At 44.6% G+C, this 243,793-nt stretch overlaps 6 protein-coding genes across 13 annotated transcripts; 4 read left to right on the forward strand and 2 right to left on the reverse strand.

Annotated features, from left to right (window-relative positions):
- The first annotated feature begins 112,596 nt into the window (after positions 1 to 112,596).
- On the forward strand, positions 112,597 to 131,396 carry GHITM (growth hormone inducible transmembrane protein). Of its 2 annotated transcripts, none has more exons than XM_045437873.1 (9): positions 112,597 to 112,731; positions 114,152 to 114,316; positions 115,822 to 115,921; positions 117,176 to 117,287; positions 117,930 to 118,071; positions 121,259 to 121,367; positions 127,675 to 127,863; positions 128,507 to 128,678; positions 129,957 to 131,396. In XM_045437873.1, exons 2-9 carry the CDS (start codon positions 114,188 to 114,190, stop codon positions 130,039 to 130,041), a joined length of 1,038 nt encoding a protein of 345 aa, XP_045293829.1. In that variant the 5' UTR covers positions 112,597 to 112,731; positions 114,152 to 114,187; the 3' UTR covers positions 130,042 to 131,396. The 2 variants fall into 2 exon arrangements, with proteins under 2 accessions (XP_045293829.1, XP_045293830.1); XM_045437874.1 differs by lacking the exon at positions 112,597 to 112,731 and adding an exon at positions 112,905 to 113,471.
- Positions 131,397 to 140,246: 8,850 nt separating this feature from the next.
- CD2H10orf99 (chromosome D2 C10orf99 homolog) lies at positions 140,247 to 148,963 on the forward strand. Its single transcript, XM_045437876.1, has 3 exons — positions 140,247 to 140,585; positions 142,437 to 142,526; positions 148,023 to 148,963. The coding sequence occupies exons 1-3, from the start codon at positions 140,516 to 140,518 to the stop codon at positions 148,106 to 148,108; spliced, it is 246 nt and encodes an 81-aa protein (XP_045293832.1). The 5' UTR covers positions 140,247 to 140,515; the 3' UTR covers positions 148,109 to 148,963.
- Positions 148,964 to 156,870: 7,907 nt separating this feature from the next.
- Positions 156,871 to 179,198, forward strand: CDHR1 (cadherin related family member 1). Its single transcript, XM_045437877.1, has 17 exons — positions 156,871 to 157,027; positions 157,628 to 157,723; positions 158,681 to 158,826; positions 159,814 to 159,864; positions 161,015 to 161,104; positions 162,332 to 162,418; positions 163,648 to 163,764; positions 164,849 to 164,992; positions 166,814 to 166,892; positions 168,222 to 168,322; positions 170,908 to 171,111; positions 171,609 to 171,761; positions 173,276 to 173,440; positions 173,934 to 174,001; positions 174,480 to 174,708; positions 175,840 to 176,097; positions 176,783 to 179,198. The coding sequence occupies exons 1-17, from the start codon at positions 156,973 to 156,975 to the stop codon at positions 177,317 to 177,319; spliced, it is 2,580 nt and encodes an 859-aa protein (XP_045293833.1). The 5' UTR covers positions 156,871 to 156,972; the 3' UTR covers positions 177,320 to 179,198.
- A 2,465-nt stretch (positions 179,199 to 181,663) lies between these two features.
- On the reverse strand, positions 181,664 to 191,577 carry LRIT2 (leucine rich repeat, Ig-like and transmembrane domains 2). 4 transcript variants are annotated; one of them, XM_045437882.1, is made up of 3 exons: positions 191,473 to 191,577; positions 186,320 to 187,101; positions 181,664 to 184,590 (listed from the first exon to the last, which is right to left on the reverse strand). In XM_045437882.1, exons 1-3 carry the CDS (start codon positions 191,487 to 191,489, stop codon positions 183,830 to 183,832), a joined length of 1,560 nt encoding a protein of 519 aa, XP_045293838.1. In that variant the 5' UTR covers positions 191,490 to 191,577; the 3' UTR covers positions 181,664 to 183,829. The 4 variants fall into 4 exon arrangements, with proteins under 4 accessions (XP_045293838.1, XP_045293839.1, XP_045293837.1 ...); XM_045437883.1 differs by lacking the exon at positions 191,473 to 191,577 and adding an exon at positions 191,316 to 191,427; XM_045437881.1 differs by lacking the exon at positions 191,473 to 191,577 and adding an exon at positions 187,378 to 187,536.
- LRIT1 (leucine rich repeat, Ig-like and transmembrane domains 1) lies at positions 190,646 to 240,685 on the reverse strand. 3 transcript variants are annotated; one of them, XM_045437879.1, is made up of 5 exons: positions 240,592 to 240,685; positions 211,711 to 211,851; positions 200,172 to 200,638; positions 195,551 to 195,856; positions 190,646 to 194,329 (listed from the first exon to the last, which is right to left on the reverse strand). In XM_045437879.1, the coding sequence occupies exons 3-5, from the start codon at positions 200,611 to 200,613 to the stop codon at positions 193,365 to 193,367; spliced, it is 1,713 nt and encodes a 570-aa protein (XP_045293835.1). In that variant the 5' UTR covers positions 200,614 to 200,638; positions 211,711 to 211,851; positions 240,592 to 240,685; the 3' UTR covers positions 190,646 to 193,364. The 3 variants fall into 3 exon arrangements, with proteins under 3 accessions (XP_045293835.1, XP_045293834.1, XP_045293836.1); XM_045437878.1 differs by lacking the exons at positions 211,711 to 211,851; positions 240,592 to 240,685 and adding an exon at positions 204,125 to 204,321; XM_045437880.1 differs by lacking the exons at positions 195,551 to 195,856; positions 211,711 to 211,851; positions 240,592 to 240,685 and adding an exon at positions 204,125 to 204,321.
- On the forward strand, positions 206,958 to 217,700 carry RGR (retinal G protein coupled receptor). 2 transcript variants are annotated; one of them, XM_045437886.1, is made up of 7 exons: positions 206,958 to 207,088; positions 208,678 to 208,834; positions 209,961 to 210,094; positions 212,804 to 212,957; positions 214,369 to 214,486; positions 216,490 to 216,603; positions 217,053 to 217,700. In XM_045437886.1, exons 1-7 carry the CDS (start codon positions 207,010 to 207,012, stop codon positions 217,182 to 217,184), a joined length of 888 nt encoding a protein of 295 aa, XP_045293842.1. In that variant the 5' UTR covers positions 206,958 to 207,009; the 3' UTR covers positions 217,185 to 217,700. The 2 variants fall into 2 exon arrangements, with proteins under 2 accessions (XP_045293842.1, XP_045293843.1); XM_045437887.1 differs by having other exon boundaries at positions 209,973 to 210,094.
- Positions 240,686 to 243,793: the final 3,108 nt, after the last annotated feature.

A 243,793-nucleotide genomic window follows, 5' to 3' on the forward strand; every position in this document is an offset into this window, starting at 1 on the left:
AGTGCAATATTCACTTTATTGCAGTAGTCTGGAACCAAACCTTGCAAGAACTCCAAGGTAAGCCTGTACTATTTCTGTATACAAAGCAGCCCAGACAGCATGATGGATGGGGCTAAATATATTCCAGCCCTGCATAATTCCTTTCTTACTGGAGAATTCAAGCCAACCCAGAGCTGGCCTCTCCATGTGATGAATATAGACTGGAAACCGCCTTTCCCTTCCCAAAACAAGGTATCTGGTCAGCCATGGGCAGCTGGAAGCATTGGGCCTGAAGGCTTCTTTGAAAGCTTAAAGAAAAGAAGAAGCTGATTGGACCAGAGTTTGAGTTTAGACTAGAGACTGTACATTAGAATCACCTGGGGTAGCATTTAAACATTTCAAATCCTGGGTCACATTCCAGGTCAAGTAAACCACAACCTGCTGAGTGGGACATAGGCACCATGAATTTTGAAGCTCTTCAGCCAATTCCAATGTGCAGACAAGTTTGGGAATCACTGGTTTAGACCCACGGTACTTACCCTGGGACCCATTTTGCCCCCTGGGTGGCATTTGGCATCCTCAGGAGGTATTTCTGTTATCACCCTGGGGGTGGTGCTACTGGCCTGTAGTGGGAAGAGGCCAGGATGCTGCTGAACATCCTACAATAATCAAGACAGCCCCCACAAGGAGAATTTAATTTTCTGGCCAAAGTATCACTACTGTCCAGTTGAGAAATCTGGTTTAGACTCTTGCTACTCAAAGTGTAGCTCATGGACCAATAGCATAGCATCATCCCCTGAAGCTTGTCAGGAAGGCAGAAGCTCAGGTCCCACCGCAGACTTACAGGATCCCCTGGTGACCCACATGCACATGTTAGAAGCACTCAATTATTTTAAGGCCTCTTTTGTATAGTAGGAGGTCCCCTCAGTGTAAAGTGCACTCTGCTGGGTTTTTTGTTTGGTTTGGTTTTTACACACAGCAATGATTTCTTTCAGGAAATGCAAGATTCTACTAACTCCTCAAGCTTATAGACAGGAACAGCCTCAGGCTTTAGAATCAGACAGATGCAGGTTTGGATCCCAGCTCAGTGCAGGATCATCTTAAATTACACCTAACCAGGTCTTCATTGCCTAACCCATACAAGGACAAGATGGACAGAGACACACAAAGCTGGATTCTGAGCTTCACCAACCCTACTTAAGTGTTTGACCCTGAGCCATTCACTTTCCTTTTTTCAACCTCAATTTCCTCCTCGATGTGAAAAAAAAGAGCAAAATTGCACTGGATCATGGAGATTATCCAGATGACGGATTTTAAGAAGCTAACGTGGCAAAAAAGAAAAAGAAACTAACATATTAAAGAGAAAAAGCTAATGTGGAGTGGGTGTTCACATGCAGTCATCACTTGCTTGCTTCCTGAAATACAGTAGGAGCTCCATAAATGGGATAGCCTTTAATTCAAATTGCACACTAAAGAACCATAAATCTCTTCCCTATATCAATCTGGTGGGGCATATGTTCGCAGTCATAGACTCCCCCTTCATCCATTCTGGGGCCAACACATAAGGAGGATGTTGTCATCTGCTGTTTTGTCTCATTGCTTCTGTTGAGACTGCAGCTCAAGGGTGGGCGTCACACCTCGCCTTTCTCCCTCAATCCCACAGCACTTTGCAGTTTGGCAATGTGCACAAAAAGTCCTCATCAAATGTTTTCTGCTTGTGACTCGAAATTCAAAAAGCCCTAACCAATAAGAAAGGGGACTGAGATGTAAACCTGGTTCCTCCAGTCCCCAATCCCAGGCTGCCTTTAGGTCATAATACCTCTCCACAGCAGGTGTTCCTGTAACACACACACACACACACACACACACACACACACACACACACACACACAGCAATCAGTGAACAACTGCCTCATAGGAATTTCTGTAGGAACATGGTTATTCATCCTTTACTCAACTGGAATGTAATTGCCTACAAACAGGAGCTATATCTTTTCCTTGTCCTGTGTTCCTTGGGCACTTAATACATGGCTGAGCTCACATCAGAAGCTCAGTAAATTTTTGTCATCCAACTGATGATTGAGTCAGTTGATTAGATCACAACTGACTGGAATAAAGACAACATAAACATAAAAGACATTGCAATTATATAACGTCTCTTTAGAAAACTCCTGGAACTTTTTAAAGATTTTACTACATTTGGGATAGACCAACTCATCCAGCCCTCAACACCAACTCCAAGAAAACAAATTAGATGTTCTACAAAGGGAGGATAATGGGAGGGGTAGAGAAGGTATGGAAAACTCATACCACAAAGCTTCTTAGCTTCTCTTACCGTGTCGGGAAAGCCCAACAGGGCATTTCAAAAAACAATCACATGAGCCTGAAGCTAGAGAAAGGACAGGAGCAGTTCCACGAAGGAGAGGTGAAAAATAGGGCCTTGGTCAAAAAAATAGCCATCAAGCGAAACTGTGAAGAATTTTCTGGATGGGTTTGCAACAGGACTTCCAGTGCATTCAAAGGGGTAGGACAGGTAACTCTGACTTCAAGGGGCCATAGGGAACATAACCAACAGTGACAAGAGTGTAAGTGCTACACTAGATGAGCCAGAACCAGCTTCAGTGATTCTGGGCAGCCAACAATGCCACTGAATCCAAGCACCATGGTTTTAGCCCAGAAGCCATGGAGAAGTTTGGGGAGGCTCCAGTTCCAATGACAAAGCATATTGGAGCCACTGGACTTGAGCAGAGATTTTCAATTCTACTTGTTGCCACACAGACTAAGCACCTGCTATGTGCTAACTCTGGCAAAGCAGCCATGAAAGGCAACAAATGCACATTGACTTTCTCCACACTAAAGGTACACATGCTAAGTGGCTAATTTCTCATAACAGAAAATGAGCCAATTACTGCTGCTTGTCACCCTCTGCCTCCTATAGGTTTTTTAGAGAGCCAGGGAGTTAAAGATCATCAATCAGTGGGTAGAATAAGGATATTCTGGGTCTTTGGTGGAGCTCAATCTACCCAAATTCCTCACCTCTCCTGGGGGTTTGGAGGATAGCTGTGGGATCATTCACAGGGGCAGAATCAAACATTCCTAGACCTCAAGCTGCAGGGAAGCATCAGCCAGAGAGCCACAAGAAACTAAAGACATAAAAGAGGACCAAGTGGAAACTCACATCCAACAGCACAAAGCTGCTAAGGGCTCTGAGAGGCTGGTGAGGAAAGCACTGAGAGTAAGATAAGCTATCTATTCTAGAGGCCTTTCTCTTAAGGGATGAAGTTTTTCCTGGGCAGATGTTTATGTGCCACCCACAGGTCATTCATGGGATCCAAACAAGGCAAGCTCTGCCTGAAGCCTCATGATCTCATTTCTTCCTTCTTAAATTAAAAACAAAACAAAACACACTTCACTCTTCTAGTTGAAGAGCAAAGTCTTAGAGTCTTGGATCCATCTGGGGCATTTTGTAGGTTACTCTGAACGTGACATGGGGAGAGTAGACCCAGCTCTGGAATTATGGCGAAATGGCCTGGATCTCAGATTATCACTCTAAGGAAGGGAAAGAGGCTGCATTTAAAGGGATAAATAGGGGCACCTGGCAGGCTCAGTCAGTGGAGCATTTGACTCTTGATCTTGGAGTTAGGAGTTCAAGCCCCACATTGGGTATAGAGATTAAAAATAAAGTCTTTTTAAAAAGGGATAATATGGAAGCAGCATTCTTTATTATTCGTGAAAAACAGAAAATACACTTGAATTTACACACATCCACACTTAACACCTGTTCCTCAAAACCAAGTTTGTTTATGGTGATACTAAATACTGAAGCAACCTTTCTTTCATATAATTAAAGGATGCTCCTCTGTCCCTGTTAGGACTTTGCAAAGAGACATTTTCACAAATGTTTGTAGGAATGAAGTATGGTCCTTTGATAACAAGAATGGAACAAATTTCTGACCACCTGACTGTGTTCCAAGGCCAGCAACTATCCCAGGTAGGTTCTATATAATTTATCTCTTTTATCCTTCAGGACAACCCAATGAGATAATGCTCTTATCTTTCACTTACAGAGGACAAAACCAAGATTCAGAGCAGTGTAATGTTCAAGATCTCTTTGGTATTAAGTCCAAGATTTAGTCAAACATTTGCAAGCTGAATCCAATACTGACTTCTGCCCCCCTTCTCCCCACCACCACCATCACCATCCCAACACCAAACCGAACCATCCTTGGGAGGGATACTGCATCTCCCCTGCACATCACTCTAAAGGTAATTTGGTTTTAAGTCAATCTACCAAATAACCAATGAAAATTCTCCCTTCCATAACAATCCCTGATTCCTGACAGGGGTAAGAAAATATTGTATCTTTTCAGAATGCATTGACATTCATCTCGATTACCCTCCTCCTTCCCTCTCCATTCCAGCAGCACATAAATTACCAGCTCTGTTGTCAAATGCAGCATGTAATTGTGTTTAGCATAACATCCCAAGGGAAAAGAGGAGCCATCAGCTCTGCTATGGGCCGAGACATGCCAGGGTGCCCTGGAATGAAGGCTGAAGTGTGGTGTCCACCCTCTCTCCCCACCTCCCCCAGAGCCTGGCAAGCCCAGGCCTGTCAGTCACCACAAACTGGAGTATAGAGATCAAAGTGTGAAGCGGGTAAACAAACCAGTAAAGAAACTACGAGCCTCTTCCTTGTCAAACTATGCAAACCTAGGTAAGAAAAAACATTTCTACCTCCTTTTCGATGGCCAAGGGACAGGTCCTCTCTATGCCTATTTCAGTAAATTAGTGCAAAGAAACATTTGGATAATTACTCTAAGCCATATTACAATAATAATTATCTCACTTAAGAGACGCAGCAGGAATTAGGTAAAAGCCTGACACATTAGGATTGTCATCAGACTTGCCCAAGGTACCACAGCAGGTAAATACAGAGTTGGTGGTATTTTTTTCCTGGACTACCCCTTTTGGAGCCACATTTTTGCTCTATCCCAGCACTGACCCATTCCCTCAGGACTTTGCTCCAGCTGACTGGCCCAGCTAGAAATCAGCCGACTAAGAGTGCAATCTTTGGGAAATCCCCCAAATCAATGCAGGTCGTTTGGAAAGACAAGGAATGATCTTCACCATCACTGTCAATTGGAATTAGGCTTGACTGCAGATAAAACTCAAAAGTGTAAAAACTAGGACTTAGACACACAATGGTCTCACCTTGAAGTTCTGATGAAGAGCTCTGGATGGATCAGGAACCCAGGCTGTTTTTCTATCACCCCCAGATCATGGTTTCCATTCTCAACATCACTTTAGGGTCTTGATGGCTGCGGGCACACTTGCCATCATCTCTGAATGCCATGCACCAGGGAGGAAGCAAGGGAGGCCACTGGGCTGCCCCTCCCTTGAGGAACCTTAGTAAATTTTCTACCCACCAACTGCACCTCACATTGCAGCCAGAAATACTAACGTGCTCTCACCAAGCTGCAAGGGAGCCTAGCTTATGTAGCCTATGCAGGGCACATTGCCACCCTGGTCTACACCAGGACTCTCTAAGATGACAAAATAAAGATAACAGGGTACAAACAATTCTGACATAATCACCGGCCATCCCACCATCACTATCAAATCTAATGAGGATTTCCCAGGGCACACATGTTAGCTCAGTGTATCAGGTAGGGAAATGGGCTCACAAAGACTAAGTAACTTACACAAAGTAAGAATTAAGCTGTAAACCTAAAAAACAGATTACGGAGTTTGACATCAGAACAAATTTTAATAAAGTATCCACCTGACACAAATGTCTAACATGATCAAAGTTGATAAGAACTTCACTTTTTGACTTGCAAGCAACTGTTTATCCAGAGATCATATGGCCAATCTCTCTGTCGTGCTCCAGCCCAGGATTCTAACCACTACACCTCACATCTACCATCCCATGGTAATTTCATCTATTCAACACTTACTAGAAGAGGAAGCACCATATGCATTTTACTGAAGGGGATGCCAGAAAGGCTAACTCCATGATCGATTGCTCTCACACAGCCTTAAACTTTCCATATGCCAATCAAGTGGCAAATACCATTCTACTCAACAAATAGCCAGTTTCAACCTTCTTTGTCCTCTAATTATAACTGAAGATTCATTTCTCTCAATTTATTCTTATTTTTTCCTGAAACTTCCTTCATACTTACTTCACTTAGGAGTTCCTTTCTTAACTATTTTGAAAGAAAGGCTGACCTGGTTACAACCCCACTCCTTGGTCTGCACATCCTCAGGCCTAATTGGATGCCAAGTTCCCCAATGGGTAAGAAGGTCAGCAATCAAGAAAAACGCAGCCTCCCAATTGCTAGAGAAAAGTAAACATTCTTATGAACCCGTAAGCAAATGTCAAACTATGAAAAGCCTTAGCCAATAGCATTCTTGCATTAGATGGCTCAGTCAGGAAAACCTGAAAGCTGCTTAGAACTGCTCCCTTTAATGCTATACATTAGGATTACGTGAGTACCAGCAGCCAACATAGCTGAAGACACCAGGTATAGAACTGGATATGGCAACTCATTTCTACCACTTCCTGGACACCTAATTCTAGGCCTACTAAGCACTACTCAATACTGGGGATACCAGAGTGAGAAAGCCCAGCACCCTGCCTTCAAGTAATTCAATCCAGTGAGTAAGCCAGACACATGACTCAACAATCCCAGGTCATAGATTTAGAGTTCTGCCTGATGAATAAAACACTTTCAACATTCAGAAGAGGACATCAGATCTATCTAGGGCTGTCATGGGGGACTTCCTGGAGGACCTGGACTCCTTAAGTCATTCAGAGGTAGTCAGTTACCAGAAGTCCTCAGTTATCACTCTTGAGCCTAGAAGGGCTTCGCCCCAGGCTCAGGAGCAGATCCACCTCCACCTACGTTAGTGACTAAAATTGATCTTTACTAAAGATTTACTAGAGAGATAAGTAAAATGATAAATCATGCAGTAAAGACCAGTTTTAAATCCCTAGGAAATGCTTTTTTCCCTTGATCAAGGGATTCCCCAGCTTCCAGATGCCCCATTTCACCCCCACTGCCACACATACCCTCCAATCTCATCAGCTTCCGAAGTCACCAGTTCCCAATCTCAGCCTCCATGTCCAACTCAGCAAAAACCGGGAGTTCAAAGGTTTGCAAAGAGCTTCCGGAGGAAACACTTCAGGGAGTCCTATCTTGTTATGCAAGAAAGCCCTTGGAGAATGCCCTCCCACCCCAGGCTGCTAATAAAAATGCTTACTCAACAAAAACCAGGGCTGAGGAAAGAGGGATCATTCTTCTTTTAAGAAAATGAAGTGTTCTCTGTATCAATGCACTAAGGATTTCCCCCAGGTGGGGGAGGGAGAAAAGGGATTTCAGGAAACGAAATCGCACAAGAGCAAGGACAAGAAGCTATGAAAGTGCATGTCCCATCCAGAGTTCCATCCAAGTGGACATCTCACCCAAGTGGCAAAGGGTCTGGCGTGGTTAGAACAAAAGGGACCAAAGACAGGAGTCTGGAATGACAGAGAAAGATAGAAATGTTAGATCACCTCCTTCTGGTTGGACTCAGTCTCAACAGGGCTGTTGGCTTTCTTCTGAAGCTTAGTGCCACATTACTGCAGTATGTTCCCCACCTCCATTTTAGCTTCTCAAGGTGGCACGGACATTCCTAAAAGGAGTAATTGCCCTGTCCTTTTATTGGGTTTCACTGCAAACTGAAGAGCACTGGTAAAGCTTGATTACAGCTTTAAATTTAATGTTGTAGTGATTTGGGGATTATATACATGTACGTATGCACACAGTTGACTCTCACACTAAAAAAAAATAGCATGTTTATTTTTGAGAGAGACAGAGCATGAGCAGAGGAGGGGTAGAGAGAGAGGGCAACACAGAATCTGAAGCAGGCTCCAGGCTCTGTCAGCACAGAGCCCGATGCAGGGCTTGAACTCACCAACTGTGAGATCATGACCAGAGCTGAATTCAGACACTTAACTGACTGAGCCACCCAGGCGCCCTCATTTCTAACTTTTGATTTCATTGTGTTCATTTAGACTGCCTATTGCCAAATAGAGGAGAATTTGAAATAGCTTACCTTAAAAGAAAGACTTCATTCAAGTTAGAAGGCAGTAGCCAAATACTTTTAAGTTTCCTATTTTTCCTAATTGCTTTCTAAAGTTCTGGTAAAGGAAAGCTACCACTAAGTAAAAATGGAAGGCTTAGCAGCAAGCAGGTTAAAGACTTGTATGTGATGGATTTTAAAGAATAAGGGAAAGGATTTATTCCATGGATATTCTTAAAAGTGAACAGTCTCGGGGTGCCTGGTGTTTCAGTCAGCTAAGCATCCCACTCTTGATTTCAGCTCAGGTCATGATCTCACAGTTCAGGAGATTGAGCCCCATGTCGCCTCAGTGCTGAGCATAGATTTTAGGATTCTCATTCTCCCTCTCCCTCTGCCCCTCCTCACATATGCACACGCATGCTCTTGCTCTCAAAAAACAAGTGAATAGTCTTTATGGTTAAGAAAAATACTGGATGCTTGGACCCGTATCTTAGTAAATTATGAAATAGACCAAGAAGAATAGAGGAAATCTCTTTCAACACTGTGTTGAATCTCAAATTCCAATGTAATTTTTTCTGGTTTCTTGCCCTATATCCTCCTTAAATCATATCTGAGAAACAAAAAGCACACCCCTAACACCAGCTGGTTCTTCTCTCCCAGTTGCACTTGACAGCAATGACAAGCTTCAATTTGCCCACAGGTTCATATTCAACTCAGACTGAAGTGTCATCATGTGATCTTCTAACCAAAGAAAGCTAGGTAGGGGTTAGTGGATGCCCCCCCCACACACACACACACACACACACACGGAAAATTAAAGATTACTACCTCTCAAGCCTTCTTAGCATAAAAACATAATTACACATTTTACATTTTTCAGAGGCAAGGGTCATGCCTGTCAGACCACCTATCATCTTGCAGTCTTGTCACCAGTTAAAAGGAAAGTACCAATTTATTTGAACAGCCTTGGTCAATGTTGGTCAGAGAGTGCTCCATGAAACAATGATTAGTATTAGATTAGTAATAGTTACTGATCATGGAGTGTCTCCTAAGTGCAAGTACTTTGCAAACAGTATGTTATTTAATTCGTACAGCAATCCTGTGTATTATCTTGGTTACATTAATGAGAAGCCATAGTTGATACAGGGTAAGTAACTTGCCTAATTCAAGCTACTTCCAAGACAAAATTCAAACCCATGTGTATCTGACTCTGGCTTGTGGAACACAGTGAATGATATCCTCAATAGAAATTTTACCCCTATAAAGAAGAGCCACACAATATAGGGCACTGAAGATCACCAATGGCATGACAATAAAGCTTGGTTCTGTAAAAGCAGTTTTATAGAAAGAACACTGCAGTGGAGGGGTCAACCCAACCCTTCCTATAACAACTGTCCATCACCCTCTCAATTCACATAGACACAGCTGAGAATCCTGGCTTCATTTTCTCTAAGGTGATCCAGTATTCCTTGGTTCTAGACTGTCCAATTGGCCCATGAGTGACCCAAATAAATAAAACTTTTTCCATGACATTTCCATTTGGGATTAAGAGATTTCAGTCTGCCCAATCTACTGAAAACAGATGAAAATTCAGGTGCTTTTCTGTGGGTTAATCATGGTTTCTACCACGTGGCCAGGAGACATATATGGACTCTATAAAGAGAAAGGGGGTGACCTTCAGAAAGGAAGATGGCTAAGGTCTGGAAAAGCTATGGGTAGCCAGCTCCTGGTTCCATTCATTCCAAAGGGTCAGCTGCCTTCCTCCCTGAGACCAATCTATGCACTTTTAACAACCCCCAATCCCCCCCCCTTTTTTTTTTTTGTTGAAAGTAAATCTTGTAGATTCCTTCTCCACAGAACTGAAAGAGCCCCAACTACTCAGGGTAATCTGATCAAAGAAGGTCTGGAGTTCGCTGGTGGTCTAGTTTAAGGATTACAGTCTGAATCCTGGGGAGGTTTGAGGGTTGAATAATAAACACGTCCCTCAGATTTCCCCTTCCCAAGTGGCAGTAATCTCATTCAGTTTGAAACAGACTAAGAAACTATTCTCAAGTAAGGGTCAGGCAATCTTCAGAATCTGAAGAGCCAACATTCGGTGTTCAGAATATCCGTATCCTAGAGCTGACAGGCATGAGGTCAAAGATAGTGTGTTTGATATGATAAAGATCGACTGATAAGTTGACAGCCTTCACCTGAGTGCCCCCACAGAAGGTAGTTTAGGCATCTCAAGAAGATTCAACATTAAGTACTGCCTTGATATATAATAAAACTGGCAGGCCCTCAATGGCCCAACCACAATTCCTCCTCTCTGCTCCCATAGAGAAGGTTCCCTAGTCAAACAACTGTCTTGATCTCTTTCAGTCAAAAGTGAAGTTCCCGTTTGTCCCTATAGGTTTTCTTTCCCTTATAGCCCGTGGAATTATTCAAACCAACCAACCCATCCTACCACTGCCTCCACCACCCCTCTCACCATGAACCTGGGGCCACCATATCCTCTTGATACCAAACCTGCCTTCCACAACCCATGGCTGTTCATTCTGCTCCCAAGTTATGTGGCCCTGTGTGGTGCAGGGCCTTCCTACCCTGAGACCTGAAGTATGGGTGATGAACACACTGCTCTCAATCCCCTCTGTTCAGTGTCCACGTGTTGTGTTTGGCCATCTCTGTAACCCCAGGATGATTCACCAGTGGGGTGAACAGAAGGTGATTAAACACATCAGCACAGAGATCGGTTAGAGGAGGGCCTGTATGGGTAGCACGTGCCTATGGAGGCAGGAATATGGACCAGTAGGTCCTCCAAGAGGGAATGCCCCTCCAAGCTCCCTTGGGAACATGCAAAGATTCACTGCAAGAACAATGGAGTATACCTGAACCTTCTGGCCAGTTTTATGATCTGCTGGGATCTTGTACTAATAATGACAGGGTCCAACCATCATTAACTTCAGGATAAGCCATGTAGAAAAGATAGTACCAGAACCTCAGGGTAGGATGGTTAACTTCCAACCCTTATGTACTTAAAATTTAAATTAAGAAACTTAGCTAAGTGGAAACAGGCAAATCGCTTCTGTTCTGCTTAGAACCACACTGATCTTCTCCATTTTTCATGGTCCCAGCTCTTATGATCCTTCTTCCATCATCCTCTTCACTCACCCTCAGTGTGTTCATCTGTAAAATGGGGAGAATATGGTACCTACTGCACTGCACAGGGTACAGAAATATCTGCACAGCACTTAGAGCAGCTTCAACGCATGTAAGTTCTTAGTAAGCATTAGAGCAACTTCAAAGGGAAAAACCACTTAATGAAACCTCCAGAGCTACGATCAATCCAGAAAGATGTGAATAACTCAAATGAACCTGAGAACAAAGACGCACAGTATGTGATCTAAAGCATTAAAATCTGTAGAATTGACCACCTTTCTCAACAGCCATGGGAAGGGAAGGATTAATGTGGGCTAGATCTGCTACGTTTTTGAGGAGGAGAAGCAGATCTTGGCTTCAAAGATGCACAGAACTGCTAGAGGAGAATGTTACTGCATAGCAATTTCTCCCTAAACACGGGATTATGGTCCTAGAAAACATTGTAATTAGCTAAATTGCATTCGGCAAGGTTTTTTTTTTTAAAAACCGAAGTATCCCTAAATCTGTACTTATCAATCCCCACCCTCATGCCATATCTCCCTCCAGAAAGGTGACATCTCAGAATTCATCACTGTTTCCTCTGGGTTACTGCTATACCAGGGTAGGGCCCTCAAGCTGTATTGTGCAACTTACCTGTATACTAGGCTTGAATCTCAATCCACAAACTGAGGTCAAGTGAATGCAACTCTCTCTAGCTTTCTCTATGCTACTCCACTTCAGCTCAAAATGGCAGAATTACCAGGGGGCTTACATAGTGCCCAAGCAGCCATAGGAGTGGAATATCATGTCCTCAGAATTATCTATACATGTGGGGTTGACCTGTCCATCACCCTGCCTGGTCCTACATTTTTGGTCCATGTGAGTTGACCCAGTCTCAGAGCCTCTTTCCACGACTTCCCTCTCATTTTACACATAAAATCATCCCGCTGCTAGAGCCCCTGATGGATGTGCTGCCATTTCTTCTCCAGGGTCCCAGAAGATTCCCAGATCTACTAGAACACTCTGTAGGATCCAGCAACATCAGTGTTACTTCTCCAACTCAGTCTCCTCTAAGCCAAAGTGCTCCTTTTCTAAAAGCTGGAGGAGTTGGAGGGGCAGGAGGTAAGAGGAGGAGGTTTGGCTTCTCCAGTATTTTTTCTTGAGGAGTCCTTTCTGTTCCCCATGAAGAGTGAAATTTCTCAAGCGAGAAGCCAAAAAAGAACTCCTCTTTTCTATTATCACATCACTTCTTTAAGTGGATAAGCACAGACTGGTCAAGTTGCTGATATGGGAGAGAGGTCCATGGAAGAAAAGAAATGACCAAGGACAGAAATGTTTAGTGTAAAATTATCATCTCACCTCATCTGCCTCCCCTACCAGTGTGTGAGCTCCATAGTCATATGGGCTGGTATTCATCTTTGCCTCCCCAGCGCACATCACGGGCCCAGGAACTCAGCACCCAGAGGAGAAAGTTGGTGCTGAGTGAAGGAGTCAGTCAGGACTTGGACTTGCCCTTCCAGCCCATATATCTTATTTCACCATCCTGAGCCGGACTCCCCTCACTCTCTACATCCTCACACCTAAAGAAAGAGGATACATTTTCTTTTTACAGGATTTGGAAGGTGTTCCTTTCCTTTCCTAAGCTGCAAAGTAAATGCATAGGCTTTTAAGCTATTTTCAGTGGCTACAAAATATATATGCACGCATGTATGCCTTTATAGATTTATTCACAAATTAATTTATGTACATATGCTAACAATGAAATGGGCTTTGTTCCAGGAGTGAAAAGACCTTGCCCTCTGTCAGTATTTTTAGAACTCCTCAAACTAAATATAGCCATCATTGTGCCTCAGAGCCCACCTCTGGGTGAACCCAAAGTATGACAATTAGGATGGCTTCCTAGTAGAAAACACGACTCTGGAAATTATTAAGCAAGGAGCAAGCAGGTGAGAGAGAAGGCATCTGTGAGCAGTGGATGCTTTCCAGGTGCTTTCTGACTTCTATACCTCCACACCCGTAGCCAACACACACGGACACTAAACTGCTTTGTGAACATGGAAATAAGTCTTCAAAATGAGCCATTAAATGGTTTTACACCCTGGAAAGGAGACTTCCTGCATACCAGCAGTTCTCCAAGTGTAGTCGTTGGACCAGTATCCGTATTACCTGGGAACTTGCTAGAAACGCAAAATCCTCAAGCCCATCCCAAACCTCAAAGTCTGGAGACAGCTACCAGCAATCAGCCTTTAATAAGTCTTCCAGACAGTTCTGATGCATGCTTGAGAACCACTGTTTTGTGCAATAGAAAGGTGACAGAATAGTAAGCTGTGAGTGTGACAAGAAGGCCAGATCACAGGCAATGGGGCTTTCTGCCACTTACTCTTGGGCATGGCATTTATCCAGAGGCTTCCTCCTTTTGGCCTATAAAACAGTTGTTAACAATAATACATACTTCTCATGGGTTTCCAAGAGCATGAAATGTAGTAATGCATATAAAAGGTCTCCATAATTGTTAAAATGCCATACAAATATAAGGCAGGCAGGCAGGTTATAAAAAGCCAGCAGCAGTAGCAGGAGAACAGCTTGATTGGAGGTTCTAGCACATTCTGAACAGCCCTCTGAGGGCCTGAACAGCTGCTGGGATCAGCCCCACATCTCAACAAATTCAACAGCCATTTGTCTGCCCTTGGCAACACATGCAAAAGCCTCTTTCCTCCTTCACCAAAAACCTCCTGGGACCAGTCTCTCAGAGCAAGCCGCGACTTCTGTCTGATGTCCTCCCCTGCATTGTGACTACAGATGGTGATGATTCACAAAAAGCATGTTTTAAAGATGCCTGGCTCTGGCATTTTCTCACTGCACTGTCTTTTCAAATGTACCACTGAAAGAGCAAAGAGCCAGGAGGGAGAGGAAGGAGTGGAGGGCCTGATCAACTCTCTATGTCCCACAGGCTCCCTTCTGCTGATCTCCTTTTGCTTCCTAGGAGCCTTACATCAGAAATGAAGGGGTAATTAGGTCACAGAGCAGGGTGTAGGATCTACAGAGGAGGCTGGATTCAGATCCGGGCAAGCAGTTTGCTCACACCCCTTCCCTGTTTACAGAATAAAAGCGTGAAGCATCCAAACATCCTGAGCCCTTCTGAGAATGGCTGTCAGCAAGCTCTGTCAGGAGGAAGGGCCGCAGCACATGAATATCAAAGTGTTCTCCCTTCTCTGTAAGTGGACAGTCATGGTTCAGCTTCATTTCCTGGAGTCCCTATTGGCCTCTGAGGCTGAGAGCTGCAGAAAAACTGAGGAGCATAAAAAAGACAATACAATGGGGCTGTGATAGATCCAGCACATTTCCCTGGCATTTTATGCATCCTGGAGAGTAGGCAGAGTCCCTCACTACCTGTTGTTATCTATCATGGTACTGTGATTTTCTGGCAAAGGAAGAACAAACTAGCAAGAATGGTCTTAACGGAGATTTTTGTGTTTTCAAGTATAAAAGCTAACAAATGATACCAGTTTGCAAAAGGGAGAAATTTTTCTACAATTGGGGTTTTTTCCCTACAAACTCAGAGGAGATGACCTCCAAGTCACTACCAATTCTGAGATTCAAGCATCCTAGCAATTCTATTTGCTAGAAAATCTAGAAAACCATAGACCTAACCACAGTTAGAACTCAAAGCATAAAATTCTGGTAACTATAGTTGCCTAATGTCTAAGATTATTCTCAGGTGTTTAAGCTTTTCACCTAAACAGTACAGCCTGTCCAAGTTCCTAAAGCAGAATTTAAAATGGTATTACACTTTTAGCTCCCAGGTTCTGACAGCAGGCCAAGGGGAAGAGTGTGTGGATACAATCGTCACCCAAAGGAGAAAGGATGAATGATTTCCTTTCTTATGGCTCTAGACAAATTTTGTAGAGTGATTTAGAACTTGTAACACTACCAAGAAAGGAAGGTGGGAGAGGATGTTCTCCTGGCCCCCTGGTTCTGTACAGATGGCTCGCAAATATCACTGGCCTCATCACTCCAGCCAAGGGAGACATAGAAGTGAGAGAAAGATCATACAAGGGAAGGGCGGCTCAACCCCGTGGCTTTATAAACACAATCTCCCTCTTACTAGTGTTCCCCTAAGCCTGCAGCTACAGTTTTTCACATTTTTTGTTTGTACAGATGCCAATTTAGCTCAGGGAACAAAATAAACCACAGCTCTCAAATATACTCTGAAAACTGGAAGTTCATGTTTAGCCAGGGTTTTACCCACATTAAGCTGAGGTCTACAGCCAGGGAATCCCATTTAACTTTTGTGTTTTACTTCCAGTGTAAGAGGATCAGGACTGACACATTAGCTTCAATTTGAAGGATTTTTGGAATCCATGTGTACAACACCACAACGTGAAGCTGCAGAAATTCGGTAAGGACCATCTCACAATAGGACCGCACATAGAAACAATTCCGTGCTTAAGACCTCAAAGCAGATCACTGATGGGTATTAAAATACCAGTGATGTATGATGCTCTTTAACCTCTCTAGATATTCACCAGAGGCCTGTCCTTGGACAGCCCTGTGTTAGATCCTCATGATAGAGGCAGGGATTGCTCAAAGTACCAAGTTTAGGTTTGACAAGGCTACCCCACCTCCACATCCAAAATTCAGGGTTGGCTGGCAAGACAGCAGGTAGACATGCCCAAGAGCACAGAGCATCCTGAGAGAGAAAAGGTCTAGATCTAGCTCCATTCCCTTTCAAGATTCAGGGTTTTTATTACAAACCTATTATCATGCCCTTGACATCGATCAAGAGTGGGATGGTAGAGCCTACATCCAGGAAATGTTAATGACTCATCGCTCAGTGAAATGCCTGGAGGCTCAAGAATGAACAGGGTAGTTCTGGCAGAGCAGCCTTCACAGCCCATTCACAGCACATGGACATCTCCCAGGCCAAGCTCTCCTTGCTGACTCTTGCTTTCTCCTACCCATGTGGTTGCCCTATTTCCAAGGACCACCTGCTCCTCTGCTTATAGATTCCCCCTGTAATGGAGCCTTTCTCATCTTAAATTTCCTTGTCTCCCAGAACGCTGAGCTCCCCAAACAACACACATACACACGCTGCCTTTTGTTTCCCCTCATCTTTCAGCTGAATAAGGTCATTACTCCATCATACCCACCATCATTTTCCCAGAAGGAGCTAGGGGTGTTGGGATCCAGACCAAAAAGGGGATGTTGTGAAAGATTTACAGCACCAAGATTCTCCAGGAGACAAGTACAGCAGCCTGTGCATAAATGATGGGGAGCTTGGACAGTGTTGAGGTAGTGGAGATGGCTAGAAGGAATCCGACTGAGAAACAAAGGTTGACAATGGACTGAATGTCAGGTGGGAGGAATATGGAAGAGTCCACAGTGATCCCTACATTCTTGTTTTGAGCAAGTAGGTGGATAGTGGTGCCATTCTGAGAGAGCGAGAGCCAGAGCGCCAGAGCCAGAGCGCCAGAGCCAGAGCGCCAGAGCCAGAGCGCCAGAGCCAGAGCGCCAGAGCCAGAGCGCCAGAGCCAGAGCGCCAGAGCGAAGCCTGGGAGAAGGTTTAGCAAATGGAATCCATGAGGAGGTCACGTTCAAACATAAGTCTTGCATTGTCTATTGCACATCTAACCAGAAATGCTTGAATAGGTAGTTCAATATATAAATGTGGATCAAGAGACAGAAATCTGGGAATAATCATGCATCATACCAATTTTGTACTCTTAAGCTGGTGAAGTGGGACATTTCAGTTAAATATACTTATGGGCATGGGCAAGTCAAGACCCTGAAAGAATAAGAAATTTTCTCAAAGTCCTAAAGCTAAGAAACTGTCCAACTCCAACATGTCACCTATTCTTGGATCTAGTCATCCATTGAACATTAATTACCAACCATGAGCCAGATACTATGGGATCTGAAAAATACTATAATCAGAGATAATTGGGACAGAATACATGTTATTTGTATTTGAGGAACTAATGGTCTAGTGAGGACTACAAAGGCATAAACAATTATAGAAATCTTTGGAAGGGTACCATCAGAAACTGCATAGAACATGGTGGCAATACCAAAGAAAGCTGCCTAACCCCAGCCAGGAGCTCAACGGGTCTCTTACCAGCCCACACTCTTTCTGTCCACTGTACTCTTAATTAGGCCAAGGACACCCAGCCCGGCTATGGCAGAGCTAAAGCTGTAATTCAGTTACAAGATTCCCAGTTGGGACTTTATACGCCGGTGATATTGCTTATAGTGGTATCAAGCCTTCATTTCTTGATGAAAAGTGAAGATCCAGGCAACCCCAGAGCTATTTTTATGACCCAGGTTCCCCATTTAGGAATGCAGCATGTTCTCCACTGGTATGTTGGTGTCTGCATGGCTGTGACTCGGTGACAGACAAATCCAGGACTTAATTCTGTCCCATGAGAGGAAGCAGAGTGAGACCTTAGTATAAGGGTACCTGTACATCTGTATCATACAGGATATAAAACACACAAGATGTAGATAACCACAACAGTAACTGAGATGCATGCTATGTATCAGAAACTGCTCTAAGTACTGTTCATACATAATCTTACCTTCACAACAACCATGCGAGGTAAACCAAGTCAGCAGCCCTATTTTACAAAAGACAGGGTTGCAAGTGTAGGTACTAGATGGGAACCAGGCAGTGCAGCCACAGAGCCTGCACTCTTGATTACAATGTTGACCACCAGGTGATGATAAACAGACACTTCAGAAGTGGCATCAGGTTGACACTCATGGCCTTATGTCCCTCTGCACACCAGCACTTACATCCAGGGCGGTGTCTACCCTACGGGAAAAAATCCTCCTGCCATGCTTACACCACCACCACCCCTCTCTCTCACACTCTGCAAACACTCCCCATCAAGCTGTCCCAATTTACATAATTGCTTTGTTTCACTGCACAGACCTGATTTACACTGTCCAGAAACCTGCATAAAATGGGTTCCTCATAGATACTAGCAACTCTTTCCATTTTGCTGCCAGTTTTATGCTGTTAAACTGCCCACCCATCTGCTGATAAAATACAATAATGTGATTTATCTCCAAGCACACGGAAACAAGTTGGATTTACCTTCTAAAAAAATATGTTGTTTTGGGTTTTCCAAGTTTTCCTTTTCATAGCATCACCCTCGTGATAAGTTGAGAGGACTTTGAGAAAAAAGGGAAGAACTTCATTTATACTCACTTTTCCATCTGATTCTGAGAAAGATTGGTCTGCCCTTACTTTCCCTAGAAACTTTGCTAAGCTCCCAGAGAGCAACCCTTTGTTTTTCTCTGCTGTCACATCTATCTTCACCATTGGTCCTACTTCCTCAGAGAGGGACCCAGAGGCCAAGTGACAAAGTAGGCCTTTTTTTTTTTTTTTTTTTTTTTAAATGTTTGAGAGAGAGAGAGTGAAGGGGAGGAGCAGAGAGGGATGGAGAGAGAATCCCAAGCAGGCTCCACACCGTTAGCACAGAACCCAACATGGAACTCAAACCCACAAACCATGGAGACCATGACCTGAGCTGAAATCAGGAGTCAGACACTGAACTGACTGAGCCACCCAGGCTTCCCAGGCCCTCCTCACCCTTTTATCTTGTATGCATCACCTTTAGAACAATATGGACAACAAAGATCCGGGACCTCGTGTCATTTATTTCCAGTCTCTCACTCCACCCTCATCCCCCTGGCAGCTTAGACCCTCACTCACTTGCCCAGATCCTAATCTTTTCTGGAGAGCCCATTAGAATTTTTTTTTTTAAGCCAACCATTCCTTCACGGTCCTTCTAGGTCCTGAAAGGTTCCTAAACTGTCTTTACTCGGCTATTCCTAACCAATACTGCTTTCTCCAGAGTCCATCCCTCAAGGGCAAGATGCTCTTCTGACAGCCCTACTCCTTATTTCAGGGTATATTTTACACTTTGTTTACAGGGCTGCAGGATTATAGATGTAGGTGAAGAGAATTATTGTTCTCTTTGTACTTCTTTGCCTATTCTCAGATCCTGACCCTTCTAATTCAATCAAAATGCCCTCCCCTCAGCCCCCCATTCCAATCAAACCTGCCCATTATCCATCTCCTTGCTAGTGTAGCCTGGTTGTTCTAACGTTGCACTGAAGAAAGCTTAGTTTGGCTCCCTGTATCCTCCCGGATCCCAAATCTGCTATCATCTGGATAACTTCATCATCCACATAGATGCTTCAATCTCCTCAACACACACCATCCACATGGACAACTCAACCCAACTGAAAACTCTGACCATCCTGTAAGATTTCATTTTCTTCCTACTTTGGGGATCTCCTCCCATAGCCACATCTTGGATTTTCTTGATCTAGAATTGTGCTACCTTGGACTCCTAAATTCAAAGATCATATCCTTCTTGCTTAGTCCTTCTCCCCCTAAACAAGAACTATTCCAGGCTTTTCCTCACAGCCACTCCTTTCTCTGTTGACCATCACCTTACTTCACTCTTACCCTGGACCATGGGGCCAAATTTTTAGTGGAATTCTTCCCTTTATCTTCATTCTTACTCTTCCCCACCCCTTCCAATGTACCTTCCAGGTCAACAAAGTCCTACAGCTGATGGACATTGGATATGGTGGGGATGGACAAACTGAACTTCTATGTAATAAGGAGAACTAAATTCTTGGCCCTTCTAAAAGAAACTGCCCTACTCACAGCATCTACATATAAAGCCACAGTCCCTCTCCCCCAACCCTCAGTCATGGTCTTTTGTACGAAGTTGGGCTCCTGAACCAATAACAAATTAATAGTCCATGAATTCTAAGTCCAATACCCAGTAGATTATCAATGAGGTGACCTAGTACAAACCAAATTGCCAAAACCAAGAAAAGCTAAGCTAATCAGATTTGTACTCAGGAATTTGAGTTGCAAACTAGAGAAATCAAACAGCTCATAATGGGAAATTTAAAAAGGGGTCATAAAGAGAATAAAATAGATAAGTCCCAAGGTAGATGAAGAGCCATGAGGAGCCACAAGATGCCAAGAGCAAGCCAAAAATTGTAGGAAATAGAAGTAATGACCAAACAGACTCCAAATATACTATGCATTGTTTATACTGTAATATTCAAACTCATGTTTAACCCCTCTCCCATATATACCTCATATCCAATTGGCCACCAAATCCCACTAATTCCAACTCCTCCTGTGAATCCAACCCCTCCTTCTCTGTCATATGCCATTGCTCTACCAAGTTTTTCAGACTAACTTCCTTAGTAGTCTTTTAATTGGTCTCCCAATCATAATCTCTCTTCCATCTCCTCCACACTGCTTCTAGAATTGGTTTTTGAAAACAAATTGGAATCTTCTTCCATCCTTAAACATCTCAGTTGGTTCTCCCTCTTTCCTGACAATGTCCAACTGCCTTAATATAGAATTAATGTTGAAAGTCTGAGAAATGAGAAATGCACAATGTATAGGAAACTCTATTCATATTATCACCCTTACCATACTATCATTTATCAATACCATGATCATTACCTCCCTCATCTTTTTTCATGCTCCCTCCACTCTAATATATTGACTATCTTATTTTCCAAACTTGGCAGACTCACAGCACCATGACTTAATGCTTCTTAAATGTCTGAGAACCCTTTACCGCCTTCTGGAATTGACTATTACTCTGGGTTGATACCTACCTTCTCTAGGTTTCCACAGCACATTGTCCATAGTTATACCTACGTACATTTTGCACTTTCTATAATCAATTTCTGTGGCAAATTAGAAATAATCACAAAGGCTTTAACATTCCACCTATTGAGGAGGAGAGGAAGGGGTTAATTCCCCCTTCAATCAAGATGAGCTTGTGACTACTTTGGTCAATGAAACAAAACAGAAGTAACTCCAGGCCATAAGCCAGTAGCTTCAGGAAACCAACAAAGCTAAAAGACAACTTACTAAATTGGAGAAGGCATTTACAAAGTATGTACCTGATAAGGGGTTAATATCCAAAACATATAAAGAACTCCTACAATTGAATAGAGGAAAAAAAAAAAAAAACAGCAGAGGATCAGGACATTTTTCCAAAGACAACATCCATATAGCCAACAGATACACAAAAAGATGCTAACATCACTTATCAGGGAAATGCAAATAAAAACCACAAGAGTTCACCTCACCTGTTAGAATGGCTAGTATCAAAAAGGAACTAGTGTTGGCAAGAATGTGATGAAAACCTTTATGCACTGTTGGAGTACAGGCACTATGGAAAACAGTATGAAGTTTTCTCAGAAACTTAAAAATAGATTGGTCTGGGAAGATAGTGGAGTATGAAAACCCTAAGCTCGCCTCTTTCCACGGTACACCTAGAGAACAGTCCCATCAGTACAACTAACCCAGAAAACCCGAAGACTGACTAGCAGAACAGACTCTCGACAGTTAAATTGTTGAGAGAAGGCCACATGGAAAATGGTAGAAGGGACGGAGACCTGGTCAGGAACCAAACTCCTGACAAGACCACAACCATGAGGAATATCACAAGCACAGAGAACAGAGAGGAACAGACCCCAGCCATGGAGGATCTGCAGGGGGAAAACAAGTCCTCATAACATGAAAATCAGAGGATCTTAACTTCACAAGTTTTCCAACAGCAGGGCTTAACACAGGAAAATTTTAAGATCAGTGGGCGTGGCTCTGGGCAAGCCAGAGGGTAAAAGAAAACTGATTCCCCACCCTTAAAGGGCCAGCATAACCCTGAGATACAGTACAGAAACAGTAGTTTGAAAGCACCTGGATATGAAAGATTTATTCACTAATCTCAGAATATGTGCTGGGGGAGCAAGTATCTTTAAGAGACTTCTCTAAGAAGAAAAGAGCTGTTGGGCAGCATTTTTCTCCCCAGTACCCACAGGCTAAACAGCCAGACACCTGTGGAATCAATGCTAACACTCAATATAGCTTGCTAACAGTACTCCCTGCCCCATCCTACCAGCCCCACTCAGCAGGAATCCCTCCAAAGCAGTGCCTAACACATCTCATCCTTCAAGCAGCCTTGACAGTGACCAGCACCACTCCAAAGGGACACTCGCCCTAGAGAGAGGAAAATAACCACACAGCAGTGTGACCACAGCCCCAGCCATAGGCTGGGGACAGACATCTGATCTGCCAGTGCCATGCACCAACAAAAGCCTCTCAAGGGGCAACACAGGGAGAATGCCCGACAGTTCCATTTGACCAAGGTTCCAGCAACCAGGCCAAGGACAGGCATCTGGTCTGACCCAACTACAAGGCCAAGGCAGCCTTATACTGGCCCTTTAACATCACAGGGACCAAACCTTGCCCACAATGGGCAAAGTGGGCCATTGCAGCTGACTGGACTGAAAGCGAAAGCAGCACAACTACAATAGTAGGGAGCATGTAACACACAGACACCCCTGAAGCACCTGATTCTGATGAACAGGGGAACATGGCATTACAGGGCACTATAGGACCTCTTCTTCACAAGGCCACTACACCACCACTAAACTAGCCTTACAGGAAACATTAAAGGGAATTCTTTGAGTGGAAAGAAAAAGTCATTATCAGAGGAAAATTTGGAAAGGAAAAAATTTCACAGATAAAACAAAAAGTAGATTAAGCACTTACAAAAACAGTATGGAAGTTAACAAACCAGAGTATTAAAATCAACTAGACATTGGGGAAAAAAAAAAAATCAGTCAAGGGGGGCCTGGGTAGCTCAGTTGGTTAAGCATCTGACTCTTGATATTGGCTCAGGTCAAGATCTCATGGTTTGGGAGTTCAAGCCCCACATTCGGCTCTGCACTAACAGTGTAGAGCCTGCTTGGGATTCTCTCCCCCTCGCTCTCTGTCCCTTCTCCCCTCAAAATAAGTAAAATTTTAAAAATTAAGTCAAGGAATTCACAAAACAATATGACATTATACACATAAAACAAGCTGGAGACTGGGGGTGGGGGAGAGGATAAAAAATGTAGTGCTTTTAGAACGGGTTCATACTTAACCATCAACTTAATATAGACTGTTACATACATAGGATGTTATATATAAACCTAATGGTAACCACCAATCAGAAATTGGTGATATACAAAAAACTGAAGTATGGGGCGCCTGGGTGGCGCAGTCGGTTAAGCGTCCGACTTCAGCCAGGTCACGATCTCGCGGTCCGTGAGTTCGAGCCCCGCGTCGGGCTCTGGGCTGATGGCTCAGAGCCTGGAGCCTGTTTCCGATTCTGTGTCTCCCTCTCTCTCTGCCCCTCCCCCGTTCATGCTCTGTCTCTCTCTGTCCCAAAAATAAATAAACGTTGAAAAAAAAAAAAAAATTTAAAAAAAAAAAAAAAAAAAAAAAAAAAAAACTGAAGTACAAAATCCAAGCATATCCCTAAAGAAAGCCATCAAATCACAATGGAAGAAAGGACAGAAAAACTACAAAACCACCACAAAACAAGCAACAAAACAGAAGTACATACTTATCAATAACTAGTTTGAATGTAAATGTACCCTACAAGCAACATACTGGCAATAAATTCATATCTTTCAGTACTCACTCTAAACATCAACGGACTCAGTGCTCCAATCAAAAGACATAGGGTAACAGAATGGATAAGAAAACAAGATCTATATGCTGTTTACAAGAGACCCACTCTAGACCTAAATACACCTTCAAATTGAAAGTAAGGGGATGGATAACCATCTGTCATGCTAATGGTCAAGAAAAGAAAACCAGAGTAGCCATACTTACATCAAACAATCTAGACTTTAAAATAAAGACTGTATCAAGAGATTCAGAAGGGCATTGTATCATAACTAAGGGGTCTACCCACCAAGAAGACCTAACTGTAAACATTTATGCACCAAATGTGGAAGCACCCAAATATATAAATCACAAAGAAACTCATTGATAGTCAACAACAGCCAAAGTATGGAAAGAGCCCAAATGTCCATTGATGGATGAATGCACGAAGAAAACGTGGTATATATACACAATGGAGTATTACTCTGCAATCAAAAAGAATGAAATCTTTCCATTTGCAACTATGTGGATGGAACTCAAGGGTATTATGCTAACTGAAATTAGAGAAAGAAAAATCATGACTTCACTCATGAGGACTTTAAGAGACAAAACAGATGAACATAAGGGAAGGGAAACAAAAATATAGAAACAGGGAGGGAGATAAAACAGAAGAGAACTGAGGGTTGCTGGAGGGGTTGTGGGAGGGGGGATGGGCTAAATGGGTAAGAGGCATTCAGGAATCTACTCCTGAAATCATTGCTTCACTAGATACTAATTTGGATGCAAATTTTAAAAAATAAAAAATAAAGTTAAATTTAAAAAAAAAACTCATTGATAGTAATACCATAATAGTAGGAGACTTCAACACCCCACTCACAGCAATGGACAGATCATCTAATCAAGAAAAAAAAAAAAAATCAACAAGGAAACAATGGCTTTGAGTGACACACTGGACCAGATGGACTTAACAAGTATATTCGGAACATTTCATCCCAAAGCAGAATATACGCTCTTCTCTAGTGCACATGGAACGTTCTCCAGAATAGACCACGTACTGGGACACAAATCAACCCTCAGCAAATACAAAAAGATTGAGATCATACCGTGTACATTTTCAGACCACAATGCTATGAAACTCAAAATCAACCACAAGAAAAAATGTGGAAAGGTAAATACTTGGAGACTGAAGACCATCCTACTAAAGAATGAATGGACTAACCAAGCAGTTAAAGAGGAAATTTAGAAGTATATGGAAGTCGATGAAAATGATAACACCACAACCCAAAACCTCTGGGACGCAGCAAAGGCAGTCATAAGAGGAAAGTATATAGCAATCCAGGCCTTCCTAAAGAAGGAAGAAAGAACTCAGATACACAACCTAACCTTACACCTTAAGGAGCTGTAAAAAGAACAGCAAATAAAACCCCAAAGCAGCAGAAGACCGGAAATAAGATTAGAGCAGAAATTAATGCTATCAAAACAAAACAAAACAAAAAAAAAAAAAAAAAAAACAGATGAAACCAGAAGCCAGTTCTTTGAAAGAATTAAAACTGATAACCCCCTAGCCAGTTTGATCAGAAAGGAGATAGGGGCGCCTGGGTGGCGCAGTCGGTTAAGCGTCTGACTTCAGCCAGGTCACGATCTCGCGGTCCGTGAGTTCGAGCCCCCCCGTCGGGCTCTGGGCTGATGGCTCAGAGCCTGGAGCCTGTTTCCGATTCTGTGTCTCCCTCTCTCTCTGCCCCTCCCCCGTTCATGCTCTGTCTCTCTCTGTCCCAAAAATAAATAAACATTGAAAAAAAAAATTAAAAAAAAAAAAAAGAAAGGAGAAGGAAAGGACCCAAATAAATAAAATTAAGAATGGAAGAGGAGAGATCACAACCAAGATACCAGAAATAAAAATGAGAAAATTATGAGCAATTTTATGCCAATAAAATGGGCAATGTGGGAGAAATGGACAAATTCCTAGAAACATATACACTACCAAAACTGAAACAGAAAGTAATAGAAAATTTGAACAGATCCATAACCAGTAAGGAAATCAAATTAGTAATCAAAAATCTCCCAAAAAACAAGAGTCCAGGGCCAGATGGCTTTCCAGGGGAATTCTACCAAACATTTAAAGAAAAGTTAACACTTATTCTCTTGAAGTTGTTCCAAAAAATATAAAGGGAAGGAAAACTTCCAAACTCTTTCTATGAAGCCAGCATTACCTTGATTCCAAAACCAGACAGAAACGGCACTAAAAAGGAGAACTATAGATCAATTTCCCTGATGAACATGGATGCAAAAATCCTCAACAAGATATTAGCCAACTGGTTCCAACAATACATTAAAAAAATTATTCACCACGACCAAGTGGGATTTATACCTGGGATGCAGGGCTGGTTCAATATCTGCAAAAACAACGTGATTCATCACATCAATAAAAGGACAAGAACCATAGGATCCTCTCGATGCAGAGAAAGCATTTGACAAAACATCGCATCCTTTCTTGATTAAAAACCCTCAAGAAAGTAGGGATAGAAGGATTATACCCTGAGGTCATAAAAGCCATACTATCAATGACCCAAGGCTAATATCATCCCTCAATGGGGAAAAACTGAGAGCTTTCCCCCTAAGGTCAGGAACAAGACAGGGATGTCCACTCTCACCACTGTTACTCAACATAGTATTGGAAGTCTTAGCGTCAGCAATCCGATAACACAAAGAAATAAAAGGCATCCAAATTGGCCAGGAGGAGGTCAAAACTTTCACTCTTTGCAGATGATACTCTATATGGAAAACCCTAAAGATTCCACCAAAAAACTGCTAGAACTGATTCATGAATTCAGCAAAGTGGCAGGATTTAAATCAATACACAGAAATGGGTCGTATTCCTATATACCAACAATGAAGCAACAGAAAAAGAAATCCATTCCATTTACGGTTGCACAAAAAACCTTAATACCTACGAATAAATCTAACCAAAGAGGTGAAAAATCTATACACTGAAAACTATAGAAAGCTTATGAAAGAAATTGAAGATGACAAAAAAAATGGAAAAAGATTCCATGCTCCTGGATAGGAAGAATATTGTTAAAATGTTAATACTATCCAAAGCAATCTACATATTCAATGCAATCTCTATCAAAATAACACCAACATTCTTCACAGAGCTAGAACAAACAATCCTAAAATGTGTATGAAACCAGAAAAGACCCCAAGTAGCCAAAGCAATCTTGAAAAAGAAAACCAAAGCAGGAGGCATCACAATCCCAGACTTCAAGCTATATTACAAAGCTGTAATCAAGACAGTATGGTATTGGCACAAGAGCAGACACTCAGATCAATGGCACAGAATAGAGAACCCAGAAATGGACCCACAAATGTATGGCCAACTAATCTTTGACAAAGCAGGAAAGAATATCCAATGGAATAAGGACAGTGTCTTCAGCAAGTGGGGCTGGGAAAACTGGACAGCGACATGCAGAAGAATCAACCTGGACCACTTTCTTACACCATACACAAAAATAAATTCAAAATGGATGAAAGACCTCAATGTAAGACAGGAAGCCATCAAAATCCTTGAGGAGAAAGCAGGCAAAAACCTCTTTGATCTTGACCGTAGCAACTTCTTACTCAACATGTCTCTGGAGGCAAGGGAAACAAAAGCAAAAATGAACTACTGGGACCTCATCAAAATAAAAACCTTCTGAACAGTGAAGGAAACAATCAGGAAAACTAAAAGGCAACCAACAGAATGGGAGAAAATATCTGCAAATGACATAGCAGATAAAAGGGGTTGTATCCAAAAATCTATAGAGAACCTACCAAACTCAACATCCAAAAAACAATCCAGTGAAGAAATGGGCAAAATACATGAATAGTCTTCTCCAAAGAAGACATCCGGATGGCCAACCAACACATGAAAAAATGCTCAACATCACTCATCACCCAGGAACTACAAATCAAAACCAAAATGAGATACCACCTCACACCTGTCAGATTGGCTGACATTAACAACTCAGGCAACAACAAATGTTGACGAGGATGCAGAGAAAGGATCTCTTTTGCACTGCTGGTGGGAATGCAAACTGGTGCAGGCACTCTGGGAGACAGTATGGAGGTTCCTCAAAAAATTAAAAACAGAACTACCCTACAACCCAGCAATTGCACTACTAGGCATTTATCCAAAGGATACAGGTGTGCTGTTTCAAAGGGACACATGCACCCACAGGTTTATAACAGTACTATCAATAACAGCCAAAGTATGGAAAGAGCCCAAATGTCCATCGATGGATGGATAAAGATGTGGTATATATATACAATGGAATATTACTCAGCAATCAAAAAGAATGAAATCTTGCCATTTTCAACTATGTGGATGGAACTGGAGTATTATGCTAAGTAAAATTAGTCAGAGAAAGAAATACTATATGACTTCACTCATATGAGGACTTTAAGAGACAAAACCGATGAACATAAGAGAAGGGAAACAAAAATATAAAAACAGGGAGGGGGACAAAGCATAAGAGACTCAAATATGGAGAACAAACTGAGGGTTACTGGAGGGGTTGTGGGAGGGGATGGGCTACATGGGTAAGGGGCACTAAAGAATCTACTCCTGAAATCATTGTTGCACTTATATGCTAACTATTTTGGATGTAAACTTAAAAAAAAAAAAAAAAAAAATTTAAAAAAGTAAAAAATAAAATAAAAAATAATGTAAATGCACGCAATGCCCCAAAAGACTGGATTAAAAAAAAAAAATAAGACCCATCTACATGCTGCCTACAAGACACTTCTGACCTAAGGACACATACAGATTAAAATGAAGGGGTGGAAAAACATTCATCATGTGAATGGAAGTAAAAAAAAGTTGGGGTATCAATCCTTGTATCAGACAAAACAGACTAAAATAAAGACTAACAAATGACAAAGAAGGATGCTATAATCCTAAAGGGAACAATCCAACAATATATTAGCAATTATAAGTATTTATGCACCCAACATTGAGGCACCCAAATACATAAAACAGTTAATCCTTAAAAAAAAAAAAAAAAAAAGTAATCAATACAATAGGGGGCTTGAATACCCCCACTTACATTGATGGGCAGATCATCCAAACAGAAAATCAACAAGGGAACAGTGGCTTTGAATGACACACTGGACCAGATAAATTTAATAGATATATTCAGAACATTCCATCCAAAAACAGTGGAATACACATTCTTTTCAAGAACACATGAAGCAGTCTCCAAAACAGATCACCTATTAGCCCACAAAACAATTCTCAACAAATTCAACAAGACTAAAATCAGATCCTACATCTTTTCAACTACAACGCTATGAAACTAGAAAACAAGTCTGTAGAGAACACAAATACATGGAGGTTAAATAACATGCTACTAAATGATAAACGGGTCAACAAAGGAATGAAAGAGGAAATCAAAAGTTACACAAACCAATGAAAATGAAAACTATCTAAGATCTTTGGGATGCAGCAAAAGCTGTTCCAAGAGGGAAGTTTTAATACAGGCCTACCACAGGGAAGAAAAATCTCAAACCACCTAACCTTACACCTAAAGGAGCTGGGGGGGGTGGGGTAAAAAATGCCAGTAGAAAGAAGGAAATGATAAATATTAGAGCAAAAATGAAATAGAGACTAAAAACAATAAAACAGACCAATGAAACCAGGAGCTGATTCTTTATAGAAAAGAAATTTGGTAGACCTTTAGCCAGGAGAAAAAAAAAAAAAAAAAACCTCCACCAACACCCCCCCCTACCCCCCGCAACCACCACCACCACACAACACACAGAAGGCTCAAAATCAGAAATCAAAGAGGAGAGGGGTAAGCTCAGTTGGTTGAGCATCCAGCTCTTGATATCAGCTCAGGTCATGATCCCAGGGTCAATGGAATAAACCCCATCCCCTTCCATGCTGAACATGGAGCCTGCTTCAGATTCTCTCTACACCTCCACCCCCATTCCCTTGCGCTGGAAGAAGTGGGGAGGAGGGAAAGAAATAACCAAGATCACATAAATACAAAGAATTATTAGATAACATTATGAAAAGTTACATGCCAACAAATTAGACAACCTGGAAGAAATGGATAAATTCCCAGAAACTTAACTTTCCCAAACTTAATCAGGAAAAAAACAAAAATTTGAGCAGACCAATTACCAGCAATGAAATTGGATCAGTAATCAAATTCCCAACAAACAATTCCAAGACCAGACATCTTCATATATGAATTCTACTAGACATTTAAAGAGGAGCCTGTACCTATTCTCAAGCCATCCCAGAAAAAACAGAGGAGGAAGGAAAGATTCCATATGCGTTCTGAGTTCAGCATTACCCTGATACCAAAACCTGGTCAAGACCCTATGGAAAAAAGAACTACAAGAAAACATCTGATGAACATACACATAAAAATCCTCAAAGTATTAGCAGACCAAATCCAACAATACATTTTTTTTTTAATTTTTTTTTTCAACGTTTATTTATTTTTGGGACAGACAGAGACAGAGCATGAACGGGGGAGGGGCAGAGAGAGAGGGAGACACAGAATCAGAAACAGCATCCAGGCTCTGAGCCATCAGCCCAGAGCCCGACACGGGGCTCGAACTCACGGACCGCGAGATCGTGACCTGGCTGAAGTCGGACGCTTAACCGACTGCGCCACCCAGGCGCCCCCCAACAATACATTTTTAAAAAAATCATTCACCACAATCAAATAGGATTTATTCAGAGATGCAAGTGTGGTTCAATATTTACAAACCGACATGATATATTAACAGAAGAATCATATGATCATTCCAATAGGTGTAGGAAAAGCATTTGACCAAGTAGGACAGCAATTCACGATAAAAAACCTCAACCTAAGTAGGTTTAAAGGGAACATACCTCAATATAATAAAGGCCATATATGAAGAACCCACAGCTGACATACTCAATGGGGAAAAACTGAGAACTTTTCCACGAAGGTCAGGAACAAGACAAAGATGTTCACTCTCACCACTTTTATTCAACATAATACTGAAAGTCCTAGCCACAACAATCAGATAAGAAAAGGCATCCAATGTGGTAAGAAAGAACTTCCACTATTTGTAGATGACAGAATACTGTATATGGAAAACTCTAAGAATTTCACCAAAAGATTATTTGAACTGATAAGTGAGTTCAGTAAGGTCATAGGATAGGGGGAAAAAAAAAAAAAAAAGACAAATCCATTGCATTTTTCTACACTTAATGATTAACTAGAAGGAGAAATTAATCCATGTACTATTGCACCAAAAGTAATAAAATACCTAGGGATAAACTTGATCAAAGAGGTGAAAGACAGGTACTCCGAAAACTATAAAACACCACATGGCACAAGTGGAAAGATATCCCATGCTCATCGATTGGGAGAACCAATGTTGTTAAAATGTCCGTATTACCCAAAGATTTAATGCAATCCCTATCAAAATACCAACAGCATTTTTCACAGAACTAGAATAATCTTAAAATTTGTTTGGAACCACAGAAGACCCTGAATAGGCAAAGCCCTCTTGAAAAACTGAGGTATCACAATCCCAGATTCCAAGCTATACTACACAGCTGTAAGTAATCATAACAGTATGATACCGGCACAAAAACAGACCTGTAGATCAACAGAAGAGTCCAGAAATAAACCCATGTTATGCCACATTGTGGCCAATTCACCTAAAATAAAAGTGGCAAGGATATATATAATGGGAAAAAGTCTCAACAAACGATGCTGGAAAGATTGGATGGCTACACACAAAAGAATAGAAGTAGACCCCTTTCTTACACCACATACAAAAATAAACTCAACATGGATTAACGACCTAAACGTGACACCTGAAAACAGAAGATTCCTAGGAGAAAACATGTATAGCAATCTCTTTAATATCAGCCACAGAAACATTTTTCTAGATAGGCCTCCTTTGGCAAGATAAACAAAAGCAGAATTGAACTACTGAGAGTATCCAAAAATAAAAAACTTCTGAACAAAGGAAAACATCAACAACAACAAAAAGACAACCTGAATGGGAGATATGTGCAAATGATGTACCTGATAAGGGGCTAATATCTAAAATATAGATGTTTACACAGCTGAACACACACCCAAAATAATCCAGTTTATAAATGGACAAAAAAACATGAGCAGTCGTTTCTCCAAAGAAAGTATACAGATGGCCAACAGGCACATGAAAAGATGCTCAACACCACTAATCAGGGAAATGCAAATCAAAACCACAACGAGGTATCACTTCACACCTGTCAAAATGACCAAAATCAAAAACACAAGCAACAAGTGTTGGTGAGGATGTGGAGTAAAAAGAACCCTTGTGCACTTCGGTGGGAATGTAAACTGGTATATCCACTGTAGAAAACAGTATGGAGTTTCCTTGAGAAGTTAATAGAATTACCATACCACTAAATAATTGTACTACCAGGTATTTACCCAAAGAATATGAAAACACTAATTTTAAAGGACCTCTATGTTTACTGCAGCATTATTTACAATAGTCAAGGAATGGAAGCAACTTAAGTGTCCATCAATAAATTCATCAATAGATGAATGGATAAAAAAGATGCAGTGTATATACACCATGGAATACTCAGCCATAAAAAAATGAAATCTTGCCATTTGCAACATGGAAGGATCTAGAGGGTATAGTATGTGATTAAGGCAGAGAAAGACAAATACCTTAGGATTTCACTCATACATAGAACTTAAAACAAGCAAACAAAAACAAAAAGAAAAAAACAGACTCAAATACAGAGAACCAACCGGTGGTTGCCAGAGAGATTGGTAGAGGTGTGGATGAAATTGGTGAAGGGGATTAAGAATATACTTATGACGAACACTGAGTAACGCATAGAATTGTTGAATCACTATATTGTATATGTGAAACTGCCGTAACAATTACAGTTGAATTTTGAAAGATGAATAGAACTACAATGATCCTCCAATGTCACTTGTAGACCTCTATCGAGAAAATGAAGACACTAACTCAGAGATGTCTGCACCCCTTCGTTCGTTGCAGCTTTACAATGCCCAAAACATGGAAACAACCTAGCTCTCCAACAGATGAAGAAATTACGATGTGTACACAACGCAATATTATGCAACCATTTAAAAAACAAAAAAGCTTACCTTTTAAGACAACATTGATGAATCTTGAGGGCATTATCTTAAGTGAAAGTCAGAAAGACACATACCTTATGATCTCACTTACACATAGAATCTTAAAACTAGCTCATAGATACAGAGAACAGGTTGATGAATACCAGAGGCAAAGAGTGGAGAGAAAAATGGATGAAGGAAATTGAAAGGCACAAACTTCGTTATACTTAAGTCACAGGAATGTAGTGTACAGCATGGAGACTAATGGTCTACACTTGAAAGTTGCTAAAAGTAAATCTTACAAGTGCTCATCATAAAAAAATAATGTCTGCCAACATAGTTAACTAGTTATTATGGTGATCATTTTGCAATATATACAACTATCAAACCATTACATTGCACTCCAGAAGCTAACTTAATGTTGCCTATCAATTATACATCAGTAAAAGAGATTTAAGATTTTTTTTAAAGTGTTTTTTGAGAGAAAGAGTGAGGGAGGGAGAGCGCATGCACACACATGCACGCACAAGTTGGGGAAGGGCAAAAAGAGGGAGAAAGAAAATCCCAAGCAGGCTCCACGTTATCAGCACAGAGCCTGATGGCGGGCTCGATCTCACAAACCGGGAGATCATAACCTGAGCCAAAATCAAGAGTCGGATGCTTACCTGACTGAACCACCCAGGTGCCCCAATAAAAAAAGTCTTAAAAATTGGTAGCTGCTGTTTTCTCTTGAACACCCTCTGTGGTCTATGGAAGTTTTAAGAAGCCATATAAGGAGTCTGGACTATTGAGGCTATCATTCTGGAGAAACTGTAGATACTCTAAGCAGACACAGCTCTAGGTAAGCCCAGCCTTCCACCAATCCCCAGCAAGTTTCCAGCTATGTGTATCCAGCCAATCCACCAACCCATGGTCACTGGAACCAGTGACTTCTGTAGATACCACATGGAAAAGAACATGTTCTAAAAGCCCTGCCTAAATTCCTGTACCACAAAAAAAATCAAGATGTACAATTACATGACTATTAGTTTAAGCTCCTAAATTTGTAGATTACATAGCTATTCAGATATTTGCATCTGAATTTTGTGAACCACCTGTGAATAACCAGTGTGTGTTAAATGCCCAAATTACCAAAACCCACTTTAATGCTGTGATCTGCTCTTCACAGCCAACAAGGCTTTAAGACATGTACTAACACACTAAGAAATTTTAGTTTTTTGAGGGAGAGAGAGAGAGAGAGAGCACGCGCGAGAGGAAGAGGAAGAGAGAGCACTAGCAGAGGAGTGGCAGACAGAGACACAGGGACAGATGATCCAAAGCAGACTCCGCACTGACAGAGAGCCTAATGAGGGGCTTGAACTCATAAATTGGGAAGTAACCTGAGCCGAAGACAGATGCTTAACCAACTGAGCCACCCAGGTACCACCATAAACTCCACTTCTAATGCACGTGGGCAGTAGCATAGATCAACTCAGTCAAAAGGAACACCGTAGTTCTGGAAATCTACTTTCAAATAGCTCCGCCCATTTTTAGATGGCTCCTAATAAAAATATCTAAAACTACAATCAGAAGACTTGTTTTTAGGGGTGCCTGAGTGGCTCAGTTGGGTAAGCCTCAGACACTGGATTTTGGCTCAGGTCATAATCTTATAGTTCCAGGAATTCGAGCCCCAGTACAGCTCCAGGCTGTCACAGCATGCACCTGCTTGGGATTTGCTCTTCTCCACCCCTCCCCTGTTCACACACTCTCAAAATTAAAAAAAAAAAAAGTAAGTTTTTAAGGTTACTTAAGTCCCGACTTGTACAGATCATTTCACCAAATCCCTATGCTCTAGAGGATCAGATCAACAAACTTTTCTCTGAAGAACCAGCTAAGAAGTTTCTTAGGATTTTTTTTTAAGGTCCTAGCAAACACACAACTCTTCCATCGTAGTCCAAAAGCACCTATAGGCAACATATACATGAGTGGGTCTGTACTATGAACTGAACGTCTTTGTTTCTCCAGAATTTACATGTTGAAGCTCTAACCCCAAATGTGATAGTATTTAGGAAGTAAGATCTTTGGGAGTTAACACACGGGGGTTAGATAGGAGGACAATAATCCCATTATGCCTTAAGAGGAAAAGACTATAGCACACTGTCCTTAAGAGGAAAAGATTACAGCACACTCTCTGGAAGAGAGCCCTCACCAAATACTGAATCAGCCGGTGCTTCCATCGTGGACTTCCCAGCCTCCAGAAGGGTGAGAAATCAACGTTTGCAATTTAGCTACCTAGTCCACGGTATTCTGTTATAGCAGCCTGAGCTAAGACTGTGTGGCTGCACTCCCAATAAAACTTTATTGATAAAAACAAACTGACGCCAGTTTTGGCCCTGAGGCTGTAGTTTATCAGTCTCTGGCCTAGACTATTACACGAAGATAATAAAACCACACGGGATGTCTGTGAGCATTAAATGGATATGAAAGTCCTTTGCAGATAATAAATCAGGATACAGATGAGAAGTGAGGACAGCTGAGAGGGAAGGCAAACAGCAGTAAAGATAACTTCTGTCATTTGCTGAAGGGCTTACTGTGGTCATGATGTAGGAGGTGGCACTGGAGAGGAGCCCTCTGGAACAATCTGCAGTCCTTTTTGTACAGGCCAAATTTGAAAGAGTATTGAAAGTCCTATTTCCTACAGCTTGAGTTATTTTTTTAAGATTTGGTTGTTTTTCAGGGCTTAAAGACCAGGATGCAGTTTTTAAGACTAGATTAAAACATCTCCTACCATTAACCATGCAAAAAGTTTTAAGCAAGGAATTCCCAATAGCTCTGTTCTTTTAGTAATCAACAAAGAATTACTGCTATGTCGGGAACCATGCCAGAGGGTTGTGGATACAGAAATGAGGAAAGACATCACCTTAACCCAAGTCTATGATCTAGCAAGGGAAGCACACATGTTATCATTAAAGGTAATGGTAGTAAAACCTAAGAATGGCTTTTTAAAAAGAGACTCCATGGTAGGGGTGCCTGGGTGGCTCAGTCAAACGTCCAACTTCAACTCAGGTCATGACCTCACAGTTCATGAGTTCAAGTCCCACGTCATCAGGCTCTGTGCCAACAGCTCAGACCCCAGAGCCTGCTTCAGATTCTGTGTCTCCCTCTTCCTCTGCCCCTCCCCTGCTCACAGTCTCCCTTGCTCCCAAAAATAAACATTACAGGAAATTAAAAAAAAAAAAAAAAAAAAAAAAAAAGACCTCGTGGAACTTGGTCATTCGTGCCACCCCTTATCTTCTATTTTTTACATTTTTATAAGTTATCCACATTTGTAATTCTGCCTTCTCATTGTAGAATCAAAAAGGAAAATGTCCTGAGCCTCCATTGCTGCTACCACGTAGCTATGTGGCTTCAGTTCTCCCCAAACACATCTACACAAGATCTGGATTTGAGAGGCAGACACACCTACTTAACCAGAACCAGACCATGAGGTCATCCTAGGAGCTATGCCTAGAAAAGGAGTCTAGAACCTATTTTCCCAGCCCCTGCAACAACCCAGGAAGCACCAGTAACTTCCTCAATTCATCCATTCCTGCATATGCTACCTACAGTGGATTCTGTTATCTGACACCTGAGAATGTTCAGGGTTACCTAGGGTATAATGGTGCAAGGCTTCGCAGACGGAATGACACTGAAGAGGAGTCATTCTAGAAGTATGTTCTAGACTGAACAAACTCCATCTGCGAAGGTCTTGCAACAGAGCCTGCTTTGTTCAGGAATGACGGCAAGCGTGGCTAGATTATCCGGAGCATAAAAAGGGACCAGCAATAGTACTGTAACTGTAGGCAGGGATCGTGAAGGTTTCTCTAATGTGTTGAAAGGGCATTTCTATACTGAATAAATGGAGCACCATTAGATGAATTTAAGCAAGGGATCGTCAATACCATATCTGCATTTTAGGAAGCTCCCTTGGCAGCACAACATGGAGAAGTGAACGCAGGGAGGAAGAAAGACCAGAATAGAGAGAGCTATTAGGAGGTGGCTGCGTTCATCCAGGTGAGCGGTAAGAAGATCGAAGTTGAATCAGTGGTGGCTTAAATGGGGGGGGGGGGGGGGGGGGGGAGGGGGAAGCAGATTGATTTATTCTGAGATTTTGATTTAATCAGGAAAGAGGCAATACAGGAGATTCACCAATGTTGTCTCTCTACTAGAGATAATATTCCTTTAAAAACAACTGAATTGCAACCTTGGATCTCTATTTCCCCAGGGCACCACTGCACAGAGCCAGTGTGTGCAAATCCCTGTGGATACTCTCGTGAATGTGTATCTCTAGAAGTAGACTGGAAGCAGGGAGATAAAAAGCTTTATTTTATGACTATTGCCCAGAGCATTTTTTTTTTTTTTCCCAGGAGGAAAGGTGCCTCTGGGACAAGCTGCGAGATAAATCTTAGGTGACATGGTTATTCTTTTCCACAAAGTCTCATTTTTCACTGGGTTTCTATATCCAACTTCCATCCCCTCGTCTAGGGCAACACCTCAAGAAATTAGCTTACCTAAGGAAATTGGAGTTACTAAGCATATATGCCTTCTAGCACAAGGGCTCCAGATTTCTGAACACTTTTCTTATTCAAAGTAGAGGAAGTAGGAATGGGAGCACGACTGAAAGGAAGAAAGCAGAAGAGCCAACCAAAACCTCCTCAGATGGCCCTCCATGCTGCTGCACCTTCATGTGAAGCCTACCCTACCCCTCACTGCCCTGCGTTCCTTCCTGTACCTTACTTGTAAAACTAGAACATTTTTCCACTTCCCAGCTTTTAAACCTTGGGCAAGGAACATCACTTAGCCTTCTGGACTTAAGGAAAATGCTAACATCTGATACACAGGTTTGGAGAGGATCGAATACTTTGTGGAGAGGTATACAGCACACAGGAAGCACTAAGCAAATCAAAGTTAGCCTGCTTATTGGCGTTCAGTTAATCTTAACTCTGTTGACACCTTATATTCCGCCATCAGAAAGCCCGAATATTCTATTCAGGGGACAGTTGCATTATTTTATCTAACAATCTCCTACCTGACATAAAGGTTGTTGCCAATCAATCACTATTAGAGACAATGCAGAATGAACACCTCCCCCCATGTAGTTTGTTTTAGAGAGTGGTTTCCTTAATTTCCTTAAAGAAACCAAGAAACTGTACTCCTGCGTCACTTGATTTGGACATCCTCACGGCTGCTATACAGTCCTACCTAATCTCCCAACTTCCTCTCTGAAACAATTATGAACCCCTTCTCTCAAGGAAAAGGGCTATCAACCAGATCTGGCAGAACTTCAGTTGCTTTCTTACCTTCCCTCAGGCAATATTACACCATCTTTGTACTCCAGTATAAGTTTATGAAACAGCAAACAAGCTGAAGTTTTGTTTGATCTGGATTCAGACATGTTACATACACAGGTTCAGAAGTTCAAACAATTCACAATTTTGATTTCCTAATTGTATTTGTTTCATAGTTCCCCATCACACTACAACTTACGGTTCTAGTTGCCCTGTCTTAAGATACACAGAAGTTTAAATATTAAGTGGGGAAAGAAATTGTTTTAAGCACATTACCAGAGAAAACCTGAAATATAACCAAGATTAATTGTATTAATGGGTATTAATTCTGGTTAATAGGATAATAGGTGGCATCATCATCTTCATACATTTTAGTGCAAGTTTTCTGCAATACACATTCTTTAAAGTACATGTTCACATCCATTTTGTAGAGAGAATAAGACAGTAGAAAAACTCGTGGCAGGTGTCAGACACATCAGTACAAGACCTGTTCAGCAACCTACTGGCTGGAAACTCCTCAACCTTACTTGCAAACTCACAGGGCTTCTGTGAAGACTAAAAGAGGTGACAGCAAATGTTAACTATCCCTAGTGAGTAGTAGGCACTCAGTGAATAGCCCCTTCAGCCTCTAAACAGACGTGAGGAAGGTGCCACCCAGTGGCCTCTGCAGGTATTAGCCCCCTCTTCCCACTCGCCATCCATTGTGGCCACCTCTCAGGCTGCACCTCAGACTAAGATCAAAGAGCAGTTATGAACTACTGGGACCTCATCAAAATAAAAAGCTTCTGCACAGCAAAGGAAACAATAAGCAAAACTAAAAGGCACCTGACAGAATGGGAGAAGATATTTGCAAATGACATATCAGATAAAGGGGTAGTAACCAAAATTTATCAAGAACTTATCAAACTCAACACCCAAACAAATAATCCAGTGAAGAAATGAGCAAAAGACATGAATAGACACTTCTCCAAAGACGACATCCAGATGACCAACTGACACATGAAAAAAACGCTCAACATCACCCATCAGGGAAATACAAATCAAAACCACAATGAGATACCACTTAACACCTGTCAGAACAGCTAACATTAACAACTCAGTCAACAACAGATCTTGGCGAGGATGTGGAGAAAGAGGATCTCTTTTGCATTGCTGGTGGGAATGCAAGCTGGTGCAGCCACTCTGGAAAACAGTATGGAGGTTCCTCAAAAAACTAAAAATAGAACTACCCTACGACCCAGCAATTGCACTACTAGGCATTCATCCAAGGGATACAGGTGTGCTGTGTCAAAGGGACACATGCACCCCCATGTTTATAGCAGCACTATCAACAATAGCCAAAGTATGGAAAGAGCCCAAATGTCCCTTGGATGAATGGATAAAGAAGATGCGGTACACACACAAACACACACACACACACACACACACACACACACACACACACACTGGAGTATTACTCAGCAATGAAAATGAAATCTTGCCCTTTGCAACCATGTGGATGGAACTGGAGGGTATTATGCTAAGTGAAATTAGAGAAAGACAAATACCATAGGACTTCACTCATATGAGGACTTTAAGAGACAAAACAGATGAACATAAGGGAAGGCAAACAAAAATGTAAAAACAGGGAGGGGGATAAGACAGAAGAGACTCAAATATGGAGAACAAACTGAGGGTTACTGGAGGGGTTGTGGGAGGGGGATGGGCTACACGGGTAAGGGGCACTAAAGAATCTACTCCTGAAATCATTGTTGCACTATATGCTATCTTACATGCAAATTTTAAAAAAAATATTTAAATAAAATTTAAAAAAATTTCGTTCCATTCTCTTCCCTATTAGAATTTCATATAGTTTTTGTGAACTTCCCTGATTCTCCCCATTGAACCCAATGAATACAATTTTATTCCCCACTCCTGAAGGTTTTTAAAGTCCGTGCCCACTTCCCTGCTCTCCTACCCCCAACACACACAATTCCACACAGCCAGGCAATGATTACCCAATAGCAGTAGACAAACTCTCAAGGAAGTCTAGTGCCAAGGGAGGTAGTCAAGACCACGTGTTCAGCAAACCCTATTGGAATCTCGCCCCAAAGCAATCCCAGCAAAAACTGCAGTGCTTTAAGCTTGTTTCTCCTTTTAAGGGAAGCTGTTTCCTCACATGATGGGCAGGGTTATGTCACTATTTCCAACAAAAATATAATGGATCAAAAATTTGAAGACAGTAGCTAGTGTCCAAGTTACTATCTGGTGCTATTTTAAGTTCACCAGGCCTTTGCAAAGATATTCACATGAAAACTGAGTGAAGCCTCTCTACCGCCATGGGACCACCTCATTACTGGTACCTATAACATAGTGGCCTGATGCAGTTTCTGAGAACTTGAACTGGGAACCAAGGCAATATCTTGGTTAATGGAAAACCTGATTGAAATGGAAATTCTATGTACCTCCCTATCTAATCACTGAACAATGCTGGGAGAGTTTTGCAGGCATTTCTGCTTTCATCTCCCACTTTCTACTTCCTTTGTGTGTAGGAAAAACCTACTTACACAAAAATACATTGAGGTTAAATAAGCATTGGGGTAGGCTTAGCAAAAGGCAAGCAGGAAATGTACAATCTAAACAAAGGACTGCAAGACCTTAACCTGGCAACAATCTAGTCATCTCCACTTTCAAATACACAGGAAACCGAAAACACATTGGATTACACTGTATGCTCATAATTTTGAGTTTGATAAACTTTCAGCACAGCCCATTCCTTCCCCTCACAGGGGTAAGAAAAATGGCAGCAACATGAACCCAAGGAGTTGGTCAGCACAAAGGAAAGATCATTTATAATGAAAATCACTCTTTCTAATTCCCTAGGCAACACTACATTGGAGACCTACCAGCCATTTCTCAGTAATTCTAACCTGGACAGCTTATCCTCCAGCTTTGGAAAAGACGGGCAGGTCTTCCACTGAATTTGAAGGTGAAACACATGGCTTGCATGTAAGGGCTATGTTGTACAGAAACTGTATTTAAATGCTAGGATCATGATTCAGTGAGAGCCTTCTCCCACGACACACAAAATCCTACCGAAGGAACAGCTATTTCCCATTTTTTATTTCTTATTCTGGGTCTGGATCACATGTTCATTGAAAGGAGTGATGGGCTGAACTGCCTGCTCTATTCATAGTTCTCCTCCTCCCTCTCTCCCCCAGGCTCAAGTTGGTGAATTCCTACAATATAAATACACAGATGGTACAACTCCACTATATTTGACCTCTTTCTCTCTGGATGCCTCACAGCTTTGTCCAAGTTTTAAGAGGCAGTATGCTAACTGGTTAAGAGCAAGGGTCTGACTGCCTAGGTTCAAACCTGACCCCTCCACTTATTCATCTGCAGTCTTCACAAGACATTTAATACCTGTGCTTAGTACTCTCATTTGAAAAATAAGTATCGACTACAGGGGAGGGAAGATGGCGGCGTAGGAGGACGCTGGGCTCACCGCGCGTCCTGCTGATCACTTAGATTCCACCTACACCTGCCTAAATAACCCAGAAAACCGCCAGAGGATTAGCAGAACAGAGTCGCCGGAGCCAAGCGCAGACGAGAGGCCCACGGAAGAGGGTAGGAAGGGCGGCGAGGCGGTGCGCACTTCACGGACTGGCGAGAGGGAGCCGGGGCGGAGGGGCGGCTCACCGGCCAAGCAGAGCCCCGGAGGCTGGCTTGCAAAAGCAGAGGGGCCTGACGGACTGTGTTCCGACAGCAAGCGTGACTTAGCGTCTGGGAGGTCATAAGTTAACGGCTCTGCTTGGAAAGCGGGAAGGCTGGAGGACAAAGGGAGAGAGAGCTGCTGAGCCCCCGGACGACAGAGCTCAGCTTGGTGGGGAACAAAGGCGCTCGCCAGCGCCATCTCCCCCGCCCATCCCCCAGCCAAAATCCCAGAGAGAACCAGTTCCTGCCAGGGAACTTCCTCGCTCCACGCAAACACCCAGCTCTGTGCTTCTGCGGAGCCAAACCGCCGGCAGTGGATCTGACTCCCTCCCGCTGCCACAGGGCCCCTCCTGAAGTGGATCACCTAAGGAGAAGCGAGCTAAGCCTGCCCCTCCTGCCCCTGTGCACCTTGCCTACCCACCCCAGCTAATACGCCAGATCCCCAGCATCACAAGCCTGGCAGTGTGCAAGTAGCCCAGACGGGCCACGCCACCCCACAGTGAATCCCGCCCCTAGGAGAGGGGAAGAGAAGGCACACACCAGTTTGACTGTGGCCCCAGTGGTGGGCTGGGGGCAGACATCAGGTCGGAGTGCAGCCCCGCCCACCAACTCCAGTTATACACCACAGCACAGGGGAAGTGCCCTGCAGGTCCTCACCACGCCAGGGACTATCCAAAATGACCAAGCGGAAGAATTCCCCTCAGAAGAATCTCCAGGAAATAACAACAGCTAATGAGCTGATCAAAAAGGATTTAAATAATATAACAGAAAGTGAATTTAGAATAATAGTCATAAAATTAATCGCCGGGCTTGAAAACAGTATACAGGACAGCAGAGAATCTCTTGCTACAGAGATCAAGGGACTAAGGAACAGTCACGAGGAGCTGAAAAACGCTTTAAATGAAATGCAAAACAAAATGGAAACCACCACGGCTCGGATTGAAGAGGCAGAGGACAGAATAGGTGAACTAGAAGATAAAGTTATGGAAAAAGAGGAAGCTGAGAAAAAGAGAGATAAAAAAATCCAGGAGTATGAGGGGAAAATTAGAGAACTAAGTGATACACTAAAAAGAAATAATATACGCATAATTGGTATCCCAGAGGAGGAAGAGAGAGGGAAAGGTGCTGAAGGGGTACTTGAAGAAATAATAGCTGAGAACTTCCCTGAACTGGGGAAAGAAAAAGGCATTGAAATCCAAGAGGCACAGAGAACTCCCTTCAGACGGAACTTGAATCGACCTTCTGCACGACATATCATAGTGAAACTGGCAAAATACAAGGATAAAGAGAAAATTCTGAAAGCAGCAAGGGGTAAACGTGCCCTCACATATAAAGGGAGACCTATAAGACTCGTGACGGATCTCTCTTTTGAAACTTGGCAGGCCAGAAAGAGTTGGCACAAGATTTTCAGTGTGCTAGACAGAAAAAATATGCAGCCGAGAATCCTTTATCCAGCAAGTCTGTCATTTAGAATAGAAGGAGAGATAAAGGTCTTCCCAAACAAACAAAAACTGAAGGAATTTGTCACCACTAAACCAGCCCTACAAGAGATCCTAAGGGGGACCCTGTGAGACAAAGTACCAGAGACATCACTACAAGCATAAAACATACAGACATCACAATGACTCTAAACCCGTATCTTTCTATAATAACACTGAATGTAAATGGATTAAATGCGCCAACCAAAAGACATAGGGTATCAGAATGGATAAAAAAACAAGACCCATCTATTTGCTGTCTACAAGAGACTCATTTTAGACCTGAGGACACCTTTAGATTGAGAGTGAGGGGATGGAGAACTATTTATCATGCTACTGGAAGCCAAAAGAAAGCTGGAGTAGCCATACTTATATCAGACAAACTAGACTTTAAATTAAAGGCTGTAACAAGCGATGAAAAACGGCACTATATAATCATTACAGGGTCTATCCATCAGGAAGAGCTAACAATTATAAATGTCTATGCGCCAAATACCGGAGCCCCCAAATATATAAAACAACTACTCATAAACATAAGCAACCTTATTGATAAGAATGTGGTAATTGCGGGGGACTTTAACACCCCACTTACAGAAATGGACAGATCATCTAGACACACGGTCAATAAAGAAACAAGGGCCCTGAATGAGACATTGGATCAGATGGACTTGACAGATATATTTAGAACTCTGCATCCCAAAGCAACAGAATATACTTTCTTCTCGAGTGCACATGGAACATTCTCCAAGATAGATCATATATTGGGTCACAAAACAGCCCTTCATAAGTTTACCAGAATTGAAATTCTACCATGCATACTTTCAGACCACAATGCTATGAAGCTTGAAATCAACCACAGAAAAAAGTCTGGAAAACCTCCAAAAGCATGGAGGTTAAAGAACACCCTACTAACGAATGAGTGGGTCAACCAGGCAATTAGAGAAGAAATTAAAAAATATATGGAAACAAACGAAAATGAAAATACAATCCAAACGCTTTGGGACGCAGCAAAGGCAGTCCTGAGAGGAAAATACATTGCAATCCAGGCCTATCTCAAGAAACAAGAAAAATCCCAAATACAAAATCTAACAGCACACCTAAAGGAAATGGAAGCAGAACAGCAAAGGCAGCCTAAATCCAGCAGCAGAAGAGAAATAATAAAGATCAGAGCAGAAATAAACAATATAGAGTCTAAAAAAACTGTAGAGCAGATCAACGAAACCAAGAGTTGGTTTTTTGAAAAAATAAACAAAATTGACAAACCTCTAGCCAGGCTTCTCAAAAAGAAAAGGGAGATGACCCAAATAGATAAAATCATGAATGAAAATGGAATTATTACAACCAATCCCTCAGAGATATAATTACCAGGGAATACTATGAAAAATTATATGCCAACAAATTGGACAACCTGGAAGAAATGGACAAATTCCTGAACACCCACACTCTTCCAAAACTCAATCAGGAGGAAATAGAAAGCTTGAACAGACCCATAACCAGCGAAGAAATTGAATCAGTTATCAAAAATCTCCCAACAAATAAGAGTCCAGGACCAGATGGCTTCCCAGGGGAGTTCTACCAGACGTTTAAAGCAGAGATAAGACCTATCCTTCTCAAGCTATTCCAAAAAATAGAAAGGGAAGGAAAACTTCCAGACTCATTCTATGAAGCCAGTATTACTTTGATTCCTAAACCAGACAAAGACCCAGTAAAAAAAGAGAACTACCAGCCAATATCCCTGATGAATATGGATGCAAAAATTCTCAATAAGATACTAGCAAATCGAATTCAACGGCATATAAAAAGAATTATCCACCATGATCAAGTGGGATTCATTCCTGGGATGCAGGGCTGGTTCAACATTCACAAATCAATCAACGTGATACATCACATTAACAAAAAAAAAAGAGAAGAACCATATGATCCTGTCAATCGATGCAGAAAAGGCCTTTGACAAAATCCAGCACCCTTTCTTAATAAAAACCCTTGAGAGAGTCGGGATAGAAGGAACATACTTAAAGATCATAAAAGCCATTTATGAAAAGCCCACAGCTAACATCATCCTCAATGGGGAAAAACTGAGAGCTTTTTCCCTGAGATCAGGAACACGACAGGGATGCCCACTCTCACCGCTGTTATTTAACATAGTGCTGGAAGTTCTAGCATCAGCAATCAGACAACAAAAGGAAATCAAAGGCATCAAAATTGGCAAAGATGAAGTCAAGCTTTCGCTTTTTGCAGATGACATGATATTATACATGGAAAATCCGATAGACTCCACCAAAAGTCTGCTAGAATTGATACATGAATTCAGCAAAGTTGCAGGATACAAAATCAATGTACAGAAATCAGTTGCATTCTTATACACTAACAATGAAGCAACAGAAAGACAACTAAAGAAACTGATCCCATTCACAATTGCACCAAGAAGCATAAAATACCTAGGAATAAATCTAACCAAAGATGTAAAGGATCTGTATGCTGAAAACTATAGAAAACTTATGAAGGAAATTGAAGAAGATTTAAAGAAATGGAAAGACATTCCCTGCTCATGGATTGGAAAAATAAATATTGTCAAAATGTCAATACTACCCAAAGCTATCTACACATTCAATGCAATCCCAATCAAAATTGCACCAGCATTCTTCTCGAAACTAGAACAAGCAATCCTAAAATTCATATGGAACCACAAAAGGCCACGAATAGCCAAAGTAATTTTGAAGAAGAAGACCAAAGCAGGAGGCATCACAATCCCAGACTTTAGCCTCTACTACAAAGCTGTCATCATCAAGACAGCATGGTATTGGCACAAAAACAGATACATAGACCAATGGAATAGAACAGAAACCCCAGAACTAGACCCACAAACGTATGGCCAACTCATCTTTGACAAAGCAGGAAAGAACATCCAATGGAAAAAAGACAGCCTCTTTAACAAATGGTGCTGGGAGAACTGGACAGCAACATGCAGAAGGTTGAAACTAGACCACTTTCTCACACCATTCACAAAAATAAACTCGAAATGGATAAAGGACCTGAATGTGAGACAGGAAACCATCAAAACCTTAGAGGACAAAGCAGGAAAAGACCTCTCTGACCTCAGCCGTAACAATCTCTTACTCAACACATCCCCAAAGGCAAGGGAATTAAAAGCAAACGTGAATTACTGGGACCTTATGAAGATAAAAAGCTTCTGCACAGCAAAGGAAACAACCAACAAAACTAAAAGGCAACCAACGGAATGGGAAAAGACATTTGCAAATGACATATCAGACAAAGGGTTAGTATCCAAAATCTATAAAGAGCTCACCAAACTCCACACCCGAAAAACAAATAACCCAGTGAAGAAATGGGCAGAAAACATGAATAGACACTTCTCTAAAGAAGACATCCGGATGGCCAACAGGCACATGAAAAGATGCTCAGCGTCGCTCCTTATCAGGGAAATACAAATCAAAACCACACTCAGGTATCACCTCACGCCAGTCAGAGTGGCCAAAATGAACAAATCAGGAGACTCTAGATGCTGGAGAGGATGTGGAGAAACGGGAACCCTCTTGCACTGTTGGTGGGAATGCAAATTGGTGCAGCCACTCTGGAAAGCAGTGTGGAGGTTCCTCAGAAAATTAAAAATAGACCTACCCTATGACCCAGCAATAGCACTGCTAGGAATTTATCCAAGGGATACAGGAGTACTGATGCATAGGGGCACTTGTACCCCAATGTTCATAGCAGCACTCTCAACAATAGCCAAATTATGGAAAGAGCCTAAATGTCCATCAATTGATGAATGGATAAAGAAATTGTGGTTTATATACACAATGGAATACTACGTGGCAATGAGAAAAAATGAAATATGGCCTTTTGTAGCAATGTGGATGGAACTGGAGAGTGTGATGCTAAGTGAAATAAGCCATACAGAGCAAGACAGATACCAAATGGTTTCACTCTTATGTGGAGCCTGAGAAACTTAACAGGAACCCATGGGGGAGGGGGAGGAAAAAAGAAAAAAAAAAAAAAAAAAAAAAGAGGTTAGAGTGGGAGAGAGCCAAAGCATAAGAGACTGTTAAAAACTGAGAACAAACTGAGGGTTGATGGGGGGTGGGAGGGAGGAGAGGGTGGGTGATGGGTATTGAGGAGGGCACCTTTTGGGATGAGCACTGGGTGTTGTATGGAAACCAATTTGACAATAAATTTCATATATTAAAAAAAAATAATAAAAAAATAAAAAAATAAAAAAATAAAATGAAAAATAAGTATCCCTCATAAGGTTCTTGTGAATGGAAGATTTAATACAGTTCCTGATCCATGGTATGCAGTCAGTAAGTGCAATTGTGAGTAACAGTAGCCTTATTACTGGTGTTATGGTTATTACCACAAATCCAATTTACAGGCAAATCTTGGCTGGGCCACGCCTGTCCACAGGCACGAAGAATTTAAGAGGTCCCCTCTACTGGCTCACAGCCCATAATGTTGTGCACCACCACCACAACCTTAGTACCTCAGATGCCTGTTTTCACATGCTCAATTCCACAGTGCAGACATGGTCTTGCTACCCACAACAGAACCCATGCTCTCCGCCCCCCCCACCCCCAGGGTCAGGCTTTCTGCCTAGGCTTCCAAAGGCACATCTCTATCAGATTGTGACTTCTGACTCCCTTTTTATCAGGCTCTCAGAGCCTCCTTCCAAAGTCTGTAGCCAGAAATCCTGCTCCCTTCATCTACTCAGCTTCTTGCATCACTGACTGAACTCACTGCTGCTCAGGATGACCCATAATCACCCATATTGGCCCTGCACGAACCTGGCTTCCAACTCCCCAGCCCCACAAAATGACAGCAAACAAACAGCAATTACCGAGCACATACCAGGCACTGTTTCAAGAACTCTCCATGAAATGACACCTTTCTTCACACGAACCCTATGAATAGGTACAAGTATTTGTACAGATACAGTGACTAAAGCACCGAGAGGTTAACCTCCCTAAGAAAATACAGCTACTAAACATTCAGTGGTGCCAAGATCAACTCTGTTAAATTCACTCTGGCTCCAGAATCTACACTACAACATACAGAAAAGCCCTCCTCAAAAAAGTATGTGTATGAATGCATGTGTGTATACAGGACATAGATGTACCATAGGAAACAGATGTTGTATCACACAGTTATACTGTATATGCTGTGTCGCATACATATGCTACACATATGTACACATAGTATACATTATGTGTACATATATAACATAGTACATGATACAGCATAAGGAAAAATACTTTGAAAGGGGCTAATTAAATGTAAATTTTCTCTTATCTGAGCATTTAACAGAGCCTTGTATACAGGAAGCAAAAATACGTAAATATTTTTTTAACTAATCATTGAAAAACCTTTTCTTTCCCAAAGACAAGGTTTCTGCCTCAGCAGCTCAGTCCCTTCAGGGACTGGACTTCCTGGTCCTCAACACCCTTGTTCTCTGGATTCAGATCCGTAAGGTTGGAGGGGAGACTTTGACACTGACATCACCTACTAGCCTCCCCATCTTTTGCCCCACCTCCACCATGGAGATATGTTTGAGATCTGGGGCTTGTTTCACCTCCACACTTTGAGATATTCACATGTAACAGAATTTTAAGGTATACAAGGTGATTTGATAAATGCACATATTGCAAAATAACTACAGTAAGGTTAACTCCCTCAGGACCTCAGAGTTACCATCCAAGATCTACTCTTAACTCCCAAATATACACTACAGTAGTATTAATTGTGGTCACCATAGAGCTTGACTAGTAGCCCTCATACTGGGTCTCCCTTTCTGGAGACCTTACACAGAATTCATATGCATATCATTCCATCTCCCAAATCTTGACCTTAGCCTTGCTCTCATAGTTGAGCCCCAGTACTTGTCTGGGGTTCAGGTATCTGCCATGTTGCCGGTCCAGCTATCCTTAAGACTTTGAAAACCACCATATGTGCAACCTACCGTGTTTTAGGAGCTCCTTGGAAAACACCAGGCCATTGAGTGCCAGCCAGCCCTTCCTACTGCTGTTCTTTGGGAACTGGTGAGGTCCTTTTTACATGAGTACACAGACATCAAAAATTAGAAGTTCTCATTAAACACTGGCTGCATTTACTGAGGTTTCGACAAGAGAGATCATTCGATCTTTCCTTCATAAGGAGATCTGGAAAGCATTTGTGTGAATACTTAAAAGGCACATTGAAAGTGCATCTTAACATGTCATGTGATTAGAGCGCAGTTTAACTTCGAACTAAAATAACATAAATAGCCGAAGTGTACCTTTAAGAAGAGATACAATCTTACTATCATTTTCTCAGGACTGTACCAGTTACGCCATGCTGGGTAGAATCTAATCCAAAATCGATTCTCATCTAGAAATCATCAAGCAAACGGACATAAGAACTGTCATCAGGAGGATAAATAATTTGAGCAGAAAAAAAATACATGGAAATTGTACAGCTTCTCTAGGAGAAAGATAAAAGTGTGTTTCCAGTTGACTGGGTCTCCCTGGAATCACCCAGAGTTGGGATAAAGATGCCAAGCACTATTCAGCTCAGTGAACATTTATAATAACAGTGATGAGAAAGTACAATTAGAAAACTCTTTACAAAGAGTGAATAATCTCACTTAATCCTACAACAACACTGACATCAGTATCATTATCCTCATTTTATAGTTCAGAGAACAGGAGGTTAGAAATTGAGGTTTGCCCAATATTACATGGCAAATTAGCTCATTGACTTAATAAACATTTATTGAGAAATCATATGCCAGGCATTGAAATACAAGCTGAGGAATCAGATGAATAAGACATTTTCCCTGAGTATTATTTCGATCTATCAAGCTATGGAATTTCTTCCTAGGTTTTCTCCTTCCCTGGCCTTCCCATTGCCCTTCATACAATACAGTGGTGAGCTCTGGGCTCACAGCCTCAGGGAAAACAATGGCCAGGGTGAGGAACAGAAAAAAAATTTTTTTTATGTGTTTCTGGTTCTGATATTCCAAAAATCTAAATTCTGAGAAAAATTCTCAGACATTATAGGAAAAAGTCTTGAAGTAACTCAGTGGAAGAATTTGTCCTAGATTAGACCAAGACTCCCTTTGTGCTCTGACGAAAACTAGAGAAAGAAAGGGGTCTGGGGTCCCTGGAGAAGGAGGGCCCATAGCTCATATCCAACAGTGCCACCATGGAACTGGATGACCCTAGAAAGCCAACAGTGGTTTGTTTCTAAGCATCTGGGAACAGAAGTAGCCTCGTATGTGTAGTTAGCAGAAGGGAATAAAGTGATCTGACGGAGCCACATATGTACACTAAGATCGCTGCACAGTGACCCATTTGACCAATGACTGTCCCAGGTCATAGGACCCTGGGACTGGGAAACAAGCCAGGAAGAAAGTAAAGCCCAAGAAGGTTTGAGGTCTCTAAACAGAAATAAAGTTACATTATAAAACTCTAGTTCTTATATACCTGGGTCTGTGAAAGGAGATCCATTCTCACCACCCGGACAGTAAAAACAGTAAGAGAGTCCTATTTGTTAGTTGAGGAAATTTCCTGGCTCACAAATCCCCGTGAAATTTTTATTTTCCTCAGAAATATAAATCTTGGACACAATACTAAAACACTACCCAAATCTGCTCTGGAGTGAACAAAGGCTGGAAAAATTTGCAGGGGAGCTGAAACTTGGAAGAAGCAATTGGCACCAGGTGTCCCCCATCTTTGTGGCTGTGGTCACATGGCATGGAGTTACTCCTGAGAGAAACCCATCATCTCTCAGTCTAGAAGGAAGAAGAGCCCAGGGCTGCCACCAGTAAGGGGGGAGGGGGCATCCAGAAAGAAGAGAGTCAAAGAAAGGGAACCCAATGCTTTTAAACTCTGCCCCAGTCTCTGGCTGACTCCTGAATCACAAATGGCAGGGCAGGCTACAAACATTCCACCTCAAAGAGGGCAATGAGGGTGGAGGGGTAAAACTGACATTTGGGTCAAGTCCAGCTATTTATAACTATACTCAAAAAGATAAAGGAAAATACAATGAAAAAAATGTTACAAGACAAAAAAAAAAAAAAAAAAAAAGGAAAGAAAAAGGAAAAAGTGAACCTTAAAAGTGCAGAATGAAAATTAAAAATCCCCTGCATGGGGTTAATATCAGAACGAATATGATGAAGGGGAGAAAGGGGAGATGGAGAGAAGAAAAACCCAAAATTTGAAAAGAAAAAAAAAATGATAAAAGAGCCTAGTGATCTGTGGGAAAGTTTCAAACAGTAGAATAGACCTGGGGGGGGGGGGGGGGAAGTGAAGGGGGGGGGCGCAGAGAATAATGGATGACATCACTTCCAACTAGCATTCCTGCCATTTTTTGGTCCCACCTCCACATGGAGGGAGGACTGGAACGCAAACTTACTTTCAAGCTTGCTGAGCCAACTCCAAGTGGCATAAATACAAAGATAACTATATTTAGGCATATCACAAGAACACTACCAAAAAGCAAAGATTAAAAATAAAAACTGAAAAATAAGAACATTGGTAAAAACCAACATATGACATGTAAAGAGGTACATGATTCGAATAACTGCAAGTTTCTCATCAAATCCATAGAGGACAGAAGAAGACCATGTCAACCTGGAGTTCTACATCCAACAGAAATATCCCTCAAGAATGAAAGCAACATGAAGACAGGCACAGGTAACACTGGACTTAGATAATCGGCCAACAAGGACACCTGCACTATAAGAAATGCTGAAGTTATTTAGGCTTAAGAGAAAGGATACGGGGAAAATTCAGTTACTCGGGTAAAAATAAATATCTGGGGGCACCTGGGTGGCTCAGTCGGTTGGAAGTCCGACTTCAGCTCAGGTCATGATCTCATGTGGTCCGAGTTCAAGCCCTGCATCGGGCTCTGTGCTGCTCTCTGCCCCTCCCCTGCTCATGCTCTGCCTCTCTCAATCTCAAAAATGACTAAATGTTAAAAAAAAAAAAAAAATCTGAATAGTAAATATCTAGGTAAGTGTAAAGAACTTATTTTCCTCAGGATTTCTCTTGAACAGATAGGTTCTAAACCCAACAAGACAATGTTTTAAGTAGAAACATTATATGGCAATTGTAGTACAAAAGATGTTAAGTAGATGCCCCCGGTTGCAGAGTTTCTACATTAGCTTAGAATATTGTAGCATTTACTACAGTTAACTATGGATTTTGTATCAACCAGGATCCGGTCAGGAGACAAAAACCATGCCCATTATGTGAATGGAGCAAATTTAATAGAAAAAAATTAGGAAAACATTATCTACTTAAAGGGGTGAGGACTCTAAGCAAGAGCAAATCTAGAACACAGCTACTACCCCTAGAGCTGAGAGAGAAAACACAAGGCAGGAACAAAGAACTTGGAAGAGACCTAGCTCCCTCTGAAGGCTGAGATGAAGACCTCGCTAGAGAAGTTGTAGCCACAACAGGTACACACAGCCTTCCAGAGACCAAGAACTTTGCCAGCATATCTGAGACAGAGCTGGTCTTTGAAGAAACAGCCTTCTGGGTGCCCCAGAAACTCACACGAGGGCACAGCAGGCTGGAGTTGATCTCACAGAACATGACCTGGTGAGATGCTGGTAGGCCTGAGTTGGTCAGCAGGAAAAGTCCCTTTGGGTGACAGAACCTCTGGAGAGTGAGCATACCCTGGACCTTCCACATACTAACATGTGGGCAGTTAGGGCATAGGAGGAAAAAGAACCCAAGAACCAAGAGAAGAAACCCTCTCCTTGGCCATACACTTGCAGCCTTCTAGTGCCCTCTATTGGCAAAGCTTGCCATTGCACCAGCTGGCAATGGCAGAGGACTATGCAGATTTTAGCTCCAGGGTCAAAACAGGGAGGGAGGGGTAGATTTGGAACTGAGAGGCAATTAATTGATGACTAACCCAGAGCTTTAGTCTTACCCCTAGAAATGCCATTAAGAAATGCAGAGAGCTTAAGAGCCAGTAGATAAATTCAGACAAAATTCTAAAAAAATTAGACAATCCAAAGTCAGGAGGAAAGGAAAACTAGAAGGAACAGAAAGTAAAAGGGATAAACAAAAAAACAAAATAGTAGGCTTGTATCTCAAGATCATTCTAAGTAGGGGAGGAAAGGGTCAGCCAAAAAAGGGTACCTACTGGAGAATTCCATTTATATACATTTCTAGAAGATGCCACCTAATACAGAACAGTGACAAACAGATCAGTAGTTATGTGGGACTAGAGGTAGAGGGAAGGTGATTTACTACAAAGAGGAATGGGGGGGGGGGGCAATGAAAATGTTGTTTATTGTAGTGACAGTTTCATGGGTATATACATCAGTCAAAAAAAAATGTACACCCTAAATGAATGTAGTCTATTGTACATGGTCTTTACCACCAAGTTTTAAAAGGCAACAGATAAAATGTTCCAATGGGGCTGGAGAGCTAGAAATGTGAAAGAAGACTTGAATGGCCATCCAGTTTACCCAGTGCCTGTGCTGTGCTATGCAGCCCCCTGCATCACCAATGAAGCCCAGTTCTATTTAGTGTGATGCACAGCCTCAAAGACTGAGCTCCCCAGACCCAAGCGCAGTGGAGCTAAGGGTAAGTGGTATTTTTGCTGTCCAAGGTACCTGCTGCATTGACACAGCTGTTCATAGTGGAATGAGAGAACCACCCTTAGTAGGGACTAGATACAGATATCTCCTGGACAGGCCTCGGCTTGGGCTTAGTCCCTAGGAACAGGCTTCTGCTTTGGTAGACAGATAAAGAGCCCAAGAGCTCCACTGGAGGAGCACTGAAAGGTAAAAGTACAGTCAGTAGAGACAAGAACACTGAAGTCAGAAACTACATTTAGGGATAGGACTATAACAAACATTCAACTTCCTCTCCCCCTTGGAGGTCTTTAAAAACCCAAAGCAAATAAATCTGCCCTTATGTGCTTCACCACTATGATAAGCTTCTCCCATGCCTACCAGCTTTGGAGAGCTTGGAATTGGATGATGGGGGGGGGGGGGACGGGGGGGAGGAGAAGGAGTCTAATAAAATAGACTGAGAATTTCTTCAGAGGAAACAAAACGGAAAACACTTCATAACAAATAGTCTTTTAAAAATAACATTTTGCACATATAAAGCACTGAACTAATTGCTAAGTGATAATGGAAGGCTTTTGAAAGGACTGACCTTTCAAAACAGTGATCTGCTTACAGTAACATAAATAGAAGTATGTGAACTGAAGCCACAAAAAGGTTTTTCTTTTAGCAGATAGAATGTTAAAAGATACAAATGACTGCCATTTCCTTCAAGGTCATCATCTTGGCAAGCTGTGCATTTATTCCCAAGTCTGTTGAGAGATTCTATTTTGGAATTATCCAATCATCATCTTGAATAGTCCTGATATCCACAGGGCCTCTATATGCTACCTGAAATCCAAACACAGACATTCTGGAGCAAACTATCTGTATGTGTAATGTTGGCTGGTCCACTGGACACTGTACAGATTTTAAACCACAAGCCCAATCTATTGGTATCTGTAACATTCACCAACTTCGATTTCTCTCAACCTAGATATCCCTGTATGTAAAAATACTAAATCAAGAAGTGGATTTTTTTTTTTTAACATGAAGAAGCATGAATGTTAGGAGTCATAACTCCCCCCTCAGTGAACTTTTCCCCCCAGATCTTTTTTGGCAATAGAAATTATTCAGAATCGAAATCCTTATGTTATTTTGAGAGCGTGTATACACATGGGGTTGGGGCAGGGAGAGGCAGGCAGAGAGCAAGAATCCCAAGCAGGCTCTGCACTATCAGTGCAGAGCCCAATGCAGCGCTCAAACTCATGAACAGTGACAGGAGATCATGACCGGAGCCAAAACTAAGTCAGACACTCAACGGAACCACCCAGGCACCCCCATATCGTTTTCTTTTGGTTAACTCCACTAGATTTCAACTAGTATAAGCCTAGGTAGGACAGAATGGCCTGTTTTAGAGAGTTCCAGAATCTGCTCTAGCAGGGTCACCTTGACCAAGCCACCAAACATTTCCAGATCTCCATTTCTTCATGTGCAGTAATGAAGATCAGTAATGACCTCAAAATAGTTCCCTTTAGAATGCTGCGTCTTTATTCTAGAATATAAAAGTATTTGGGGCTGAACAGCATTCCCCCTAAATTTGTTCCCCCTTAGGTTCTGAAGCCCTAAGCTCCAATAGCACAGAGAGAGACCACATTTGGAGATAGGGCCTTTAATGAGGTAACCAGGATAGAAGGAAATCACATGGTGGGCCCTAATCCTGTCTGACTGGCATCCTTAGGAGGCAAGATTAGGACACGGACACTGACACAGACCAAGGGAAGACAACCATCTGCAAGACAAGGAGAGGGGTCTCAGAAGAAACCAACCCTGATGAACCTTGGACTTCTAGCTGACAGACCAGTGAGAAAATACATTTTTCTTTTTTACACCACCCACCTGAAGTATTTTGCTATAGTAGCCCTAGAAAACAGATACAAAAGGATATTCTAGTCCTGAATGCCCCAGCAAGACCACTCCTCTCCAGCTTCCCCACTACCATTACAGGCAAGAGGGAAAAGGAAACCCCAGTGCACTGTCCTGACAAGATCCCACCCTTTGCTTCCCTCGCCTTCCAGAACTTGAAGCCTCACCATACAGTCTGCCCTGACTCCAACAAGGCTGATCCCTTTTGCCATCTGTTATTGCAAAAAGGCACAAACAGACCCCTCATCACCTAGACTCTCTTCACAAGGCTCTGTATCCCTAATTTCACCCCAACTCCTAAACCTTTTCCTCTAGGATCTATAATATTACAACGCACCATCAGTAAAACCCCCATATCAATCTTTTTCGAAGTTCCCTTTATTCTCCTGTTCCACTCAAAGTTGGTTTTCCCCCAAGAGCGTGGATTTCTCTGCAACCCTATCAAGTGCAGATTATTTTCCCAACCACTGAGCCTAGCAAGGAGGTAACCCATCCTCTTTGCTTTACACGTTCTCAACCAATCTTCCCTTCCGTTTCCTAAAGAACTTCAGTCTTGGAGTGCCTGGGTGGCTCAACTGGTTAAGCATCTCTTGGTTCCAGCTCAGGTCATGATCTCGAAGTTTCATGAGTTTGAGTGCAGAGCCTGCTTGGGATTCTCTCCCCCCCTCTTTCTCTGCCCCCCCCCCCACGTGTGCTTGCTCAAGACAGCCACACACAGACACACACATGCACACGCACACAGAAAAAACTCCAGCATTGAAAACCACCCCATGAGACAACACAGCATTCCCTCCTGTTGCAATTAACAGACCTGTCACTCCTGTATTTTATCTCTTTGTCACTCTAGCATTGTACTGTAATTGCTAGTGATTTTGAGAGTCTTTGGAGTAATCCAAACTTCCTCGCCCCCCCCCCCTTCTCCAGCGACTTTGGTTTTTTGGGTTTTTTTTTTAAACCACCTACCTTCAACATCATACCCTAGGACAATGTCATCCATCACCTACAACTGTTCCTCTCCAAGCTCACTCTCAAGCCTTACTGTTTATCATCCCCTGAATTTATTCCCTTACTTAATAAGTACTGTGTCCCAGGCACTGTTCAAGATGCTTCCCACCTAGAACAAAACGAGGAAAAATCTCTACATTCATAGAACTCACATGGGATTGATAGGAGACCTTAAACCAAACATCCAGTGTTTAGTTTCTGATAAGGCAAAGATCTGAATTGGAGACTGAGCCATACAGATTATGTAAGAGGGCTCTTCACAGAGGTAACAGCAAATGCACAGGACCCAGGATTGGAGTTCATCAGGGGTGTTTGAAGAACCTTGAATAGACAGATGTGTCTGAAGGGGACTGATGGAGAGAACAGTAGAAAATAAGGCTGGATAAGTAGAAACGGGCTGGGGAGAAGACCTCAGAATTCCAGAATCCTTCAACCCCAATCCTCTGATCTCATCTCACAGGGACTGTCCCTAAAACCACCATATCCTTACTTCCTCTTTTACCCACCTTCGATTCAATGGTCCATCCTATAATCATTCACTTGGTAGTTTTATCAACTCCTTTGACACACTCACCCTGTGATATTCACCTGACAAAAACCATCTCCAGTCCAAATCTCTGCCTACTCTGTACCTGCACCCACACAGTTAACCATGGCTAAAGACAAGCACACACTATAGGAATTAGTCACGCCTTAAAACTCACAGCTACTAATCTAAAATGAGCCCTAGGGTGCCCCAGCAAGCTCGCTACATTTATCACTTTATAAGACCATTTCACACCCTATCCTCCCTTAGCAACCATCCACCACCTCCTCTCCCTCCTAACAGCTGATGATCTTCCTTCCATTCCCTGACAAAAACAGACAAGAGCTTCCACACCATGCCACTACCATGTTTACCAGCATGGCCGCCTTCCCTGCAGTTACCATGGATATGGTGCTTTCATCTCTCAAGACCCAGGTTTCTGCTTAGGCCATGGACCATAAACCCTCTTACCTGCAAAAGGACAGCTCTCAAGCAATTACCCCCCTCTATCTTTAATCACCAATTCTTCCCTTTTCAACTGGGTCATTCAAACCAGCATACCAACACACTCTTCATTATCCCATCTTTAAATATACATACATGTGGATTTTGACTCTACATCTTCCAGACAACTCCAGCTCTTTGCTCCACGTAAGGCTTGCCTATACTCATTATGGATTGAGTGATTACTCCCAAAAACCATATGTTGAAGTCTTAACCCTACCTCAGAATGTTCCTTATTTCCAAATAGGGTCTTTGCAAATGTAGTTAAGAGGAGGTCATACTGGATGGCATAGGGCAGGCCCCTAATCCAACATGACTGGTATCCTTTTTAAAAAGGAGAAATTTGGACACAGAAGCACATATGTGGAGAGAATGAATGCAAAGATAAAGGCAGAGATAGTGGGCTGACACAAGAAAAGCCAAAGAAGGTCAAGGATTGGTAGCACACCACCAGAAGCTAGGAGAGAGGCAAGAAACAAATTCTCCCTCCCAGGCTTCAAAAGAGAAACTTGCCAACACCTTGATCCAGAGATGGTTGGTGGCCTCAGAACCAGGAGACAATACATTTCCATTGTTCAAGTCAGCAGGTTTGGGGTACTACATTTAGGCAGTCCTGGCAAATGAGTACAGTAACTACCTCAGATTTTTCTCTGGTCTTTTTTCAACCCACTCCAATCAGGTTTTGCCAAAGCAATTCAGGTCTGCATCTCCAATAGCATCCACAAAATTTAATCCAGACAGATATTCAGTCTTTGTGCTAATGTACTTAACAGCATGTAACATTTGTTCATCTTTGACGTATTTTCTGGACTTGCCTTCCAAGACATCATTCTGTTTTCCTCCTACCACACCAGTCATAGGTTCTCAATTCTTAACTGGGTTGCTGATCTTTGTTTTCATTTGTTTACTGTTTTTATAGTAACATGTAATATACCCGCGAAAGAGTAATACCTATGTTCAAGAAACTGAAGTCTAGGAGTGTGTGATCACTACCTAGACAAAGACATAGAATATTCTGTAACTCCAAGAAGCCCTTTACATACTACTTCCTAACGAAAGCTTCTCTCCCCCAGAGGTACCACCAAGTCTTATAGTAGTCTTCCCTAAGAGACCTTTAACTCTCCCACTATGGTTGTAGGTTTTCTATTCTCAGAGATCAAATTTCGCTTTATAGGTTTTGAGACTTAGAACCACAGCAAACTTAAATTTTCATGTTCTCTTGATGAACTAAACCTTGTATCACTTTGAACGGATTTTCATTTCTTCTAGTAATACCTTTAGTATGAAGTCCATTTTTTGATGATTTAGTTATACTAACTTTCTTTTGGTGTCTCTGCATATTTTTTTTTTTTTCCTTTTGGGATTTTTTTTTTTGGTTGGCTTTACACCCAGCATGGAGCCCAACACGGTGCTTGAGATCACCACCCTGAGATCAAGACCTGAGCTGAGTTCAAGAGTCACTTAACCAGCTAAGCCACCCAGCTGCCCGAATTCTTATATTTTAAATAGAGGCCTTCCAGGGGGCACCTGAGTGGTTCAGCCAATTTGACTTCAGCTCAGGTCACGATCTCCGGGTTCTGGAGTTTGAGCCCCACATTGGGCTGTCAGCACAGAGCCCACTTTGGATCCTGTCCCCTCCTCTTTCTGTCCCTCCCTACCTCATTCTTTTAAAACAAACTTTAAAAAATATATAGATCTCCATTTAATAGCATGTGATGTTTATAAGAGCTTTAAGATCCAGTCTGATGATCTTTGCATTTAACTTCAACATTCACTACATTTAATGTAACACTCAAGTTTAAATCTACCATCCTATTTTGCATATTGTGTTTGCTTTCTTTTCTGCCTTTTCTTGCATTTGGATGGACAATATTTTTATTTCATTTCTTTGTACATTTTGAGAGACTGCCTTAGTCTAGTCTACTCAGGTTGTCATTAAAAAAAAAAAAGATACCATAGATGAGGGGACTTAATAGAAATTTGTGTTCTAGAAACCAGGAAATTCAAGATCAAGGTGTTAACGGCGTTGGTGTCTGGTGCAAGCACTATCCTTGGGCTGCAGATGACCGCTTCTCATGGTGTCTTCACATGGCCTTTCCTGGGTACATGTTCATGCAAAGGGAAAGAGCACTTTTTCTTTTTAAAGGCTACTGAGCCCATCTAAAAGGCTCTACCCTCATGACCCACCCTAACTAATGATTTCCCTAAGGCCCACCTCCTACCACTATCACATTGAAGTGTTGAAGCCCTAACACCCAGAGTGGGGACCCAAACATTCTATCCATAAAATTATTCTAGAAGTTATAACATGCACTCAATTATCAAAGTCTAAAGTTTAACATTTACATTGTTCCCAAATATAAAAACCTGAGAATACAGAGATCTTGCCATTATATTACTGTTTCATACACCTGATTTATTTACATTGACCCCCCCCTTTTTTTTTTTTTTAAACTTTCTTCGCATGCACTTCCTTCTGTTCCTCAGTCCTGAGATCACCTTCCTTGCACTTGAAGTACATCTTGTAATACCTGCTGATAAAAAGCTCACTTCTTTTGTACTTGAAAACAGCCTTATTGTATTGCCATTCTTGAAATGGGCTTTTGCCCATCAGATATTATAGTTGTTTTCTTTCAGCATATTCAACACATCTTCTGACTTTTATCCTTGCTCTTGAAAAGTCCATTGCAGTTTATCAGCCACTCCTTTGAAGACCCTGTGATTTTTTTCCTCTAAGATTTAAGATTTGGTTTTTACATTTTCCCCTGTGTTGTGTTTAGGTGTATAGTAGTCCCTCTTATCCAGTTTTGTTCTCTGTGGCTTTAGTTACCCAGATCAACCAAGGCCCAGAAGCAGAGGACCCTCCTCCTGACATGCAGTCAGAAGGCCAAGAGTAGCCCAACACTACATCATGATGCCAAGGTCCTTCACCTCACACTTCATCTCATCACGTAGGCATTTTACCATCTCCCATCATCCTAGTGATGAGTACACCACAATAAGGGATTTTGAGAGACACTACATTCACATGACTAGTTATGGTATATTGTTCTAATTGTTCTATTAATCTCTCACTGGGCCCAAATTATAGACTTTGCCATCAGCATGTAATGTAGAAGTATAAAGGTCTCAGTGTTATCCACTGTTTCAGGCATCCTGGGGGGGGGGGGGGCGGGGGGAGGGTCTTCGAATATATTCCCAATGGATGGGGGTGGGGCAGAAGGAACTACTGAACTTTCCATGTATCATGCACCTTCAATGGACTCCAAAAAATTATCAGTCATGACTTCAAGTATTGATTCTGACCCATTCTCTCTGCTCTTGAAATTTTAAACTTTAACTCCATCCTCCAGGGATCTTTTTATCTGCATTTTCCATCCACCCTCTCCCTGCCCACCTTTTTAGGTTACATTTTGAAGAATTTCTGATATATATGGTAGTCCTCTAGTTGTCCAAGGAGTCTAATCTGGCCAAATAACTCCACTGAATTTTTAGTGTTCCTGAACTTCTCACTTTTAGAAGTTCTATGTAGTTTTTTTTTTTTTTTTTTTGCAGATCTGTCATTTTTATAGATTTAATATTTAAGGTTGTCATTTCTTTAAACCAGGAAGCGTAATGGTCTCAGAATCTATCCCGGATAATTCTATTATCTGAAGTTTGTAGCGAGAACCAGCCACACACGCACACGCGCACAAACAATTGGATTGCCAAATAAAATAATTGCCATCCTTCCACTGGCCCTTTGGATACTGTGAGGGAGTAACCACCAGGCCTCAGGGACATATCTCCCCATCATCCCATCCATCAATTTTGGCATTGCCTCTGCTTTCCTTCAAATGGAACCCTCAATGGACACCAAAGATCATAGACTTCCACCAAGTGCTCAAACAGAAACAGGCATACTAAAAATGTTGACAAGTGGTTTTCTTTACGGGAAAGAAAACATCATTTAATGAAGTTCCTCCAAATACAACTTTTGTGACTTACAGGGAAGGGTTAAGAGCAATGAGAAAAGGGGAGTCGAGACTGTATCTGAAGGGACATTGGATCTAGACAGGAATTAAGCCAATCACTTTGGCATTAAGGAAAACCATTCGTAACTCTCCTCTGCTCTCTTTCCAAACGTCTATGTCCAGGATCCACGGAGTCTTTCAGAGTCCCTGCATCCTGGGAAAAGACCAAACACACACACACACACACACACACACACACACACACACACACACACACACAGCCAAAAGCACATCTATTTCTTGTCAACAGAGGCACTCAGGTCAGCCAAAGTACCGCATCCAACATGTTCTATAAATGCCTCAGAAGATTTAAAAACAGGATTCTAGCAAATTACTTTGAGGAGGAGTAGAAATGTATTTACCCCGGCAAACTTGATTTTCAGTGAGTTTCAGTCAGGGTAAGCTGCAGTCCTAACCCCCAAACCGTAGTTAACACAACAAACATTTCTTGCTCACATCGCACATCTACTGCGGGTCAGGGGCAGGGGGCACCAGGATTATTTTAGTCACTCCAGGACCCTGGCTAAGAGAAAATTTCCCTCCACATACACTGCATGACCACCACAACAGGAAGAACAGAGTGGTAGGTCACTGGCTGGCTGCTCAAGCTTCTGCAGGAAGTAGCACATCACTCCTCTTCACACAGCCACACCTAACTTGGAATGAGGCAAAGAACACCATCCTACCATGTGCCCAAAGAGCGAGCTGGGAGATTAGTGAACCGTATTATTTTCAACCACAGGGACCCTCCCCATGTTTTCACATGCCCTGCCCGAAATGCCTTTAGTGAATATGATCTTCATCAGGCACCCCTCAAAGCTGAAAACCACCAGTGTGAGCTTTGGGAGGGAAAGGGTTGGTCCACAGCAGAGGACTACCAAATGAGGATGCAGCAGAAAAGACTGAAGCATTCAGTATAGAACTAAACCACCCAATCATGGCAGTTGGTCCATTCAGGCTATGATAAAGTAAAACCAAAGTAGAGATTTTAGTGCCCTGAATTATCCAGAGAAATTATCCTTATGCTTAGTAATTCACCCAACAATGAATGAATTACTAAATGCCAGTGAGGTAAGCGTGAGTATAATTATGATAGAAAAATTATTAGTTATTCATAAGCCCTGATTTCTAAGGCCAGTGGTGTGGATAAGGATCTTGGATTTTGTTGAGCCAGGGCTAAAAGTAGGGATGCCAACTGTAAAAGAGGAAAAGGCTAAACCAAACATAAGAAAAATTATTAAGAAATATAGACAGGAGGGTCAAGAGATTGGAATACATGTAACCAAGAGAAGGGCTGGCAGGGCAGGGGTGGAGGCCAGAGAAGGGAGAGCAGGAAAACAGGACAGCTTCCCAGGAGTAAGACATTTGGAAAGCACCCAGGACATTAAAGAATTAGAAATTAATTTTTTGCTGTTTAGGGTGTAATAAGCCTTTCTGCATAAAGCCCTCCTTTAGGAAGCATCAAGTATATCTCAGTATAGGACTGTATTTAGAGAGGAATTGACAACAGACCTCAACTGGCCCCATGGATCGGATCACTCAAGAAGACCTAGGCCCTTGTAGGCTGTTTTGTAACAGCAACATGGATAGAAGAAGGCAGAAACACAGATGCAGGGAAATCCAACTCTGTTGGAGGGGAATAGGGAATAATTCAGAAAGGAGATGTAATGGAAGGAGGCTTTTAGAAACTTTGGGATGAAAGGAGTGTATTTTGCTTGTGGGAGATTATGAATCATTAACAGCCACACATCCCCTATAGTAACTCCCAATGAGTCACACCCAAGTGTAACCCCTACCCTTTATGTGTAGAATCTGCCTTGTTCCTATGCAACTGAACTTGGTAAAGGTGGTAGGATAGCCACCCCCGTGATTGTGTTCTATTATCCAAGACTCCATCCTAGCAGCCTTGAGGGAGAGAATCTTCAGCTGGCCTTAAAGATGTAAGCTGCCATGTTGTGAGGAAGCCACATGGCAGGAAACCACAGGGGCCTCACAGATCTGAGCGTGGCCTGGCTGACAGCCAGCAAGACCAAAACCTCCATGCTATAACCATAAAGAACAGAGTTGTGCAAACAACCTCATGAGTCTGGAGGAGAACCCTGAGCTCTGGAAAGGAATGCAGCCCAGCCAACACTTTGATTAAAGCCTTGGAGATCCAGATCAGAGGACTCCACTAAGCCATGACAACCCTACTGTCTGATGAAACCTGTGGAATAAGGGTGTGTTCTTTTAAGCTAGGAAGTTTGTACTAACTTATTAGGCAGCACTGGGAAGCCCATACAAGAGGCAAGTGGCAAGGACTAAATCCAAGCTCACCAAGTGAGAAAAGTCCCCCAGGCAGAGGAAAGAACACAGCGGCATAGAAAATTCTGGCTGAGAAAATGCTCAGTGTTTGGGTGTAGTCAGCCTACAGGAAAATCAAAGAGTGGGGGACGGTGGGCACCAAGAGGCATGGACAAGATCATGACAAGTCTCTTTTTCCAGAAGGGGAGTTTAGGCTTATTAGGTTATAGGGGGCTCTTACCAGACTTGTGCTGTGTTCTATTTCTGGGACTGAAGACAGAAGACAAGCTATGTATGGATCACAGCTACCCTGGTTCCATCAGGTCTCTCAGTCTCCTGCCATATTCCATTGAGCCCTCGAGCCCGCATTCATTCGAGCACAGGATGAAAAACTGTTCTAAGCTCCTCAGTAGTAGACAACACTTTGAGTCCAACACCTGGAGTCCATTTACTGTTTATTCATTTACTTGATATACCTTTTTGGAATAGCTATTCTGCAGATCCAGCACCTTTACATATTCTGGGTACACAACTGCTAAACAAGTCCTGACCTCAAGGCTTAAATTCTATTAAGTTATGTTAGTAATCAGTGCATTAGCTTTCAAATAGCAATTCCTCACCCTATGGAGAACTTAGCAGTTATTTTTAAGTACTTTTACATAGAAATTCATATTATCACACCCATATCCACTTTTGAGTGAAAACTGCCAGCTCTGTAAACAGATAGGTGGGGGTGTCATGTGACAGAAAACCTAACAATTCCACCACAGCTGATTGGACCATGTGCAAACACTGGTTCAAGAGCAGCAAATTCATTGGCTAACCAATAACAAAGGACGTGGCATGGTCACAGTTGGGCTAATAAGATGGTCTTAGAAATCTTAGCTGAAGGAAAAATAGAACGAGGCAGTTCTTGAGTTCTCTCAAGTTCAAGAGCTGGAACAAACAGACATAAAAAGGACTTACAGTAAGGATGGCCACATTTTTCATCTGAACTTTTTGATACTTTCAATAGTGAGAGCATACCAGAAGTTTTTAAGTTAAAATGCTTTAAATTTTACAATTATAGTTTTACAATTATAATTACCGACCATTACAGAAGTGTTACAAAAAATAGCGAGTTATAGATTAACGCCACACTATAAATTACAAAACCACCGCAGTAAGAACATTCAGAACATCACTGATGGGCATTATGCCAGGATTGCCCAGCCTCTGTTCCCTGCATTCCATCCACATACTTCACCCACAAGATTTCAGAAGTTTCTTAAATTCGTGACAACTTTGTGCATCTCAGGCTCAGGCCACAGCACAGACAGCTGGCAGACCAAGTGGCCAGCAGAGGCAGTACTGGGATAGTTCTCCCACAGCCAACCAGGCCAACAGGTTAGCTCCAACCGTCACTGAAGTGCATACTTTACCAGTGAGCACCCCACGTATTATCCTTGAAGTGGGGGGTATTAGCTCTATTGCATCTAAAAGGGGTCCAGAGAAGAGAAACAGATTATCATGCTCCTCTTTCAGATTTAACCATGTGTTAAAACAATACCACATTCACTGCACTGGCATCTCACATTCCCCTAGACAAAACCATGGTAAGAGCTCAAAGCACAAAGTAAAGGTCTACCAAGCCTGCTCTGGCTTACTTTAATTCTAACATTCCATTAAGAAGGAGAACTCCAGAAGAGCCCATATGTCCATCAATGGATGAACAGATGAAGAAGATATGGTGTATATATACGCACACAATGAAGTATTACTCAGCAATCAAAAAGAATGAAATCTTGCTATCTGCAACTACATGGATGGAACTAGAGGGTATTATGCTAAGCCAAGTTAGAGAAAGACAAATATGTGACTTCAGTCATATGAGGACTTTAAGATACACAACAGATGAACATAAGGGAAGAAAAGCAAAGATATAAAGACAAAGAGGGGGACAAAACATAAGAGACACTTAAATATGGAGAACAGAGGATAACTGGAGGGGTTGTGGGAGGGGGGGGGATGGACTAAATGGGTAAGGGGCATTAAGGAATCTACCCCTCAAACCATTGTTGCAGTAGGCTAACTTGGATGTAAATTTTAAAAATAAGTTTAAAAAAATGAAAACTCCAGGACAAAGGCTAAGCCAGAAGGGATGCCAGGACAAGAGCTATCAAATGGACCAGTCCCGTAAACAGGTAACACACAAGGACCCCAATATAATTGTTGGGTACAAGTCAAAGTTCTGACTCACACAGACATCAGCAGTGCAGTAGAAACAGAAGAATGTGTGAGACCATGAGAACATGGAGAGGGTTGAGAGTAACAGACAGCTAGAGTTGTTCCTTGCTGGATTCTACTTTCACTCCAAGCAAATCTTTATAATTCACTTCCACGTTCATGAGATACCTTCACTAGGTCTTGCATTAACAGACCCCAATTACAGTAGCACACCACATGGAGAATTATTTTTACAAGCAACAGAGAACTCAACCTAAGCCAGATGAGGTTAAAAGGGAATGTACTGGGTCACATAACTAGACACAAGGTGCCTTCTGGATCCTCATCTCAAAGGATATCACCAGGACTAATCTCTTGGCTTTGCTTCCTCTGAATTGGCTCTGCACACAGGATCCTGACCACAGTTTCCCATTTTCACCCAGAGGCATAGTTCCCTGGTGACCAAGCAACTGAGCTCCAGACAATAGATTGGGACAAGTGCGCCCCTCCTGGACTGGCCCATAAAACCTCCCATGTAATCCTCCAAGTTCTAAATGTATTTTAATACTGAATATTCTTACATTTTAAGTTAAAAAAAATTTTAATGTTTGAGAGAAAGAGCATGAGCAGGGGAGGGGCAGAGAGAGGGAGACCCAGAATCTGAAGCAGGCTCCAGGCTCTAGAAACATATTTCCTTGCCTGCACTAGCCAGATTATTAAACGCTCAAAATCTAGGTATTAAATTTTTTATCTCAATTCTGGTATTTCTCTGGTGATGCAGTGGCCCCAAGTGTATCATGCTCAGTTTTAATCATTGCCCTGAGTATTCAGATCTGAGGAGGTGTGAAAACTTAGAATAAGTTCTAGATCATACTTTGTTCTAGATCATGTTTTGTCAATATCTAAATTCTACCACAGTTATGGTCTCGGTGTACAGTTGAGAAAATGATCATTAAGGGCATGCCACATAACGTGGAAAAAGGATGAGCTCACTAGAAGGTAAAAGAATTAAGTTACAACGTTCCCTGTGCCACCTAGCATTTACTGTCACTGAGCTCTAAATCCAACCCCCTTCATCGCCCAGCCTAGGATGCTAGAATATTTCTCCCTTGCCTACCCGCACAATATTAACCTGTGTCAGTAGGGGCGCTGGAGAGACACTGGCAAGAGGACTGGTTTTGTTGTTTTGGTTCACGCCCCCACTCCGGGTTCCTGCAGGTTTTGCCGCTTTCTTGCTCCTGTGGTACTGAGCCGGTGTGCAGGACAACAAATGAAGCTCCCCGCTAGCAAACTGAAGTGGCACTTGTGCAGACAGAACCCCAGTGAGTTCCACAGGTGCCCCAACCCAAACACAGGTTTCCTGGTGATGAATTGGGCAGCATTTCTCCACAGGTAGCTTCCCGGGAAATTTCATCAGCCCCACAACAGGCAGTTTCTGGTCTAGGACTGCCAGCTTCCCAGTGCCAGAGCTAACTATAGACCAGCTCTGCCCCCACCAGCAACCTGGTGAATTGGTCTGCCATCTGTCACCATACCCCCTTCTAAGATGGTCTGAGTTCCAGGCATAAGGTCCCCCTTCCCAGTTACTTCTTGAGTACTCGGAGCCCTTAGAGTTCTCTATCCCCCGGCCACAGTAAAGTTCCAGTAAATAGTTAATGACTCTTTACATGAAGCTTCCATGTTCAAATCACTGTTTGGTGTCTGGCTCCCGACTGGATCCTAACTGCTAGACCTTTGCAATTCTTTACTCAGGTGACATTGGGTGAAATGCAGCCCTTCCCCAGATCTTGAGTCTTTTCTGGAAAAATTAGGGTATCTGATTAGCTCAAAGCTAGGGAGCTAAGTTACAATCCGTGGAAGGCCAGTTGAAAAGCAACTTTGTTTTTTTATATTAAAACCACCAACTTCTTGGTTTGAGAGAAAATACAAAAACTATCACAATCCAGGTTTTACATGGGAGTTGCAAAAGGTCTTGGAAAGTAGACCGTGAATAAAACATTGTCCCACTCGCTGGCAGATTTTTTTCATAGTATTATTGAATGGCATTTTCCGCCAGTATGGGCCTCCAGGGACCATCCATCGTCTAAGAGTCATTCCATACAATACTAAAGCTGACCAGTCTTCCTGTGCTACTGGGCAGTCAGCAAGGCAGGTATCTTCAATTATTCATGCTGGCTTTTCTGCAAGACAAATCTTACTCAGGCTACTAAACCTGTCCATCTCAAGGCCCAATGTGATGGAAACTCTGAAGGGACATGGTCTTCTCCGGGCTGCTGGGGCCTGAATGGTGCTTGGCATCAGGCTCGGGGCACTCTGCTCTAGGAAACTTCCAACAAATGGTATTGGGGTAAGGCACCATTCATTTCTTTTTTTTTTTTTTTTTTTTTTTTTTTTACTCAGTTGTTATTTCCTTCACTGCAAACCCATCAATCATTCCAAACTTAAAACAAACCCACAGAGAAATACAGTTTAAAAGTGAAAATGAGTAAAAGGAAATTTTTCTCAGGCTGAAGAAACAAAATCATATCCTGCTGTCAGAAGGTTTTAAGTTTTTAAAAGTAGAAAGACTGGTACGTAAAAGATGCTGGTCTCTTCTGCTCCTCCCAGCTCCATGAGATTTCAGTGGTTTACAAAACCTGGGAGGATATTGTAGGTATGTAAGCCTGAAGTGAACACCACAGAGGTGTGTGCAGACTGGCGGGGACCACCCTTCAAAAGCAGAAGGGAAGGGACTATTCACACTGCACTGCAGTCCCTTCAGGGGCACCCATCACCAGGATGAAGGGGGAGTAGTCTGGGTTCTGGAACTGGGGACTGGCTTACCTCATGGAGCCCTCTGCTCAGCTGCCTGGCATCCTGATCCCTGCACCTTCAGTGTCTGGCCTCAGACTCTCAGACTGGCAGGGATTGCATCATTTATTTCAATCACTTAAGAAGATGAATGTGGCATCACCAGTGAGAAGCAGAAGGAGCCGCAGGCTTTGGAGCCCAGCAATAGTCCAAGCGACTGGCGGGCCCTAATCACATCACTTTGAATCAAGATTCTACGTGGTCCCCTTCCTTTACCCAGTTTGGAGTTCGCTCCCAGCCACCATGCAGTCTCCCCACTCCCACACACACTTGCATACACATATATTCACACCCACGTGCACATCCACACATAGTCCGAGACACATTCACCTTCACATGCCAAAGCACACACCAACAAGCAACATCTAGAATAGGCTGCTTCTAGGATGCTCTGATCCTGATAGGCATAGGTTCTAATTAATATCAAGTTAGCCCCAGGGAGAGGGGAGGGTGGAGAGCATCGCTGTTCATAGGGAGGAAAATACAGAAGAGATCTTTTACACTATGTGATTTCAAGGTGCTGCTTTAAATGGCTTCCTGACTTCACCACAGCCTTAACCATTATGTTAATAGATTATGTTAATTTTTGTAAAGGTGACACTTTGTGGGGGGGGGAAAAAGGTTCTGGAGAGATCATTTGCTCCCCTACTTCACTCCTGGAGCCCCAGATTTCTGGGCCTGTTTATAGCACCAGTTTGTTCTGGCAGATGGCAGCAATTAGACCTTCCTAATTTAGGATTTGCCAACATTTCACTGCTGCTGGTCAAGACAGAGCTGGAGAAAAGGTAATTTTATGTCATGATTGACATGGATATAAGTGAGGACCACAAATTCTACCTTCTCCCATCAAGACTTGGAGTCTAGGTCCCTTTTCCCTTGAATCTAGACCAGAGCCTTTCTCTGATGCAGAAGAACATAGCCTATGTGACACCACACCAGCTCCAGGCCTAGGCCCTAAGGAGCCTGGTAGCTTCTTTTGCTCTCCTAGAGCTCTCCACCACCATGTAAGGTGGGCTACTTAGCTGGAGAGATCACATGGAAAGAGAAAGGCACCTAGCCAGCCACCAGGTATTCCAGTCTTTGCAAAAGAGGTGCCAGATATGCAAGTAAAGCCATTCAGTGTCTGCTCCAGCCAAGCTCCCAGTACATGCAGCCACACAAGTGACTCCTGTCCCCACCACCTGGAACAGCAACGAGCTACCCCTACTGAGTCCTGTCCAGGTTATAGAATTCTGTGTTTTAAGGAACTAAGTTTTGGGCTGTTTAGTCACACATCAACAGAGAGCAGGAATAAAATGCTTACTGGGACTAAGGGGAGTCCCCAACAAAGGATCAAGGTGCACACTGACCTCTGGTCTATGTGACACAATATGGTGACGCCTTAGATCTTAAGCCACTTAAAGTGTTTTGGAAGATAAATGTAGGTCTTCCAAAATATCCCCAAATCAGGTGCAATTATCCCTATTTGATAGCTGAAGAAACTGACGTTTAAAGACTAACCTACTCACCAAAATCCACACCTGGAAAAAAAAAAAAAAAAAAAAAAGTCCAGTGAAGAAATGGGCAAATGACACGAATAGACACTTTTCCAAAGAAGACATTCAGATGGCCAACAGACACACGAAACGATGCTCAGCGTCCCTCATCAGGGAGATACAAATCAAAGCCACACTTAGATACCACTTCACACCAGTCAGAGTGACTAAAATGAACTCCAGAAACTATCAACACCAGCCATGACGTGGAGAAACAGGAACCCTCTTGCACTGTTGGTGGGAATGCAAACTGGTACAGCCACTCTGGAAAACAGTGTGGAAGTTCCTCAAAAAATTAAAAATAGAACTACCCTACGACTCAGCAATAGCACTACTAGGAATTTACCCAAGGGATACAGGAGTGCTGATGCATAGGGGCACACATACCCCAATGTATATAGCAGCACTTTCAACAACAGCCAAGTTATGGAAAGAGCCTAAAGGCCCATCAATGGCTAAATGGATAAAGAGGTGTTATATATGCAATGAAATACTACTTAGCAATAAGAATTAAGTCATGCCATTTGCAGCAATGTGGATGGAACTGGAGGGTATTATGCTAAGTGAAATAAGTCAGATATCCTAGGTTTTCACTCATAGGTGGATCCTGAGAAACTTAAAAGACCATGGGGGAAGGAAAGGGGGAAAAATAGTTAACAGAGAGGTAGGGAGGCAAACCATAAGAGACTCTTAAATACAGAGAGCTGAGGGTTGATGGGGGGGGGTGGGGGGGAAGAGGGGAAAGTGGGTGATGGGCAGTGAGGAGGGCACTGGAGATGAGCACTGGGTGTTGTACGTAAGCCAACTTGACAATAGATTATATTTACAAAAAAAAAAAAAAAAAAAAGATTCCAGGCTTCCTTTGAAAGGCCCTCTAAAAAAGAGAAAATAAATAAAGACTAACCTAGGGTCACAGGTCTAAAAATGTAACTACTGAACCCAGATCTGATTCCAAAGCCTTTATGCCTTCTGAGACAGCATGTTACTCCTTAATTGTCCTAGGATTCTTCTGGTACCCAGCAGCCTGGCAACATTTCTAAAGATATGAAGTGATGAATGCCAAACAAAAGAATTTGTTAAGTAAATGTTTCACAAAATCCATAGGGATGCCCTCACCAGGGTCCTTTGCTTTCTTGCTGCAGAGCACATTGCAATGCCCTGAGTAGTGCTTCCATCAAGAATAGTGAGGCACCTGAGTGATTCAGTCAGCTAAGCCTCTAACTCTTGATTTTGGTTAGATCTCACGGTTCTCATAGTTCAGGAGATCAAGGCCTTGTGTCAGGCTCTGATGGTGCAGAATCTGCTTGGGATTCTCCCTCTCCCCCGGTGTCCCTCCCCTACTGACTTGTTCTCTCAAATAAATAAATAAAAATAAATAATAAAAATTGAAAATTAAAAGAACCCATCAGGGTCTCCCATGTGGCTCGGTCAGGTTAAGCATCTATGCTGACAGCTCAGCCTGGAGCCTGCTTTGGATTCTGTGTCTCCCCCTCTCATGCTCCGTCTCTCTTGCTCTCAAAAATAAACGTTAAAAAGAAGAACCCATTGCAAGCATGCATTTATATACATAAGGCTGATCTTTCACTAGCTATTACAATGTGAGCAGGTTTTGGATTTTCTGATTTCTTGGTTTCATTTTAATGGAGCACACCCTAGGTTTTAAGCAGTGTAAAGTCCAGTAAAATGAAGATCTTTCCCCCATTGTTTTGTACTGAAACTTAAGGGGATAGAAATTTTACAACAAATTTATCTGGGCGGTGGGGGTACGGGAAGAAGAGGGACAGAGGAAAAAAAAAAAAAAAAAACTAGATTCTGGAAGATGAACCACTGCCTCTTTCAAGATGGAAGTCAAGTCGTTTCTTCAACACTTGGTAAAGTCCTTCTTGTTTTGACTTACAGCACCCCAAGAGAATCTTCTGGAGCAAAAGCCCCAAGTCCTAGAGTCTGGTTCATTTGGCCAATACGCACCTGACCTGCCACTAGACTAGCAGAGGACATTTCCACAGCAATTTACCTGATGCACACATGTGTGCTTTTAGATGGCCTCACAGACACACAACAGGGAGGCTTCCTGTCTGCTCCGGGCAGCAGCTTGCTGGTGGAGAAGAGAGAAGGCAGCTTTGCTGTCAAACTGACCTGGACTTAAATCCTAGCTCTATCACTTATTGTGTCATCTTGGACCAGGTACTTAGCATCTATTAAGTTTCTCATCTGCAAAACACCTCTAAGTGTGGTTTTAAAAGAGGGAGCCCAACCTTTGTCATGGTCTACCAAAGAAGCACATAAACACACTTTGGGTATAGTGGTCCAATGTAGCTAACCAGACTTGCTAGAGAACAAAGGGAAGGGATAGGTGACAGACTACTAATTGCCCCCAAGTATCCATTTTCCCTTCTTCCTAGGGAAAGAATCCATTATATTTGAGCACGTGAAATGTGGCCACCATTGCTGCTAGGTATGGCTTAATGACAAAGCTCTGAAAACTGGAATGTAAGTATTAGGTAGGACTCTCAGAGAGACTCCTTGAAGGAGGCCTGCCCCCATTAGTTCTTTCCTCACTTCTGTCCACTGGAATGTAGATGTGGAGACTGAAGCCTAAGCAGCCATCTTGAACCATGGGGGCAGAGTCCTAAGGGTGACAGAGCAACAAAGAAATCAAAGGCTTATTGACTTGTCAAACATGCCAGGTTCCTTTAGTAAGGGGGAAACGACCTTTCTATCACTATTTTGTCTATTGCCCACAACTCAACTTGAGCTTTAGCTCATGTTAAGTACTAGAACTTAACATGATTTGTGGTAAATCTGCTGTTAATGCACACTCAAGAAGAGGTTTTCCAAGAATGTTTATTCTGGATTCCTTAAAAATGGAGTCTCTCCTGTTGCCTAAAAGGTTTGTCTTTAAGCAACAACATTGTTGACCCCAATCTAGCATGCTTGTCAGCAGAATCCATGGTACTCAGAACTCTTTACAATCATCTAGGAATCCCAGTGGCTTCTGGACTAAAAAGTTAAATTCAAAGTGAAAGGCACAGCTTTGGAGAACTTGCCACTTCAAGCCACATCATATTCAATGAAAGTAATCCCATCTACAGGTTTCAGTGTTTACTATGGGCAGAGCACTAGACACTGGACCTAGAGGATCACATTTAACCTTTCCAACCAACTTGTGAGTGCCTATGGTCATCCTTCCTATACTACAAATGAAAAAAACCAAGGCTCTCAGCCAGGTCACCATCTGCCTTCCCAAAACACCATGTTAATGGATTCAGACAGGACCGGAGAGCTCAGGTCCCCGCTTCCCCCACATTCTCACATCTAAATCTGATGGTTAAGGGGGGAGAGAAAAAAAAAAAAAAAAAAAAAAAAAAACCTTTCAACACTATGTAGAGATGCTCCTCCATAGACAGGATTCCTGAACACAATAGGCAACACTTAAACTCTTTTCTCATGGTGACCTTTTACACCATCATCCAACTTATATCTAACCTCCCAATATAGCAACAGGATTTGGATTAACATCTGCTTACTCTTGATTTATGGGATTTCATTTCAAACCCTATTATCTATCTAGCATTGATAAAGCTTCAACTTTGTGTTGGCTCCTAAGGTTGGTTTTGAAGCATGCATTCATGCCCTCAATCATTTTAAGAGGCCTGACTGCAGACTCCAGGATAAGTTTAGAGGAGAGCAGAAAACTTACCACCAACTGAATTCGGAATTTATACTCGTCTCCTCTCGAGTTACCTGGACCTCTACTCAGATGCCAAAGTCCAGACTCTGATTCAGGTTCTGCTCCTTGAATCCCGTTAAAAAAAAAAAAAAATTCTGGATGCATAAAACTATCAATTAAGGTAAACATTTGGCCCTTTACATCACAGTCTAAGAGGATTTGATGTTCAGTGAAATTTAGAAGTGTGTATAGACCTTCATCCTAAAGTAACAGATTCTCCTGAAATACAGGACCTCTCTCAAAACAGTACCAGTAAATAAGACATCCAAGCACAAATGGTTCTTACGTGGAAACCAAAGTACAGATGGAATACACTGATGGTGTCGTAAGTGGTAAAGGAGTAAAAATTCCTGAACAGCTGAGGGTTCGGAGACACTGGTGAGAGAAGAGCTGCATTCCTTCAAGGAAGGCTATCCACCCTGGGTTTGCCTTCCCTGGTCAGAGACATCCCCCACTTGTAGTTAACTAGGCCCAGAGAGCCTGGGCCAGGACAGCTGCTATGGGTTGCTACGATCCTTGAGAAATGAGCAATCTCAAACCTTATGTTTGTCCAGGAGTATTAAAAACTGTGTCCTGTCATACCCTTTCAAAGCTGGCACATACAGCTAATTTAAAAGAGACTATGTGGCCTGCTCTGAAGGTCTCAATGCTCACCAGCTCAAGATTAGGGAGGGAGACCTCTGGAGCCCAAGAAGTAGTAACACCAGGTGCACCAAGGCCATTGATGCACACACTTTCCCTAGGACCCATGGGAAATCCATTGATTTGCCAAAAATGAATCGAGCATTTTTCTGGCTGCAGTCTAAACCAGACAAAACCCCCCTGCCCTCATAAAGCCTACCTTCTAACATAGAAAGGCAGGCAATACGGGAAACAGGAGTAGCTACAGTGTAGAAGTAGTGGCTGCTGCAAATACTTTGCTGCACCCAGATCCACAGAGCACTCACCACTCAGTACAGAGGGCTTCTCAACACAGGCCAACGAATTAGGAGCCTGCTCTAGCCACAAGAGTTGGACTCGCATTTTTAGAACAAAGCCAAAAGTGCTGGTGAATTAATACCCCAGAAAGAACCCTCAACCATAAAGGAACAGGGGTTGCCCCTCAGTTCCAGGTAGGTCTTCCACTGGCTTCCCGGGATACCACAACATTCTCCCCTTGCCAACTGGCATGAAGTTAAGCTTCACTGGTAGAAGGTGCTGGAGAGATGCTGAAGAAGGAAGGGGCTTCTCCTGGTTCTGGTGTAATCTTCTCTGCTCACTCCTCCAGCACGGCAGATGGTGTTGAAAGGACACCATCTGAACTCAAACTCACCACCACCTCCACCTACCACCCCAGGGGGCTTCAGCTACACCAAGCTCACAAGTTGCTCCCAATGAGTTTTGCAGCAGGGCATATTCTTGGGGGCTACTTCTGCTAGCACCCTAGTGCCCAGGGAGAACCAGAGGTGAAACACCTCAGCATACTTGACGAACCTGTTGGCCTCAGCCATACCCTCTCTAATCAGAGCTAGATTTTTGCCCTAAGTGGGGAGAGGGAGAACACCTTCAAGAGTCATTCCTTCCCTGGTGCTCTGCCACAGCCCTAGACACCGGGACCACTCCCTCTACCTTCCTGTGTTCTTTATGGTGCTTACACATTAGTAGTTAATACCCTGGCATAGTTAATTCATTAAAATTATTCCCATTCAAGTCACAGTATGGTTTGTCTAATTGGACCCAGAGTGTTATTTCAGTGACTATTTCCTTTAATTCCTAGCTCAAAATGTTAGAAACACGCCCCCATGCATCCCAAACTTCTGAATAACCACCCTCACCTGAGACACCTGAATAGGTTTCCAAAAGCTGGAAAACAAGAACCCTTTCCCTAACAATTCCACTTTTCAGAATCCAGGATCCTCTGAAGATTGAGCAAAACTTTAAGCAATGTTTGTTGCAGTATTTCTAGCTCAACCACCCTCCCTTTTATAAACTTGTCATTTGTATTACTATGGTCTATCCTTTTGCCTTTTGAATTTCTAATCCCAAATGGGATATAAACTGAAGAACAGTACCATTTCAATCCTGTTCATTGCTGATCTCCCCACCACCCTCACCACCATGAGACTGGATGAGATGACCTAGGGATCCAGGCTAGATCTAAATGGGAAGAGAAAAAAAAAAAAAAAAAAAAAAAACAGGAATGGAGAGAAAACACAAGGGAGTGTGAAAAGGAGCCTCTGCATCCATCTCCCATCCATTAGCAGATACTGGCGTTGTGAGACTAGAAGGGGCTTCGCTGAGCAACAACCCCCCCAAGTGCATCTAGTACCAACAACGTAGAAGAGACAGAACAGCGGAGAGGCACAGCCAAGCCCAGACCCCCTGGGGTCCAACAGATTTCATTGGCTTAGAAGAGCTCCATAATGCTCTAAGGATCCTGGAAAAGCAAAGAACCTGTACTTATTCTGCACGTGAATACCCGTGGCACGGGGCTGGGGGCGTGGAGTACACGCAGGGGGAAGGGAAACCGTGCACACAGTCTATGCTGCTAAGTTGCACCTCCTACCTGCATCACAGGCCAGACCGAGCGAGGTCACCCACCGGAGTGAGCGGTGTAGATAAGGCCCTGGCAGGGAAATATTGGAGGTCCAGAAGAAACTTGCTCACTCATAATCAGACACCAAAGGGGCCTCCGGGGGGGCGGGGGGGGGGGGCGCGGGCAGATGGCTAGCATGGGGAGAGCAACAGCCGGGTACAATAGGGGGATGAAGAATCTTGAATCTACCTGGGAAAAGCCCCTGGATCATGTTTACTGTTTGTGAAAGACCAAGGACCAAATTCTCCCCTATTCATGGAAACGAAAAACTCCTTCAGTTATGAACTGTGGGCTCTGCTGTTGTGCTCAGGTTTTGAGGACAGTTTTAATGGTTCAATTTATACCCATTACATGTGGCCTTGATGAAGGGTGGGCCCCCGAACTGCACTTGTGTAACATTGGGGAATCACTGTTCCAGTTTGACAAATCTGGTTACTTATATTAACATTTCTCTTCAAGTCACCTTGCTTTTATATTTAGGTCCATTAAGTAATGTTAGTTTTTTTCATGCTCATGTTATTGCATATATTAAATACCTATTTATACCTATTAAAATAAGAAGGTCTGATCTTTCTACTACTTAAAAATCATCTCCTATACCATTGACCAGTATAACACATTTGGGAAATCGTATTACTACAAAAGGTGTAAGGTCCTTCATTATTTCCAAATCACGGTGAAGGACTTGGAAGTTCTCTGGGAAACATCAGAAAGGCTAAGAAGGATTCTGTGAGCTGTTGGCATTTTCCTGATGAAGAGAAAGATCCGCCCTGTTAAGCTTCTCTCTTCAAAAAAAAAAAAAAAAAAAAAAAAAAAAAAAAATCACTGGAGACATTCAGAAATCTCAAGAACAGACTGCTAGAGGCTTCCACTTCCCTTGTAGGATATCCACATCCCAAGGGAGGTCAGCTTGTACAGAAGACCCATCATCTTTGGGGCTATCTAAAGAGAAAGGAAGAGATTAAGGCAACTACAGTATGTAAACAACTTACAGAATCTGAGCACATTGCTGTGTTTAGTGGAAAGGACACCAAAATAGAGAACCAGGAGCACCTGGGTCCCCATCTCATCCCTGCCACTTACAGGTGGAGCTGAGGTCCTGCAGGTAAATGGCTCCCCACACTGGACAGTGTGGTCTTTAAGGCATATTCAGAAGCCGACATTCCTTCCACTGTTGGGAGTCCACCTTCCATATAGAGATGCCCCTCTGAAGCCATCCACAGGGAAGAGTTTCCAGGGAAGAGAGGAAGAACCAGGAGCAAAGCCTTGAGCTCACCCAAGACAGAAGTGATAAGGCCCTTCCCCCTGCCCTGGGAGGGGAAAACCGCCCTTGAGTGTAAGGGCACTAAAGGCTCCCCTCAGACACGGTCCCACACCCTTGCTCCCATTCTCACGTGTCCCCTGAATCCTAGGGCTGGCTTCCTCTAGGGACACGCAGATTCAGCCCAGAGGCACGGTGGAGGTCAATGCCTCCAGTGAAGCATGGTCTGGCCCAGTGAGCTGCAGCCCTTATGTTCCAGGGCACTGGTTTTCTCTGAGGTAATCTTCCTTTTAGGTTTTCTGCTCTGAAAAACTTGTTCAAAACAGCAATGTAAGGCTTTGTATGGACTAAGGCAATGCATTCAAAATGCAGAGAAATGGCTCAAAGATTTGTAGTTGCCTGAATTTTCACTTCCTACTCCTTTAGCCACGGTCTTGGTCTTTTAAGCTTGACAACTATATCTCCCTTTGCATGCGTTTGTACCCTGTAATCCTCTGTTGTGTGAATTGCCTTAGAATGGAAGCTTCCCAGCACAGGAAGGAATCCTTGGTCGCCTTTATCTGTCCCACCTGCAATCTACAGGAGCTGCTCACTCATGGTCACATGTCATTTCATTGACCAGGCTAGTGCAGCTACAGTCACTTCGGGGCCACACCAAGACCTCTTCTAGGCTGGCCTTCAGGAACTACAGGAGGAGGACCCAGTTCCCCCAGCAGCAGCTAGAAGCGGAGTGAAGTTAGCCCCTGGCCCCTTGAAATAATTTTGAGCTCAGAAAGGAAGACTCTTATCCAGGGCAAGCCCAGGTGTGCCAGCATGCAGGGCTCTTGCTGTAGACTGCTGGCCTCACTCTCAAGGCTGCACATAAAGCATCCCAGCACCCCTTCCCAGCTCACCCCCCCCCACACACACACATACACACACCCTGGCACGGCAGTGGTAGTTAGCACTCCATAACACCACTACAAGCTCTTTATACCTAGTAACTTATTTCACACAACCCTGTAAGAACAGGGCAGCTACCACCATTTTACAGGTGGGGAAATGGTAACTCGCCAGAGATCAGATTTCTACACACTGAAGCCAATATCCAAACCCAGGGATATGGCCAGCTCCTTCACACAGCGTGGAAGGCATTCACACATGGAGTGCTGGACCCTACTCCTGCAGATTTTAGCACAAATCCACAAGCAAGATCCAAATGCAAAGGACTAGAACTCCGTTCTGGTTTAAAGCCTTCCTCGGCTGGTGAGCAGCAGGCCAAAACACCACCACCAGAAAGGTATCTATGGAAGACCAGGAGAAACGTGTCAGAGGCCTGCTCAGAGAGCCAGGGAGCAGTTGTCCCCAGGGGCACCTCCCCCTAGGCTGTGGGCCCATTGTGTCTGCCCAGTCCTTGGGACTGGGGCCAGCTAGGGCAGTGCCCTTGCACTAGATCTCGTGATAGTACTTATTTCCCCAGGTAGTTTTTGTCACGAAGTTCTGAAACTTCTGCTTCTAGCCTTTGCTAATGAACTCTGAAAGGCCTGGTTTTCAGTCAATCTAATTGCAGGACAATGTTTTTTTACACTTGCTTACATACACATAAACACACAAACCAATTAAGCTGGGCAACTCCTAGTGCCTGCCTGTACTTTGAGTTTCCATGTGAAATGCCCTTGAACTAGTATTAAAACTCCGGCTCAGATGCCACATACACCAGAAAGGCTTCCTAGATCTCTCCAAGCAAGATTCTTTCCCCTCTCTAAACACGGAGGGCTTTTTAGATTTCATCTCCTTTCTGATACCTTCATCTTATAAAAGTGTTCTTCTAATCTCCCCGATCCCTTGGAGGGCCAAGTACCTTACTATGCACTCCACCTCTGATGAGTAGATCAATAGATACTTGTTGAGTTTTACAAACTCTGATCCCAGTGATGGCAAAGGTTAGAAGTTAGATTGTAAAGAACACCTGGGTGGAGTTAGAGGCCCTCATCAGGCTCCACACTAACAATGTGGAGCTTACATGGGATCCTCACTCTCCCGAGCTCTTTCTCTGCCCCTCCCTCACTTGCTCACATGCTTTCAAATTTAAGAAAATAGGATTGTGATCACTCATGATCTCTGGTGAGGAGGATTAAAAACAGTGAGACCATAGGAAGCACAAATAAAGGTGAACATTTGGTTTATGACCAGTTATGCATCCTATTTCTCGAAGACTAAGATTTGCATTAAGGATCCTACCAGATCAAGCCAAGAGCCTACATCTTACTACCAGAAACAACCTTAATTCCCCTGGCATAAGAACATTCACTGACCAAGTTTATCAACAGGGAAATTTTAACATTCTTTCCAACCTTGCCACCCTCTAGTAATATCGGCCAATGCCTTAAAATATGTAAAGATATTCAATGCTTCGATTATCCTCTGGGAACTTTAACTGTTGTTTTCATGTACATTAATAATTTCTTGGTGTAATTTTTCCCAGGAGAACCTATCAAAAGAAAGTTGCATAGATTTACATATGTTACTGCTAATAAACCTCCCAAGAAGAAAATAGCCTTCCATCCAGGTGGAAACCATATCGCTTTAAATCAAAGCTTAATGACAATCAAAGTGTTTTTATAGAGTTATAGAAGAACGCTAGGCTAGAAGTCAAAGGCAATTGGGAAATTTAAATTGCAATTTTGACAAGTGGCTACTCATCTGATGGCCGTGTGAGCATGTTCTGATCTCTAGCATGCTTTATCTACCATTTTGTCTGCCCAGAATGTATACACCCTTCTTGTTAAAAAGTAATTCCAGGACAGTTGGGGCCTGGGGGAAGGGGGGAGTGGGTGTGGGGAATGGCTTAATTTTCTATCATGGATACCAAAAGGATGAACATTCCCTCCCCAGCTATGAGGCTGCAAGGGTGTAGGCATAGGATGATGAAACTTAAATAGAAAAGATTTACCAGGGAGCAGAATCCTACACGAATTTATAGGAAAGACAGCATCTCAAGTTAGGGTAGTATCGTGGGTAAGTTTTTTTTTTAAAAAGTCATCTGGTAGAAAAAAGAGATAGGAAGTATTTGTAAGTGACTTATTGTGAGGTCTAAAATTGCTTCAAAATACTCCAAAAAAAAAAAAAAAAGTTAAATGGAAAACAGATTAAATAAAGTTAGAACTATAATAGGGAATGTGGGAATTGATTCATGGAGATTCGTCATGCTTTATTGTGTAGGCTTGAAATTTTTAACAAGTTAAACTTTCCACAAGTCTGAGAGTGTTGCAGGGAAAGTCCCGAAGCAGTTAGGGGGTCCGTACAACAACCAGCGACACCAAGGATCCCCTGCCTAGGGCCATGCCCAGCTTATCTTGGTTACTGCTCATTTTCTGAGCTGGGTTCTCCAGTCTTCCTAGAGACTTGGTCAACTACCTGATATCCTACAGTATTTTTGTTTTCTGCTTAATTCCCTTGGTTTGCAACCAAGAACCTGAACAGTGAGATCTGATAAATTTAGAACTCCACAAGACTTCGTGGAGTCCTCTCAGCTGAGGAGTACGACTAGTTAACATGAAATTGGCTCAAGGATGGCAAAGAGGTTTTACAACCACAGCTGTTCTCCCCTCCTAAACCCACGACTAGCTTGATAGGGTCACACTAATTACCTTCCCGTTACACCTGCTTATGACCTCAGACTCCTCATCACAGACCTCCCAGCAGCCCCTGCATAACATAGGTGAGGCGTTCGTTATTTGACATTACCAACCAAAGCAGAACAGTAAACTGTTCTCTTCCCGAAAGAGATTTTAAGTTGATTACAAATGAGCATCAGATTATGGACTCTGCCTTCCCTTCTCCACCTTCCCTTTTGAGGCCGTAAAAGTATAGATGACAAACAGTATAAACATCAAATTCAAAAGGAAACCATAAGGCAAGATCCCTACACCTCAAGAGCTCCATAATCCTTTTTGTTCAATCTCCTCTCCGCACTTATTGATTCACAGGTAACTCCGGGACTTCCTCAGGTAAAATTTGAGACCGGTTCCAAACACACAAAGCAAAGAGGCCAAAGAATGCAACTTTGCCACAAACTGCTCCAGACCTTAACCCAGAAGGCCCGCACCCTCCTAGTTCTGTAGGCCCTTATGCTAAGCTTTCCAACTCATCCTGCTTTCCTGCCTAGCCTGCCAGTCTTGATGCCAGCCACATAGTGAACACCTACCCGTCCTTCTTTAAACCTCTGCTCTTCTTCCAACTTCCTAACTCAAGCTTCAACCCCTAGTTGGCCATCAGCGGCTAAGCTACCCACAGGAGACGCTAGCCCTCCGTGCACCACGTGCTTCCTTTCTCCACCGGGTACTTTACCCAGCTCAACAGAGCGCCTTAAGTCGACGTTTACAGAGCGTCCCTCTGTTCACACAACGGTCCGCAAGCACCGGGAGTACAGGCCACCCCTCCCCCCAGAGAGACGCGGCACCCACCTGGGATTCTCCCCATGGCTGCCTCTCTGCCAATACCGGTTTTTTTAGTCTCCGGGTAGCTCACCAATTGCCAGGTCGCAGCTCTGGGAGCTCCCCTAGGGGAAACCTGAAACTGGCGCGAAGACACAGAAAGCGAGGAGAGATCCGAAAAAAAAAAAGCGACTCCACGTAGGTAAGTGACAGGTTTAACAGCAAGGATAACTTACCAACCAGACTTGCAGAAACCTGAAACTGGCCCAGGGACGCGGACAACTTGGAAAGATCCAAGAAAGAGACCACTCCAGATGAATAAGTAGCAGGTTTAACGGCAAGGTAAACTTACCGACCAGGCTCATTCCCTGCGCCCATGAGCGAAACAGACCTCCATATCTACCGGCCCCAACCTTACGGTCTTTATAGAAGTCTCGCGTGGGTTCAGTCACGTGTCCCATCCAGGTGGTCTCAAGGCTGTGCACTTGAAACAGGTTGCAGCTGGGGAAGGCAAGCGGAAAGCACGTGCCAAGCACAGGGGAGGGGGTGGGAAGCCCCTGAGGGGGTCTGATTGCCCCAGGCAGCTGGCAGGTAAACCCAGGGTCATGTCCTCTCCGTGACCTCCTCCTGCAACAGTATTTTCTAGTTATTTGCCACAACCACAAACCCTTCCACACACACACACACACACCCCTCATGCACGTTTCATAGTAGGGCTTTTTAAGCCCTCTAAAGAACAGAAGGGCACAAGATCTGGCATTTCCCAGCACCAGGGGATGTGCTAAATTGAATACTACTAATTCTGGCTTCTGGAATTTTCCTCCAGTAGAGACAGAAACGGGTAAACAGGATCAAGGCTATCCCACCCAGGCCATGAAATTCAAGGAAGCCCCCGTGAACAGAAAATTTCTCATTTCTTTTTCTATTTGAGCTAAAAGTCTAATTTGTTTAAATAAAAAAAAAAAAATCACTTTTTCTCAAAAGTTCAAGAAGGAACCCCAGCTTCCAGACCCCCTCACTCATCCCTAGAAGCTCCACACCCCGTGTTGGGTTGGGCGATCTACCCATCAACTAACTCCCGCCCCAGTGGTTGTTGGTTATTGGGGGGACACTAACTCCCTCCCACTTCCAGGCCTGAGCCTGTGTACTGAGCAAGCTCCTTGCACTTTGGAGAAGCACCTAAAACAGAAAGCCGAAAATCTTGGGTGCTGGAGGTGGGAGGTGGTCGCCCGAGAGCTCCCAACACACGGCAGCTGAACGCAGAGGTAAGCTGAGGGCATGGCGCATAAAACACCGACAGTATCTGCTTCAAGCCTCCTAAATAATCAAGTGTTAACAGGTGTTAACTATTTATGATGTTCCATGAATGCCTCAGGAGACAACCATGATATCTAATCACAGAACAATTTTATAATTTAAAAGGGATTTGAGTCTCTTCTCTGTCTAGACAGAAAATAAGCTGGGAGAATGACTCAGACCCTGTATATTTAAACAGAACACTTCATGTACACCTTAAGTTAAGATATGTTAGTCTCTAGTGTGGAAAGTCAGATTAATACACATTACTTTGCGGGGAAACTAATTAAATTTTTCTATCTTCCTTCTTGGCCTCTATCAATTAACTGTAATTTAAACTTTACCTGGGTCTTTCCGTGGAGGAAATAAAGCACACAACCCAAGTCCTAGAAAGCAAATACAGTGTTCTTAGGGGGAAACTCGTAAAGTGTGAGATAAAAGCTGAGAAACGTGGGTAGTTTGCAGCTCAACCAATTTCAGACTCTATTATTCAAAGAGGATAAGGCCTAAATGGTACAAAGAATTTCACAAATATGCTGGCCCACATCATCCATTGCAAGGAGATATTAATGAAATTTATATTTCCCAAAATAAAGAAAATCCCGCACAGGGCAAAGGAACTATCGCACATAATATTGCTCCCTAGGCTTTTTCTTACAGGAGTTCTGGATGTTTCTGCAGGCAAGGAACCATCGTTCCTTGAAGGAACGATCTGAATGAGAGAAAACAGAAAACTGTTCTTGAGAGTTAGTGCGACTTTAGCCAGCCCTGCACAGCCTGTGGGAGCCAATGGGGTGACATCAGCAGAAATAACTCATTTTTCTGTGGGCTACGCACCTACAGGGTGCTTTAAGTATTTCTTCGAGTTCCCAGGTATATCTCAGGTGTATTTATGGACATGTCCACCCCGTGTGAGTGCTGCTGCTGTCCCTCTGTCTCCTGCCAGATGTCCCCTTTCCCATTACAGCTGAACTCCTGGAACCCCTGGGGTTCAATGCTTCACAGTGGTCCCTCTCCCTTTATTATATGCTCTGTTGCAGGAGTGTCAAAGCTGTGTAGCTCATGCCCTAAATCTTAGAGAAACAAGCCTTGTCACTCCTGAAATCAGCATTGCACTATATGCTAACTAATTTGGATGTAAATTTTAAAAAATAAAAATTAAAAAAAAGCAAGCCTTGTCAGGTTTTATGTAAGGCACAGCTGTTTTCCAAGGGGCTCCCCTCTTCTGTGAAACCTAAAGGAGTAAGGACAAGGACAAGAAGTGAAATAGCAAATGCTTCTAAGTCCACATCCAACCACATCCCCATGGCTCTGGATGGTTCAGGACATCTTCGTGGTCGCTTCTTCCTTTAGGTATCTTTCTTTCCAGGAGGCACCATATTCCCACCAGATATAACCAGGTAGTCCTAAATCTCAGTCTAGGACCCCCTTGATAAAAATACAAAAATGGTGGTTTTTATTTTCTTTACTCAATTTGTAATACATGTTTTCCTTAACAAGCACTTTCTCTACGCAATTGCTCAACGAATTTTCACTTAACATTCTCAGGGGATGGTGTTAAATTGCAGATTCAGGGCACCTCAGGTCATGATCTCACGGTTCAGGGTCCAAGCCCCGTGTCAGGCTCTGTGCTGAAATCTCAGAGCCTGGAGCCTGCTTCGGGTTGTGTCTCCCTCTCTCTCTCTGCACCGCCCCTACCACCACTCTCTCTCAAAAAACAAGTAAACATTAAAAAAAATGTTTGTTTGTTTGCTTTTAAATACAGATTCAGTAGATCTAGGATAGGGCTCAAGAGTCTACCTTGTTAACAAGTTTCCAGGTGATGCTTATGCTTCTGGTCTTGGACCAACCCTTCAGGAGCAAGGCATAAAGTATTTACAGATAAATGTGACACACCCTGGCCTTCAGGAGGTTACAGTTTGGCTAGAAAAATAAATTTATCCCTATATAGTCATCAGTACAAGAAAGCATATGTCTGAGAATGAGTACCTGTTCTTGATGATGCCCAGATAGTGATCCATGACCAAGCTCATATAAACAGGTGCCACAGCAGAGGTTCTCAAACTTGAATGAACATCAAAAAACCCTGGAGGGCTTGTTGAACACAGATTACTGGGCCCCACCCCCAGAGCTCTGTTTTAGCAGATCTGGGTTGGAGCTCAAGACTCTGCATCTCTAACAGGTTCCTAGGTGATGGTGATGCTGCTGGCTCAGGTCCCACACCTTGAGAGCATCTACCCTAGAAACCCCAGGACCAAAAAGCCTCCTGCCGAAGGGAAAGATGCCTTTCAATCATCAGTGTGAGGATAAATTACCCCTGGATCCCTGCCCACCCCCAACCCCGAAAAAACTTTTAAATACAGTCCAGACCTCCCTACACATGCTTCCCTGCAAACATATTCACAAGAGCCTTTCAATATTAATCTCCATCCTTTTATCTTTTTTTAATTATTTTAAATATTTATTCATTTTTGAGAGACAGAGAGAGACAGAGCACGAACAGGGGAGGGGCAGAGAGAGAGAGGGAGACACAGAATCTGAAGCAGTCTCCAGGCTCTGAGCTGTCAGCACAAAGCCTGAACTGTGAAATCATGACATGAGCTGAAGTCGACGTTTAACCAACTGAGCCACCAAGGCACTCCTCCAATCTTTTTTTTTTTTTTCAACGTTTATTTACCTTTGGGACAGAGAGAGACAGAGCATGAATGGGGGAGGGGCAGAGAGAGAGGGAGACACAGAATCGGAAACAGGCTCCAGGCTCTGAGCCATCAGCCCAGAGCCCAACGCGGGGCTCGAACTCACGGACCACGAGATCGTGACCTGGCTGAAGTCGGACGCTTAACCGACTGCGCCACCCAGGCGCCCCACTCCTCCAATCTTTTAAGTGGAGCTTTGTGTTTACAGATTTTTGTGTGTGTGGATCACTTATAGACAACATACTGTTAGATCTTTTGTTTTCTAATACACTCCACTCCAACAATCTGTCTTTTGATTGGTGTACTGAGACCAACTAAATTTATTTTTTTATTATTATTATGAAATTTATTGTCAAGTTGGTTTCCATACAACACCCAGTGCTCATCCCAAAAGGTGCCCTCCTCAATACCTATCACCCACCCTCCCCTCCCTCCCACCCCCCATCAACCCTCAGCTTGTTCTCAGTTTTTGGCTCCCTCCCTCTCTAACCATTTTTTTTTCCTTCCCCTCCCCCATGGTCTTCTGTTAAGTTTCTCAGGATCCACATAGGAGTGAAAACATATGGAATCTGTCCTTCTCTGTATGACTTATTTCACTTAGCATAACACTCTCCAGTTCCATCCACATTGCTGCAAATGGCCATATTTCATTCTTTCTCATTGCCAGGTAGTATTCCATTGTGTATATAAACCACAATTTCTTTATCCATTTGTCAGTTGATGGACATTTAGGCTCTTTCCATAATTTGGCTATTGTTGAGAGTGCTGCTATAAACATTGGGGTACAAGTGCCCCTATGCATCAGTACTCCTGTATCCCTTGGGTAAATTCCTAGCAGTGCTATTGCTGGGTTATACGGTAGGTCTATTTTTAATTTTTTGAGGAACCTCCACACTGTTTTCCAGAGTGGCTGCACCAGTTTGCATTCCCAACAGTGCAAGAAGGTTCCTGTTTCTCCACATCCTCTCCAGCATCTATAGTCTCCTGATTTGTTCATTTTAGCCACTCTGACTGGCGTGAGGTGATATCTGAGTGTGGTTTTGATTTGTATTTCCCTGATGAGGAGCGACAGTGAGCATCTGTTCATGTGCCTGTTGGCCATCTGAATGTCTTCTTTAGAGAAGTGTCTATTCATGTTTTCTGCCCCTTTCTTCACTGGATTATTTGTTTTTCGGTTGTGGAGTTTGGTGAGCTCTTTATAGATTTTGGATACTAGCCCTTTGTCCGATATGTCATTTGCAAATATCTTTTCCCATTCCGTTGGTTGCCTTTTAGTTTCGTTGATTGTTTCCTTTGCTGTGCAGAAGCTTTTTATCTTCATGAGGTGAGACCAACTAATTTTCAAGTGACCATTGGTATATTTGGATTAATTTCCACCATGTTTGTAACTGTTATCTATTGTTGCATTTGTTCTTTGTTTCTTTTTTGGTCCCTCTTTTCCTTCCTTCTCTGGTTCTAATTGGTGTTTCAGGTTACTCAATTTTATCTTCTCAGTGTATCAGTTATATGCTTTAAGAAAAGCATTTAGTGATTGCCCAAGAATACACAATACATATATTTAACTAATCTAAATCTATGCTGAAACAACACCATACCTCTTCATGCGTAGCACAGGCACCTGATAACAGAGTGTTCCCAGTTTTTCTCTTCTGTCCCTTGAGACATTGCTCTCATTCATTTCAATTATCCATATGCAAATAATCACCTGATCATTATTATCACCTCAGATATCTTTTAGATCAATCAAGAATAAGAAAATAAATTATTTTCTTTCATATTTTTTATTCTTTTGCCAATGCTCTTCCTTTCTTTATGTAGATCCAAGATTCTGAACTATATCATTTTTCTTCTGCCTAATGAACACATTTTAACATTTCTTGAAGGACAGGCATGGTAGTGATGAGTTTCCTCAATTTTTGCTATCCTGAAAAAGGATTTCTTCTTCACTTATGAAGTAACATTTTACTGGATATAGAATTCTTAGTGGGAGGGTGTTTTGATCAACACTTTAAGTATTTCATTCCATCCTTTTCTTACTTGAATAGTTTCTGATTAGGAATGTAGCAAAATTCTTATCCTTATCTCTCTGGAGGTTTATGATTTCCCACAATCACTGCCCACTCACTACTTTCTTTCAAGATTTTCTTATTGTCTTTTTTTTTTTTTTTTTTTTTTTTGTCTAGAACTTAAGATATGCCTAGATGAAAGTTGTTTTGTTTTTGTTGTTGTTGTTGTTGTTGTTGTTGTTTGGGGAAGGGTTTTTTTTGTTTGGGGTCAGGAGGAAGTTGCTCATTTAACCTGCTTGATGTTCTCTGTTCCTGGATCTGTGATTTGGAGTCTTTTATTTTGGAACATTAAATGGAATGTTATCAGCCATTAGTACCTCAAATATTTATTCTGTTCCATTCTCTTTCTTTCCTTCTGATCTTCCAATTTTGCCTGCATTCAACCTTTTGAAATTGTCCCTTAGTTCTTCAGTGTTCCGTTCTGTTTGGGTTTTTTGTTTTGTTGTGTTTTGTTTTCATACTTTTTCTCTGCATTTCAGTTGGGGAAGTTCCTATTGACCCATGGTTAAGCCCATTGATTCTTCCTTTGGCTATTTCTAGCCTGCCGATGAGCCTGTCAGAGGCATTCCTCCTCTCTATTACAGTGCTTTTGGTTTTCTAGCATTTCCTTTTAATTCTTTCTTAGAGTTTCCAACCCTCTGCTTACATTACTTCTCTGTTCTTGAATGATGTCCACTTTTTATATTGGAGCGCTTAGCATAGTAATCATAACTACTTTAAATTCCATGTCTTGGGGTGCCTGGGTGGCTCAGTCAGTTAAGCATCCGACTTCGGCTCAGGTCATGATCTCGCGGTCTGTGAGTTCGAGCCCCGCGTCGGGCTCTGGGCTGACAGCTCAGAGCCTGGAGCCTGTTTGGATTCTGTGTCTCCCTCTCTCTGACCCTCCCCCGTTCATGCTCTGCTTCTCTCTGTCTCAAAAATAAATAAACGTTAAAAAAATTTTTTTTTTAAATTCCATGTCTGTAACTCCAAAATTTGTATCATATTTGAGTCTGGTTCTGAGAATGGCATTTTCTCTTCAGAGTATGTGTTTTGTTTTGACTTTCAGTAAGCCTTGTAATTTTCTGTTGAAAGCTAGACTTGCTGTATCAGATCCTAAGAACAGAGGTAAGTAGGCTGTTAGTGTGAAGATTTATGGTCACTGCGTAGGAGTCAGGTTATGTTTAATGTTTGCTGTAGCTATAGGTGCCAGAGGCCTCAAATTCCTCTCACATCCTTATTGTTGTCTCCCTTCTTGACTTTAGCCCAATGTGGCCAGCACACTGCAATAATAAGTATCGCTGTGTTCCCTTTAATTTGTAAGGAAGGAATATCTACAATAAATAATAGCCACATCTAAAGAGATTTAGTGTTAGACAAACATTCTTAAATTTAAAAATTGAGGGGCACCTGGGTGGCTCAGTCAGTTAAGCATCTGACTTTGGCTCACATCATGATCTCACAGGTCATGAGTTCGAGCCCTGTGTCGGGCTCTGTGCTGACAGCTCAGAGCCTGGAGCCTGCTTCAGATTCTGTGTCTCCTTCTCTGTCTGCCCATCCCCCCCCCCCGCCCCCAACTCACACTCTGTCTCTCTCTTTCTCAAAATAAATAAATAAATAAATAGGTGAACATTAAAAAAAAATTTTAATTGGGGGCGCCTGGGTGGCTCAGTCGGTTGAGCGGCCGACTTCGGCTCAGGTCATGATCTTGCGGTCCGTGGGTTTGAGCCCCGCGTCGGGCTCTGTGCTGACAGCTCAGAGCCTGGAGCCTGTTTCGGATTCTGTCTCTCCCTCTCTCTCTGACCCTCCCCCATTCATGCTCTGTCTCTCTCTGTCTCAAAAATAAATAAATGTTAAAAAAAATTTTTTAATTGAATGCCTTCACTTAGTTTTGTGCTGACTCAGTACTAATATGGAATATGCTCACCTCCTTGTCTATGGGCACATTTTTCAAATCTGTAAATGATCCTGTTGTCCACTTCCCTGTTCTTATATTAAGTGTCTTAATCAAATACTAAACATGATTAGAAACTAGAAGTGGAAATTAAATAAAGAGTAAGGCATATTTGTGCTCACACTGTGTTCACAAAATTAGAAGCCAATGGAGTGGAGAGCATGGCAAGGCAGAGCCCAGGCATCTGGTCACCTGACACAGCTGCCACTGTGTCATCTTAGGAAAGTCCCTCATCTGCTCTTCTCAAAGTTTTAGCATCCTTGCCTGAAATTGGGAGCAATAATATAGTACCTGTTAATGCAGATTCACCTGTTGTAATGGAGACTGAATCAAGGAGTCCGTGAAAAATGTAAGAGAGTATCCAACAGACAGTGAAAACTAAATCAGTTTTCATTATTGCCAAGTCCCGTGTCATTGTGCATGTCTGACACACTCCTAATGCGTCAGTTCTGCACACGTACAGCCTCTAATACAGGTTCCAAACCTAAGTTCTCAAATTGCCTTGTACTTTATGCCCCTTTTGGCTTTTCCCACCCCACAACTTCTTCAGTCCTTGAACTGTCTACCAGATTTTGACCCTTTTTTTTTAATTCCTGTTTTGTTTCTCCTACTTAGAATTCCACCTCCTGGGGCACCTGGATGGCTCAGTTGGTTGGGCCTCTGACTTTGGCGCAGGTAATGATCTCACAGTTCATGAATTCGAGCCCCACATCAGGCTCTGTGCTGACAGTGTGGAGCCTGAAGCCTACTTCCAGTTCTGTGTCTCCCTCTCTCTCTGCCCCTCCCCTACTCATGTGCGCTCTCTATCTCTCTCTCTCTCTCTCTCTCTCTCTCTCTCTCTCTCTCTCTCTCTCTCTACCAAAAGCAGATATTAGAATTCCACCTCCAGTTGGAACTTGACAAAAGAATGTCAGCTTCCCTAACGTTTATTATCAGCAGATCCCTAGACAGAATGTGTGTTGGCCTTCCACGTCTTTCCCAACGGGAAACCCAGTCCACCTGACCTGGCTCTGGCCTTTGGATCTCCCACCCACGTGGCAAACCTCAGTTGGTGACATGTAATCTGTAAGTTCTTTTAAAAAACAATATGAAAGTACATATGGAGAGCTTAAATATTCATCCCTCAGGCTTAGTAATCTTGGTTTAGAAAATCTATCCCAAGAAAATAATACAAAACATAGGGATAAACCATGGTGCACAACATTTTTCAATACAGCCTTATGTATTAAAGTGATAAATTAGAAACAAAATGTCCTGCAGAAGAGGAATGCTTAATTAACTTATGGCACAAACACTCCACGGAATATTATATGGTCATTAAAAAAGAATAATTAGAAAGAGTAAAAAGCAACTCAGAGTAACGCTATGAGTCAAGTGAAAAAGCCAGGCATAAAACTATATATTCTGTATGATTGCAATTATGTAAAAACTTTGGGTGCATATAGAAAGAAATGAGGAAATACTCAAAAAGCAGAGTAACTATGTTAATGAGATTAGTAATGGTTCTCTTTTCTGTTTTTCCCCTTCTGTAATATTATTGCATTGTTTTTAAAATGAAAAGAAGTTCCTTATAAAATATAAATAAATAGTTACAAGGCCAAACTCAGCTTCCAGAATATCTTGTACTTTTAGCTCAAATGACTCATATTCCAGGCTTAATTTCTCATGCTCAAAGGATATTCTAGAGGCAAATATTATTCTTTCCAGACAGAATAAAGGAAGTAATTTGGTTTACTGAGGAAAATTTGACCTCTATGTTGAATTAATGTTATACAAAGATAACGCTGTTGCTCCTCTGTGAGTAGGGCATGTGTTTTCAATTGTTTTTCCCTCATGGGGATAGATTTGAGCTGAACCATTCTGTCTCCTTTCACCTTGCTTTCCATTCAGCTGATGATGAAGCATTTGTAAGGCTGGGGACTGGGGACACTCGGGAACCTGGCCAAGCAAAGCAAATTGACGTGTCCACTGAGCACACTGAGACCTTGGCCAGATACTCAATCTAAATGAGCTGAACTGAGATATAATAATGAAATGTTTTTAGGTGATTCTGTTCTAGCCAGGTGAAGCACATTCTTTGACAATGGATTGATGCATTGTCTTGGATACCACCAGATAACATTTTCTGTGTGTGTGTGTGTGTGTGTGTGTGTGTGTGTGTGTGTGTGTGTGTTTTAATATAAAGCACTAGAGAAATAAGGGGAATTGCTCATGATAATGTACAAAGAATAAATATTATACTTAAAACCATAGTATACGATTATGAGAAGGGGAGCATATCTAATAATAATCTAAATTAGTTCCCCCTCTCCTCCTACCATCCTGTCTCTTTCCCAGCTCCTTCAAACTCACGGATGGGATAGTCTATACACACAGTCTCTCCTTCTCCACTTCCCATAGGAATCTGGAGGGCCTGCCCTCATCACTATGGGGAAATTGCTCTGATTAAGGTTACAAATTAACTTGTAGCTGTCATACGGTTCCAACCTTTTCCTTACTTAACTTTTCTATAACCTGCAAGCCAGTGAACATTCCCTCCTCCATGAGACCTTTTCTCACTTTACCTAAGTTTTCCCACTGTGTGGATTTTCCTCCTACTGTTCCAGGTATACATTTTCATTCTCTATGTACGAGTTCCTTTTCCCTTTCCTGCCTTTATGTTGGTGTTTCTTAGCTCACCATGACTTCTCTGTCTTCACTTACTTCTCCTAGGCAGCTTCAGGCTGCAACGTCCAGGAATGCAACTCTGACCTACTTACTGAGGATTTAGAGATCTATGCTTCTATGGCAGACCTCTCTTCTAAGCTCCTGGCTTTTGTATGACTAACTTCATAGACAATGCTCCATGGATGTTCCCTGGGGATACCTCAACTCTGCATGTCCATCCCTGAATTTGTCTTGGCTCTCCTCTTCCAAAACCATTTATCCCTCCAATATTCCTGATCTCCAAGACAGACGCCTGGTACAATGCTTGACGCCTTCCTTGCTGGTTCACATCTAAGAACTCACCATGTTCTCTCCATTCTGCCTCTTAAATATCCCTCATATCAATTGCTTATCTGCTTTGTCCTTGCCTAAGTTCAGGCCCTGGTCATTGCTCCTAAATTATTTCAACAGTCACCTAGTTTCTAGTCTCCCTTCCTCGAGTCTTGCTTTCTTCCCATCTCTTATCCATATATTAATACCATGATAATCCTGTCATTCCTGAAAATAATTCAGTGACTCTTCCTTACAAAAGAACTCAAATTAATAAGAGTAGAAGAAGTGATGGAAATAAAAAAAATCACCATTTGAACACCACAGTAGTAATGGATCCAGGCAAATCCATGGGTATATGCTAAAATTAGTGGGCAGAAAATTAAGGAGAAGAAGACATTTGTATAGTGTCAAAGAATGTCCCTCCAAAATACTTAATAATCACAAAGGGAAAATAATAACTTCCCAGTGGATAAGCCTGGCATATCCCCCCTTAGCCACATGAAAGAGGTTAACATCACCAATAATAAGCATGTCAGCACCAAGTACCACCTGATATAATACACTGAGAAGGTCAAATCACTTCTGTAGTGTTCTTGCCAAAACACCATAACCTCAATCTGATCGTGAGGAAACTTCAGACAAACCCAAATCGAGAGATATTCTACAAAATAACTGACCTGTACTTTTGAAACATGTGAAGGTCAGGAAAGACAAAGGCTGAAACTATCACAGATTATAAAATACTGGAGACATGACAGCTAGGCACATGCAGTGTAGATAGAATCTTTGGGATCTTGGAAGAGATTTTTTTTTTCATTTAGTGGGAAAACTGGTAAAAATCTGAATAAAGTCTATAATTATTGGGATTGTACCGATGTAAATTTCTTAGTTTTGATAAATATACAAATTGTTGACATTAGAGGAAGCTTGGTAAATAGCATGTTGGACTTTACACTATTTTTGCAGCTCTTATGTAAGTCTTAAATGAATTATAATTAGAAAGTTAGAAGAGTGTTTCCCAAGTACTCTTATAATAAACTTTAATTTCTTTAGCATGACATTTAATGTCCCTCATGGTCTGACCTACTTGTCACCTCTATTTCCCACCACTGTTCATAACACACCCAAGGTTTCAGCTCTACTACACTTCTTACCTTGTACCACTTTTAATAAGCACACACACATACACACATACTCATATATACTCTCTCAGCACACATGAAGCCCACAGGCAATTGTCCAATTTTGTCATTAATGGACATAGGGCTAAAATTCAGGTTCCCTGATTCCTAAACTGCTAGTCTTTATTAAATCAATATAATTCTAGTCCGCTCACTGGGACACCCAAGTTATGACATAGGACATGTCATAGCTCAGTCAAGATAGTCAACTTAGTTTTTCTATCAGTTTAATTGAACCCTTTGATGGGGAGTAATTCCATGTATGTCATGCATGGAATTAAGGACTTTGAACTCATTCATCTCAAATGCAAAAACTGCAATCAATTCCATGCAGACAAAAATGGGCACAATTACACACATTTACAAAGTGCGTAGTTCTGCTTTTATCAATCCCATCACAGTCCTGTCTAAACCCTAAAGTAAAAATGAACGTCGCAGTGAAAAAATTACCGGTGCATATAAAACAGCCTGATCTAACTTTTTAATATATTCATAAACAGGGATTTCGTTCTTTTATTAGTAGTTAGGAAAGGTTGCATTAATATTCAGTAGTTAAAATGTGCCATTCTAAATTTTTCATAATTTCCCATGGGGGAATGGATTTTTTTGAAAATATTCCTTGTAGGTGAATGACTTTAATAACACAGTGTCTATAAAGATGGCAAATAAAATGGCTCGTAGATCTATGCTTAGGCAAACAGTTGAAATAGCTCTTCCTTTATAGACAATTGTTAGCCCTGCTCATCTAAGGTTGATTGAGATTGGTTAGATCGGTACATAAGTGTGTGTTAACTTTTTGGGTCCCCAAATCCTTTCCTGAAATCTTTCAAAGCTGCTGCTTTAATAGAAAGAGCAGAAAGTACAGGCAGATGGGCTTGAGGAAACTGAAGGATTCTGAAATAAAAAAAATGAAGACGCTAAATAAAACTCTGGGTTGCCAATCTCTCTCTTTTTTTCCTTTCTCTCTGGGTTATGGAGATAGACTGACCAACATCTTTTTTTTTTTTTTTTTTTTTTTTTTAAGAATAGCAACTTGATGTAGCAGAAGGGGAAATTTCTTACTCAAGTGAGGAGAAAAGCTACTAGAAGCCACAGGAATAGACAGGCAATCATAGCAGGACAAAAAAGGACCACAGTCATGTCAAAAGCTTTTCTTCATGGGGTGCTGGAGAGAGGCATGGAGCGCTCTGCAATTCACAGGCAAAACCAGATGTCACATTGCCTGGCCAGAATCACAGCAACTACACACAAGGCTTGTGATGGACTCTTTTCTAGAATTTGCTCACAATCAGGTAAACAGCCTTTTCCTTGAGAGTCCCATGTCTGAGGATTCCAGCCTTTTGAAGTAGAGCTACTTTTCTGTCTCCCCAAGGTCTGAAGTCGATGTGTAGATCTGGATGCAAGGGGCTGGCAGTTCCCAGGTAGGCTCACATTCATGGACAAAAACATCAGAGATAGTGGAGTTGGTGTGAGGGGAAGATTTAAGGAAGCCCCACCCCCAACAAATCCCCTCTCTGATGGAGAGGACAGCAAGAGTACATGAAAACAGCAACTGTCCTAAAAGTAGTAAAGTGAGATTATGGACACACACATATTGGGGGAACATGAAGATAAATCAATGAAAGAGATAGATGTGGGCAGCTGGTGGCTCAGTTGATTAAGTGTCCAACTCTTGATTTGGGGCTCAAGTCATGATCTCACAATTTGTGAGATCGAGCCCCTCATCTGGGCTCTGCACTGACAGAGAGGAGCCTGCTTAGGATTCTCTCTTTCTCTCCCTCTCTCTCTGGCCCCTCCCCTGCTCTCTATGTGTGCTCTCTTTCTCTCTCTCTCTTTCTCAAAAATAAATAAATAAAACCTAAGGGGAAAAAAGGCGACAGATAGAAAGACCAACTAATCTCATTCATAGGAAGGTTCTAGACTTCTATAACTATTGTATTAACAGTGCTCATCTCTGACCACTGGAATTACGGGTTGCTTTGTTTTAATTATTTTTTATTCTGTCAAACATTTTTTACATGTCTCTCAGATAACATTGGCCAGTCATTGGAAACTCTTGGAAGCATCTTTTCTAGGAAAAAGATGATACCACATGATGAAATGTTTCTCCTGCATCTAGGATTTTGTTACAGAGAACTAAAGAGGGAACAAAGAAAATCAAACAGGGATCTGGGTACCTTGCGAAGTACTTTTATTGAAAAGAAGAATAAGCTTTGAGCATGTATTTCTATAGAAATACTAATTTTATTTGACAATTACCTTCTAAATATTTACATATGGACTTCCTTTATTATTTTAATCACTCTTTTAAATGAGACTATAAAAATTACAAATTAATTGCTTTATTGTAAGAATAGTGTTATACCTTATATTAATGGAACTCTAAATAGGGAATAAGATATTAACCCTAGTTTTATTTTAGAGATATTTGTGAACTTACATCTGAAATTAAGTGAAACCAACTGTTGTTACAAATTACCTTTACTAACCTCAAACTCTAAAAAACGTATAATTAAGTACCATGATCTCTTGTAGAAAAGGTAAGATAAAGAATTGCTTTATGGTCAATTTATTCAGAGATCCGATTCCTCACAAACAGTGTGTATCATTCCTCACAAATAGTACGTGTCACTTGAGATTCTGAACAAAAAGCCCATTTCTACCACCCAGAGGCAAAGGCTCATGAGTACCCATAACCTGGCAATGGGAAATGAAGGCTGCATTCCCACGATCTTAAGAATTCAAATTTTGTGGCAAATGTGCTAACGGTTTGGCTCCCATCTGCTAGAAGGAACTTATATATACGATGACTTATTTCCTTGAAATTAGCCTCAAAGGAGGTTACATATTTCAAGTGGATACTAACAAACTGATAGCTTTGAAGAAATCCCTTCCTGTTTCTGGAACGGTCACATAACAGAATATTAAAGGTCTCTTGAGCTCGGGGACCCCAACATTAGAGTCTTCGCCCAGTGTAAACCTGGAAGTGACAAATTCCTATTCACTTCTAAAGCAAAAAACAAAAATAAAATAGTAAATAGCGATAAATGTATGAATGAATGACAAACATTAGTGCTTCTATCTAGGAAGGGTTTGTATCTAAATATCCTCTGGTTTCTCCTGAGAACAAGGCTCAGGAACCCCAGCATGCTAAATATCCAAGAGTATTCCCAGGAACTGTGCTCCCAAGTCCATGGTGATATGGATTCTGTCTCCATATGTCCCTGTTAAGAATTTATTGTAAAGGGGCGCCTGGGTGGCGCAGTCGGTTAAGCGTCCGACTTCAGCCAGGTCACGATCTCGCGGTCCGTGAGTTCGAGCCCCGCGTCAGGCTCTGGGCTGATGGCTCAGAGCCTGGAGCCTGTTTCACATTCTGTGTCTCCCTCTCTCTCTGCCCCTCCCCCGTTCATACTCTGTCTCTCTCTGTCCCCAAAAAAATAAATAAACGTTGAAAAAAAAAATTAAAAATAATAAAAATAAAAAAAATAATAAAAAAAAAAAGAATTTATTGTAAAGACTGAAACAGAGAACTTTCTCTTCTTAAATAGATACAATAATGTAAACACAAATAGGTGTACTAGGTAAGCCCCCAAACCCTATAAACTGTACCAGGACAGTTATCTGGAATACACAGCTGGAGGCAAAGCCATGGCATGCTCAGGTTTTTATCCCAGATCTAAGTTTTAAAACTTCCAGTGCAAATTCACTCCAGGGAGAAATTGTATTGAGCACAGACTCTTATTTTCTGCTGATGAGCACAGCCATGTGAACAGCTGATAAAGCCATCTCTCCCTGCAAAAGGGTGCCCGCAATATAGTTATGAGTTTCAGCTCCAAAGTTGAAAACCACCCTGTTTGCTAATCCAATTGTAGGTCTGTTGCCATTGCACTAGGCTAAATATATAAGTGTCTTAGTTCTATCTTTTTTTGTCTTACTTAGCAGGAATGGCAAGAAAACGTGCTCCGCCTACCAGAAAAAAAATGTTTCATAGGTCCATTCGGGAACCGAATGCAATGTGAGGTGATATGAGAATTTCTGGAGAAGTATCAAAAATCCTTAACCAACTCAACAAAAATCGTTAACGGTTCTCAGCATGAGGATGCTGAGTGTGTGTTTTGAAATCTGGGTGAGTGAACACTGGCAGGCACCTACTGAGGCTCTACACAGAAGGCTGTTCCATGGCCCGTTGGCAATGACCCTGGGCTGGGACCATTTTCAGGGATTTCTTATTGATTCTCCATTTCATTCAATCTCAAAGCTTTCAAGATAGTCATATAGGGTATGGCATTTATTAGCAAATTTCTGTACGTTAGCCCTGCAATGGGTTTTAAACATATTAAGCCTACAGGCAGGACGGCATACATAATTGGCCAGGTCCAATGTAAAATGAAATTCTAAATAACTTTTGAACATTTTTTATTTTTAAATGTTTTTTTAAATGTTTATTTATTTTTGAAAGAGAGAGAGACAGAGAGACAGAAACAGAGCATGAGCAGGGGAGGGGCAGAGAGAGAGGGAGACACAGAATCCTTAGCCAGCTCCAGGCTCTGAGCTGTCAGCACAGAGCCTGAGGCCAGGCTCGAACCCACAAGCTGCAAGATCATGACCTGAGCTGAAGTCGGAGGCTTAACTGACTGAGCCACCCAGGGGCCCCTCTTTTGAACATTTTTTTAACAGCAAAAGCAGAGCATTAAACCAAGCACTGGATTCTTCTAAGCAGAGGGCCCTATGTGACAGCTTACATCACACACACGGTCATGAAAATATCTCTGCCTTCTCCTGCAATCAGTGCCAGTTACTGGCTATACTTCTGTCCAAGAATCCATTGTGATTTCTCTGACTTTACTCCCCTCTCAACTTCTCCTACATACAGACAAATGTGTGTTCACACACGTGTGTATATGTTTGTGTGTGTGTCAAGAACCCCAGGAAAAGCGTTTTGAAAAAAGAAGCAGAAAACACTGACTCTCACTTAGTCAGTCTCGTTGAGCTCACTGCTAGATTTCTTTAGGCCTTGGACTCCTAAGCCAAAGTACAAGATGCTCACCTTTAAGTCCTTGTGGTAAATTATTTTTCAAACGTAAAATATGGCCTTAAGCATAATAATATCAAATATTCACATTGATAATACAAAACCAATATTGAAAGGAGAATGTCAGCATTTTTACTGAGAGGTATAATAAAAATACAGGGAGGTTAGGCATGAAATATTATAAAATATGAAATACTACAAATACTTTCATTAATATTAATAATTAGCATTATGCATTTAACCAGGTGTTATTAGTAATAGCATTTTTTAATTAATGCTTCAGCATAATAGATTCATAATCACTATAAATAATGTAAGTTTTTTTATTATTGATATTTTCTTTAAAACCTAAATTATTCAAAGATGTTGACAATGATCCCATGTTTACTGGACCTGGTTTTAATGAGGAGTATCTCCATAATATTGCTTAGGGAAATTCTCTTAGAGTAAATAAAATACAAAGAAGCAAAATGCCTGAGAGAAAGAATGAAAAGCAAATGGACATTCAATTATGTTTGAGCAAGGTTAATTTGTAGCCCAATTTGTGGCTTTAACACGCACAGCTAGCGCCACCTGTAGAAACAACAATGAACATCCGTGCCAACAGCAACTAGCCTGTTTCTGCAACAATTGAACTGGATCAAACATCAGCAAGGAATGAGTCAGCATTTTAGTGAAAAACTGTGGTCTTTGTTCCGTAAACAAAGAGCACTTCTCTAATGAGCCTCAGCACTGAGCTACTAAAGATTTATTGGAAATGTAAAACGTGGTGTATTACCAAGACTGCCTCTAAGTCTTATCCCAGCCTGTTATAGGAGAAAAACAAAAGTGAAACGAGAGTAACAATTCTACTGGAGAGGGAAAGCATATTGAGCCTTTTATTGCAATTAAGATACCACATGGCTTGTCCTTTTCTTTTCGGACTCATTAATGTACATTAAAAAGTACTGGGGGGACATCTACTTTCTGCCAAGCTCTTGAAAATAAAATACTCTGTCCTCAAGGTGCTTCCAACACCTAAATAGAAAAATATATGCATATGTACATCGATAATGGAATACAGGATAGGAAGTTTTAAGTGTCATAAGATGGCTCATATAAAAGTTGTAGTGCATGGCAGAACTACTTTCAACTGGAAGATCAGAGAAAGCAGCCTGGGACGTGGTGCCTGAGCTGGACTTTGAAGGAGGAGTTTGATTGGGACAGAAGGGAAAGGTGGGAAGATACAATTTGTGTACGAAAGAAAGCGGGAGAGACACATTTGGAAGGGTACCATGGAGCCAGAACATAAAGAATCTTGAATAGCAAAGTAATAAAATCGTAAGCACTTGCATAGTATCTACAATGTGCTGGGTACCAGTCCAGAAACTCTACAGATTAACTCATGTCATCCTCAGAACAGTCATAAACAGATCAGTACCATATTTCATATCTCAGTTTTACAGATAAGAAACTAAAATACAGCGAGGCTACCTAACTTGACAGAGATCACATAGCTAGCGAGTAAGGTTTGACCCACTACTATCTCTTGCTAATAAGGACTTTGGACTCAATTCTGTGCAAGATGAAGAAAAAGGAAACAGTGTTCTTGTTCTTGTTTTTTTTTTAAGTACATAAATGCTTTCATGAAAAAAGGAAATAAATGTCCACTACAGAGAACTCAAAAGACAAAGAAAAAAGAAGGGGGGGCGGGGATACAGTTTTACTTCCCAGAGACAAACACTGTTAACATTTTATTCTATTTTATTCCCATGTGTTTTAAAACCTCCTGATAACAAATTTAAAAAATAAGAGAGTTTAGGCTGAAAAGAAACAGACTACCCCACCATCCCTGCTCCCCAGCCCCCACGCCCTTAGACAGCCTTTTTCTAGATATAACAATTGAAAGCAATATCTATGGAACTCAGATATGCTACTCCTCTTCTCCTAATGTTTGAAAATTACAATATTGCTTTTACATCTACTATTAGTTATCTTAATCATTTCATTTTTAATAATATAGTAGTCCTCTGCTTATTCTATCAGCTTGAGTTGGTTCATTCTTTGCAAAATGAGAATATTAATGCCTCATTCATCCCTTCAACTTGCCTCCCTTGACCTTCGGCAACTGCACTTTCCAGTACAAGGCTGTTAACATTTATATTCTCTGCCGCAACCACAATCAAGTCTTTTTTTCTTTGTATTTAAGTTGGCTTTAAGAGCTAAAAAAAAAAAAAAAAAAACAATAAACAGCATTTACATTAATATGACTCTAAATATTTTTTACTGCAAGGCCAAGTGTAACGCTAGGATTGTGTTTTCTTTTTTACAAGCCCAATGTCACAACACCTGGGACCATGGAGAGGAGAAAGATCCTTGCATCAAAGTGAAATGGGTTCTCTTACACTCTATCAATTGTGTTTAAAATCAATCCTTGCATATTGTATTTAAATTAGGACCACCACAGCTTGTGACCTTATTGTGATTTGGGTTTTTTTGGGGGGGAGGCGGGAGGAGGGTCTTAAACTGCCTTTTTTTTGGAGCATTTCATGAAATGTTTATCTCCAGGCCATGAAATGTATCGCCTGTTTTCAGCTGAAATGTTTATCTCCAGGCCTGAGGCATAGCTCTTATCCTGGATTTGCCTTCACTCCCTTCTTGGATTGGAACCACTGCTCCCTCTTGCCCTCTCGAGGTAGATCCAGCCTTTCTCTTGAGTTCCTCCCTTGTTTTTCTAAACCGTATTATTGTGAAACTTCCTAAGAAATGAGATAGGAAAACTGAAGGATACCATAAAAATATGCTTTTTTGCTTCTTTTACTGATTCTATTTTTGCTAGAACGAGCACCTCCACTTTATATATACAAATAATGTATGTCCTCCTTGTAAGGGACAAAGACTTAATGATTTCTCTGGAGTCTTCTAGCACAATAGATAACAACTAAGAAATGCCCAGGCAGGGTGGCGCAGTCGGTTAAGCGTCTGACTTCAGCCAGGTCACGATCTCGCGGTCCGTGAGTTCGAGCCCCGCGTCGGGTTCTGGGCTGATGGCTCAGAGCCTGGAGCCTGTTTCCGATTCTGTGTCTCCCTCTCTCTCTGCCCCTCCCCCGTTCATGCTCTGTCTCTCTCTGTCCCAAAAATAAATAAACGTTGAAAAAAAAAAATTAAAAAAAAAAAGAAATGCCCAGGCAAAAATGACAGGTGAAGCAATCCTATGAGTATTCCAAACTGCCAACACTAGACATCTCAACGCCAAGACCCCCTGGCTTTGAGGAATAAGTGACTTATGGATGACACCTAGACCCTTGCCCTTGTTCTGACCAATTCCTGGATGCCTGAGAGCATACATACACATACATCAGACCATAATTCTCATTAAAAACCCAAACCCCAAGCAAAGACAAGACTCCTTCTACTTTCCTTTCCAAGCCTCCCAGATGATCTATCTGTACCTGCACTCTTTTTATACTTTCAATAAACTCTGCTTTCACTTCCTCCCCGCTCAAGTTTGATTTCTATCCTATGGAAGCCAAGGACCCTCTTGACTAGTCCTTCAGGATCCTCCTCTGGGTCCTGGGACCCGGCCTGCCTACATCAGAAGGAAGGTGATAAGCTTTCTGATTCCATGAACTCCAAAAATGTCTTTATCTTATTATATATATTACTCAGATTCCTAACAGGAAAAATGAAACTACTATAAGCATTTAAACAGAGGGAACTTAATGGAGAAAATTGGTTACATAAATAAGGGAAGAACTGAGAAACCAAACAAGGGAAAAGGCAACCCAGATATTACAGATAGTAGACATTCACAACCATCCTTAGGCTGGAGGGACAAAGCAAGAAGTGGTGTTAGCAGATCTCAGACCTCAGCCTGGTCACCCAGAAGAAACTGGAGCCACAGAGAAGACACAGCAAAGGTCAGATTTCACTAGAGGCATAAGGGCAGTAGGAATTACACACTGGTTTCTTGATTCCTTCTATGCTCTCCCTACTTGAACCCACCAGCAGCCAACGAAATAGGAGCTTGAGAAATCCAGCCCACAGAGCCAGTGCCTTGCAGTATAGAGCAGAGCAGAGTAAAGGCCAGGAATCCATCCCAGAACAAACTCCCTCACTCACACTTGATTTGTTTTCTTCCTTGGTATAAAATTCTAGGTCCTCAGTCCTATTCCTTCAGAGTTTTGAAAGCATTACTCCACTGCCATCCAGCATCCGGTGTTGTGGATAAGAAGTCTGATTCTTCCGTTCTATGTGGCTTGTCTTCTCTCCTTCCCATCAAGCCACCAGAGAAAGAAGTCTCAAGCTTCCTATTCAAAGTAAGATACTCCCATCAACATCTTTTCCTTCTCATCTCCCCTCAACCTTCCAGCATGCCATACTACTTTGCCTCCAGAACAAAGAAAGAGAGCTTTGGGAACAACTCAAATTCCTGGCATTAGTCCCTGGGATTCCCCAGGAGGATGCATTCACTTGCCCCTACTCCACTAAACCACTTGTGACCATGTCAGAGCTTCCTCATAGGTGTTCAATAAATAAATTAAACTCTCTGGAAATAAGAGACCCTCAGGAATCTCACTTCTCTTCCTTGTTTATCCAAGTGCCACCAGAAACTGAAACTCCCCAGGTTCTCCATCAACATATCCCTGTAATCACCTGGGCCCACCCAAAAATGATCCTATTTCCTACCATTCCCAAACCTTCTACTATGACCACTGGAATTCATGACACATAGCCTGTAAAATTCCTTCCTCCTTCTGAAACCCAGCAACATTTGAATGTGGGCATCAGGCATTGCCTCCTTAGTTCTCTCATTTACCACCCTACCTCTTACCCACTACCACCACTCTCCTTAATTTGTTAATGACTCTAATATTTAGAGTTTTTTTAGTGTTTTAGTGTCTCATTGCTGTTATAACAAATTACCACAAATCCATTGGCTTAAAACATCAGAAATTTCTTATCTTACAGTTCTGGAGTCTAAAATAATTTCAGCAGGACTATGCTCCTTCTAGAGGTACTACCTTCTAGAGGGGGAAATTTGTTTCCATGCCTTTTTCTAGCTTCTAGAAGCTACCCACATCCTTGGCCCATGACCTCACATCACTTGAAACCCTGCCTCCATCATCACATCTCCTGATCCTATTACCTGACTCTTATAAGGACGCTTGTGATTAAATTGTCCCTCACTCTGTAATCCAAGATCCCCATCTGAAGATCTTTCACTTACTCATATATGCAAAGTCTCTTTTGGCACATATTGTGGCACATGTGCTCACAATTCCAGAGATTAGAGCATGGGTGTTTCAGAGAGCCATTATTGTGCTTACCACACCACCTTCCCTTCCACCCCTAGTCCTATCACCATTCTTGGGGCATCTTCATCCATTGGAAGATCCATCCAACATCTGGACCTCTCAGCTTCTTATCACTTTAATCATCTTTTTTTCTACCACACCTCAGTCACCTGTCCCATGCTCATAATCATGAACTTGCCATTACCAATAACCCACTTTCCTCCAAAATCTGAGTTTCTAATCTTTTTTACTACAATCTCATTTCAGTGAAATTGCCAACTCTAACCATTATTCAAATTCAAAAACTTCCAAGCCATTAACCATACCAGTTTCTTAGTGTCTCTCATTTTTCTCTCATATCTGTTCTGACCCAGCCTAGATCCCGTGGCCCATGATTACAATCTCTCACTTGAAAACTCTTAATTTGTTTGCCATTTTCACCCTAAACTCCCCTGTTTGCCATTTTCACTCCTACACACTCATCTGAAAAACTTCATCCCCTGGTTAAATCAAATCAAATGATTTAAATTCTTCTAGAGGTAGGATAACAGGGGAAAGGGCAGGGGCAAGACTCTGATAGCATCTTACAAGAGTACACAATAAAATAAATACATAAAAGGACCAGCAACTAGTAATGTCTGCCCACAGTAGAATTCAATAAGCCATAGCTGTTATTAAACTATTCTTGGGGCGCCTGGGTGGCTGAGTCAGTTAAGCATCCGACTTCAGCTCAGGTCATGATCTCAGAGTCTGTGAGTTCAAGCCCCACATTGGGTTCTGTGCTGACAGCTCAGAGGCTGGAGCCTACTTCAGATTTGTGTCTCCTTCTCTCTCTGCCCCTCCCCTGCTCATGCTCTGTCTCAAAAATAAATAAAAACATTAAAAAAAATTTTAAACTATTCTTTTGGCCTACTTTCTGTATTATTGTTAAAAGAGTATAATCTTGGGGCACCTGGGTGACTCAGTCAGTTAAGGGTCCAACTCTTGATTTTGGCTCAGGTCATGATCTCACAAATGTGAGATTGAGCCCCGTGTAGGGTGGGATTCTCTCTCTCCCTGTCTCTCTGCCCCTCCCTCACTCCTCCACACACTTGCTGTCTCTCAAAATAAATACATAAACATTTAAAAAACTTTAATATATATATGTATTATACATATATAATACATATATAATACATACATATACAATACATATACATATATAATACATATATATAATACATTATACATATATAATACATATATAATACATATGTATTATACATATATATAATACTTATATATGTATAATACATATGTATTATATATATGTATTATATATATTATACATGTATAATACACATAATATATATTATACATATATAATACACATATTATACATGTACATACATATATACATATATACATACATATACATATATATACATATATATATATATATATATATATATATATATATAATCTTAAGCTAACAAACCATCTCACCATAGTTATCCTTTTGTAAAAGATCTATGTGGGCATCACACATGTGGGTTTCTGATCATATAGCCCAGTACTGAAATATTTGGATTATAGTGCTTTATAACAAGTATTCCACCATTTCAGTAAACCTAAATAAGTCCTAAAATAGGATTTTTTTTACCTGAAAGTCTTTTCATTGTTTTTTCAAAACTATCAGTGTGTTTGATGCTTGAAACTGACATATAAAATGAGTGCTTTCTGCCCACAAGCATTTATGCACTAAAAAGACAAGCAAGGCAAAATGTAAAACACAGAAGGTAAAAATTAAAATATTGTTGGGTCTGCTATTTGACAAGAACAGTTTCAGACATGGCAGGTGAGCTTCATCAGGGACTAATACAAAGTAATTCACACAGAAAAAATTATATATATAATCTATATTTATAGAGTAATGAGCTCAGAACCATCTGTTATAAACCAGTAAAAAAGACATTATAAACTACTAAAATGAGACACTAATCCAACATGCTACAGAGGTGGGAGGAAGAGAGCAATACATTTTAAAAAGCAGATTGTAAATAGAATGTAAAAAGGTATCCTAAACCACATAGTATATGTAATGTATGAAGACCTATTTGGTTCACCTCAAGAAAGATAACTTAAGCTCAATAAAAACCATACAGTGTGGTATCTAAAAATCGTAAAGTGAGACTCTCAGTGTTTAACTCTTAATACCGATAATAAAAATAATAAAGAGCCATCATGCATCCATTCAGCTCAGAAACTTCATGTTACATCACTCAGTCCTCACAGGAACCCCATGAGACACATGTTACAATCTGCATCTTGTAGGTGATGTGTTTGGCTGATCGGGCTACAATTACAAACTACCACAGAGTGGAGGACATAAACAACAGACATTGACTTTCTTTACAGTTCTGGAGGCTGGAAGTCCAAGATAAGGAGCCAGTAGGGCTGGTGTTAGGTGAGACCTCTCTTCCTGGCTTATAGACAGCTGCCTTCCCACCTTGTCTTCAGATGAGAATGAATAAAAGTGTCTATTCCTCTTCTTTCAAGGACATTAGTGCTATCAGGTCAAGGCCACACACTTATGACCTCATTTAACTTAACCTCCATAAAGGCTCTATCTCTAAATACAGTCACATTCAGGGGTTAGAGCTTCAACATATGATTTTGGGGGGACACAAGTCAGCCTATAACAAATGAGAAAGTCAAGACCCATTCTCCACACTTTTCCACCCCACCCTGAGCCCTGGAAGGCTAACATCTGGGACTGCATTGTCCCAGCTCCCTCTGGCTTAGAGCTGGGTTCAGCCATTGGAAGGCACCAGCAGGTGATCAGAGGGTGGGAGGTTGGAGAATTTATCCCCCTGGCTCCTGCCCCACCACGTTATGGGTTAATGATAGTCACACCTTCTGTTTGGTGATCCCTCTCCTATACCAGCAATTCTTGCCCCATCCACTACGGCCATTTCCTCCCCCTTATCCCTCCAGACCCAAGGTGATAACAGCTTCCCATGCTGCTAATTCCAGCGTGCTTTACTATCCCCATGTGTATGTTATCCCAGTACACACATTTGCAAATAGTGACTTCATTAGACTCTCTTCAATTGTCTCTTTAATGTGCCATCTGTTTCCTACTGGATGCTAACACAATAAGTGGTACCCAGGAGACAGACTCTCAAAACATGATTCTGAAATGGCTCACATATTTGATGAAAGCACAGATAACCTCTTTTTTAGTCATAAGGTGACATCACAATTGTTCAAATTATCACTGGTAGTGGCAAGGGATGGAGTATGAGTCCAGGGACAGGAGTTGAGAGATAGCTATGGCATTTAGTTGTTAAGACAAAAATTTGGCATTTATTTGTTAAGGTAAGTGAGGTCATTATAAATATTGTGGGGGCAGCTGGCTATTTCTGACCATCCTACACAGAAAAGGGGACACTGAAACTTTGAAATCCAAACTCAAGTAATAGATGTAAAATCAAAATACCACTATGAAAGGAATCTCCAATCTTCTATAACCACAGAACAGATGTAGTTGAGGATCAAACCCAGGGACTGATTGGAAGGATTATGAAGTAGCAGCATGTATTAGTTGAAAAAATCTGCCAAGTAAGGGCATTGGTGCAGACAGAATGGTGTGGCAACATTGGGCCAGATACTAATAAGACTGAGAATTTTGAACCCCAAGCGCCCCTTAATCTTTTTCACTGGTAGCAGTAGCCACAAACACACACACACACACACACACACACACACACACACACACACACACACACACACAAATACCTGACCCTCATCTAAAACCAGCCTTTGCACCACTTAAAAAAAAATGAGATTCAACAACTATACCGAAAGCACTTGACTCACTAGAGATACAGAACCTCATCAACCATGCCATCCCTCGTTGGCTCTGGTCCTAAGAGTTAGAGTTAGTCCAGACAGAGCAGTATAAATCCTGCTCCTAGAGAGACATATTACATACCAAAGGAGTGATGGGATCTCACCAATGGTATCATCAGGAGTCCAGTTAGCATGCATGGAAGTAGTCGTCACAGGTATTACACTATCGAAAATAAAATACATTATTTGATTTTCAGTATGGATGCACTTACCTGGAATTCGGGGTTTAAATGTGTTAGTGTAAGCTTATGAAAGTGGCTGTATAGGCTTCTAGTTGGTTGACTGAAGCTTAGACTCAACAACAGCCTATAGACTATAAGTATGAGATGCCAAAATTTTTCTGGCATACTGTAGAACAGTGATTTTTAAATTTTAACATACATCAATATCCCATGGATATCTGGTTAAACAGTTTCCTGAACCTGAGACCTGGAAATTCTGATACAGTAGGTTGAGAGTGGCCTTGAATTTGCATTTTTAATGAACTCATGGTTGATGCCACTGCTACCAGCCCTGGGACCTGAGACTACACTTTGAGAAACACTACTATAAAGACTACTATAAACACTACTCTGAAGACTCGGGGGAAAAGAACACTGGAGTATATCCATTATGTGCAACTGCTGGACCACCCTTTAGCCATACTCACTGAGCATGTATTGGTAACAGGATAACCAACATCCTTACAGTTTCCATGGTGGCTGACCTCTGCAGGTTGAAGATGACAATTTCAAGATGCCAACATGGAATTGCGCTCCCTGGTCTCAATGGGAATAATGAGATCCCAGTGCACTAGAGGGCAGATTTTGATCCTTAACAATAAATGAATAGGTAAAGATGGGAATGATTACTATAATGAATCCCGAAGACAGAGTAGTACTCAGAGTATTTTGCCCCATGGGCAAATATGACTAACTAAATTAAATGCTGATTTTGCTCATCTATAACCCAGCACTTTCCACTTAGCCAGCAGGTGCAGGATAAGGAACGAGTCAGCAGCCTTTAATAAACATTGTGGTGGACATTCAGCATTAGGAGTCATGATTCATGTCTTTTTCTGTTTTCTGTTTTCTGTCCTATGCTCCAAGGCCTTAGAAGCAGAGAACTTACAATTTAACACCTCATACTGATGCCAGCAGGCCATGTGCAGGGACCTAGAGGGAGAGGGGTCCTGCAGAACCAGCCAAGAAGATCGTTGGCTTTTCATAGGATGGAAATCAAATGTGAACCAGCAGGAAGTGAGAGCAGTGTTTATGGAAGATATAGAGAGCAGATATAGACAGAGTGTCTAAGAGACTCCGAAAGGAAAGGAATATGAGTCTCATCTTCGTTCCAGGTCTTAGGGATGATGGTCTGGTATACATGTCCCCTCAGGCATCCAGAAACCGGTTAGAACAAAGAAAAGGGCCCAGGTGTTATTACTTGGAGCCAGGGAGCCTTGGTGTCTGGATGTCTAGTGCCAACGGTCTGGAATATGCATACGATAGCTTTCTCCAGTCTTTCTCACCTGGTCCTTCCTTGGATATTATCTAAAGAAACCATTAACTCCTTGCCCCTTACAAGAAGGACATTATGAGGCATGTGTAAAGTGGGGTGAGGGTGCAGGTCCTAGCAAGAATAAAAGCAGAAAAAGGAGCAAAAACAGATTTTCATGGAGTCTTTCAGTGTCCCGGTCTCAATACTGACTTTTATTTACCTACTTCCTCCACATCTGTATCTCTTTCTGTATCCTATCTCTAAATTAATGGTGTAATTATCCATCCAATTTCACTCAATTCAGAACACTGGGATTAACCTGGGTGCCTCCCTCATCCTTATCAGTTATATTCAATCAGTCATTAAATCCTCTAAATTCCTCCTTAGTCATACATCTCTGTCATAAACCCCTTCTCTGTCCCTTTACTACCTTAATTCCAGCCTTCAACACCTTTTGCTTAAACAATTGCAATAAATTCCTAATTAGTTTCCAGTCAATGAAATCTCTCCCCACCCTACACTGAGCATATCTTCCCAATGATGTGACAAAGTAACTCTCCTTTTTGAAAACATTTGACATCTGTGGAAACAATCCAAGTCCCATACTGGAGAGAAGAAAATATGCAATCAGAAATTTATTTTCCTTTATGAAGATCATAAGCTTTAATTAATAAGAATCTTATCAATCACTTAAAAAAAGGCATGTTGTTTATTTAGGTACTATGCTGTGAATCCCTTCTCTTTGCTGATAACAGAAGCTGTAGGGAGAAAAAATACACACTAAGGGAGCTAAACAAAGAATCCATTTGCTAGCTAATCGAATTGGGTGAAGATCTAAAGATTAAATTGATCTTGCCTGACCTGTTCACTGTCATAAGTGACACATTTCTCTACAGTTATTTTCCTGCCATTTCCAGAGTAAAGACAAATTGTGTGCTGCCAAACCGTTTTATTACCCACATAAAATGTAAACTTTTATGTTTGTCAAGATTTACATGCTTAGCGGATTATCATAAATCACAATTAACAACAGCGTAGGAGATAAGGCTCATGACTTTTACATGTTGTTAATCATTTTATCTAAAACAGCACCCATCCAGGGCTTCAGTCAGCTTTATTTTTCTCCATAGTACTTACCACCAAACATTTTCTCTATTTTTTTGTCTCCACCAGAAAGTAAATGCTGTAAAGGCATTTTGTTTGTTTTGCCCAAACAACGGTATTAGCTGTGTTTCATTCATTTGTAAATATCCCTAGTTTAGTGCTTGGTACAAAGTGAGCCTCAGCAAATATTTGTGTAATGGATAAAAGGAAGTAAACGAAAAACAAAACAAAACCTCTGTCGTGTAGCTGAGAAATGGTTTTGCACTTCACAAATTACGAGTAATGAAAACATCTTCACAGTTCTCAGGACAAGGTAAGAGGTGGAGGCTGTCGTTATTCACCCTACTCTACATGTACATGTATGTATACAGTGAAGCTTGAAAATGTGCCGTGTGGAGGTCACAGAGCAGTGGTGGTACAAAACCTGCTAAAATCTGGCCCGATGACCTTGGGTGATTTAGACCCTTTCCTCGATTTCATTAGCCAATTTTAGGTGTCAGACCCAAGAAACCAATTTGCTCCCCTTCGAAACTACCACGTTTGGCACACTATTTATCTCGAAATACATTCTTGAGAAGGCGAAAAGGCGACATGAGGAAAGAACGGGCAAAGGAATAATTTTTAATTCTCACACTATTTTTCTTTTTTTTCAATATATGAAGTTTATTGCCAAATTGGTTTCCATACAACACCCAGTGCTCATTCCAAAAGGTGCCCTCCTCAATACCCATCACCCACCCTCCCCTCACACTATTCTTTTTCAATTTTTACGTAATTCTTGTGACTGCCGCTAGTGAAAGTGTTGAGACAAAAACGTAAACTAGCTCCGCTACCCATAGCTGACTTGACCAAAATGCTTTCGCTGCCCACACCCAAAATGGACGCCGACTATGACGCTCCTGGCAATTCTCTACTGGCCCCGCCCCTCTAGCCCGGAACCCCTCCTCCCTACCGTGCCCGCCCTTCCGTCAGAGATCTGCTCATGATTGGGTGTCCCTAGTGTTTGGCGATTCTCCGGACGTTGCGTCACGCAGGGAGTAGGGGAGACTGCGCGCGCACAGACAGTGAAGAGCGGGCGGAGGGCCAGGGAGGTGTGCGCGTTTGCGTATCGCCGGCCCGGAAGGGTAACTGCGCGGTTGAGGTGACCGGGGACTGAGGTATGGCCACTCCGGGCCGATTGTGGCACCGCAGATCCACTGTCATGATGGCTAGCTTCGCGGGGCCGCTGGGTGCATCCGAGGAGAGCTGAAGGCGGCGGCACTGCTGGCTGCGTCACAGCCTGGCGGCGCGTTAGAGTCACCGTCCTGTGGGTGACCGGGTGAATGGGGGCGACGGCTGCAGGGCCTGAGATAGGCTGGCAGGGGCTCGCGCCCCTCTGCCCTCTTCTGCAGGGGCAGCGAGGTGCTGAATCACCCTGCGGCCGGGCTGCCGCACAGCCACCGCTCTCTCAGATAAGGGGGTGCTTGATAAGGATTGTGCATTGACTCTGGAAGACCGGAGGCTTGCTGCCGAGTCTAGTCTAGAGAGCTGGTTGAACTTTCTCAGGGGACCAGGCGCTTGATTGCATCAATGTTTACGGGAGCGTTTGGGGTTTGGAGTCGGTGATACCTTACCCATTTTATAGCTAACTCACAGGCGTCTCAGAGGGCAAACAGTGTTTCGAGGCCGTTTCTAGCATGTGGCAGAAGCAAGATTTCTACGTTGTTCTGTTACGCGACGTGGTGGCCACTCGTTTGGGCCTCTTTCCCAGTCCATGTGTCGATGACTGAGGAAATAAACAGCAGCAACGTACTGAGATGATGTAACGACGTGAAAGTATTAGAAGGACTCGGTATTTTCCCAGTGTTGTACACCCTCTTATAGATTCAGTGGTAGAGCTGGAAGTACACTCGGTTAAGTAAGTTTTAGCAAAGATTCTTAACTATTGGTGTGCTAGGTAAAACCTATTCCTGGGTCCCATTCCTAGAGATTGAATTATTAGGACCGGAGTTAAGACCCAGGATCTACGTTTTAAGACACATCCTAGGTGGTTTCAGTACCTTGGGTATTTTTATCACATTTTGAAAGTACTATTTGGCGTGTTTAGCAAAAAATTCATAATGCGTCATTACTGTTGAGGTCTTGAAGCCTTACAGTGCAGTCTGACCTTGAAGAGTTATTCATCTCTTCCTTGGATGACGTTTTTGTTCTGCTCAAAAGTTGTACAGAGTCTTGTTTTAAATTTTCCCATCGAATTCTGGCGTAAATTTTAAAACCATATCTATAAAAGCCATCACACACCCTGTAATTGTCTTAAGAAATTAACATTCACTTTGTATTACATACATAACTTCTACAGAGTTATACACCTTATTGTTCAACCTGGGATTTAATTCTGTTTTGGTGAACCATCCCATACTGGATTCTGGGATAGATTTCTTGAAATAACGGGGAATAAACAGAGAATTCATCTTTATCATTTAAAAAGGTCACTTCCATTTTTCTCCTAAAATAGGATTGGTCCTTTCGTATCTCTGTATCTTCTGTGTTAATTCCCATAATTAGTTAGTGGGTTATTTTTTGTCTGTGTCTAACTGGCATTTCAGATCTGCCTGGTAAACCTGGTGCACCACCATGCTGGCCGCAAGACTTGTGTGTCTCCGGACACTACCTTCCAGGGTTTTCCAACCAGCTTTCACCAAGGCCTCGCCTGTTGTGAAGAGTTCCATCACGAAGCATCAATGGCTCTTAACACCCAGCAGGGTAAAGATAATCTGAATGTTTTTATGTTGTGTCTCTGTGCACTAGGACCTTTTTTTTTTTCTTTTTTTTTGGACAGAGTATGAAGTTCCCTATTTTACCATTAGTGATGCGCTGAAACAGCCCTGATAATGCCCCAAATCAGTTCTTTCTCCCCATTAGTTTTGTATCATTTTGTTCCTCCTTACCATGTATGAAAGAGCTCTTATAACTTTCTCTTACAGCTTTTGGAATTTCATTCAGAGAATTTACAGTGATTTGTGAGAGATTGAGAGCTCTTACGGCTCAAGAGATTGTGGAGCCTGTCGTAAAAAGCTGAAGAACCCAGGAATATTACCAGTTGGCCAGTAGCTAGAAATGTTTCTAAAAATGTCATTTCAGCTTTTGATTAGAGAGTGGTAAAATCCATTAGGTTAGGGATGCCTGGGTGGCTCCATGGGTTAAGCGTCTGACTTCGGCTCAGGTCAGGATCTCCTGGTTTGTGAGTTTGAGCCCTGCATCCAGCTCTGTGCTGACAGCTCAGAACCTGGAGCCTCTTCAGATTCTGTGTCTCTCTCTCTCTCTCTCTCTCCTCTCTCTCTCTCTCTCTCTCTCTCTCTCTCTCCCTCCCCCTCCCCTGCTCGTGCTCTGTCTCTCTCTGTTTATCAATAATAAATAAACATTTTAAAAAATCCGTTAGGTTAGAGAGAAACCCGTATAATAGATTTATCGTTCATCGTTCACATTAGAAGTGTAAGTTTTGAGGGGCGCCTGGGTGGCGCAGTCGGTTGGGCGTCCGACTTCAGCCAGGTCATGATCTCGCGGTCCGGGAGTTCGAGCCCCGCATCAGGCTCTGGGCTGATGGCTCAGAGCCTGGAGCCTGCTTCCGATTCTGTGTCTCCCTCTCTCTCTGCCCCTCCCCCGTTCATGCTCTGTCTCTCTCTGTCCCAAAAATGAATAAACGTTGAAAAAAAAATTAAAAAAAAAAAAAAAGAAGTATAAGTTTTGAAATATGAGGTAGATAAGGAAATATATACAGGCTAAAAGAGACAGCTGTTTTCCTCTTGAGTTAACTGTTCCCTGTTGAAAACAGCTAAAATAGAGGTAGTAGTCATCCCGCCCTTTCTTTGGCTTTGTGTTCAGCAAAGATAACTTTCTTGAGCCCCATTCCCCAGATTTAAAAAAAATGCAGCTAATACATATTGATTGCAGATTTTTTAGCAGTTAGTCCTTGAAATATAATTCTAGAGATATAAATCTGTGGTTTTTTTAAATAAACAATTATTCCGAAACTTTAAGAAATAAAGTTGTGAACTAAGGAGTTAAGTGAATCACTTCAAAGATAGACCATAGGTAAGGTCTACATTGAATTTTTTAGATTGGCTAACATACCTTTATAGTGAAAGTACATACATAGAAACTACCAAATTAGTATAGAGTTTTCTGATGCAATGAGATTTAATTTTATTTTACTGATAACATTCTGTTTTGGTGTGTGTGCTGTGTGTCTTTGTTTTCGTGTATATCAGGAATATGCCACCAAGACAAGAGTTGGGATCCGGCGTGGGAAAACTGTCCAAGAACTTAAGGAGGCAGCAGTGGAACCATCAATGGAAAAAATATTCAAAAGTAGGCAGTAGTCTTTAGTTTTTGAGTTGGAATATGTGAATACATTTTACATGCATGAACAGCTTCCTAAACATATGTACAAACTTACGTATATGAGCATTTCCTTGGAAGAAAGGCAATCCATCATTCTTCAGGATCTTGTGGCCCAGAAAAGATTAATATTTCACACTGGGTCCATTGGTTTCCATTCATATTTCTTCCAGAGAAAATGTTACTTTTACCATTTTTTAAAAAGGATTAGTAGTATGACATGATATAAAAACATATAATCTCTTGAGGAAGTTCATTTGAAGTTGCATAGAATCTTCATTCAAGCATATCATGTTTGTGTATGTTTCAAGTCAAGAGAAAATCACTAAAACAGATACTAATAAAAACCTAAATATTCAACAAGAGTCCTCTTAACTGGTTGTTCATATATGGCCTCCCTGGAAACCAGACCTAACAAAGTCAGTTTGGATTTCAGCTTTGCAAGTTTAACCAGATTGTTCATCTAGCCACGTATACTCAACACTATTGCTTGTTAACAACTTTACAGAATGTCAATATATTATAATGAGAAAGAGTTGTAATCAGTGTCCTTCAGGGCATTTCTTTCTGATAAGTAAGTTTGCCCTGAAAACCAAATTGTATGAATCCTACAGCTACAGCATAGTAATAATCTTAGCAAATTTATACTAAAGGGAGTAAGACGCTGTTTATGAATACTTTCAGCCAATTAGAGTTGATAAGCTGTTTGTTTCTCTTGCTCTTGTTTTAGAGCATCCTCTCCCTTGATTCCGCTGCATAAATATTGATTACACTTTTGGTTCCTTTTTCTTTCTCTTTGTAAAGCATCATCTTTGTTAATAGCACTTTAGACACAGCGTGATATGATTATTAACATTTCTTTTTCATCTTTCTAAGAATATCTTGAGAACGTACCCCCGATTCTTAGGAATAAAACACTATTACAGAAGTGTTCCCATGTCCACAGATATACTGCCTCCTTAAAGTTCATTGGAGTGAAATTAAAGGCCAGTCAAGTCTGATCCTTTCTGTATTATTACACTTAGTTTAACGTTGTCCTTTTTTACTGGTGCCCTAATTTTAAGACCATTGCTATACCCCTATATATTCTAACTATGGTTTTACAAAGGAGTATGGTATATAGTTTGATTTTCCTCGTATAAATATTAGAGAGAGCTTACCATCCCTTTTCAATTTAGTGAAGATATAACTGTATTAATGCGCATTTCCTTCTGTACTCTGCAGTTGATCAGATGGGAAGATGGTTTATTGCTGGAGGGGCTGCTGTTGGTCTTGGAGCATTGTGCTACTATGGCTTGGGAATGTCTAATGAGATTGGAGCTGTTGAAAAGGCTGTGTAAGTAAATTGTTCCCAAACATTTCTAATCTTAAAGATTCCAGTTTGGTTTTCATCCTTCCCTTTTGCCACTTTTGGAATGTTTTATATCTAGTCTTCCAACTGTATAGAAATATACATGAATAAAAATGAAATCTTTTGGCATCTGTTCAAACTTAAGTAAAAATCTTTTACCAAGGTTATATGTGTTTAGGCAAGGAGAAAATGTGTTTTTTTTTTGTAGATGTGCCAAGTGCTTATGTTTTATGTTTTTATTTTTTAAACTTTATTTTGAGAGAGGGAGAGAGTACAAGCTGGAAAAGGGCAGAAAGAGAGGGACAGAGAATTCCAGCCAGGCTCTACGCTGTCAGCACAGAGCCCAGTACTGGGCTCTATCTCACAACCCGTGAGATCATGACCTGAGCCGAAATCAAAAGTCAGATGCTTTTAACTGACTGAGCCACCCCAGTGCCCCAAAGTTCTTATGTTTTATATCATTTAATTTTTATGATAGCTCCAATGCATGCATCATTATTTCCATGATAAATGAAGTGAATACGATAGCAGTAAATTGATATTTCCTAAAGTTTCCCAGCAAATAAATAATTGAACCAAAATTTATATCCATGCTTTCATAAATGAACCATGTTGTGTTTCTTACAGAATTTGGCCTCAGTATGTGAAGGATAGAATTCATTCTACCTATATGTACTTAGCAGGAAGTATTGGTTTAACAGCTTTGTCCGCCCTGGCAGTGAGCAGAACTCCTGTGCTTATGAACTTCATGATGAGAGGCTCTTGGGTGGTAAGTCAGCTTGTTTTTGTTTTCCTTTTCCACTAAATACCAAAAGATTAGGCAAAAAATACTGGCCGGGGGTGGGGGGGAGTGGATTAAATGGAAAGAATCCCTTACTATATTGACAGGTTGTTCAAATCTGAATTAATAGTGCAGCTGAGACAAAGTAGGAAGTACATTCTGAGATAAATCAGCTATCATTTTTAGTTGAGTGTATATTTAAATACTGGTAAAGGGGTTGAAAACCAAACATACAGGAATATCCTACTTACCTAGAAGCAGCTATCAAATAGCTTGTATTTAATAGCAATTTTATTAAAAAAAAAAAAAAAGGGCAAATGCAAAGCCATCTTAGAAATCAGTGGAAAATATGTATTGCTAACATTCTGAACTTTCCTGACCCTGTGTAGGGTTTTACATTCAGTGAGTGTTTCTTGAGCATTTGTTAATTTTTCTGGATAAAAAAAATAGTGATTTCAAAAGTGATAGCTATTTTTCTACTGTCTGGTTGAAGAGATGAACTTGAGTAAGTGGTAAAGGATGTGCAAGGAGAAGTAGAAAGTGTAAAATCAGTTGAAAGACTGTTTTTATCTTGGACTAGTAGGGAAGTTCCATGAAAGAGACGTTTATTTCACCAGAACTGTTGGAGGCTATCATTTTTTATTTTAGGAGAGAACAAAGGTAGTCTAGGTTTGCAGAACAGCTTGAGCAAAGGAGAAGAGGTAGTCATTAAAACCCACAGAGTGCTCACTCACTCTCTCTCTCAAATAAACAAACATTGGGGTGGAGGGCAACGCCTGGATGGCTCAGTTGGTTAAGTGTCTGACTCTTGGTATTGGCTGAGCTCGTGATCTCCTGATCTTGGGATTGAGCCCCTGCGTCAGAATCCCTTCTTGGAATTCTTTCTCTGCCCCTCACCCTCGTGCGCTCGCACGCTCGCGGGCGTGCTCGCTCTCTCTCTCTCTCTCTCCTCCAAATAACATTAGAAGAAAACATCAGAGTGGAGTTCGAGTATCTGAGGTCTAGAGTGTAAAGAAGACACAATCAGACAGTGTCTGGTTGCCACACTGAGGAGCGGGTCTAATCAGTGAGAAGCGGTTGTAGATACTGGAACAGCAGAAAATACGATTTGTCTTTGAGTTCTAAGAAGTCAAATGGAAGAGACAAGAAGCAAGTATACCAGCTGGGGCTTTTCAAGATCTGAAGTGGAGGATTATAAGAATGTGAGCTATGAGTTTGAGACTGGAAGGGAATGGGGGATGGGACCGTTTATATCATACAGATTTCCAAATCTGTACTTTCCAAAGAAGAACCATTTAGGGTAGTGTGGCCATTTGGACACTTCAGTATTCTTAGAATCTTACTTCTCAGATGGGTGTCCTGAATCTCCTAGCCTAGAACTTCATGAAGGCACAGAATAAGCATGGTGCATTCTCACCAGGAATGTACATTTTAATCAGGCAAATAATTTAAAACAATGATTTTTAACAAAGCAACATGGTTATAAGAGAAAAATTTAAGTATACAAAGAGTTTAGCCCCTAAAATAAGACTTCAAAGAAGTGTTTGTGCTTGGGCCATATTCTCAGCTTACTTTCCGCATAAGATTACTCTTACCTGCTGTTAGAACTACTTAAATTAAAAAATTTGGAAAGCCAGGCAGGTGCTACAGAGAGGAAGATGAAGATTTTTGGTGGGGGACAGACATACACACAAATAATGTCAAAGTTGACACCAAGTGATTTTGGAACAGAGGAGAGGCTTCTGACACTGCTCATGGCAGTCAGGGTACCTCCCAGAATAACTTTCCAGGGGACGAGATAATCCTTGAATAACTCAAATGAATTAGGCAAAATAAACGGAATTAAAGAGGCACGAAATGGGGTCATAGTCACATCCCTACTATTTCATTGTAGCTGGAGTGTAGAGTATGGAAAGGTGAAAGGCAAAGAATGGAACTGGGTCATGAACATGAAGGACCTTAAAAGAAAAAAATACAGTTGTGATAAATACCCTGAAAGTGCCTTGCATTTGTATGAAGAAATGCATGAAGTGGATTTTAGTAATTATTTCTTCATTGGAAAGTGATCTAGTAGAACTCTGTGCTTTTTTCTGTTAATGAGTAAAGGCTTTCCCATTCTCAGTAAAAATAGCTGTTTTGTTTTTATCTGTACTTTACATCTGAGGTTGAACATTCACATGCCTGTGTTCAGATGGATAATGCAGAGGAGGGAGGCAGGCCTTAGGTCACACAAGGGATTAGTGACATCTAACCAAAAGCATTCACAATCTGTTGTTTTTTGAATAGTTGGGCTACCAGATATCTGCTGTTTTCTGTCCAAGAGTAGCAAATTTGCAGTTTCTGTTTCAGGTTTCCTAAAGGTTCATTACAGTCTTTCTCTATTATGTACATTTCTTTCTATATGCACAAGAAGTATTTAAGTGTCATAACAATGGAAATGTAAGATAAAGGGACGGAGGACCAAGTCAGCTAGAAAACTAAGAGGATAGAGAAGTAGAATCTTATTCTCTTTTCCGTGTGCTTCTGTTTTTTAGGTTTTTGTTAAGCAAATGATGGAGTTCAAGGCAGTGTGCTATGTATATATTCTAATTGGTGTATCATGATACGTTTTTTTAATGTAGTTTGCTATGCAAAAATAAATACAGTTAATAATTATTTTGGGGTTCTTAAAGAGGTTTTGTTAGGTCTCTGTCTAGGAAGAATACAATTTTTAAAAGGTCATGTTATCAATCAGAGCTCAACACACTCACTTGAAGAGTCTGCAAAACTTTGTGTGACAGTAGGGGACACTCTTGTCCCCTCCTAGATCAGTTTTCATTATCCTTAATTTTTTTTTTTTTTTAATGTTCATTTATTTTTGAGAGAGAGTGAGAGAGAGCACAAGTGGGGGAGGGGCAGAGAGCAAGGGAGACACAGAATCTGAAGCAGGCTCTAGGCTCTAAGCTGTCAGCACAGAGCCTGACATGGGGCCCGAACACACGAACTGCAAGATCATGACCTGAGCTGCAAGATCATGACCAAGTTGGATGGTTAGCCGACTGAGCCACTCAGGCGCCCTTATCTTTAATCTTCTTAAACAAAATTTATTGGAGGGACTAGCTTAACTTGGAACTTGAGGGTTTTTCCTTTGTTGTTGTATATAAGGATTGATTTTTCTCAGTAACGTGTGTTTCAGACAATTGGTGCAACCTTTGCAGCCATGATTGGAGCTGGAATGCTGGTACAGTCAATACCATATGACCAGAACCCAGGCCCAAAGCATCTTGCTTGGTTACTACATTCTGGTATGTTCTAACTTTAAATTTTTATTAAATAACCTTCATTACTGTCTTCTTTGGTGGTTCTTTACAATTGTGAATGACTTGTGCATAATTTAATAAAGACTCATGTTTAGAAAACACTTAATAGTTTTTTGTACTTAATAGTGGTTGTATTATAGCCAGATCTCTACTCTGAAAAAATAATTATTCAGATACTAAGACCATGGACATCCCAGTATTATACTTGGCCTGTGACAGTCTAATACACGTAGAGATTTCCTTTCTGTATTTTGCCTAATACTGGAAGCATTTCAAACCTGATACACATTACTTGAGAATTATTCTTGTGTATCTTTAGAAAAATTTTAAAATGAGGGTGGAGAAGGAAAGGAGGAGGTAAGTCACAAGAAAGAATAGGAGTACAGGATCTTGCAATGGAGCATTGGAAGAAAGAAAACAATAAGAAAGACCTTTGGAAGTGTACTTTGTCTCTGATACGGTTAACTGGGTCATTATTTAGATGGGTCTTAGCACAAAGTTACCATGGACAGGGCAAAGGCTGTCCACTCCCTGGTATTGCAGGACAGTTTTAATATCCTTTTAGGTATATGTTGTGATATCTCCCTTAATTATGGAGACACAAATATTTTAAAGTTTAGATAAAGTGTTGCCATTATCTGTGGGTTGAATAAAGAACCAACTAGACCTAGAAGCAAAAGTGTGTCTTAGATACATGTTCTCTACCTCAAAACAAGACAGATTTTTTCTATATATTTTTTTGAGTATAGGTGATAAACAATGTTACAGCAGCAAGTGTACAACATAGTGTTTCCAGTTCTGTATACATTATGCTATACGCCTCACAGTGCAGCTACCATCTGTCACTTTATAGCACTATTACAGTGTCACTGACTATATTCCCTATGCTGTGCCTTTTACTCCTGTGATTTACTCTGTAACAGGAAGCCTGTATCTCCCACTCCTTTCACCCATCTTGCCCATCCTCCCACCTCCCCTCTGGCAACAATCCGTTCTCTGTTTTTATGGATCTGTTTCTCCTTTTTATTTTTTTATTCACTTAAGACAAGTTTTATGAGCATTTCCTTGAAACTTTCTTGGAAGCAGGCTCTGAAATGTTTCTTACGTGGGTTAGTAAATGGAAATTAGGTTTTTGGCACCCAGTGAGCCAGATTTCCAGTGCGAACTATGTCATTCATATTATTATGTGCTGTTTTTGTTTTGGTAAACATGAGACTTCACATGACTTCACAATCTCAGTTTTCAACTCTCTTCCATTAGGCCTGAGGTTATTCAACCATAGATTTTGTCTATGGAGTTTTACAGGACAAAGCCCTTGTGATGGAGGGAGGTGGTCCAGTATTTTCTAGTACCAATAACCTGCTTTAAAAAAATTTTTATCCAAAATATAATATGTGTACTTCTAAAAATGTAATATCTCTTGAGTGCTATCTGTAAATATTTAAGGATTACTCAGCTTCGGGACAACTGCATATCACAGTAGTATACAGAGCTTTTTGTTTTTAAGTATGAAGTGTATATCCTTTCATTAAAACACCAAAATCCTCACCATCTGAGTTTAGCATTTATGTTACAGTTACAATTCTATGGATTGTAGTATCTTGTCCAGTGAATGGACTTTTGTACCTGTTTCCATTTTAGACACTTGAGTTCCTTGAGAAAACTGGTTCAGTGTTTTTACCTCTGATAAGTAAATATTTAGTGACTTATTGAATTAAAATAGTCATGTTGTTTCAATTTGAGCTTAGAATTAAGGGCTTTCTATGTGGGTTGCTTAGAAAACTCCTTTTAATCTGATACTGTAGTGTATAAATTACTTGAGGTATTTAATGTATTGGAGGGGACCCCCAACACTACCCATTTGTTCAGTATTTTTTTAGAAGGAGTCATAGGACTCAGCATATAGTTGTACTCAGAGCTAAGGACATCAAAAGGACACATGACAGAATCTGGAGAAATCCATCCACAGGCTTTCAGTGTGCTCCCTCCTTCCTTTGAGGGGACCTAGTAAGGATGTGTAAAGCCCAGTAACATACAGTGTTTCTGCCCAGGGAAGCCCGTTAGAGACTTGGTACCCACGGGCTTTAATAAGGGCTAGTCATGTAGGCACCCTCCTAACAACTACCAAAATACAGATTCCAGAAGGAAAACAGACTTTCAGCATAACTCTTAACTGTTTGCACAAGTAGTCTAACCCTGCCAGAGAATGATTTTAGTGCCAAGTTCTTAAATTCCAGCCAAGGACCAGCCCTGCAAGCAAGTCTTTGTAAAGATAACCTTAGGCCTGCTATGCTAAACCTTTCCTGCACAGCATGAATGCCAATTTTTGCTTTATGCTTCATATATACCTACCTATTTTAAGCTATGCAGGCAGGCATTAGTATTCCTGTTTTGTGGATGAGGAAGCTAAGTTATGTGAGGTCAGTATGCCAGGAAGTGCTGTATTATTTCTTCAAGTCTAGCCCTGTATCCACCTTTTTTTTTTTTTTTTTTTTTAAGTGTATTTCTTTTGCAAGAGAGAGCATGAGCTGAGGAAGGCTAGAGAGAGGGGGAGAGAGAAAGGATCTGAAGCGGGCTCAGTGCTGATAGCAGAGAGCCCAATGTGGGGCTCGAACTCATGAACCATGAGATGTTGACCTGAGCTGAAGTCAGATGCTTAACCAACTGAGCCACGCAGACACCCATGTCCACTCTTTCATTCACTGGAATGATTGAGCTGAGAACTGAAGGAAGCTTAGGTGACCCAAGGGCACCCCCTCATAGTATTAAAGGGACATCAGAGTTGGCTTTTGACCAATATTAACATCCCAGTGCATTCTATTTTCATTTTTCATCCAGATGTTTAGCACTATGCAGATACAGCTGTGGTCTTAATCAGGACTAAGTGATACTATGCAGGAATTACTGAAATGATCATTGGAAAACTATTCTAATTGTGTTTTTCCCCCAGCTTTATCAGGATGTAATTACCACGTGATACTGTAAGTTTTCAGATGTACAACTGGTTGATTTATACATTTATATATTGCGTAATGACTACCACCATAGCATTAGCTAACACCTCCATTCCATATTTACCATTTCTTTTTTGTGGTGAGAGTACATTTAAGATCTGGTCTCTTAGCAACATTCAAGTAGATGATACAGTGATAGCTGTAATCACCATGTGTATATTAGGTCCTCAGATTTGTTAATCTTAAAACTGGAAGTTTGTACCCTTTTACCAGTATCACCCCATTTCCCCTACCCCATTACCCCTGGTAACCACCACTCTATGCTCTGTTTCTCTGAGTTTGACTTTTTTAGATTGCACATAGAAGTGAGATCATATGGTATTTGTTCTTCTCTTAGTTCACTTAGTATCATGCCCTCAGGGTCCATTCATGTTGTCAAAAATGGCAAGATCTCATTTTTTTTATGGCTGAATACTACTCCATTGTGTATATACACCACGTCATCTTTATCCATTCACCCATCAAAGGACAATTTGGTTTTTGTATCTTGGAGATTATAAGTAATGCTGCAGTGAACGTGGGAGTACAGACATCTGTATAAGATCCTGGTTTCCTATCTTTTGGTTATAAACCCCGAAGTGGGATTGCTAAATCATATGGTAATTATCGTTTTAATTTTTTAAGGAACCTCCATACAACTGGCTGTACCAGTTTGGTGAATGTTAGTTTTTGTTCACAATAATAATGGTGAGCTATCTTTGTTAGTTTTGTAATTAATAATGTCGTTAAGCAGCAGACATCTATTACCATTTAAGATTTTTATGAGAAAGTATCATTGAAAAATCTCTGAATAAACTTAAAAGTTTTGCTAAAGCTACAGGGAGGCTGGGCTACAGCTCCCCACACCATCAGATAACCAGCCCTTAGAGAACAGGCTCACCAAAGAGCCAGACCGTGGGGAACAGACCTTTGGAGGGACCTCCCTAAAGCTGACAAAAAGTCCTGGAGGACCAGACCCCCAAAGGCCTCAAACTTAGGGGCTACTATTCTGAAAAGGCCAAGAATCAGGTGCCCACACTCTTTGAGGACCCAGATACTGAGGATAAGTCTCCCAGAGGGCTAGAACACAAAAAGCCTGATTGCCAAAGAGCTAGGCCACGAGAGTTGTATCTCTCAGAGGACCGTGGCATCTGGGATGAGACCTTGGCACGGCATGGTGGCCAGGATCTCTGGAAGACCAAGCCGCCAAGGGCCAGACCCCCCAGGGATAAAAGCTCCAGAGATAGAACCTCCAGTGAACTTGTGGGAATGCAAACTGGTGCAGCCGCTCTAGAAAACAGTGTGGAGGTTCCTCAAAAAATTAAAAATAGATCTACCCTATGACTCAGCAATAGCACTGCTAGGAATTTACCCAAGGGATACAGGAGTGCTGATGCATAGGGGCACTTGTACCCCAATGTTTATAGCAGCACTTTGAACAATAGCCAAATTATGGAAAGAGCCTAAATGTCCATCAGCTGACAAATGGGTAAAGAAATTGTGGTTTATATACACAATGGAATACTACGTGGCAATGAGAAGGAATGAAATACGGCCCTTGGTAGCAACGTGGATGGAACTGGAGAGTGTGATGCTAAGTGAAATAAGCCATACAGAGAAAGACAGATACCCAGATACCGTATGTTTTCACTCTTAGGTGGATCCTGAGAAACTTAACAAAAGTCTGTGGGGGAGGGGAAGAAAAAAAAAGAAAAGAGGTTGGAGAGGGAGAGAGCCAAAGCATAAGACTCTTAAAAACTGAGAACAAACTGAGGGTTGATGGGGGGTGGGAGGGAGGGGAGGGTGGGTGACGGGTATTGAGGAGGGCACCTTTTGGGATGAGCACTGGGTGTTGTATGGAAACCAATCTGACAGTAAATTTCATATTAAAAAAAAAAAAAAGAAAAGAACCTCCAATGAACCTAACCATGCAGAATGACAAAACCAAAGAAGTGTGTCATTGCCGTTGAGGCCACTCGAGAAACTGTCTTTGACAGGGTCAGCCCACACAGGAGAGGACCATTTGAGGGGCAGGCCATGGAAAACAGGACCACCAGGCTAGACCCTGGGGAGCCAGGGGAGGATTGGGCTCCACAAGGGGGTGCTGTGAAAGCGTGATGAGCAAGGCAGGGCCTCATTCTTGCTCCCTGGTACCAGCTCTACGTCCTGCTCCTGGCCCCCTCCTATTCCTGGCCATTGGTGGCTAATGGGGTCAAGAGAACCTGGAGCAGAGAGCTGGCACCAGTATAGGGAGGGGGGCGGGGGGGAAGGACACTTTGTCATCCTCTGCCTGTGGCTTAATGCAAATTTTGGGACAGGGAGTCAGTTACCTGGGGCAAGTAAAGTGGGGAGCGTGATGGAGAATAAAGGTTTTTTTGTGGATTCTGCACAACATTTGCTAAAAATTTTGCTGTCAGTTGCAAAACTGATGGGAATCCTAATAGAAATGTCATAGAGGAATTTTTATTCAGTATTTTTCTTACAGCAAAAGCTATTTTTAATTGTTCATTATCATGTGATAATATCTTATTACTTGATCTAGAAATGTTACTTTCACAAAAGAGACACACTGTTAAAATTATAGGATGAAGATAGCTCCTATTCTGAGTTAAACTCTGCACATTTAATGTGTAAGAAGAGGGCAACTTGTTCTACTGAGCACTGAAATAATGCCTTATCTGAGATTTATTTTTTTTAATTAAGGTGTTCTTTTAACCTTTGCTGATTAAATTATTGGTGCCTTTCACTAATTTTCCTGAAGTTGTTGATAAATATCTGACAACTAAAATTACTGTTTACACACTGAGCTGACATTCCCTTCTACCCAAGGAAACAACTGTGTCTGTCCTTGAAGTTCCTGCATCTTAAGATTAGCATCATATATGCGTTCTCTCATTTTACTTTGTTCCCTTTTGGCAGCAGCAGGTTTGACCTTGAGTTAGTCATTTTAAGCCTTTTTGTCTCAATTCTTACATATATATGAATTTTATGAAGAATACCAGTAGGCTCACACACAGATAATGAACCATGTAGAATTTGATAAAGTTATTAAAACGCCAAATTAATGTTTGTGTTTTTGAGTTGAGACTGTTTAGGTATAGTGTTGTAATTTTGAATTTGGATAGCCACAAGTTTGGGGTGTGGAATTTGGGGGTAGTATCACCTAAATAAGGGAGAGATGTTGTAGTCCTGTTGTTTAACCATAAGGTACGTGATGTTCAGATGGTGTGTTAGTTACAAGTGGTGTTTTCTTTCTGGTTCTTACTTAGTCAATACTTAACTACTTGCTCTTTCTCCAGGTGTAATGGGTGCAGTGGTGGCTCCACTGACAATATTAGGGGGGCCTCTTCTCATCAGAGCTGCATGGTACACGGCAGGCATCGTGGGAGGCCTCTCCACTGTGGCCATGTGCGCACCTAGTGAGAAGTTTCTGAACATGGGAGCACCCCTGGGAGTGGGCCTGGGTGTCGTCTTTGTGTCATCACTGGGTGAGCTACTGCACTTTGACATTCACTTCTTGGTATCCGAAAACCATTGATGTACTCAGCTATCCTAATGGAAGGAACTTATTAAGAGTTATTAAAAAATTTTTTTTAATGTTTATTTATTTTTGAGAGAGAGAGAGAGAGAGAGAGCATGAACAGGGGAGGGGCAGAGAGAGAGAGGGAAACACAGGATCTGAAGCAGGCTCCAGGCTCTGAGCTATCATCACAGAACCTGACATGGGGCTCGAACTTGTCCACTGTGAGATCATGACCTGAGCCAAAGTCAGATGCTCAACTGACTGAGCCACACAGGTGCCCCAAGAGTTATTTTAAAAAGTTTAAAAGACAAACACTAATTAGACTGCATTTTCTTATTTGGCATCATGGTAAACTATTTTGGGTTTTACACAATACATCTAAAATGGGAAAGTTCGTCTGGAGAACATGCAAGAGCCTTTCTGTAATGTGGGCAAGTGACCCATTACAGGAATAAGTATCATGGGTTTGGACTGAATATGCATAAAATTACACGGTGCATATAGTCCGTCTTTTTCCTATCTGTGCAGTACACTAAAAGGTTTTTTTAAAGAAATGTTAATCATAAATCCAGTTAGAGAAGAGTCCTTTTTTCTTTTTTTCCTCCCAGGATCTATGTTTCTTCCACCCACCACTGTGGCTGGTGCCACTCTGTACTCAGTGGCAATTTATGGTGGATTAGTTCTTTTCAGCATGTTTCTTCTGTATGATACACAGAAAGTAATCAAGCGTGCAGAAATAGTGCCACCATATGGAGTCCAAAAATATGATCCCATCAATTCGTAAGTAGTCTTCATGTCTTGTCTCTGTTACACAGGATGTTTGTGTTATGGTCTGTTTTGTTTTATGGTCGTATTAGTTTCCTAGGGCTACCATAACAAATATTACAAACCAAATGGTTCAAACCATGGAAATTTACACTCTTGCAGTTCTAGAGGCTAGAAATCTGAAATCAAGGTGTCATCAGGGTTGATACCTTCTGAGGGCTCTAAGAGAATCCTCCCTGCCTCTCTTCTAGCTTCTTGTTTTGGCCAGCAATCCTTGACATTCCTTGTCTTATAGGTACATCACTCCAGTCTCTCCCTCTGTCTTCACATGGCATTCTTCCCGTATGTCTCTCTCTGTCACCTCTTATAAGGACACCAGTCATTTTGGGTGGAGGCCCACCCCATTCCAGTATTAACCTCATCTTCCCTCCTATCTTGATTATATTTGCAAAGACCCTCTTCCCAAATAAGGCCACATTTACAGGTACAGGGATCAGGATGTCAACGTATCTTGAATTCAACCCACAGTAATGGGTTTGTCAAATTTTACGATCTCTGTTGTTTGATCTGTTGTATCTTTTTAGTAAGCTATGTATCCACAGAACATTTGATTATATCGTAACTAAGTTTAATTTAGATATTCAGTTAAGTCCAAATATTTACCTACTTTTGTTAATTAGCCTTGTGGTGCAGTTGTTATATAACAACACTTTTTTTCTCTTTTCTTGGCCTCTCCACCAAAGTAGGTTATTTTATTTAAACAATTTTGTTGGGTTTCATGTTTTCTATCACATTTTTACAAGTAATTTGTTTTTTGTTTCTTTGAAGCTAAAATTTAATGTTTTTTTTAAAAAATGCTGCTGTAACACAGATATATAACAGGTTTTGGTTGGTGGTGGGGGATTTCCTTGAGGGGGCACATTATATTTAAAAATGCCAGACTCGTGTCTAACACATTTTTATGAAGGTGCTACTTTAGTTTTGTTTTAATTATTTCTTGGCCTATCTTACAGGGTGTTTCTGCAAGATACTACACTCATAAGAGAGGGTCAGAGGGTAGAATAATGATTTTTAAAACTGCCCTTTAACATTTCAAAGCTTAATCTGCCAAGGAAAATCTTGACTGTTTTCAGAGCCTTCCTTAGTTGGCATCTTTTCTTTTTCTGATTTCCATTTCATATGCTGTACCTATGACAAATAGTATTGCTTTTCTTTTCTAGATTAAGAAATAGTTCTTTTAGAGTTATTATTAGAATTACATCATCTATAATAGGCCGTAATTTTCTTTTCCAGGATGCTGGGAATCTACATGGATACGTTAAATATATTTATGCGAGTTGCCAGTATTCTAGCAACTGGAAGCAACAGAAAGAAGTGAAGCAACTCAGCTTCTGACCTCTCCAGTACCTCGGATATCTTGTTTGTTTAATAGGGGCAGGTGTTCACGGAATAGTTTGTATAAGCAGCTTTCACTGATGTGTAGAAGATAAGACTTGTCAGCAGGTTTCAGATGTTTGGTGATTTGATGCTTCAGGTCTGCTTTCTCTTCTAAAGAATAAATTCAGTTGTTCTCTTCCAAATAAGCACACACATTTCCAGTTTCTCAAGTGTGAGTAATTCTAAAACATTTTAATGAATGTGAAAACTAAGATTTGTGTTGTGAGGATTTAACTGTTCTGTTTTAAAATTTATTTAAGTGAAAATTAGCAAATTTTGTTTTGCTGCATATTTTTTGAAATGCAGAAATATTAAGTAATGTCATAAGTGACGTAGAAGTTTGGTAAAGGGACCAGAGAGAAGCAAAGGATCACCTTCAGTCTTTCTTTGAATACTTAGCACTTGTGTTGGTGGTGAGCCAGTGAGAGGGGTCTGGCTCTTTGGAGACAAATTAATCATTGCTGTTTTCACATTCATCTGTTGAACTTAATCAAAAGCATTGAGCATAAACAAAAATCTAGGTGATTCATTCTCCCAATGTTCCTTTCTTTCTCAGTGCTGTCTTTACAATGTAGAAGTGATCGTGTTTGGCTTTTCATTGTTTGACATTGTTAGGACAGTTGAGAATGTTAATCATCTGGAGAATTCCTGACATGTAGTTAAATATGTTTAAGTTTTACTTTTAAACCTTATGGAGCAAAATATCCTTAAAACTCTTCTCAGGATGAAACATTCAAAGCATGAAATCTGTTGCATTTTCAAATATACAAACACAGTATTCCTAATTGCTGAATTTTTTTGCATATTTATTGAAATGTTTAAGAGAATATATGCTTGCCTTTCTTCATCTCTTCAGGCTTTGAAGCTTTTATTAGAAAAACCTGTTTGTGGCTTACACTTAAGATTATGAAAGCAGTTTTTCTCTCAGGACTTGGTTTCTTGCATTCCTCTCAGACTAAGCACTAAAAACACAGGAGAGCATAGCTAGACTTTCTTCATGAACTATATCAATCAAAACTATAATGGGCAAAGTGCTTTGTTAAGAGTTTCCCCCAGCAGACTTTTCCTTCTCTTCTGCATGGGCGATTACTTGACTGTTGTGATATTGGTAAGTTTTTTTGATACAGAAGAGTTATTTTTGCAAGTTCTTAATGAATGAAATAAGTGTGTATGATTATTGAGATGATTGGTGTTTTGACAAATATTTATTACAGTAATCCAGAAGTAACTATTCTAACCACCTCAAATTACATAGAATGCTTATTTCTGAATTAATAAATGTTCCAGCCAGGTGGTAATTGGTCTGTAATTTTTCCAGCTGAACCATACGCATACTATTTGGATAGAGGATTTGTTTCATGTGCTGTCTTACCCTAGTATGTAGAGTACAGGGTGATTATGACCACAGCACTTACAGCCAGACTGCCTTTAATTGAACCCCACTTCTTCCACTTATTTCTTATGTGACCTTGGGCAAATTACTTAATCTCTCTGTGCCCATTTTTGAAGATGGTAACAGAGCCTCCCTCTTAGGATTGAGGTTCTGAAATGTGTGGGCATTTAGCTCTATAAATGCTTCAGCTACGGGTTAGGGGGTCAGGGTGGGTGTTGTCTTGAGAAAAATCTTAAGTGCCAAATTCTGTTTTTTCCCTTCTCTACTTTAGTTCCTATACAATGTCAGTGTGGTCTTAAAGGTCTTGTCTTCAGTCACATTTTAGAGTCCAAAGTTTATATCCCTATGTTACGGTGGTATCACATAAAACAAAATGCTATAATTTCAACAATGGGTATCAGGCAGAAGTTTATTTAGAAAAATAAGTTATGTCTTTTTTTTGTTTTTAGTTTATTTTTCAGTTTAGTTTATCACAGCACTTTTTCTGACTTTGCTAAGACAAGGAAGACTGCAGTACAAAAGGTGAGTTATATAAAATGTGAATACTTACAAAATAAAATATTATAATAGATCTAAAGTGATTAAAAAAAAAAAAATCACTAGTTCCTGGACTCCATTAACATGCCATCAAGGTCTTTACTTCATATTCCTAACAGGGAAGAGTGAAGACCTGCATATGGATAGGCTTTAGGCAAAAAAGAAAAATATCTGTTCTTTATGTTCTAAAACATCCCCTGAAGCGTTACAGGATAACCGAGATATATATTTAAAAATAATCACACAGGTGGCACCTGGGTGTCTCAGTTAAGCATCTGACTCTTGATTTTGACTTAGATGATGATTTCACAGTGCGGGAGATAGCATGGAGCCTGCCTGGGATTCTCTCTGCCCCTCCCTGCTCCAAATAAATAAATATTAAAAATAATAATCACAAGGCACTTGGGTGACTCAAGTATGTTAGACATCTGACTTCAGCTCTGGTCATGATCTCACAGTTTGTGAGTTTGAGTCCCACATCAGGTGGACTTGAGCCCTGCTTCGGATGAGCCCCGCTTCTGTGTCTCTCTGTCTCTCTCTGTCCGTTGTCACTTGCGCCCTCTCTCAAAAATAAAAAAATAAAGGCCCTTTTGGTTTTTTATAATGGTATCCTAAACATTCAGTCAGAAAACAGGAGTGTGGTGGGGTACCTGGTTAGCTCAGTTGGTTGAGCATCCGACTCTTGATTTCAGCTCAGGTCACGATCTCACGGTTCATGGGCTTTCTACTGACAGCATGAAGCCTGCTTGGAATTCTCTGTCTGCCTCTCTCCCACTTGCGCGTACACTCACTCTCTTTCAAAATAAATTTTAAATAAAAACTTAAAAAAAAAAAAAAGAAAAATCATGTGTGTCAGGTTCCATGGTGCCTGAACCCAGGGGAAACATGGTCCATTAGTGAACAAAGCTTTTTGTTTCTAAGGTGTGCCAGGAGGAAGTCTTCCAAGAGAAAACAATTGTTTCAGCACACAGTAAAGGGAGGGTGTTTGACACAGCCTGAGTATGATGGAGGAAGAGTAGGAAAGCAGGGAAGGATGGCAAGAAATGGCAGTTCCCTGGAAGCCTGATTTCCTGCTCACAACAGGTGTGTGTGTTCTGTGCCAGGACCTCGAACCCTTGAATGTTTTCTACGTACTTGAAAATTAGAACGTGGGAAGAAAGGCAGGCATGTTTCCTTTAAAATTGTTCATCTGGATAGAGGGTGTGTGTGTCCATGTTAAAGTTCTTGAAACTGAGTGATACCCAAGATTTGTATCATTCCAGTATGGCAGGAGGGTACAGATAACGCTGTTAATTGCCAATGATTCAATTGTATTATTTACTTATTGTATGCTAAGTCCTTTGCATAAATCATAAGATTACTTTGGGCTAGGTACTTGATATCCCCATTTTCCAAGGAGTAAGCTGAAGCCCACAAAAGTTCGATATTTGCGCAAGGTCATATGGCTGGCAAGAAGGGGTAGAGTCGGACATCTTAGTCAATCAAGCTGGAAAGTTGGATGGGTGCCCCAGGGCTGAAATCCTGTTTGAGAATCAAAAGCACTGTACAAATTAAATAGGTTGAGATTTTGCTAAAAATGCTTAGAGTGTTAGAATGTTAGTGTTTATAAAAAAAAAAAAATTAAAAAAAAAAAGGGGCACCTGGGTGGCTCAGTCGGTTAAGTGTCCGACTTCGGCTCAGGTCATGATCTCACAGTTCGTGGGCTCTGTGCTGACAGCTTAGAGCCTGGAGCCTGTTTCAGATTCTGTGTCTCCCTCTCTCTCTGACCCTCCCCCGTTCATGCTCTATCTCTGTCTCAAAAATAAACATTTTAAAAAAATGAAAAAAAAGTTAGTGTTTATCAAAAGGGATTGGTTCCAGTATCTGAAGAATAAATGGTAATCATGTTTTACTTCCCCAGATCCTATTTGTTATACCTAGTACCATAAACTCCTTTACTCAATTGCTTGGTCAAACGATTTTTTTAAGGTCAATGTAATCAGTAAGATGGAGTTCTCCCTAAATACACTCAATTTAGCTAGCAGTCAGAATAGAAGCCATTTTTCAGGAAAAGATGAAAGCTATCACCTTGAAGACTTGGCCTTTTGGAAAGGAGTTCAGGAAACCGGAGAAAGTTCCCCCAGTATAACACTTGAAAATTGCAAAAGGAGCATGTTGTGCCAGAAGCAAAGATGAAATCAATTAGGGAAGAGGGATTATATGGGCCATTCTAGCCAGTTAGCCTGAGGGCAGGTGTGCAGTCTGTCCCCCTCTGCCTCAGCATTTCATTCTGCCTCACTCATGGCTTGTATTTGTATTGCTTCCTCATTGGTGGGGTGTTCTCCTAAGGGGCCACCGAGTCTCATAGGTGGTGGGGGTACTGCAGCCTCACTGGATCTAGAAATAGAGAATTGATATTTTCTAGCAGGACCAAATTGCCATTCATGCTCACACATGAGCACACAAGTTTAGGAACAATTTTTGAAAATTTAAGACAAATGCTTTCCACTGAGTACTTTGTAAAAGTTGCCTAATCACCTGGATATGTCAGCTAGCCACCATCATACGTCTTTCCTTGTGTGTGAACCACCTGGGCTGCTCACCTGTATGCCCCAGAGTGGTTTTACATAGCATCACCGAGCTTCGTGAAACAAGATTTACGTGATGATTTCATAGGAAGGGTGTTTGTTCTAGGTCTTAATTTTTATTTACTCATTAGTCATGTTGCCTCAATACCAAGAGCTTTGTTTTTTATACTTCATTTCTGAATTAATATGGATTTTTTGCAAAACTAAACGATCTTAAAATCAGTGGCATTTTAGAATTAAAAAACATTCCAGTAGTTGATTTCCCATTTCTAATAATTCATTGTCCTATAAGAACGGGGAACTGAAGGATTATCTTTCCATAATTGTAGCGACTTTTACTGATGATTTAGAGGAAATCTTACACAAGAGGATACAAATTAGCCCCACACCCAGTTACGTAAGTCATGCAGGTTGAATGGACTGATTCCCAGCCATGCAAAAATGCTTCCAAAGCAGGACTAGTGGGAGTTGAGAAAGCGTTAGTGGTTTGATGTGATCTAACTTCATAAAGGAGAGTGAGGGATTTGATAGGTTCAGTTTGCTATTCTGAAGGAATTAACTCTACCAACTGTGGGGGGAACAAAGATGAATGAGAAACTTTCTGCCCTGGCGTCATAGCTGGGCTTGAAAAATCTGTAAAACGGCATCTGATGGACAGAAGCAGTGGGTAGTAGCCAGGAGAAATCTGCGAGTGAAAGAAGGCCGCTGGCCCTGCTGACCTTTGAGCAGTGAATGTTGGAGACAGAAGGTCTCCAGTGGGAAATTTAGGGCCCAAACACAAGTCACTCTTCTAGGAGCTTAAGTCAACAGAGCCCTCTATTAGGTACCATGTAGGTCAAAAGTGAGAAACAGCAACAAATGACCCAAGGTAATTGTAAAGTCATCTAGAAACTACAAAAACATTATCCAGACTAATTGCTACAGGAGTTCAGAGAAAGGGGGCAATTGAGTGCGTGCCCACAGGAATGTAGGTGTCCACACACACCAGCACAGAGCTTGGTGCCTGGAGGAGGCTCCTTGCTTGAGGGAAGGGGGATGTTTGGGCAGCCCCGACATGCAGCATCATGGGAGGTATCCTGCCCTACTTGCTGGGAGCCCAGCCTTCTCTGCTTGCAAACCAAACGTGCTTGTGACTCTGCTGGTGTGCTCACAAATTGTCACCCTTACCATACTGGGTGCCTCAGGAAAGATGGGAGTATTGTCACCTACTTCATTGAAGTAGAAGAGTCATGTACAAAGAAGTTGGAGAAATCATGACAAGATTTTCACAGTTGTTAATTCTGAGCAGGAAAAAAATGGCATTTGGTAGGAAAATGGGGTGTTGTGTATCTTTGCCAATATATTATAGCTGCCCCTAAACAATTTTTTTTCAAAAGGAAAGTACTTCTGGAAAGAAAGTACATTGGAAAACCCTAAAAGAAGCTTCTCAGATTTTAGGAACTTAGTGGAAAGACCCAGAAAGCAGAACATGTCTCCACACTGCGGCCTTTGGCACGTCTCCTTTCAGACGAGCTGGACCCAGAGCCTTCAAGGTCCCTGTAGCCCTGACACGCTGCGTCCACAACAACAGGCTTGAAGCTGACGCCAGGATGACAGCTCTGGCTGCACCTCGAACACCCGCCCTGTCCCGGTGATGCTAGATGGGGGGGTGAGAATACAGAAAGGTGACACCTCTCTTCTGGGAAGCCTGCTGCCAAACCTGCAAGGCGCAGAACAGACACTGACAAACAGGATTCATCCCAACTCTGCGGTTCTCTCAGCTTTAAGCACTGGCAAAAGTGGACAACCTTGGCATTGCCCTTCCTCCCGCGCCCAATTCTCTCACAATTGTTTTCCCGGTCCTCACCCTCTTGGTCAAACTTCACGTTTGTAATGGGTCTGCTCTCAATCATTTAGACCTGAATTTCAGTGTCTTTTTCTTTTTTTTTTTTTTTTTTAATTTTACCTGAATCGAGGCAAGAAAAGACAACCATTGTTCCGCGTTAAAAAAGCGTCATACATCCTTGAACACAAGTGGGAGGCTGGTATTGTTTTGGAGACCGGATGCTGTTGACAAAGGGAAGGAAAGCTATGTACCTGTCTTCTGGTAATGGTCCACCTAATCTAACAATTATTTTCATGTAGCACGACACTTTAGCATTACCCTCTCATCCAAAGAATCTGTTTCTCTCCAGCTTCAGCTACTCTTTTACTGAGAAACAGAGAAGTTGAGCAATTTGTCTAGGTTCGCACAGGCTAAGACATGGCAGAGCTCTGGTTAGAGCTTGGACCCTGAGGCTCTAGAGTATAGGGGAGGTAGGAAGACAGAAATTGTGGACAGGGGTTCTGAGTCCCCGGCTCCAGGGTGAAACCACGGGGCAGGTGTGAGGTGATGGGGGCAAAGTGCCCAGAACTCCAGACACACAGAGACAGAGACAGGAAAGCAGCCAAGGGATTATTCCTATCAGGTAGTGGCCTCACAGTTATTCCTGTACCCACATGAGTGGCCACAGGATAAAAAAGACCTTGCCTTCTAGTCTCCCCAAGGTGCCTTTGTGGTGTGGAAAAGGTGACATTCCAGCATGACTCCCATGGAAGAGCCCGAGGCCTGCTGACAGCCACTGTGGTGAGGTAGGGTAGCCCACAGTCCTGGCTACAGGGAGATAGCCCACCCCCAGAGAAAGGACGGTGGGAGGATGCACCGCATTGGTGAGAACCCAGGGGACCAGTGAGGGCAGAGGTAGAAGGAACACTGCCTGCATTTACCAGTCTTATTCCAGTAGCAAGAGGCAGTGAGCTGGAGGCTTATGAGGAAGTTCGGGTTAATTGTAAAAAATAGAGGGAGCTATTGGTTTCTTGTACAATTTGGGGGCGGCAGGTAAGCTAAATAGTAACATGGGTTATTTTCGACTACTTGTGAGCTCTCACGGAACCAACATTAGGAAAAAAACCTCAGCTTTGGAGTCAGGCCGAGCTGGTTCCAGGTGAGAAGTTGCCATGAGTGTTTTTGTGAGGGGAAAGAAAACCTCACTTTCCCTTGTTGCAAGATGAAAATTCAGTGCCTGCCTCCCTGGGGTTGGTGGGTGGGAGGATTAAATAAGACAGCTGAGGATCACAACGGTGTCTGGCTCCTTCCTCTATTGTAAACTGATCTGCAATTTGCTAAGCAAATAAAGGAAGGAGAGTCATTTCTGATCTATTACAGGATTCATAAAACACGTTTGGAAAAAAAGTGTGGCAACCAAGAATAAAGTGTGGGACACAGGCCAAAAATGTTCTACCTGTAAAGGGTGGGGACGCTTCAGGCATTTTCCTAATTGACCTTAGAAATCACAAATTTGACTTGAAAATTTTTTCTTCCTTGTAAATTTCCCTGAGTGTCGGATGTGTCTCCAGAGACTTCTCAGGAAGGCTTCCAAGTGTTTCAAAATCATCGTTAGATAATTTATTCAAAGCCTCAAATATTATTTTTTGTACCCAAACTGCATATGCTTAAAACTAACAGGTGTTCCTGTTAAAATGCTTCTCATTTTCACTTCTCACAACCCAACATGAGATTTCAAATATTCTAAAGAGCCAGAGGTGTTTCTTCCTTTTTTAAAGTAAGAAGTTGACAACTATCCTTGAAATGTTAAAAAAAAAAAAAGCAGCTGAAAATTTGCATACAGTGATGGTCTCTGGGGAGTGGGGTTTTGGGGGAAACTGATACTTTATACCCAGTGTTATCTAAATTAGTGCGGGCATAGATAGATTGCTTCGGCAATTTTTCATAAGCATTCAAAAATCAGGGTAGAATTCTGACATCTGAATCTATTCTTCCTGTTTAAACATATGTTCCCAGGAATAGCTGCAAATCTCTGAATCCTATGTGTGAGTGGCTAAGGAACAGAGCCCTGGAGACAGCCAGTTTTGCTGGCCCTTAGCTGTGTGGTAGGTACCCTTACAGCTCTGATCTGTGGTGAGAAAAAAGCTGTGCTGAGAACCTAACGTCTTTCTCTGACTCCGCGGCCGAGTGGCAGAGGGTCCTGAGAAATCCAAACAAACCTCCCTCTTCACTAGCCTGAGAGTCTAATTTCTGCACCACTGCTAAGCAGTTAGAGTTCAGATTTGGCCTAATCCCTGTCCCCTTTGGCAGATAGGTTGCTCTTTTCTCCTCTGATGACCCTTTGCCAAAAGCAAACAGGAACCATGCCAATGCAAAGACTACCTATTACAACAGGTAACAGGTGAGTGGTAGCCAAACGTAAGCTGTTGACCAACTTGGTGGTGACCCCCCAAATGACCTCACATAAAAATAAAAGTGGCATTAGTCCTTGATGTAGACCATGGATACAATCCTAATTACAGGAAGCATCGTTGGGAAACCACTGACTTTATGGACCTGTACCATGCCCTTTGAGAACAGTGTGCTGGCTGTCAAATGCAGGCTGAGGACAAGTCCCACCCTCTTCCTGGCCCTTTCCAAAAGTGGCTGCTCCAAAGGCTCTCCTAAGGCACCTGGAGTTATCCCTGGTAGGCCCCCCGGGCTCTCCCTGACCATACCCTCTGCTATGGCCACTGCATGCTCAGCACAGCCTTCAGGATTCAGAGCACAGCTTGGAAAGGGAATCAGGCAGGGGCTGGGCAGGTGCTTAACATGATAGGACATGTGGTTCTTAAGCCCAGCAGCCCAGCCAGTTTCTTTGTGTGGATGTGAATGCATAAAAGCTGACTTTAAAAAGATATCCCCAACTACTGATTTGCTCACCAAACTGTCCCAACACATGGTCTAAATTGTATCTCTAATCTCTAGCAAGAGAGGAGGGCCAGTGGAGCGCAACTGTTAACCAGTCTCAGGCAGCAGGGAATGTCTCGAATGGCTGCCAGGAACCAGCAAGATCCTGGGGGAGCTGAACCAGACACTGGCATCTTCCCATGTGCCCTTCAAAGCTGGAAACCAGATAGCCAGTTGGCTAGAAGGGCACACTCATTCAGGCAAAGGACAGATGGCCATGATACCACAAGGGCAAACACAAATTCTGAGTATCTGCATGGCTTGCCTCCACCAACAGAAGCTCCCTGAGGTCAGGCCCAGCGTCTTCCATGTCTCCCGGGCCAAGTGCATGGCCTAGCCCACAGAATACATTCAGTGATTAGGTGACAAGCAGCCTTCTGCACCCACTGGCAGACTCTTCCCTATGGCCACCCTTGTAAGATGTTTGCTTCTCCACACATTTGCTCAGGCTGATCTTCTACCTGAAGTGCCCTTTCACTTCATCATAAACATCCATCAAGGTCCAGCTGCAGCCCCACCCCCTTAACCGCTATATCGATATCCACCACGTCGCACATGGCCTCTCACACATGCCCTCGCTCATGCTTGTGCCCATTTCACAGATGGGAAGCAGACTCAGAAGCATTCAGTGGCAAGTTCCAGGGTCACACTGCTGATAAATCCTGTGCAAAGCAAGAGCTCAAACCCACGTCATCTGATTCCAGGCTCTCTGCTCCCTACATTTCACCAATTGCTTAGAAGTCCTCCCTGAGGTTTGCAAAGAGTTTTATGGTCCTCCTGCCCCATCTTAGGAATGAGCAGGAAGATCTGTGTGTGATGGAATTATTACTGACACTAAAAGTTAACGTTCAACACTGGGAAGTGGCCCTTCCCTGGCAGGGGTTTGCCACTCTGACCACTGAAGCCAGCTCTGGGAGCTCCCGTGGCCGGGCATTTATAGCTCTGTGTGTTACAGTTCACTAAATACTCTCAACTTCTCGAAAAGCTGGTTTTTTCCTCTTGGGAGCGGCTGACTCTACCCTTTATGAGAATTGCAAGCCTGCTGGTGCCCTGCCCATTGGGAAACACCTCACTCTGTCACTCTATAAATGTCTGAGGTGGCCCCAAGGGAGGACTTGTGCGGCACCGCTGTCTCCCCAGGACGTGAAGTTCCCACCACCCCACCATGAGGTTTCTAGCCCTCTCCAGATTGCTCTGCATCTTGCTCCTCTGCTTCTCCATCTTCTCCGTGGAAGGTAGGGCTGTCCCCCCAAAGTGCTGGTTCCCAAGCAGGGAATGCAGGGCCTGGGAAGGTTGGAATCAGAAAATGTTGGAGGGCAGGCCCCCAGCAGGCAGTCCTGGGCCTGGGAAAACAGGCTCTCACTCCTGAATGTGTAGCACCTCTGTATACAGTGGCGGCACCAAGGGGTGGCCTGGGAACTTTAGACCCCATGATCTCCATCTGTAGCTCCAGTTCCCCCAAACCCACACACCAGCTATGTGAAGGTGATGTTTACCATGCAAACATGCAACCTCCTGGCAAGATTCTTGCACCTAAATCCTACCTAGCTAGAAATTCTAGAGCCACTCTCTTGTACTCGTATCATGCCTGTAGTACTGTGAATTTTGTGGAGACTGTGTGAGTCTGAGTATCCCAGCAAACAGCTGCAACAGATGAGATGAGTACGGTGGGGGGGTGGTTGGGTGGGGGTGGGCGAGGCATGTTTGTATGTGTTTAGAAGTGGGGGAGATGTTCCCTGTACCTCGGTGGATATGAATATTTAGCACTCCTGCCTTTGTTTCATTCAGGTTAGCTATTTTGAGCTTTTTCTCTTGCCTAACTCTCTAGACACTGCCTACTTTGATTATTTTTTTAAGGCAATTATGGTTAAGAGACTCTTAAATACTGAGAACAAACTGAGGGTTGATGGGGGGGTGGGGAAGAGGGGAAAGCGGGTGATGGGAATTGAGGAGGGCACCCCTTGGGATGAGCACAGGGTGTTGTATGGAAACCAATTTGACAATAAATTATATGTTAAAAAAAATAAAAAAATAAAAAAGTACCATCCATATAAAAAAAAAGCAATTATGGTTATTTTAACATTTATTGGATTTGGGAGCATAGACAAATAAATAGATAGGGTTGAAAAACATCCATATCTTCATGACTCAGGAATATAGCCATGTTTAACATTTTATTTCTTTTCAATATTGCAGACAAGCATTTTTGGTAATTGATATATCTCTATATGTTAAACATTGTATCTTTTTAAAATCACTATATTATTATATAATCACCAAAAATACTTACTATTAAAATTATTCTGGAAGCATTTACACCAAAATGTCAACAGTCGTCATCTCTGAGCAGTAGGATGATAGGAAGTATTTGTTTTCTGAACTTTCTGCAGTGAACATTGCTGCATATGTAATACAGAAAACAGTGATTAGAATTCCTCATAAACACAGTCCAAAGCAATGCAGTTTATCAGACCTTTATTTGGGGCATGCTAGACGTTGCCACTGTTACCTTAATGACAATTTAATGAATATGAATACCTTTCCCCATAAAGTTTCTAAAACATTTAGGAGTATTTCTGGCATATTCTCCAAATAGTATTATTTAAGTAGTATTTTTAGGTATAACTTGTCATCAAGTGTGCTATAATGAATTTCATGCTTCGACATGTAGATGGTTCATAATTTTGCACTATTTTAAGTATGTGGTAAGAGCATATGTGTATGTAAAACATTCCTTGTATTTAAGATTATTTTCTTAGGCTAGATTGCCAAAGGGAGAATATCAGGTCAAAGGGCATAGATACTTTGAGTGAGGATGCTGTGTTTTGGACAGGGACATGAGGAAGAGAGTATCTGCCCACAATGACTTTGTTATTTCTGAAAAATAAATCACCTCCAGGCTCCCCCCCCCCCCTTTCCCCAGGCCCTCCCACAGCCTGGCTCTTCCTGAGTTTCCTTCAATAAATATCCCTGACCTTTGTACCTTGGGAGCGGAGGCTGACTCAAGTCATTTGTACACAGATCCAACCTCATGGTGTCCCCAACACACTAAGGAAGGGCCTCTGCCCCTCTGTGTCTACCCTCAGGGAGAAGGCATTCTAGGCATCTTGCCAAGCCCCGGAAAGGCAAGCTTTGCTGTTCCCGAGTTCCTAGTCCTGTCCCGACGGCCCAGAAAGGTAAGCACCCTGTCCAGACGGTAAGAGGCTCTGGGGAGGCCATGGGACAGGCCATATATGTGGATCAGCTCTCACCTGTGCCTGGCACAGAGGGGCCACAGCAGATGTGATCTTGGCCTCATGGAGCTTCTGCTCTAGTGTGGAAAAATGCAAAATTAATCATTTTGAACTGAATATGTTCTGTCAAGAGAAGAACAACATGCAATTAGAAAACGGTACTGGGAACACCCCCAGCCTGGGTGGGAGGCATCAGAGGAGGCCGCATTTGAGACCTGAAGAAAGGCAGGGAGACAGAGGGGAGGGTTCAGGCAGGGGAAGCAGCAGGCATGGAGGCCTGAGATGGGCAGGAGGGAGCCACGGAAGACAGAGAAGCTGGTGAGTTGCAAGCTGTTCATGGAAGCTACTACCCAAGGTAGGGCTGGCCTCGTGAGCTGCCACATGAGGAAAGGTGACCAGTGGGTGGATGGGACTCCCAGGCTCAGAACGTCCCAGAGATGAGGGCAGGCAGCATGCGTCCCAGGAACCAGGCTGGAGGTGCAGAGCCAGGGTGAGGCCTGGAGGAGCAAGACTGCCCTCTCCCACGAGGCCCCCGGGGGCCCCGGCTGATGAGGGAGACAGCCCTGAAGGAGGCTGCAGGTACCCAGCTCCCAGCACCAGCCCAGGCTGAGGGCCAGCTGGTGCATGGGAGTGGCCTGGGTGTGAAGTTAGCACTAGGAGACTTCTGCTGGCCTTGGGTAGGAGGGCCCCACAGCCTGGTGCATGCAGCCCCCCAGGGAAAGCTGCAGAGCCTAGAGCCAGCCAGGCCTGACACTAATCCAAGGCTCCTGCCCCCGATTCTCCGCAGCTAAGGTCTGAGAAGGCCCCAGTCCTGCTGGCACCTCTGAGACCATGGCCCAGGGAGCCCATGACCAGAGCCAGGTCCTCCCACCTATCCCCCAATCCCACCAACTACCAAGAGTCCTGTGCACAAAGCGGGAGCTTGGGTATGAAGGACAGGGAGAGAGAGAGGGACAGCACTCCTTAGCCTCTGGCCACCTCTCCAGAGAGGCTGACAGCCCCTCCCTCCAGACTGGCATCACATCCAGCTGCGGTAAAAATAACCCGTTCTCACACCCTGCACCCAAGTGTGAAGCACCCGCCCAGGAAAGGTGAGAGGAAGTGCACTGACAGGCTGACTGCAGCTCTGCTCTCCTCTGAGGCCCCAGCCTGGTGAAGGAGGAGGAGTGTTTCCATGAAAGAAATAAGGCAAAGCCGAGGGAAGGGAGAGGTAAGAATCCCTCCCTACTGAGTGAGTCCATCCCCAAACCCTTCCCCAGGATGGATGCACTCACAGGAAGTAAAACGACGTTAGGGATGTGCGTGCACATACACACACATGCACACATGCACACACAGATCCTAGGAAACACAGCCAGTTAACTCCTTGTGCCCAGTACAGGGCAGCTGTTTTGTTACTCACTCAACACTTTAGAATAATCGAGGTGCACGGATTCCATGTTGACTCTGGATTTCTTTCAGTGTACGTACATATTTTTAATTCCATTGCAGAAAATTGCAAACAACTTAGAACAAAAAGAGAAAAACAAACCTTTTTATCGGGTCCTTATTGTACAATCTCATTTAAATCTTTGGAACCACATCAGGGAAGCATTGTCACCATTTTACAGTTTGGGAAATAGGCTTAGAAAGAATCAGAGGCAGAGCCAGGAGCCCGGATGTGTCTACCTCTTTCCACTACAACAAACTGGCTCCTCCATAGACAGCAGGTCCCGCAGCATGCTTGTGAAGACACTCGCATTCCCAAGACCTCAGACTTCCCCAAAGCAAAGCGCCATCTGGGTTGGAATCCCAGCTCCACCACCTGCTAGCTGTGTGCCCTTGAGCAGGTCGCCCAGCTCTGCTAAGCCTCAATCTCCTCACCTGTGAAAGGGTATGATCCCAGACTCTACCTTGCCAGGCTATGGTAAGAAGACAGTGAAGTCATGACTATAGCCAGGCATTACCCCCATAAACATGCCTGCTGGGGAAGTCAGAGCCCTGCCAGGGCGCCTGAAGCAGGAGGCCAGAAATTTCAACATTGAAAACCAAGGCCCGTGCCTTCTTGCCCGGGCTTGGTGGTTCCACCCACCATTTTCTGGTCCTGATCCTGGGGCCGGGTCATCAACAACAGAGCTGCTGAGCATGCCAAACTCTGGGAATGTGGCCTCTGTCCTCTGGCCCCCCGGTGTATAAGAGTGTCTGCCTACCTGTCCAAAGAGAAAATAACCAAGGGTGTCTGGAGGATGTCCCTGGGCTAACAATACCAGTTAGACATACACATGCCAGCGTGGGACTCTTCAATGTAAAGTGTCTTTCCTGAGCCTTGGTTCACACATAAGTGCAGTGCCAGGCCCGTGGGGATGATCCTGGCAGGCACAGGATCTTGGGTCGGTTCGACAAAACCATCTCCAAAAGTCAGCGGGCTGAATTTACCACGTTTACCGATTTGCTAAACAAAGCTTTCTCCAAAGTATTTGAAAAGTTTGTGTCAATCTGTGTAGCAGCGTGTCACAGCAACATTTTTTTCGTGGAGTGTTCAGTTTGTTAACTCTTAGTGCTGGACAGGCATCAAGCTTAGGCGGGGGGCAGAATGACAGACCCCACCTAGGACCTCTGTCAGGCCATCCTCCTTCCAGGTGTCCTGAGGTTGTCGGTGAGGAAGCTCCTGGGCAAGACTGGGGAGGTCTTGTTTGAAGACCCCTGGAGCCTGAGAGTGTGCCTGCCCCTCCCACAGACTGCCTGGGACCTGAGAGCTCTGTTCCACCCTCCCTGTTTTGAAGACAAGCAAAATTACTTGACCCACAGTGGGAGATGGGGGAGAAGGGGCCCAGAGAGATTCTTCCCCCACCAGGGGGTTATCCTTGTCTTCAGAAAGGGGACCAGACTACCCATTGAGGACCACCAGCGTGATTACTTGAGGGTTTTGGCAACTTTGCATGACACCTGGGTTGACACAAGAGCCAGTACAATGGACCCTGGAAGGGAAGAGGTGAAGAGGGTGCCCCACCCATCCTATCCAGTGGACCAATCAGAGGGTCTCATATCTGTAGCCTTTCTCCTTCGGGGGTTATATCCATTAGCCGTAGCTGCGTAACTAAACACTCCCAACTTCAGTGGCCCGAACTACATGTATTCTCATTTTCCATGAATCTGCAGGTCAGCTGAACAGGCTCATTTATTCTTCCAAGGGTTGGATATACCGTTCTGCTGACCTTGGCTGGGCTCTCTCACATGTTTGGGGGCCAGTGGTCTGTAAGTCTTGGAGGGTCTCAGTTAGCCAACCGGACCTTCTTCCACATGGTCTCTCATCCTCCAACAGGCCAGCCCAAACTTTTCCACAGAAGCTGCAGGGTTCCACCTATGTGAGTGAAAGCACCTACGCACCTCAGAACTGGCCCACCTTTACCTCCGCTGCATTCAGCTGGCCAAAGGAACTCACCGGGGCAGCTCAGATTGAAGGAAAGGAGAAGCAGACCCCATATTTTGGTGGGAGGAGCTACAAAGTCACATTGCAAAAACAGGGTGGAGAATTGTGACTATGTGTGCAATAAGTCAACCACAGTATTTATTGTAGGAGCCAGAGAAGAGAGTCCTGGGGATCTGAGGAGGGTGGACAGAAGTTGCAAGCAGTGTTCAGGAAACCATGGTCCCCCATCAGAAATTCTAGTGGAAAATTCTCATGACATTATATTAATAGAAAAAAGTACTTTACACTGTACCATGATAGTACCATGACTATCACTGTTGGAAGATGAAAGCACTTTCAAATAGGAAGACAAAATACAAAGACAACTATACCAATGTTAGCACTTATTTATGATTGAGACATGAGGCTATGGATAAATTATAATTAAATTTATTTTTATAGCTCGTGGTTATATAGCAATTATTGTCTAACACTTACATCTGCTAACTCATTTAATCCTCACAATCTTAAGAGTTAGATAATATTGGGGCGCCTGGGTGGCGCAGTCGGTTAAGCGTCCGACTTCAGCCAGGTCACGATCTCGCGGTCCGTGAGTTCGAGCCCCGCGTCGGGCTCTGGGCTGATGGCTCGGAGCCTGGAGCCTGTTTCCGATTCTGTGTCTCCCTCTCTCTCTGCCCCTCCCCCGTTCATGCTCTATCTCTCTCTGTCCCAAAAATAAATAAACGTTGAAAAAAAAAAAAAAATTAAAAAAAAAAAAAGAGTTAGATAATATTACTACCCCCATTTTTACAGACGAGGAGCCAAAGCACAGAGAGGTTAAGTAACTTGTTGAAGGGCACACAGTTGCTAGTAAGTAAGTGGTAGAGCTGGGGCTTTGAATCCGAACACTCTGGCTCCAGGTTCTATGTTCTTTTTTTATTTTATTTTATTTTTTTAATGCTTATTTATTTCTGAGAGAGAAAGACAGAGTACTAGTGGGAGAGGGGCAGAGAGAGAGAGAGAGAGAGAGAGGGATACACAGAATCGGAAGCAGGATCCAGGGGATCCAGTGCTGATAGCACAGAGCGGGACTCGAACCCACGAACCGTGAGATCGTGGCCTGAGCCAGTTGGACACTTATCCAACTGAGCCAGCCAGGCTCCCCCAGATTCTATGTTCTTAACTATCATACCACCTTGCATATAGTAATAATCTGGAAACAGAAGGGGGGGAAAAAAAGAATAGTCTCATCACAACAATTTAGTAATCTTCACATTCGTTTGTGTTTCTTTTATTTTTTTTTTCAAGCAACCATGTTCATCCAGTTTTATTTTTATTGTACCTCATTTTTTTACTTTTAAAATTAATGTTACATTGTGAGTATTTTTTTTCCCTCTTGCTACAGTCTTCATAATCACAGAATTTTCTCACGTTAAACATTTCCATCATGATGAGATACCATAAGATACTATACCTAACTTACCATTTCTCTACCATAGAATATTCAGATTGTTTCCAGAAATTGTTTTTCTGGTATTCAAAACAAAACTACGAAGAACAGTTTAATGCATGCCGGTTCTTTTTTCTTGTGGTTTATTCCTCCCATAAGTGGGACTGGTTTGTCAAGATGCAAACATAATTTTGAGACAGTTATTGCCTGCAACTCGCAGTCCAGAAGGAAATAGCCCGAGGAGTCTGAGGGCCTGCAAGTGACGTGGGCAGACCCTCCAACTGTGGCCATCAGAAACCAGACCCTTCAACTTTAGTGGACTCTTGTTGACAAAGCCAGTTTGGCACATAAGCCTCCTTCTCTCCATCTGATGCCAGTAAATCAGATTTCTCCCTGACAGGACTGAAATAACCTGAGCTGGTCATGTTTGCCATGAAAGGCCTTCCTTCTGGGTCTCCAGGAAGGAGATAAGATCTGATTCTTGCCTTGATTTTTAAAAACACTTTGCGCCTGGAAATAAACGTTAATTGTGTTCTCCCCTTTCTCCTCCCCACTCTGCCTGGCTCTTGTCTTGTCTTACCTGCCCATTGCTCCTTCCCAGGGCGCCACGTGAGGATCTGCAGACAGTGCAAAGTCAAGCCAGGGTCCCGCACTTGGGTAGTACCTGGGGCTCTCCCGCAAGTGTAATGCTGCCCAAACAAGTCGGCACACAGGTTGAGACCCTCATGCCCAGTGCCTGAGGCACCCAGAAGTCTCAGGTTCTCTCAGGATGCTCCTCTTGAAGCTGGGGCTGAGGGCAGAGATGCCAAGAGCCTTGGCCCATGGAAGCTTCTGCCCATGAACCATAAGCCTCTTCTCTTAAAGACACAACATTTCTTCCCTGCTATGTTGGAATGTGCTCACGCTGCCTTTTAGAAAAGCCTGAACCAGAATTTTCTGAAAACCACAACCTGGATACAAAGGTCAAAACGCTGGAATGCCTGTCTTGCTGTGTGGCCTTGGACAAGTAACTTAGCCTCTCTGGGTGCATGTTGGCTTCAGAGATGTAAAGTTCAGAGGCCGAAAAACTCTCTAAGGAAGACCATCAGTCACTGGCACCAATGGGTTTCACTATGCTTTTCAACCTTCCCGGCAGTGAGCTGGGATGTTGTGGGGCTTCACCTTGGTCAGCAAGGGCCCTGAGAAAGTTCCGGAATTCTAGATGCTAGTCCCACTCATTACCCACTTTCTGAGTTATTCAGGCTCAGCCCACCTGGTCTCAGTCCCTTCCTGGCCTCTACAGTGTTGACAGTCAAGATTCCACTGTGACTTTTGACAGCTACAAACTCAGACAATCCTGATCCTGCTAGGGAGCAGGTAACAGGTCCCCAAGAGCAGTGACCAAGACTGCATCCTGAGGTACACACAGCCCTTAACCGTCCCACATCTGATGGCCTCTGAAGGAACCCCTTCCTAACTTCCTGATGTGAATCTGCTGGAAAGAACACTGAAACAAAACAAACAAAAAACCCCAAATAATAAATAAATAAATAAATAAATAAATAAATAAATAAATAAATACACAAAATGCACATGCAACATCCATGTTTAAGAAAGTCAGTGATTAGGAGGCACCTGGGTGGCTCAATCGGTTAAGCATCCGACTTGGGCTCAGGTCAGGATCTCAATGTTTGTGAGTTGGAGCCCCACATTGAGCTCTCTGCTATCAGCACCGGGGCCTGCTTCGGATCTTCTGTCTCCCTCTCTTCTGCCCCTCTCCCTCTCTCTCTTTCTCTCTCTCAAAAGTAAATAAACATTTAAAGCAACAACAATGACAAAAAGGAAAGTCAGTGATTGGTGTCCCCGGGTGGCTCAGTTGGTTAAGCATCCAACTCTTGCTTTCAGCTCGTATCATGATCTCACAGTTCATGAGATTGAGCCCAGAATCGGGCTCTGCTCTGTCAGTGTGCAGCCTGCTTGGGATTCTCTCTCTCTCTGCCCCTCCCCTGCTCACATGCACTCTCTTTCTCAAAATAAATAAATAAAAGATAAAAAAAAAAAAAAAAGAAGTCAGTGATTGGGCCTGAGCCACAGCTTTCTGCTAGAGGAAACCCGTGCCCCAAAGCCTCTCCTGAAGGCCACTCCTTCATCATGAGAAAATCTAACTAGGAGAAGGGGGATGAGGACTACTGACAATAACAATGCTCTTGGTCTGAAACACCAGGACTCAAATCCCAGGCCTACCCAGAATTGTCTGTGTGACCTGGGCAAGTTGGTTCCCTTTTCTGTAAAATGGAGACCCTAGCACCCATCCAGAGGACTGAAAGGGCACGGTGGGTGACGGAAAGTACCCACAGAGGGCATGGCAAACAGAGGAAAATGGTTCAGGGAAGTCCCTGCCTTCCCTGCCCTCGCTGGGGACTATGCTTCTACCCACAATGAGCCGGGGTTGTGACTCAGAAGGAACAGATGGCCAGGCCTAAGAGGCTCATCTCTCCGGTAAAGCTCCCTTCTAATCTGATTCTCCCAGGAAGGTGAGAAGCCCTCCCCATGCCACCCCACAGTCTGTGTCTGAAAGTGCCAGGCCCACAGCTTCGAGGATCGATGGGTGGAAGTTCTCTGGCACAGGGCTCTGGGGACAGTGGTCCCAGGGCAAGCCAGAGTCCTTACCTTGTCCTAGGCCAGACCTTTCAATTCCATACAAAGGCTGCATTCATGGGCTGGTCCCTTCACTCACTCACCTGTTCCCAGGGTAGGCAGTTGTCCCATCATGCCAGCTTCTGAGGCTCAGACATGAACAAATGCAGTCCTCGAGGGCTGAGAAGCACCAGGGTGTGAGCCCCGGGGCATAAACAGAGGTCCGGGCACAGGAGGAAAAAGATGAGCTGATGCTTGGGCTGAATTATGGGAGCATTCCAGCTGGAGAAGGGATATGTGTGTGAGCGTGCAAGCATATGTGTGCGTGCGTGCATGCGTGCGTGTGTGTCTGGGATGAAGAAGAGGAGCAGCAAAGGCCAGGCAGAAGACTTGAGGGTTTGAGGAGAATTCACAGCAACTGCAGGGAATGCAGGGAAGAAGGGCTATTAGGAGGAGGTGGAATGAGCCAGAACTAAGGCAGGGCCGAGGGCAAGGCACAGAAGAGGAATTTGAGGGGTTTCTGAGCAGCAGTGGTGTGGCCTTATAGACTCAGTAGCTGGGGCTATGGAGACAAGTCCACAGTGAACATTCCTGTGCTGTGTCAGACCCTCACCGGGAACGCCCTTGGCGAAGTGAACCACTCAGCTACTAGCACTGTGACAGTTGACCGTTCAACATCCTTGTTCCCAATCCTACCCCTCTCCATCACCACCAAACTCCTGCCCCCTAACACACACACACACACACACACACACACACACACACACACACAAAAGGTAAAGAAAACACTGACATATAACTAAACACATGTACTTGAAAGTCAACAGGAAAAACAATTCAGAGGCCATGTGTCCGGCCACTGAACCAAGTCTAGCCTTCTGCTCAGGAAAGCACGAACCCCAGGAGCCTCAGCTTCTTTGTCAGGTAGGAAAGACCAGTCACTTAATGTACACAATTAAAAGGACACAGCAGACTGTTGGGGGAAAGAGGAGGCTGTCTCTGTGGGGCAGGAATGCAATCATGGCTCTGAGCCACTGGCGTGCAGGAGACCAGCCTTGGGTAGGAAGGGCAGTGACCCCATGGGACCTTCCAGGGATGCCAGCCCCTCAGAGCAGCCCAGACCAAAGGTGGGAGGCACAAAAGGGAGCTGAGGACTCTGTTCCCACCCTCCCTGACTCTGGAAAGTAAGGGGAAGTAAGGGAAAGCCTGAGACTGGTTCCCAGAGATTCCTGTGCAGAGCTAGAGGCTGGCCAAAGGCCAAACTCTTTCCTTCCCACTCACCTGTGGGATGTCACCTCCAGAAGTTGCAACATGAGATTAAATTTGGTGGAAGAACTTCACCATTAAATTTGGTGGAAGAACTTCACTCTCAAAGGGTAGACTGAGCCTTCAGGGAAAGTCTGACAAATAAGGTGATTCAAGGCTAGTGGGGATCCCATGAGGATTCCAAACATCCACAAGGGACTTCAATTTATAAAACTTTAATTCTTATTTTGCCCTTACTTGACTCCTTAAGAACCTAGACTGATTGACAGTTTACACTAGTGTCATTAGAGAAAGTGTGCGGTCCCCATGGCAACTAAAAGGGCTCACACTCTGACTAGGTGGGACATGTGGTATCGTTGACAGTGCACAAGCTTCACAGATTTGGGTTCAAATGAGGGTTCTGTCATATGCCTATTGTGTGACATTAGGGAGGTCAGGTGACCTCTCAGAGCCCCAGATTCCCCACCTGTAAAATGAGGCTGTCACAGAGGGCTGTTAGGGAGACTAAATGAGACAATGAGAAGCGCCTGGCTCTGAAATAGAAGCCAAATGGTGGTCACAGGTCTGTTTCCAGCACATTAGACGGATCCAGGTGTCTCCCCGCTCCCCAACCCCATTCAAGATTAGGTCCCCCTGGACCCATTTCATCTCCAGCTATCATCGAACCTCCAGTTGGGCACCACAAGCACTTTACAGCCTCGTGTACTCGCCCATTCTGCTGATTCGTCTCTGAGCTTATTTTTGGGTAAACTGTCCAGAGCAGACCACTTTCTGGAGCCTTACAGGGCCATGCCCTAACTGGTTAGTTCACACAGGATCCCACACACGACTCCCCTGACTGGCTCCGCAGCCATTTTCCCTGCCTTGGACGCATGGTAAAACTTCTAGGGTGTGAATGTGTCCAGGGCTCTGACCTGGTCTCCCAAGCAGTGGCTGCACCTTGCCTGTTTACTAGCAGCATTGTAACAGGCGGACAGGTCCAGAGGCAACCGGCAGACTTGTTATCAACAGCCCCATCTCTGGAAATAGTCTTTGACTCATCTGCTGTTTAATCTGTCAAACTGCACTGCCCCTCAGGATTTGCAAAGTGTGAACCAAAAGGTGGGAAGTGTCAAGTTACAAGATATCGAAACAGAAAAAAAAGTTCTCTTCCACATCAAAATGCAGCCATTTTGTTTGCTCAAATCAAGGTTTAAATATATTGTGGATGTGAACACGTATACATGTGCAGCGGTCTCCACCGCTCGCTGTTGTCTTTCACTCAGCCACTTCACACATTTCAGCCTGCTGCCTGGCTCAGCGGGCATTTCAGCTTATACCCCCGGGCTACTCCAGTCTATCAACTTAAGGATGGATGGAGTGGGGAAGCACATGTCAAGGCATGAAGAGGATTAGTTGTTGACCATGACCAGGAACAAAGACTTATGTCATCGTCAGGTACCTCTTCATTCATTCATTCATCCATTCAGCTGGTCAACAACTACCCATTGAGGACCTTCTATGTGACTGGTCCTGTGTAAATACTGAAGAAACCTATGCATGAAATGGTCTCTTCCTTAAGTGGTTCACAGCACTCTGGGGGAGACACCAAAGCAGACAGATTATAGTACTAAAGTCTTTTAAGGATCCTGTCAAGGTCTCAAGTAGGGACCAGTTCTGCCTGGGGGCAGAAGATGCCAGAGAAAAAAAGGAAAACATTCCGGAGGAGAAGATATTATTGCTGTGTCACCTACATAGACTCAACCATGAGGCAGGCTGGATAGCAAAGGAGAGCACTGCAGGGTGAAAAACAGGCAACATCAGGATTAGAGCTTCTGCCCACCTGTGTGGGTGCCACAGTGACCAAGAGCGAGCATTGCAACCCAGGAGGTTGATTCAGTGGGTACTAGTACCAACTAGATGGGTACTGGGGAACAGGTGACAGCCCCAGACTCCTGCATAGTAATAACCTCAGTTAGGGGGACAGGCAGGGCCTTAGACAAACAGGGGAGGAATCCCAGCTCCATGTCAGAGAAGACAGAGACAGCCACCTTACACATGGCCTGGACACAGCAAGGGGACAAGTGAAGGGGACACATTTCAGAGTAGGTGGTGTCCCGGGCTCCCCAAGCCTGCTAACCCCAGAGCCTGCTGCTGTGGGAATGGACTCCCGACTTCCAGCCAGGTGGGTACACCCTGGCCCACAACCACAGAGGACAGTCATCAGGACCTCCCCTGGGCTGGGATAAATAGGGCCTCATAGTCATGTCCAGAGAGAGTACATCCAGGCCTACTAGGATCCCTGGGCCCTATGCCTTCATGCTCAGTACCAAATTCCGCCCTGGACAAGGGCTTCCCTGTCACAAACAGTCATTGTTCTGGAATTCAGCAATAGGACCGAACAGCTCGGTCCTACTGGATGCCCAGTAGGTGGGCAGAGGTCAGTCTGCAAGATGGTCTTATCACAGACAGCTAGGGCGGAAGCAGGGTGCTAGGACCAGTCCTTTGCCCCTCCTAGGTCAGGGTCCTTAGGAAGGTGAGCCCAAATAGCAGATGACTGCTCTTCACCACACCCTCAGCCCTAGGAGGAGCCTGGAGAGCTGCTTGCCCAACTTCTCTCGGTGTAGGTGTGCATGTGCTGGGCATGTGTGTTTATACAAGGAGATGGGAAAGGATTCACACATACAGGGTATACATGCATGTATATGCAAATGGGAACAGAACTTGGTGGGGAGGGCATCCGTGAAACACGTGTGCATGGAAACAAGGCACCATGGGTTAGCCCATTCAGGTAGATCAGATGGGGGCGAAGAGGTTACAAAAGCCTGGGTTGGTGTGCTGGCAGAGAGCTAGAATATACTTGCATGCCCAGGCAGGCAGCTTCCGCATTTACTGACAGCTGGACCAGCTGCTGTACATCTACCTGAGGAAATGCTGTCAGGACTTGACCTTGAGATGAAACGGATTTGGTATTTCACAGCAGGTTCCATGGTGAGGAGGCTCTAGAAGAGAGGGAGCTCGTCACCCTGCAGGGGTGATAGACATGTGGAAGACAAGGTGACGTGTGTCCGGGGCTGCCCAGGGTCTGCAGGTGAGGGTCAACCCCTCTGTCTCACAGCAGGTGAGCCCTTCCCAGCTATGATAAACTGAGCCTTTCATATAGCCTCCTATTCCTCCGTACTAAAGGTCAAGATCAGGGTCCATGGTGAGAACCTCCATGAGGAACTGTTCTTTTCCCAAGTTCTCAAATGCTTTGAGGACAAGGGCAGATCTAATGTGACCAGCTTGTCCCAGTTCATCCCAGACCTTCTTAGTTTTACCACTGAATGTCCCACATCCCTGGAAACCCCCTCAGTCCCAGGCAAACCAGGACAGCTAGTCATTCTAGCAGATCTGAGCCTGTATAACTGAAGAGAGGCCTCTTTAAGGAAAAAAATATATATGTAAACTACAAACACAAAATTAAGGCTATGGAAGGGACATGTGAGCAAGGGGCCCGGAGCTGAAGCATCAGTAGCTTCAAGGTCATCTTCCTCTGTTACAGAATGTTTCAACTTTTTTGGAGCCAGCCGAAACTGGATGTGACCCTAGGCCCTGTCCTTTCCTGGCTGTGTGAGGTTGGGCAAGTGACTTGTCCTCTCTGTGCTTTACTTCTTCTTTTCTAAAGCAGGGACAATCACACCAGAAGTTGTGTTGGTTACACAAGATAATATGGGTGACCACACACACACACACACACACACACACACACACACACAGCATAGGAGGGGATTCCTTCACTATCCCTCTCCGGTGCAAGTCTGTTGACTGAGTGAACTGAGGAGAAAGAAGTCAAGGCACCAGAACCACGTGATGAGGAGATAGGCAGACAGGACACGGAAAGCTGGTTTTTCTCAGCACACTGGCAAGATGTTTGTCCCAGGAAACCCTGGCTCTGCCTCCAGCACACTGGGTGATCTACAAAAAGCCCCAGTCCCCTCATCTGTATGTAGGACTTGTGGAATGGCCCACCTTGGCCTTGTCCCAGCATTTTGAGACAGAAAGATGCAGAAATACCTGTGCAATTTAAAGTGCATTTTCCAGCCAAGGGCCAAGCCTGAGGGGATTCAACAAGAGGAGTTCTGGTTAACTGGGCCTGAAAATAGCCCAGTACTCTGGGACTACTGATTTATCTTCTTGTCCTGAATCCCTAACTCTTGCTACCTGTGGATCAAGGAGATCTGGCCTTGGGGGTGGGGGATGTTCTGCTCCTATGAAGGCCCCTGGGGAGAAATATTGAGACCCCAGCCATGGAGGCCTCTCCAGGAAGCACACAAAGGGGTCTCCTATTTCTGTAGATATACCCCTCCAAGGCCATCCTGGGGAGTGACGAAGCTTGGGCCTAACGTGACCTCCCTGTACCCCCCATGAATAGAAGGGGACAGGCGGCTTCTCTAACTGAAGTCCAATGTCAGAGCAAGAGAATGAGGGTCCAGCCTAGAGAAATCTCCCAACAACAAGGAGGCTCCTGAGTTTCCCTGCTTTTCCTACTTATCAGCATCCAGGGCCCTCATAGCAGTGCCCTGCTTTGCCTAAATGTCCTTCAGGGATACGGGGCTCGCTACTCCTGGGGCCGTCCATACCTGTGCTGGCCAGCTGTGTTAGCAAGTCTGTCCAGGATGGGGCTTGATTCTGTCTTCAAGCTGTTCACCCTTCCTTACAAGGCTTGAATGGGTCTGCTGTTTCTCCATGGTCACCCATAGGGACAGGGAGTGAGGCCAGCCTGCTATCTGGTAACTTCTGCCTCCCACCTTAGTGGAGACTTGTATGCTCTCCGTGCTGCTTACCACATATATGGACCCCCACTAGTGTTCACACTAGTGACCCCACCCGCTGGGACAGCTGGCCTGGCCTGGCCTGGGGGAGAGGGCAGGAAAGATTTGAGATCCCAGAGAGGTGGGGCTGATAACCCCTCCGCATCTGCCTCCCCTCCCTACCACAACCCTCCTCTTTGTTTTTCATCTCACCCCCACCCCAAGTCTTCAGGGGCACCATCCTAGGAATCCGTTTGCCCCTGGAGGGCAAACCCGCCCCCTAGTCGAGACACCACCTTTTCTTCCCTGCTCCTTCCCTCCTCTTGGGAGGGAACCCTCTGGCCTCAGGTTGGGCTGTTCCTTGCCCGCCGCTGTTCTACAGCCTGGAACGCTCAGGTTCAGAGAGTGGCAAACCCCCTCAAAGTCACAGTGCAAGTTCAGGAAAAGGGATAACTCCAACAGAGCCCAGGCCCTCCAGAACTTGGGGACCGCGAGAAGCCCCAGCTTCCAGTGCCGTGCTCAGGGCAAAGACCTGGCCCCTTCCCCAGCTACAGAGCTGGGGACCCCTTGGCGCCTGCGCTCCAGACCTGGGCGAGGGGGGCGTGGTAGGAAGAGGAGTTGGCAGTGACCCCTCCCGGCCCGCCGGCGGCTGGAAACCGGTACCCTGAGCTTAGCGCGCACTAATTGGTCTCTTCTGGCGGCGGCGGGAGCGCTCCAGCTGCGCGGGGCCGAGCGGTGTCATCCGCTTAGCGCCCTCGCGCCACCCAGCGCGCCCTCCCCGCGCCCCTCCCGCCGCCGCCCCCACCGTCGTCTCTGCACTCCGCGCGGCCCGGGGAATGCTCCGCGCTCCCGCGCCCGGCCCGGCTGCGGCTCGCGACACTCTCTGCCCGCGGAGACATGAGGCGCGGCCCGCGGGCCGCCCTGGCCTTGGGGCTGCTGCGCCTCTGGCTGGGTGAGTGGGCGCGGGGCCCTCGCCCGGGGTGGGGGGCGAGGCGTGGGTACTGGCACTGCCCGGGTGGGCGCCGAGACCGAGCTCCGGGCAGCTCACTTCCACAGTGGGACTCGGGCTGGGGGACCCGGCGGGGTGGGGTGATCCTTCCAGCTGCCCGGGCTCGGCAGGTCCTCTGGAGAACGCAGACTTGGGGCCAGGACCCCCGCTGCCCTCGGCTTTTTCAGAGCAGGGTGGGAGGTTTGGCGGCTTCTCTGAAGGCTACTGGGGCAGGGGAAGGTGTCCCAGCTCCCAGTGTGACCTTGGCCAGGGCACCGTTCCTCTCTGGGCGCGGGTTCCCCGTCTGTCCCTTGATGGGTTGAGATTGGCCGCTGCCTGCGTTCTAAGTGCCCGCGATGGTGCGCGTCCCTGACAAGCCAGAGCAAACCCTGGGCGTGAGGGAGGTGGCGGTGGTGCTCTCCGGAGCTCCCCAGCCCCAGTCTGTAGGCGTGCTGCCATTGGGGAAGAGACTACCAACCTGCCCAGACTGGGACCAGACGTGTGACCACACTGGTGGGAACCGGCCCTTCCGTGTGTCTGTTCTCCTGTCTGTTGTCTTCCTAGCCCAGGCCAATTTTGCCCCGCACTTCTTCGACAACGGGGTGGGCAGCACCAACGGAAACATGGCCCTGTTCAGCCTCCCGGAGGACACCCCTGTAGGTGAGGAGCCCTGGCACCAGCCCCCTGTTGGTCCCCCGGAGGGTGGCCCGCCTTCCCCTGGACACAAGGACTGAACCCGTGATTCCTCTGTGCCTATGGAGACACCCAGTGCCAGGCTGTGGGCCCTCCTGGGGCACCCTGTTTGTGCTCCGAACTCCCCAGGGCAGTTGCAGGAAAGGAGGTCACGGCTGTCATGGAGACCTAAGCCAGTCCAGTCCTAGAGGCCCGGCTGCAGGTCCAGAGACAGGGCTGCCCCAGACAGCAGGCAGTAGTTGGTAGTGTGATGATAACCCCTGGGGTTGGCCACAGCACTGCCCCTGACTCACTGCATGACCTTGAGCAAATATACTTACCTCCCCCAGCCTCAGATCTTTAGGCTTTAAAGAGGCCTAAGAACATCCAACTTGCTGGGATACTCATGGGAAAGGGGGGAAAGCGGAAAGAGGAGATTCTCCCTTCTCTCTCTCTCTCTGTCAGGGCCGAGAACTCTGAGCAAAAGGATAGCAGTGTGAAAGAGGCACCTATTCAGAAATCCCTGAGGAGCTAATCCAGGCGTGGGGGCACAGTGCTGCGCAGTCCTGCCTTAATGGCTTCTCCCTTTTCTCCTATTCGCCATACCCAGGGAACCCCAATCTTGGCTGCTGGCCCAGTCATCACTACCAGGCAGAGGCCCTGGAGTTAGGCACAGCAGACCTGAAGCTCCTGTGTCATCTGTATTATAGATTACAACCTGCACAGTGGCTGATACTCACCGACAGTTATGAAGAATTATCATAAAGAGTGGGAAGCAGCCAGCAGGGGTGAGGCCTGCAGCAAATGCTCACTTCAGGGCAGTACCTTTGGCACTGAATTGAATACCAACTTTATAAACAGTTGAATCCTTGGTCCTGAATAGATGCCGCTTTTAGGAAGAGTTGGGTCCCAGATTCTAGTCTCCTCTTCTGTGTCTCTTTCCAGGTTCTCATGTATACACCCTAAATGGGACAGACCCTGAGGGAGACCCCATCTCCTACCACATCAGCTTTGACCCCAGCGCTAGAAGCGTCTTTTCTGTTGACCCCAATTTTGGAAATATCACCTTGGTTGAAGAGCTGGACAGAGAGGTATGGGGAGGCGTGAGAAGTGATGCCTGCCAGGTGTGCAGACAAACCTCGGTGAGCTAGAAGGTTCCCTTGAGCTCATTCCTGGAGTGGTCTTGTAAGCCGCAGAAAACTGACAGCAGATCAGGACTGGAAAGAGTGTTTTGGTTTGGTTTGGTGTGGTTTTTAGTGTAAACTTTATGCCCAACATGGGCATGACCCTGAAATCAAAAGTCGCATGCACTACTGACTGAGCCAGCCTGGAAAGAGTGGTTTAGAGAGTGGGTCTGAGTTGGGTAAAACTCTACCCTTCCACCCCTCTGCATCGTTCTGAACCTATAGGTGCCAGGGCATGGGTTCCCTTTCTCTTTTGACACCCCTCACCTGGCTGGTGGGCCTAGCTGACCACATAACTGGACCTCCGCCATGGGGTTACTGCCAGCTGCGGTCCAATGGCAGACTCCACCAGCCACAGGCCAGGGTAGAGAACAGAAAGGTTGGTCTCAGAGACTTCTGCAGGGACACAGAGGTGGAGGTATGACAGTGCACCCCTCCCTTGCATCCCTGGGGACCTAGTGACCTCAACATTCTTCCTCACTCAGGTCCCACCATGGACTCAGGAGTGCTTGAGACACTGCAGACCTAGGCTGTAGAATATGGAGAGGTGTGGGAAGATAAGGGGAAGAAAGAAAAGAAAAGGGAAACATCAGCTCCCTGGAACTTCCACCACACTAGGTTAGCATCTGTCCTCAGTCTAGCAGGGGAGCATTCTCTCTTGGTGGCTCAATAATACTGAGGGTTTAGGAGAACCCCTGATGTGCCAAGACCTGAAACAAGGTCTCAAGCATGGCCAGAGGCAGCTTTTGGCCACCCTGCCTTGCACCAGGACTCCCTTGAAATGCCCAGGTCTGCTCTGGTTGGCTCAGTGGGGGCAGGGAGAGCTCCCCCCAGCCTCAGGGTCCCCAGATACATCAGATTCCCATACACTCACTTAATCTTTATGCTTTGCAGAGAGAGGATGAGATTGAAGCCATCATCAGCATTTCTGACGGCCTGAATCTGGTAGGTGCCCCCGAGTTGCCCCCCCCCATCAGCACTAGCACCCTGGGCTTGACCACAGTTCCCCCTCCAGTCTCCTAGGGGCTCTCTGGCAATCCCAAGCCCACAAGACAGGGCTTCACTGAGTGAGGCCAGTGGGGAGGCTTTCCCATCTGCCTCTTCCAACCAGCTCCTGCCCATTCACCCAGGATTAACACCTGGGTACCCAGACTCTAGCTTCTCACTCACCTCCTTCCCCTCAGCCGTCACTTTCGCCCAGCCCTCACCAGTGCCTGCCAAGATGATCACAGGGGTTTCTCAGCTTCCAGGCTACCTGACCCCAGTCCATGTCTGAATTTCAGCCAGAGCTATCACTGTGAAATGTTAGACCTGGCCACAGCCCCACTCGGGAAGCACTAACAGTAGGCCACTACCCTCAGGTCTCTCCATCAGGCACTGTCTGCCTCGCCCACCTTCTCTACCACATTCACCCTCCCAACCATGTAGCCATAAATCTGCTTATATTCTCTGAACTCTTTGCCTTTGTATGTGTTGTTCCTTCTTCCTGACATACTTTTCCACCTCTTTCCCTCTCACCTGACAAACTGTTGCAGAGTTTAAATCTCACTCCTGCTGAAGTGAAGTAAAGCCTCCCTGCTGTCCCCTACCACAGGCTGAGCTAGATGCCCTCTTTTCAGGGCCTCTGGGGACACCCTCCTATACCGTGCACCCACAACCCCACAAAAAGGGGGGGGGCATTTACCTAGGCCATGGTGTACATGTTGCCTCCAGAGTCACGTAATGCATGGGCCCTGCCTACAGTACCTGGCATGCCACTGTTATCACCCTGAACAAGATCACCACCTTTCTTTTAAATATGAATTTTGCCCTGCCATCGCATCCTGCAAAACATACACCATCAGACTGTGTCTTCTCCCTCTGGGATGGAACACAGTGCTTGGGACCACGTGGTTGCTTAATAATATTTGTTACAAGAATGAATAAAAGCAGGAAGGAAGGAGGGGAGGAAGAAGGGGAGGAAGGGAGAGAGGGGGAGGTGAAGAAGGAGAGACAACGGGCAGAGACATACACCTGGGGCATTAGAGGCCACTGTCCCTTTATTGCCCAGAAAGTCTCAACTGCCCCAGTTCCTGTCCCTTTTGTCTCTTCTCAGGTGGCAGAAAAAGTCACCATCCTGGTGACTGATGCCAATGACGAGGCCCCCAGTTTCATCCAGGAGCCCTATGTTGTCCAGGTTCCTGAGGTAAGCAAGGGGCCCCAAGGCAAGGCCAATGCACTCCCACTCCAGATCCGTGGCCTGCCCTTTGGGCTGCCCTGTGACCTGACCAGGGGGACCCGGCCCCCGAGTGAAGAGCACCCATTGCTCCCTACCTTCTGGAGAACCCTTCCTCTACATGTCCCCCCACCTCTGTTGCCATCCCTCCCACATTTATTTTTATCCAAAGGAATGCCCATTAACCATTTTCCATTATAATCATAGCGTACATTATTGTCAGAATGTGAAATATGTAGAAAAGTAGAAAACAAAGTCTCAGAAATCACCCTCAATCCCTCTAGCTTGAGACAACATTGTTAAATTTTGGTGTAGTTCTTCCTAGTCATTTTGTGCTTATTGGATTTATTTTGTTTGTTTTAGTTACATCGCTGTGACTCTATTAAACATATGCTTTCTGTATACTGTTTCTCACTTAATTTACAACATAAGCCTTTCCTCAGTAATTGTAAAGTGTAGGTAACTATCATTTTAATAGTTTCCATTTAGTGCACATTCCATCGTGTACCAAAGTATTCCTTTATGTTTGGATATTTAAGATGCTTTAAAGTTTTGTTGTCATAAGAAACATCAAATTCTGAACATAAAACGTCCATATAGATAATTAAAATGATTTCCTTAAGACATGGCCCAAGATTTGAAATGCCTAGGTTGAAAGCAGGAGAACCTGGGAAGTTCTGGCTGCCAGATTGCCTTTCCAGAGTGGCATGTATTTGCTCTCTCTCCCCTAGGCTGTGGGAGAGGGTTTGTCTCCCCATCCCTCACCAACACTGGGGATTCTCCAATTTTTTTAATGTTTGCTAATTCAGTAGGAGGAAGATATTTCATTTTGGCTCTAAATGATATATATGTGATCCCTGGTAATGCTGTATGTCTCTATTTATTAACCATTTCCCCATTTTGTATTTAAGCCCTTTGTCTGTTTGGAGTCTTAGTTTTGGACGATGTTTGTTTGCTTCTCTTCTCCCCTTCCTTCTTTCCTGCGCTCACTTGGACTTTGGCCTGTCTTCTCCATGGGTGCTCTCTGGTTAATCATCACCTTTTCACCTCTTTTTAGCCCTTCATGCCCTAATTACACCTTTCCATGGCTCCTTTACCCTCAGTCCCCTGAGCATTCTGTCACTGCCTTGGGACTGACCCTCCCTCCCCCCCCTCCCCCCCCCCCCCCCCCCCCCCCCCGTCACTGTGACCCCTCAGGACATACCTACTGGAAGCAGTATCATTAAGGTCCATGCAGTAGACAAGGACACAGGTTCTGGAGGGAGTGTCACCTACTTCTTGCAGGTAAGGAGGGGCATACTGGTCATAACCAGAGGCCTGGACTAGAGGGGGACACCTGGATGGCCACCGCCTCCCTCACCAAAGCACTTAGGTCCGGGTCTCCACTATTCCCCAAAGATTGTCAGAGAAGTCACATCAGACTCACAGGGACATGAGAGGGGCCTGAGTGGGAGCCATCTTCCCCTGACCGGCCCACGCTGGCTCCCTCTGAGTTCCCCTGCCACTCTGTCCCTGGACCTCCGGGACCCTCAGCTCTCCACCCTCAACCTCTTCCCCAGGAGAGGCACTGGGCACACTGCACCCACACGGGGTGGAAGAAACCTGCCTGGGCCTAGAACTGTGGAGATCTGTCTAAGGAGGAGCAGAGCTGTGACCCCCCCATCCCACCTCTATCCATCACCCTTCCACCCCACCAAAGGCAGAGACCCCTTCCTGAACCTCCTCCTTCTCCCTGGGTTCCACAGGAACCAGCTGCCCTCCACACAGCCGCTTCTTCTGTAACTGTTCCTCTTCTTTCCACATTTAGTCACTTGCTCTCACAATTGTCAAGGCAATACAGCTTGGTGGCTAACAACACGGGTACTTGAGAAATCCCCTGGGCTCCACATGTACTGGAGAGATCCCACTGCCTCCTCATGGGCCCTTCAGCCTGTTATCTAACCCTCCGAGCTCACTTTCCTCACGTGTAGAATTCGAAAGATGAAAGCACATCTTTGTGGATTCTTGTGAGGACTAAATACGTGCACAGCTCTGATAAATAGCCTGTGATACACAGTAACCCTTTTCCAGATTGAGGATCATCTCCTGTCCCCACCCACCTTCAACCCCCACCCCCACCCCCACCCCAAGCTTCCTGGAACTGGCCCATTGTCACTTATTTGCTGGGGTTGAAAGATCCTGAAGGCCCTCTCCATCACGGTGGCTTCTGAGCCCCACTTCCTCTAGGTTACAGCGCTCTGCTGGCCATTTCTACCTGCTGGAACCTCCAGGCCAGAGCCTAGCTGGAAGCTGAGCAGCAAGAAGTGCTAAGGCGCTGCTGGAAGCATGCTGAGGGGCAGGAGGGGGACCCTAGGGGCCAGAAAGGCTGAGTACCCTGGAGGTTAACCTCAGCCCCAAGGCCAGAGTTCCTGTGACGAAGGCCAGTGAAGACACCCTTTCGGTAAAGCAAAACAGGCACTTCTGGGGTGGCCTGGGTCCCTCTCCGAGGACCAGCCTTCCCTTCACTCTTACAGAATATGCACGCCACCAAATTTGCCATGGACCGCCACAGCGGTGTGCTGCGCCTCCGGGCTGGGGCCACCTTGGACTACGAGAAGGCCCAGGCCCATTTTGTCACCGTGGTTGCCAAGGTAACAGGGAGGACTAGGGAGCATCTGTTTTTTCTTCAACCTTTGTCAGAGGAAGCTGCCCTTGGATTGGAAGAGTTGGGTCCTATGAGGGAGTGGGGGAGGTTTGGAGGGCTGAAGGTAGGATGGGGATGGGGTAGGGGTGCGGCTGCTCAAAGCCTCTGTTGAGTGGACCCTGCCCAGACAGGGACATAGTCTCCAGGGAGGCTGGAGTCTTTGGGTTGCAGAGGGCATATTCCCTCCTGGAAGAGGGTGTATGCCCCATCAGGACTGACGAGCCAGGGTCCCCTCTGGAGGACTAGGTGGCCATGGCCATGGCCATGCTCCCTCACATCTCCCATGACCTGGCCTCTAGGCACTTCCCTCTCTCTGCCTGGGCTTGCTCACCTCACCTGTTCCTCTTTGTGTGATCAGTGACCCTTCATGAGCCTTGGTTTCCTCATCTGCCCACCCATGAGGCTTAACTGAGTTTCTCATACTTCTAAAGTGCATGGTGTGGGACCTGCAAGTCGGCAGGTGCTCAGCCAAAGTGGCTGCTCTGTCCCCTGAGGGCAGGAAACCCTAGCTGTCCCTCTAGACCCAGCATTTTCTTTTCCAGGAAAGGAAAGGCCCCTGCTGGTCACATATTGGCCACAGGCCATCCCACTGCAGCCTGCACCACCTGCCCAATACTCCACCGAGGGCTGGGCTCGCTGGACACACACCTTCATCATGTAGACTCAGGCACGGGCCCAAATCGTGTCTTAGTAGGTCCTTAGGTGTTGGAGGCTTGGTTCCTGGTGGGAAGGGGAATTTGGCTCTGACCCCCCTCCTCTTCTGCCATTTGTCGGACATGATTTCCCTGGAGAAAGAACTCTCTTTTCCAAAGGAACACTTTTGAGTGCCTAGTGCATACCAGGCACTGACTAAAGACCTCCATGCATCATCTGATTTAAATGACCCTTATGAGGGGGAATTATCTCCAGGTGATACAGGAGCAAACAGAAATCAGAGAGGGCAGCTGGTCCGGAGGCCAGTAAGAGACAGAAACCAGATTGTACCAGGAGTCCAGAGCCCAACCTCTCTTCACTCTCTGCTTCTTCCCCAGGATGGTGGAGGGAGGCTTCGAGGGGCTGATGTGGTGTTCTCAGCCACCACCACGGTCACAGTCAATGTGGAGGACGTGCAGGACATGGCCCCTGTCTTCGTGGGCACACCCTACTATGGCTATGTGTATGAGGACACCCTTCCGGTGGGTGGCTGTCCCCTCATCCCAGTGTCCCCTCCAGATGCCACTACCCCTGGATCCCCTGTGGCTTGGCCCTGGGTCACCCTCTTCACATGGATGGCTCTGGACTGACTCAAGCTCAGCCCATGAACATGTCCTTTTGCCTGTGGGAGCGTAGGGGGGAAGAAGCAGGGGCAGTGTGTAGAGCACCTGCCAGGAGCCAAGACTGACACGCCATTTCTTCACTCATTCAAACTTACTCAAACCCGGCTGCAAAGGTTCAGCCCCTCAAAAAGGCTGAGAAGAGAGGCTGACAGGTGGCCCATGGCTGTGGTTTGGGTGGAGCCCTTTCTACACCTTGTGGGGGCAGTGGGGGTGGTGAAATTCCTTTGAGCCTCCCCAACTCAAAGCCCATAGCTTTGGGTCCCTCAGACCAGTAGTTCTCCCACAGTTTGATGCCGAGTTCCCACAACCCTTGTCAAATGTCATCCACAGGTGTGGCTTGTCCCGCAAGCCAGGCTCCAAGGCCGGCCTCAGCTTCCTCCCCCTCAGTGCAGTCTTTGTCCCTGGTGTTTGGGCTACTATGCTTGTCTTTGGGTCTCTTAGGAATGGCACTCCCCCTGGGCCTGGCACCTAATGCCCGGCATCCCCTCCACCCCTGAGCCCTCACCAGCCCCCCAGCACCAAGCCCATCTCCCCACTGTGCCCTTAGCCCTCTGCCTGAAATGTGCCTGCAGACCTAATACACCCTGCCTTTCTCAGGTCAGCCCAGGCGCTGCTTTCCCTGACAACTTTGGTCGAGATGGGAGCTCCCCTTCTCTGGGGGATGCACAGCCCTCCTTGGGGTACCTGCATGTATTTACATGCCCCCTCAGCTCAGCCAGACCATGAGCTACCTGTAGGCGGAGACCAGGTTGGGGCCAAACCCCATACAACCGCAGCTCAAGGACTCTGAAACTGAATTGCAGTCTGAATTTTTCCTCCCCAGGCTCTGAGTATTCTAGGATCTATGAGACAATGCAGATGCTCACTGAGGACCCTTCACGTGCTGGGCCCAAGCTAAGATACCGCTGCTCCCGAAGCTGGCAGCCAAGTAGTAGAGATGAGCACAGAGTGGAGGGAGAAATGCCGGGCTCCTCTAGGGGGGCGCTGAAGACAGGCCAGGGGGAGGCCAGCTGTCCTGCTGGAATCTAAGGGCAGACAGCATTGCTCAGGGAGAGCAGGTGGCATGTGGCAGTCAGGAAGCAGCCATGAGTGTGGACAGGCCGAGAAGTGCCTGAGGAGGAGGCTTAGAAGGGGGCGGCTGGCTGAGATGGAACAGGCTTGCTAGCTGTGGCATTGCTGCCCAAATCTGTCAAATGGCACCCCAGCCAGGGCCACAGGAGAGCATCCTGGTTTCTGGGCTTTGCATTGGACCCCTCTGTGCCCGGCTCCTCTCTCACCTGTCTCTGACCTCTCCCCACCATGTACCTCTGCAGGCAAAAGGTGAAGGAGGCAGGGAGGGTGAGGCTCGAGGGTAGGACAGTAGAAGCCAGACTTGAGTGTGGCATGTAGGAAAGAAAGGGTAAGAGGAGGAGGCCCACTCAGGAGGCCTGAGTGTCCCTGGGTAGCCGTGTGCTAACCTATGTGGAGGGGAGAAACAGGGCTTGGGCTGTCTCTCCCTCCAGCCTGGGGAGGTCAGTGGGTGCTATGATCTCTCTGCAGAGCAGGTGTGGGGCCACACAGAGGCCTGGCCCTTTTCTTGGGTGGCAGTGGGGCCTCCTTTCTTATGGGGGCAAGTGTCTGGGGAGGGGGGAGCCCTATCATCACCCAGCGACCTCAGGCAGCTGCTTCTGTTCCCTCAAGGGCTCAGAGGTACTGATGGTGGTTGCCATGGATGGAGATCGGGGCAAACCCAACCAAATTCTTTACAGCCTCTTGAATGGTGAGTCTGGGGAAGCTTTGGGGACAGGCCCATCACTGGGCTGTGGCTTCTACTCCCTGGGCGACCAGAGTGAGCTTTCCAGACCTCTCTGGTCCCTATTTCCTCATCTATAGAACCAGAAGTACAAGATGCATGAGACGGGCTGGGTCCATCTAGGAGGTGATGAATCTCCGTGGGCATGTGCTCCAGACCCTGCCTTATCACTCTGTCCAGCAACAAGGAGAAACATGGGGTTGGATTGGGGGACTGAGAGCAACACGTGAGGCACCAACTCATGTCCCTTCACCCTAAGCACATGCTGATTAACAAGAGGGAGTGGCAACATTTCTTACACTTTTAAGTTACTGTGTTTTTTATTGTCATACTTTAAAACTTCTGGCCTAGAGCATATAGTTGAATTAAAAGAATTAAATGCAACGATGATATGGTATTTCCTACTACTAGCTCTGTATATGGATGAGCAGACTGAGGCTCAGAGAAGCTAAAGGGCCATCCCACATTCCCACTGGACTTGAACCTAAGTCTTCTGGCTCCAAGTCTGTGCTCTTTGCACAACTGAGCAGCAATGGAGCAGGTCAAGCCGGCCCAGGTGGGCTCTATAGCCCCTGGTAGCTGGTCCCTGCAGCACCAGGCCCCTTGGTGGGATCATCATGCCTGGTGCCTGATTGCAGACATGCATATGTCTCTCTGTTCTCACTCAGACACCATTGCCTTCCCAACCCTTTCCCTAGGATATGCCTGGTGCACACACTCCCTCCAGCATGCCTGAACATGCCACCATCACACACAGGCTCCTTTCCCCAGGCACGTGGACCCTTGACTGCCTCCTGTCCCCTCCCCTCCACTTCTGCAGCCTTTACACAATTACCAAGCACCCCCCCCACCCCCATCTCTTCTCTTCTCTCCCTCTTCTGCTCTTCCTCCTGTAGCCTCTGGCCTCTTTCTTCCATCCCTCTCTTTCTCTCCTCTCTCTCCCCTTCCTTATTTCCCTTATTCTCTATCCGTTTCTCCCTTTCTCTTTCTATCACATACACACACATGTGCATACACACAGCACAGAAGAGAAGGAAAGTTCTATGGAACCTGAAACCAGACTCAGAAGTGACTTTAAGTCCCAGCTCTACACTCGCTGTGTAATCTTAGACAAGTTACTTAGCCCTTCTGAGATTCAGTTTCCTCATTGGCAAAATACAGATGATAGAATTACGTCCTATAGAGACTTCAGTGAGGTAATGCCCGAGGAGCACAGGGCCGGCTGCCTGGCATGGCTCCCCGGCGCCTTCCCTGGCCATGTGTGGAACTGCAGGACACATCTTTCCTCCTTGACAGGGAGTGACGGAGCCTTTGAAATTAATGAGACGTCTGGAGTCATCTCCGTCATGCAGAGTCCGGCCCAGCTCAGGAGGGAGGTGTATGAGCTGCATGTACAGGTACCCTCCCTCTAGCTTGGCCTTTCCTCCTGCCCTCCGGCCGTGGTGATGCGAACCAGTATCCCCACCACCAGCCCACCCTCCACCCAGGGAGGGAGCTAGATGTTGCTCCAAAGAGCACCCACGTCACATAGCCTGCGTGAAGGCTGCAGCAGACACACACAAAGTTTCTGGAAAGGGGAGACATGAATTCACAAGGAAGTAGGACTGAAGCAGCAATGCCTTGAGTATGGGTAAGACCCAGCAGGTGGACACTGGAGGAGGGCATCGCTGGTGGGAATGGGGGCGGAGTGCAGGCACTGTGGACTAGGAAGCCCCATGAGATGAGGCTGGAGGTGATGTGCACATGATGTACTGGGGAAGCAGCAAGGAGTCATGGGACGGCAGCAAAGTGTTTAGACCACATGTAGACAGAGAAAATGGTTGGATCCCAGGCTGGGACTGGAGGAGCAAAGGCCCCAGATATGAAATATAGGTTTCTCCCCAGAACAGAGCCAGCTTTGTGGGCATGTGGCCTGTGCAGTTACACAGGGACCACTGTTAGAAGAGTCCCATGCTGGGTGTAAGGCTCTGCTCTTGCTGTCTTGAAATTCTTAATAATTTTTTAACATGGGGCCCCATATTTTCATTTTTCACTGCACATTATGTAGCTGGTCCTGCCCAAGAGCAGTAAAGAGCCATTGAAGGGTTTTGAGCAGGATCAGAGAAAAGCTCACTCTGGCTTCTTTAGACCAGGATGGTTCTCAGATTTAGAGAGTCTGGCAAACAAAGATTTCCAGGACCTAGTCCTGGCAACGGGAAAGTGGTGTGTCCTTGAGAAATGCAAGACTCTGCATGTTGTGAGCCCCCAGGTGATTCTGGTCCAGTCCCAGGAGAGGGTTTGAGAACACTGGTTCCAACTTGAGTTTGGAGGGAACTGGGTGAGAGGCAGGGAGGCAGAGCCATTCGTCAAGGTGATAAATGGGGGGGGGGGAACCTGTGCAGATGAGGGGAGGTGGAGTGGGATAAGGAGACAAACTGCAACATATGGAGGAGGCAGACTCCACAGAATGTGACTGTAAGGAAAAGGAGCGACTGTAGTGACTGTCGGGAAAGGAGAAGGATGAGGGATCTGGGTGGTACCGTGCTATCAGGGGTGCAGGAAAGGAGGCAAGTTGGGTAGGACAGACATGGGGCATTCTGCTGTCTCTGGGATGCTCAGATTGAAACACACAAACTTGTGTATACAGGTGTGGAACCCGGGGAGACAGTGCCTGCATACAGGTGGCTGTGGAAGAATGGGTTTGGGGAATGGAATCACCTAGAGGATGGCTGTGGGGACAGAGGAATCACTGGCCAAGAACATAGCTGTGGGAGCATCAGAGGCTGAGTGAGGCAGGAGCAGGTGAAAGAAACCTAGGAGAGATCAGAGAGGTGGAGGGGAGCCTGCAGAAAGCAGAGTCCCATTAGCAGAGGGCTAGAACCCTCAGGAAGGCAAAAGAAAGTGGCAGTGCTACACGCAGCATGGAAATTAGTGTGAAGTGTCTCAGTTGGGGATGGGCTGAGAGCTGAGTGGGAATTAGGAAATGGAGACAGCAGGTGTAGGCTTCTGAGAAGGGAGTCATGGTAGCAGCTGGGGTGTGATGAGTGGTGTCCGGGGAGCATAGTGAGACCAGAGCATGCTTCTAGAACAGGGGAAGGGAGGTTCTTGATTGTCTCTGTCACATGGAGTGGTTCACACAGAGCCTGTGGATTCTCAGCCCTGGCTTTGCAGCCTGTATTAGTTATCTGTTGCTACATCTCCAAACCTCCCCTCTCTGCAGCCTCCACCCCTGGCCAAATGGACACCAGGACAGAATGTGGCAGAACTGGGGTTTGAACCCAGATCTGTCTGGCTATAAAGAAGGGCCACTATGGTGAGATGGAGAGACTGCTGATTAAGAAATCAGACACACCTGAGTTCTTCCTAGTCCAGTTCTGCCACTCACTAGCGTGTGGCCCCAGGTGACTGCTTCACCCCTCTGTGCCTCATCTGCGAAATAGGATTAGTAACAGCACTATATTGTTGCTTATGGCTGTTGTAACATTACCACAAGCTTAGTGTCTTAAAACAACACACATTCATATCTCACAATTGCTGTGGGTCAGGATTCCAGGCTCGGCGTAGTTGGGTCCTCAGATTCAAGGTCTCTCATTGTAGCTGCCATCAAACTGTCAGCTGGGACTGGATTCTCATCTGAAGGCTTGACTGGGGTAGGATTGTCTTCCAGGCTTACATGGTTATTGGCAGGATGGAGTTCCTAGTGGGCTGTTGGCTAGAGGTGATGATTAGCTCCTTGAAACATGAGCCTCTACAACACAGCTACTTGTTTAATTAGAGCCAGCAAGGGAGAGAGTCTGCTAGAAAACAGAAGTTACAGTCTTTGTAGTCTAATCACCAAGTATATCTCATCACCTTTGCCATGTGATATCAGAAGCAAGTTGCTAGGGCAGGCCATACTTAATGAGAGGGAATTACACAAAGGCATGAATACCTCAAGCTGCGAATCCATGGGGCCATTTGGAGTTGCCTGCCACACAGCAATAGCCACCTGTCCCTATCCCAGGTGACTGAGGTCAGCTCTGCAGGGATCCCAGCTGCCCAGGCCATGGTCCCAGTCACCATCAGGATCGTGGACCTCAACAACCATCCGCCTACGTTCTATGGAGAGAGTGGACCCCAGAACAGATTTGAGCTGTCTATGTATGAACACCCACCTCAGGGAGAGATCCTGCGGGGCCTTAAGATCACTGTCAACGACTCAGACCAGGTGTGTGGTCCTGCCCTCCACCCTGTCTTCCAAGAAGCCAAAGCTGAGAGAGTGCACCAGTCTTCACCGCTTATGTCCCAGGGACCTTGCAGGTGTTAAAATGAATGAAATGATGGTGTAACCAAGAGACGGACGTGGGAGAGTAGCTAACCAAAGACCTTTAGGTTAGCCTAAAGACATTTACAATCAATTGAAAAGTAAAACCAGTCAAATAAAAGCCCCTCTATATCTGATCTTGTAGAAAGGCATTTGTGAATGCATCCTGCCACCTCCTATGCCCAGCAGAGGGCCAGGCTGTCAGTGTTTGGGGACTTTGCTTAGTTCTCCTAGTCTGCTAAATCCTTCTGATCCTTAATGGCCTGACCTATAGAAAGAAATAATAATACTCACCTCCCAGGGCTAAGGCATATGAAGGTTTCTTGCTTAGCATGACTATCTAATGAGTTTCTATTCTCATTCATCTTCCCTGTTTCCTCTCTCCAAACACTATTGCCCAGGGAGCCAATGCCAAATTCAACCTGCGGCTGGTGGGACCTGGGGGCATCTTCCGAGTGGTCCCACTGACAGTCCTGAATGAAGCCCAAGTCACTATCATTGTGGAGAACTCAGCTGCCATCGACTATGAAAAGTTCAAAGTGCTAACCTTCAAGGTAGGTGATACTTTGTACTGTCCTGAATGGGGGGCAGAGGGTGGTCCTAGGAGCTCATAGCAGCTCCTGGATTCATTCCTGAGGGGTCCTTGTCACCCTCTGCCCTTCCTGGCCCTCCAGTTTCCCTCAGCCCCTCTGCCCTTCTTGCTGACTGGGGGAGCAGGAGTGTGGGAGAAGAAGAAGGTGCAAGAGACCTCTCCACTGCTCACACAGACTCACCGCGTTCCTGGTTCTAAATTACGACTGTCCCCAGGAATGCAAAGGTGTTCAATGTGCCCTGTTCATAGACTGAGAGAGAAAAACTATTTGATTATCAAGATAAACATATTCCTCATATGCATTTAACATCTGTCACCAACTCTGATAAAAATTTTAGCAGAAGATGAAAAAAAGACTGCTTTGTATCTGTGATTATTTAAAATTATCCACATATATAACTAATGCATATTATATATAACTATATAAATAATATATATTAATAAAAATGAAAAACAGATACCTCTTTGATATCTAAACTGTTATAATTATTTATAATTATACACACATAACTCTATAGCCAACATCATGCTTTGTGTTCTAAAACCAGTGTGTGAAGTCAGAACGAAACATGGATGCCTGCTACCACCACCATTATTTAGTACTATTCCTGGAGTAACATTATTCCTGAATAAAGAAAGGAAATAAAAGGTATGAGGATTAGAAAGGAAGGGACAAAATTATCATTATTTGTAGGTAGTGTTATTGTTTGCTTAAACAAATCTAAGAAATGTTTGAAAAACAGAAACACATCAAAGCTGCTAATGTGATTGATTACAAACTTAATACCCAAAATTGAAGAGTGTTCCTACATATGAATAATAGCAAAGAGAATAATGGAATAAAAGTTTCTCCTTTATAATAACAACTAAAAGATAAAACTCCTAGGAATTAGGCAAACAGGAAATACACAGCACCTAAATGATAATGAACACAAGAATTAAACAAAGGGGTATAAAGAAGGCAAGATATGTAAAGGTGCACCCTGTTTAAAAAATGCAAATTCTCGTCAAGTGAATAAAGAATCCAATGTCGTTCCAACTAAGTCTTACCTGGAATTTCCTTTCAGGTGGCGAGAAGGTTTGATATAATTACATGGGTTTTTATCTGGAGGAATAAATTTCTCAGAATAGTCAGGAAAACAGAAGGAAAGAATATGAGGCAGGAACTTCCCTAACAAATATTAAATTATATTATAAAACAAAGTAATTTTTGAACTTGAAACTAAAAAGGAATATGCAAATCAATGGGACAAAAGAAATTGGCCCAAATACAACGATAAGAACTTCAAGAAAGCAGGCTTTCAAGACAGTGGTCCTTAGAGGCGCCCCTACAGGTGATGTCAGGCATCGCAGGCTGGCGGCTGAGAGTAAGGCAGGGCCAGGCAGGTGGGTGCAGGACCAGTGCTGAGACAGGAAGGGGGAAGGCTTTCTGCCCACTGACTGCCACCCAGACAGGTCCTTGTTTTCCTTTCCCAGCTCCTGGCCATTGAAGTGAACACTCCGGAGAAATTCAGCTCTACAGCAGATGTTGTGATCCAGCTCCTGGACACCAACGACAATGTCCCCAAGTTTACCTCCCACTACTACATCGCCAGGATCCCTGAGAATGCCCCAGGGGGCTCCAACGTGGTGGCTGTCACAGTGGGTTGGGGACTGGCCCAGGGATTGGGTCTGGGGTGGGGAGTCCCCACTGAAGGGGGCCTGATGAAATCAGACAAACCGGGGTTCCAGTTTGAATTGCAAAGCCCAAACTCATTAACTGTGTCCTTGGACAAGCTCCCTGAACTCTCTGAGGCTCAGTTTCCACTCCTGTACAATGGGGACAACAATACCCAGGATTATAAGGAGGACATAGGCATAAACCCTCAGCTCAGGGCACAGGATTCATCTCCTTCTCTATCCTCATTTACAAAGAAGGGATACATGTCTTCCAGATCTAAACCTTTTGTTTCCTTCAATAGTTGGTTTCCTGGGCAGATAACTAGGGCTCCAGAGCAGACGTCCAGATCAGTTTCTCCCCAGTTGGATAAACCCCAGTTCTCTTGTGTTGCCATTGAAAGCAACCCTCAGGTATATGAGCTGCCAATACACGCTGACAAAGAGCAGGTGCCACTTGGAGCTCTCTCTCTTCCAGGCTGTAGATCCAGACACAGGTCCGTGGGGTGAAGTCAAATACTCCATCTATGGGTCCGGGGCAGACCCGTAAGTACATCCAAAATGCTGAACAGGGCCTCGGGCAAGGGATTTGGGAGGCAGGGGGGCAGAGGGGATCTGTGCAGAAGGCAGGAAAGGACAGGACCTGGGTTGGAGAAATGAGCAGGAGGGCCATGGGTGAAGGGAAGCAGCGGAGAGCCTGGGGCAGAAGTTCTGGGATCTGAGAGAAAAAGGGTCATCATGATGGCCTTGAGCTAGGGAGGGCAGGCCCTGGGAGGAGAGGGAAGGGCTGTGAGTCGGGTTAAGTTCAGGGTTAATAGGTGGATGAGTAGATGGGTGGGTCAGCACCCTCAGTCAGACGGCAAGGTGGAGGAGAGGAGCAGGTGGGCCACCTTGGAGAAGCTGCATAGTACATCGAAGGCAGCTCATTCCTGCAGTCCACTCTGTGTGTGTGTGTGTGTGTGTGTGTGTGTGTGTGTGTGTGTGTGTTTATGCACACTCACGCCGAACTCCCTATACCCTGCAGCTTCCTGATCCACCCATCCACCGGGATCATCTACACCCAGCCCTGGGCCAGCCTGGATGCTGAGGCCACTGCCAGGTACAACTTTTATGTGAAGGCAGAGGACATGGAGGGCAAATACAGTCTGGCCGAGGTGTTCGTCACTCTGCTGGATGTCAATGACCACTACCCTCAGTTTGGAAAGAGTTTCCAGGAGAAGACCATGGTGCTGGGGACCCCAGTGAAAATTGAGGTGAGCTTTGAAGGCAACTAAGCTTCCCTAAAAGCCTTGTTTTAGCTGTTGCAAGAGACACTGTGGTGTAAGAATTTATTTTAATTTATTTAATTTAAATAAACTTCAGGGGCACCTGGGTAGCTCAGTTGGTTAAGTGTCCGACTTTGGCTCAGGTCATGATCTCATGGTTCATGAGTTCAAGCTCTGCATTGGGCTCTGCACTGACAGCTGAGAGTCTGGAACCTGCTTTGGATTCTGTGTCTCCCTCTGTCTTTGCCCCTCCCTTGCTCTCTCTCTCTCTCTCTCTCTCTCTCTCTCACTGTCTCAAGAGTAAAGTTTAAAAAGTAAAATAAACTTTATTGGCTTCCCCCTGTGAGCAGGGGATATTAAGGTACCTTATATATCCCCATCCCCACCTCAATCCAGAAATAACCTCTAAGAAAAAAGATATTATTGCTACTTTACAAAAGAAATAATTGAGGCTCAGGCAGGTTGTTTTTTAAGTTTATTTATTTATTTTGAAAGAGAGAGAGCATGTGAGCATGATCGGGGAGAGGCAGAGAGGGAGAGAGAGAGAGAGAGAGAGAGAATCCCAAGCAGGCTCCATACTGTCAGCTCAGAGCCAGACACGGGGCTTGCACTCATATACAGTGAGATCATGACCTGAGCCAAAATCCAGAGTGAGGCACTTAACTAACTGAGCCACCCAGGTGCCCCAAGGCTCAGGCAGCTTAACTGTTTGGCTTGCCTTTGTTCACACAGCTGGTCAGCCTGCTTTCAAAGCAGTGCTATGCTGTACTGTCTTCCCAGTATGGAAAAAACTTGAACTCTGAAACCCAACATACTTGACTTTGAGCTTCCCCTCCTTTGATGTATCCATCTTTAGACAGGTCACCTATCATTCAAGCTTTTGTTTTTTAACAATACCTACTGCCCAGGCTTGATCTGAGAGTGGAATGTACTAATGCATGTAGAGGGCCCGGCACAGACCCTGGGTCATTCAGTACTTCCCCCAACTCCAGTCCACTCACAGTAGGGTTAGGACCATTTCCCGTCAACCCAGCAAGCCAAATAAGACACGCTGGGTTAACCATGGCGCACAAGTATCATTCTCGAGTCCCAACTCTGTCTGTCCCTCCTCACATGCAGGCCACGGACCAGGATGCAGACGAGCCCAACAACCTGGTGGACTATTCCATCACCCACGCGGAGCCAACCAACGTGTTCGACATTGACACGCACACAGGGGAGATCCGTCTCAAGAACTCCATCCGCTCCCTTGATGCCCTGCACAACATTACACCTGGTGGGGACTTCACGTGGTCCCTAGAGGTACAGGCCAAGGACCGTGGCTCCCCATCCTTCAGCACCACGGCCTTACTCAAGATTGACATCACAGACACAGAGGTGAGTACCAAGTCTGGGTCAGAAGAGGGTCAGAAGACCAGCTCAGGCCTTGCTGAAACACGGTTAGAGGAAGAAGGGACCATCTGCAGCCTTCCTCCAAAAGGCACTCAACGCTAGCAAAGGCTGCCTGTGCCATCAGACACATAAGCTTTGGAATCAAGTTGAAAGCCTAGTTTCAACACTTATTAACAGTGTGACTTTGGGCTTTGCCAAGCCTCCACTTCCTTTCCTACAAAATGGGAAGAGTGATGGTTCCTTCACATAGGGGTTAAAAGGCATAAGTAAAATCATTATGTGTAGTTCTCAGCTCAGTATCTGGCAGAAAGTCGTCATTAAGGGGTTCCTGATATATTTGGGCAGATGAAGCCCTCCATAACTAAAGGTAAGCCATACCCTAATCTCTCAAGTAGAGAATCCAGCTAATGTAGGAGTTTTAAATCTGAAAGAGGTTGTTTGCGTCATGCTCTCTCTCTGTGCATTTTTCTGGAGAGCTGTATGCATCGCATTTTCTCTGGGTGCATTTTTTCTGGAATGAAACCCCTGGTGTTCATCAGATTCTCAAGGGATGCTTGACCCCAGAAAGTTTACACACCATCAGGCTTAAGGGAGCTCATGACCCTTGCTCTGTCCTCCAGGGACCAGGAAGGAACAGCAGAATGCAGTTAGGGGGGCTTCTCTCTTCCAGATGCTGTCTCGGAGCCCCATGGCCGCCTTCCTGATGCAGACCAAAGACAACCCCATGAAGGCTGTGGGTGTCCTGGCTGGCATCATGGCCATGATTGTGGCCATAACCGTTCTCATCTCCACCGCCACCTTCTGGCGCAATAAGAAGTCTAACAAGGTCCTGCCAGTGCGGCGCGTGCTCCGTAAGCGGCCCAGCCCAGCACCCCGTGCCGTCCGCATCGAATGGCTCAAGTTCAGAAGGACCAAGGCTGCTGCCAAGTTTGTGCTCAAAGAGGATCCTCCCAATGAGAACTGCAACAACAACAGCCTAGGAAACACACTGCCCCCCAAAGCCCCAGCTCCCCCTCCACCACCCACAATGGCGCCCAACATGGGCACAGCCCACTGGACTGTGCCTACAGTCTCCGGCTCACTCACCCCTCAGCAACCCCAACGGTCACCAAAACCCAAGGTGGGAAGCCCCATCCAATCAGCTCTGGTCTCTGAGCTCAGGCAAAAGTTTGAGAAGAAGAGTGTGGGTAATAAGGCTTACTTCTAGCATGTGTCTTGTGGGCCCTAATTTCCCAACCCCAACTATCCCACTACTTGGGCTATGCTCCCCACTATCTGCTCCCTAGGGTCACCTGTGTTTTGTACAATGATGTAAGCCCCATATCCATGGCTCTGGACATGCTTTGGACAAGGGATTTCTCTGTTTATGGGATGCAACTGGCAAATATTTCCTCATCACCCAGATTGTTGGCATAGCTGTGATGCTCCCCGTTCCACAGAGACTGGGAATAGACAAAGAGCCAACTCTAAGGTGTCTACTACTCACCAACCTCAGACCTCACAGTCCCTCAGGTCCTCCTGGGGCATTAGCATCCTCAGTTGAGGAAGAGGGCCCTGGCCACATGTGACAAGGCCAACCAGAATCTGGATCCTGAAGCCTCCAGCTAAGAACAGGAGCAGGAAAAGGAGGTTCAGTTCTGGCTAAGGTTGTGATCAGTTGACCCTTGCAGGCTGTAGGAGAGCAAATGCATCAGGGCAGGGTGGTGATGCACTGAAAACCGATGCTGACTGTGGGGCTATTCCTCAAAGTCATTGGAAAGATGTAGGATGGTGTCTGAGTAAAGACCGTGAGCCCCTGCTATACATGTGTGGGACCAGAGACACAAAGGTATGGGATGGCCCCAGCCAGAGCTGTCCCAGGCAGGCCCAGAAATGTCCAAGCTAGCACCACGGTGGTAGTCCTAGAGGCATCTGGAAGAGCCTCAAGACCCCTCCCCAAGGTGCTGCCCCTGCCCCCCACCACCCAGGAGCCCTTGAAAAGACAGTGCAGAGCTGAGATCTGGAGAGACTTTTGTTTTTATCCAGCTCTTTTGCTCATGTGGTATAACCTTGGGAAAAGCTGTTTAAATTCCCTGTTCACTTCCTTCCTCATTTGTAAAATGAAGAAATTAAGTCCTGGCTGACTCACCCACAGGTCCAAGGTGAGGACTGAAATAAATATGTGGTGACAAGGGCTTTAACCAAGTGTAAAGCAGCACAAATGCAGAGTATTTTTCTGCAGGCCAGTTCTCTGGGCTGCAGCTCCTCCAGAAAGTATTAGGAGCCCTTCACGCCATTCTGCCAAGCACCCCCAGGAGGTCCTGTGCAGGGTTTCAGTACAGCCCCTGACCTGTGGCAGCCAGAGCTGGATGATGTCATTGCCCTTGACTCAGGCTCCTCTCGTCCAGTTATGCCCCACCACACCCCATGCAGCCCTGGCCAGCCAGTCAGAAAGGACCAAAGCCGGGCGGTACATCCATTTTGCCAAAATGACAAAAACGAGCTTCCACGACAGGAGCAGTGCTGGAGGCCACACAGCTGGTTGATAGCAGAGACCTGGTCTGAGGGCTCCTGACTCCTTGACATTTTCCTTTGGCCGGGCACACCTTGTCAACTTGTGACAACCTCCCCCAGGAGAGAAGACATGCAAGCCTCTATGTTTAAGGCAGAGAAGTTCTGCCCAACTTTAAGGAAAGCTGCTCTATGAGGAATCTAGGCGTGTGCAGGGAGAGGGAAGAAGAGCGATTCTTTGCATCTTGCTCCCCTCACTAACAACCGCTCTAGAGTATCGTCAGTGATTTTATTTAAACAGACTATATGCACATGTGGTTTTCCTGATTTCTGAGTCTGTGTTTTGAGGTGTTACTCAGTTACGCTGGTATGTAAGCTCCTTGCTGGGCTTTCTGCAGTCACCCACCCAGAGTGTATTAAGAGGTGATTTCTAACAAGCTGGGAGCCCAGACTGAACCAACAGGCATTTTGCAGCCTATATTTCAGGAGAGGGCTGTGCTGGCTTATGTTTTCTCTCCACAGGGAATACACCATCTTTACATTTTGCATGCAATCAACCTCTTTTGTAAATGGTGAATAAAGTCTGTTAAGCAAGGGCCCAGCTGACCTCCTGTTCCCTGCTTACATGGACATTAGCTGACTCATAGAGACCAGTCTCCCTGGCAGCCAAGCTCGGCCTGCCTCCTGGCTCCTTCAGCGGGTGAATCCATCCAGCCTCTAACCCCCAGATCTGACTCTCTGGGGGGCTGCAAAAGTTTGTCCAAATGGCCATGCATATACCTCTAGTGGTAATACATTTACAGGGTTTGTCTATCTAATCATGCCCCATCATGGGCCTGGAATGGGCTTTTCTCCTGAGCAGCAAAAGCCCCAGCAGGGCTGCTTGGAAAGGAATGGGCTCTGGAGCTAGAACTAATTTATCCCTCATTCCAGCCCAGAGAAGGCAGGGATTGGGCCTGGTGTGGACGTGAAGGCCTGGGAAGAAGTGTAGTCTCTGGGACAGCGGTCAGGAGAGCCTCTGGGCTAGAAGGTCAGGCCAGCATTCAGGCTCTGGGAGGCCATGGGCTCCTGGACAAATCCAAAGCTTGAACCAAGGTAGAGACACTCTTGGAAACTGCACCTGTGGGCAACCTCCTGCACTGGGAAGTATGGAGAAAGTACCTAGTTGCTGGCAAGAGCCATACTGAGAATGAATAGGAAGGTGTGGCTAAACGTAAGGTTCCAGCAAATGTGGAGATACTGGAAGTGACCCCCAGCCAGTGGGAGTGAGCTGGGCCAAGTTCTACTGCATTAAGGAATGATGGGGGCCAAGGGATTGCCTGCCCAGCCACAGGGGACAGACCTGGACTACAAGCCGGCACAATTTTAAGCCTCCAGCTAATGAACTGGGAGGCAAGGGGTGACCGATTAGGCAGGCCTTCCCACTTCTGGGTCCTAAAAAACGGAGTGGACGTTCAGCAGATGTGTCTCCAAGGAATCTTCAGGACAGAGTGTGTTTTTCCTATGGTTGAGGTCAGACTTTTTAATTGTATGAAATAACATGGCGCTTTACAATCTGACAGCCCTGAGTCTGAATCCTGGCTCTGCCGCTTAAGTGTGACTTTGGGCAAGAGACCAAGCCTCCCTGGGCCTCACTTCCCTCATCAATACATGGTGTGAAAAATGATTGCTATGAAGTTGACAAGGGCTAATCTATGTAAAGCACCTCACACCAGCTTTGTATGCGCTGATACAAGCTCAGAAGATAGACTCTGTCCTAGAGGTACTAGAGGACGTTGGAGGATGTCCACATGCTAGAACACCATATCCTGGAGGCGAGGACTCCTGCGCATGCTTACCCCCAGGTTGCTTCTGCCCACTGCTAGGCATGGGAGCCTCTCCTCCACACTAGGAGAGGAGAGGAGAGTGGACTGGGAGAGAAGTGGAGGATGGCAGGGCAGACGCAATAGCTCTGTGACCTGTGCAGCTGAGCATCTGCGTTCTGAAGGAGTTAGGAACTGATAAGACTGTCCCTAAGAGAACCCGGGGGACTCTGTACTGAACAGCTGTCCCTCAGAACCCAGCTGGTAAAATGTGGCAAGAGCTGGGGCACAGCCAGAGTCTCCTGCTTCTATAAGGATTTCTGCAATTCTGCTACTCTGAAGCCTGGAAGCTTTGAAAGAAGCCGGGGTTAGCCCACCTAGCACGGATGTTGGCATCTGTTGGCAATGGTAATGCTTCTCTGATAGTCTTCAAGGGCCCTGGCCATGGGAGGATGGATGGGGAGCACGGGGAAGATGCCATCAAGGAGTAAAGCTGCCAGGCTGCCATGTGGACACAGGGAGGGTCCCTTAGGAGAGTCACAGAAATAACTGGGTGGGGTGGGGGGTGGTGCTGTGAAGGGCCTAGTTTCCACAATAAAGTGGTTATGACTTCACCAACCATAAACTGATTAATAAAGTAAGCGACTTTATTTTGTAGCAACAGGCTGGTGATGTTGGGGCCATCTGTGTGACATTATGAAATTGTGCAAATGCATGTTTTTAGCTGAACCAGGTCCAGCCATTTATTTATTTACCAATAATTTACTCAATCATTCTTTTAATAACACATGTTCTGAGCATCCTGTCGGTGCCAGGCCGGGTATTAGGTGTACAGGCTCCAACATACCAGAAGAAAGGAAGAAAAAAGAAAAAGGACAAAATCCCTTCCTCAGGTTGACAATAGCAGATGCCTGGGGCCAGCAAAGGCTTCATTCCAAAAGTAAGTCACCCTGCTTACAAATGACTTCTGATCCAAAGGCACTCACCTTAAAATTACTTGGCCTAAGCTCGAAATTGATAATATTCCCAAGAGCATAACAAATGAATCTGAAACGATAGCATCTTTTAAACATTAAACAGAAAAGAACACTAGTTAAACATTAATTGAACAGAATGTGAAGGGTATTAGCATAGATATTGTATTATTACATATATATTTATACATACACACACACGCATAATCCTAGTAAGATCTGATGTTCCAAATGGCCCAGTCTGTATATTGAGTCACGTTGAAAGAGAACACAGACGGACATGGATGCTTTCAATGGTGTTAATGTTTATTGTGATGACATTTATTGTGTGCCAGACATTGTTCTGAGAGCTTTCCATGTGAAAAGTCATTAACCATTGGGAAATACTACCCCTATGAGGTAGGTAGTATTATTATTCCCATTTTACAAATGAGGACAGTAACGCACAGAAAAAGAGAGTAACTTGCGTAACGTCACAAAGCCGGTAAGAATTTAAGCCCAGGAAACTGAGTTCCATGGTCTGTGCCTTAACGTGTCCCTCTTCTGCTGTCACATAGCCTGATCGATCTGAATAATATGCATCTTTACCCTCGGAATTTTTAAAAGGTCTCTTTAAGGGTGTTAAACTAATCAGATTCCCAGAAATCCTCTCTAGACCTTGTTCCCTCTGCCTAAATTTCCATGTTCATAGGAGTGGCTGAATGAACACTGGCCCTGCTCACTGAGGTACTCCTGATTCTCACTGCTGTATTATACTTGTCCTCCATGGCCTCTTTTCCCTTCCTGTCCCTTCTGTCCCGTGCCTGCCATGAAGCTTTCTTTGCTAGGAGTGGAGGCCAGAACACCTACTGCTGCCTTCATGGTAGCCCCAGGCTCCTTCATAATTGCTGTACCCTCCAAGACCTGTGGACAGCCTCTGATGCTGTTGGAAGAAAACACACAGAGGCCAACAGAAGTACAAGCCCTTGCCTTTTGCTCTGACCACTTGTCTTCAAAATTTATCACGGGAAATTTCTCATGAACAAATTCTCTTCTGCATTACATGTATGAATGTGTTGTTTATATACATATGTATATATAACTATATATGCACATATATAATTTTAAAATATATGTTCTTAGGTGTGATAATGTCTTTGTAGTTATGTTTTTTGAAGGCTTGGAGGAAGTGATACTCGAAATGGACCTGGAAGAAAGAGTAAGAATTGGTGGGGAAGGTGGGAAGGAGGGAGGAAATATTTCTAGGGATGTCATAGGGAGGCCAGTTTATACTCAACAGGCTCCAGGGGATTTTCCTGTGGCTAGTGGAAAAGCTGCAAAAGACAGATGTGGGTTCAAACCCTGGGAAAGATTAGCAACAGCAGGGCTGCCCGGAGGGACAATGAGCTATCTCTGGGGTTCACGGGGAACCCTCTACCCCACGTACACCCAGATAAGAGGAGACAATCAGCTCTCAGGGCTTTAACAGGAGAGCTTGAAACAATAGGGGGAGGGAGTGGGGGTTATGTCATCACTTATGTAGCAAACATTTGTTGTGCTCAGCGCTGAGATGCTAGGGACACGGGGCTAAAAAAACAAGCCTGAAACTCAGGATGTCACAGACTAGGTACAAATCGGGATTCTGTAGCCTCCCTTTGTAAATGATAACAATAATAATAATTATATAGTCATATGATTTTTATATAGGTTCTATTCCTTCTGGGAATACAACTCTACTTTCTAACAACCACTGGAGCATGAGCCTTGGGCTACAGCCAGTTTCCTGTTCCTCAGTGCTGATGGCCCCAGGCTCTCACGAACACCAAAGGACTGGTCACAGGAGCACAGACACCCGCAAATAGAGAGTCACATCACCCACCGGGCTCTCACTGCCCCAAAGGGCAGATCTTTGGAATATCAAACCTATGTGATCTCATTGGGAGTTTTCCAGTAAGAGGAAGAATAATACTTTCTGAACAATGGAAGACACAAGAATATTGCAAAACAGACATTTAGAGGAAACAATGGCATTCGAGCTCCCGTCAGGGGGTGCCTCCACCAGCAGCTAGATGGGTGATGGTACACAAGTAACTTTCTGGGCTTCAGCTTCTTCACCTGTAAAAAAAAAGGGGGGGGGGTAGAATTCTACCTTTCTCCAGTAGGATAACACATGTGAAATGTTATGTGTAAATGTTACAGAGCTATATATATGGAAAGAGTAACATTTATTGATTTCCAGTCACCATGTATAATAAGGTAACTATTTGGACAGGACAAAGCTCCATTGCCATCCCTTCTGTGAAGAATTGTGTCTACCTGATCATTTTGTCAAGTTCGGTGCCTGGAACAGAGTAGGTGCTCAATAAATACTATTGAATGAATGGGTCAAGCCAAGTAGAGTTGCCACAGAGGGTGGGTTTAGGGATTAAAGGACCATGCTTCCCCCCACCCCCTGCCCCCAGCCTGAGCTGTTCAGCTCCTGTCTTCCTCTCCATCTTTCTCTTCATCTCCTTCATCGTCTCTGTGCCCCAGGCGGTCCTCACAGACAGCTATGTGCTCTCTATAGGAGCAGTCCCTGTGCTGTGGCACAGCACGGGGGCACCTGGGAGCCTTCCTGCGGTGAGGACAGCAGTGCAGCCCCCACTCCCTGCAGCTGCAGGGGGCCTGGGCTGCCCAGACGTAGGCGCCCACAGGCACCGCCAGCAACACAGCGCACAGGACCACTGTGATGTGCAGGAGGCGCTCCCGTCCCTCCAGCTCGCCATGGTCTCTGCCCGTCACAAAGACCACACACCGGCCCCTGCGTGGGGGCTGGCCCCCCAGGCTGAGGCATGCTTCATACTTTGTGCTGGGAAGGAGGTCATCCACGGCGTACGTGTTGATCCCGGGGCCAATGTGGACCACCTCCTTCTTGAGTGTTTCATCTGATGCAATGTAGAGGGTGAACCATTTCTCCTCAGGGGTGTCAGCCACCGCAAACCACTCCAGCAGAATCCCATGCACTGTCTGCTTGACGACCCTCAGGTCAACATAGGCATTGCCATCCGAGGGGAAAAAGGCAGAATGGGGCACAGACAGGGTCTGGGCAGGCTGGACTTGGAGGGAGATGACAAGGGTGCTCCTGCCGATGGAGTTGGAGGCCACACAGGTGTAATTACCCCTGTCCACCAGGTGGGCAGCAGGTATGACCAGCTCCGACAGAGCGGTATCTTCTGCAGTAGATGAGGTCAACACTGGGTGGGGAGAGAGCAAAACAGTTCCAATAGATATTTCTCTGACAGAAAGCTGGACAGCGTTCAGCAATGCTAATTATTATTATTTTTCTGAGCTGAAGGTGACGATTTATTAAGCATATGTTTGGTGCCAGGTGTTTGCCTCTCAGCACCCCTGTAAGGTAAGTACCCCATTTTTACACATAACAAGTTGAGGATTGGAGTGATTAAGCAACTTGCCCCTTGTGAGAAATGATCAGAGGCAGTGACTGATCTGGAACCTTGCTCTTCTGCCTACGGAGACCACATTGTCAACTTCACTAGCTGCTCCCACCAAACTACCAGAAGCCTCACTGAGCCAACAGCATGGTTTCTGGGAGATCTCTCGCCACCGTGTGATACTGTGAGCTTCAAGAAGGGTCTTTTTTGCCTGCCAGGTAAGAGAGGCTCAGAGTCTGGAGCCAAATGCCTGGGTTCTATCCCTTAATAAGTATATGGTCTTGGACAAGTTGCTAAGATTCTCTTGGCCTCAATTTTCTCATCAGTAAAATGGGATGATAATAGTGTCCTTTATGTAGGTTTGATACTAAGTGCTTAGTGCTAGCTGTTGTTATTACTGAGAGGATACAAATAATATGGTACCAAAGAAACTGACTTCAGAGCATTAAAAAAGACATGCATGCATCTCACGGCTCTTAAAAAAACTACAACAATAAATCCTAAATGTCTCCTTCATTGGTATTTAACCTCAAGCCAATAAGATGTGATCAAAATGATGGGGAAAAATCAACAGTTCAGTTAGTTAGGTATTTTTTAATCTTCCAGTGGTTTTTCACTATGCACAACAAATATCTGGATAACTGACTATATTTCTCAAGTTTTACTCAGATATTTCTAGTTGTCTTCTAGACTTCAGGATATCCCTAGGGAAGCCACCTCTGGCCTGTGATATGTCCCAGTGCTGCAGGGTAGCATTAAAGGTGGTTCCATCTAATGTATGAAAGCAGACCATAGAATTTCAGAAAATGAGAGGCAGGTTTGAATCCCAGTTGTGAGGCCCATGGAGGTCACTTCCTCATCCAGGGTCCCAGTAGTACAACTTTAAGCCGATAAGGTCTGAACAACACAGTGGTGGGAAGTGTAAAATTCAGTCTATATGCAGGAATTTCCAACCTTGCCCAATAGTAAGAATTAGTTGGGGAAAGAAAGAGGGGAGAAGAGGGAACTCTTGTTAATTTACATTATTCTTAGGTCCTCCCCTGGACACAGTAAATCTGAATCTCCAGGGCAGGAGCCTGGAAATCTTATTTCAAACAAATACCCCAGATAAGTCTGCTCCAGCAAATTTAAGAAATAAGTAATAGTCTCTAGAATGAGTCCTAGTCAGAAATTCTATGATTTAAAAATACATAGTATCGTATTTTGCATCTAGAAGACTCTCAGAGAATATATTTGTTCATGTATAATTTTATAATATTTATATAATATGTTAAGCCAGCTCCAATACATATATTTACATATATACATGTATATCCTATAGGGATCTGCATGCAATCACTTAAAATCATGCCAATAGTGGAACTATATCTTGGAAACTTTCCTGTTGTGGTGAGTCTAATTTAAGGCTATCCCAATCTTCCCCACACCTTTATTTCATGATTGACCCAGTTTAGAACCTGTCTACTGAGGATAGGGTTGCTGTAGACCTCAGTCTTCCCCAAGACACATTGAGAGGGTCCATGTGGCTTACCATCAAATTCTCTCCACATGCTCAGAGGATAAGTCCATACAATGGTTGGTGAGGGACTGGCCTGTGCCAGGCATCTCAGGGTCACATTCTGTCCCATCTGGATGGTGACACTGGCATTGGAGGTTGAGATCTGTGGCTTCATGCAAACACTGAGCTCAGTTTCATGAAAAAGCTGCCCTGCTTTGGAGAGAGGGTGTTGGCACACCAGGTAGGAATTCACCAGGATGACCGGAATGCTGTTGGACTTTACAAATTGGACAAGTCCCCTCAGGCGACAGTCACATAGCCAGGGGTTGTCGTGCAGTGCCAGCACCAAACTGGAGTGAATCCTGGCTCCGCAGCCAGGCTGATGGGGTTTCTGGTAGGCCAGCCAGTTCGAGAAGACGCCCTTGGATACAACTGTAAGCCTATTGAAGGATAGGTCAAGGTAGGTCAGATTGACCAAGAACTGAAGAGCCAGCACAGGGAGCACGTCAATCCTGTTGTGTTTGAGATCCAAGACCCTCAGAAGAGGGGTGGCTTGGAATGCTGTCCATGGCACTGAACGAAGTTTGTTCCCCTCCAGTCTCAGCTCTTTCAGTTCTGACAGGTGCTCCAGGGCTCCTAGGTGTATCACAGTGATGTTGTTAAAATTAAGCCAAAGGTATTCCAACGTGCTCATGTTGATGAAGGACCCTTGGGGCAGTTCGAATAAGGGTGAATTTTCAATTCTCAACCGCTTTAACTCTTCAGGAAGTTTCCTTGGGATCATTCCCAAAGAGGTAGACATGCACTGCAGAGCCCTGTACAAGAAACCACAAAATCTTTAAGATGAACATCAGGGAAGTGAGATCAGGTTTATTCTGGCATTAGATGTATGAATTAGAAGAAAAAATGTATATGCTATTCACTTGAAATAAAAGAGACCCATTTTGGTAAAAGTGCACAATTCTCCAAAGTTCAGCACCAACTAGAGATTTGCTGATTTCCTGCCAAATCTAGGCCTGTTCCCACTCCACAACTTCCCCAAATAAAACCCATCCCCTACAACCTTCTGGCATCTTGTTAGCACAGCGCACCTGCCGAAACTGTCCTCTGAGCAGGTACATCCTGATAGACAGGACGGCTGAGCTGCATGTGAATCCAGAAAGACCAGAACTAGCAGGCAATAGTGAGAAACTGAAGCCATATTCCTCTGTAAGAAACTACCTTGCAAGTTTTGAGTAAGTATAGTCCAAGCTTCCGAGTGGCAAATCCTATTATTGGTAATCCATGGTGATGTAGGTCAGCACAGCAGTGGCAAAGTCCCTGGATGCTCTGAGGTCTGTTATGGCCCAGATCACAAGCTCAATAAGAACTCATGAAGAGAGAGCTATGTGTCTTAACTAAGGTCACAAAATTTATCCTTTTTCTAGTTCTCAAGTCTAGAAAGCAAACTCTAAGCCAGTTGTCCTATTCAGCAATGATACTGTCTTCCCTCAGTTTCTTACAAAAAGATCCAAGAAACCAGCAAGTAATACTATCCTGAGCACTATGGTTCAAGTTATTTGGCCAGAATCCATCCAATACTTCATCACAATTGGCTCCTGAAAGCTAGAATTTTCAACAACTCTCTAGAAGTGAATGCATGGTGGGTAACAAAGATGTGACCACTCCTATCTCTGGCTTTCTCTCCACACCTGGTGTGATGGATTCATTCCTCTACTGTATTAAGGCAGCTGTTCTTGCCACTTGGATGACCAGAGTCAGAGAAGCATCATGATGCAGAGGTTAAACCACAAGATTGTGTTTTCTGATTAAACCAAAGTGTGTTTCTTATCCTGGATCCTGAATGCTGTGTATGCCACATGATAAAGGCTTACATTTTAAGGTGAGATATATGTGATTTGGGGTACTTCGTCACTCTGTAATCATTCAACAAATATTGGCCACGTGCTCTAAACCACACAATTTCTAGGTGTCAGGAATTCACTGGTGGACAAAACTTCATAGACCCTGTGGGGTCTTCTCTCTAGCTTATGCTTCCTTGTCTTGAGATCTTTGGAAAGTCACTAAGCTCCATGAATCTCAGTTTCTCCTCTGAAAAATAGGGAGATTAATAAACACGTCATAACATTTCTAGGAAAATTTGAGGTTATATAGAATAAAGTACCTAACATACAGTAGATATATTGATTCCCTTCCCACACCAACAGACTCTTGAAAAGCAGAAAAGTCTACTTCCCTATTACTTGGGGTATTTCCTGGTGAATATTGAAATTCCATGAGTTCCCTTAAGACTCATGATATACATCATACCCTACAAAAGGCCTCAAGGAAGAAAATCCGCTTAGCAGTTAACCAGTGAGGGGGGAAATGGGTCACCAACTAAGCTGATTACACTCCAGGCTTTCTATCCAAGCCAGATATATTTGCTTGAGTTTTTTGTCTAGCTCTACAATCTGGATAGATCTCTGAAGTTCCTCTCAAGGTAGAAATCAAAACAAAGAGAGTGATATGGGTGCAAAACTTGTGCTAGACATGGAGATGTGCTGCCTAGAGCCCCTTCAAGGAATAAGTTGATGCTCAGCTGCAAGGATTGCTTGCATGAGGTCATGCCCTTCCCAAAGCAAACCACATATAGCAACTGAGGGTGGGGTGCCCAAGGGCCCAGCCAATTTGGCCTGATGGCAGACAATTCTGATTCTCACTCAAGAGAACTTGTACCAGGTTGGCCAAGATTTTTTCAAGCTTGCTTTTTGAAAAAAAAAAATGTGATTCAATTCACTGCATTACAACCCACTAGTGAATTCTTTTCTCACCTCAAAATGTAAGGGCCGAAAGAAATCTTCATCCCCCACAATTTCTTCCCTGTTCATCCCATGCTATCCTCTTCAAATGAATCCAGCTGAACCTAACTTTCCAGTGGTTTGATGAAAGCTTGAGAAGAGTATCCCCTGGCATGTCATTTCTGGACTCATGCAGGCCACTTCTGCACTGCTCCTTCTCCTCTCCTGACCCCTTCATCTCCTGGTTTCCTTATTTGGCATATGGGCACAGGGAACACCTATGTTTTCAGTTAAGGCAAGAGACTGGGGCAATTAAAGCTGGGTTATGTCATATACCTTAAATAACTAGTGGTTAAGTGGTATCCCTAAAACTCAAGAGAATTAACCACAAGGGGAAGGAGTTTGAGAATATGACACCCTCATCTCCCTTCCAGTAGGATGTGTTCAGGAACTTGGCTGTTAGAATTATTAGTAGAGATAGTCATGAGAGAAGAGACATTCTGTTTATGAAATAATTAGATATAAATAGCCTCTGTGTGGTGGCTCCCTGGCTAGTCTTAATAGAACCTTAATAAGAGAGTTTTCTATCTATTCATTTGGAAAATGGCACCCTGATGTTAGTAGAACTTTGGGATGGCTCAGACAGAGAACTAGGTGACATATCCAGAAGCAGACATGCTGTTTTCCCTCTTTTCAAGCTAGTGCTCTCTCTCAGTCTTCCATCTGCTGCCAGCCCCATCTGAGATGTCTTCCTGGCTACCCATGCTAATGGCATGCCTGTGATGGACATACAAATGACTACATTCCCAAGCTCCCTTGAATAGGTGGGCTTTCCAACTAAAATTCTGGTTAATGGCATTTTAGAGGAAATAATGTTTTAAAAGCCCCTACATGATTCTCCAGGTTCTCTTCTCCCTTGTTACAGCAAGTGTTAACATTCCAGGTGGTGGAGTCTTCATTAGCCTGGGCCCCTGAGTGAATAAATGAAGCAGAGCCTACCCTCCATCCACATTTACCACAGACTGAAGAGACTCTGTAAAGGCAGGGATAAACCTTTCTATATTAAGCCACTGAAATTTGGGAATTGTTAGCATAGCATAAGCCTAACCTATCCTGACTACAATACCTTTGCAATCAAATAACATGTTCAAGTACTCTTAAGTTTGTTTTTGTCTCCACTGGATTATATGATAGTTAAAGCAAACATTTCCAGCTCTAGGATCTTTAAAGGCACTGGTCACTGAGTAATTTCAATACCCTACATCAACTTTCTAGGATACAATTTCTGTTACTTGCCTTTTATACCTTGCAACTTACACATGCTACTTGAGATAAGTGGCATTGGACATACGCCCTGCTTAGGTTAAAAGAAATATAATTATGTTGTAGTTAGAAAAAGACATGATGGAGATGCCACAATCTCATTCAACCTCCAAACAAGGCTTCCAAGGATACCATGCTGTGGGACCACCCTGGTGTAGGTTGGTCTTCATTACTGGGAGACAAGAAATTATTTTCCCTGCCCTCTAAAAGGTTTTCAGGGACCAACTTATACTAATCAGACTCATATACCAAAAGATCAATATATAAACCAGACATCATTTTATTTTTTAGAGCGGGAATTAATTTTTTTCCAGTTATGTGAATATTTATGAGCATAATCCAGGATGGTTCCCCTCTACAAGAACAAACCAGGGAAGACAGAACACACAAAGGAAGACTGACAAGATGGAAATTGGGAGGCTGACTATCTTTGGAGTCATTCCATCCAGACCCACTAAAGCAGGTCTTAATGAATTATTGAAAAGTTTGAATTCTCTCTCTCTCTCTCTCTCTCTCTCTCACACACACACACACACATTCACATGATGTTGAATAAATGCTAACAAATTCTTGCTTTCAAGTTCCTGAATTTTCTTCAAACAAGGTTTAATAAAACTGACTGGATGTTTATTGTCTTTGGGCCAATAATTTTTCAATCTTAATTGGCCCAGCCAATCATTTAGAGAAAACATCTTAATCATTTCAATAGATGGCTGCTTTCATCCACTTAATTTGTTCTGATTTAGGGAGTGCCTATCAATCTCATATATCAAACAATCAGAATTGAGTCTTGGGTCCCAATAGCAGAAATGTCTTAATGAATCTACGTTGGGGTTTGGAAAGCTACAGCCTGAGAGCCAAATCCAGCCTGCCACTTGTTTTTGTAAATAACATTTTATTGGAACACATCCATGCCCATAACTTACATATTGTCTGTGGCTGCTTTCACACTCCATCAGAAGAGCTGAGTAGTAGTGACAGAGCCTAAAATATTTACTATCTGGCTTTCTTTACAGAATATGTTTGTTGACCCATGCTGTAGACAATGGTTTTGTCATCTTCCAACCAAATAATTTCTCTTACCAATGGCTATGGCCCATAAGTTATAGTCAGATGTACCCTCCGAGTGATGGGCAGAAAATATCCACATATGGAAATTCCATACTCATGTGTACTGGTGGTCTTATGGTTCCTACAGTTTTCAGTGACTTGAAAAAATCCATTCCCATAATGAACTTGCTGTAGATCACGTTGTAGGGATCAACACTGAATAGTGACCTTCAGCTTGGCCAGAAAGTTATCAAAGACTTAGATCCTCCAAGAAAATTGATCACTACCCTCTACAAATCAGTCAACTCTTTGGGCTTCAGTTTTTTCATCTGTAAAATCAAGCAGCTCATCCTCCATAATGGGTTGTTGTAAAAATCAAATAAGAGAAGGCAAGGAAATATGTTGTAAGGTCAGATGTTGTAAGGTCTTTTGTAAATGTGAGAGGGAGTACAGTAACTTTAGGCGATACCAGCAGGATAGTTCCCTGGGATTGCTTGCTGTACCCAAACTTTCTCCGTTGTTGTCTAAAGGCCTTGGCACCAAACACCCTGAATGCTCCCCTTATGAAAGTCCGGTCTTGTAGACAAGACACAACATTGACCCTTCTGCTGGAAACATTCATCTTCACCTGTTCACAGAGGTGTCTCAGAGGCTTCCCAACTTGAAGCAAACTGAACAGGAATCCCACCTTGAAGTGGCCTACTGAGTAACTGGGAAAGCCCTGAGACACCCTCAGGAATGCAGGTAATGTCAGTAATCCTAACAAAGACTGCTACATGGGAACAGAGGTGAGCTGTGTGCCAGACAGCATTGGGTGTACTGTGTCGCCCACTACGGAGGGTCTCTCAGATTCCTCCAGCCTGACATCTGAGAGTAAATGAGCAGTGGTCTCTTGGGCATCATCCAAATCAAATTTATTGCAATTCACTGAATTTATTGAAATCAAATGATTATCTCTAGGCAGAATGGCACCCAGAAAAAAAAAGGTTAGAATCCCTAAGTGTACACAGTGAGGGCACAGCGTGTGTGTGTGTGTGTGTGTGTGTGTGTGTGTGACTATACACATTTGGCTAATGCATCAAGGGACTGCGTGTGTGAGTGCCTATGAGTTAGCATAAATGTAATCAAGATGCAGAAGAGGGGCATGGTAAGGACTGTCAACCCTGGAACCAACTGCCTGATCCTGACTCCAGAACTGCCACCTTCTAGTTGTGTGTACATTGTGGGCAATATAGTGGATTAGATCACGGCTCGGCAAACTATTTCCTGCCCCCCATCACCTCCCTGGCAGAGCTGTCCTTTGATGCCACATGAAAGTTGGGTTTGGCCATGGGACTTAGCTTTGGCAGAGAGAATACGGGCAGAAATGGCAATGTGCCAGCTCTAAAGCCAAGCAATTAAGAGACATTGCCTATTTTTGTTCATTCCTCTGATATCATCTGACCTCTCCGAGAAAGAAGACTGCCCCAAGTAGCCACTGACTCTTCATCCTGGGCCCCAAATAGAACTCATGAAGCAGAGACACCCTGGTCAACCCACAGACCTGTAGGTTGGGTGAAAATAGTGCCTGTTGCTGCATACCCCTGAGATTTTGCTTTTATTTGTTACATGGGAAAAACTGACTGATACAAGCAAGTCGGTTAATCCCCGTTTCTTCTCCAGGAAAATGGGAGGGCCTTCTGCAAAGGGTTGTTATAAGAATTAAACAAGTCAGTGTATGTAAAGCACTTAGAACACTTCCTGGCACATAGTAAGTGCTTAATAAGTGTTAGCTGCTGTCACTGTGTGCACACGTATGAGTAAGCAGGAACCCAAGTGGGCAAGAGTGGGTGAGTGTGGGCTCAGGTGTCAGAGTAAGCAGGTGAGAGTGGAAGACAGAAAGTGGACGTGGCAGGTGTGTGGGCACCTGGAGGGGAGCACCCCCCTCAGCAGAAGTACTCATTGATCCGTCTGCCCCCCCTGCCCACCAAGACCTGAGAGTCCAGGCTGGAACGGGCCGAGAGGAGCCTGTCGGCCTCACTGAGGCTGTGCTGGGACAGCTCCTCAGAGCCATCCTCGCTGTGGCCCAGCCTCTCCAGGTTGACGTAGGCCTCGGCGGAGCCCCCAGAACGGCACTTCCGGCAGCGCCTTCGCAGAGCACCGCAGCAGACAAGCAGGGTGAGGGGCAGGGCGATGACAACAGCCACGCTGATCACCACCACATTGATGAGCCGCTGGGTGGCCTCGGCGTCTACCACCTCGTCCGTGGAGAAGATGACACACTGCTCCTTCTGGGGCACCAGGTCCCGCACACAGACACACGCCACATACTTGGTCTTGGGCACCAGCCCACGGATGGTGATGCTGGTCTTTCCAGGCGGCACAACCACCCTCCGCATGCTGCGCTGCCCAAAGACGGCATAGAGGACACTGAAGGTAGTTATGCTCCCAGCCTGGGGGGCCTTCCACACCAAGGTCACACTCTGGTAAGTGTCTCCCACCACCTTGAGAGACCTCACCATCTGGGTCTCCTGGCGTCCCGCCTGCCCGTTCGAGCGTTCTCCTGGGATCCCCATCTGGAAGTGCTGGAGGGTCAGCTCCTCCTTCATGTTGGACACAGGGGGCCCAGTGGCCAGGACAGCAGGTCCAGGAATGTCAGGGACATGCCTGGCCACCATCTTGTTGTACGCGGCAGCTTCCGCCCCCTCACCTGTCCTTGCCCACAGTGCCCCTGGGCTCCCACCGTGTTCTGTGGAAGCCTGGGGCTCAGTGACGGCCAGGGAGATGACAGTCTCAGAGATTCCCAGGAAGTTCTTGGCCTGGCAGATGTAGTCTCCTGAGTCAAGGTGGGACACAGCAGGCAGGCCCAGCAGCGTCCAACTCGTGCCATCGCTGGCAACTTCCTGGTGCACTGAGGGGAAAGAGGCATAAAGCAGGAAAATGAGTGGGCCCATCTGCCCCAAGCTTCCTCCTAGGGTCAAGTTCACGGCCCCTGGACTGTGCATGCTCTTGTATACATAGGAGACCTTGTCATCCTGAGAAACCACTAGAAGTTACTCAACTTTTCTTAGACTAGCCAAGGGGATCAAGATCACCTGGGCTCAAATTTGGGGAGACCTAGGCTCAGGCTGAGTCTCAGGATGATCTGCCTTCTAAATCTGTATTCTTCAGGGCCCTGGAATCCTATAGAACGGACTCCTTAGGGAAGCAGGCTGTGCTCTGTGGGGGAAGGTGGGTCAGGGTGAACACGAGACAGATGCCTAGCTGGAAGCACATTGCCACCCTGCCCAGACACACTGCCACCTCCATCAGAGCGTCTTCGACTTTGTGTTTTACATAATGAAGCTCCTTATACAATGTTTGTTTGTCAATTGATTTCAAACCCACAATCCCAGAGCAACACTCGCCAGCCTAGTTGAAGAAGACCTCGAAGAGAGCTGCGAGGACATGCGGTTTTCTGGTCATGCACTAAGAAACGATCCCTCCTCAACCCCTTGTCTGCACGCAGGTAGGCTGTGACTCTGGTAAACCCCACCATCCTGTACCGGAGATGAACCATCTCTGTCTACACAGCAAAAATAACATGGGAGGCTGTGTGCTGTAGGTCAAGCTTTTAGCCTCTCAGAGTCTGTTGACTTACAAAACAAAAAGGATAACCAGGTTGTTCTTTAAAGTTCAGTGACATTATGCACATAATGTACTTAACACCTAAGGAGCTCAATAGATGGTAACTCATATTATTAATCACTCCTAGTGAAACTGGCTTAACATTCACAACTTGGAAACTTACTATACATATCAAATACACTAAGAGTATCTTCCACCAAAATGGCAGCATTTTGTTCCTCCCAGGGTGGGCCCTGATCAGAGTGTCTTCTGGAATATGTAGGGCAGGCTGACAGCTATTGTCATCATGGAAGCCACTGTCCCATGTTCTATCTGGGCAGAGCCTGTCTACCTCCACTCAGCCACAACAGGAGTAAACAGCTTCGCTCAGCTGACCTCCCTCTCCTTGGCAGACCTGACCTCCCACCAAAGATGCTGACATCCCCACCCTCCCCTGCACCACCCCCCCCCCCGCCCCCACACTCAGTCTGCAATCTCAGCACCACAGTCCCTGTAGCTCACAAACCTGTGCCGTTGAGCGGATACCCGTTGGCTCTCCTCCAGCTCATCTCCGGCCCAGGGACCCCGGTGGCCCCACAACGTAGCAATACTGCACTGCCCAGAGGGGACCTGAGGCTGGCTACCCCTGGACGGATCTCCGGACTCTGGCACTTCCTCAGTTCCAGCTGGCTGAGGGCCACTCCGGCCAGGCTGCGCGGGCTGGCACACTTCAGCCTGGCCTCTATGAAAGCCAGGTTTGGGGCCCAGCCTTCCAGGAAACGGGCTAGGTCATACAGGCGGCAGTCACATACCCAGGGGTTGTCCTGCAGCCCTGCAAGGATGAAAGGGCAAGTAAGAGGTGAACCCTCGACATTCATATCCCCATTCCCAGCCCCCCTGCCCCGTCAGGGAGGACAAGGCATATCCTGAGCTCAGAGTCAGCAGATCTGGCCTCCAGGTCCAGCTCCTTGCCTCTCTAGCTGTGCAACCTTAAGGCTGGTTCTTCAATTTGAATGATAGCAGTACTTCCCTTTCAGGGTTGCTATAGGCATAAATAAAAACAAATCCTGTTAAGCATTTGGGTAAGCCATACAGCATACTGACAAAATTGGCAATTACTACTGCCATTCCTGGACTGACCCTTTCAGGCCACTGGTCAGGCAGCGAGGATTTCAGCAATACCTGCAATATGCCAAAATAAATTTCTCAAAATTCTTTGTGACCCCTGACCCTTGATCCCTGTCCTCTCAGTTCAGTGTGGAACTCTCAGCATCACCCCAGTAAGGAGGGTGGCTCTGACATTGGTCCCTTTGATACAAGCTCAAAAGGGGAGGAGTGAGGAGGACAGGAAGTCAAATCCTATGTCATATCCCCAGCCCTCTTTACTTTAAAATTGGACTTATTTATAAAGATGACAGTAGGTCACTGCACCCACCCTTCTACATCCAAGAACCTTCTACAGATTACAGGCGTATCATGTGTCCTCATACCTAAAGCACGATTCCTTTTTACATGTTTGCATTTCTGAAATACGGAATGAATTCATTTCATGTGGTGTCTTTTTACCCCCAAAGATTGTTATTAAATTTGATAGTATGTCTAATAATCAATGGCATATTATTTATTTGCATGCATATATTTGATATATTTGACTATTTATTTGTATGAATATATTTGATATATTTGGAAGGGGAAATGTAAGGTTTGAGGAGGTCGCATATACATCTGCTTGTACATGCGTGACTCTCAGGTCCTTCTGAACACCAGTTGGGAGGATACCAGTTCCTTCTTTCATCCATCCTCACTCCATCCCTCTCATAACCGCTACCCTGTGTCACTGGTTAAATGCATTTAATGATACATCTGCACCCCAAGAATCATGAGCACCCAGCTCTGGTGGTGAGCTACCTGGCTTTCACCTCTTACAATTGAGCCCCCAAAGAATGAATGCAAATAGCAAAGTTAAATGACAGGGAAACTTTTACCCCTAAGACTGGCAGAAGTTAAATCTTCCAACCATTTAAATTATTAGCCTCATGAGGGAATAGATTTTCATCTATCTTCTTCCCTGCTATGTCCCCAGCACCTAGAACCAAGCTTCCACACTGATAGGCACTCAAATAAACTTGCAGAGTGAACACCTGCATTTGTGGTCTCGCACAGCACAGGTGTGGGGTGAGAATTGGCCCAGCCACTTGGAGACTATTAGACTGATATTAAACTGTCTAATGTGCACACTCCATGACCTATTCCATTTCTCAGTTCCTATTCTAGAGAAACATTTGTCTACATGCACAAGAATGCATTGTCAAGAATGTTCTCTGTATCATCATAGCTGTTAATAAAATAATGGAAACGATCTAAGGGGCCAATAAAGGGAGAATGGCTAAATTAACTGTAGTATAACGATACTATTAAAAACTATGCAGTAGTTTATAAATAATGAAGCTGATCCATTTGTAGCAACTTACAAAGACTTCTAAGACCTATTGTTGAGTGAAGAAGTTAGTGCTGGTTGATATAAACAATATGATATATACAATATGAAACTTTATGTAAAACACAGATAAAATTTCTATGTGTATGTATGTTTATATATGTATGTGTATGTAAATGCATTTTTTTAATTTTATTTTTTATTTTTTTTATTAAAAAAATTTTTTTAATGTTTATTCATTTTTGAAAGACAGAGAGAGACAGAGCACAAGCAGGGGTGGGGTGGTGAGAAAGGGGGACACAGAATCCAAAGCAGGCTCCAGGCTCTGAGCTGTCAGCACCAGGGCCCGACATGGGGCTTGAACTCACGAACCGCGAGATCATGACCTGAGCCGAAGTCGGATGCTCAACAGACTGAGCCACCCAGGTGCCCCATAAATGTATTATTTTTAAGGAGGCTTCACACCCAGTGCAGAGCCCGGCACAGGGCTTGAACTCACAACCCTGAGATCAAGACCTGAGTTGAGATCAAGAGTTGGACGCGTAACTGACTGAGTCACACAGGCACCCCTGCAAATGCATTCAAAAAGAGAACATGCAAATGAACGTAACAGTGGCTACCTGTTAGAAGGGGGAGAAGGATTCAGGATCAGAAGAGGGAACAAAAGGGTCTTTAGCTTTTTCTATAATATTTTAATTTTTTGTAATGTTTTTATTTATTTTTGAGACAGAAAGAGACAGAGCATGAGCAGAGGAGGGGCAGAGAGAGAGGGAGACACAGAATCCGAAGCAGGCTCCAAGCTCTGAGGCTCCAGGACTGTGAGATCATGACCTGAGCTGAAGTTTGACGCTTAACCGACTGAGCCACCCAGGCACCCCAGCCTTTTCTGTAATATTTTAAATGTTTACATATAATCATGTGTGAGTTATGTAATTAAAATTAATATTAATTTTCTGTAATGAATTATGCCACCTGTCACCCTCATGGCTAGGTATGAGCTTTAGGCAGGAAAAGAGATGGTTCACCTGTTAAGACATTGGTTCATTACAAACAAGAAGGAATCAAAGAGAGGGGGTCAGCTAGTATAACCATTCAACTCTGCTTTGGGAAACTGAGTCGCAGGGGGCCTTTTCCTGGCTGCATGACCTGGAAGATCGCTTGTACTTCATTTTCCTTATTTGTAATACTGGGTGAATACCCCTTGCCCTGGCTGCCTGACATGGTCATTGCAGTAAAGTTATCAGATATTTCATACATATGTATGAAATTTATATAGCATGCATATATTGAAAAGGGCATTCAGTTAAGTGTTATTTTCAAATAAACAATTTTTTTCCCTGTGAGTACTATCCTATATATTATCCTTTATCAGATGAGAAAGTCTGCAGAGAGCTGGAATGGGGCTTGCTGTTCCCTGCCCTGTTTGCAGGCAGTGAGGCTTCTAAATATTCCCTCGTTGAGAGACTCTCCTGGGCCTTGGGGCAGGAGCTGCCCCAAACCATTCTGAGACTGCTCCAGCCCCTGGTGCTGGACCCTATATGAGCCAAGGTATGTTCCAGGCACATGCTGCTAGGAGGGCTCTCTTCTGATACTATCCACCCACTCCCCACCACCCACCCTCTGCCACAACTCCCCATCCCCTCACAGGACAGAGGAAAGAGAATCAGTCTATCTGACATGAGCCTTGGGCCCAAACCGCTACTTACTAAACCTCAGGTTGTGTTTGTTCATCTGTAAAACAAAGGACATTATACTTGCACTATCTACCCCCTGGGATATGGTGAGGGTCAAGTTCTGTGAGGGAGCAAGAAAGTTAGGGAAGCTTCAGTGCCACACTAATGCAGATGGCCAGTAAGGACTGACCAGTTAGCAAAGAGTTAGGACCACCTTCGATCCATGTATGTGTACCTAGTGCTTAGAGGAGACTGTCAAGGGGGTGGGGGTGTTCACATGTTTTGAAGATTGTTGGAAGTTGGGTTTCCTGGAAGCAGATTCTGAGATGAACATGTGCAGCATGTTCATTAAGGAGGGAAGGAAGGAAGGAAGGAAGGAAGGAAGGAAGGAAGGAAGGGGGGGACACGGAGCTGAGAAGTGGGCCTGGTGAATCCCTGGGGGACTCGGGAGCTGAAATAACCCATCAGAGTCATGCCAAGCAGCTGGGTCCTTAGACTCCCACCTGACAGGTCTTTGGATAGGGGCTGTGTCCGGAAAGGATGGGTGGCTTTGGGCAAGGCTGCTCTGCAGCTAAGGCTGTCCCTGACAGGGCTGACAGCTGAAGGCCACTGCTGACAGTGCCCTCAAAACCTGGGCAGCCAGCTCTACCTTGACAGGGACCCAGGTGGCACACCACTGTGCCTGCCACATGTACCTACTGTGTGCTAAGAACACTCTTTTACTTGCAACTCCAACCTTTTGAGATAGATGTTATTGCCATTCTCTCTTTACAGAAGGGGAACCAAGGCACAGAGAAGCTAAGCAATTAACCCGGGGACACACAGCTAGTAAGAAGCAGCGCTGGGATTTGAACTGGCAGCAGCTTGAGCTCCAAACCTGCCAGTGTGTGCCTCTCACTCAGTCTTCACTCAGATCCAGAAGGCAGGCGTGATTTCCATTTTTCGGGTAAAGAATCAAGACTCAGAGAGGCTTAATAACTTGCCTAAGACCCGCAGGCTCCCCAAGCTGGCTCCAAGTGAAGGATACGGCCCCTTACCTAGCACCAGCCTGGTGTGGTGGCCGGGAAGGAAGGGCCCGGTCTGCAGGTGAGCCCAGGTGGCCAGCAGCTCCTGCGGGAGCCTCAGCAGCTGGTTGCTGGAGAGGTCGAGGAAGGTGAGGTTCCCCAGGAAGCGCGCGGCCTCGGGCGGCACGGCCGAAAGGCGGTTGGCCTGCAGGTCCAGCAGCCGCAGCTGGGGGGCGTCCCTGAGCGCCGCCCAGGGGAAGGCGGCCAAGCGGTTCCCGGGCAGGCGCAGCTCGCGCAGGCGGCGCAGGCCCCTCAGCATGAGGCCGCTGAGCTCGCTGAGGGCGTTGTAGGGCAGCCACAGCTGCTCCAGGCGGCCCAGCGGCCTGAAGGCCTCTCCGGGCACCTTGCGAATGGCCGTCCGCTCCAGGCGCAGTCTGGAGGTGTCCGGAGGGACGGACGCGGGGGGCAGGGTCATGTCGGGGTCGCTGCACACCACCGTCCTGGTCACAGAAATGGGGGACATTTGAGCGAGGGTCCTGTCGGGTCCGCGATCCTACCCCGCTCCCTCCCGGACCTTCCTTCAGGAGGCCTCCCGGTCTGCACGGGAACCGGGACCGCCAAACCCAGGCTCCAGGCTGAGGTGGGCCCTGGAGTGGTGCCGCGGACGAGCAGACCCTGGATTTCCCTTTGAGGGGTTCTTGCTTTGAGAGCCTTTCGCAGGGGTCCCAGAGGCCATTTGGTCCTGTCCCTGGCTGAAGGACCTCTGTGTCCCCTTACAACTCACACCACCTACAGTGCATTAAGAATGAATGGTATTCATAAATCTTGAGATCATTTTGAGCCCTGCAGCACTGCATATGTGTTAAAAGTGTTCCTTTGTTAAATTATACCTCAGTTTTTGTGATATTATTTATATGACATATAATATATGTAATATCATATCATGCAATTATATATATAAATTGGGCATCAGAAACGAAGCCATACACTCAACTGGGTGCCTCAAGCCTCCCCTGACCCGGAGGGACCACGAGGTGATTAAGATGTTTAAGAGCTAGGACTTGGCCCCTGCAGTTGGATTCATATCTGGGCTCTCTGCTTGCTGGCTGTGTGTCCTTGAGTATATTATATAACTTCTATTTTCCTCAGTTTCCCACAACAGACTCCACCTCCCCGGGGTGGTTTCAGGGTTTAAGTGAGGTCCTGCTGTGTACCAGTTCTGCAGACTTGTCATCTGGAGGCGTGCAATGCTATTTATTGACCACTATCAAAAATTCCTGCATCCCAGCACTGCAAAGCTCCTTGCAGTGATCCCTCTGCCCAGACAGTGACCTCCTAAACTTTGTTCTATTAAGTTTGGCACTAAAACAGAGGATAGGGAGATAAAAAGAAGCAGGCCTTGCCGTCCAAGAACCTACAGTTCAAGGCTGTGTTACGTGCCATCTCGGAGAGAGCAGCACACTCACATAAGGTAAAAAGGGAAAGATTCTCAAGAAGATAAAACTTGGAGGCTAGACCAGAGGGACCCAGCCCTTGTGCAGCCTATTTCATCTAGAGGGCTTCTCCGCTCACACTGGAGCAGGTGGGGGCAGTGGTCACGTTTTGCTTTGCTAGGGGACCTTGTTCTTTTTGTACTGCTCACATCAGGCCTTCCTGATGTAACACACACTCTGCCAGCATCCATCAGTTCAGCCTGAATACTCTATTCGGAGTTGACTGGCTGAACTTGACTTGCTTTTCCTTGTCAGTGGCACAGGGGCTCCCACCCACTCACATTCTTCAGGTATACATGGACGCCCCTACTGAGGGATGGGTGCTGTGGAGATTCAGAAGAATATCACACTCATAGCCCCTGTCCCTATACAATAGCTTACGATCCAGCTAAGGAAGATATCACTGGGGGCAGTGATATTTTCAATGATAATGGAAGTTTGACTGTTGCAAAGAGGAAGGTCTGGATGTAGGAGGGAGGAAGGCAGTTGACCGTAAACATGCCCTGAAATTTATCAAGGGAGGGATCAAAGAAACCACTAAGAAGCCAGCAGGAGCCAACAGCACATCTGGTGGGGCAAACTGGGCATAAAGAACGTGGGAACACTTCTGTCCAGGTGCCCAGACTGGGCCCCCCAAGGAAACCCCAGTATCCACAAGTACCCACAAGTTCATGATCGTGGGAGCGTGAAGCATAGGCAGGTCACCCAGGCTATCCCGATGTAAGGATGGAACCCTCTGACAGTCCCTGGTTGGAGGTGGGCTGAGGAAGGCATCTGGGATGAGGAGGAAGCCTCCGTCTGACTTTGCTATCTGTGCTTGTGGCCATTGGGGACCTCAGGGCCTCCTATAGCCTTTCCTGGCATCGTTGCCCTCATAGGACGCTCCATACAGATGGGCTGGTGCCTATCAGTCATGGGACTGTCAGGCAGGTGGAACTGATGGTAAGAGCTCTGGCTTCAGAGGAAAGATGGCTACTGGCTGACATTAGAGCCCTGGAAACTGACCTTGGAATTTTATTTTCTATCTTAAGGCTAACCTGGTATCACAAGCCCTCCCCTGGTCCCTGCCCATGACAGAATTACCAGTTAAGAAGAGATCTGGAAATGGAACTAAAGCCGTGGGTTCTAGGACCAGGTCTGTCACTGATGCTGTGTGACTCTCAGCCCTGTGCTTTCTGTAAGTAGCAGGAGAGGCTCCTCATCACCCTAGTCACACTGTCCTTGGCCAGAGGCTATTTCCTGGCTGGCTCAGGGCTTAGCCCTGGCTTTTCTTGAGGAGAGAATCCTTACCTCTGATGATCCATATGAATTGGACCATCAGAGACTTGGGTCAAAAACGGAGTTCTTGTTTTTCAGACCACACAGGGTATCCTTTCGTGGTGGTGGTGGGGGGGGGGGGGTGACTCTCCCTTCTTTCCATCCCCTCACACCCGATCAACCCAACACCCATTGCCAGGATCATTGTAAGTGTCACACTGATAACACTGCTGCCCTGATCAGAAATCATCAGTGGCTCCCAGCACCCATCTAAGACAAGGGAGAAAGGGAGAATGGAATTCTAAAATGTTAAAAAGATGGTAGGAAAGGCCCTGAGCCAAGGACTGAAATTCCTAAGCAAGTTGGGAAATGCAATGGTCATTAGTGGATAAGTTGAAGATGTCAGAGAAAAGATAGTCTAAAGACTGCCAAAGAGAAAAGGAGAGGGGGCCATGGTGGGAGAGCAAGGGTCCACAAATCACAGTGGCTTTGGAACATCCCATGGAAGGGAGGAGGAGAGGATGGAGGTGCTCTCAGAGCTTAGGTAGGGCTTGGGGAAAGTCAAAGAAAAGGCTGAGGATATAGGGGTGCTTGCTTGCAATGGAATGGGCACTCCTGGGCTTTTGGAAAGCCCGTAGAAATATGTTGAGGCCGAGGCTCCTGGGGGATGGGCCAGAGGTGCCCCAAAGTGGGAAAAACATGAGGAGGCAGGTGGTCACATTCTGGGTGGGGTGGTAAGAAATACCTGGGCTGTACTGGGTAACCCCAGAAGCTGAGGCAAGAGAATGGAAGAGGCCTGGGAGAAAAGGGGCTAGGGAGATATAGAGAGAATGGTGGAATAGAATGGAAGGAAGGAAGGAAGGAAGGAAGGAAGGAAGGAAGGAAGGAAGAAAGGAGAGGAAAAGAAAGAGGTAACAGAGAGACTTCTCATGCCCTTTGGAGGGTTTCCCTCCACCAGGATCCTGGAGGAGGACTCAGGATGGATCTCCTGGAGTGAGCACACTGTCCCACCCCTGCCCCCACGTGTAAAGAAAGGGACTTGGTACTTCCCATGCCCTGCCGGCTGGAAGACAATGCAAAGCAGACCAGCCCCCTAGGACACTTGGGCCTCAAGGGCCTGGAAGATAGAGGTCTCACCCAGCCATGTTCTGAGGGCCCTGCATACAGCCCTCCCAACCCAGCCAAGCTGCTAGAGGGAAGCGGCGGGCTACCCATCCCACACACCTGGTGACATACCTGGCCTTGCTGCCATCACCCAGGACGTGGAGGCTGCAGCTGCATTGAGAGGGGCAGGAGCCGTGGGCTGGGGGGTGCCCCCAGAGGGCCAGGAGCCAGAGCATGCCCACTGCCACCCTCATGGCTCCTGGCTCCTCTGTAGCCCAGGCAGGGGCCTGTCCCTGGACTGCTCTGTCGTCCCAGCCCAGGAAGCCCAGCAGCTGCCCACTGGCTCATCAGCTCCCCCCACCCCCGCCGCCCCCGCCTGAGGCCATGGGATAAACACAGACAGACTGGGGATTAGGGAGGGGAGCCCTGGCCACAGCACTCAGCCGCTTATTACTCCTGGAATCACCCAGTCCTAAGGGAGAGGGTGGAGGATCGTCTTCCGTGGCAACAGCCCCAGACCCAGAGAGGCCAGGGTGTGGCAAGGTGAGGCAAGTGGGCAGCCACCCAGGGGCAAGTGGCTCCTGCACTGGCCAGCTTGGCTGTCCACCTGCAAAGTCACCTCATGCCAGCTAGGCTGTGGGCTACATGGACCCTGCCGGGGTGCCTGGGCTCAGAGAGGATGAAGACAGACCTGGCCTCTGATGAAGGCCATTGGAAATTGTCTCCTGTGACACTGTTTTATAGGGGAAAAGCAATGAGATGAAGGTGATAAAGACACTAGAAAGAGACCAAACTCAAGGACCAGGCCAGCCTGGGTTCAAATCCCAGCTCTTCCATTTATAGGCTGTGACCCTGGATAAGTTACACAGTCTCTCTTGGACTGTGTATCCTCCTCATTTGAAAAAGGGAAGTAATGTTACTCTAATCAGGGTGTTTATGAAAATTAAACCACCCAAGTTTCCCAGATTTTGATGGCCTGTGGTAATAGAAGCTCCCTCCTAAGTAGTAAGCCCACAATTTCACTGGCACTTAAAGTCACATGCTCTTAAAGGAATTGGAAAGATTAGGATACTTGATATGTTTGACCCCCAGGCTCTGCTCTCTGGTCCAGCATGCCCTACCTAGCTCCTTCAGCTTTTCCAGAAGGTTCCCTAGTGCCTGGTGCCTATAGACATAGGCAGACCTAGACCAGTGAGGTGTGACCAAGGCAGATACCTAGGGCCCCAGCGCACACATGAAATGCCTAGCTCTGTGCCAGGCCAGTTTTGACAATCTTGGCTTCTAGGAAATGTTGGTTCCCATCTCTTCCTCTCTTCCAATCCATTGGTTTTCTCAATGCTTGCCACCTGTCCCTCCTCCTCCCCAAGCCAAAAAGGGGGACCATTCCCACATCTCTGCCTTTTCCTCCTTCTGTTGGAGATGCCTTCTCATCTCTGTTTGGCCTAATCGAGCTCTGGTCTTGATTCCTGGCCCTATCCTGCTTTCCCGTCTCCCTTGAAGTCTTCTGCAGTCTTGCAGGCATGAAAAAAACTTGACACATGTATGAACCAGTAATGCAAGGTAGAAATTAGGAAAAGGGGTAACCGTTTATCAAGAAAGTTTTCCAAGAGGATGTGGGCAAGCACTGTGAGGTGGTTAGGCTTGATTAGATGGGGGTGGGGTCCAACGGAGGAAAGGCATGGGAAAAGAATGAGCCGCTTGACCCGGATCCCAGGGGACAGGAGACCAGGCTTCTGTTTCAGCTGAACTCACAAATTACTATATGACCTCAGGTCAATTCTAAACTGCTTTGAGCCTGTTCCCTCACATGAAATGCAAAGGATGATGGTATCTAGTTCATGGAATTGCTGTAGGAGTCATCATAAGGTCAGTTAGCATAGTGCCTGGCTCTTAGTGGGGTCTCAACATTAACTATATTGCTGATAGAGTTCTGGACCTTGGTTTCTTTATCAGAAAAGGAGTTAAATCGGGGCGCCTGGGTGGCGCAGTTGGTTAAGCGTCCGACTTCAGCCAGGTCACGATCTCGCGGTCCGTGAGTTCGAGCCCCGCGTCGGGCTCTGGGCTGATGGCTCAGAGCCTGGAGCCTGTTTCCGATTCTGTGTCTCCCTCTCTCTCTGCCCCTGCCCCGTTCATGCTCTGTCTCTCTCTGTCCCAAAAATAAATAAAAACGTTGAAAAAAAAAAATTTAGAAAAGGAGTTAAATCACTCTAGACTAGTGTTTCCAAATGTTACACAATTGGCCAGTGTAACTTGATAACAGGACCTCATTGTAGAAGCCAAAGCTCTTAGCGGGGTCCTGGGCCACTAGGACAGCAGTCCCTCTGTCCCAAGCTAATGCCTTTGGGAGATTTTTATGCTTCTATAGTTTAAATGCCTTGTGGGAGTTGGGCAGTGCAGCCTGGAGGCCATATCCATGATGTATTTTTCTGAGACTTAGAAAGGATATTTCCATTGCAAAGAAGGAAACTGAGAAGACCCCAATGGTCCCACCCCAGTCCTGATAGCTGGTTAATGTCAGGTTCTGAAACACGATCTCAGTCTCTAGTCCCAGTTGGGATTCTTTCTGTGACAACGGCTGACCTGCCAAGCATCATCCTTTTCCCAGTCGCTTGTGAGCACACGCATGGAAGGACCTGGCTCCTGACCCAGTCTCAAGCACAGCTGCCACTCAAATCCCTTTTTCTGCTCCCCACCCTTCCCTTGGTTATGCAACTCTTTTCTAATTTGGCTCTCAGCCACACACCATTTGGATTCCGGGACTTTAATCCTGCCTGATTGGGCTGAAATGAATGAGACAGGCTTCCATTCCCGCTTCACAAAGGCTGCACTGTCCGACTGGTGAATGGGTTCCTTCTTTTGGGGCCAAAAGCACAGTTTAGGGCAGGGGGCAGCAAGAAGGAGCCCAAGATCTAGCATAATCACCTGCTTGTGCCAGCACGTGAAATGGCCCTTTAAAAGGTGGAGCTTGGTTTTGGTGCGCCAGAGAAGAGCCAGGCTGGCAGGGAGAAGGGCCAAGCATGGCAGAATCTGGGTCCTTGCCCACAGGCTTCGGGGAGCTGGAGGTGCTGGCTGTGGGGATGGTACTGCTGGTAGAAGGTGAGCCAGGAAGGACCTGGGGTGGAGCGGGCACCCAGTGGGCTCCCAGAACTCAGGTCACAGCCATGGAGCTGACAAGGAGAGGTCCCCAAACCCTGCTCCTCTGTGCCTCCACCCATGGGGTTTCTGATGGGTGCACCTGTAGGATGCAGGCCGCGGTCTGGGAGACGAGAGAGAGCAAGGCCCAGGGAGTGAGGGACATCTGCCCAGAACATGACCAAGAACCAGAATTCAGGCCTTTTCATGTCCCACCGGCCGGGAAAAGATTTAATCCACTCCCCAGAAATCCTGCTAAGAATCTCATATAAGCTCAGGCCTCTGGTAGGCTCTGGAGACAGAAAGCTCTGTCACCTCCTCTTTGTGTGACTATAACCCAGTTCAGCTGGGTTCTCTGACCCCAAGTGGGTGGTGGTGAAGGTTAGATGGGGTCATGGGTGTGAAGCGCTGGTCTAGATAGACACTGAGGATTTAAGTTCATTTGCCCCCATCCTCTCCAGCTCCACATTACTCCCGCCATCTCTGTTCCCAGCCCTACGCATTTCCATTCCAGGGGCCATAAGGTGCCTGCCTCAGCCCAGAATCCCTGAGATGCTCCCTGAGGCCAGAGTTAGGACTGGAGATCATGGTGCTGGGTCAGTCCACGACTAAGTTATTAGGGAATGCGGCCCTTTTCACAGCGGATCCAGAGAAATAATCAGCCCATTTCCTCTGAGAGCTGATGATGGAGAGGGAGGGGCAGCCACCAGGCTGGTCCTGGAAGTTTGGGACACCATTGGCTGGGGACCCTGCCCCTTTTCCTCTCTTCTGGGAACCCTACAATCTAGCATCCCTATCAGTCCTTAAATGGACTTGGAAATTTTACCACATTAAATCTTTGCACATGCTGTTCCCTTTTTCTAGAATGTTCTTCCACACCCTGCTCTCCTAATAAACACTCGCAATTTTGAAGACAGGATTCTCCCAACTCCTCCCTTTCAGTGGGGAGGCAGGGTTCAGAGAGCAGCAAGTGGGTGACCAGGCTAAAACTAGAGATCTGGTCTGCCTGAGGTCACCCTCTCAGACTCACCTCATTGCCTGCTCCTCCAGGAAGCTCCCAGATCTCCCCTCAACCCACCTCTCCCAGGCTCTCCCTGACATTGCTGTTTGAACAGCCTCAGAGTGGCATTTTGGAATTAAACAGACCTGAGTCTGAGTCCGGCTCTGCCACTCACCAGCTGTGTGCTTAGGGCAGGTTAGTTAGTGTCCCTAAGCCTGCTTCCCAGCTGTACACGGGGAGGACAGCATCCAGGTGAAGACTGAATGGGAGGATCCACAGAAAGTGCTCGGCCTCATGCCCAGCCTACAAGTGTCAGCAGCTGTTGGTAACTGTGACTGCTCCAGCATGAATCATGCTGTACCTTATTGGTTTCTTCCTTATCTTTGAGTTGGGGTGGGGCAGGATGTACATCTTATGGCCTTTAGGGTCCGAGAGCCAGCGATGTCTGACGAGCTGCACCAGTAAGGTTGCTGAGGCTCCATCCACCCCAGGCCCCCTGTTCTGACCCCAGGCAGCCTCTCCAGCCCTGACGTCAGCCATCCCTTCTTTTCAGCTCTCACCGGCCTCTGCCTCAATAGCCTCACCATCCTGTCTTTCTGCAAGACCCCGGAGCTGCGGACCCCCACCCACCTGCTGGTGCTGAGCCTGGCTCTGGCGGACAGTGGGATCAGCCTGAATGCTCTCGTGGCAGCCACATCCAGCCTCCTCCGGTACCAGCCCCCCCCCCGCCCCCCCGACCCAGTCCCTGAGCTCGGGGGCCCAGCCTGAGCTGGGTGTCGGACAGCCAGGACAGAGGCATTCTTCCCACCTATAGAACACTGTAGGGGAAAGGGTGGGCAGGCAGCATAAGGCTAAATCCGAGTTCCAGACTATCCCTGAAGAACCAGGGCTGATTTCTAGAGTTGCTGAAACCCCACCAACAGAGCTAGATGACTGTAGGGATTAAGAGCATGGACCCTATAACCAGGCTGCCCAGATTTGAGTCCTGGCTTCAGTATTTCTATCTCTTGGCTTCTTCTAGAAGTTGAATGTTATTGCCTAACTCGTACAGCGGCTGGAAGTATTAACTTGTTATTATGTGGAAGTAACTTAAATGATGCATGGCACCTAGGAAGCCCTACCTAAGTGTTCGTAAAAGCAAACAGGATTTTGACAAGTGTCTAAAACCTTATGTGCAAACCATGATCTTTCAGTATGGTGTCAGGTGTTTCCAAGATAGTTTTCTTAAGCGACCTGAACATTCCTGCTCTGGTTTCAGGCATTCAAACAGAGGCTAGAGCACACCTGAGTGTGACACTCAGGGCTGACCAGTCTGTGGGGTCTGAATCAGTGACAATTCCTTATCCTGATCTCCGCCTGCTCCTTCCCAGGCTTAGGGAGGAGAGCAACAGAAGCTGTTTTGGTTGCTTGGCCCATGGAGCTAAGAGCTGGAGCCCTCAGCTCTACCCTCTGGCTTAGTCTTCATCTGCTGTCTGACCTTGGTTCAGTACCTTTTCCTCTCTGAGCCTCAGTTTTCCTATCTATAGAATAAAGGCATGGGCTTTCCTCCTGACTACGATGTTCCATTTCCCATGCTGGAGGCTTCTGGCCACACAGAGAGACCCTTGGGTCCTACTGAGGTGCAGCAAAAGACACTGAGCCCAGGGTATTTGCACTGGGCTCCACCCATTCACCTTGGGGACTTGACCTCTGAGGCTGCTGTTTCCTCTAGGAAAAACAGATCATGAAGCCCTCTTCTGGGGAGCTGAGCCAACATTCAGGAAGGTGCCCTCCAAGCTTCTGAGGGGCAGGTGTGGGAGAAGGGCAGGGACAGAGGGAAGGGGTCACTGGTCCCAGTGTCTCCCACAGGCGCTGGCCCTATGGCTCCAATGGCTGCCAGGCTCATGGCTTCCAGGGCTTCGTGACGGCGTTGGCCAGCATCTGCAGCAGCGCAGCCATCGCCTGGGGGCGCTATCATCACTACTGCTCGCGTACGTCTTTGGGTTCCTGGACTGAAGGGACATCTACACAGTGAGGGTGGTCAGGACAAAGGTCTACACTGTGTTACCCAGTCCAGGGGAGTGTGGGTGGGTGTGTGTCTGTGAGTGTGTGGTGTGGGCATTCAGGAAAGGAGGGAGGCTGGGAGAGTGGACTTGAAAGGAGCTGAGGCACCTGCCAGAAAAGCTGCCTGTGCCCTCAGTGCAGCCTCAGGCAAGTCAGGAGTCCTCTCTGAACCTTAGTCTCCTCTAAGAGCAGATTTTTGTAACCAACCTCCCAGTTTTTGGGCATCAGATGAGATCATGGATACAGAAAATGCTCTTGCAGACAGGCCCTGTTGGGGGGCAGAGAGGCAGTGTGTGTGTGTGTGTGTGTGTGTGTGTGTGTGTGTGTGTGTGTAGCTGGGCATGTGTCCCTGCACCTCACACTTCCCTAGGGCCTCTGCCATGCCAGGGTGTCATGAAGCCTAGTCTGGCTCTGGATTTCCCAAACTGTATTGTCAAATATCACCTTCATAATTGGCCACATCCATGTACCACCTGCTCTGTTATTTACTCAATTTTTTTTTTCTTAAAAGTGATTCACTTTGAAAAATTTAAACACCTGCTTTAGTTTCATCCTCAACAATATCTGTGAAATGACAACTTTGATGTTCTTATAATTTTAGCACACAAAAAACGTGTTCACCCACAGACCATCTAGAATCCCACTCACCTCCAGGGATATGTGAACATACTTTGGGGAGCTGTGACTCAGCTAACCCTCATTGTAAACCCCCAACTTGCAGACTGGGAAGCGGAGGCTCAGGGAAGTTAAGTAGCTTTCCCAAAGTCACACAGCTAGTAGAGGCCGAGCTGGGATTGGGTATGGCCTGGATGCCTCCCGGGGGGGGGGGGGTGGGTCACTCCCTTTGTCTCTTGGGCCCCAAGTTCTGAGCTGTAGCTCTGCCTGGCATGGGGGCTACTGTGGTGTCCATGGCCAGCATGGCCCGAAGCATGGGGCATGGCCCCTTTGGAATCTGCAGATCTGCTCTCGCCACACACACATAGCCCCCTGCCCTTGGCAAAGTCACACGCCTCTCTCCAGGCCAAAAAATTGCCTTTGTTCTTATCATTTCTAGTGGCAGGTTAGCCCCACCTGCCCCAGCTGACCATGGAGCTCCTCCCGGGCCACTCCTATCCCAGCCCAGCCCCCAAAGCTCCCTCGGGCCATCGTGTGTGCACATGCATACACACACATGCACTCACACATGTGCACATACACAATATGTACCTTCTCAGACAGCAACAGGCTTCTCCACCTCAGCATAGAGCAGTTAGTCCCTATCCAGGGGTCCCTAGAGCAAAGCCTTTCCTGTGCTGGAAGGCACCCTGGAGCACTATGGAAACAGGGAAGGGGAAAGGAGGGTGTTGGAACTTACCTACTCCATACTGGGTGACCCTGGGCATGTCATCTTGGTCATCTGTTTCCAAAGCCAAAAAAGCAACACATGGGACATGGTAGATATTAATTATTATGTCCACAGTTAGGGGGAAGGGCGTCTTAGCTCAGGCTGCCATGACAAAATACCATATACTGGATGCTTAAACAACAGAAGTATATTTCTCACCATTTCTGGATGCTGGGAGTCAGAGATCAGGGCGCCAGCACAGTTGGGTTCCAGTGAGAGCCATCTTCCCGGCTTGCAGACGGTTGCCTTCTTGCTGAGTCATCACAGGGAGAAGAGAGATCATCTCTCTTTGTCTTCTCTCTTAAGGGAAATAATCCCATCATGGGGGCTCCACCCTCATGACCTAATTACCTTCCAAAGGCTCCACCTCCAAATGCCATCTCCCGGGGATGAGGGCTTCCCCATATGAGTTTGGTGGGAACATTCAGTCCACAGCAGGGGATGACACTCAAGCAAATTGCATCTGGGGCTGTATCAATGGAAGTAAAGTGTCAAGATGAGGGTGGTTGTAGATCTGTTCTCTGCTGATCAAACCCCACCTGGAGTCCTGCCTTCTGCCCTGGGGTCTTGTCTACAAAAGAACATGACAAATAAACCGTATAAGGAGGCACCTGGGGAAGGCATTCTGAAGCTAGGTCCAGGAGGAAGCACTGGACGGGAAGGGCTGGATCAGGCTGCCACAGAGAAGGGACATGGAGGAGGTCAGGTCAGTGGGACTGGTCATGGCAAAATATGCTGCCAGGACCAAGTGCAGTTATTGGCACTGAGATAGGACCCTAAGCCCCAGGTCAAGAGCTCTCTTAGGGTATCTTGGAAGCAGAGACAGTGGCCTGCTTCTGAGTAACAGCCAAGCACAGTGATACATCCAGCCTTCTGCCTCCCTCCCTCATAACCCTCATCTGAACCACTACCTATGCTTCTTTACTAAGTTGGTTTTGGAAAACACACCTACTTCTTTGCTAGTCCCTCCTTTTCTGTCCCCAAAAAAGATGGAAAAGAGAGTCTGCCAGGAGATCTTCACCACCCATTATCTCTTTTATTCTCCATAATAATCCTCTGAGGTAGGGATTATCATTCCCATTTTGTGGAGGAGCAAATGGAGGCTCAGAGAAACTTTTAACTTGCCCGAGGCACTAAGCTAGCGACCATCAGAGCCAGGATTTAGGAATATTCTGTGTGATCATGAAGTCCATTGTTTTTCATTTTGCCTAGCTATTACCTCCTCTCAACCCTCCTCCTCTCTCCCATTCAGGCAGCCAACTGGCCTGGAATACGGCCATCTCCTTGGTGATCTGTGTGTGGCTGTCTTCTGCCTTCTGGGCAGCACTGCCCCTCCTGGGCTGGGGCCACTATGACTATGAGCCGCTGGGGACGTGCTGCACCCTGGACTACTCCAGGGGGGACAGGTGAGGTGGGAGGAGCAGCTACAAATCTCCCTTCCTTGGGAAACTTTCTGTGAGTCCTTTCAACAACAGTGTCACAGCTGAAAATCCAAGTGGGGAAATGTCAACATTTGCCAGTCAATCTCAACTCCTTAGTTATGACATCCACTTGCAAGTGGACAATGGGACTGGGGAAAGTGCATTCTGAAGACTGACCAAGTGATGGGCATGTTATACAAGCTGGGGTGTAGAGTTGTCCCAAGAAGGGACATTACCCAGTGAGCTGTTGACCTGTGTCAGTTACAACAGCAACTGAGCCCGTGACCCCTTTGCCATCTTCTTCATGGTTAGTTGTCCCAGCTCTGACCTGATCAGTTTCTAGGGTGAGCCATGTCCTTTGTTCAATAGATTCAAAAATGTCTTTGCATTTGGAGGGACCTCCTTGGCATAGAGTTCAGTTCTTGGAATTTCCTGGGCATCTACTGTGAACCAACCCTTGGACCTAGTCCTAGGAGACAAAATTGATGCACGATGGCCTCCACCATCATGGAGCATATGTCTAGCACTGCCCCATCCACAAGGCTCTGGGGACACCAGGGCTTACACCCTTTAGGGGACACCTTGGGGAAGGGTCCAGTGGGCTCCAGCGCCCCTCTTGCTTCTACTAGGGTCATGTCGCATTCATCTGCTTTCCATGTTTACTATGTTTACTCATGAAGCATCTGCCCCTGATGACAGTTTTTCCAGGTGAAATGTACTTGAGGACCCTAGGTCTGGCCCAAGTGTGTCTCTAGGGTGCTCCCTACAGATATCTCCCCAGCCAGTGTCCAGTCCTCTGGCAGCCTTTCCTCCTACCCCTCCTTAGTGGGCAGCACCCAGAATGGGTAACATTTCTCCCCTTCACAGAATGGGAATCTACCTCCTTGTGACTCCCACCTGTTCCTGTTCAGCCCTCCCACCTCCCCATGACCCTACCTAGGACACCAGACTCTCCTGGCAATCCTTCAATGTTTTCTTCAATGACACAGCATCCAGTCTCTTTCTTATTTGTAGACCCCTTTCAAATCCCTCTGCCAGGAACACTCTTTGAATGATCCTTCCTCTTGGTCCATTGATGTATCTTCCATTTGGTAAACACATTTTCCATTTGCCATGCTTGGGGCACATAATGTGAACAAGACTGAGCGCTTGAACTGCCCAACAGCAAGTTGAAGGAGGACTCTCCCTCATTTCAGCTCTCTGGCTCCTAGAGGCAAGTTCAAGGAGGGCCCAGTGGCTCCCTGTCTCTAAGGGGAGTCAACCTGGGACCCGGGAACAACCATACTCTGAGCACTTGTCTGATGAGAGCAGTTCCCTACCTGTGACTGTCTAGCACAACCACTGATGAGCCTTCCCTGAGAGATGGTCCTGACTCCTCTACCTACTCTGCCTGCAGAAACTTCACCAGCTTCCTCTTTACCATGGCCTTTTTCAACTTCTTCGTGCCTCTCTTCATCACATTCATATCCTATCGGCTCATGGAACAGAAACTCAGGAAGACTGGCCACCTCCAGGTAAGGACCAATTCCCAGAGCAAAAGAAATCTCTTTGTCTCTCTCAGGGAACATGAGTGATGTGAGAGACAGTAGTGAGGGGTTTTCTGCGTTTTCCAGTGATCAGGAGAAAATTCAGCTTTCTCAGAGCTTTGCGGGGGTTAGAGCAGGAATGCACCCTCCCCATTGCTGGGCATCGTCAAAACCTGGGAGGAAGGGTCAGGACTGCTTGGACTCACCAGACCCCATAACCTTGAACCGGGTCACCCTGTTGGACACCATCCATGCTGTCACCTTTCGTTCTTTCCAAGGATTTGAGGGTTGGCACAAAGTTACATGTTTTTTAAAAGCTTCTTTTAAATTGCTCCCAAGATGTCTAATTTACCCACAACATAAAATCACACCCGCAAGCACATTTTTCCAAGAAAAATAATTCTTCAAAATAAGCTCTCCTGGCCATTTCTGAATCTCTGCATTAATATTCCCTTTCCACAATTTTCTTTTGTCACCTGGACAACCTCTAGCAGATGAGCCTTAACAAGCACTGAAATTTCAGAAAAAAATCAGATACTAATACTATTTTTCTGTGCATTCTGCCGTTCCATCTTTGCAACCACTCTCAAAGGAAGGTTTTGTTATCACTATGTCACAGGGTGGAAAATTGAGGCTGTGAGAGTCTGTTAAGTAAGGAGCCACAAGCTCCGTAACTAGTAATAACAGAGTTGGATCAAACCCGGGTCTGGGACTCCATGACCCAAGTGGTCATAGAGTGCACAAGAAACACTCAATCTTTGTTGAGACACTCCATCTGCCCTGATTTTTTTCCCCCCTGTGAATTGGAAAAGGACTGTACAAATCGATTTTAGCCAGAGATCTAAGTTGCCCCCAGTCAGCAGGAGGAGGAGGAGGACTGAGGGGGGACCAGGATTCTGGCTCTGGGCTGTTGCTCCCCTGCCCTCACCTCCTCCAGGCTGTCCTTCACACTGCCCGCCCAAGCCCTGCCTGGGTGCTCAAAGTTGCCACGTTTATCCGAGGTTCAATGGGCCAAGAGACAGGGCTGCCACACCGATTTTCTTTTTTCTGGCTTGACTGGAAACCATCAGTTCAGGAAGCATCAGCAGAGGTCTCTGCGCATGGGCCCAGGGACTTCAGCCAAGAGCAGAGCGGTTTCCAAGTGACACTGTCTCCGCCTCGGCCCCGCCCCAGGAGGACTGTTTCTCTTTTCTTTTTTCCTTTCCTTTCGTTCCTTGCCTTTACTTTCGTTCCTTTCCTTTCGTTTCCTTTCCTTCCCTTCCCCTCCCCCCCTTTTTTTTAATGGGGGGCAATTCAAGAGAAAAAATGTCTCCCAACTAACATATTTTTATTCCATGAAAAAAAGTGTCGTCTTTCAACTTAAGTCACCTCCTTTCTTAAAGGGAGACGCGGTCAAAAGAAAATAGGCACTGATTTTGAGCTTCAGCTTTTAACATTTGAGTGTGCGTGGGAAGCAGGCAACTTTCCTCCTGAAGTTCGATCGCAAGTCGTGCGCCTCCCTGTGGCCAGAGGTGGCAACACAGGCCCTGCTCCCTGGTTGTATCTCACACCTTGGAAAGCCGCTTTGAACCCAGGACAGGTTGGCACACCAGGTGGCTGCAGCTGCTGATGGCTGATGGGAGCTGGTTCTGGGACTGAGGTATGGGGGCAGCTCATATGGGGAGCCTCCTTCACACATCCACACTCCCAGAGCCCGGGGTTCCTCAGAAGGAGTGCAGACCAGAAAGGAAACTCATTATCTGTCCCCTAGTCCCCTGACTCCAGGTAAGTCAAGCATGATCAAGCCATTTTACAGACAGGGCAAATGAGGTCAAGTAAGCTTAGATGACAGGCTTAGGGTCCCACAGCTTGCACGCCAGAGAGGTCCGTGTGGCCCCACAGCCTGATCATACGGCCCCGCCCTGCTGAGTGCCCGCCTGGTCCCTAGGCATGTGGGGCTGCAGTCGCCTGAAGCAAGTCAATGCCTCCCTCCCATGACACTCTCTCCCCAGGTGAACACCACTCTGCCGGCCAGGACACTGCTGTTCGGTTGGGGCCCCTATGCCCTCCTATACCTATATGCCACCATCGCAGATGTGAGCTCCGTCTCCCCCAAGCTGCAAATGGTACAGACACCTCCCGCACCCCAAGTTAAAACTCTCTCCATGTCTGTGTCTCTGTCATGCCCCATCTCTCCCTCCTACTTTATGGCCTTCCGCTAGTCTCTTTCTCTCTTCCTTTGAATACTCATAATGCATCGGGAATTTGCTTGTCCCCTGGGTCACACGGGGCTGCTGCTTGACATTGCTTAGGCCTCATGTGAGATGACGGGGGCAGCCAGACTCAGGGACCAAGGCTGAGACCGGTGCTCGGGAAGGAGGGCGTTTGCATGCACCGCCTGCCCTCTGGTCAAGGAAGCCTTAGGAGTTGCAGAATCAAGCCATGGACAGAGGACTGGTGGCTGCAGTGGAGTGGGGGTGGGGGGAAGGGCGGGGCAGGGCCAGGGTGGCCACGTGGGACCAGGGAGAGGAGCCGAGGCTGTGAAGCTTCTTCCCTGAACTTTTCTGTCACACAGGTGCCGGCCCTTGTTGCCAAAACGGTGCCCACGATCAATGCTATCAACTATGCCCTGGGCGGCGAGATGGTCCACAGGGGGATTTGGCAGTGCCTCTCACCTCAGGGAAGCGGGCTGGACCGAGCCCGGTGAGGTTCTCCGTGGAGCTGCTCAGACCCAGGCCCACCCCTGACACCCTGGACTGAGCCCGGTGTGACGAGGCTGCCCTGGGATCCTGCCCGGCAGCCTCGGAAGCTAAGCTCCACACACTTGCCTGCTGACTGCCCCGACAGCTCTGTTGGGCCTGGCCCTAGGTCGGACACGAGGGATTCAGAGAGCAACCAGGCCTTGTGGGAGGAGCTGGGACTTCGGAGCCAGTCAGACCCGAGTTTCCGTCACAGCCCTTGAGACAGAGGCCGAGGGACCTTGGGAAAGTCACTCCCTCTGAACCGAGCTTCCTGACCTAGAACATAAGGCCTCCATGGGGCTGCTGTGAGGCTTAAGCAAGATAATGTGTACCCACCATGCACACAGAAGCTCATCGAAACAGCTGTCGGGGCTCAGAGTCTTACATAGAAAGGGGTGAGAGCGCCAAGTCGCTTGTGGGGGGGCAACCCAGGCTGTCCACGTTCAAATGCCGCTTATTAAATTGAGATCTGGTGCCAGTGACTGAGTCTGTCTGTGCATCTGCTTCCCAACTTGTAAAATGTGATGACAGAAATGGTGACTTCACCATGCAGAAAGCACCGGAACGTTACCTGGCACATTCAGGGCTCGCTGAGAGTTAGCCACCAGCACCTGCCAGTCAGAGACAGCTAGCTGCAGGTTCCTTAGTTGCCAACATTACAATTCAAGACAATCCATTTAAAAGTCCAGACGTCTGAAGATGAGGCCCCACCAACCTGGAGGAGGCTCCATGGTGACAGTTTGTAGAGCTCAGGACAGCTCTGTCCCGGTGCCCAGGGTTCTTTCCCTTCCACCAACTGTAGCTTTATATTCCCTGCAGAGCCTGCAGGCATCTGGGCCTGTGACAGTGATGCTGGGGTCCTCTCCGTGGATGTACATCTGCACCTCCAGCAGAGTCAGCATTTCAGGGACAAGGTGTGGCAGGTGCGCAGACCCGGGTGGAACCCGTTGTCTTAGAGGGAAGTGGAGAAGGTTGGCAGGGCGACGGTGGGCTCTACAGAAGGTCTGATGATGGAGAGCCAGCTGCCCCAGGCGCCTTGGATGCAGGAAGGACGAAAGCTCCACCTCTAGATGCTGAGCAGGGAAGGGACAGGTTCCCGGGGTGGGGGTGGAGGGGTGGGGGATAGAGTGGTCATGAGAACAACATCTGGGGTCCCTGTGCACCAGGACGTGCCTCTCAGCTCTGCAGATGCAGGAGATCAGACCACATAAACATAACTCACAAGAAGTCTGCTCCAAACGGAGGCCAGTTCGGTCTGTTGTGAAACCAGGTGGAGTGGGGAGGGAAGCAGCCTGCCCACAGCACTGTTTCCTAGACCACGCCGTGTGCCCAGTGCTGTAGAGACAAGATGCCACTCAGCCTCATTCCAGCGACCAGTCGGGGTCCCTGTCATCGGCCCCGGAGTGGGGACTGACAGGGGAAATCCTGGGGCCTGAGCTGTGCTCACACACAGGCTGAGCGGGTGGCCGCAAAAGTGATCGTGTCCAGAGCCCAGAGATTCTGACCCTGCCCCCACAGCCCATGGATCCTTAAATTGTCTTTACTGGGGACCCACTCTTCACTCCACAATTATAGACTCTAACCTTGTAAGGTGGGACAAGGGAGCACAGAAGAGAAGGGAGGTGACTCCCAGACTCAGAGAGAGAAGGAAGACAAAGAGGCTGAGGGTGCCCAGCAAGCCTGGCCAGTGTCCCCAAACAGATCCTGTCCCACCTGTGCTCAAAGAGCAGGGGAGGAATGCAGGTTGGATGGGCACAGTCAAGGACACCTGTAGCTCAAACCCTGCATCCCGAGCCTGTGTAGAGGGGGGATGGTGGGCTCAGGGCCTCTCCACCCTGCACTGGGCTGGCGGGAGATGGCAGGGCTGAAGCAGCACCCCATGGGGAATGACCAAAGCCCCAAGTCCACCCCCACCCCAGCCTCTCACTCACGGAATGGGTTTAGGGAACTTTGTCACCTTTGAGCTTTTTTGCCCATGTTCCAGAGCACTTTCAGGGTCTCGAGTCCTGGTGGACCCTGTGTGCAGACCCTGTCCTCTGCCCTCCTTGCCACCACCCTCCAGCATCCTGCCCTCAGGGACCAGGAGGACAAGGGAGGTGGGTCCTGCCTCACGCCCATTTCCCTGCAAGCCCGTGGCACCGTCACTGGGAGAGGAATCAGAGCCAGGCCCAGAAGGCGGTCAGCGCCTTAAAAATGTTAGAGCACAGCCCCTAACGCCCTGGAACCTCCCGAGGCTCCTTTCACTCTGCCTGGTCCCCACCCAGGCCCATTCATAGCCCCCAGACTGTCTGCTGATTTTCTAGGGTGACCATGTGTCACTTTTACTATCAGGAAAACATAGGAAGAAAGCAGTTACTTTTGTCTCCTTGAAGTGTTTGTTTCCTGGCCCCTTCCGGTCGTTGATTTTGGTGAGAGTCCTTCCCCACCCCCTTCGCTCTCCTGCCCCCTCAGGCTCCCGTTGAGCAGTGTCTGCCCCAGGTCTCTTTCCTCTGTTCACTTATGTGGCTCCTGTTGCCACTAGTAGGGACAGTGCCCTGCTCCCCCCACACAGACACCATGGGCTTTGCGGGACATGCCAGCCTGGTCCCCCAACCCACACCATCCACCACTGGTGCCATCATGCTGTCCCCAAGTTCCTGCATGCCAGGGAAACCGGACCCCATGGTGGCAGGGAAACAAGGGCAAGGAGACATTGTGTCTGAGTCACTGTGCTGATGGAGTGATTTGGGCCTGAGATCCTTTCCAGTCACCTCAGCCCTCATATCTCTTCCTGGCCTTTGTGAGTAAAACCTGTGCTAATGTGGCTAAGATGTCAAAAGCAGAGATTAGGGCCCCGCTGTGTCCAAGTAAGTGGAATCAGACACAGTAATAAGCATTCCCAACATCACCCAGAAGTTTTTCTCAGAATCTCTGCAAGTCTCTATGTCAAAACTAAACTCTTTTCCCTCATTCTAGACAAATCAAACATGTCTTCTGAGTGTCACTGTACACGTGGTTTAATCATGTGTTTCAACAGAATTGAAACGGGGAGCATTTCAGCCCCATTCCATATTTTCCAAGTTTCTGTGGCTTGACTTGGTAACCCACGTGCCACCATTATTTTTAAAATGTAACCTACAGGGGAGGAGAGCCACATGCGTGCCCTCGTGTGTGGTGACGAGGCTCCAGCCCTGCCATCCCCTCCCTGGGTGGCCCTGGGTCAATCACGAGCCCTCTCTGGCCTATCCGTTCCAATCTTCTCAATTTGAGCAGGCTCCGACAAGGGCAGAAGATTTTCAGACACTATCCAAAGTCTCTTTTTCAAACAAGATCAATGTTAAGGATCCTATGTTTTTGGTCCTCCCTAAAATTCATATGCTGAAGCCCCCCTAGCCCCCAAAGTGACTATATCTGGAGATAGTCTTCACAGACATGATTAACTGAGGTCATAAGGGTGGGGCCCTGATCTAACAGGACTAGTGTCTTTGTAAGAAGAGATACCAGAGATTTTTCTCTCTCCTCTCTCCCCTGAGCATATGCATCAAGGAGAGGCCGTGTGAGGACACAGTGAGAAGATGGATGTCTGCATGGCGAGGGGGGAGCTCTCACCAGACACCAGCCCTGATGACACTTTGGCCTTGGACCTCTACCTCCAGAACTATGAGACAATCAATTGCTGTTGCTTAAGCCTCTCGGCCAGTGGTATTTTGTTACAGCAGCCATAGCAGACTAATACAATGTTGCACCAAAGCTCATTGTTGGAAACAGATGACAGCAGAGGGGATGGAGTGCCTGGCTGGTGCCACTGCTCCCTAACACCCAGAGTACTCACCCAGTCTCACTTCTGCAGAACCTGGAATAGTATGAAACTCAATTTATAAGGCACAAAATTTGTTTTCTAAGATCATCTACCATTCTCAGATCCATTTATTTCAGAGTTGATTTTTGCAAAGGAATATAAGTACAGTAGAATAATATCCCCCAACCCACCCCATCTGGGAAAGATGGCTCTGCCTCCTGACAAATGGACTTACATTAAAGTCACAAACAAAATAGCAAGTTATCTCTGAGGTATAGGAATGTACAGTCTCTGGTCTCCTCCCTCAAAGTCCCCACTGGGACCATTTTTTTTTTTTCTGGGGAGGAGAGGGACTGTGTGCCCGATTTGATTAGCAAAAAAGGAAATATGACTATAGCCTAAACTATGATCTATATTTTTGCTCAAAAGTAAGGGGATTTTTGCAAATTTTCTACAAAGAGAAATAAATTCAATAGCAAGGTAACAGGCCTAATTTATGTATATCTTTCTCCTTGTCATGGAATCGATAGGATTTCTGTTGTTTTCCCTGTTAGAGACACTCCTGGTTCAATTTGCTCAAATACAAGCTTACTCTCCCTCCCACCAAACTGCCTCCAGTATTATTCTCCCTATCTCTGTAAATATCATTACTATCTGTCCTGTCATATAAGCTAAATGAAAGGAAAAGGGGGCGGGAAAAAAGCAAAGATCTGATATGCATAAATCCTGGGCAGGTTAGGACAGCGCAGTGCTTAGCTTCTACCACAAGGTGGCAGTGCTAACTCAATGATAAATTGATCCTGCGCGGCAGCCCTGGAGGTGCCTTTCTGAAGAGCCTGGGAGTTTCCTGGTGAGGCCACGTGGGTGAGTTCTTGATTCCTGCAGGATCTCAGGCAAGCTTCCTTTTCTGCTCTTGGTACAGAAGCCTAATGTGTAGCTGTTTTCTACCTCAAATGATGATATGATTCCACATCTCTCCTTGAAGGAAAAGAAATTTCATGCCCGTTGGCCAGAGCGCACGCGCCCAGATGGCCCTAGCAGAATTCCCCTTTGCTTACAGAGCAGTGACTGGGAGTCTAGCAAATGTAGACCTCCAAAGTCTTCCTGCACATAGGATTTGGTTAAGAGGTCTGGCTCGAGGTTTTGCCTCTGTCTTATCATAATTTCTCACAATAACTCACAGTTTCTATGTCCAGAGAAGCAGCTCAAGCCTCAGCAAATGTGCTGTAAATGGCAATTGGTGATGGTAATGTTTCTAAGGTAACGAGTGCTGGAAAAGCCTTGCGTGAAGGCCAAAACCACAATCCCTAAATGTTCTCTCTCCTCTGGGTTGAGGTAATTTGCTGTTTCCCCCGTAAGCTGTTCCCTGGCCCCGACACTGTCCACCTGTTCTTTCCTCCATCCATCCAGCTGCTCCTACAATGGCCTCCATTGTCTCCCTGCAAGGGCTCCTCGGCCCAGCTGCCCTTCCCTCTGCAGCTGTTGAAACGCATGCAAGTCCTTTGCTCTTCTAGGTGCGAGGCAGCAAGGCAGCTTGAAAAGCAGTAAAGTTTGAGTATTGGAGAGACCTAGGCATGAATCCAGGATTTGCCTTTTATTCAGTGTGTGACCAAGTTGGAGCAAGGTTCTTATCGCTAAATTGTTCCACTTCCACCAAAATGGACTCACCAGGGTGGCATAATTTAAAGCACATGGCACGCAGTGGATGGTCAACAAATATTAGATTCCCTCTGTCAGGGACCTTTCAGCTATTCCCTGCTATCCCCTCATTTTTCTTATTAGTCACTCAACAAAGGGGTACACTCAGGAAAATTATGATGACTGTGTGACGATTATATGCAACATGAATCAAACCTACTACCTCATTTAATTTCCCACACATCCTCAGAAACATAGGTCTCACACTTGTCTGCACATTTGAATCATCTGGGGCTTGGTGATTCATCAAAGTGTGGTCCCTGGATCAGAGACATCAGTTTTACCCAAGTGCTTGTTAGAAATGTAGACTCTCAGGCCCCACCCCAGACCTCCTGAATCCAAATATGCTTTTCAACAACCCCCCCCCCCCACCAAGTGTAATTGGTGTGCACTTAGAGCTTGAGAAGCATGGTGGAGCTTTACAGACTGCGGATGTCTGGGTCTCTCCCACAGAGACAATGATGTAATCGGTCTGAAGAACTGGCTGGTCTTGAGACTTTTAAAAGCTCCCAGGTGATCCTAATGCACAACCAGGATTAAGAACCACTGGTGGGGGGAGGGTGTTATGGATATCCCATTTTACAAAGAGTGATTTAGCTGAGATTTACTCTGAGTCATCTCTGAGGCCATTCTCTCCTGTTTTATGTGCATATATAACATACCACACACACAGGCATATTAGTATATATACACACGTAATATATATACAAATATGCATATAATATATACACACATGTACATGACATATGCATATTACCACGCTTGTGCATATGTAATATATACACATGCATATTGATATATGTGCACATATGTATATTAATATATACACACATTCACACACATTTTTTTTCCTTCACCTCCATCTTGTCCTATAGCTTGCTCTCATCTTTCTGTTACTAATTCCCCAAATGCCAAAGATCATAGACCTCAGCAGGAGATCCTCAGCCCAAGGCTTTTTGTTTTATTACCATGATATCATTTATAAGATAATAGGGTCAGGTCTTATAAGTAATTGAGAAACTAAGGCATAAAAAGGTTAAACAAACTGCTTAAATTCATACAGTGCATGAGGAAGCTTCCTGGATCAGAGACTTTCAGATTTCAGTGCTGGCAGTGCATGTCAAGGTGGTAGAGAGCCTGGTTTCTGAAACCATAAGGTGCAAACCACCACCTGGGATCTTGTTAAGTGCAGACTGGTTGAGGAGGTCTGGGGTGGGGCCAAGATTCTGCATTTCTAACAAGCTCTCAAGTGAAGCTGTTGCTACTGAAGCTGTACTGTGTTCGGCCAGAGCAGAGCAAGATAACGTGATCCCAACTGCCTGGCCTTCCCTTCCCAGCAGCTGACTGGGGTGGATGATTGAGACCCATGTTGAAAGGCATGCCAGTGACTGTGGAGATCCACTGACCTCCATGCCAGACCTCAGCCCACCACTGGGTGGCGCTCTGGCAATACCTCCCTAAGGGTTTCAAGTTGCTGAGCAGCTCTTGGGTGTTGATTGAACAAATGTTTATTGAGCCTAATTATAAGCCCGGGACACAGATTAAACAAGACAGGGTCCTCATGAGCAGCTTACATTCTAGCAACAATAAACAAGTGTGTAAGATAGATCATTACAAATTGTGATAAGCACTCTGTAGGAAATAAACAAGGGATAAGATAGGAAGGTACTGGGAGAGTGGTCAGGAAAGACACCTCTGAGGAGGGATATTTGAACAAAGACTTAAAGGATGAGAATAAGGCACTCAGGTGGAGGGGGTGGGGGGGGGAGCATTCCAGGCAAAGGGAACAGCAAGTGGGATAGGGCTTGGCTGTTCAAGAAACAGAAAGATTAGTGAGGCTAAAGCAGATGGAATCAAAGAGAAGCAATAGGAATGCAGGGACCATGTCTAGCAGGGAGGGGCCCAAGGTAGGATGGGTGGAAGGTGGTTGATAGAAAGGATGGTTTAGGGTTTTGTTTAAGAACAATTTAAAGTCTTTGAAAGGTTTTAATCCTTGAAAGTAGGAAAGTGATGGTGGTAATGTTAAGAAGTGAACAGATACGATGTATGGTTTTGGAAGCAAATATAACAATTGGCTAGTGGCTTGAATAAGTCTATTAGTTTGAATTCTTTTGATTTTAGGTAACAATCAAACCCAATCTTAATTTTCTTCAGAAAATAGGACCAATTTACAGACTTACAAAAATGAAAACTATGATGCAGGTGGGCTTAAGGCAAGCTTTGATCAGGCCTCTAGCCTTATTTTTCTGATTCTCAGTCCTGTTTCATGTGTCCCCCACGCTTTGTGTGTCCATTTATCCTTATGCTGACTCCATACATGTTTGCAAGAGCAAGTCACATACATGGTTGTAAGATGGTTTTATTTGCATGGAGCAGGGGCAGGCATCATTTCCAACAACTGTAAAACAAAAATCTTGATCTTGGGATTGACTGATTGGGAGATCAGAGCGTCGGCTTAATACCCCCACTGTACCTCCACTGCCAGTGGACTGATTACCTTAGATGGGAGTTACTGGAAACAATCAGCATGGATAAGGGATGAAATTATCTTAGTTGTCTTGGACCAAGGAAGGTATGGGTGTGATCAATCCTACCCAAATGGCGTAGGTGCTACATAGTAAGGAAGAACCACATGGATTTTGAGGAGCAATTTATAACTTCTGTTATTGTAAACCATATTGGGTTTGAAGGCATGGAAGAACATGCGAATGACACCTAAGTTTTTGGAGGTGTCATGCTAAGATGGGGAAAACCAACAGACTTGGAGGGGGAAAAAAAACAGATGCCTCTTAGATACTCAAGTATCTGAGTCCGGTGAACATTTGTAAACATGAGCAGGAACTAAAGGGAGTTGTCCTGGGTGGAGTCACTCACATCACATGACATCCCCTAGGTGTGGGACAGAGTGACAAACTTCAAGTCAGTGTTATAGTCTCTCCCTAACTCCTAGCCCAAAGATTAGCATGAAGAGATGGGTGGCCTACGATTCTGATGAGAGGTTTAGGGCTAGTGGTTCTCCAAACCAAATCAAGCCATGGAACACCAGTATTCTGCTACTAAGGGGACAGATGGAGGACCTCAATTAACAAGTGAATGAAAAAATTTAGAATGAAAAATTTTTTTCACATCTTTTATTTCTGTAATACTTCGAGCAGCCAGAGGAGGTAGATAGGAAGGGGATTGGATCCCAATTTTTAGATGAAAACAATGACATTCACACAGGTTAACTGATGACACCAGATCTTATGTTTGAATCCCACCCTCTTGATTCTAAATTTAGCCTCTAAACTCTATAGATCCAAGTATCTATGATCAGATAAATTATTCTTGGAGATAAGAGATGTGCATGACTTCAGACAGCACATGCTTAGGTGTCTTTTTCAATGAGTTCTCTGTAAGGTGACTTAAGAGGGTCACAGCAGATAAGATGGAAAGAACCCTGGGCTCCCAGTCAGACCAATATTCACCTTGGAGCTCTGCTGCTCCCTCTTGTCTGACCTTGGGTGAGTCATTGAATTTTACTGGTCTGCATTTTTATCTGTCTAATAACTGGTTTGAGTTAGGTTAGTTGTTTTCAAACTTTAAAAATAGTGTCTTTTTTATTCTTTTTAAAGAAAAGCCATACTAGGAAGTGTAAGTAAATTAGAGAGATCCTAGCATAACTCGTCCCCTAACCGCTTCCCCCAGGACCATCATCCTGAAAGTTCTAGCGACCGCTCTGTTTTGGTTTTCAGGAATCTGTGGGTTGCCTCCCTTTCTAGGCAAGTCCTGGGTTTTCCTACCTTCCCCAGCTTTAAAGCCTCCAGCCCTCCAAGAAAGCTGCGTCACAGTCCATCTCCACAACTGGCCAGCACTATAAGCAGCAGATGTTTTCTGTTCATAGCTCTGTTAGTGCATGAGCTCCATGGAAGAAGTGCCCTGGTTGTTCTGCCTGCCTGTGTTTCAAAAGAGGCTTTTGTGGAAGCTCCGGCACGAGGGAGCTGAAGAAAGCATTGTTCATCAGTTGTTGATAGCAGGTGGATTTGCCAAACCCTTGCTCAAGTTAAACAGGAAATGATTAAAGTTTCCTGGAGTTGGGACAGGCAAGAATCATAAGCACTCATAATCATGAGCAGCACGGCCTGATACTGTACGATACTATACTATACTATACTATACTATACTATACTATACTATGGGCTTTACGTGTGTCATCCCATCTAATCCCCCGAACCATACTAGGATCACAATGTTATGATCTTAAGTATTATTATCCTCATTGCATATATGAAAACTAAGGCTCTAAATGATTATGAAAACTGCTTCAGGGCACTATTAAAATGTGACACAATTTGGATAGAAATTCCCAGAACTGTCTAAATACAAACGCAAAATGGTTTTTCCAGGATACTCTAGGATTAAGAAATAAAGCCATAGCATCGCAAGTCAACATAAAGTTTTTCTCAGTGGTTACCTTCTTAGTGGGTTCAATCACTCGTCCTTCAACAATAGCCTGCTATTTATCAAGCATCCAGATTTACTCTGGAAGGGAAAGATAAGGAGGTGAATAAGACACAGTCCTTTCCCTCTAGATGCTCACAGCCTAGCAGGGAAACAAAGTAGTTCATACACACCACTTGTTACAAGTGCTACAATAGAGGTTAATTCAAAATGCCATGGTGTGTCAGCAGGAATAATGGAATTAAGGGCCACTGAAAATCTTCTCCTCCACAAAAGCAATGAGAACACCAGCAAAAAATTAGAAAATCAGTGTTTTCATAACCCTGGATTAACTAAAATCGTCCAACAATCCACGAAGTGTTTATTAAGGAAACTTCCCTGAATCTCATTTTCAATGGGAAATTATAAGGCATGCAAAGAAACAAGAAAGTATGTCCCATACCTAGGCAAGCAAGTGATCAATAGAAACTGAGAAAGCTCACGTGTTGGACTTACTAGACAGACTTTTTTTTTTTTTTTTTTAGTTTTATTTTTTTGAGAGAGAGAGAAACAGAGCATGAGCAGGGGAGCAGCAGAGCAGGGGAGCGGGGGAGGGGCAGACAGAGAGGGACACACAGAATCCGAAGCAGGCTCCAGGCTCTGAGCTGTCAGCATAGAGCCTGACGCGGGGCTTGAACTCATGAACTGTGAGATCATGACCCCAGCCGAAGTCAGATGCTCAACCGACTGAGCCACCCAGGCACCCCACTAGACAAAGACTTTAAATCATATATTTCAAACATGTTCAAAGAACTAAAGGAAACTATGAGATTAATGTCTTGCCATGTATAGAATATCAATAAAGAAAAATTTATTGGGGCGCCTGGGTGGCTCGGTCGGTTAAGCGTCCGACTTCGGCTCAGGTCATGATCTCACGGTCCGTGAGTTTGAGCCCCGCGTGGGGCTCTGTGCTGACCACTCAGAGCCTGGAGCCTGTTTCAGATTCTGTGTCTCCCTCTCTCTCTCTGCCCCTCCCCTGTTTATGCTCTGTCTCTCTCTGTCTCAAAAATAAATAAACGTTAAAAAAAAAAAGAAAAAAAAAGAAAAAAATATTTAAAAAGTTAAATAAAAAGTTCTAATGTTGAAAAATACAGTAACTGACATGTTACTAGAGGGGCTCAACAACAAATTTGAGCAGGCAAAAAAAAAAAAAAAAAATCAGTGAACTTGAAGATAGACCACTGGAGATTTTGTACTGTAAACAATAGAAAGACAAAAGAATTAAGAAAATGAACAGAGCTTTAGAGACCTATGGAGCACCGTCAAGAATATCAACATGTTCATAATGGGAGTTCCAGAAAGAGAGAGAGAGAGAGTGAGAGCGAGAGAGAGAGAGAAAAGGGCCAGGAAGAATATTTGAAGAAATGATGGCCAAAATTTTCACAACTTTGATGAAAAACATTAATCTACATATGATAATCTTTAAACAATTTTTAATGTTTATTTTTAGAGAGACAGAGAAGAAGAGTGTGAGTGGGAGAGAGGCAGAGAGAGAGACAGAGAATCCAAACCAGGCTCCATGCTATCAGTGCAAAGCCCAACATGGGGCTCGATCTCACTAACAGTGAGATCATAACCTGAACCAAAGTCAGACACTCAGCCAACTGAGCCACCCAGGAGCCCCCATACCATCATCTTAATAGACATAGAATAAACATTTAACAAAAAGCCAAGATCTTCTTATGATAAAAACACTCAATGAACTAGTAATATAAGGGAACTTCCTCAAACTGATAAAGTATATCTGTGAAAACCCACAGTTAACCTCTTAGTTAGTGGTGAAAGGATGAAATCTTTCCACCTAGGATCAGGAACAAAGCAAGGATGTTCACTCTCCCAACTTCTCTTCAACATTGTACTGGAAGGCAATTAGGCAGTTTAAAAGAAGTAAAATGCATCCAGATTAGAAAGGCAAAAGTAAAACTATCCTATTTGCAAATGACCTGATCTCATATATAAAAGTTCTAAGGGTGTCACACACATACACATACACACATACACACAAATAAAAACTATCAGAGGTAATAAACAAATACAGAAAGTTTGCAGAATACAAGATCAAAATAAAATTAGCAGTTGATTTTCTATATACTAACAGAAAATAATATGAAAATTAACTTAGGAAAATAACTCCAGTTATAACAGTATCAGAAATTTTTAAAAAAATGCTTAAGAATAAATTCATTAAAGGAAGTATGAAATGCATACACTGAAAACTATAAAATATTGTTGAAAGAAATTAAAGAGGTCCCCTTCTCTCTCTGCCTCTCCCCACTCATTCTCTCTCAAACAAATAAATAAATAAACAAACAAACAAACAAACAAATAAATAAATAAATAACTTTAGAAAGAAATTAAAGAGGACCCAAGTAGATGGAAAGACAGGCAATAATCATGGATTAGAAAACTTAACATTGTTGAAGTGTCTACACTTCCAAATTAGTCTACAGATTTGCTGCAATCCTTATCAAAATCCTGGCTGACTTTTTTTTGCAGAAACCTATAATCTGATCCTAAAATTCATATGTAAATGCAAAGGACCCAGAACAGCCAAAATGATCTTTAAAAAGAACAATGTTCGGAGCACCGGGGTGGCTCATTCGGTTAAATGACTGACTCTTGGTTTGGTCTCAGGTCATGATCTCAGGGTTTGTGAGACTGAGCTCTGCATCAAGCTCTGCTCTGACAGCACAGAGCCTGCTTTGGATTCTCTCTTTCCCTCTTTCTGCCCCTCTGCCACTCTCTCTGTCTTTCAAAGTAAATAAATAAACTTAAAAAAAAAAAACAAAAACAATGTTGGAGGACTTATATTACCTGACTTCAAAATTTACTCTAGGGTGCCTGGGTGACTCAGGTCATGATCTCATGGCTCATGAATTTGAGCCCCTCATCAGGCTTGCTTCTGTCAGCACTAAGTCCCCATTTGGATCCCCTGTCCCCCTTCCCCCCCTGCCCCTCTACCACTCAAGCTCTCTCTCTCTTTCTCTATCTCAAAAATAAATAAAACATTGAAAAAAAATCTTACTCTAAAGTGACAGCAATCAAAACAGTGTGCTACTATCATAAGGGCAGACATATAGATCAGTAAATACGATCAAGTCCAGAAAGAGATTTTTACATTTATGTATGATCAACTAGCTTTTATTTATTTACATTTTTACATCTGGGAAGTGTCGAACTTAGGTCATGTGATTGAAGTATGCTGTCCTGTTTAGTGATAGGTCGACCTCAGCTTAGAAAACCTCTAGGTTGAAAAACCTGAGCAGATTAAGGTGTTCATTTGGTCATGCGGCCACCACAGGTAGTCCTGGGCACTGAGTCTGAAGCCAAGTGAGCATGGTCATGGGCCCTTGGGCAAAGGTTGGTGCACCTAATGACTTCTGCAAAGGTCATGAATTCCGCTGTCAGTGTCAAGTGGCCATTTGAATCTACATTTATGATCAACTAATTTTCAATAATGATGTCAGAGTAATTCAAAAAGGAAAGAATAGTCAATAAATGGTGCTGGGACAACAGGATGTGCAAAAGAATGAAGATGGACTTCTACCATACTCCATGTACAAAAATCAACTCAAAAGAGGCCATTGACCTAATGTAATAGCTAAAACTATTAAAATAGTCCTAGAAGGGGGCGCCTGGGTGGCGCAGTCGGTTAAGCGTCCGACTTCAGCCAGGTCACGATCTTGCGGTCCGTGAGTTTGAGCCCCGCGTCAGGCTCTGGGCTGATGGCTCAGAGCCTGGAGCCAGTTTCCGATTCTGTGTCTCCCTCTCTCTCTGCCCCTCCCCCGTTCATACTCTGTCTCTCTCTGTCCCCAAAATAAATAAACGTTGAAAAAAAAAATTTAAAATAGTCCTAGAAGAAAACATAGACATAAATCTTTGTGACCTTGGATTAAGTACTGTTTTTTTAGATAGGATACCAAAAGCATAAGCAAAAACGACAAAAAATTGACAAATTGGACTTCATAATTAAGAACTTTTGTGCTTCAAAGTATACTCTCAAGAAAGTAAAGTCGTCTTGCAGACGAGGATAAACATCTGCAAACCATATATCTTATAAGAGATTGGTATCCAGAATATATAAAGAACTCTCAGAATTCAACAATAGAAGGACAGAAAAACCCAATTTTTTTAAACAGCAAAGAATTTTTATAGACATTTCTCCAAAGAAGATACACAAGTGGCAAATTATTCCATGAAAAAATGCTCAACCTCTTTAGTTATTAGATAAATTAAAACCAAAACCATAATGAAATATCATTCCACACCTACTAGGATGACTATAATAAAAAAGATTGACTATAGCAAGTGTTGACAGAGATGTGCAGAAATTGGAACTTTCATACATTCCTGGTGAGAATGCTAAATGGTGCAGCATGTTGACAAATAGTTTAGAAGTTCCTTAAAATATTAAACATATAGTTATCATGTGACCCAGCAATTCTACTCCTAAGTATATACCCAAGAGAATTTAAACATATTTCTACATAAAATCTTGTACGTTAATGTTCACAGCAACATTATTCATAATAGCCAAAATGTGAAAACAACCCAAATGTCAATCAATTGATGAATGAATAATGTAGTGTATTCATACAATGAAATATGCTTCAGCCATAAAAAGGAATGAAGTACTGATATATGCTACAACATGGATGAATCTTGAGAACATTATGCTAAGTAGAAAAAGCCAGACACAAAAGACCATGTTATGTATTACTTCACATATAGGAAATGTCCCGAATAGGCGAACACAGAGACACAGAAAGTAGATTAGTGGTTGCCTGACCTGGGGGGAAGCATGGAATGGTGGGTGACTGCTAATGGATACAGGGCTCTTCTGGGGATATTGTAACTGCTCTGGAATTAGATAGTGTTATTGATCGAAGTCAGTCGCTTAACCGACTGTGCCACCCAGGTGCCCCTAAAATAGATTTTTTATATCAATAAAATTAACAAAACTCTAATAAGAGTGACAAGAATAAAAAAAATAAGGCACAAATTATCAATATCAGGAATGAAACAAGGATATCACTACAGACTCTGCAGATAGCAGGAGTAATATGTGAACACTACACATAACTCTATATAAACTCTATATAAGCATAAATTTCACAACATAGATGGAATGGACCAATTCCTTAAAAAGCACGCCAACTACCACAACTCATCAAATATGAGACAGATAATAGCCCTACAACTATTAAGGGAATTGAATTTAGAATTTAAAATCTCCTAGAAACAACATCTTCAGACCCAGAGAATTCTACCAAATGTTTAAAGAAGAATTAACACCAATTCTATGCAATCTCTTTTAGACAATAGAAGAGAAGGGAAGACTTCTCTGTTCATTTTATGAAACTATCATTACCGTGATACCAAAACTAGACAAAGAAAAAACAAGAAAACTGTAGACCAATATATCTCATTAATACAGATGTGAAAGCCCTCAGAATATCAGCAAATAGAAATCAACTATACATGAAAACAATTTTACATCATGATCCAAGAGGGATCCAGAGATACAAGGCTTGTTCAATATGGGGAAATCTGTCATTGTAATCCACCCAAATTAGACTATTAAAGGATAAATATCATACAATCTTATCAACAGATGTAGACAGAAAACATTTGATAAAATTCAGCCCCCATTCATAATAAAAACTCTCAGAAAAATAAGAATAAAGGAAATCTTCCTTAACTTGATAAAGAACATCTAAAAAACTTAGAGCTAACGTACCTAAAGGCAAAAACACAAGTGCTTTCTCCTCAAGATCATGAGCCAAGCAACGATGTCTGCTTTCATAACCCTTATTCAATATAATGCTAGAAGTTCTAGCCAGGAAAAAAAAAAAAAGTTCTAGCCAGTATAATAAGGGCAAGAGAAGGAAATAAACAGCATATGGGTTGGAAAGGAAGAAGTAAAACGGCCTCTATTTTCAGATGATAAATTTTCTACATAGAAAATTCCAGCAAATGTACAAATATACTCTTAGAACTAACAAGTAAGTTCAAGCAAGACTGTAGGATAAAAGGAAAACATACAAAAATAAATTTTATTTCTATACATCAACAACTAGCATGTGAAATTAAAATACAATACCATTTACAGTTGCTCAAAGACAATGAAATACCTACGTGTAAATCTAACAAAACATATATAGGACTTACATGCTGGAAATTGTGCAATGATGATGAAAGAAATGAAAAAAAAAAAAGATCTAAATGGAGAAACACATCTTGTTCATGAATTGGAAGACTCAACACAGTAAAGATGTTCATTCTCCCCAAACTGATACATAGGTATAATGCAATTCTTATTAAAATCCTAGCAAAACTGCTTCTAGATATAGATTTTTAAAAATTTTATGTGGAAAGGCCTTAACATTTTTGAAAGGAAAGAATAAACTGGAAGAAATCCATTTACCAAATTTCAAGGCTTATTATAGAGCTACGGAAATCAAGTCTGTGTAGTATTGGCCGAAGTATAGTTACATAGATCAGTGGAACGGAACAGAGAACCCAAGAAAATACCCACGCTGATATGCCCAACTGACTTTTATTTTAAATGTTTATTTATTTTTGAGAGAGAGTGAGAGAGAAAGGGGAGGAGAGGCAGACAGAGAGGGGGACGGAAGATCTGAAGCAGGCTAGGCGCTGACAGCAGAGAGCTTGAACTCAAGAACTGTGAGAGCATGACCTGAGCCAAAGTCGGATGCTAACCCACTGAGCCACCCAGGCGCCCCTGACCAGCTGATTTTTGATGAGGATGCAGAAGCATAAATTAATGGTGCAATCAGACTCCCTAGGCACAAACAAACAATAAATAAAAATAACGCTTGACCTAAGTGTCACTTTCATACAAAAATTAGCCTAAAATGGATCATGGACATGAAGATAAAATGTAAAACTGTAAATATCTTAGGGAAAAAAAAAAAACTTAGGAAAAAGTCTATAGGATGTAGAGCCAGGCAAAATGTTCTTAGACTCGACATAAAAAGGGCAATTTATAAAGGAAAATCTTATAAGTTTGACTACATCAAAATAAAAGCATTTGCTCTGCAAAAGCCCCTGTTAAAAGGGATTTTGACAAGAACATATTTAACAGTTTCTACGAAGAGAAAGGGAGCTTCACTTTCAAGTCAATAGAGATTGTCATTTGGGACCCTTTCAAAACAACCAATTATGACTATCTCTATGTCATTGCCATCCGACCCCCATCCCTCACTTCTGTCTTCGTGGTAATTAGGAGGTACTCACCTCATGCCTTGCTGAAGTCCAGACAAAGCAGTCCTTTAATCTGCCTATCTAGTGATCCCATCACAAATGGCTCAATGGAGTCTGGCACATCTTTTGGATGGTGTGATTTTCTACACAGTACACTCATTATAGGTGGATAGGACAAATGATCTAATTAACAAAGACAGCTACTTTCAACGCATTCTGTCCCAGACCCAGCTATATCTCTGTTAGGAGGAAAACACATCACATTTTCTATTTGAGAATCTTGGGATCTAAGTCTTCAATTTGGGCGTTGGGGGGAATAAGGAGAGGAATCGTGGCACCTGCTTTATCCAAATCTTTCTACAAGGTGAAGATTTATTAAACACATATTTTTTTGAGCTCTTCATATTAAAGTTTTGAGTGAAAAGCACAGATGTGATGTGAAGGGTACAATACTTTCTTACCTTGGAACTCATTTATGCCATTTATACTATAAAGCAATCAAATGTTAATAATCACAGATACTTTGCTATAGAAAATACCTCTCCTGCCTTCCTTGTACACTGCCCTGAAAATGTTTCCAATACTTCCAAAGACAACTGTCTAGGTATCAGTCACAGAACATTTTCCTTCAACCTGGATATTAACCAAGCAAGCAGCAGCTTTGGAATTATACACCTGTGATCAGGCCAAATGTGGCAGAAGCATTTACCCTTGTCTCCTCAGAGGCAAAGAAACTCTATTTTGCACATCAGCCTTTTTTTTTCCTTTGCTCTCTGTTCAGAGATCCAGCCCCACCCCATGAAAAGGCTGTCTATTTGATCAGAGAGACACAAAGTTGGCTTGTGCAAACCAAGTGTAAAAGACAGAAGAGCAATTTATTCTGGTTAATAAGCTGAGAGAAAACATGCAGAGGCCAATTGTATGGTGGGCACAAGAAGGGTTTCTTGTCTGGAGAGTGTATAGTGTGGCAGACACTGTCATTTGTTTGCCCATCCAACGGCCCTTGCCCTTTTTTATTGTGCAGAATAAAACCCTATTTGCTGCAGATATCAGGCAGGTGGCTGTGAGATTTAGGAGAACATTATGTGCTATCAGTCCTCCTGCATGAGAAAATTGCAATTTCTCTATACAAATTTTGGGAGGCAGCCTTCAAGATCCTTAAATGATTCTTGCCTACTGATATTTACACCCAAAAGAGCGTAGTCCTCTTTTGCACTGAATAGGGCTGCGGTGTGACCAACGGGATATTGTGGAAGTGCAGAATTTGAATCTTTCAGAGCTAAGTTATTAAAACACATCGTAGCTTTTATCTTGCCTTCTTGGATTCATTCAGAAGGAATCCAGCTCTCATACAGTGAAAACATTCAAGCAATCCTATGATAAAGTCCATGGGACCAGGAACTGAGTCCTCCCGCCCATAGCCAGAATGAAATTACTGGCCATGTGAGTGAATAAACTTGGCCCAGATCCTCCAGCTCTGGCTGCAGACAACTGGAAGTCCAGCTGACGTCTTGCCTGCACTTTTGTTAGAGACCCCAAGCCAGCACCATGCAGCCAAGTCTCTCCCAAATTGCTGGCCCAAAGAAACTATGAGAGATACTATTGCATTAAGCCAATAAATTTCAGGGCAATTGGTTATGCAGTCATAGATAACTGACATACCAATCATGTTAATTCCCATTTCCCCTGGATGGTATAGAGGTAGCCAGAGAACCACAGACTAAAAACCAGACATGGAAATGAGAGCCTTTGACATTGCCTATGTCTTGTTCTGACAGCCTGGGCAGGTGGTGTGCTCATAAGCCTTATTTCTAGAACAATTTTGAAAGCCCTGATTTTTAGTATTTACCTAGTTCTATGGGGTAAATATTCCCATCATGGTTAAGCTCATGCTACCACCACAATTGGGAACGGTTGTACACAGTTGGCTCTCTCAAGCCCCTGTGAGTCAGCTCCAGCAGTAGAGAAAGAATTTATTTCCAGGTCTCTTTCAGTCCAAAGCTCCAGCTCCTTATGGTCTGGATGCTGCTATTCCAAAAATTCAATAGTACTGCAGACCCTTGGTCTACCTGTGAAGAACTAAAGAGTATTTGATTAGGTCATAGTTTTGATTATTTATTATTATAGTGCTCTGATTGAAGCCAGGGGATGCTGGTCCCCCCATAGGCACTTCCTCAGCCTTCAGGGGAGCTCCTCTTCATGCTAGAGGGAGCCAGCAAGTAGCTACGTGCCTATTCAGTGGGAGAAACGTCATCCCTGAAGATGTGGATTGACAATGTCCTAGGACAGTGACCTAAACATCTTTTTTTTTTTAATGTTTATTATTTTTTGAGAGAGAGATAGAGAGAGGGAGAGAGAGGGGGAGGAGTAGAGAGAGAGGGAGACACAGAATTGGAAGCAGGCTCCAGGCTCTGAGCTGTCAGCACAGAGCCCAACGCGGGGCTCGAACCCACGACCCATGAGATCATGATCTGAGCCAAGTTGAACGCAAAACCGCGTTGGTAGGCACCCCAAGGACAGTGACTTAAGAGTGCCAGTGCTTAACAACAATCTATTGATCTTCTGGCATGTGATTAGGTCCCTAGTGAATAGAATGGGCTTCACAAACTAAGAATAGGAGCTCACCTTGAAGCCTGAGATATGGTCGTTCAACAATACACAGACTTAGAGAAGATCCTTTTGTGATAAGATAATAGCATGGTGGTTAAATGTCAGCTTAGATTGTTTGCATTCACATTGTTTCCACTAGCTGTGTAATTTGGGGGCATTTACTTAATTTTATAAGCCTCACCTTTCCCATCTGTAAAATGGGAATAATAGGGCTGATTGTATACAATCATGAATGTTATATGCTTGGCCTATGGAAAGTATTCAATAAAATCTGGCTATTAGTAGCATTATTATTATCATTACTGTGCAGTGGATGCAGGTCACTGAAGGCAAAGTTGCAAAGTTTTGATAATAAAAAGGAGACACTCCCTAGCATGTCTCCATATTCCCCAAAGTAGAGCTGGAAAGACAGGATGGATTGCGCTTCCCTGCCCCACATCCTCCCCGTTGAAGTGTCAGTGACACTCCTCTGCAGAGGCAGCCCCACCCACATCCTGAAATATTTCCAGCTAGCACAGAAGGACATCATGTCCTCAACCACCAGCTGTGCCACAGTTGAGCCTCTTGTCAGGTGCCCACCGAATCCCAGGCCACCCCTCCTCTTGTCCTTGTCTATCTGACCTGGTTCCCAACTCACTTTTTCTGCTGGCACTTGTCTGGGGCTGGATCCCCACCTGGATCTTGTGGTCTTTGTCTATCGGTTAGGGGAAGAGGCTCTTATACCCTGAGATGACAGCTGGGCTCACTCCTATGTGGGTACTGACTGTCAGAAGGATGGCATTATCTGTTTAATGTGTCAGCTGTCACTGTGCCTCTCTCAGCCAGATGAGCACTTGCTACCCACCACTGTGGATCAGCAGCTGCTTTCTAGAGAGGCTCTCCAGTCTTGTGATAACCTAATCTGGCATCCTAATCTTCCTCACAATTTGATATTGCTGAAGTCCCTGTGGGTCTTGTATATGTCCTCACAAAGGACATCTAGACACAAAAGAAGCTTGTTGTAAGTAGACAGTACTGCTCTTCAGTTCTTGGGCCCTACCTCACACCAGATCACAGCCAGCTGTCTGATTTACCCACATGAGCCAGAAGGATTCAGAAGTGTTCCCATCTGTTAGAGCTACCACCTTCCATTCTGTACCACACCGGGGTGGAGGCAGTAAAATGTAGTCTCTCCCCTCCCCCTGCTTGCTGCACCTCAGGCAAGCCTATGTGCTGTTCTTGATTTTAGCACTTCTGATTGCTGTAGGAACACAGGAAATAACAGCCATATGAGAAGCTAAGTTTGATTTTCCAATATTATAAAATTTCTATAACCAGCATTAGATTTGGGGGTCTGTACTATTACAGAGAAATTACTCAGTGGATGCTTGTTAAAAATGACCATGCAGGGCGCCTGGGTGGCTCAGTCGGTTAAGCGGCCGACTTTGGCTCAGGTCACGATCTCACGGTCCGTGGTTTCGAGCCCCGCGTCGGGCTCTGTGCTGACAGCTCGGAGCCTGGAGCCTGCTTCCGATTCTGTGTCTCCCTCTCTCTGACCCTCCCCCGTTCATGCTCTGTCTCTCTGTGTCTCAAAAGTAAATAAACGTTAACAAAAAAAAAAAATTAAAAAAAAAAAAATGACCATGCAGAGGAGAGCCTGGGTGGCTCAGCTGGTTAAGTGCCTGACTCTTAGTTTTGGCTCAGGTCATGATCTCACAGTTTGTGAGTTTAAGTCCTGCCTTGGGCTCTGTACTGGCAACAACAGAACCTGCTTGAGATTCTCTCTCTCCTTCTGTCTCTGCCTTTTTCCCACTTGTTCTCTCTGTCTCTCTCTCTCTGTCTCTCTCTCTCTCTCTCTCTCAATAAATAAATAAATAAAATTTTAATGAAAGACAGAGTTTATTCAAGACTATGGGAACAGGAGAGAGACCATTGCAATACGAGAGACTAAACTCAATTCCAAATACAAACAGGAACAAGTGAGGATTTACTAAGAAACTTACTAAGAGAAACTTGGTTAGGTATCAAGAGTGGAGGAAGAGGAGGTTGATTAGATATCAAGGGTGGAGGAAGAAGAATGTAATTGGATATGGGGGTGGTGGGTGGATTCTTTGGCAAAACTGGGCTCGGCAGGTGAAGGATGAGAGCTAGTCAAGGAGAGGACTCAAAGAAGACTGACTACAGTTGGTGAAGGAGGGAGTCTTTACCAGTATCAGAACTCTCCAGAGAAACAGACCAATAGGATGTATGTATGTGGAGAGAGAGAAAGGAGGATGGATGTGGAGGGGGTAGAAAGAGAAAGGAAAGGTGGGAAGGAAGAAGGAAAGAAAGAGAGAGAAAGATTTATTTTAAGGAATCAACTCATATAATTGTGAAGTCTGGCCAGTCAGAAATCCGTAGGGCAGGCCAGCTGGCTGGAAACCCAGGCTGAATTTCTATGTTACAGTCCCAAGGCAGAATGTCTTCTCTGGAAACCTCAGATATTTGATATCTTAAGGCCTTCAATGGATGGGATGAGGCCTACTCACATTTTGGAGGGTAATCTACTTTTCTTGAAGTCAACTGTCTGTAAATGTCAATCACACCGACCAAATACCTTCACATCTAGACTAACATTCAACCAGACAACTGGAACCATTGTTTAGCCATGTTGACATAAAATTAACCATCACAGGGCCCCAAGAAAGTATGTGGAAGCCCAGCTGACATGTTCAGTCCACTTTGACTTCTGAGGGGTGCTCACCAGTCTCCTGATCCCATTTAAAAAAAAAAATGTTTAATGTTCATTTTTGAGAGAGAGACAGAGTATGAACGGGGGAGGGACAGAGAGAGAGGGAGACACAGAACCCAAAGCAGGCTCCAGGTTCTGAGCTGTCATCACAGAGCCCAACGTGGGGCTTGAACTCAAGAAGTGGGAGATCATGACCTGAGCTGAAGTCAGACACTTTACTGACCGAGCCACCCAGATGCCCCCTCCTGATCCCATTTTTAAGAGAAAACAATTCAGAGGACTCCTTCCCTCTATAACACCTCTCTTTATAACCTAGAGATAAAAATGAGGTAGAAAGTATTTTCTTCTTGACCTCAAATGAACATCTTATATCCAGAGACCCACTGGTCCAGGAACATCTGCAGCCATCACACTGACTATTGAGAAATGATGTTTGGCAAAAATGATAAGAATACCTGTAGAGGTATCACGAAGCTATTTGGAGGTAAGAACAAGGACAAATTAGGCCACATACCTAATAATCAGGGATGCCTGAAGTGGGAAATTCCACTTATCATTATGTTTGTGTCTTCTGACCCTCAAGAATGCACTATTAGACTCAGCAAGGTGGGGAAAACACAGATAAAAACTGCCACTATCCTGCCCCCACATAGGAAATTTTAAGAGAGCATCCTGCTATTCTGCTGAATTTGAATAACAGTATCCCATGCAGTGAAAGCTATGCAGCTCAGAATCATTCATACCACTGGCTGCTTCACCAAGCACCCAGCTCCACTGGCAAGGGCTTTGCCTGGGTTTCACAGGGAACTCCCTCTTGCCAGAGATTGTGTGTGGTCTTTGGAGAAGCAGGGGAGGAATATCCTTTTCCTACCTTCTGTAATGCATTCTCTTGCTGGAGTCTTAAGGCAAGGTGTTTGTCTCTAGAAGTCTCTTAGTTTTACTTACAACATCCTGTTCTCCTGGTACTGGACGTGAAAAACTAGGCTGAGAGACAAAGCTGAGAGATGCCCAGTTTGGCCTCCTCCCTGATGACCAAGTTCCTGATTGGATCAGCCTCCACCTATGGGAATCCCTCCCCTCTCATTCACTCACCAGTGCATTTTGAAAACATATTTTGAGTGCCCATTATGCACCAGGCACTGCTTTAAGTGCTGGGGGTTCTACAGTAACCACACTATCTGCCATCCTGGAGTGCTCATTCTTTTTTTTCTTTTAATGTTTATTTACTTTTGAGAGAGAGAGAGAGAGAGAGAGAGTGCGAGCACGAGCAGGGGAGGGGAAGAGAGACAGGGAGACACAGAATCTGAATCAGACTCCTGGCTCTGAGCTCTCAGCATAGAGCCCAATGCAGGGGCTCGAACCGTGAGATCATGACCTGAGCCGAAGTCGGACGCTTAACCGACTGAGCCATCCAGGACACCTGGCGTGCCCATTCTTGCAAAGTGACCTCTGCTTCCATCAACCCAATGGTCAGATGTGTTCAAATAGACCTACTCCCAATTCAGACTCAAGATAGTCTCTTTTACCCCTGCTACTTTGTGGATAGGTAGGTAGATAGATAGATAATTTTTAATATTTTATAAGCATTTGTTAAATAGCATCTCATGGCAGATATTGTTTTTAAAATAAGAAAATGCGGAAAAGTATAAAAAAGAAAAATAGTCACTTCTATGTCCATACCCAGAGATAACAGTTGCTAACATACAGGTACATTTCCTTCCACTTTCTTTTCTCCCAGGATATGTAAAACTGGAAACATAGTACACATCCCTGTAATGGGAAGAACTGACCATTATGTCCCTTTCCTTCAGAAGGACTTGGGGGAACCAAAGGCTCTTGGCTGAGAATGAAATGAAGGCATAGTTGGAAGGGTCATTTCACTGCCCCTCTAGGGGTGACCAAGGAGGCCTCCTCCAACGCTTACCATGGCTTCTTTATTTTTTTAGGCTAGACCCAAGGAGAGGCAGGAAATGAACCAAATAGAACATCCCATAATAAGGCAGCGTACTGACTCCCAGGAAAAAGACAGGTGTGCTACTAATTACCAGACCGGTCAGGGAAGAGCTCTTTCCTCATTGTAGGTTTTGGGCACTGTCCCTGACAATTAGCATTGGTGTTTGTCCATGGAACGTGTGGGTGTTGGTGCTGGATTTAATAGGTGCATCATTTGAGGAAGCAAGGAGCCCAAGGTCACATCAGTGGGAACACAGCAAAGGAAAGCTGACCTGGTGGCAGCACGCAGCTCCACCACTGGTGTCTGAAGGCCAAAGCCCTTCCCTGCCCAGGACTAGGGGACTCAGTTATGGGGTAGGAGTTCTCCATCATCTTCCCGAAGCCCAGGGACTGTTTGGGTTGAAAGACCCAGGCTTGGGGAAAGGTACTAGAGCCATGTAACAGGGTAAAATGATGAGTGTGGGAAATGAGATCTTGTTCCTCAGATCTTGTTGCTCAAAAGGTGGGTAGAGGTTTCAAGAAAGGCACCGTGAGGCAGGTGCAGGCAGGAGGCCCACAGCAAGATTAGCACATGGGTTGTGCCCTGAGGGGTAATAAATGGATTCTGGAGAGAAGTGCTAATTACCACCTTCTACAAGACAAATTTTCTTCCTCTACTGCCTAATCAAAGCCTCTGAACAACACCAGGACAGCACGCCTAGGTCAGAGTAGGCAGACAGATGCATTGGCAGGGGGTTCTGTCTCCTGGAATAAAAGGAGATAACTCCATACCTGGTACCACGAGGCCTTGTTTTTGTGGTTATTATTTAATGAAAGAAATCATGTTAGGACTCCAGGAGAGAAAGACACAAAGCTATACAAGAAAGGATATGTAGTTGCAACACACTCCCTAGCTCTACAAAGGACATTGTCAACGTAGATATAATAATGTAACCTCTGTGTATTGATTTAACCAAAAATAGTAGCAGAGCTATATTGAGAGAATGGAGGGAAGAGAAAGTGACGTAAGAGCTAAAATCTATAGGAAGTAAAGAGAGAATGTCTAAAACTAATGTCGTTATTAGAAGTGGCTGTCCGGGGAGAGCTGGGGCATGGTCCGAAGAACGTATTGCTTTATTACTATCATTATCATCCTCTTAGCATTCTTAGCCATGTTTGTGGATGACTTGTATAAAAGCTGTTAAATCTAGGAAGTTATTTAGAAAATGGAAGTGTGTCTGCTTGTATGGCTGGTGTTGGGACAGGAGGTCCTGGGGACTCTAGGTGTGTAGGAGAGGGGCCTCCAAAAGATCCCACCATCTCTGTGCTGTCCTGGATGACAAGCAGCAGCCAGGACCCAGGTGACCTGGCAGCAAGTTAGACCTGCCATTTAAAGGTTTAGCTATCTCTTCTGGCTTATGTTTCTTTTTCTTTTTCTTTTTCTTTCTTTTTTTAATTTTTAAATGTTTATTTATTTTTGAGAGAGAGAGAGAGACAGAGCGCAAGCCGGGGAGAGACAGAGAGAGGGAGACACAGAATCTGAAGCAGGCTCCAGGCTCCAAGCCGCCAGCACAGTGCCCTACGTTTGGCTCGAATTCACGAACCATGAGAACGGTGAGATCATGACCTGAGCCGAAGTCGGACGCTTAACCGACTGAGCCAACCAGGTGGCCCCTGGCTTATGTATCTTATTGGAGATAAAATATCCATCAATAGTCGGCCTTCTACCCCTGATTAGGTATGCAGATTGACAGAGCACAGCCTGCACTAGGGATGCGGAGGGGCGGGTCCTCAGACAGGTCTCCTGTCTGTGTACTTTGTCACATCTGGCCGTGGGGTCTAGCAGGCACTTGAAGTCTCTGCGAGCCGCTCTCTGCCAACTGAGTCTCTCTCCTACCTCCAACTCGTCTAGACCTTTCTCCATCAACCTCCTGGCCAGGATGTCCTCACCAGCGCTTTTCAAATTTCTGCGTGCAGACGAATGACCTGGAAAGCTCATCAAAACAGATTCCTGTGCACCACACCCAGAGACTCTGATTAGTAGGCTCTGATTAGTAGGTTCTGGGGTGGAGCTGAGACTTTGCAATTCTAACAGACTACCAGGTGAGGCAGGTCCAAAGGCTGTACTTTGTGGAGCCCTA

Source organism: Leopardus geoffroyi, chromosome D2 (genome assembly GCF_018350155.1).
Source record: "Leopardus geoffroyi isolate Oge1 chromosome D2, O.geoffroyi_Oge1_pat1.0, whole genome shotgun sequence".
NCBI lineage: Eukaryota > Metazoa > Chordata > Mammalia > Carnivora > Felidae > Leopardus > Leopardus geoffroyi.

What these genes read in the sequence shown, in the direction of transcription:
- GHITM (XM_045437873.1), top strand. Translation starts at nt 114,188, where the DNA reads ATGCTGGCCGCAAGACTTGTGTGTCTCCGGACACTACCTTCCAGGGTT. An exon ending in AATGGAAAAAATATTCAAAA is followed by an intron (nt 115,922 to 117,175) that starts GTAGGCAGTAGT and finishes TGTACTCTGCAG; the next exon opens with TTGATCAGATGGGAAGATGG. An exon ending in TGATGAGAGGCTCTTGGGTG is followed by an intron (nt 118,072 to 121,258) that starts GTAAGTCAGCTT and finishes CGTGTGTTTCAG; the next exon opens with ACAATTGGTGCAACCTTTGC.
- CD2H10orf99 (XM_045437876.1), top strand. Translation starts at nt 140,516, where the DNA reads ATGAGGTTTCTAGCCCTCTCCAGATTGCTCTGCATCTTGCTCCTCTGC. An exon ending in CTCCATCTTCTCCGTGGAAG is followed by an intron (nt 140,586 to 142,436) that starts GTAGGGCTGTCC and finishes GTCTACCCTCAG; the next exon opens with GGAGAAGGCATTCTAGGCAT. An exon ending in TGTCCCGACGGCCCAGAAAG is followed by an intron (nt 142,527 to 148,022) that starts GTAAGCACCCTG and finishes GCTCCTTCCCAG; the next exon opens with GGCGCCACGTGAGGATCTGC.
- CDHR1 (XM_045437877.1), top strand. Translation starts at nt 156,973, where the DNA reads ATGAGGCGCGGCCCGCGGGCCGCCCTGGCCTTGGGGCTGCTGCGCCTC. An exon ending in TTGTCACCGTGGTTGCCAAG is followed by an intron (nt 163,765 to 164,848) that starts GTAACAGGGAGG and finishes CTTCTTCCCCAG; the next exon opens with GATGGTGGAGGGAGGCTTCG. An exon ending in GGACCCCAGTGAAAATTGAG is followed by an intron (nt 174,709 to 175,839) that starts GTGAGCTTTGAA and finishes CCTCACATGCAG; the next exon opens with GCCACGGACCAGGATGCAGA.
- LRIT2 (XM_045437881.1), bottom strand. Translation starts at nt 187,487, where the DNA reads ATGGCTTCAGTTTCTCACTATTGCCTGCTAGTTCTGGTCTTTCTGGAT. An exon ending in TCAGAGGACAGTTTCGGCAG is followed by an intron (nt 187,102 to 187,377) that starts GTGCGCTGTGCT and finishes TTTCTTGTACAG; the next exon opens with GGCTCTGCAGTGCATGTCTA. An exon ending in CATGTGGAGAGAATTTGATG is followed by an intron (nt 184,591 to 186,319) that starts GTAAGCCACATG and finishes CTCCCCACCCAG; the next exon opens with TGTTGACCTCATCTACTGCA.
- LRIT1 (XM_045437878.1), bottom strand. Translation starts at nt 204,246, where the DNA reads ATGAGGGTGGCAGTGGGCATGCTCTGGCTCCTGGCCCTCTGGGGGCAC. An exon ending in GGTGATGGCAGCAAGGCCAG is followed by an intron (nt 200,639 to 204,124) that starts GTATGTCACCAG and finishes TTCTGTGACCAG; the next exon opens with GACGGTGGTGTGCAGCGACC. An exon ending in GTATCCGCTCAACGGCACAG is followed by an intron (nt 194,330 to 195,550) that starts GTTTGTGAGCTA and finishes CTTTCCCCTCAG; the next exon opens with TGCACCAGGAAGTTGCCAGC.
- RGR (XM_045437886.1), top strand. Translation starts at nt 207,010, where the DNA reads ATGGCAGAATCTGGGTCCTTGCCCACAGGCTTCGGGGAGCTGGAGGTG. An exon ending in GACTACTCCAGGGGGGACAG is followed by an intron (nt 212,958 to 214,368) that starts GTGAGGTGGGAG and finishes CTCTGCCTGCAG; the next exon opens with AAACTTCACCAGCTTCCTCT. An exon ending in GGAAGACTGGCCACCTCCAG is followed by an intron (nt 214,487 to 216,489) that starts GTAAGGACCAAT and finishes CTCTCTCCCCAG; the next exon opens with GTGAACACCACTCTGCCGGC.